Below are 288,358 nucleotides of genomic sequence, written 5' to 3'. Positions count from 1 at the left end.
GGAGATAGGAAGTGGGTGTGGGGGTTGGATGAGTTTTTAAGACATCTGGACACCTGTCACCAGGCAGCTTCCTGTGCACATGCCTGGGTCTCTAGTTTACCTCCTCACAGCGTAGAACAATGTTTCCCGTACACCTCTTAGCTTTGACATTGAAGAATTTTGAGATTATACCATAAGTAAAAACATAAATGAGGAAATTTTTTGTGACTCTCTAATATAAGGGAGAAAAGTAAGTAGTTTTAGGAAGTTTGAGAGAATGGCAAGGAAAATTATGCTACCCAGAAACAAAGATCCCTAATCTCTTATCTCAACTCCTTTGTACCAAATGCGTTTCAAAAATGAGAACTGCTAGGCATTTAGAATTGTAATTCAAAACACATGTCATATATTATGTAATGCCCCCATTGGAGTCTGGGCAGCACTCCATAATCAAACATTCACATTTCTGCAGCTAAATATATAAACATTTATACCAAATGGGATAAACAAGAGTGATCGGTGGCCTCATATCTGGTCATGCTATGTTTTGCTGCCAAGAGAATTATGCAATGATTTCCAGCTTTAGATTTTTTTTTTAAATTTCAGAACTGAGGCTGGGGGGTCATGTCCCTGTACTCCTCTTTCCAATGCAGCATCACATGCAAATTTCCTGAGCATCAGTCAATGACGCACTAAGATTAGTGGGGAAAATGTGATAATACTCCCTCTGAAAATGAAGGATCGAGGTTTTGAAAGGTGTAATGGTTTGGCCCATGTTTTGCAGTCAGCTCTTGGCACAGTGAAGGGCTGATGATCAAATAGTGGGAGAGTACTAGAAAACATCACCCCAGCACCATGGTCAAGGTCCAGCTCTCAGAGGGAAGGTGACGACCTCATCACCTGCCTCTGCCTTTCCCATGAACACCTTCCCCCATGGTACTCCCATTGCCAATCTAGGAGTAAAGTTCACGGATCCTCCTGCATGTGCAGATAAATTTTTAAACATTTTAAAATATACTAATTGTATGATCTTTCTTATGGTTTAGATATGAGGTATCCCCCAAAAGCTCTTATGTGAGACAATGCAATAAAGGTTAGAGCTGAAATGATTGGGTTATGAGAGCCTCGACCTAATGTGTGCCTTCATCCCCCGAAAGGAATTAACTGGGTGGTGACTGTAGGCAGGTAGGGTATGGCTGAAAGAGGTGGGTCTCTGGGGGAGCGCCTTTGACATATATATTTTGTGAACTGAGCTTAGTCTCTCTCTCTGCTTCCTGGTACCATGTCCAGAGCAGCTATCCTTTGCCACACCCTCCACCATGTTGTTCTGCCTCATCTCAGGCCCAGAGCAATGGAGTCAGTCATCTATGGACTGAGACCTCTGAAACCATGAGACCCAAAATAAACCTGTCTTCCTCTTATTGTTCTTGTCAAGTCTTTTGGTCACAGTAGTGAAAAAGTGGACTAAAATAATCTTCCAGAAAGTGATAAAGTTTTTCTCTTTATTTTTTATAATTTCTTTGTTGTTGTTGTTGTTGTTGTTTTGCAGTGCTAGGGATTGAACCCAGAACCTTGTGCTTGCAAGGCAAGCACTCTACCAACTGATCTATCTCCCCAGTTCTATTTTTTATAATTTCTAAGTAGAAGGATAAAAAAAAGGCAGGCATTTCTTTTATTCTTGCACTGAATACCAACTCCCTACTTCAACTACATGGCTAAAAACTGAGTTGAAGGAAGAAATATAACATTAAAAATGAGACAAAACCTAGGAGAAATATGCCAAGAAGTGGAAGAAGGGGTGGCTCTGCAGCAGAGAAATCTAATCAAGTACTTCCCCAGCCGTGTGACCAAGGCCAACCTTAACAGTGATGGGTCATGCTCAGAGTATGTGCCCTTAACATGATATAATGAGAACAGCACTTTACCTATGTAGTCTTCCCCTGCCCCCCAAAATCTGTCTAATCATGAGAAAGATTTTTTTTTAAATTGAGGGTTATTCCACTAAATACCTGACAAGTACTGCTCACAAGTGTCAAGGTCATCAGCAAAACAAGGAATGTCTGAGACGGAAGGCCAGAGGGGCCTTAAGGAGTCTCAGTATTTAAACATAACATGGTGTCCAGGATGGGTTTCTGGAAGAGAAAATGGACATTAATGAAAAACTAAGAAACTCCAAAGAAAGTATGAACATAGTTAATAATGCGTCAGTGTTGGTTCATTAGTTGTGACAAATATACCACACTAACTGGAAGGGGATATACAAGAACTCCTCGTACTATCTTTGCAATCATTTTGCAAATCTAAAACTATTCTAAAATTAAAATTTATTTTAAAAATTACTATTCATAATATGCCAAATGTATATAATTAGACAGTAAAATGGGAAAAAATTTAAATACATGAAATATATTTCTAGATTTTTTCTATAAAAATATGTAAGTACAAAATAGCTTAATTTATAGGAATATTATTAAAATAATGTTCTTCCTTGTGATTTGTAAAATGTGATTTCCATCTTTCCCATTAAATTTGGAAAAAGAAGACTGCAGATTTGAGAGCTGTATAGGATTTATTTATCTTTATGTTTCATATTCACAAATGTCATTTATGTAGTGGAGGGCAGAGTTAATGCCTCTGAATCCTCAGGTCTCCAAGGAACTCTCCTGCCCACCAGTTGCTAGGTATCTATAACCTCAGGTGCTGAGGACCATCGCTGGTGAGCTTGGCCTCCCTTCTCTTAGACAAGGTATATGGGAGCCTTGTCTCTTCAGGCTGTAGCTTTCAGTACTAATGCTCCCCAAATCACAATTAATGTACCTTTTAAAGGCATTAAGAATATGTTTAAGTTACAATATCTTTAGCACAAAATACAACTGTTTAGAAGTAATCTCCTCCCATCCTCTTAAACGCACCCTAGGATTATAGAAACTTCTCCTTCAAGAGAGGATTTTGATTAGTCAGAAACCAAATAGAGTTGTGTAGGGACAGATTATGTCACTTGGCTTCTCTAAAGTCTGATGTCATAACCTTCTAAAGGACTTGCCAAGTAAAGTCTCCTTGACTCATTATAAAAAGAGAACTCAACAAAGTAAGGGAGAAAAGGGGGGAGTCAGCTATCATAAGGATAAAGGGAAGATCAGTGGAGTGGAAGGAGATTGAGCAGGAGGAGGAGGGATGGAAAGGGAAGGAAATGCAGAGTGAATTTGACCAAGTAACACTATGTGCACGTATAAATATACCACAGTGAATTCCACCTTTATGTAAATCCATAGAGCACCAATTATAAATAAATAAATAAATAAATAGTGGAAGGAAGACCAGTAGGGAAAGGGGAGTAGGAAAAGGGAGGAGGAGAGGAAAAGAGGGGCACCAGGGACTAAAATGGAGTAAATCAAATTCCGTGCATGCATGATCATATCAAAATGAACCCAACTATTGTGTATAAATATCATGCACTATTGAAAGCATTAAAAAAGCAAGGAGACTCAGGTTGGGGTGTGGCTCAGTGGTAGAGCATTTGCTTAGTATGTGTGAGGCTCTGGGTTTGACTCCCAGCACAAAAAAGAAAAAAAATCAAAAACAGAAAAAGACACATAGAACCCCTTGCTTTGGAAGCCCTGTGACCCTAAAGACAATGAACAGAAGGGTTCTGCTTATAAAAAAGATCAAGTAGTTCTTCATGGGTTAGCAGTTGCAGAAGCACGTCTTCCTCCTCTGGCACTGTTGGGACTTCTCTAAAATGCAGACAGCCCTGGCCACCTCCTCTGAAGCCCTGCCATGCATGCTCTGGAGAACCAGAGCCCCTCCCCTTTCTTGCCAGCAGCAGCGCTTGCAGCTGGGATGTTCTTTGTGTGAACAGACTGTGCTCCCTGTATGCCTCGTCATGCCAATAAAGTTACTGGAGGCATTGTGACAGGTTAGGAATGCATCAGGAACAATGAGGGCAAGTGTGCCCCCTCTCCTCTGATTCTTTGAAAGGTTTGATCCTTCTGTGCCAAATGGAGAACGTCAACCCTCCTACGTCTTCATTTGGCAGGACAAAGGAAAGGGTAAAGAGATTACAACTTTAATACAAGACTTCGTCCAGAGTAAAATCAGCCTTCCCGCTTCACTCCCGAAACCAGTGGCATAATTAACACACCACCCAGACAAAAGGCTGAAATCCATGGGGTGGCAAAGACCCTGAGAAGCCCATCATCCCTGCAGCTAGCTCAGAGCCTCCTCAGTGCCCCACCATCTCCCTTCCAGGTTGAAACCTTCCATGCTCTGTGGAACCCTGCTTCTCCTCAAGAGTCTGCTGTACCATCCCCACTTCTATGAAGTCTCCGTTTATCTCAGTCCATCCCTTATTCTCTGCTTAGGAAATTCATAACTCCTCCTGGGCTTTTCTTCTCTCCCGGTATCACCTTACTCCATCTGATTACATTGCATTGTGATTATTTGTTTTCATGGTTTTTATCTTCTATCAGACCAGGAACTCCTTGTCTTATGCACTTTCTATTCCCTTGCCTAACTTATACCTGGCACAGAGCAGGTGCTCAATAAATACTGATTAAAGAGGTGAACAAATAAATGAGCATTAGAGGCTGCAATTGCAGGTAAAATCCAGGGATGATGCCTGTAATAAATTCTTAGAGAAGAGTAGCCCCTCCACTAGCCTCAAAAATGAGTTACAACTGGCCTGAGGCTAAAATCTTAACTCTGGTTTACTAGTGATTGAACTAGAAGGGAGCATGTATCCACAGCTTGTTCATGACTCATAAGGAATGACTCTGAAGACCCTAGGAAGGTTTTTGCTTTCCTAAGAAGCAGAAACACACAATGCCTTCTTTCTACTCTTTGTCTTAGGCAGTTTTCTATTTCCAGTGCCAAGTTTAGTATCTGGCACAAAGCAGGTGTTCGGGTGGTATTTGAAGAGTGAATGTGTGAACGAATAAGTACAAGGATTGCAGGCAAAACCCAAAGACTGCCATGAATGTGGATGTGATGGTTGGTGCTGTGGGAGACATTTTGCTACCAAAAAGAAAAGACTGAGCATCCTAGATATATCTTGTGTTGCTGAACAGACCCTCAGCTGTTCATCTCTAAACTTCTTGTTATGAGAAAAACAAACCCCTATTGATTTAAATACCATTAGTCTTTTTCCCCTATGGATGCATCTCATAGTATTGAGAGATCTCATAGTTCCATGGAGAGAACACTTGAGATTTTCTAGATCTATAAATGTCTGCAGTAAATCTTCTGGCATAATCTAGTTGTTCACAAATGTATCTGAGTCACACGAATAAAATGTTTTATTGCAATGTGATATGTGCTCTATATTGGAGGTTTGGATAAAGTATTCAGCCGTCGGGGCTAAACTCTCTCACTAGGTCTTTGTCACTCCAAGTTTTGGAAATAAAACCACTGAGGTAATACAAATAAGTAAAGTCTTCATTGTTCTATTTCCTTGTGAAATCGTTTTATACATTTCAGACAAAAATAATTATTATCCAAGTTGACTATCTCAGAGTGGATCAAAGTGTCATATGAGCAGCTCATTTCCTCCAGGGGAAACAGACTCGCTGCCTTTCCTATGACCTTCCTCCGTCTCCCCACAACTCTTCCTACTGAATCGCCCCCCAACCAGGGGTGTAGATGGGACTCTCTAACATTCGCCAGGGACTGTCTGTAATCTCATTGATGAGTTATCCATTTGACTTTCATTTTTGTCCACCATGGTCGCCTGAGACAAATAATACCTCACTCAGCTTTCCTGGCAGGTGTCCCATTTTCTCACATCTTTAAATAATTACCTGTGGGTGAATGTGCACACATTTTGGGAGCTGGTGCTTTACGGTAAACTAGAACACTGCACACCAGCTTTTCGATCTGCATGGGCTCTCCAGAATTGCTCCTGCATTCATATTTCTGGAAGACAGAACATTCCACAGGTCTCCCAGGGGTGAAAGTGAGCTTTCCATGATCAGAAATAGCACTTTGAGTAGGATGTTTTCTCAATATAGAATTCCTTGAGCTATATGACAAAATATCTGTTTTTCAACAAGAAAGATAGTTTATAGGCATGATGCAAGAGTCACCATCTAAAGATAAGGGATAACCCAGGAAATCTGAAGCAAGTATTATATATTAACATTTATAATATGTCAGTGTCATATTTCATTTTATGTCTTAAATTTTTTTCCATATTTTTACTGGTGCATTATAATTACACATAATTGTTTCATATTCATTCATGTGTACAATATAATCTGATCTATATCATTCTCAGTGATTTCCCTTTTCCTCCCTGACTCCCTCCCCTTGGTCCCTTCCCTCTATTATTTCTAACTGGGACCCAAAGACACTAAATGTCTCAACTGATTATCCACAATTAGTTAATGGAAAAGCAATGCAGATGCCCTGATTCATGGTCCAATATAGACTTTGAACTAGTTCCTGGTACTATTTGTAGGAAACTATAGATCTACTCACGTTTACCCTTCTCCTGGGTTTGATTCCTCTGCCTGAAATACTTTCCCCACCTGCTCTTCCCTGAACCAGTCCAGGGGCGGGCAGGCAGGTATGAGACCAATGCTTGCACATAGTAAGTGCTTAGTAAACACCACTTTCTTTCCCTCCCTCCCCCCTTTTTTACATTTTGTTTGCATGAATGATCTATTACCTACTAATAAATGACTGTGTGTGATTGTTGCCTCAAACTAGACATTACACAATTGTTGCCTGAAAAGAAAAATTTCAAATTTCCTCAAATCTGGTGAGTCATAACAGAATTGTCCTTCAAAAAGTTCCTGGAAAATGTAGATTTTTAAATGTGGTGAACCATCAGGAAGGGACTAAAGCAATAGGTAAAGGGGAACCTAAATGCACGTGCACAGGTATCTTCAAGGGATCATGCCTGAACCCTTCAGGATGAGAAAAGAAAGAACAAAAGCGCAAAGTCAGGCAGCAGGGAGCGTGATGCTTGGGTCGGCCGTGCCATATGGACTCACTGGACAAAAACCATCTGGAGCACGACAGATTGCTTCAGGCTGCAAGAGCTGCCAGGTCACAGGATTTCTGGGATTTTTCTCTATTCCCCTGAGCAGGCCACAGATCTGATTTTAAGCATAGTCCTAGTGGTTATTTTTATCTTGGGATGTAAACTGTGTCTCCTTGACCAAGGGAGGCAAGGGTCTCCACTTATCCATCCAACCTTGACTAAAATTCTAGAAAAATATCTCTTGGTGGGCAGGAGAGGGGTGAATGGTCAAAAATTCTGAGAAACACATTACACCATCCCTCTCCGGGAGATGTATAATGTGAAGGGTAATTGAAAGGCCATGAGACATATTTCATTTGAGAGGGACAAAATCTTATTTAATCTTGTGATTTATTTGAATCACAGACATTTTTAAAGCTTACATTGGGAAAATGTTGCTGTGCAGCGATGGGAGATTAGGCCTCTGTTCTAGTGGGGCCCCCACGTGCTTCCAGACCCCCGTCACTCAGAGATGTGCAAATGTAAAGCAAGGACCTGCCAGTGTTCCTGGGAAAGACCAGGAACTGGGAAGTAAACTGGGAAGTAAACTGTCTTTTCCAGTAACTGGGTACCCCCAGCCCTGGGTACAGTTTTTTTTTTTTTTTTTTTTTTTTTTTTTTTTTTTTTTTTGCGGTACTGGGGATCGTACTCAGGGCCTTGTGCTTGCGAGGCAAGTACTCTACCAGCTGAGCTATCTCCCCAGCCCTGGGTACAGTTTTTAATGGGAACTTTGCTTCCACAGATTAGGTTTCCTTACTAAATATGAACTTAGACAACAGAGATTCCAGATGAACTGTGAGAAGTGCCCTCACATTGGGGGAAAGGAATTGCAGAAGCCAACCTGGACCCTTTGCAAAAATACCCCAAACCAGAGTGACTAACCCAAACTTTGAGAAATACATCAGACCATTGAATTCTGAAGTCCATTATGTGGCAAAGGTCAAGGTCAGAGGGATGAGGCTGCTCCTAAGAGAAATGAATATTCTCCTGTAACATAATCTTGGAAAGAGAGCAAATCTTATGCAGAGAAAAGTGGAGGTAAATCTAACTGAAGGAGGAAGCTTTCCATTCCCCCTTTCTGTTTGATACTGGGCACTCCAGGGAGAAAAACACAACCATGCTACGTGTGAGAAGCAGGACCCACTTATCTTCCCACTGACAGAAGCTAAGGAGGTCCTGCAACACAGCTGCTGACAGAACCTGAAAAGGAGGGTCCCCAGGAGGGGACCCATGCCTGTGACCCATGGGGTGCCAGAAACAGAGCAGTCCTGCCTGCAGCCCTGGCCCCAGGGATTTAATTCACTTCCTGAACTCCCAAATTCTCCAATGTTGTAGCCTCGCGTCAGCTTCCACTGGGGGATGGTGGGAAGCATTTGTGTCCACATTGAAGACGTAGCAGGTCAGAGAGAACAACAGGGCAGGACACTGACCATGAAATCATTGCCTAAGTTTTCAGAATCACCTTAAAGTCAAGAGTGTGCTGGACCCTTGGTGACCTGTCTTCTCGATGTTATTTGAGAGTCCTCCTTGTCTTTTTGTTTGCAGGTACAGCATACATTTTTAAAACTCAAATGAGTGTTCCCCAACAATTACAAGATGAGCTTCCTCTTCTTTACTAAAGAAGGTTTTCTAGGACAAAAGGCCCTGAAGTTCCCCACCACCAGCAAGAAAGTGTTCCCCTGTCCAAACACAAACCTGCTATGGATTCTCTGTTTTGAAAATTGTCATTGTTATTTAACTGTCCTATTTGAAGAGTAGTAATGAATACAAGTTCAATATCAGACCAATATCCAACTGAACAAAATATTCTAACTCTTTAAAAAGAAGAGGAAGAAGAAGGAGGAGGAGAAGGAAAAGAAGAGGAGGAGGAAGAAGAAGAGGGGAGGAGGAGGAGGAGGAGGAGGAGGAGGAGGAGGAGGAGGAGGAGAAGTCACTCAGTAAGCTCAATTTAAAACTCCAGAACCAGCACAAAGGCAGCAGGGCAGAGCCAAGCAGCATTATCACCCATGACCTCAGGAAGATTAGCTCAGAGTATGTGCCTTGATGGGGAGTTCTGGGGACCAATTTGTTTATATTCGGAGGCTAAAACACCTTTTTAAAACACCAGAAGTGTAGACTATAAAGGGAAAAAGCAAGGTGAGTGCAATTAGCAAACATAGAAAATGGGGGAAAGTGGAATTTTGGCATTTGTGTTTTGACCTCATGTAGAGATGAGCACGCTGAGTCAGCCGAGCTTGGGGACTTCACGTCCAGGGCTCACCCTCCACAGCTGCACTGCAGAAGTGCCCGAGGGAGGCACACATGAGCTACAACACATGGCCTTGGCTGCTTCAGACTTGCCAGCCACGGAGCTGAGTGAACAGCAATGGTGTCACACACTTGAAGAGCAGTACGTGAGCATTGAGTCGGAAGCCCACTAACCTGCAGTATTTTGACCTAGAATGAGTATTTACATCTTAAGTAGTAATAAGTAGCATTTAAAAATAGCATTTAAAGAGACATTACACTCCACGATGGCATCCCCATAAGGCTCTCTAGGGGTTTTTCTAGTCTTCTAACGTGAAAAAATTTTTCCTGCATCTTTGAACAGGTCCCTGATTAGTGTTTCTTGATGGTCCTTCACGTGGAGTAGGGAACATGCATGACATGTAATACAGTAATGTTGTGTGTAGATTCCTTTTTCACACACTTTTCATTAATGCTATTACCTATGCAGTTTCTCTGAAAATGAAAGAATCAATTATTTGTCATATGAATCCCTAAAAGAAGCCTTTGTAAATAACCTGAATTAAAGAAATTGGAGCCAGGTGTGGTGGCTCACACCTCTAATCCCACCAACTCGGGAGGCTGAGGCAGGGGGATCCTGAGTTCAAAGCCAGACTCAGCAACTAAGGAGGCACTAAGCAACTCAGTGAGACCCTGTCTCTAAATAAAATACAAAAAAAGCTGGCAATATGGCTCAGTGGTTATGTGCCCCTGAGTTCAATCCCCAGTAACGAAAAAAAAAGAAAGAAATTAGAGAAATCAAAATGTGAAAACAGAGTTTATTCAAAAAACACCTTCTTCTAGGCAGTGCACTGGAAACCCTCAGGGGTGCAAAAATGAATAAAATATGACCCTTGCTCTTAAGATGTACATAGGCCCCATGCAAAACACTGACTAAGACACTTGGTAGAAAGAAGGGAACACAGCTGGGCACAGTGGCACACACCTGTAATCCCAGTGGCTCCAGAGACTGAGGTAGGAAGATCACAAGTTCAAAGCCAGCCTCAGCAGCTTAGCCAGGGCCTAACCAACGCAGCGAGACACTGTCTCCAAATAAAATATTAGAAAGGGCTGGGGATGTGGCTCAGTGGTTAAGCATCCCCTGGGTACCAAAAACTTTAAAAAATAAAAAAAGAATGAAGAAAACACCATAAATGAGGAGTGTGTGTGTATGTGGTGTGTGTGTGTGTGTGTGTGTGTGTGTGTGCGTGCACATGCTCATGAACATGTGTTTGAAAGAGAAATTAAGGAACCGTTCAGGGGGAAATGAACTTATATCAATAAAAATGACTCTACTGAGAGAAAACACCTGAGGAAAAGTAGGTCCCTGTAGGCCCCCAGCTAACGGGAGGCTCAGTCCCTACCTGGCATTGGAGGAAGGAAGTAAGAGGGCAGCAGTAAAGCAGGGAGGACCCAGGTCCCCAGCTGTGTCTACCTTGCTGTGCCGAGGTCGGGTATCTCTGTGGATCTGAATGTTTTGCCATAAAACATCTTGCCCAGGACAGGAGCTCTCTGTGCAAACTCACCAGTCTCAAACTCTGAGCAAAACCAAGAGTCCTGTGCAGGCTTCAACCTCAGCTGGTCGCCCTGTGGTGATTCTGGAGTAATTCCAGAAGAACCAATTTTCCCCAGACCTTCCCAAAACCTCAGAACTTCTGGCAAGTCCCCAGAGATTCTTTAGATTTTTGACATCTTGAGTAAAGGACTGACAGGCATCTGCTTAATGGTGATGGTATTTATTTGTCTACCCATTCGTCATTCATTCTATAGCCACGCACTAAACACCCACGTGTAGCTCTGGGAATGTAAAGAAAAGCTAAACTCTACTCTCTTTATGGAACAGATGATTAACTAGCAACAACAGCATTAAAGTTTGGATCTGAAATGTTCCCCCAAGGTTCATGTGTGGCAGACTTGGTCCCCAGATGGTGGCACTGGGAGGTGGTAGAAACTTTAGGAGTTAGGGCCTATTGTTGGAGGAAGTGAGTCACTAGGGCATTTCCTTGCAGGGTGTATCTTGTGCTCTCTTTCTCTCTCTGCTGCTCTGCAGTTATGGGGACAGTCATTTTGCTGGTTCATGTTCTTCCCACCATGATGCTCTGCCTCACCTCAAGCCCAGATTTTCCTCAAGAGAAAAAAACTTCCCTCCAGGTTTAGTTTCTGAAGTACCAGAGGAATTTCTAATTGGTGCAACTTTAGTTGCCCGTTAGGGACACGTCACTGTGGCAGGGCAGTGGCTTCCATGATGAGCACAGCTTGGCCAGAGCCCGCCTTATGATCAAATACTTCACACAGACCAAGTGGGGGTGTCCTGCAAAAGCATGAACTCCCCGCATGACCCACATGGAATAGAACAACTCCCCAGAGAAAAGGGGTGCTATTTCCAGAAGATGGGAGGAGTCCTAGGAACACAAAGCAATAAACACACACCAGGTCAGGTCTCCCCCAAACCATTTCAAGTTCCCAAGTGTCCATGGATTCTTCTGGTTCGGGGATCATTTCACAGGCCTGGCTGTGCCAGCAGCTTATAACTGGATACCAACAGTGCGGGTCCCTTCAGTCTATTCATGAGTCACAGCCTGCTACAGCAGCTCTGAAGTAGAGCAAAGAGGAAACCCGCAGGCAGAGAAGCAAAGCTGAGCTCCACCAGAAATGAGCCCTGGATCGCTTGTGTCTTCAAAGCTGCAGTCAAGGCCACCGACCTAGCTGAGCCTAAGGAGGATGGACTAGGGGACACAGTGAGTGCTCGAGTTTGCAGAAGCAGTGAGCATTTTATGGGGTAGGTGTTGGGGGCTGTGAGATAGGAGAGCATCAGAGGTGTTGGTGGTGATGGGCACTGAAATGGGCAAGCATGGTTGAAGTAGCAAATATGAATTCCCTCATCTCTCTTTTACCCGAAAAGAGCGGGAATTGCTATATGTCCCTTTGGACGCTGTATTAGACAGCTTTCCATCACTATCACGAGATATCTGAGACAACTTATAAAGAGAAAAGGTTTATCTGGGCTCACAGTTTCAAAAGTTCCAGTCCAAGATGGAGCAGTTCCATTACTCTAGCCTCTGGTGGGCAGTGGGTGAAGGCAGGGAGCACATGGCAGAGGTACACACCTTGTTAACAGAAATCAAAGAGAGAAAGAAGCAGGGCCAGACCCCCACTGTCCCCTTTAAGGCATGCCCAGAGTGACCTGAGGACATCCCACCAGGCCCCACCTCCAAAGGTTCCACCACCTCCCTGGGGATCAAACCTTAACGGGTTTCTGGGGGACACTCAAGATCTAACCTCCAGCAGATACCATTCCTCGAGATCCCTCTCTTGCCCTTCTTACCTGGGACTGCCTCTTGAGCCCTCGTAACTGTCTTACCACTGCACTTTTACTTATTTCCCTTGTTTACACTTTGTGTCACTCACTAGATTGTAAACCTCCATGAGGACAGGGATTTTTGCCCAAGTTTTTTACTCCTGAGTCCCCTAAAATAATACCTGTCATAAAATTGGTACCCCTAATTTTTGTGACATTAATTTATTGATGGACTAAATGTACAAGAAGGAGACACAATCTCAAAGGGATCGCCATCTGTGAGAGAGAGACTATTTCAAGCGCAGCACCCTGAGCTCTCCTCTCCCCTTCATTCCTGCCCTGGGGGGTTATAGTGATGTACAAACTGATGGGCTTAGGACAAAATTGGGGTCTTTGGTTATCCTCAAGAACAGCTGCCTGCAGGAAGTGCTCCAGCTCTGCTGCAAACTCCCTTGGGTGTCTAGTGGGGCAGACTTTGGGCAGCCTTGCTGGGGCTGCGGGCAGGAACACTTCCTTTTATCTCCTGCAGATAAATCCTATTCCCAGTGCCAGCTTGGCCACCAGCCAATGTGATATTTGGATCCCATACTTGGCTAACTCTTGTTTTATTTCTCTATTGGTTCAAAACTGTTTATCACTCCCCATTGAGTTCTCCCTCCACCTCGTGATACCATGAGTAGTAAGAATGGGCTGCTTCAAAACATCACAGGATGCCTGCCCTGCTGCAGGTCGGTCCCAGAGAAAACAGACCTTAAGATGCTGCAGTTTGTGGCAAGAGGTTTGGGGAGACGCTTTCAGAGGCAAACGCCTGTGAGGCAGAGAGAGGAGGAGTTGAACTTCGAGGCAGAGTACCCTGGGCCAGTCCCACATGGGCTCTGGAACTGGCTAGGATTGGCCCTGAGCCCTTCCTCCTCGATGATCAGTTACTGAATATGAAGGCCACCAGACAGAGAACAGTCACCTTGGCCAAGGGCAAATCCCTCCAGGTCGTGAAGGGGATTGTAGGGGAACCTCTGGGTCAATCCACACACCATCCCCCAATTGAGGACCCTGCTGGAGTTTAGAGGAAGCCATGACAGTGCTGTGAGCCAAGGAGATTGTTAGAAGTTTTCTGCAGAACTGGAATCCTATCTAAGCCTGAGGACCTGCAGACCCATTAGTGGCACAGAAGGGCATCAGCTTGGCTGGAGCAGAGGATTATTTCTGGAAAACAGCTAAAGGAAGTGAGGTAAGGCACCTGTTATGTGCAGAATTCACCTCATAGTCGAGTTACCAACAACTCCGGACGGTGTGTACAGCTCTGCTGTTCTAGAAGTGCGCTCAGCTGCCTGATCTCACACACATCATCACAACAGCGGACCCATGGGGAGGCAAGAAATGGAGCAGTGAGGCTCTGTACAGGGGCACCCTCTTTCCGGTCTCCCCGGAAGGAGTTTTGCAGGGAGTTTAATACAGTGATCATGAGAAGGATGAATCGAAACGTGGGAACAGGAAGCAGGAAATGTGACCAGCAAGCTCTAACATGTGCACAGGTGGCAAGTGGCAAGGGCCTGGAAGTGGAAGGAAAGGAGAGAGCGGTAGATGTGAAGCCATAACTAATGATCCAGGCACCTCAGCCAGTGCCCAGAAATGGTGAAAGGAAGAGACGAAGGAATCAATGATCATTCACATGTTTTGGCACTGGGAATTCGGATAATGATGTTCCCATGAATATGAACAAATGCTAATCATATTATTAAAGTTAGCTGTTGCTGAGTTCTTACCATTGTTGGTGCTATTCTAATTGCTTACATTAATCATTCACTCAAAACTCGAAAACCCATAACATGGGAGCTATTATTATTCCCATTTTAGAGATGCAGAAACCAAGCCATGCAGGAATGGTTGCTTTCCCAGGGTCACTCCTCTGATCTGTAGCAGAAGTGAGAAGGAATGGAAGCAGAAATGGAGAAGGAAAAAGGGGGGGATGAGCTTGGTCTTAGTCTTAATGCAATGACATTTGACCCAAATGGCCATGAGTGGTGGACAGTTAGAGATGTCACAAAATGGATCTAAGTGAAGATCTAGGCTGACCCCTCATCAGGTTTGCTGGGAACTGTTCTAGAGTCCTGATAGTCCTACCCAGTCTCCAGCAAATTGTGAGAGTTGGTGACACTTGGCAAGTGAGGACACACTGACCTGGTCTCCCTGGCTGACCTGATGATTTATCTGTGTCCACACAAATGATACACTCCTTAAGAAAGGGTCCCTGAGTTAGTTAATTTCATATTCACAATGCCTTGTGCTGTGTTTGAGGATGGAGAAAAGGCAGAAAAAGAGGGGGACAGGTCAACCATGGAGCCAAGATCATAGAGAGAATCTACAGATTCACTAGTGGAGTAAAAGCAGAGGGTCCTCCATGTTAGAATGATCTGGAGCCAGCAGACACCAACTCACAAGAGTTACGTTTGCACTTCTCTTCCCAACATTGGTAGCATGAAACCAGCAAATGGTGGAAATATTTAGACCTGGAAATGGACACATGCTATCTGTCGGGGATTCTTTTTTTGGAAGAGGTGGCTGTTAGTTACCATCACACTACTGGATAACACCCAGATCCCATACAGGTGGAACTGTGGACGTAGTGATTCAGAAGTTGTATACAAGGAAAAGGACCTTTGCACAGACGATAGCATGAGCTCCCCTCTGCAGAGTCCAGACTTTCCAAAGGAGTCCACCAGACCAATATTCAGACCTTCATTTTAAGGGCACCGAGTTCCTTCTTTTCTGTCTTTCCCTCTTCTGCTTGTTTCTGCTTATTGTTATCACACCTGGAAAGTGAAGATGCAGATGAGAGGCGGAGTTGACTAAAAGCAGGCAACAGAGAAGTATAGGTTTAGGATCTCATTTAATTGAGGAGGGGGAAAATGAGAGAATGGTGTTCTGCTTTAGGCAATGTGCTTGTGCAGAGACCAGAGGAAGAAGAGAGGCTGTTGTCCTGCTGTCCTGTGAGGAAAAGAATTTTGAAGGGAAATATCTGACTCCTCCCACCGTTAGGCACTACAACTCTAACCGTTGGCAGAAAGAGTTGAAAATATCTGCACGTCCTCACCTAAGGCAGACAACACTCTTAAGGTCATACATACATACAGCTCTGTATGTTTTGGCCATACATACTAACATGGACTCAGAATTGAAAGAAATTCAGATGCAAGAAGAGTTAAGTATGGAAAATACAAAGTTTATGAAACCACAATATGACCCAGTCATACCACTCCTCAGAATTTATCCTAATAATTGAAGTCAGCATACTGTAGTGATAGGTGCATACCCACGTTTATAGCAGCCCAATTCACAATAGCCTAACTATGGTATCAGCCTAGGTATCTATCAATGGATGGATAGATAAAGAAAATGTGGTATATATACAAAATAGAGTTTTATTCAGTTATAAAGAAGAATGAAATCATGTCATTTGCAGGAAGATGGATGGAACTTGAGAACATTATGTCAAGTAAAATAAGCCAAACTCATGAGGTCAAGGGTCATAGGGGGAAAAAAAAGTGGAGGTGATCTCATGAAAGTAGAAGGGAGACTAGTAAAGTATAGGGACCAGGGAAAAAGAGAAGAGGAGGGAAGGAGAGATACTGGGGAATGATGTTGACCAAATTATATTGTTCTATACATGTACAAATATGTAACAACAAATCCTACTATTATGTATCATTATAACGCACCAACAAAAATATGGGAAAAAGACAAATTTTAACGATAATTCACAATCCCTCCAGGGCCCATCATTAGTAAGTGTAAGTTTTACACTGGCAGGGCTGAAGCTATTTATGGGAAGTTAAAGGATTTTTGTGCATATCAGTAGATTGTCATAGCTGTACTTGTACCAACAGCACACATCGGAATTCAGATCCAACGATGCAACCATGTGTTTGTGGTCAGGCCTGGCTGTAGTGAAAAATAAAAGTTTCCTTTGAACCAAAGAATGTTCATGCACAAAAGGAGTAAAAGAAAAGCAATTAGCTTTTAATACCAGCAGTTCAGAAGGCTGAGGCAGGAGGATCACAAATTCAAAGTCAGCCTCAGCAAAAGCAAGGCACTAAGCAACTTACTAAGACCCTGTCTCTAAATAAAACACAAAATAGGGCTGGGGATGTGGCTCAGTGGTCTAGTGCCCCTGAGTTCAATCCCCGGTACCGAAAAAGAGAGAGAGAGAGAGAGAGAGAGCGAGAGAGAAGCAATTAACCAAGAAGAATACACTTTTTTAAATGATTGAAAACTAATGTTGAAATTTATTCCAACATCATGTTTACACTTTCCAGGGCAGGGTGGGTCAACAAGACAAATGAAGCAAGTGCCTTTCCCTCCATTCAACCAGATGCCACATTTTGGCTTTTTTATGATATGCAGGTTGACTTATTAACGGGGTGGAAAACTGGCAATAGCAAATCTTTGTAGTTTCTTTTTCCACAGCAACTCCAAATAACACAATTGCTGAACTATGCTGTGAGCTTGAAATGGTGTTCACGTCAACATTCTTGAAGTATTCATGTCTTAATCCAACACCTCTGTTAAAGCAGGGAGCTGGCCATTGAACCTGCCTTCCTCTTTGATAATCCAGGCCGCCAGCAATCTTAACTGTTAGTTACTATGTAAAAGTAAACTGGATGAAATTGTTGTGCCTGGATCCCTTTTTAGAGTATTAGCTCTTGAGAGAAAAAAGAAGTCCTAACAAATTGGTCTCATGAATAAGGACCCCAGTATAGTGTACCTAATGTCCTTTGCAAAAAACACCAAGAAGTCAGGCAACTCTGATCATCTTGAGTACTTTATTATTATTTACATACAAGATATATCTAAAGTTGATTCCAGACTACCTATTGCAACCATAATCCCAAGAAACTGTTCAATTTTAGCACACTGAGGTTCTGCAAGATACCAGAGCAAATAAGAAATTGTCTCAAAGAAGGGAGTGGTTCATCATCATTTAAAAGTGAGAAGACAACATCAAGAAGGAAGAAATAAAACAACTGCCTCCGAAATATATCAAATTCCACAGCTATCTTCACAGGCTTAGTGGACAAACCCAGAGCCCTCAATTTCCTAATATAAGAATTCATTTTATCTTCTTCCTTTCTTTCTTTCTTTCTTTAGATGGATATAATATGCTTATTTTATTTATTTATTTTTAATGTGGTGCTGAGGATCAAACCCAGTGCCTCACTCATGCTAAGCAAACACTCTACCACTAAGATACAACTGCAGCCCCAGAGTCCATTTTCAAGGTGACAGTCAAGATCAAGAAGAACTTTCAGGCTTTTTTTTTTTGGCCTGTTCTTCAGTGGGAATCTCTTTCTCCTCCATTGCTTATGAACACTCTGCTAGTAGCACTTTTAGAGTTCCGTGCACAGGTCCCTGGAGCTGTCTCCCTTGAGGAACTTCTCAGCAAAACAGCAACTGAAGCATTGTTTGAACTTGGACTTCATGTGGGTGCATCTCTCCCCAACACTGTTCACGGCTATGGTCAGAAGTATGCACTTTTAAAATAAGGCAATTAGGGAGCTTGAGTGTCACAAGTAGGTCAATTTATAACTCTTAAAGCATACATGATAATTTCAATTTAAAATAGGCATTCTGAGGTCTTTTCTACTAATTTAATTTAATTTTTAAAACAAAATTTTTCCAAGGAAATTATGAAGTGGGATAAAATATATCACAGTTAAACTCAGCTATTCAGAAAATCAGTGGATAATATTAATCTATGACTGTTAGAGCTTAAACTTTGATATGTATTACTCTTCTGTAGTTTGATGCTTAGGCCATTTATGGAATATACAGAGTGTATCATAATACCAGAATAGGATACTATAGTTTTAAGTTAAAGTATCTAATCCAGTCGTTCATCTTCTATACTGGGTGGTTTAAATGTTCATTGAGTCCCTAAGAAAAACAATGAAGTTGTTTAAAGGCTATCTATATTCCTAGATCATAAAGGTATTTCAGGTAAACATTCAGTTTTCTCTTTGGACTGGGGTGTGGCTCAGAGGTAGAGCACTTGTTTAGCATGCACCAGGCCCCAAGTTCAATTCCCCCAGTACTATGAAAAAAATAAGGTGTCTATTTGATGAAAACTCTAGTGAAGTGACAGTCAAGGCTACTGAATAAAGTCTGGGGGAAAATGTTTACATTCATGACTGCCTTTTATATCCTACTCAAAAGATTGGATTTTTCCAAATGGTAGGGTTTGCAGATCAAATTCAAGATATAGTTAACTTTATTCTATTATTCTACTTCTCACAATACAGACCAAGAAAATAATTCTAGAAATAGAAAAACCTCATGTTCAAAGATGGTGACCTCAGCATTATCTATCACTGAAAATTTTAAACTAACCAAAATGTCCAACAGAATAGCAATGTAATCTTGAGTTCACCACCTCCACGGAGTGATGTGTGAAATGTGAAGAGCTTGGTATCACAGCTTCAAGGATGCCTAAAAAAGTCAAAGGTCAGGTAATTTTTCTTTTTTCTTTTTCTTTATTTTTTTTAGAGACAGAGCAAAAGATGATATTTTGACATGTATAACCAATCTCCTGTGATTCATTCTCACTTGGAAGTTGTGAAAGTGTGGTCAAGTCAGTATAGATATTTAAGAGACTCAGGTCGACTTGAGAAAAGGGTATATGACAAGAAACACCCAGTTAATTCCTCTTTCTCAGTTCATTGGTGCTTTCGCTAGGCTCACATTCTAGAAAAGATTTTTGAAAACATAATTTAAGAGTTCATTAGAATATTCTATAAATGAAATGAAATGCACCAAAGCCAAGAGGAGGGAGTACAGGGATAACCGGAGCAATGGCGCTCACCAGGGCTGACAGCAGCGTGGGGGAAGTTGGGCAGGGCAGCACAGAGCAGGCCACAGTTATCCCTAAAGTTTTAAGTCCTGGACAGCATAGAGTTGCTGAGCCAGTCAGCGGCATCTTTGCTCACTTCATAATCTGCTTCCTCCATAAGCTGATCCTGAATGGAAAACAAATGCAAGCGAGTTAAGTCCGGGAACAGATGGTGCTTCTGTATGATGAAGAAAAAATGAGGGTGAGAGGGACAGCCAGTGAAAAAGATGGCTCTCTTCCCTGCCCCCCTGTCTGCCCGGCTTCCTCCTCAGCCTCCTCCTGTGAGCCCCATCTTTCTCCTCAGCTCCTCCCACCTTTGTGAGGATGAAAGATGCTGTAGGTTAGAGAGACAGAAGACAAGGCTTAATCCTAAATCCCCTTTGTGCGTGTTAGTAGAGCTCTTGTCTCCCAAAGTAAAATACAGAGGGCAGGGCAGCTGTAAAATGGCAGCGAGGCCAGACACAAAGAGCACAGGGCATATGGTGACCTTCCTCTCTCTGTGATGGGTTGAGCCTCGGTTGTCATGCTGGGGGGGTTGCTCTGAAATATCATTTGGATGCTATTGTTTGTCTAAGGCCTGGAAAAAAAGAAAACATGACTGTCTTGCTGAGCTGGAGGGAAGAAGAATCTAAAAAGGATTTATGGAAATGCCTGGAAATTTTGCCAAAATGTCAGTGTTCTAATTGTCTGCTGAATCACATCTGAGGTGGCTCCGTCTCTGTATGGGTTTGAATGTGGATGTTTACTTTCTTACTGTACTCTGGTCTTCTCAGCCTTGTTTTGGATCCAGATTTGGATCTAGGATCTTAAAGTAAAATGGTGTGGTACATGTTACAATGGACGAGGCAGGCTATGGTGACAACAAGCCCACAAATTAGATTTTCCAGAGTAGTTCCCATTTCAAATGTTCTGTTTCCGGGCCTGTTAGTACTTGTCAGACCATATGTCACCCAGGTTTTGGATGCCAAAAATAAAGTAAAGGTTGCTGTTTATTATAAAACAAGTACACAGTAAGTATGAATAAATATTGAGAAAAGGAAGGAAAGAAGTCAGAGGGGGAGGGAACACCAGGGTGCACAGGAGTCACAAGGCTTAAACTTCATTCTAACTTTACTGTGACCTGGTCGTGAAGGCACTCAGCCAAGAAAAGTCAGCTTCTGAGCCTTTGGTTTCTTCATCTAGAAAGTGTCTGGACAAACTAATTTATTTCTGAAATCATCCAACTCTTCTGTCCAATAAAAGAGGGCTTTGTCCAATGCTTGTAAGCTCCTTTCCTTGGCTCCTAGTCCAGTGACTTCTTTGTGACTAACCAGATTGACCAGTCCTCTCAGCAAACATGGGCAATGGCACCTAAGTTTCTCTACCCTATGTAGATGGCAAGCCCAGAGCCAGAAGTCACTAAAAACACAATCTTTCCCTGGGGTGGGTCAGGGGCATGTTACAGAAACAGAATTATTTAGACCTATTGTATTTCTTTAAGGAGAAAAGGAGTATTATTTTTAGGGCAGAGGAGATTCCAAGTTGCAGAGGCAAAAGTTAAAGAACACTTAGTTAAGAATTTGAATAAATGGTTTAAGAATAATATACTAAGTGAATCAAAAAATATCAAAGTGAAATATGAGAAATTTGGGACTTGCACAGGGTTGTTCTATAATGAAAAAAAGACATCTGAACTTATAGTCAAAGAAAGAATGCCTTGTAGTTAACTGCATGCACTCAAAATGTGGTCCAACTGAGAAGACAGAAGTACTTTAGAAAATATTTTTTGATTCTCATATTTAATTGTGCTGGAAAGAGTATTATAATCTCATTCAGGAGATAAGTAAGAGCTGACAGAGATAGAAGAAATGCATTCCTTCACACGGCATGAGCTCTGCTGAGGAAGAGGTGAGAAACCACAGGCAACAGCTGCCACAGCTGCCCTGGCCATGCCAGCGCCACAGCCTCTCCCTCAGCAGTCTTGGCCCCAGAGGCTGAGGTGGAGTTTCCTCAGGACTAAAGAGCAGGAGACAAGGAGACCAGGAAATGAGTTCTGTGGACAAGCATATGCAGAGACTGGGGAGGGAAGGAGGCTCACCTACCCAGGGAGTTTCCCTGTATTAGTATGCATGCAGCAGCAAGCAGTGTGTGCTATTGACTACATTAGCCACAGTTAACTTTTAAGTTGCTATTAGTTAACTTCTTCTGTTTTTATTCTGTGATTTTTCTTGATCAGAAGGCAAACAGTTAAGTAAGTGATTTTTTTCAAAAGAATTGATTTAAAAAGAAAGAAATAGGTGCCTACCAGTAATCCCAGCTACTTGGGAGGCCGAGGCAGAAGGATTGTAAATTCAAGGCCAGCCTCCTCAAAATAAATAATAAAAAGGATCCAGGATGTAGCTCAATGGTAAAGTGCCTCTGGGTTCAATTCTTAGTATTGCAAAAAAAAAAAAAAAAAAGAAAAAAAGAAAGAAATATATATATATTTAAAATATGAGAGGAAAAGAATAAGAAAGGAAAGAAGAAAGGGAGAGAGGGAAGGAAAGGGAGGCTATGCAACGCACCCCTTCTGGACCCTTGTGCAAGAAAACCTTTGTATTTTCTAAGTTCAGGCTCAGAGCATGGTCTGTTGCTAAAATTCAGGCCAAAAGAGCTCACTGCTGGTCATCAGGACATAATTCTGCACCTGTCTTCATTATCTGTTGAAGATCCTGAGGCAGTATCCAGGAATGGAAACCAAACAAAATGATTGAGTCTTCATACGGCACTAAAGAGTGACATGAAATAGTGATTCTCCTCCTACTCCTCTCCCTCTGCCCTGTGAATCCCCTTCTTCCTTATAAAAACTTAATAAAGGTCGGGCACTGTGGTGCACTCCTCTAATCCCAGATAATTGTGATGCTGAGGCAGGAGGATCACGTTTGGGGCCAGCTTCAGCTACTTAGTGAGACCTTGTCTCAAAATAAAAGATAGTAAAAGCCAGGGATGCAACTCAGTGGTACAGTACTTGCTTAGTATGTGTGAGGCACTGGGTTCAATCCCCAGTATTAAGAAAAAGAAAAAGAGGCTACCTACCTTAGAATTCATACAATTTTGTTTGCTCTGTTACTGCTCCAAGTATCTATTCTGTCTAGAATAATAATTACTGTCATGTCTTGAGCACTTTCTGGGTAGTAGTCTAAGCATTTTACACATATTAAAATTTTTAATCCTCATAGTAACTCTTTCAGGAAGTTGCTAACTATTAGCCCCATTTTACAGAAGAAAGAAATGAGGCAAATGAAGTTAAGTGATTCCCTGGCCACATGACCGGAATCAGTCTCAGGCATTCTGGCGCCAGCATCTGGCTCCTTAATCCTCACACTGTGTGATGTGGAAGACTTTTTGCTGGAACTAAGTCTCTTTATTTTAGTTTAAATTCTTCCTCATTAAACCATATGTAATGCTTCTACTTTTATTTCTTCACTGAAAACTGGAATCAGAATCAGGTAAAAAAAAAAAAAGTCAGAAGAGAGATATATATATATCCATACACACACATACACACAGACATACAGAGCAGTTCAAAGAACTTCAAGTCTGAGAAAGCTTTGGAAACATATTTGTTCATTTTAAAGGATTTTCAGCAAAAATGCTAGTGTTTTTAATCTCTACTCCCACATGTTTAAAATAAAACGCTTCTATTAGAGCAAGTCATTGAACTAAGATGCAAATCGTTTGAAAAAAAAAAGAAAAAGAAAAAAAAGGCTTCTAAAAATGACCCGGTGCCATCGTCTCAGAAGAGAATGATAAGTAGCACACAGATATAAGCAGTTTTTAAAAATCTTTTAAAAAAACAGGTTTTGGGTTTAGTTTGGATATTTTCCACATGTATCTCTAATCAACAGGGATAGCCACTGGGAGTGTTTGAAGCACTTCTTCCAGTAAACATTAATATTTCTAACCACAACCACATTGCTTACATAATTTAACTCTTGGACTATGGATGTTGTTTGGGGGGTTGGTTGTTTTGGTTGTCTGTTCTTTGTTTGTTTAAGGACTCTGTGCCTTATAAATAGCCCTCATAGCCTTGGGAGAAAGTGGTTGCATTAATATGTCAAAAGAGAATATCCACGGCACCAAAAGAGCAGAAGGTTCCTTGAAGAAATCAGCTCTGATTTCAGTGCAAGTCTGCATTTAGCATCTCACCATTTCTCTTCCACAGTAAGGGCCACTTGCAGCCCCAGAACAATTTGCCAGGGAAAAAGCTAGAGCCTAGTTATTGAAATAAACCAAATGAAAATCTAATCCAGCAAGAATTTCGAGGTCCGGAAAATGAACAAAGGAAATTAACCACTGCACATTTCTGAGTTTTAAACTTTTAACCCCAGGTTTGACCCTGTAGAGATATAGCCTCGTTTGATCATTTCCTTTCTTGAGTTATTTTCATGTGCTTGGTATGATGTAACCACTACCAGAATATAGTTCAATGAACTTGTTTAAAACATCTTAAGATGTTGAATTGGAATGAGAAAACAGAAAGAGGCCAATACAATCCGCCATGACATTCTAAAACATGAGAAGGTCATAGAAAGGATCACCTATGAATTCTGTCCAAGGACATCCACTTTCTGTGGTATGCCCTGCAGTGTAGATGGCAGAATATTCATTGATTAGGAATTACGTGGTTCAGGTAAAAGCACATGACTTATACAGATGTTCCTCAACATAAGATGGGGCTGGGTCCTGATAAACCCCTGGTAAGCTGAAAATATCAAGTCAAAAACACATTTAATGTGAGCTGGACACAGCGGCATGCGCCTGTAATCCCAGCAACTTGGGAGGCTGAGGTAGGAGGATCACAAATTCAAAGCCAGCCTCTGCAACTTAGCAAGACTCTGTCTCTAAATAAAAGATTTAAAAAGGGCTGGGGATGTGGCTCAGTGGTTAAGTGTCCCTGGGTTCAATCCCTAGTACCAAAAAAAAAAAAAAAAAAAGCACACTTTTAATTTGAAATGGACTGACCCAGGGTTTCTTAACCTGGCTGTTGGTTAGAATCATTAAGGGGTTTTCTTAAATACCTTGGTGGCCTGGCCCCAGCTCAGACCAATTGCTGCAGAATCTCTGGGTGTGGAGCAAGGGCAACAGTGTTTTTTGCTGTTGTTGTTGTTATTTTGTTTTTTGTATTTTGGGCACGGGTGATTGCACTCAGGGGCACTGGACCACTGAGCAACATCCTCAGCCCCATTTTGTATTTTATTTAGTGACAGGGTCTCACTGAGCTGCCTAGCACCTCACTTTTGCTGAGGCTGACTTTGAACTCGTGACCCTTCTATCTAGCCTCCTGAGCTGCTGGGATTACAGGCATGCACCCTGTGTCTGACTGGCAACAGTGTATACTTAACCCCAAAACAACAGCATTATACAGTTTGTGAAGCACAGTCTTTGGATCCAGATAGCGGCTCTACCCCTGATTAATTGTGCACATTGAGGATGGTAGAGCACTTGCCTAGTAGGCACAAGGCCCGGGTTCATTCAAAGGTAATGTAACTGTTAGATGAGAATATACGTGGAAAATGTTTGGTAATTGTAGATATGAACATTAGTTTCCTTCCCTTTACTGGTTAATGTTTTTGGTGCTCTGAAACAAATCTAATTTTGGTAAATTATTTCAAGAGAGTTGCTCAAATATCCAATGTCTTTTCATTCCATCCCAAGGAATTGACTTTCCAAAACCCTTGGAGTCCCTGGCTAATCAACCACCTGTGCAGGAACAGTGAAGTGTGAGCACCATGTTAGGGAGCAATGAGTCCCTACTTAACAACACGGTCGCAGGCCATGCCATGAAAGGAATAGAAAAGTCTCGCTGTTGTCTCTGACTTAACATGTAGATTCCACCCTTGAAGCAGCCCAGAGCATGCCTGCAAAAGTTCCTTATTCATGACTCACTAAATAATAAATTTCTGATTTTCATTTCCAATAGTATCCTACTGTTGGCATGTAACAGGAATCCGACAAGGGAATTTTCTTTAAGATGGGGTGCATAATGTGATCATAAGGCCACAATAAATCTCAGCTTAATGACCTTGAGAAAGGCCAGGATCTTCACCAGGAGGCACAAAGGAAGTGAAAGGAGTGGATGTTGCTGGATAAATCAGAGGTTGCTGGTGCACATAGTGAGTCTTGCATAGAAGCTGATGCAATTTCCTGGTAGCCTACCCAGTGGAGGGTGAGGAGTTACCACATGCTGGGCCCTTCTCTTTAGCAGTGTTCAAGTCTTAAACCACGAGACTGCCCTTCCCACTCCACATTCCAGAAAGGACTAAGAATTTTGTTGACTTCTATCATCACTTCAGAAAGAGAAGAAGAACAATTTTATTTTTATCATATTTCAATTGCCTAAGCTAAATACTATCCTCCCTTAGGGTTCATGATTTTGATATGAAACAATATATATGCTTTGGGGGTTCAAGTGTGGATTTTTACCAGTCAGAAAAAACTCATGATGTATCCTTGCATCAAAGGCAAGAAACTTTGGCACCAACAACCATGGCAACTGCATCAAAAGAAGGCCACCGAATTATACTTCAAATAAGGCCACATTTCTCATTGCATCTGTGGTACATTGCAGGACTGAAATCTAGCTTTTCAACATAATATGTGTCTAGATCAAACAGTATTAAATAATCATTAAAATCTGCTTTGTCCTTCTTGAATTGTTGCTCATAGCTTCACATTGTGCTTGTGTATTAATGGCACATTGGATATTATATAAAATGTGAATTACAACTGTCTTGTGTGGTAGACAGTTTACTAAAGTATTATCCAGAACACATGCTATCTGATTTACTAACTTATTATCCATTAAAAAAAAAATCCCTGGGTAAATAGATGTATAACTAAAAGAATTGTTACTCTGTATAATCAGATGAATAGATACAAACAGGGAAGATTGCTGTCATTATGTTGTATATTGTGCTAAACAGATGCACATGATTTTTTTCAAATATTGTGCTATGTCAAACTGCTTCCTTCTGTCTGGGCTTTGCTTTTATCAATAAGATGCTTCATATTTCAAATCAATTGTTGTTCTGAGAAGGCTATTCTTCTCCCCACCTCTCTGTCTTCTACCCTTCTGCCCTCTGCTTGCCCCAAATTCTTCAGCCAATAGGTTCAGCACAGAAAATAAATAAGAAACACCAGGTCTATATAGTGTTGCTGAGCACTGGGTGGGCCCTTCCCCTAAAGAGTACGTCATGCCACAGGCACATCAGAAACAAGTCATCACAGTGAGCAGAAACTGAGTCTCCAGGAGTGTGCCAGCTGTGCCCAACTACTCCAGCAGTCATGGCTAAACCACATGAGTCTCATTTGTGTTTTGGATTCTTGAATAGGAAACAGTGATGGGTGACTAAGTCACCCAGTCATTCATTCTGTCCTGGGCACACATCTTTTATGCAATAGGTAGGATTTCTAAGAGCAGATAGTAGTCATGGACAGAGAGAGTAAGGGGCCCTCTCCTTCCCTCCATCCCGTCAGTCTATCCCATCGATCCATCCCACTCATGCTAGAAGCTCTCAGGCCCCTCTGGAGCAAGCAGTAGGCAAGGAGGTGGAGGTGAAAGCTTCTACGTAGGTTAGAGTCCAGTAGCAGGGCTTGTTGGCAATGCACCAGCTATAATGCAGATAAGTGGTGTCAGACTCAGGTATCACATGTTTCTGGAGCACAGAGAGGCAGCTGATCCCAACAGAGGCCCAACCACTACACTAAAAGCTGAAATCAAGGAAGGAGGCAGCCACTGAACTGAAAAAGCAGAGGATGTCAGAGTGAATCTAAGGTTTTAGTTTGGCAAAATGGGCTAAGAAGCAAAGGCATTTATTAAGATAAACGACTAAGGACTATGTGGTATCTGCTGTGTCCTCAGTTACTTCTGAGAAAATTGCTTTCATTAAATCTTTTTTAAAAAAAACTTCGTTGAGAAATAATTCACTTATCATACAAGGGTAGAGGTCAATGACTTTTAATATATTCACAAAGTTGCACAACTCTCACCACAATCAATTTTAGAACACTTTTCATCACTGCAGAAGAAAACACCATACTCTTTAGCTGTCCCTCTCCAGTCCCCGACTCTCACCCCTAGCCCTAGGCAACCACTAATTATGTTCTCTATCTAGAGATTTGCCTATTCTGAGCATATCATGTAAATACAATCATATACTGTGACTGGTTTACTTCACCTAATGTAGATATTAGGGTAATTGAAACATTCTGGAAAAAGGCAGCCCATGGTCCTACCCTTAGCCACAGCTGACAGATTGGATCAGTGTGCTCTTAACTCAAGAGTAGCCAGCTTGACTCAAGAGTAGCCGATCCATACGCTATGCAACAACCAAGGAGGTGATCTGGCAGGAAAAATCTGTGCTAGGCAATCAGATTCTCTCTCATTTGAGTTTCAAAAATACTAACAGAATGAGGCAGCCTTCAGTAAAATCTAAAGCTGCTTCGAGATTCCCTGAGCTAGAGTTGCCCTGGCCAGGTAGGGAGGCTGAATTATTCAGAAGCAGACCCAGCCATGAGCAAGATGAGAAAGAAGAGACTACCCATTAGCAGAAGTTCTGAAGTAAAGACAAAAATGCATGCCCTACAGGTGACCAGGGGACCAGCCACTCTGCAGTGAGAGGAGGGCCAGACCCTGGAGGAAAGCTGGGAAAGTTAGCAAAGGCACCCAGATTCAGAGACCCACACTCCTCCTACTAACCTTCCAAGACACTCTGGGGTCCCGCTTTTCCTGACCTCCTATGGTTTTCCTTCCCTAAAGATCTGATTTGATTTTTGTGTTCTCAGTTCTATGTTCTACATATGTACCTTATAATAAAACCATCCTTCCTGGAAAATTATTCACATGAGCTTAAAAGGAAGAGCATCTAAGTGGATGAGGGAAAAATGAATTCAGTATGAGGTGTGCCAACTTTAATAAGGCTCCAAGCTAAGTGGGCTAAGTGGGTGTGAGGATATATATGCACCTGTAGGAGCAGAATCAGTGCTATGCATGACTTTTGTAAGGTTTCAGTATAGACAGTAACATGAAGGCAGAAAAAGACACAGCTTATAGAGGAGGATGAGAAGGGGCAGCCAGACACATGGGTGAAGAACCAGGACACAGCGGTTGGAGACTGAAGCCTTAGATCTGATGTCATTATACTCTAACCTAGATGCCAATGACCTTTGCCATGTGACTGCCTGGGTCTTTATTATTTCCCATACTTGCCTAGGAAAGCAACAGATTGTCTCCCTCTTAGCTTTGACTTCCAGTTAGCTCAATGAGCACTTGCTGAGGACCACCCTAAGCAATGAGAAAGATTAATCAGCACCAGGAGGGGTGTGGGTAGGTCCCTAGCCTCAAGGGGAAGGAGAGAAAAACCTAGTTCTTATTGTGAGCTTACCATGCATCTGTTTGGCACCCCTTGAGTCACTAGTTCAAGTTACCTGTGAACCTGCTCAAGGACCAACGCAGAAACTGTGGATGATCATGAGCTTAAAACAAACAAAACGTGACCACCAATCCAAGGAGCAGTAGTTATGATGGCGAAATTGATGGAGACTCCTTTGAGAGATTGCTGTGGTAAAACATGTTTCCAGGGTTGGTGTGAGTACTGAGGTGACACAAGAACACTCTTGGCACATAGTGAGGGCTGACTCCACCCAGGCTGTTGGCATCCTTATTATTAGTATCCACCTGCTTGCAGACCTGGCTTTAGGGTCAGGATGTCAGACTGACTACAGTGTCTGAGGACACCAATAACCACACTTCAAGGCAAAACACAGAGCAGAGTCAAGTTGGAAGGACTGGGTAGATCCAGGGCCTGCCACCACTTCCACACTCTTGGGTAAATCATCTACTCCTGCCTCTCCACAGCTACTCCCACTTGCTGGGCTTGTTTTATAGTTCACCTGTAAAATATGCATACAAAGATTACAATTTGCACCCTTTGGGAAAATCGGTCAAGTTCAGTTTTGTAAAACAGTTTGGGGTATGTATTCATAATCAATTTTTCAGGTAAGTCTGCACCTGGGTAAGGTCGCAGTCTAAATACTTCATCAGCCCTTTAAACAATGACTTTGCAGCAGGGAATCCCTAGATGAGACTCTGGAAGAGGTAGAGGCAGCACTTCTGAGGTGGGGGGATGCCAACAGGAAGAGAGAAAGAAGGACAGAGATCAGTCCACAACCAAATTGCGTATTTCCCTGTGAGCCTCTCTGAGGAGCCCAGACATGTTAGCCCCACAAATCTCTGGGCAATCTGAGGTGCTGGTTTCATCTGTGGCTGCATCATCTAATCCAAGTCCACATAATTAGCCACAAGTTGGTGAAACAGAAAGCCATGGGGAAAGACCACATCAGAGCAACTTGCCTTTGGAGATGAATTTAGACCACCCAGAAAGGCACTCAAATCTATATAGTTCAACAAATCCTAATGCACAACATCATCAATAACAAATTGATGTAAACCCCAAATCAGACCCTCCAACTCTGAAACAAACAAAAACTAAGTGAAAGAGAGATATTATGGATAGATGCCAAGCTGCTTGGGCACCACATACACTATTGGCTCAAAAACAGACCTGTTGTCTGAAGGACTCCCCAGACTCTGGTTATTTGCTCCCATTTGGTGTATACGTAGGTGCACCATGGGCAAAGGAAAGATTGTTAGGACATAACCCCTGAGGCTCACAGATTAGTTAGCTTTCATATGAAACCACAGCAACAGAGCAGTACATAATGAATGCTAAATTGTGTAACCCCAGCTATACCAATTTAGAATTTGCCAGGTAATCAATTAAGGCTGGAAATATCCTTGTAGGCTGCACAGAGTAGACAAAAGTTGAACTTCAGAGCTTGGAAAAAGGACTTTGCATTTGATGGGAATAAACATCTGGCACATAGTAGGTGTTCAAGCAAAATTTGTTAGCTAAACATTGTTGAACTCAACAAGGGGATATAGATAGGCATAAGCAAGGTGGATGGTCAGTAATGTCATACTGCAAGACCACATTTCCTTGCCTTGCTTCTGATGCATTTTCTTCGTAAATGCCCAAGAAAAGGTGTTTACAAAGCTGGACACAGTGGCACATGCCTATGTTCCCAACTACTTGGGATGCTAAGGCAGAAGGATCACAAGTTGGAGGCCAGCTGGGACAACTTAGTGAGACTCTGTCTCAAAATAAAATAAGAAGGGTTGGGGATGTAGCTCAGTGATAAAGTGCTTACCTAACATTGCAGGAGGTCCTGGGTTCAACTCCTGACATTGCAAAAAAAAAAAGGGAGGGGGCATCTGTAGTAAATCCATTTATTTCCACTCCAAGTGATAGGGATTTGGGAGAAAAGAAAAAGTGTCCCAATAATACAGAGAACCTGACCATCTCAGCCACTGCCCTTTATAACTATTTAGAAATAAACCTTCAGGTCTACACTTTACAACTTGCACCATTCATTAGCGTAGTTCCCTAATTCATGCACTCTGCTCTTCAGAGGAGACCATCTGCCCTTGCAATCTCTGCAATCTCTGGAATCTCCCTTTAAAGTTCTGAATAAATGTCCTCAGCAATTAAAATTTCTTTATTACCAAAGTTAAAACCAAACAAAAGCCTTTGTAGTCATCCACATGAAAAGCAAAGATAACCATCAGGCAACTATTCCATAGATTAAGCAAGGCAAAGACACAGTAGCCACAGGACTGGTGTGACTGGTGATTTATAAACCAAACACAAAGAGAGGGGAATATTGCTTCCTGTTGACAAAAGTCTACAATCTACTTTCAGCATAAATGTGTGGTCAGTTTCCATCTTCAGAAGCACAAGTTTTAGGAACTCTGAGCATAGTGGGGCCACTGCCATTTCCCTTCCAGTCGGGAGCCACACAGGCATGCAGAAATGAAGGAATCGTCATTTTACAGAAGAGAAAACTGAAGCCCTCAGAAGTTACCTGACTCGTCAAAGCTCACAGCAGCCATTAGGGTCAGGACCAAGCTACAGAAATGCACAATTTTCTTCACACCTTGAACTCTACTCTTTCATCCATATTCAGCATTTCTCAAAAGATGCTGCATGGGGGGGCTGGGGAGATAGCTCAGTCGGTAGAGTGCTTGCCTTGCAAGCACAAGGCCCTGGGTTCGATCCCCAATACCCAAAAAAAAAAAAAAAAAAAAAGATGCTGCATGGAACACAGGTGCCTGGAACATGGGATCTCTGTGGATGGAAGGGAAAAATCAAAGGTCAGAAAAGTGTGGGAAATGCTAAATTAGATAAAATTGAGTGTTTTGTGTTTAGTTTGCTGTTGTTGTCATTTCGTGTCCTTCTCTGAATTGTAGAACTTACAGGACTTGTACCAAGCTTTCTTTCCACAAAGTTGGGATCCCTGGATAATGTGTACAGCTTCTTTGACTATGACCACAGAAATAACTGGGAGCTCCCCAGGGACAGGAATGATCACGCAAAACAGCTTTGAAAGTGCTGGCCGAGCACACGCTTCTCAGGTATTTCACTGACTGAATGATTTTCATATTAAGTGTCCGCATTTTGTGATGCTTCCTACTTCTCCTTACAGACTCTTCTCAGCTGAGCATGGAACACACAGGGAGTGGTGTCTCTTGGCACTGATGTAGCTATGGCAGAAGGGTTTTCTGTTTTTCCTTCCTAGAACCCAGAGCGAGAGGAGCGGAGACCCAGCAGTGACCCAGAACTGATTGATGGCACCAGGAAATCTAGTCCATCCCAGCCACAGGCAGCTCTTATAACCCGGGGCGTGGTACCCTGCCGAAAGTACTTTAGCAGATGTCACATCAGAGTCCTGATAGAAAACCGAGTTGCACCTCGAGGTGGAGGAAGGGAAGTGGAGGAAGTAAGAGCCTTATTTCCACGTCTCTCTTTTTTTTTCCCCCTGCCTTTGTAAGACTTCGGTCACTTGCTCCTAAAATGCCTTTCCAACTGTTTCTATAAAGGTATTAACTGTTTTCCTTATCCAGAGACCGTGGGAAGGGAGACCTCTGTTTCTGGTTCAGCGACACCATCTATGGACCTTGCTTCCAACCTCCGTGACCGGAGAACGCTGAAAGGTCGGGCCGGGTTAACCAGCGTTCGGTGACCGCTGTCGGGTTTCCAGAGTCAGAGCTCCCCCTGCTGGAATCCGAGGCACTTCGTAGCCCGGCCAGGATGGATTTTTATCCCAGCCAGAGGAACCGGAGCCCTGATTGAGCGAGCTTTCAGCCAGCCACTTTACCCTCATACAGAGGCTTTTTCCAAGGACTTGAGCTGACATCGCTGTTCAGCCATTTGCTACTCTTCTCCTTGGCTCTGTCCCCTTTACTGAAGGATACTCCAGCTTGCCCCGCCCACGTCAAATCAGACTCCCCTAGGCTGGGAATTTAGGTTTAGAGGATTTCCCGAGTTAAAATAAGGAGATCCTTACAGGACAAGCTTCTCAATCACAAAATACAAAATACGTTTTAAAAATATCAGACTCTTGGTGTTGCTCATCCGAAGGAAGAGAGACCTGCTTTTGTATGGTGACTTTAAAAAATGCCTAAAAAAATGTTTTCCTTAACTGGGAACCAGGGCATGATGGAGGGTGAAAAAAAAAAAAAAAAAAAAAAAAAAAAGCTCAAGTAAGTCCCCGCTTTGGAGTGAGGACAAATGGCACACATGCCAGGGACCCTGTTCTGCCTTGCTCTGCAAGCCTGCCCTTGCTGTAGGGCCCTGTGGTGTCTGCCCAGCAGAAGAATAAATATATCCTTCTCTCACTTCTAACATCATATTAAGAGACCAGAGTCTCCAGAATCTCTGGTGACTGAGAAATTTCATGCTCCTCAATATGGAGAATTCCCCTAGATAAAACCTGAATAGACACCACTTATTTGAAATTAAGAATTCTGTGCATCTTTCATTTACCAACAGGGAAGATGAAGGTAAAGAAGGAAGGAATAGAGCTGAGACCATCTGAAATGGGTGTTTGGTTTTATCATGTGGAATAGGGGCAAGGAATTCTGCTGTTTTTCTCCACCAGATGAAGACTCCTTATGATCCATTGGCACTGCATTTGGAGGCTCTTTAGGATCTTAGAAGTAGAAGGGTATATCTGCTGTTTTCCTCCTCTGAGGATGAAATATGTGCCCATTGAAAATAAGAAACAGAAAGACACCAAATGAAAAACCTAAATAAAGGCATACCTCCTTCAAACCAGTGAATAATTATTCAGATTTACAAAAATGAATAATAAGGGAGCAGATCTTCATTTTCCAGAAGGATGCACCATGGGATTTCTTTACATTCCAAGTTCCTCTGATGCATAAAACATATGATTAGATTTACAAAAACTTGATTTACACCGTTTTTTGAGGAAAACATCTTTGAGGAAAGATTAGCTGTGATTAGATGCAAGAAGAGCTCATCCCAGAAGGGAAAACGAGCTGAGTTAACAGGCGATGGTAGAGTTAATAGTCAGGAACTCTTCTTGCCATCTGACAGAATTGGTTTCAGTTTTGGGAGCTCTTGAAGATTTCTCAGGCAAGTCCCAGTGAACGACTCACAGGGGTGGGACTGGAGCACCTCACTTCATGAAGTGGGTGTTGACCTTCCCTAACTTGTGAGCTCTAGAAAAATCCCAATGAGACCGAATGTGCCAGCTGGGAAATGGTGAGGACTGTCTCCTGTAGGGTAAAGGGACCCCGTAGAGTAAAGGTATTCCTGTCTCAGGACCACAAGGTCTTCTACTGCTATGAGGCAAAATGCCATTAGCAGAGAGGAAAAAACTCCAGGTGCCATCGAGAGCATTTGGCTGAGGTGAAAAGAAGAAATCTATCGTTCTAAATTAATAAATTTGTTCCAGAGAGGATGAAGAAGACTCTCTGAGCCTACAGAATAAAGCTGGGTTTCTAGTTGCAATTTCTACTATTTCCATAGGCCTGTCTTTCCTGCGAAGCTCTGCCAAATGGCCATGTAGACAATATGTATCATGATTTCTCATTTCACTCTCTCTGGTCAAAATCCAGCAAACCTGTGTGTGAGTGTGTGTGTGTGTGTGTGTGTGTGTGTGTATTCTGGGGAGGATACTGGGGACTGAACTCAGGGGTGATTTATCACTGAACTACATTCTACATTTCCTGCCCTATTTTAAGACAGAGTTTCACTAAGTTGCTGAGGCTGGCCTTGACCTTGTGGGTCCTCCTGCCTCAGCCTCCTGAGTCGCTGGAATCACACATGTACAACACCACACCCAGCTTGGAATTCAGTTTATATTGAAATACAGATTCAGGATAATTGTCTCTTCTAACCTTTTAGAAAAAGAATTCACATACTCTCCTTTCTAATGAGGAAATACTCCCCTACTCCACTTTGAAATGTCTAGGAATTTTTGTCATATTGTGGTCTAAGTCCTGATTTGCTTTGTGCTTTCCGATCTGCAGGAGAAAAGGAGCTATGAGAATCCACACTCAGGTTCCTGTCTCACCCTTTTATTCTCCCCACAGCAGCACTTGAAGTTGTAAGAGAAGGGGATATTCTATTTCTCTCTCTCCTGCTCTCTTCTTATAGACTCAAGGCGGCTACAATTCTAGAAACCTGTGCACACGTCCACTTCCGGCAGATTCCATTTCTGTTAGTGCTACAATATTTGTTTATGATCTTACATCAGTTCTGGTGATGCAGCACATTTGCAGCTCATGAATATTTGATACTGAATTAAACAATTTGTCATTCTATTACATAAAGAACACAATTTAGTTCAGAGCAAACCCTTTGAAAGAGAACTCATTATTATGATACCACGATTTTATTTTATTTCATTGTAGTGTTTTGATTGTTAAATAGACAATACATGTCTTTCTTCCTCTCTCCCTTTTAATTTTTTTTTTTGTCTAAAAGATGAAACCCTGCCTTTTACTTTGCAAACTACATTACTTATTTTCATTTAAATAAGAAAAAGTACTTTTCTAAAATATGAAATTGTTTAATTTGGGACAAATGGAATAATAATGTTTTGCCCTGAGACAGTGCTTCAGAAATTAGAGAGGGGACATGGGGAACATGTGCTCCTTTAATAAATAAATAAATAAAGACTATGTTTGTATTTAAAAACAATTGAGCTAAAAGACAATTCTGAGACTGTGCAGCAGCTTCCTTCAAATGTGTGTCAATGGAAAACCCGAGATTGCATTCTGCACAGGTTGCTTTATGATGTGGATCCATTTAAGGCAGGCATGGATGCCTTATAAATGTGGGGTCTTTTTTCAACATGACGGCTCCTGCAGAATCTTTCTTTGCACTTCTGATCAAGGCACCTCCTGTGAGCAATGATGAAAATAACTGGAGTTTTGTTAGGAGAGCTAGAGAAGCAAAGGGTTCTTATTTCCAGGAGTGACCTAGGTGGGGAATAAAAGATGGCCTCAGGAGGGCCTGCCCCTCTGCCCCACACTCTGCCGTCCAGACTGAAGTGCTGGCAGTGACTTTGAGCAGCCTGTTCTGCAGCCTGGGCACCCATCACTGAGGAGAGCAGCGTCACCGATGGTCAGTAAATACAGAGTTGCTCAGAGGGAAGGGCCGTAAACTTACAGAGGTAGAAAATTGTTCACAAAAGTGTATGTGTGTTCTTCTGTATGCTCATCGATTTCACTTAACATAGCTATTTTCTGGTTTGATTTTTCTTTTCCCTTTAATTTGAGAAAGCAAAGCAAGAAATGGCTCTGCAGTTTAAAAAAAAAAAAAAGCCAATAAAACGAATCAAATTACTTAAACCACTCTTTGAAATCATAAAGATTTTTCCCTTTACTTTCAATAATTTATAAGAATTGGCCATGTAAGATATTTTGTTAAGCTAGAGATCTAGTTCTCAATGTACATTATCGGCTGTAACTATCCCCAAGTATTTTCATTTCTTCATTTTTCTCCCTGTAAGAATTTCCCGTCAGAGCCAAATTGCTTTGGAAAGGTCCAGGATAATATTTCTCATGCCTAATATTTGCTGATTCACATACTAATATTGAATTGTAGTTTTTTAAAATTCAAATGCTTCTTTTGGTGTACAATTTAGATTGATTCATATTCAGACATAACCAGGAGAACTAGACCCTTGCATTCTACTTTCTTATAAAACATCAAAAATATTTGGAACTTCTCTGTTGTCTCTTACACATAATGATCCTATGGTATGATACTCATTAAAAACTGACAAAGATGGATGGCCTGTACCTGCCACTACTCCTGGAATAGCAGCTTGTTCTTTATCATTTTTGCTAAGTTTTCAAGAATATGGAGGAAAGATAATACTAATTAAGTCATGCTTTCTCAATAATCTGCTTTAAGTCAACAGATACTCTATATGTATTCCCGATTATTTTCCCCATGATTAAGTCTATATAGTAATCCTCTGGTTACATCTGAATTAATCAAATTAATCAATGCCCAGCCATTGCAATTTGAGTTTTAACATTGGTTGCCCATTATTGACAACTAATTCTCAAAGACAGCCAAAGCAAATTCTTCTTTATCCATTAATAACGCAGGAGCTGGAGTTGTGGAACTGGTTCAGAAGCTCTGTGTCTGCCCTCTTGGATTGGGTTTTTTGTTTGTTTGGTGGGTGGGTAGGTTGGTCAATATGGGTCACTGGAGGATCCAGTGTCCTCAACTAAAAAAATAAGGCAGTTGGAAAACGTGATCTCTAGATTGATTCAATTGCATGTCCATTTAAGGATCAGTTTATCAAACAAAACTTGACTTTGAGGGGTGAAGGGCTTTGAGATAACTCTTGTGTGGTGTCATCAGCCACCTGGTGTCACTGTCAGCTCACCTGCTGGATGTCTCTTACCTTAGAGAACTGGGACAGGACTCTGTGGGTCTAGCTGTTCTCTGTTTTTTTGTGCTCAAATAATCTGATTTCCTTGCTTTCTTTCCCACTGCTATGTAGGAAACTAGGCACGGCTTCCTATTTGTTCTCTCTCCCTACCTCCCGCCTCCCCCAACACACACCTGCAGCCTCTTTGGCTCCATGGCTTGTCTCCCTTCCTAGTCCTTGCAAATGCTTCCTTCTCTGACTTTTGTTCACTTTGCCATTTTCCCCAACGACTTGATTCTAAGTCACTTCGGATCCAGGCTTCAATGACGATCAGTATGTCCCAGTACTCCTAGGGCTCAGAGGATCCCGTAACCTGTTGGAATCAGGTTTATTTATTTTTATTTGGTTTTTGGATGCTGGGAATCCAACCCAGGGCCTCACACATGTCAGGCAAGCACTGTACCACTGAACTACATCTCTAGCCTTCAGGTTTATTCAATTTAAAGAACGGGATTTCTCAGAAACATGAAACAGAAGATCAAGAAGAGACAAAAAAAAAAAAAATATTACAGTGGATTCTTTAGGGTCTCAGTCAGATCCAAGGTCTTCAAAAGACAAAGGTTGCAGGGGTACGAAAGATGGTGAACTGAGACAAACATCATTGCCCTATGCACATGTGTGATTACACGAATGGTGTGAATCTATATCGCGTACAACCATAGAAATAAAAAGTCGTACCCCATTTGTGTACAGTGAATCAAAATACAGTCTGTAAAAATAAAAAATAAATTAAAAATAGACAAAGGTTGGCCTCAGAGAGCAGTTAATTTCTTGGTGGGCACCTGAATGTGGCAGGATCCATATCTGTATCTGGCTCTCTCCCTTGGGCCAGGTGAGGGCTTCACATGGTCTTTGTAGCACCAAATTAGTGACTTTCATAACTGGATCAGGTCATTCCCATTGACCAAGAAAAACACACTAATGGGCATGTCTTATTGTTCTCTATAGCCCTCCAAATGCCAGTGGGAACAAATGGAGGGGTCACAAATCTCTCACCCAGTCATCCTCAAGGAAACAGCTTTACAAAAAGCTTTACATGAAATGCAAACCACAAAGGAATCCAAGGTTAACCACTGAAGATTCAAACTGCTTAAATCTCAGTAGAAATTAATGCATTATGTAAACATAAGGAGGTAGGTCTTTTACAGGATGTAAGAGAAGAAGCTGACATCCCTCAGGATAGGAGGAAACAGTGATCAGAAGGATCAGAAGGGTTTCCCCTTGTACTACTGTTTGTTCTTTTTAAATTTGTTGACCAAGTTTTCTAAGAACACTAATTTGTTCACCGAGTGTGATATCCTTCACCTGTTCAATGCTTGCTTGCATCAACCTCAGGAGACTCTTCCCCACCCCTGCCAATACCTCGCTTTTCCCTGGCACATGTAAGAACCTATCTTGATTGTAGCAGATGGGAGGGATTTTATGGCCCAAGCCAAGGTGGTTTGGGATTTCTATAACTCTCAGAGAGCCCAGGCTTGGGTCAGACTGTCCCCCGCTGGGAATCCTCAGGGTCTGAACCAAGCACGTGTCCTCAATAAATGCTTGCTGACTTGTCTGCTCCAGAGGATCTTGCTTAGGCTCCTACATGTGCAATACAAAAGCCTGGGAAAATCCCATCCTGAGTTGTAAAGCCAAAGTTCACTTAGGCCAGTGGGTAGAGATCTGCGGACTGAGCAGAGGCATATCAAGGAGAGACTCGAGCTCAGTCCAAATCCATAGCTATTCACGAGCTCCCCTTGGAGCCCTCAGCACTGACCAACCAAGTTCAGGGCACATTTGTTGAGGTCAGACCCTGAGGGTATTCGGGAGAGACTGCCTGGCCCCAGGCCGGGTTCTGCAGAGAACCCTCTGGCTCCGGAGCCACATCAGCTCAGGCCAAAGGAGCCCTGCCACCTGTTAGATGTGGTCTGGTTTGCCATGTGCCAGAGACCCCGCCCCCACCCCCAATAGCACCAAAGCAGCTGGGAAAGCTGTGGAAACCCAGGGTCAGCAAGGAGAAAAGGGAATGCTCCCTGAAGATCTCGCAGACCTCGGCCATCTGTCAAAGCGCTTTGCAGCTCCAAGTGCGACTTGTTCACAGCACATTGACTTCCACATAGTCACTTAAGAATCAAGCCTGCCAAGATGACCTGAAATCACTTGAAATTGGTGCCATCCTTGCAATTAATGAGGGGTGACAGTGGCTGCAGTTATGGGTAAAGCCTCTCTGGGGGACAATTTCCTATTTGGATACACTCTAGTTCATTCTGTTTGTGTCTAAATCATAATAAACACCCTCTGGCTCTGGTACACAAACCCTTGTTCTTGGGGCTCTGCCAGACCTGGACCCCACTCTGGATCGCACGCAGGAGCAGAGGTTCATCACTTGCTGACTGCTTTCGAGCTGTGTGGGACTTGTCTGCCTGTGCAAGCTACCTGCAGTCTATTAGAACAGCCAGGGTAAACCACGAAGCGGGGGTGGGGAGCTTGCAGTATTTCAGATGTCTCTCGAAGCTCTCCATTAGAGGACTTATGCTGTCATCTAAGATTTTTGCAGGCACATTCGTTGTTCAGACCAACTCACCTTTTTAAAATAAACAAGCCTCATCAATTGTGCCAGCCGAGGTTTTCTTTGCATTTCACGATTCAGCTACCTTATGTGTTTTTATGGCAACCTCCCTCCCACCCCACCCCACCATTTATCACGTCATCTTATCACAGTCTCTTTGGGAGACGCAAATAGCACACTAATGTTTCCTTTTGTTAGGGTGAGTTGTCAATCTCCTCAGAGAGGGAACAACTAGAGACAGCTCTTTCTTTTGATAATCTTCCTGACACTTGCCTGAGACTGGCTTATCCATCACACAGAACCCAGCTCGGGGAGAGGTACATGCCGACAGTCAATCAGTGTGAATGTCACTTTGTGTCCATCAAGAAAATATGTAATGTGAACTATCATGTATTTTGTTCTAGTAAATAGCCTTCCTTTCTCCCTAAATCTTGTCTGGTTTTCGTGGGCTGACAGTACAAACACAACACACAGAACTCTGCCCTTTTAACATGCACGTCTGAAAGCTGTCGTCTTTGTGCGGTTTTCAGTGTACTGGTGTACTGTTATTTTCAGTGGTGAAGGAGGGGGAGCTATGAACATGGAGATTCCAAATGCTGTAAGTTTGGATCAGGAGTACCTTGTTGGAATTAAGAATGCTGAGCTTACTGTGAAATTGCTACCAAGTTACTTCGTCAGCCATAACCTTCCAGCCACTGGAAATCTTTCCATGTGCAGAACAATCCAGAGAACTTGTAGAAGAACATTAGAAATAAAGAGCCATAAAAATACAATGAAGTCATTCCTCTGGATAAGTTTGTGTAGATCAGCCAGATGAAGCCCCAAAATTTTTCTTGGAAACTTTTCTTTTCCCATGTGACAGGGGAAGCAAATGCTATATGAAGAAGGGTTCAGGGAGATGGGGATGGAAAAAGAGAAGAGGTTTCATATTTACATTTGTACCCTGGGCAGGTAAGCCAGTCACTAGCCGTGGATTGCCCCATTCCTTCTTTTCTGGAAATAGAAATAGACAAAAGCAGCCACCAATCGCCAATTGTGACTGTCCCCCAAACTGGCTAAGATCTGTGGCTAGCATTATAACGAGACCCATGACACAATTAGATTCAAAATCTAGGCTTTTAAATAGAAAAAAATGTAGAAAACCTAGTTGTCTAGGTTAATGTATCATAGGACTCTGTACTCTGGGGTCCTCTGCATTCAAGCACAAGGCAGGTTTTTGCGTTCTACCATGGAGGAGTGTCCAACGTAGCGCAGAGGGGAGCAGCTTTCTGCAGGACAGCAGCATCCCATCTTCTATTTATAAATCATGGCCCATGCCACTGAAGGTAATAGAACCATGAGAAACCTAATTACGTTTTTAAAAAATGTCTTCAAATGTTTTAAAAATAAGTATTGATTTGCTCGGTTATTTAAGACAATAAGAAAGATTTACTTACTTCTTACTTTAACTCACACTCAATATCCTGGCCAGGAAGTGTTTTAGGAGAGAAACTTTGTGTGCCTTCACTGCTTTAGAGAAGAGAGTGATTTGGTTTGGTTTGGTTTTGGTGTTGTTTTCTGGGCATGTTTTAGGATGGGGGAAAAGGAAAAAATTCATGTTCAAAAAGCTCCCAGGCCAACTTAGCTCTCCTTAGCTGAGAAAATTAAGATTTTGGTGTGCTCTGCCAATGCAAGTGAATTGAATTGAATTTGTTTAAATGGAAGAGAAACTGGTGCTTCTAGGCCTCCCACAAAGATCTAGGGATTCCATGACAAAGAAATAATAATCCCCGTGGCTTCTGGACTAAAAAGAATTCTGTAGCATTGATGTAAACAAACATCCTAATAAAAAACCCCTTCTTCTTTAAATACATATCTCTGAAAATTATTTTTACTTGTCTTTTTGACTGAAATTTAAAAAAAAGAAAAAGTCTTTCAAAATAAATTAAGTGACTGACCAGGAAAATGAACCCCTGAATGAAAATTCAGCAAACATGCCAACTCATAGCGCTGGGGTTTTGTAAGAGAATCTCGCTCCTAATGAAAAGCTTGGAGCATTACACGGAAAGCCTGGGCCAGGGCCGAGAAACAGGGCAGTGATATTCACGGCTGAGGGAGGAAAGCGGTGCGTGTGTGTGTGCTCAGAGGTACTTTGCAGTCAAGTGGAAGAGGTGACATTACAACAACTTCACTCAACCAGGGCGCTGGAGCCAGATACTTTTTTTTCGTTCTTTTTTTTTTTTCTCTTTTCATTTTTTGTTTTTTCTCCCCTGGGAATTGAAGGAATTGAATGATCTGTGAAGAAATTCTCCAACAGCTAGAAATGAAATCTGGTGAGAATTTTTAAGCGACACACACAGTGTGTGGCTCTAAGCGTACTTTATGTCTCCTGCTCCCAGATTGTGCTGGATTGGGAGGGCTAAAATAACAGGACTATAGACGGTAACACACACACACACACACACACACACACACACACACACATACTGTCCTCTAGCACTGGCTACAAGATGGGAGCAAGTTATTTTTAAAAACAACATGGAACAAAATAAATGGAGATTCTAAAATGTAGTATTTCTGAACATTCGTAATTGCCAGGCTCAGTGGCACATGCCTGTGGTCTCAGCTACGCAGAAGCCAAAGGCAAGAGAATTCCTTGAGCACAGGAGAGCGTAAGGCTAACAGCCTGGCTAACAGAGCAAGACATCATCTCCAAAAACATAAATAAATAAAGGAATACTGGAATACTCATAATTAATTACAGGATTACAAAGCCTTTGGAATAAGTTTGTTCTTAGATGTTACCCTAAGGGAACTGTTTAAATATAATCATGAGGTAACAACACTAAATGTCAAACAGAAGTAATTTACAAATCATGCTACACCTAACAATGAGATGCAGCCACTAAAAGCCATAGTTTGGGGATTGGGAATATAACTCAGTTGTAGAGCATTTACCTAGCACCTGTGAGGCCCTGGGTTCCATCCACAGCATCATCAAAAAAATTTTAAAAAAAGGTGATAGTTTAGTTTTATATTTATTCATAGAAAGGTATGATATAAAGTGATAATTACATAAATTATATACTTCTAATGACAAATATTTTGTTGATATTATACAAGAAAAATGCATGTCTAGTATGATACTATATAGAGTGATAGAAATCAGACTGCAGTACTGAATGAAGATCTAATCCATTTTGTACAAATGTGCAATATACATAAAACAAATCTTAAAAGGTAGAGAAAAAACAAAAATGTAATCTGTATTATTTGTCATATATTTTGCATAAATACACATACATATTACAAAGTATACAAAGTATAAAGGATAAGCATGAAATCAGAAAGTGGTTATGTCTTGGGGAGGGACCTCAGAGATTATTACTAAGAGACTAGATACAATTTGCTTGGGTACAAGAACCATTTTGACATGGATGGTGGTGACATGAGTATGTACAATTTTTTAAATGGTGAGATGTCCCCTTATGATTTGTGTACCTTTTTATGTGTACATTATACTCCTATTTTTTAAAAAAATCAGATATAGTTTGCACATACCTGTAATTCCATCAATCAGGAGTCTGAGGCAGGAGGATCACAAGTTAGAGGCCAGCCTGGGCAACTTAGGGATAACCTATCTCAAAGTGAAAAATAAAAAGGACTGGGGATGTAATTCAGTGATTAAAGTGCCCCTGGGTTCAATCCCCAATCCCCAAAACAAAACAAATCCATAGGACCTAGATGCTAAGAATGTCCTCTTTGGAAAATATAGTAGATTTTCATCTTTATCAGCCTGTCTACTTAAATGTCTTACAACAATCATTACATGCATTTCTTCTTCTTCTTCTTCATCTTCTTCTTTTTTTTTTTTTGGTACCAAGGATTGAAGCCAGGGGTGCTTTGCCACTGAGCCACATCCCCAGTCCTTTTTGTTTTGAGAGAGGGTTTTGCTAAGTTGCATGGGGCCTCGCTAAATTTCTGAAACTGACCTTGAACTTGCGATCCTCCTGCCTCAGCCTCCTGAGTCACTGGGATTACAGGCATACACAATAGTACCCAGCTATTTCTTTTAGGCTCTGAAAAAATAATAATAATACAGCAATTATTGTGGGACAAAGGTCAAGCCATAAAAAACAGGATCATCATGACTTCAGAATCAAGATATAATTTCTCTCTGCCAGACTCTTTTCTGAAATTAGTGGTAGGTATATAATATCAATATCTATCATGTTTTCCATACATTCTAAAAATGTTCCCAGCCCCAATGAAATCAAGTTTTCACTTGGTGGTTAAAAGGTGTAAGTAACATGGAGACCTAATCCTCCTGCCTCATTAGGAAAATATCCAGCCCAAAGAGGTCATAAACCAGAGCAGTGTCCAGCCCGGGAGGGAAGTGAATGAGAGAGAGGATGAAGGAAGCCCTGTCTCAGATTCCTGCCGCTCTGGCCTAGAAGTTGAAGGGCTCCGTTGAGGTGTGTTGCTGTGTACGTGCCAGGCTCTGTTTATTTCATGTTCTGAATGATTCCTTTTTAACCTACCAAGTATTTATAGCCCATAGAAACTCAGAGATGAAAGTTTTTCCAATGCGCAAAAGCCACAAATGACAAAATCTTGTTAGAGTGGCCAAAGCCAGGAGGCCTCTCAAGCCCGTGTGTGTGTCCGTCCGTCTGAAGCCCCGTTCATTACAACGGAGCTTTTCTGGGCTGGTCCTCAGAGGAGAATGGGTGACCCTAGGAAACCACTGCCACCACTGTGTTGTGAGCTGAAGGAGAGCCATTGAACACAAACAAAAAGAATGCTTCAAGGACGCATCGCAACACAATCAGAACCATGCCACCGGCTCTGATGGCTAGAGGGGACAGCAGGAGTGACACAATTAGGGACAGGAGTGGTTCAATTTAGGGGGAAAAAACCAACAGAAGTATGCGGTCTGCCGGACAAAGAGGCCGAGTTCTAAAGCACCCCCAGAAAGCAGCTTCCACAAAGCGCTGACCATGTGCACCGAGCAGGCTCTGCAGATGGCTCTTTAAGCCACACTCAGAGCTGGCACTCTCAAAAGAGTTCGGGGGCAGCAGGCTTGCAGGCAAGGGAGAGTGGAGCTGCGTGATAATGTGCGTGTGCCCTCACGTACCAGAGACAGTGCGGGCCAAACAAAGCGCCACCTGGCAGGACTGGTGAGTCTCCAGCCTGTTTCTGCTCTCTTCCTCCTCTTCCCTGTCCTGTCCCCCCAGCATTCCCCACTTTATGCATTTTGAAGTGATAAGCCAGTTTAGAATTCCCACATCTCATTTGTTCAGCCATTGTGGTCACCAAGCTCACTCAACCCATCGGTGAACGCTTTTCCTGTAGACGACCGTCCTCGGAAAATAAGAGCTTGTGGTGTTCTGGAAGTCCAAGCAGGAAAAAGCTGCACCACAGCTGCCAGAATGCTAATGGGGTGCATTTACCCACCCCGTGACAATGACTAATATCAAGAAGAACTAGGGAAGCTACAGATGAGGAGGAGAAGTGCAATGAAATGCATGCTTTAACCAAATCGTTCTCCTGGAATTCCAGGCCCACATTTGTCCTTTATCCAGATGCTCACAACCCACCCCACGAAATGCATTCCCACCAGCCTTCACTGTGCTCCTGAGGTGGGAGAGATGAGGGGACTCATCTTCATTGTACCACACTGCTCGTGAGCTGGGAGAAACAGAGCTGTGGGCGGCGGCGAGCTAACTACAGACTCTAAACATTGATGTTTACCTTTTCTTGCAGTTCGTGGGGGATGCTTTCCTTCTTCAAATTTGAGCACAGTTTGCAATAACATCAGTGAGAGGAATGTACTCACATCTTGTAGAAAAGATAAACACTGTAAATCCCGTCTGCTTTCTTCCAGAAAAAGGCTCTCTGGAATAACAGGCGTAAGAGCAAAAAATGCCTCAGAAAATAAAATGCAGACTTCAAATTTACCACTGCTTTTCAGGCATGCAAAAGAGTGGGATATTGGATCAGGTCCTCAGAGCATGGCTGCACAGTTTATGTCCTGAACCAACCTAGGGAGCAACTCTCAGAGAGATTGTGATGGGCAGTCTAATCTCTATGGCAATACGAAGATGTATTGCTTGAGGCTACCAAAGTAAATGAATGCGTACTGAGGGATGTTGTTATCTCGAATCCATGTCAGTATTTGCTCTTCTGTCCTCCTCTGCATGGTAACCCAGGTAAAATGACAGTGGCAGGCCTGCACATGGCTGTCCCTTTGTCTGTCCTATGCCCCCAAAGCCTATCTCCCACACAACAAGGATGAGTCTTTACACTGCCATGGAGCCACAGTTCACCAGCCTGCCTCTCGGTAACAATAATGAGTGTTTCTGTGCATTAAATTTCTACCAGAAGCCAGGGCCTGCTGTGCTGAGGGCCTGATAGATTATATTGTTAAGTTCTATACAATTTAAAGAGGTAAATGCAAACTCAGGTCTTCCTGAGCCTGGGAGCCATACTCCCTATCCAGTGACCATGGGGCCACTGCTTCCCTCTAGTTCCTCTGACCTTCTGTCAGTTCCCAAGGGCTCTGAACCTCTGCTACTTTGCCTCAAGCATTCTTTACCAGCCTAACCTCCTCCTCATCCTAATGAGTTCTTGGCTTCAGTATTGCTTCCTCAGAACAGGTCAGCGTCCCTCCTCTGTTTCCCTCCTTCCCCACAGCATGGTATGCTGCTTTGTGCATGCCCTCATCCGGAGTCTGCCCTGCTGCACTGAGAGCCTTATGCAGGCAGGGCTGTACCCATCGTATGGACCACTGGGTGCCTAGCGTCCCGTGCACGTAGTCGGGTGTATCAGCATCTGATGAATGAACGAGTGAGTGGATGAGTGGCCAAGAGGGTCTGAGCAAGGCAGATACTGAAGCGACACTGCAGCTTCAATTGAGTACTCTTCAGATTGCTTCTAGCCTAGTGGTTTGGGATCCTAACTGTGAAGAAAATCCATTCATTCCCTCCTTTAGGAACAGTTTTCTGGGTGCCTATGAGGGTGCAAACACTTCAGTCAGCCTCTCTTCGGCACTAGCCTCCCCAGGACAGCCCTCAGCTGGCTACCTCCTCACTTCCCTCTCCAAAGAGGTTTCCTTGACTTTCCCTGGATGAGCAAATCCTGGCCTTCCATCTCACAGGGTAGCCATCTTCCCTAGATTCTCCTGCATAAAACACAGGCTGCTCACTGCTTTTTAATGTTACTGTGACTCCGTCCCACCACTAAGTACAATATTACTCATTAGTTTCATGTACAATGATCATATTATAGTGATATAATACACTGTGACAATCTTGATACTCTCGTCTGACAAGCCAACAAACCTGACAATCTCATTTTAAGGCATCTGCAATTTAAAGGAAAAAAAAATGTACACTCTAATGTCATTGCGCCCTCCCCATTAGAGGAGGGGTTGGACCCACTTGGAGTATGACATTCTGAGATGCTGTCAGAATTTTTAAAGTTAAACAAAAACCCTCTTGGTGTTACAAGTGAGAAGACAATAGCAGCCACCACCTGAATAGATAGCTGTCACTCCAGAAGACAGCCTGCGGGCTATTCAGATTCCATGCTTTTGAGGGGAGCTAGGCTGGGCCTTCAGAGGGTGTTTCCACTGGGAACCAGACTCCAGCAGTCGATGGGGTGGAGGGTCTTCACCTGGCATGGTGGGTCCCTCATTGCAGGGATCCCTGTGTCTGGGGAACAAAGGCTTCCAGGGAAGAACTGAGGTAGCCTGGTTATGTGGTAAGGCTATATTAACCCAGAAAACCACAAAGCTGTGTCCAACCTTGCCTCCCGAAACTGAACGCTTCCATTTAACTCTGTGTATTTTTTAAAACTATGCCTGCCCTCAGATATTTTCTGCCTTTTTTATATATAAGCTCCCAATCAAAATTAATTGCTTGCATTCTTGGAAAAAGGAAAGAAAAACTTAACTCCGTGTTATAAATAGAATAGCAAAAATTCTAGCCAGTTCTGATCCCTGCGAGGAGGAAGAACCCCGGGGTGCTTGTAAAACCATCCACTGCGCTCGCCTCGGAGCAGGCGCCATGCTCCGCAGCTGGTTTCGAAAGAGCCAAGCGGAACCTGCACCTCGGCGGTCAGAGTCGAGGCCTCGCACTTGCAGGACCGCGCGGCGCGTGTCTGGAATCATTTCCCAGCCTTAATAAGAAGCTCTGTCCTTCCCAGGCAGCAGACGAGTGCCCCTCCGTGACCCCAGCACGCAGCAACACCGGCTCTGAGAGGATGCTCACCTTTGGGGAAAAGAATGCTCTAATCTTGATCCTGTTCCCACGGCTGCAAGAATGCCCCTGGTTGTGTGTCCTCGGTCTTTTTTCTTGTTTGCTTTTGTGGTCTGGGTACACTGATCCTTTCCTGCCTGGGTGAGAGAGCAGCGCGGCCCGCGGGGCTCCCTCCCTCGCCTCCTCATCTGGGTAGCAGGCTTTTTTCAACCCCCAGTCCTTCTTCACAGGTAGGAAGCACATCACAACTCATTAGTAATTTACTGCTACAGTAATTTTTATAATTACTGCCAGGAGGCCTCATTAAATTTGATCTAATGAATAAATATTGTATTTTTCAACGTGATTACCAGAACAGCTTAAGCTGAGTGCCATAAACAATTATTTTCCTCACTACTCAGGATGTCGGTGACTATTGATTTTTATTTCATAAAGAATTTACTGTAGTAATACCAATATAAATGACTTCAGGAATAGGCGGCATCCCCTGTGTCAATTTGCTAGCAACATCTATCCCAGAAACAGTAAAAGGGCACGGCTGGGAGGCAGAGGGAAAGAAAATCGGCCAGCAGAGAGGTGTGTGGGGTGCGTGTGGCCAAGGACAGGGCTCCCTGAGCACAGCCTGATGCTGGGGACTTCAGATCAGGGGATCGAGGTTTTTGACCAGTTGGGTAGCAAGCTCCTGGACTGAACAATAAAACCAGCAGTCGATTTTCCCATTTTACAAAAGAGTCAATAAATTCTGCTCGGTTAGAAATTTCCCAAGTAAAGTGGCCATAAGAGGAGGCTCGTACCAAACCTTAGGTATTCATCCATTTTTCTTCACCTTTCAGTCACTGTCTTGTGTTCTCCTACTTCCTCCCTTTTCTCCCCCAACCTACCCTTTTTCTGCGTAATGGAATTTCACATTTTCACTAGTGGGATGGATATTTCTTTATCTCTTTGAGTTTTTATTTCATCTAATACCCTGTCCTTTTCATATCATAAGCCACTGAGAAATGGGTTAGGATTCTCCTGGTTTTGATTTCTCTTTCTCTAATCCAAGAAGCAGTTATTTCCCTGGCTTACTGCTCATACTTCTCTACCCCTATAGAAGGGTGGACCTCAACACTGGTGCCACATTAGAATCACCAAGGAACTTCTAAAACATGCTGACACCCAGACCCTTCCCCAGAGATCCTGATTTAATTGGCCTGCAGGCCAGTTGTCAGAACTCACCAGATAATTCTAATGTGTAGCCAGGTCCTCTGCCCTAGAAGGGAAAGGATGAAGGTCTCAGGCTGGATAAGTAGGACGGGAAACACAGCTTTAGCCTACAGACATCCAGAGTGCCTGGGCGTCACTGCTGTGGGCTCAGCTGTTCCCTTTCAAAACTTGTATGTTGAAGTCCTAACCCCTTCTACTTAAGTGGCCCAGTTGGGAGATAGGGCCTCTTTCAAGAGGTGATTAAGGTAAAATGAGCTCATGTGGATGGACTCTACTCCAATAGGACTGATGTCTCTTTTAAGAGATGGAGATTAGGACAGAGAGGCATGGAGGGAAGACCATGTGAGGACACAGGGAGGAGAAGACAGCCATTTACAAGCCAAGAGGCCTCAGAAGAAACTCACCCTGGGACTTTATTTTTTTTCATTGGGGATGGAACTCAGGGCCTAGATGCATGCTAGGTAAGTACTCTGCCACTTGGCTACATCCTCAACCTCTTTTTTCTTTTGAAACAGCATCTTGATGACTTGCTAAGGATTGCCTCAAATTCTTGATCCTCCTGCCTCAGGCTCCCCAGAAGCTGAGATTACAGTTGTGCACCACCTCACCTAGCCACTAGCACCTTGATCTTAGACTTCTAGTCTCTAGAACTATGAGAAAATATATTTCTGTTGTTTAAGTCACCCAGTTTGTGGTACTTTGCTTTTTGGATTTTTAGAATTATTTTTAATTGACATATTTATGGGATACATTGTGCTGACTTCAATACATGTATCAATTACACCATGATCAAATCTTGGTAATTAGCATACCCATCATGTGATACTTTCTTCTAGGAAATTAGCACGGGAGTCTTCACAAACTGCCGGTGGAGCCTAATGGAGTCATCTAAGCTTCAACCTCTCAGGACTATCTGCTTGTATATATTAAAAAAAAAAAAAAAAAAAAAAAAAAAAATTCAGGGCAAAAAACCAATTTGAAAAAAAGCAAGCTGCAAAACAATATCTCCAATAAAATCTCATTTTTGTTAAGTAAAATTTATATGTAACCAGACACAGAATATTTTAAATGCTAAATGTTAAATATGTTTATCTCATCTCAGAGTGATGAGATTAAAATTATCTTTATTTTGTCCTTTGTGCTTTCAGCATTTCCCACATTTTCTACAGTAAACATGGTTTGACTTTGTAATGAGGAAAAAAAAATGTAGTTTTGGGGGATTTTCCTATCAGGAAATGAATAGTAGAATTTTCATTGTGGTAGGGGGGTGGTCTTTGGGATCATTGGTTCTCCTCATCAAGTGAATCCAGTAGGATCACATCTAATCATGTTTACTTCCCTGGTTTTTGAAAATCTTTAAAAGTCTCCCACATTTTCAAAATATTAGACCCTCAATTCTCAAGCTGGAGCACAAGATGTTATGTGCATTCATCTGCAGTCAGATCATTAATGGGATATTCCTAGAGAATCCAAGTTTAAGTAAAATTTGTTAAGAGAGGAATATAAATATGAATGTGTCCCCCTTCACTCCAAGATGAAGGAACACAGAGGGTAGGGAGTTACACTACCCAGCAGGACAGTGAAGAAACCAATGTCCCACTATTGATATGGGACAATGATAAGACTGTGAGATTAATGTGGGAAAATATTAGAACCATGTATATGAATCAGTCGACCAGTCCTTCTGCTTTTACCCTATAGATGGAATGATAAGCAGCTGGGAAATGGGGGCAAATGTGGGCTACAAATGATGGCTCTTACTTACCCTCCTAGGAAAACAACGGTGTAGCAGGTGGAAGAGTGATTTGATGCCTTCTGAGAAGGACAAAGAGGTACCAGGGAACAGGTAGAGTGAGGAAGCATGAATGAGAAGATGAAAGAGATTAAATGCGTGATAAAGAAGGCACATATTTCAATTTCCTTTCAAGAAATAAGAAAGGCAATTTGGAAATCAGAGAAAGGATAAAATTTCTCTAAGAAAGAGAAGAACAAAATTTGGGGTTTGGGAGTGCAGGTGAATGGTAAATGGTAGAGCACTTGCCTGGCATGTGTGAGATCCTGAGTTCAGGCCCTAGTACCGAAAAAAAATTTTTTTTGAATAATCACAATAGAGAATCCCAGTGATGGTGACACTGGGAACATTTTCCTTTGAGAGACCAAAGGCTGTGATCAGGACGGGAAGGAAGTGTAATTATGAACACCACTCGGAACTGGAATAAAGAGGCTACATCGTTTAATTAATGTAAATGCTATTTATTTTCTCTTGATCTTTAAAACTATCCCAGAGATAGGGCTCCAAAGACTATGTTTATAGGATAAAATATGAATACTATCACCCTTGATTACAGAAAAATAAAGAGAGTTGTCAGAATTTGGTTGCAGAAGTGGGCAAGAGAGGTCAGGAGATGAATGGATAGTTTCTCAAGTTGAGAACTCAAGAAATATTGGAAAGAAATATTTTTGAGATACAGAGATTACTCCTTGAAAGATAAAAACTGAAGCTAAGTGTGGTTGCCAGGGTAGGGATGTAGCTCAGGAGTAGAACACTTGTCTAATGTGCTTGAAGTCCTGGGTTGGATCTCTAGTACTGCAAAATAAATAAGTAAAAAGAGCTCACCCTCAGGATAGTAGGATTAGGATTCTAGAGAAATTAGTAAAGGAGTAGATTCTTTTCATGATAAATCCTTTAGAACTATTTGAATTTGTTATTTATTCATACATGCACACTTGATTGTTTTCACCAAATATGTGTATTTCTTTAATTTAAAAAAAAACCCTGAAAAAGGATCCATGAGAAAGACATGCTCAAAGTGACTATTCAAATAAAATTAATTACTATCGCCTCTTATTTTATAGTATATTTAAATTGATTTTCCTAATAGTGAGTCATTATTACATAATTTAGATGTAAATAAATGGGAGGCATGATAAAAATTATACTGAATATAATTTTAATAATAGTAACAATACTCATGTTTAGTATCCATGAGTAACTGGATTCTTAACTGTGTTGATGTGTGAGTGGCAGAATTGTGGGTGATTTTAATGGTTAAATTCCAATTTTCTATAACAAGTAATTAAAAGATATTTTATAACCTTCAAAATATATTGAACAAAAATAGAATAATAATAAATTTAATAAAATGCAATGAATATAGGCTTATTTCCCCTATTTCTCTTTTTCCTCTTCCTCAACATTTCAGTCAGCATGGTCAAATGAAATTCTATCTGGGGTTAGTTTCTTGGCAGTGTTGCAGTGCTTATATCACTATGGGTGAAACTAAGTAGGGTAGTAATAGTAATAAGCATTTAGAAAGACTGAGGGTCACTGAGTATCTGATAAACCCAAAGAATTAGCAAAAGTTCTCAAGAATGCACTGGTGGAAAAACAGTTCCTCAAAAATAATAGTAATATCAATATGCAAAATGAACTATATGTTTAGAAATAAGCAATGAACAATCTGAAAGTGAAATTAGGAAAATAATTCCAGCATCAAAAAGAATAAAATCTTTAGGAATAAATTTAACCACATACATTCAAGATATGCATAGTGGAAACTATAAAGCATTGCTGAAAGAAATTAAAGAAGACCTAAATAAATGTAAAGACATCCTGTGTTCAGGGACTGGAAAATTTAATGTTGTCAAGAAAGCAATATTTCCCCTATGGTACTACAGATTTGGTATACTCTCTATCAACACTCCAATTTCCATTTTTTGTAGAAAAGGACAGATTGATCTTAAAATTTATATGGTGTTTCAAAGGACTCCAAATAGCCAAAACAGTTTTGAAAAGAAGAAAATTGGGTGGCTCACACTTCCGAATTTTATAACTTACTACAAAACTATAGGCCAAACTATCCTATATACATATATGAATATACCATTGTGAATTTTACCTTCATGTGTATCTACAATGCACTAAAAAAAAAAATAATAGTACTGGTATAAGGATAGACGTAAAGATTAATGGAATAGAATTGGGAATCCAGTAAAAAATTCTTTTATAAATGTTCAATTAATTTTCACCACGAGTGCCAAGATCATTCAATAGGGGAAAGAATAAACATTTTAACAAATAGTGCTGGAACAATTGGCTATTCATATACACAAGAATGAAGTTCAATCCCTCCTCACACAATATACAAAAGTTAACTCAAAACAGGATGCAAAATCAGCATACAAATATCAGCAGCTTTCCTATACATCCATAATGAATTTGTTGAAAAAGAAATCAGGAAAACAATCCCATTCACAGTAACCTCAAAACAAAAACAAAAACAAAAACAAACAAACAAAAATAAACCTAGGAATAAATCCAACCAAGAAAGTGAAAGACCTCTACAATGAAAATGATATAACACTGAAGAAAGAAACTAAAGGAGACACTGGAAGATGAAAAGACCTCCACGTTCATACATAGGCAGAATGAATATTGTTAAAAGGGTCACCTACAGATTCAATGCAATCCCCATCAAAATATCAATGATATTCTTCACAGAACTAGAAAAGACAGTCCTAAAATTCACTTCAAAGAATAGAAGACCAGAGCAATTCTAAAAACAAAAAAAAAAAAGCAATGTTGCAGGCATCACAATACCAACTTCAAATTTTACTGTACAGCTATAGTGACAAAAACTTGGTACTGGCATATAAACAGACACATAGACCAATGGTACAGAATAGAAGACACAGAGCAAACCCACACAAATGCAGTCACTGATCCTTCACAGAGGTGTTAAAAACACACTGCTATGGTTTAGATGCGGTGTTCCTCAAATGTAAAACAATGCAAGAAGGTTCAGAGGAGAAATGACTGGGTTGTAAGAGTCTTAACCCTATCAATGAATTAATCCCCTAATGAGTGGTAACTGAAGTGCTAGGGTATGACTGGAGGAGGTAGGAATCGGGGTGTGGCTTGGGGGTATTTATTTTATCTGGCCAGTGGAGTCTCTCTCTCTGCTTCTTTATCATGATGTGAGCTGCTTCCCTCTGCCACACTCTTCCGCCATGATGTTCTGCTTCACCTGGAACACTGAGGAATGGAACCAGCCTTTTATGGAAACCGTGAGTCCTCAAATAAACTTTGCCTCCTTTACAGTTGTTCTGGTTGCATCTTTTTAGTCACAGCAGTGAAAAAGCTAACCAAAACAAATATATTGGAGAAGCCTTTTAAACAAATGGTGCTGGATCAACTGGTAATCCCTTTATAGAAGAATGAGACTACATCCTTATCTCTCACCCTGCCCAAAAGTCAATTCTAAATGGATCAAAGACCTAGGATTTAGACCAGAAACTGTAACTACTGGAAGAGAATGTAGGACCAACACTCCCAACATATAGGTGCAGGCAGCAAGTCCCTCAATAGGATCCCTAAAGTTTAGGAGGAAATAGTACCAAGAATTAATAATGGTGTGGTAACAAATTAAAAGGCTTCTGTACAACAAAGGAAGCAATTAAGAATATGAAGAAAGAACTTAAAGAATGCAAGAAAATCTTTGCTAGCTGCTCTTCTGACAGAGGATTAATATCCAGACTATGTAAAGAACTAAAAAAACTTACCACCAAAAAAACAAATAGTCCAGGCAATAAATGGGCAAAGCAACTAAACAAACACTTACCCAAAGAAGACATACAAATGGCCAACAAATATATGAAAAAATGTTCAACATCTTTATCAATCAGAAAAATGCAAATCAAAACTATACTGATATTTCATCTCAATCCTGTTAGTATGGCAGCCTCCAAGAATACAATAATAAATGCTGGAGAAGATATGGGGGGAAAGGAACACATTTACACTGTTGGTGGAACTGTAAATTAGTACAACTGCCATAGAAATAAGAATAAAGTTTCCTCAAGAGTAGGAATAGAAGCACATATGACCCAACTATACCACTCCTTGGTATTTTTCCAAAAGAATTAGTCATCATAATATACTTATATATGCATACCCATGTTTATAGCAGCACAATTTATAATAGCCAAATTATGGTATCAACCTGGGTTGATAGACAAATGGCTAAAGAAAATGTGATATTTATACAGAATGGAGTTTTATTCAGTCATAAAGTAAAAATTACATTATGTCTTTTGCAGGAAAACGGATGGAACCTATTAATTATGTTAAGCAAAATAAGCCAAACTCAGAAAGTCAAAAGTTGTATGTTTTCTCTCTATGTGGAAGCCAGAGAGGAAAAAGTTGCCAGGGGAATCTCATGAAAATAAAAGAGACAAGTAAAATAGAGGAAAGGGACCAAAGGGAGAGAGAAGGAAGACAAATTTCTAGGGAATGATATTGACGAAATTGCATTGTTTTATACATGTATGAATATGTTACAATGAATCCCACTATTATGTATAATTATAGTGCATCAATAAAAACAGGGAAAAAAGGATTATCAGGAAATTATAGTTCTGAACCTCTCAATTACCTGTAAAAAATGTACAATTTTGTACATTTCAAAATGGTTAAAAATGGCAAATTTTGTTATGAGATTTGCTTTATTTATTTATTTGTAATATTCTTTGTAGTTGTCAATGAACCTTTATCTTATTTATTTACATGTGGTGCTGAGAATTGAACCCAGGGCTTCACACATGCTAGGCAAGTACTCTACCGCTAAGCTACAACCCCAGTCCTTTGCTTTAGTTTTTTAAAAAGTTAAGGAAAAATAATAAGTAAAAAACAAAAGAAAAATAGGCAGAGACCTAGCAAGCTTGATACTGTTTCCAAAGCCCAGTTCTCTGATGAAACTAAGTTGCAATAGAATCTCTGCCTTACCATTTCCTAAGCTCTCCCTTTCCTAAGAGTCCCACATCTCGCCTGCTGAAATCAATTAATAGAGTTCTTCATGTCTGTCCTAATCATCAGGCAGACAGATAAAATTTAGTTAATAGCCTTTTCTCCCTCCCCAACATTGAAAAATAAGATAAATAGAATCTATCTCCATAATTTTACTTAGTCATTTAGTTCAGTAGCATCTGTTTATCATGATTTACAAGAATTTGGCTGGCAATGAGAGTTGCAGAATGCATTTGCATAAAGGAATTTTATTTACATATTTTCCTCCTTAAGCATTTGGATACTCAAAATGGCCATGTCTTGGAAACTCAGGCAAGCTCCAGTGGTGATTATTACTTTGCTAATATGCAGAAGGTCATTAAGAAGTGAAAAACATTTACAGCTATTCAATTTAAAAGACAAACTTGAGGGTCAGTCTATTAAAGTAATCAAATAAAAATAAGAGATAGCCAAAACATGGATTCATGTTGCTATGGCTTGCCTGCGAAGCACGAACTTACCTTCCTTAGGAGAAGCTCAGAAAGCAGACTGTCGTTGGGTGGCCAAGGGAGAGAGAAAAGCAGTCTCCACAGTGTATTTCCTTTGCAACTTTGAAGCTTAATTCCATGTTCATATAAGGAAGTGTATTCAGAATTCTTTCTGCAATATTCTTTGTACAATAAACTTTATTCTACTTATCTCTCTTATACATATGAAGTAAAAGAGGCGTGAGTGCTATGCCACCATGCATCTGAAAGGCAGGAGGAGGGTACAACCATACCTGTGTTTTTGCTTAGATTTTACAAAATCAAAATACAAATCATAAAAATTTTGAAAAGGGTTACCCTATACGATGAAAGAATGCTCAGGGTATGGGCCAGGGATATAATTTAGACTAGTCTAAAAACACTTTATTTCCAGCCGGGCACCGTGCCACATATCAGTAATCCCAACTTCTGGGGAGGCTGAGGCAGGAGGATCACAAATTGCAGGCCAGCCTGGGCAATGAAGTGAGTCCCAGTTACTAAATAAAAAATAAAAAGGGCTGGAGATGTAGCTCAGTGGTTGAGTACCCCTGGGTTCAATTCCCAGTACCACAAAAACAAAAACCAACTTATTTTCCAGACTTGACTTCAGAAATGTGTATCTGTTTAAGATGCTTTACATTAGAAGACAAAAAATTTAAAAAATTAAAAAAATAAACCTAACATTTAAAAAATTAAATCTTGAAAATCAAAAGCCAACAAGTTAGTCTAAACATAAATAAACTTGGCTTAACTATATAAAGAGGGACTATTTAAATGATTTTAACATATAATAAGTTGACTGTATCTAAAATTTACACCAAGGACTGAAAAAAAAATTTTTCAGTAAAAATATTAATCTCTTTAGTAATAACAATGAATGGTATTACCATTTGAAAATCATGTGTATGTATATATAGCCATATTACTGTTATTAATGTATTTATGTAAACATACTAATATACAACCAGATACACATGAATATACAAATAAATAAATAGAAAGGAATCGTTTTTTGCTTGTTTGTTTATTTTGCAGTACTGTGAATTGAACCCAGAGGCACTCTACCACTATGTCCCCAGCCCTTTAAAAATTTTTTAAAATACTGAGACAGGTTCTTGCTGAATCACTAAAGCTGATCTCCAGCTTGCAATCCTCCTTACCTCAGCTTCCCAAGTTCCTGGGATTACTGCACCCAGCGACACTGCACCCAGTGAGGAATAGGTATTGAAAACAAGGAACTTTGGAGAAATAGCTGACTTGAGGTTTGGGCAGATAGTACATAAGATTTTCTTGCCTGGAACCAGAAAACAGACAAAAAAGCTATCAAAGACCTCTGGGGCCAAATCTTAGTGCTGAAGTTGTATGCATAGCACAAATGCTACCATATAAAACAAAATGTAAGGAGGGCTATAGATGCTAATTTAGTGGTAGAGTGCTTTCCTAGCATGTATGAGGCTCTGAGTTCAATCCCCAAAACTGCAAAACAAGATTTTTTTTTAAAGCAAGATTTTATTTATTTATCTTTTAGATAAAGAAATTGATTTTTCACTTTGTCATCTCCTTTGTTCCTTCTCTTTCTCTCCAAGTGTGTGGTTACCTGGATATCTTACTGGGCAAAGGCCTCTCCTGGAACACATCCATTTCTCTACAATCGAGTCCACTCCTTGTGCATTCCCAAAGATTCCCTACTGCCTCTCCAAGCTGGTGCCATCTTCCTTGGTCTCATAGCAACAGCTCCTAGTCACTCTTACCCTCTGCTTTCCCTCTCTTTCTCCAATCTTGTAGGTCTCTAAAGAGTCCTCTCCGGGATGGCCATGCTGCAGTTAAAAACCTCAAGTGTTTCCAGCATCTTTCCTGGATGATCCTATAGCCTAGTTTCCGTCCATCCCACTCCCTCATTCCTGAGCCTGTTCTCCATCCACCTTTTCCTCCAGCCCAACCCTTTGGTCCTCATGAGCCCTCCTTGGCCACCTAATTCCTACGCGGTGGGGTTTCTCAGTCAGGCTTGACTTAGTACCCAGATGACCTTGCTCTCCAACACAACCCCATTCACTATCCTCCTCTGTGTTTTCCACTCCTAAGGCAAGTTCACTTTGCTTTAAAAACAAATAAATAAGAGAAAGTCCTCTCCCTGATGTCCAATTCCTCTCTGCCACTTCAGTTGTATGACATTGGGCATTTTTTTCAACTTTTCTAGATTTACTTCCTCATCCTGCAGATACCTGATAAATGTTTGGTTAACATTGACATAAAATAACCTGTGCTTACCTTTTATTACCTTTAGGACTTGCTCTCTTATAGTACCTAATAGTCTCTTCCTTCCCCCAAAGCACTGAACTTTAATTTCATTCTGTTTGCAAAGGACCCAATTTCCTACTTCCTAGGGGGAGGAGCTCCCTTTCTTCTAAAAGCAAAATAAACTAAGCCCCTCCAGCTCTCTAACCACTGCCTCAGCCTTTCTGCACCATGCAAGTTTCCTTAGTCTCTTCATGGTAAGTAGGGATAAAAATGGTAGCCACCACCTCTACCTCAGGGTCCTGGGTAAAGAGCTCCTGGAGCACAGCAGTCACATGCTTCTCTTCACATCCACTTGTTCAAACTCCACTTTTGCGATTCTGATGGTGTGGAGTTTTGCTGCGGGCTCCCACGCACTCAAGGCCGGGACTGAGCAATCGACCTGAGGGTTCTTTATTGTAAAGTGGGCATTACCACAAAATCCACTGGCTCAGAGCCAGCCCCAGCTACCTGAGGCTGAGGCTGGAGAATCACTTGAGCCCAGGATTTCAAGGTCAACCTGAGCAACATAGAGACCAAATCCTTAAAACAAAAGAAAAATCCCACAAAGAAACCATGTATTCATCCAAGATTTAAAATGTCTGATAAGTAACTGTTTTCCTTCATTTACCCTGCGGACATTACTTCTTGGTTTTTCACCTTAGTTCCTCCACTGGACAGACTAAATCTTTTAAAGATGAGGCATCACAATGAACTGACTATTCCTGTCAATATTTTCATGGAAAATATTAGTTCAACCAACACTGAAAATTTTCCAAATAACAGGCTGGAAGTGTAGTTCAGTGGAATATGGGCAACAAGGTTCTGGGTTCAAACCCCCAGCACCACCCAGACACAGACACACACTCCAAATAAGTGCCAATTTATATGACCTCTAAACATTTAAAGCTTCCCAATTACATACCTAATAAGGTTGAGTTACAATTTGATTCTAAGAATTTATTAAGAGAGACTGATTTTCTTTGGCTCTGCAAAGTATTCCAGTGGTACAACTTCTTTTAGCTTGGTCTTCTCTCGTGGTGTGTATAAGGTAAACATGGCTTCTCACACAAGTGTGGTGTAGGGCAAGATAAACTTTTTATGTAAAGATTCAGGTTGTAAATATTTTAGGTTTTGAGGACCCTGCTATCACGTGCTTTTTTAAAAGGCAGCAACCCTTTAAAAACGTGGGAAAAAAATTACATGCATCATAAGAATGTAGGCTGCAGCAAGATATAACCCAGGCTGTGGTTTGCCAATCTCTGATCTAAATTGGATTATTTCAAGTTTTTAGATCAGGCCTTTTGTGTCTTTTGGTTCTCAGTCTTGAAACAGGCCTTAGGGAACAGCAAGCATTTAATAGTCAAATAATTGATAAAAGCAGCCAAGTATTGCAAAATCACCATTAGTTCTTGGGGCAGCAAATAATAAAGGAAAATAATACTGTGTAACTTCCTGAGAGCATGTTGTGTTCTATCAGGCAACGTGGCTGCCTTAGTTCATTTTCTGATCACAGGTACTAGTTATATCATCAAGAAAGACACTGCTCAAAAGAGGGTGGCCCTGAACCTTCAGAAACAAGCCAAGAGGGAAACTTCCAGAGGGAAGTCTAAATGACCATTTGTTTAAATATGAGGAAAATAAAATTAGGATTAAGTACAGTAAGACTGGGAATTTATTAAAAAAAAAAAAAAAAAAAAAAAAGCAGACATTTACAACAAAATGTTTTATTATTAAAATAAAAACCTTTGTATAAAAGCATTACAGATCAAAAGCTGTATTTACACTTATTGATTCAAAGTCCAATTTAAGCATCAAACTCTGAATGGGTACAGCAATAAGCTATACATGCAAATAAACTGGACACACACTTTAAATTCCACTTCTACCAAATAATGATTTACGGAAAAAGAAAGGGAAGGGATGACACATGAAATCTGCCCAGAAACTAAAACAGCAGAGACACCAAGTTAAAAAACCACTGAAAGTTACTCATCGCTAAACAGGCACTTCTCATTGTTATAAAAGTGCTTAAAACCTCAACAAAATCTCTGTACATAGCAACACCCAGGGATAATATAAGAAATGGCAAAGAATGATAGACCAGGTATTATCAAGTTTCTAAAAACTTTTATAGAAAGAATTTAAATCAGACTACTTTGAGGTCTCTCCATCCTAACTTCCCAGAATGTCTCTTAGACAATAGTTTTAAGTAGTGCAGTATAATGTTGCCCACAAACCTTTGAATGACTGTAAACAGCATGCACCACTTAACTTTAGGGTAGAAGAAATCAGCAACAACAAAGTCTCGACTGTGACAAGTTATATAGTTACCACAATACATGGGGTATTCTCATGAGAGGCATCCAAAGTAATATACTCCATTTCACAACAATTACCTAATTTTTCCACATGGTTCTAAGATTTTCATGCCTTGATTCTGTTAAAAATGTTAACTAGTGTGAACATTAAAATCATAACCATTGTTTTTGTGTAAACAAGTTAGAGGGCTATTCTCTGGAATTCGATGGAACAGTTAACACTTTTGTACTGTGTTTCTAAGTGCTCAGGTTTTATGGGTGGATTTCAGGGCTCTTTCAATACCAATTAAATCAAATATGCTTTTATACAATTGTCATTTAAAAAGAATTCTGAATCTAAGTGACCAGAGCGGACCACTGGAAAAAGACAGGGAGGCTCTGAAATGGGGGACAGGGGAAGCAGAGGACAAACTACAGGAGGGTGAAGTGTAACCTGCCAAATGCCTCCTGTGATGTTCCAGAACAAGATGAACTTGATTCGAGTTTCCTATAAAACAGACTGATCATCAAGACTCTTAACTCAGGTTCCAATCAATGACAAAACTGAGAACTTCAAGGGTAGTGTGAGAAGCGGAAGGTTTGTGGGTATTATGCTTGCATTTCAAATTCCTGTTTCAGGCTGTGAAAGAGAAAAAGGGACACATCATGATACAGTTTTCAACCTAAGAATTTCCTTTTGAAAGTCAAATTCAATTTTTAAAGCATTTTTTGACCATAACACATATATGGTCAAATGCATACCTCAAGTGTTCAACCTGAACTTTAAACACCTGCCGACCCAATCACCACGACCTAGATTAAGACATTTCCAACACTCCCCATGTGCCCATTCTAGTTTTTGATTTTGATGCTGCTGGGGATCAAACCCAGGGTGTTGAACATGAGGTAAGCATTCTCCCCCTGAGCTCCATTCCCCAGCTCCACTTGGTTCTTCTTTGTATTAAGATCCATACATGAATCCAAGATTCAGGTATGGAAAAGACACAAATAACTGCCATTACCTTTTCAAGTAATCATGCACATTCCCAAAGCCATGATACTTGGCTAAATACACAAGGACCCCAGTTGCACACCGCCCATCTCGCTGGCGGCAGAAACTGCAGTTGCAGATTCCTCGACAAGGTGGACAATGCCAGTTCTGAAAGAGCATGATGAAAAAGTACCGTGAAACTAAGCCTTACTTCCCCCTATTCATCTACTCTTTTTTACTTAATCTTTTCATTTAATGTGGGAATCATCAATCTGTTTAAACCTTTTCTTTTCTTTCTTTTTTTTTTTTATTAAAAAAAAGTCATGGAATAGTTAATATGCATTAGTCATGCCCAATGTTTCCTTAGGAAATTCAGGAAAGACAGTCACACAACCACTGCCAGGGATAAATGGAGAGTCAACTTTCTCTGAACAGCTGGGTCTGAGCACTCTGGACGGGGCCCATACCTGTGCAGCACTAACACTGAACTAATCTGACTCCCCCAGAAGAGGATCTCAAAACTCCAGGGCCTCAATCCCTTCCCAGTAGCCTTCAGGCTTAATCAGCCTATGGCCGACCTTCAAGCCCACAACCAACCCCCTTCTCCAAGGCACCTACTGGATTTAGCAGAGCATCCTTGACCTCTTCACCATAACGGTTTCGAAGGCAGGGACCACAGAACTGGCCTCGAATGCCCCAGCAGTCTGGGTTTCTGCAGTTTGTTTTAGTATCTATTGTTTTCTGTCGGCACTGATGACAAGTAGATCCCTACCAATAAAGATCAAATAAGAAAAGACATGAAAACACAGCTTTGTGTAGAGAGAAATGGGGTATTTAAAAAATATCTGTCAGCAGATGAGCTAACATTTTGTCTTTGAATCTCATTTCATATCTCTATACACAGCTATATGCCAGGGGACAAAAAGTATCTCAAGCAAGATGATTTTACTTAATTGGTCAGTGCAAGAGTTCTTAAAATTAACTTCATTTTTTTTGGAGCCAGAGGTGTAGCTTAGCATTAGAACTCTTGCCTAATATGCACAAGGCCCTGGGTTCAATCCCTAACCCTGCTAAAAAAATATATATAAATCCAGCTCAAATATATTTTTATCTTTAGCACACCCACCACTGTATCTGTGTACACACATAATAGATACACAATAAATGCGCTGAATGAATCAATTTCTAAATTAAAAGGTTTACCACTACTTCAGATTTACTAAGAAGATAAGTGACAGAGAGCATCCCTTGTGCCTAGACCTTTATAACATGAGCACCACTCTAGGGACAGCTATCCCTCCTCTCTCATGGATATTTACATTTCCAAATGTAATTTAGAGAGGGCTCTCACCAGGGAACGGTTATATATCTTCTCTCGAGAGTTGCTGCAGATATTCTCCAAATCTTCCTCTGTGATTTCTTCCACTGGGCGAATGATATGTGGAAGGGTCATGGATCCCGGGCGCCGACTTCTGGGCATATCATCGTCCTGAGTAACAAGAAGCATGAAACAGAGTTCCTTACTGGCTCTCTCTACTTTTGAATCTTCAAACATTTGGATTTGTAATTTTTTGCAGAAAATTCAACCTGGGAAATCTTGCTTACGGAGAACAGGCAAGTCATAAGTTTACTATAAAGATAACTGGACAACATTATGGAAATGTTACTACAGTTGAGAAAAATGGAATTACCTCTCATCTGCTAACACAAGTTTATATGACATTAACAATTATGAATGGTTTACAAAAAACATTTAAGTTGGATCATTTGGTGTGAAGGTTGTGTGTATACCCAATGCAGAATGAAAAACAGAAGAGTAAGTATACCAATGTGGAGAACTCACATTCATGTAGCTATCCACAGTCTTCCTCTTCCTCACCAGCATGAACTTATCCTCTTCCTCTTCTTCCTCCTCCTCTTCTGTGGGAAGAGCACTAAGGGACCCTAGGATCCGGGACCTTGACCTAGTCAGAGGTCGAGCTCTCCGGTCAGGGTTCCTCCTGGAAGCCACACCTGGAAATGTACGCCTTCGGGGCGTCTTTGATTGCTGAAAAATAGATAACAGGAGGCATCCATTTGTTTCATAACAAAGAGAAGCAGCACTTTGGAAAAACAGTCACACCTTTTTCTTAGGGTGTTTTAAGTAAAAAGAGGGTTCCATTTTCATACTGCATAGATAAAGAGGTCAAAACCCATACTATGGTCTTTGAAATTTCAAGCACATTTTCTCTCAAATCAGTCTACTTATTGCCCTACTTAAGTAAAAACAAAAAAAATCTGATCTCCTGTTTCAACATAAATTTCTCTTACGCTGCCTGAGCTCTGAACACATGCTCTCTTTCTACAGTATGTACAAGAGTGCCTGATCTCCTTCTCCCCTTCCTGTTGGCTACCACTCCTCCTCCTCATGGGAGGCAGTGTAAAGCAGACTTTTCTTTTGCACCATGGCAGACACAACAAATTCCCCTCAGTTGTACCAGCTTCATTTTCAGAATACACCATACATGATATTAGGCCATGAGCTGATAGCCTTTTTTCTCATTCTCTGATTTTAAAAAGTTCTCAGATTTTAAATACAACGATCACACATCTACCATGAAAGAGAATGTGCTAAAACTCAAACAAGTCTTCAATCCTCCCCTCCCTGAAGGCTATGCCTGAGTGGAAAGGACAGAGATGGCTACTATAAAAGGTTGTGAGCTGTACAGGCAGTAGGGAGAGGCAAAGTAAGGAGGCCAGATCATCCAGAGCTACCAAGAAATGTCTTCTAGATCCCTTTGACCATCTAGAAGATGAGACAGGAAAAAATTTTAAAACCTCACACCAATCTGTCCTAGGCTTGCCCAAAACAATACTATACCAACGAGGACTTACATTTACTGATCTTGGGCCAGGGAAGGAACGTCTTCCAGGGAGAGAACCAGGGAAGCTTTCTAATTCTGACATGAGTTTTGCAAGCTAAAAAGGGAAGAAATTAAACAGAAATTCTTGGTTAAAATAACTGCTGAAAATGAGCAACTTGTGAAAATTACACTAGCACATCTCTCGACCTAAATTTTAATAGTAAGTCAACAAATTCTGATTTCTCCTCTATGCTTAATAGATATAGAACCCAGGGCCATGCACCTGCCAAGTATGTGACTGAGCTACATTTCCCATCATGAGGACTTCACAGCTACAAAGAAAATAAAGATACAAGTCTAAGTAACAAATTGCTTACAGAAAAGTTGGGAAGTTAGTTCTGACACATTTGAAGATGTTACATACCATTGCTTTGTTTTGCTTTATATTTAAAGCCCTTTTCTCAAGAAAGTTCATGCCGCTTTCATCTTCTGAATCAGAATTGGAATCCGTCACAAAATTCTCTGAGAGCTTGGGGGGTGCTGCTTTTTTGTTGGCTGCCCCCCTGGTATTTCGTGCTGGGAACTTCATCGCCACCCTGAGAGGTCCAGAATGTCTGTACTGGCTTCGGGTCCTACAGCCTTCGCGATTTGCCTGCAGTCTCTGGTGAATCAGAGCAACTGAGTCATTTAATGACTTGATGGGCAGACAAGATACAAGTTGTATTACTGTGACTACAAAATCCCTTTTGAACAAAAGACACTTAAGCAAATGAAATTTAAATGATCGGACTGACAGCACTGGGTAACAAAATCAAGAACTGCTCAAGTAAATAGAATAATCTGAGTATAGCTGGCTACATGTAGTTTACCTGGGACACACTGTTCTGAGTCTGTGGTTTATAGGTATGTGGTTCATTCAGTTTTTAAAATGTGAAAACTCCTGCTCTCTTTTTCATTTCTTTAAAAAACAGTTCTTTCTATATTTAAATAGAATTCTTTGGGAAACAATTCTGTTCTCTCATAAACATGGTTTCAATCCTTAAGGCAATATATTAAACTATTTTAAAATGTCTAAATTCTCTGTCCACTGTTTTTTTGTGACCGTACTGGGGATCGAACACAGGTGTGCTCTACCACTGAGATACATCCCCAGTCCATTTTTATTTATTTGTTTGATACTGGGGCTTGAACCAGGGACACTTCAACACTGAGCTACATTCCCAACTTGTTGTTGTTGTTCAGCTTTAAAACATGGTCTTGCTAAGCTAATGAGGCTGGCTTTGAACTTGCTATCCTCCTGCCTCAGTCTCCCAAATCACTGGGATTACAAGTATGCAGCTATCTTCTTTTATTTTGAGACAGGAGGTCTTGCATCACCCCACCTGGCTCAAAAATTTCTTAATTTCTTAATATCTCAGTGGTGCATGCTCAGCACGTAAGAGGCCCTGGGTTCAATCCCCAGCACCAACAAATAAATGTTCCTTAAATCTCAACAAGCAGTTCTTAGTACTGTTCATGTACTTTTAGTATCCACAGGTCTTTCATGAAGTCTTAGCACTTTTAATCAATGGACATTATATTAATCACAATAGGTAGTATTTATAAAAAACCAAAACACTGGGCAGAAATTATTCAGGGCATTGAGGATGGTTCATATCCAGATTTGCAGAATGGCCCCTGCAATAAAATGTTCCTAAGTGCCAAGGTGGCTCAACATCACTTATTAGAGCAAAAGCACACTAGGATGACTGGGCAGTGATAAAATACTCATGGGCAGGTGCTGTCACTCAGTGCTACTTAAGTGGTGATCCATAGGCAGTGGACCCATGTCAGACCACAGGGAGCTGAAGAGCATGCACCTGATAATAACAAACTGCTTCCTTTGGAGAAAGTCTCTGGGGCAAGAAAATGTTTGCAGAATGACACAGTCTACTCAGGGTATGAAGTTAAGAAGCAGCAGCAGCCTGAGCAAAGTGACAGAGCAAGCACAGGAAAAGCCTACTAGGGTGAAAATACGGAAGCAGGAAGGATCCTACTTGCACTTGTATGCACTTGAGCTCCTGTATAGGAGTTGTCACATATCCTTGGGATGCAGGTGATGCTCTAACTATGGAAAGTAGTTATTATCAAAGGCCTGATCTATGCCAGGCCCAGGGCTGGGCACCTGCATGTAAATGTGAACATATAATCTTTAGGATGTATGTATTTCCTCTGATTAGGCTGGATCTCTGTGAAAATGAGAATCTGGAGGTTGGCCAACTTTATAAGTTTCCGAGATTTTCCAGCCCTACAAAATGTTTTAAGACTTAATAGTAGGACTACATTAGTAAAAACTGCTTTAAGACACAAACTACTCAAAATTGTAAAAAGGTCAACAAAATCTTCTGGCATGACTAAATGAATGAAAAATCATTAAAAAAATTTTTTTCAAAAAAGCAAGTGTGTCATGCCTCCAAAACCTTACTTCTTCATATTGGTGAAACTCTCAAACTCACCATTCCATCTTGTATCTCACCCTCTGAGAAACCGCAAAATGATTCATCATCAGAGTCAGCATGAAAAATATTGGCCAGTTCGTTAGTGACATCTGGCCTTGGTTTCTGTAAAAATCCACAATGGTCTAACACATCTTGCACCTCACTTTCTGAAAAGCCGCAGAAAGATTCATTATCAGAGTCCTCATAAAAAACATTTGCCAGTTCTTCACTGATATCTGACCTGAATTTAGGTTTCTGTAAAATAAATAAATAAATAAATGTGGTTGTACATTTTTTTCTTTTTCAAGAACCAATTTTCCATAAACCGTGCAGAGAGCAAATCACATTTACAAGTGCACTACAAGAGAATAGCTTTTGTTACAAAGAAAAATGGTTCTGAGGTTTACAAATGATTTCTGAGTTGTTATGGCAAATCATCAGGCATGTTAGGTTAGGCGACATTTCAAAAGGATAGAATAAGTAGCTAATCTATCTCCAACAATTACTACCTAGAACCACAGCAAAAAGTGAAATGAAATTACAGTGCATACTGTATTTTCATAACGGCTGTATAGAAATGTAGGCAAAAAGCAAGCAGTTTTAATCACGCACAAAGCATTTGGGGCATTTTGAGCACTGCAGACTCAATTCTGTTTATTCTCAGGCAGCACTTACCGTGTTTGCAAAATTATCAGAAGCAAAGCTGTCACAACTGTCATCAGAGGATGACGAGGTTTCCATGGAAATCAACTTCATATATCTGAATTTCTTTAAGTTCTTTACTCTGAGATCCTTTTGCTACAAATGGAAACGGCAATACTATTAAGAGGATGCCTACTATAGTATCCAACTAAAGACATCATTTTTTAGTTTAGTAAGTTTAAAGCAAAGTAGGTATGTCCATTTCTCATAAAGTACAGAGAAAAAGGAAGATGTACAATTGCTATAAATATCTTCAAAACCAGGTCAAATTCTAAGTGATCCTTTGGAGAAAATTTTAGTGATATTTATCAGTTTATTCAAACATCTTCTGAGCTACCTCTCTTCCAACCTTAAAAGTGCCCAAGTTCTTAGCATAATGGGCCCCACAGGAGTTAAACACTAAACTTTTAAAATCCAACCTCACTTTTAAAAATTAAACTGTACTACTAAAAGAAAATTTCAAAAGTAAAAAATAGCTGAGCGATTTTTCTCCTTTAGCCAAAAATCAAGCTAATGAGGTCTTTTTATGTAAGCTTTAGGCTCTGTACTGTGATGCTAATTTTCCAAACTGCAGAAATTGGGCAGGACCTCTACTTGAAGATGGCAGGCTTCCCAACAAGCCACGTTCCCATCAGGAGGGGTATGGTTTCAGCACATGTCCTTACAAATCAAATGGTATAAGAAATAAGTTTAGGGGCTGGGGAGATAGCTCAGTCGGTAGAGTGTTTGCCTTGCAAGCACAAGGTCCTGGGTTCGATCCCCAGCACCCAAAAAAAAAAAAAAAAAAAAAAGAAAGAAATAAGTTTATAGATCAACTAACACTCCAAACCCAGGAAGAGTACCTGATTCCATTTTAGCATTCTTATCATTCAGTTTTTTCTGCAGGCCCCTTACTCTGTAAGACTTAAGTACTTTAGGGTGTATAGCGCAGTGGTAGAGCATTTAGCCTGGCAAGCAGGAGGTCCTGGGTTAGATAGCCTGGTGGGGAAGAGGACTTTAGTTTTTTTTAAAAAGTCCTTTCATAACATGCGAATTATTTCTAGATATGAAAATGCTTCATTCAGTGAACAGTCTTGCACTGCTCATCAGAAAACAAGTGGGATCTATCTTTTGTAAAAGAATAGCAGTTTCTACCATTTCTTAGTCTTTAGTCTGAGATTTCTTAATGCTTAAGTTTTTATGCTTTTATCTTCTTAAATAAGGTCATGGAATAGCAGTTGAGTCCTTACACCCAAATCTTTGAAAGTCAACTTCTGCTGTCTCACAAAAAAATGCTAAGATGTGAGGTGCCAGGTGAATGGAAAGCGCATTGTTGATCTCGTTCACCCAACATTCCACATTTCAGTCTCTTGAAAATTACTGGCAAGAAGATGGTACCCTAGTTTCCCTATGCCCCTAAGAGGATGTCATTCAATCATCTTAGGAATTTTGTCTTTTGACCTTTTAGAAAGGGAGAAAAACATGGTAAAAGGTAGAATTACAAAATGTAAAGGTTATATGTAAATGTGATACAACACATGTTAGGAGCTGAAAGGTACCTCAGAACCCTCCCCCAATTTCCAGTTGAGACAATTCAAGGCCCCAGGAAGATGGGAAAGACTGCACAAGATCACAGGGCTGGAAGAACTTGAAGTCTGCAATCTCCTAAAACTAGTGCTCTATGCATTACTTCAGGAATTCTCATCAATCTTCCTGCAAGCAACGAGAGACCCAAGACAGCCTCAAGGGAGGCATTCTATTGGAGCTGTCAGGGAAAGACTGGCGGAGATTTGGAGATTGAACAAGTCAGCACATGCCAAGTTATTTACTAGGCAAATACATCTTTGGAGGAAAAGACAGAAAAAGGCAGAGCAAATGGTCACAGCAGACATGAACTTTTCTGGCAGGCATAACAACTAAAACCATTTACATTGGGAGGTTTTGCTTTTTTTTTTTTCTTTTCATGCCAGACACTATGATAAGTCCGCCTTAAGTCTTTGCAGCAAAGGTGCTATCATTACTTTCACTTAACAAATGAAGAAGCTACGACTCAGAAGGTATTATTCAAATCACACGGTGGCCCAAACCTGAACCCGTTAAGTCGGATTCAAAGCCCAGCTAACATGTGGCTTTATTCATTCTGGAAGCCCATGCCTAGTGCCACCTGAGCGATGGCCAGGCTGAAACCACGCCCCCTCCAACCCAACCCGGTCTCCCCCACGTGGGTCTTTAGCCCCCGGCTATTTATTTTAAGCACGTCATTCTCTTCCTTTCCACCCAGCCCCCACTCTACTACCCGCTTCCTGGGCAGGCCTAAGTGCTGGCTTCCGTTACAGCAAACAGTAACGTTCCATTCAGTGCAACTCGCTACTGCGAAGTGAGGTTGGAAAGTGGGGAAGGGGTGGGGAATAAGTAAATGGTCGCAAATGGTTTGGATCACCAAGTCCTTCAACTGCAGTTAACCACTACATGGGGCAAAAAAAAAAAAAAAAACAAAACCCTCCTCTCATGTGTACAACCCAAGTTCTACAGAGATGCGTCTGCAAGACGCTCAACAGTTAGAAGCCGCCACAGGGGATGGATATCCCAGGGCCACCCACTGGCCCACGATCTGCACATGGGAAAGGGCTGGGCTGGCGGCTACCGAGCGTCTGCCCAGAGTCTGGCCAGTCCCCGGCCTCTGGCCAGCGCACGTGCATCTCCGGCACACGTGCCGATGCTCCCCGGCGTGGCCAATCATCCTGCAAACAGCTCACTTCTCCACAACCGCCCGCACGCCGGTGCGCTTGCCAGAGGGTTTGCCATTGGCCCTGAGATATTCCAGGAGCACAAAATCTGGGACTTGCCCAAGTGGGCGACGCCCAGGGCGACCACCAGTTGATAAGCGCGCTCCGCGACGGAGTCGGAGGGAGTTGCCTCTAGCCCGCCCGCGTCCAGCACCCACCGCGCCCACCCCTCGGGTTCGCCCACCCAGCCCTCACCGGCACGCGGCGAGCCTCCATGCTGGCGACGGGCGCCCGGGCTGTGCTCGGAGCGGGATGAGCGGAGCGGCCGCGCGCCGTGGTCCCACAGAGGAGCTGCAGCGCGAGCCGCACGGCGGGCAGGAGGGGCGCGCAAACCTGGGCTCCGAGGGGCGGGGCTCGGGTCCGCTTTCCCGCGTTGTGGTGCAGGTCCTGCAAGGTTAGCTAACAGCTCAACCTGGCGCGAGACTTGCTCAAGCCCCGGAAAAAACTTGGCACTCCACATATTCTGAGCTCAAAGAGTAGCCTTGGCAACTCCTAAAATTCTCTTTGAAAAAGTAACTCTTGGGAGCTGCAAGAACTCTGCTCTTTACAGAGCTACACGGTCCTGAGCTAGTGGCGCGAAAGTAGTTCGTATTGCCCCGGGGTTAGAAGGCTGATTTGCATGAACTCCGGGGCGGGAAGGAAAAGTGGAGACTGGGATTTGTGGAGATCCGCGCGGGAGGACCGGGTTACGCGTTCCGGCACTTGGCACTTCCATTGCGGCTTGCGGTTTACATAATTAAAATATATTTATATCAAAGAATCCAGCAGGAACCACCCTTTATAAGCCAAAGTACAATCCTTAGATGTAGCACCTCTTTATCTGGTAACCACACCATTATCTGAAGCAGTTCAGTGAGTTAAATCCCGATCTTCCCGCAAAGCACAGGAAGTTGACTTGTTTTACATAAGACTTGGTTTTCAAAGTTCAGAAGAGCCCCTGTAATTTAGTAAAGACCATCTATGGGATAAAAAATAATAATAAAAATAAATAAATAAGGTTTTAGAGATTATCTGTTGGAGATAGAAGCTGCGAACTCTATTAACATGGTGATATTTTCTTCCGTCCGAATTAGGATTACCTGGGTCAGATATTTTTCAAGGCCCTTGAATCAAACCTGGTATAAATAAAAACTAAACGAAATAAAATATAAAGATTTTTTTGTTTTTTTGTAAAGAGCAAAAAACTTGCTTTTAGAAGAAAAAGCAAGAAATTGCATTGCTTTAAAAGGCCCTAATTATAACCTTAAATTTTAAAAAGTGCTTGAAATAAAATCATTCGCATGTCCCCAGTGTTTCAAAGTTTTTCTTTAGGGACTAATTCCATGGTAGTTAAGAGAGCATAGGTAGATCCACTGCGAACCTCTCTGGATGTATGGAATATAAAAATCTATAAATAAAAAATGCACAAGAACAATGGATTGTAAGGAGTCTTGGAGCTTTTCTTAAACACTCCTGCCCAAAGATCACTTTGCCACTGTGCAAGGGCCAAAGATCTGGAAGGCCAAAGATCTGTTGGTCTGTCTGGTGAAATTACTGGTAATAATAAATATTTGTTGAATGAATGAATAACTGAATGAACTAAAATTGTCCTTAGTGCTGTGTCCTAGGAATATAGTTTTCTGCCATTAAAACTAAATACATGAGTCAATCACATAAACTAGGGAAGATTAAGTCACTTTGCCTGTGAAAAGTTCTGATTCTTAGCCCTCCTGGGGACAGGCACTAGAAAATAGTATGACTTACATGCTTTTTTTAAGGATAAGCTCTCTGATCTATTTTAAAAAGACTTACACTCTTTTTAGTAATCAGGAAAATTAAAAATTAAAACACAGAGATATAATTTTGCTTTGGCAAAATTATAAAAGCCTGGTAAGACCAAGTTTGGGTAAGGATTCAAGCAACTCCCACAATAATGTTAGTAGTGTAATTTTTTTTTACATTAGAGAGCAATTCAGAAATATTTAGTAAAACCCAGCAACACCATTTCAAGATATATAACTAGAACTGTTTTCTAGAGCAGGTCTGAACCAATTGGTGGATTGTGACATCAATTCAGTGGTTTGCAACTAGCATGTTTTCCTATATCATTCTGTCTCTGTGTGTGTACATTTACCTTAGTAGTTTTACTTTATTGTGGTTGGTAAGAAACACTTAACATGAAATCTACCCTCTTGAGAAATCTGTAAGCATACTGTTGTTGACTATAGGTAGTGTTGAAAAGCAGATCTCTAGAATTTATTCATCTTACTTAACTAAAAGTGTATGCCTGTTGATTAGTAGCAACTCCTCACTTCCCTCACACTCCAGCTCTAGGTAACTACTATTCCATCTCAATTCTGTGAAATTGACTATTTCAGATACTTCACATAAGTGGAATAGTGCAGCATTTATATTTCTGTGATTCTGTCTTTTCCAGTGAAATAGAATGTGAGAGTAATATGAGTGTTGTGTCCTGAAACTTTTGTTTCACTTTTGCGTACCGTGTTTGACTTATATAAAATGTATCTCCTATTGTGCTTTGAAGGATTTTCAAGTTACTGCCTTAAAGAATGTGCATGGTGAGTCTTGTACAGATGGGACATGCATTTTCAGTCAAGTGTTGTTGAAGGCTAGTAAACCAGACACTATTCTCAGTACTCAGATGGCAAAGTCCAGACCATTTGCAGTCTGTTGGAAAAGAAATAAACAAATATGAGTTTCAAGTGTGATAACTTCAGAGCAGAAAAGTAAAAGTAAGGTAAAAAGCAGAAGCAAGATAAAGAGGTAGTTAGAAAATATGCAAATAAGAGAAACAAGAAAGACTTCTCTGAGGAGGTGATATCTGATCAGGAATCTGAAGAAAGTCAGGGAGAAAGCCACAGGAAGGAGAAGAAAGTGCTGGTTTCCAGCAGAGTGACCTCTGGTTCAAAGACTCCAGGCAGTGTACCTTGAAGAGTCCCCACTCCTGACAATAGGGAGCTAGGAAGAAAGAAAAAGCAGATGGATCTCTTCGGGTCTTCTTGGCCATGGAAAGAGCTTTGGATTTATTCCAGGTATGATGGGAAAACACTGAAGGATTCTGATGAAAGACCCAATCTGACCTCATGGGCTATGAGCACCATAGCCTGAAGCGGGGACAGGAGTGAAAGCTGGAGGCAGTTTCAGTTCCTGGAGGAAAAACTGATAGCTTGGACTGAGGTCCTCAGTCCAGTAGGAAGAAGTTGCTAGATTTAAGATGTAATTATTTTGAAGTTGGAGCTAATTGGAGCTGAGGTTCAGTCCTACCGACACTGTGTATCATAGTAAAATATTGAAAGCAACCGAAATGTTCCTCAAAAGGGAAACAAACAGTGGTATATGCATGCAGTGGCATTTGAACAGTAATTCAAATGAATGACATAACAAAATTGAGTGAAAAAGCAAATTGCAAACACTTCTGTAAAGTGTATCCCATATGCAAATAAAAAAAAACAACATAAAAGGTAAGTTGTGAAAGTTTAAAAACATGGACAAAGAGAGGAGGAGAGAGGTTAACTAAGAAAACAAAGAGGAAGGAGGGGAGGGTGGGACCTTCGACTCTATCATGAATGTTTTCATTAAAATTAAAACCAGTATGAAGCAAATTATAAAAAGGTGGTAAATATGAGCACCTGGGTATCTTATATTTTTAGTTTCTGTGCTTTTTGTTTCTTTTGTACCTGAAGCATTATGCAGTTTAAAAAAAAAAAAAAAAAAACTTTAAGTCTTGAAACAAATGTGTCCTGCAAATATATAGGTTGTGTTAAATATGCACTTTTATATACAGGGTCCAATAAATGGGAATTCAAGGTTTTAAGTCACCATATTAATCATACACTGGTATATGTTTTCACTTTGAATGAAAGACACACAATGAGCAAGCATGGATGCAAAATCATTGTGTGGGTAAAGAGTGAGGGTCCATGCTTCAGCAGCAGATAACATAGAATACATTTCATAAGCACATGCCTGATCTATATAGACAGGATCTGATATAAGGGTTATAAATACAACAGGTACTTAGTAAATACTACCAATTAAAAACATTGTAAGTGATTTTTTTTTTCAGTACTGGAGATTAAATCTAGGGGTGCTATCCCAGCCCCCAGCCCTCTTCATGTTTTATTTTGAGATAGTTTCCTAACTTGCCCAAGCTGGCCTTGAACTTGCAATCCACCTGCCACAGTCTCCCCAATTGCTGGGATTCCAGGTGTGTGCCACCAAGTGCTACTTGTAAGAACTCTTAAATCTGTTAAGCATTCTAAAATATCAGTCTCTTGTTACAGAACTTTGAATTTCTTAAGCTGTTACAAATTTTAAGGATTGTCATGTATTATCCTGTAGTTTTTATTCACCTTGCACAAAGAATTCTATTTTCTGTTGTTTGAAACTCTACCCTGAGATTCTGAACACTCAATACTTGTGTAGTGAGGTGAGCTGAAGTCAAACTTTATCAGGATGATTGGTTTTAGGACAAAGAATGCAACAAGGAGTAAGAGGTATCATTTTTAAATGAGATTTCAACACAATGCTAATGTCCAGGTAGTTATGCACGCACCTCAGTCCACACACCCTTCTTAGGCAGAGTAACATTAACCCAGGCAGCCCTGGAAACCAGAGACTTAGAATAGACTAGACACACCTGGAGACAAAGGATCTGAAAAGAGTTTTCATTGTGTGCATGTACAGACAGGTGGCAGTTTGTCAGGTCACAAATCTCTATTTTAAATAACCCCCTAATTATAGATTTACCTCTGCTGTGCCTGCTTTCAGGATGCATAAAGGCAGGAAACCTAAAAGGCCGCAAGTTTTGCTTCCATTGCCAGAAGCCACTCTGGGAGGGCTCAGTCCATTACCACCCAGCAGTTTACAAGGACTAGCCCAAGAACCATATCTGCATGTTTGCTTCTGATTATATGTCAACAGTGTCTTAGGTAGGTCAGTTTGCTGGCATCCAATATCTGATTAGAGAGAGGACTATGGGAAAATGAATGCAAATCTGGCCCTCTTTAGCAAGAGAAAATATTTGCTTTTTTCTTGGATGAGATTGTGAGGTATCTAACTGCAGGTGTTAAAGACTTTTAAGACTTTTTTCTCTCCCTGTGGTGCCTGGGATGGAACCCAGGGCTTGTGCATGGCCTCGTGCATATTAGGCAAGAGCTCTACCATTGAGTTATAATCCAAGCCCGGTTCAATACCTTGGATAAAGTTAAGTCAAGCTTTAATTACTGAATCAGTCTGTTTTAACATTATAGAAGATGAATTACAACTAAAACCAAATTCTGCTATTTTTTTTTTAATCATCTATAATTCCCCTCTAACTTTTTTTTAAATTTGCACTTGGCAGAGTTTTTGTTTGTATTTACCTAAGAGTTATTTGTTTATTTTTAATCTGATCATTTCACCCTTTAGGAACAACTGGAGTAAATCCAAAACAAGTTGTGAAAAAAATCCCTGTCTTTTACATAAGTAACTTATTCTCATTTGTCTTAGTTGTAGCTTATCCAAGTCATTGATTTCTTCCTCAAATATTTGTCCTTTTAAGCAACTCTTTGGGAAAAGAATCTTTGCAGAGAAAGGAAATTTAACTATTAACCAAAAGGAGATTTAGAATCACTTGAAGATTGTTTAATTTCTGGAGTGAATGAAATGCAAAATATTGGTGAGGGGCCCCAGGGAAAAGCAATTCTTTCTTTAGGTATGTACTCAATATAATTGAAGGCAGGAACTCAAGCACATACTTGTACACCAGTGTTCGTAGCAGCATTTTTCATAATAGCTAAAAGAAACAATCCAAGTGTTCATCAGCAGATAAATTAATAAAAATAAATTTAGAATATGCATATGATGGACATGAAAATGCAAGAAGTTCTGATGCATGATATAATGTGGGTGAAACTTGAAAATATTTATGCTGAATAAAATAAGCCAGACAGAGAAGGACAACTATTGTATGAGTCCACTTATATTAAGTGCCTAGAATGGGTAAATTCATAGAGATGGAAAATAGAATAGAGGTTACCATGGGCTGGGTGTAGGGGAAGAGGAATTACAAGTTATTTTCTAATGCATACAGAGATCCTGTTTGGGATCATGAAAAAGTTCTAGAAATGGATAGTGATATGGTCTACAACCTTGTGAATACTTCCTGTTACTGAATTGTTTACCTAAAAAGGTAAAATGGTCATTTTTATGATATGTGAATTTTACCACAGTATTTTTTAAAACCTACCGGAAAACCTTTTCCTTAAAGATTTGTGGGGTCTCGTTAAAGATGGTGACAGTAAAGAGGAGAACCACATTTTAACCCCACCCTCTTCCAGCTTTCCAGAGAGGAGAAGAAATTACTCTTAGAAATGTGATATAATTATTAACATCTTTTAAAATCACCATAATTCATAGTTTCATATTACTGTAGCAGTATGAAGATCATAATTTTTTAAAATAAAAATAATTATGTTTCACCATCATAGCACAAAATCTCTACACCCACAAATATGTATTTACATATGGGCCATCAGGAAGAAATGTGAAGAAAACATCCAGAATTATCAATCTGGCCCAGGTGTATAGAAATCAAGCCTAGGGAAGACAGGCATCCTTCTCCCTTGGTGTCACTTAGGATGAAGGGAAATGACCTTGATAGGATGCTCAGTCTGAGTTAGATTTCTTGGAGCACTTAGGGATATTTGGTCCAAAGGAATGTTTTTGAGAGGTACATAGAATTTTTCTACTCAAATGTTCTCCAAATGTTGGAACTTATCCTTCCTGGAATTGTAATTGAGAATAGGCTACTTCCTTAGGCATTAAATAAAACAGTTATAAAAACGGGGGAAAGGCTTTTTCTCTCTTAGCAAGACCTGCAGTCATAAGCACGTGTTAACCTCCTTTCTGATACTGTAACAAATGCCTGTGTTAACCTCCTTTCTGATACTGTAACAAAAGCCTAAGATAAATCAACTTAAAAAGAGGAAAGGCTTGTTTTGGCTCACAGTTTTGGAGCTTTCAGTTCATGATCGGGTAAACCCTGAAGCAGCCATAGAAGATGGATCTTTACCCGTCACCAATGCTTAAGATTAAGGGATCAAAGTCTGGGGGTGGGGGTGAGATAGGGATTTATGATAGGGAGAGAGAAATGAAATACCCTCAAGCCTTCGAAATGCAGAATCAAGCCATTGAGATGCAGAAAACACAGTTGTAAACCTTGGCCCACACCCTTGGCTCATGACCTTGTAAAATGAGGGAAATATGCAAGCCCAGGAAAACTGGTGTGAAATTGTACAGCTTCACCCTGGATCCGCCTTCAGTCTGGCCCCCAACACAGCCCTTCTATAAATATGAGACCCCCAACCCAAGTCAGGGCTGCTTCTCACTCTGGAGAAAACCTGAATTCTCCCTTCCTAAAAAAGTCTCTGTCTCTGCCTTTGTGGGGGAGGGGGGGGCATGCCAGTGAACATGCATAGTACTATGTAAGTTTGGGGATATATTTTGAAAATTATGTGAAAAACAAAACTGTGATTAATGTTCTTAAAAAATCAAATAGGAGTTATAAGTAAAAGTATAACACCAGTCCCCGTTGGAATAATACGTTTGCTAGGGTGACAAAGCACAAAAAAGACTCTAAGCTAGAGTGAGAGTTCTGGATTCCCACTGCTAGATGAGGAAACTGGGGCCAAGAGTGGTGGAATGACAAGTCACCCAAGTCACACAGCTGATTAAGTATCAGAGCTGGGATGAGAACTCAGGTTTCGGGCATCCCAGGATTGTTAAAATGACTCTGCAGAAGCAAATCCCTGGAATGGATTATCGAGGGTCCTGGCTTACCTGGATGGCTGCATGAATATAGCCCTGGAGCAGACAGAATGTGTTCATGGACAACTGAAGAACAAGCATGGGGAGGCACGTATCCAAGGAAACGATGCATTGTATGTAAGTACACAGAAGAGAAGGATGTGGAGACGCCAAGGGACCAATTCTTTTCATAGTTGGATGTATTTTTTAATAATTTTTTTCTATTTTTGGATTCTTTTGTGCTACAAGTTGTTCTGATTTCATAGTAGTCGGTGATGTTTCAGTGACATGTAAGATAAATGTATAAAATTGTGGATCGACTTGTAAAGAGTTTTCACATTTAAGTTTCAGTCACTTCTGTATCAGTGTATAGAATGCTAAAAGTTAAAAAAAAAAAAAAAAAGATAAAAAGAAAAGAAAGAACAATTCCAGGATAGAGCTGTCTATAGCTATATACTGTATGCCCAATGCAGTACTATGCTAAAGTGCATGAAATTAAGCAGGAGAAAATGGTTCTGGTTTTCTTGGGACACAACTCACAGTGAGCAGAGTTCTTCCCTTTAATACTTCAATTCTTAGAAATTTATCAAACACTTAATATATGCCAGACATGTACTCATTTAATTCTAAAGACAATTTATGAGGCAGGCTTGGATTATTGGTGGTGGGAGGGCACTGTACTTATAGGTACTTAACCACTGATCTACATTTTAAAAATATTTTGTTTTGAGATAGAGTTTCACTAAGTTGCCGAGACTGGCTTTGAACTTGCAATCCTCTGGCCTTAGCTTCCCAAGTCCCTGAAATTACAGGTGTGTACCACCATGCTTGGCAAGTTTGAACTATTATCTCCATTCTATAGATAAATAAGCTGAGATACAGAAAGATTAACTTGCTCAAGGTCACAAAACATGAGGTTTTTTACACTACTTTTTGAATTGAGGCAGGACCCTCACTCTTGACCATTATTTGAACCAAATGACGGCCGAACAGCTGACAGCCCCAGCTTTTGCCCTATGTTTGGTACCATACCACTAAAGACTGGACACTTGATCCTGACATCTCAAGGGACTGCCAATGCCCAATACCTTAATGTCACCACATGCACATACACAGGATGAATGAAGCCATCATTTTTCTCCCTTATCTTAATCACTTGTTAGTACCAAGAGATAGTGCAGATAGACCTTAAGACTGAAGGTAAAAACCATACTCTGAGTCCAAGGCAGATGGAAGCTTGCTGTGAGCCAGTGTTAGGAAGCAAAGAACACAGAGTGGCCAGTAAGGGAAGCTGGGTTGCTTTGTATAACATAAAAGAACCAGCCAAAACTTGGAAAAATTAGAAACTCTAAAATGGGTTTCCAATTTGGAAATCAGGAAGGCCTGGTTATTCAGATATTGTCATTCAGAGTAAGGGTTTGAAAAGTCTAGTTTGTCACCAGTGATATGAAGGCAATTCCTAAGTCCAGGACTACATGCTGTCTGAGCCTGGTCTATTTTGACTCTTCTTTTTCAGGGAAGAGATAAGAAAGCTGGCCTAATGTTATATTAGTTTCCTAGGCCTGCTATAACAAATTACCATAATCTTAGTGTTTAAAGCAACACAAATTTATTCCCTTACAATTCTGGAAATGAGAAGTCTGAAGTCAAGGTATCATCAGGGCTGTTGTCTTTCCAGAGGCTCCAGGAGGGATTCTGCTCCTTGCCTCTTCCTGTTTCCAGTAGCTGTTCCCATTCCCTGCCAGGAGGCTGTTCACTCCAGTCTTCACATTGTCAGGGACCAAGAAGTTCTTATTCTGAGAACATTCTGATCTTTACAATAAGCAGCAGCGCCCCTCCCTTCCCGCCGGCGCAAACTTCACCTTCCCGGCGGCGCGAACCTCACCTCCCGGCCGGCGCGAATTTGCACCCTATCAGGAACCCAGCAGAAGAACACAGCCAACCAGCCTGCACCTTGTCACACCCCTCCTTCCCTCAGTATAAATACCCCTGTGTGAACAATAAAAATTTGCAGCTTGATCAGAATTCCTGTCTTGCTGCCTCTCCCTGCGTCTCTTGTCCCTTCATTCCTTCTCTCTCAGGTTTGCGGTCCCATGTTGATGTCCCGCGGGTCGGGACATCACATGACCTTCTCTGTGTCTATGTCTTCTCTTCTTGTCTCTTATGAGGACATTTGATATGGGATTTGGGGCTCATTGGATTTTGGAATGATCTCATCTCGAGACCCTTAATTTAATTATATCCCCAAAGACTCCTTTTCCAAACACAGTCACATCCATAGAAGTTAGGTATTAGGACATGAACATACATTTTGGAGGGCCACCATTCAGTCTACCATAGGTCCTGGGTATAGTGTGGTGCCACTGTTTTTCTGAACACCTAGGAAAGATAAAGTAGAGCAATAGGCTTTCAGGTTTCTATCAGTGTTTGTTTAATGAACTCTGTGAGTTGGGGTTCATGTAATTCCAGAGTGACTGATAGAGCAAATGTCATCCCACAGCAGTTTTATGTCTGAAGAATAGAGAAACTAGCTTTCCCCCCTCCCCAGTGATGAAGATTGATCCCAGGGCCTCAAGCATTCTAGGCAAGTGTTCTGCCACTAAGCCACAACCATCCCCAGCCCGGAAAGTGACTTTTAAATACAATTTGAGCTGGGTGTGGTGGCACATGTTGATAGTTCCAGCTACTCAGGAGGCTGAAGTGGGAGGATCACTTGAGTCCATGACCAGTTCAAGACCAACCTGGACAACATACCAAGACCTATCTCAAGAAAAAAAATTGAAACACAAAAAATAAAAAGTTTGGTTAGAATGAGCCATTGTCAATCACAGGGTTACCTCTGGAGATTCCCAGAAAGACACAGAGAAAAGGCTGAAATCTTGTGATTTGACCAGTAGCAGATACTTATCTAGTCACTTTAGAGATCACAAGCTGGTGGTGTCTAGGAGACAGTTCAGGTCACAGGAAAAAAAAACAAAAAAAACAAAAAAACCTGTCTGAGATGACTCAGGTAAGAGACAAATGAGGAATAAAAGGCACTTATCAGAATTCAGGATCAAATATAGGTTGTAACATGTTTGGTTCATGTGGGGAATGGGGTTTAGATTCGCAGAAGCCCAAGAGTTCGTGGATCTTCACCTGATTCTCTACCAATAACATGATTGGCCTATGCTCCACTGTTTTTCTTTCTCCTGATCTCAAACATTATTCTCAGAAACTATAATAATTTTTGTACATAACTGGTTAATGTTCCAGTGGACCACTAAACCAATCCTTTAGAATTATCTTTTCCACTAATAGAAAATTATCCTTGCTTACCTATTTTACACAATTATAGAATGTCTAGTACCTAATCCTGTGAACAAAGCCCATTTTCCTAGAGACTTAGGTGATCCTTCAAAACATTGTCACATAATCATCTTTTTGCCTTATTTCTAAGTTTTGAATAATTCTTCAAAACATACTCTCTTGTAATCAAAAATAAACTCTGAGCATTATTTTGAGATAGTCAGCAAATATAGAGCTATATGATGTTAATCAATTACTAAGACCATAAAATTAAATTGTCTAGAAATTACGTTTGAAATATAAGTTTGCATGTTCAAATAATCCACAGAAAAGCAGGGGAAAAAAAGAGAAAAAAATGAGGGGGGAAACAATAAGGTGGCAGACTTAAGCCTTAACATAAAAATAATATATTAAATATAAATGGTCTAAATATACTAACTAAAGAACAGAGATTTTCAGAGTTAATTTTCAAAATGAACCAAAAATATACTGTCTACAAGAAATTTACGACATTTAAAATACTGGATAGAACATATATGTGTATATATTACATAGATAATGCAAACATTAATAGAAAGAAAGTAAGAGTGATTATATCAATATCAAAACAGAATTTGGAGGAAAGAAAAATATGAAAGACAACAAGGAACATTATAGAGTGGAAAATCAGTCATTCTAAACAATCAAGACATGGTATTATTACTTGTACATTCCTAACAATGGAGCTTCAAAATGTGAGAAGAAAAAACTGATAAAACAAAGTAGAGATAAATAAATCCAATATTATAATTGGAGACTTTTAACGCTCTCGACCAATGATAGAACAACTAGGCAGAAAGTCAGTAAGGATATGGAGGAACTCAATACCATCAATCATTAGATCCTCATTAACTTTTACAGAATATTCCACCCCATACCAACATTAGGCTCATTCTTTTCAAGTGCCCAGAAAGCATGGTCAAATATGCCATATCATGGGTGAAAAAACCAACCTTAGGAAATTTAAAAGAATGTAAATAATACTGAATGTCCCCAACCAAGATAGAATAAAATTAAAATTAACAGCAGAAAACTAAGAGGAAAATTTTCAAACATTTGGAAACTTAATATTGCCCTTCTAACTAATCTCTGTTAAAAAGGAAGCCCCAAGGGAAACTTTAAAATATACAATACTTAATGACAATGAAAATACAACATAGAAAAATATGTGAGGCATTGGTCAGGCAATCTTGATAGGAAAATTCATAGCACAAATCAGTATATTAGAAAAGAGGGCAAGTGTCAAATCATTAATTAAAGCTCCTTCTTCCCCAACTACCCTGAGGGAGAAAACTAAACCCAAAACAACTAGAAGAATAAAGACATAAGCATAGGTCAATGAAATTTAAAACAGAAAAACAAAAGAGAAAACCAATGAAATAAAGAACTGATTCTTTGAAAAGATCACTAAAATTAACAAATCCCTAATAAGACTGGACAAAAAAATAGAGAATACGCAATTACCAATATCATAAATGAAGCAGGGATATTACTACAGACTCTATAGACAACAAAAGGATAATAAGGAAATACCTTTAACAACCCTACAAATATAAATTATGACAACTTAGATGAAATGAACCATATCCTCAAAAAAACACAAATTACCACAATTCAACAAATATGAAACATAATTTTAATAGCTCTCTAACTATTAAGGAAACTGAATATATAATTTCAAAATTCATCCCCAAAATCATATGTAGGCCTGTATAGTTGACTAGAGATTCTAACAAATGTCTAAAGAATTAATATCAATTCTATAATTTTTCAAGATAATAGAAGAGATACTTCCCCACTCAACTTATAAGGATACTATTATCCTGATGCAAAAACTACATAAAGACTGTACCCCTGCCCAAAAAAACTCTACAAGCTGAAATTCTTCATGAATAAAGATGCAAAAATCCTTAACAAAATGTTAATAAGTAGAATTCAGCCACATATAACAAGAATTACATACTATGACCAAGTGGGGTTTATTTCAGTGATATAAGACTGGTTTCATATGCAAAGACCAATCAGCAAAATCTACCATATTAACAGACTAAAGAAGAAATATTTCATGATCATATTAATTATGCAGAAAATTCATTTGACAAAATTCAGTACTGTAATACAAAGCTGCTCTCCCCACCCTTTCAGGTGCAGCCATTTCCCCGCCTCCCAACCACTTGTCAATCTGTGAACATCCTAGCTAGCTATTGGTTTATCAGTCAGCTTGCAAGTATCCTTCCCCATTTATTGGTCCCCTGTTAGCCCGGCAGAATTCAACTGCCTCAGGGTAGCTACCCCACCATCTTTTCTCTCTTGCTTTTCTCTCCCCAACTCACTTTTTTTCTCCTCCTCACTTTTCCACTCTCTCTAGCTCGCCCTTTCTCTTTCCCTTTCTTTTCCGCTCATTTTCTCTCTTACCCTGCAGGGAGACACACCGTTTGCTTAATAAACTCTCTTATGTGATTTCCCGTGTCTGGCGTGGTTTTCCTGGGATTCCTTACAAGTACCCCACGTTATAATTATAAAGAAAATAATGATAAAGAAAAAAAAAAAAAGGGCTGGGGAGATAGCTCAGTCGGTAGAGTGCTTGCCTTGCAAGCACAAGGCCCTGGGTTCGATCCCCAGCACCACACACACACACACACACACACAAAAAAAAAACCTCTCAGAAAATTAGGATTAGAGGGATACTTCCTAACTTGATAAATGCTGTCTATAGAAAACCTACAGCTAACATTTTACCTAATGCTAAAAGACTAACTCTTACCGGGTATGGACTGGGAACAAGTCAAGGGTGTCTGCTGTCATCAGTCTTATTCAACATAGCGATAGAAGTTCCAGTCAATGCAATAAGGGAAAGAAAAGAAAAGCCATATAAGGAAAAGCAAAACTGTTCTTGAATGTAAATGGAAAAATCCCAAGGAATCTTAAAAAAAAAAAAAAAAAAAACCCTTCTAGAAGGAATAAGTTGCTCAGCAAGATTTCAGGAAACAAGGTCAACATAAGAAATCATAGAGCACTTGCCTAGTATGTATGAAGCCCTAATTTTGATCCCCAGCACTTGAAAAAAAGAGAAAAGAATGAAAAGGAAAGAAAAACAGGGAAAATTTGTATTTCTATTTCTATATGTTATGAACAATGAACACATAGACACTGAAATTGAATATGCAAAGTCATTTACAATACTACCAAGAAAAAAAAAGGTAAAATCTAACTAAACATGCACAGGAGTTATACATTGAAAACTATACAATGCTGCTGAAAAAAATCAAAGAAAATATAAATAAATGGAGAGAAATACTATGTTAATAGGTTGGAAAACAACATGCTAAAGATATTAATTTCCCCCAAATCAATAAACATTTTAAAATAATTTTTATCAAAATCCCAGCAAGGTTTTTGTAAGTATAGAGAAGAAAAGGAAGGGGCTGGGGATATAGCGTAGTGCGGGAGCATTTACCTACAATTGGCAAAGTACTGGTTTTGACCCCCAAGCAAGACAGAGAAAGGAAGGGAGGGAGGGAGGAGAGATGAGGGAATAAATGGAATAAAGCAATTTTAATAAAGAACAAAGTGAGAGGGATTGGTCTACCCAAAACTTATCATAGAGTTATAGTAATCACATGGTGGTATGGTAGAGGGATAGACATATATATCAACTTCTGTCGAGAACTCAGAAATAGGCCACCAAAAAATATGCCCAATTGATTGTTGACAAAAGTGTAAAAGCAATTCAGTAAAGGAAATATTGCCTTTTAAACACAAAGTTTTGGAATCATAGTGTTGTCGAAAGCTTGGTCCTTGTCCCTGATGCCAATCCAATAATAAGTACACGTTTTTGAGAAAAGGGAAAAAGATTTATTGTTTTGCTCCCAAAGAAGAAACACAGGTGAATCCTGTCTTAGATTCTGCCCATCAACAGGAACAGGAACAGGAGGCTTTTACAGAGGTGATTTAAAGGCTACATTCCATGTGTTCTCTGTTGGAGTTGTAATTCATTTGTTAATTTGGGAGCTAGTCATTTCTGAGATCTTCTGGTACCATCCCCAAAGTATGGATTACTTCATTCCTATGGTGGGTGTGTACTCAAGGACAGATAAGTCTACCTAGGATGGGGAAGAAAGGTAATCCTGTTTCCCCTGACATTATGGAGGAGCAGGGAGAGAGGAAGAGAAAGAAACATGTCCATTTAAAAAATAAGCTTTAATGGCCAGCAGCCAGGGTTATATTCAGAGCATAAAGTGGACCACTATTACAAAATCACAGTGAACCATTGTGGCACACCTATCAGAATGACTAAAATAAAATATAGCAATATCAATACTAATGAGGATGTTGACCACTGGATTACTTGCACATTGCTGGCAGGAATATAAAATGATATAGCCACTCTGGAAAACATGATAGTAGAGTGAAACAGACATTATTACCTCATGTACATATATGACTGCATGACTGATGTGATTCTACAATATGTATAAGCAGAAAAATGAGAGATTACCCTCCATTTATGTATGATCTATCAAAATGTATGAATGCATTCTACTGTCATGTACAACTAGTTAGAATAAAGTTTAAAAATTTAAAAATAAATAAATAAAACCAGAACCGAAAAGTTTCATAAGATAGAAAGCATGCAATTACCATACAACCCAGCTTTTGCACTCAGTGTATTTATTGCAGACAAATGAAGACATGTTCACACAAAATTCTGTATGTGAGTTTTCGTAGTAATTTATAATGGTTAAAAACTGGGGAGGGGAGTAGATAACTCTCAATGGATGAATGGTTAAATAATCATGATAGATCCATACCTTAGAATACTGCTCATAAATAAAAAGGAACAAGTTGAAACATACAGCAACCTGGATGAGTTCTGAGAATTATGCTGCATGAAACAAGCCAAACCCCAAAAGTTACATGCTCTATAATTCCATATGTAATGTTTTTGAAGTAATAAAATCATAGAAATGGAGAAGCGACTAGTGGTTGCTAGGGGTTAAGGAGGGGGTTAAAGCAGGAGACTACAAAAAGATAATTTGACGGATCCTTGTGATGCAAATGTTCTGTATCTTGACTATGTTAATGTCAATGTCCTGTCTGGATATTGTACCGTAGTTTTGCAAAGTCTTGTCACTGTGGGAAGCTGGGTAAAGGGTATGTGGGATCTCTATCATTTCTTATAACTGCATATGAACCTATTATCTTAAAACTTTTAGTCTAAAAAAATGAAGATGGGATGTGGATGGGCAAGAGTGCTTGCCTAGCATGTTAGAGTCTCCAGCACTGAAAAAAATAAATAAAATTGAAAAATGAAGCTAATAAAAATTTTCTTTTAAGGCTTAAAGGATCTTCTCCATAAAACAGCCCTGTCTTTTTTTGCAAAGACAGACACATTAAATCAAATATAATTTTTTAAAAAGAACTTAGGAAATTCTACTTCAGTAATGATGTGGAAGCTTCCATGTGACCAACACTCCTCAACAAGATATAAAAAACAATTACCTAGAGGTACTTGAAAGTGACTGAAAGCAGGCAGGAACTGCAGAGGAACCTGTAGTTGGATGGAGGGAACAGTATGTGTTTCCTGTATTTTAGCTTTTCACATGAAAGTAGTCCTAGGTTGGCACAGACAGGTTGGCTACAACTCCAACAGAAGCCTGTAGTCTTACTGACTTGAAGAAACCAGATGGAAGAATTTAATGTGACCATAGCAGCTGCAAGCTGAGGGAGAAATTTCAGAAAGGAGTGGTCACCAAAAGGCAGCCTCTAATTCTCCAAAAGAACCTGCATATAAGAATTCTGCCCACAAACTCTGCTGAAATCTCTGGTTGATCTCTAAACTACACATGTGGAACAGATCCAAGTAGTTCAGCCAAACATGAAATAAATAAACAGAGTTTTCAGTTGCTGCCAACTGCAGGGATATTTGATTTTGGAGTTTGAGGGTAGGTCTTGTTGACTCCCCATTGAAACAAACACTTGAGACTCTTTGGGAGAATAGAACAGAATCCAGAGTCTCTACAATGTATCAATTACCATATCTTGAATAAAATCTAAAATTACTAAACATAGAAGAAAAGAGAAAACATAACTGATTGACAATCAGTGAAGAGTGACTTAAAGATGTTGAAGTTAGCAAAGAAAGATTGTCAAACTATTAAAACCATGTTCAAGAGAAGATAGGAAAATATAATTAATAGACAAATAGGAGATATCAGCAGAGAGAACTAAAGTATATAAAAGAACCAAATGGAAACTTTAGAACTGAAAAATAAAATATTTAAGAAGGAATTAACAGAGAAGATTGGAATTGAAGCAAAAATAAATGAATGTAAAGACAAATCATTAGGAATTATTCTATCTGAAAAAAAAATGGGGGGTTGGGGAGAGGAAAGTGAATAGAATAGGGGCTAAGTGATCTGTGGGACCATCTAAACATTTCTTGCATGAATAGTTAAGAGTTCTAGAAGGAAAGGAGAGAGAATGGAACAAAGAAAATATTTGAAGGAATAGTAACTGAAAATTTCCCAAACTTAAAGATTGAAGAAGCTCAGCGAACCCCAAGCAGGATAAATACAAAGGAAACCACATCTATGGCATTTTAGTAAATTTTATGAAAAAACAAAGTTGAAAGGTCATAAAAGCAATTTTTTAAAAAAATCAATATATCACATATAGAGAATTGTAACATAAATGACTACTAACTTATCAAAAATACTTGTTGTTTACTCCACAGTCCATGTTTTCAGCATAAATAAACTTTAGGAGACCATCAGTCAGTAAAGGCAGTGAAACACATGTCAGTGATATTGGACCCTTAACAAAATTATTGGCATTTTTTCTTTAGTCCCATCTTCCAAAATAGATCAAAAGAACCAGTTACTCCACAGTAGACTAACAAAAACCTAGTTGTTTAAGAAACTAAAATCATGCTTTTGTTAAATAAATGTTAGCGCCAGGTTGTCATATAAACTCTTAAAAAGCCAGGGTAGGAAGGACTAGGAGCAGAGATCAGAAAAACGTGTAGCTGATTTAATTGGATTATCATCCTTACAGCCCCTTCTTCTAATCTCTAGTCAATGCTGTCTCTCTGGGGGTTTATTTTCTTTATATTCTTTGGATAACAGAAGTGTTCCGTTTTCAGGTGATATTGACCTGATCCAGGACTAGAGTCGAATGACTTAAAAGGAAATTTTATAGCTCTCTTCAGGATCAAGATCAATGTAGAGAAAAAGAAAGATAACAATAGATACTTCTAAAATTGAAGTTTTCATCAGAGACATTCAAACAAATGAACTTATAGAGGTATTTTAAAGCTATCTTCACAATGGTTGGAAATATAAAGCAAAAATCAAATAAAAAACATAAATCAGAAGTGGAATTGAGCATTTTATACTGATTCTTATAAAATGTAACAACTTATAAGGATAAAAACATCTCAGGGGACCAAAGATAGAACCTCTTAGAATGGCTATATTCTCAACAACCTTTACATTAAAGTGAGAAACCTGATTCTAACAATGGCACTGGACTGAAGGTCTTAAGCTTTTGAATTCTCAAATCTATATTTCTTACCCTGACTTCTTTTCCTAACTCTAGATTGCCATGCACCCCTATTTCATGGGTAGAGGAAGTATGTTACTGAACACTGTTTTCCTAACTTCAGTCATTCCTGCACCATTGACATATGTTTTGCCTTAACTGTTCAAACCTGTACTATTATGTCTTATTTGTTTTCTTTACGTTGACTTACATTTTTTACTTTTGTGGAATTTAAAATCATAGCTACAATTAGGAAAAAAAGCAGTATTAATAGTCACCAATAAAATGATAGATAAATGCAATATAAAACCTTATTATTAAGCTCTAATTACATGTTATAGTCTTCCAGAATCTTGCACCTCTCTCTCTTTGATGAAATTTAAAGTATTTAATGTTAAGTAAAATCATCAAGCTAAGGCTTTCTTCTCGATGTAATTAGAAGGACTTCTACAGGACTAGAAGAGAAATGACACTTTTTTTTTTAAGATGGAAGAGGACAATAAGAACAGCTCAAAATGTTATATGAAAATATCAACCAAAAATATAACATTAAAGAAAATGAAGCCATGCCTAAAATTGGATAGTAAAAGAAAGAAATCTATTTCTTGAATCATGCTGTCTTGCCCTCAAGTTGCCTCTGATTATTCTTTGAATAAAAATATTGTATTTGCAATGATATGAAGTAAATTAAAATCATCAAAACAATGACACTATACAATTGTGTAGAGGGTAATAAAAGGTGCTTATATTTAGAAGGTTATCTTCTGGATAAGTTTGATTTTTTATTTGACTGACAATTTACCAAATCTAATTTTCTCAAAGTAGAATTAGTTTTGTTTGATTTACTTTGAGGGAAGACAAGCTTCATACTTTTAAGTTTTTAATGGAGTATGTAACATTTGTAGACTTAGTAAGGTTAAACTAACAAATGCTAGATATTTCTTCAAATAATCAATTAACTTTAGGTTGATCTTTGTTCTACTTTACAAAATCTAAAAGTGATTTTATGCAAGTCATTCAATAAGAGAACTAAATAAAATCTATTAAAGCCCAAGAAAGAAAAGAAGAAAGAGAAAAGAAGGCAGGGGTGGGGGTGGGGGGCAGAGAAAAGCAAACAAAATAGAATCCAAAAGTTTACTGGCACATAGAGGTTGAAATGAAGAAATTCAATTGCTTAAAGATCTCAAATTATTACTGAACAAATGTTCTAACATAATGCTACATACTTAGATACAGTTACAGGGCTGGAGGCATAGCTCAGCAGTAGTGTTTGCCTAGTGTGCATATGGCCTTGGGTTAAATCCTTAGCACTGCAAAAAATAAAATACCACTACTGCTTCATTAAAAATGGGCAGGGGGATGAGAACCAAGGATCCTCGTGTTGACAGTGTCAATGTAGTCGGCACACAAATTCTAGACAAAACGTAACCAAGTGTTTGAAGACAATGGAGAGACAATGAAAATGGGTACAGGTTAGAGAGAATTTTAAGACTTAAAAGAAGGGAACCAGGGCTGGGATTGTGGCTCAGTGGTAGAGTGCTCATCTAGCATGTGTGAGGCCCTGGGTTCAATCCCCAGCACTATATAAAAATAAAATGAAGGTATTATGTCCACCTACAACTAAAAAACAAAAACATTCAAAAAAAGAAAAGAAAAGAAAGGAATCACACTCACTGGATGAGGTCCACATTTATACAGAGAATCCTCCTGTCTTTGAAACTTGGAATAGTTAGAACACAAGGAGAAATCTGCAGTTTAATTGGATTGAGATGTTAGAAACTGGGATTTCAGAACTGCAAGAGTGGCTGGAAATCTAGGATGAAATTCCAAAAAAGAAAGAGCCATAGGGTGAGGAATCCTCAAGTCTGCATATAAACTCCTGTCAAATACTTGGTTGACTTCAGATCTGGGATTGTGCAGAAATGACTCTAAGGAGTTCAGTGGAAAGTGACTCCTTGGACCACTTTCCAGAATGGACCGTTTTGGAATGTTATAATATCACACATACTAAAATATATATATATTGACATCCCGGTGGGGGTGGGAGGGGAGGAGTGCAAATGAGACAGATAATAATTTAAAAAATTTTAACTGAAATTTTTCCCAATTTGTCAAGAAATATCACTTTACAAATATGTGAAGTTCAGCAAGCCTTAGAGGATACATACAAAGAAAAACACACTTAATCACACTGTAGTCAAACTACTAAAGTTCAAGAGAAAAAGAAATTCTTGAAAGTTGCCAAAGAAGAGAAAAACGACACATCATGTGCAGGGGAGCAATGTTAAGAATGATGGCTGGCTTTTCATCTGACGCAATGGAGGCCACAGGACGATGGAACGGTCTTTCATGTGCCAGGCAAAGAACTCTGCCAAATAGCCAATATCCAGTGAGAGTACCTTCCAAAAGGAGGTGGAAAGTAAGACATTTTCAGATACTAGTGAGATGATAGAATTCATCAACAATAGACCTCTGGTACAAAAAAATAAAATAAAAAAAAGTTAAAAAAGTTATTCTGACTGAAAGGACATGACACAAAATTTAGATCTACTGAAGGAAGGAAGAACACAAGAAATGGCAAAGATATGTAGAAAAGTATGTAGGCTATCTTTTTCCTTCCTCCTTAATTTCTTTAATAGCTGACTGCCTAAAGCAAATCATATTGCATCATGTAACATACATACAATAATATATAGGATAATGCTAGTACAAATGATAAGGGAAATAAATGGAATTATACTATTATCAGGATCCTAATTTTATGTTAAGTGGTACAATGTTAACTTGGAAAAGACTGTGATAAATTAAGAATCCATACTATAATCCCTAAAGCAACTCTGAAAATAACAAGAGATATAGCCCAAAGTCAGTAGAGAAACAAAATTAAAAACTAAAAGATATTGGCCTTCCCAAAAATAAGGATGGAAAAGAGGAAGAGAAGGAAAAAAAAAAAAAAAAAAAAAACAGTTGAGATAGATTTAAAACAAACAAACAAATAATAGAATTGAATTTGACACACCAATAATTACATCAAATGTAAGTGAACTGAACACACTAATTAAGATGGGTTTGCTGGTGTGAACCTGTATCCCAGCTACCCTGGAGGTTGAGGTAGAATGATCCCTTTAGCCCAAGAGTTTAAGACCAGCCTGGGCAATGTAATAAGATCACATCTCAAAAAAGAAAACAACTCAAAATAAACAAACAAAAGAAGCAAAGATAAAGGAACATGGTAGGGTCAATTTGGGGTATTGGGGAATGTAGCTCAGTGGTAGAGTACTTGTCTAGCATGTTCAAGGCCCTAGGTTTGGTACCCAGCAACTGTCTCTCTAACTTTCTCTCTCCCAGCTTTCCGGTACTCCAGGTCCTACATGATCCTACACCTACCTCTCTTCTATCTGATACAATACCCATGGCCCCTTGCTCAGTGGGATCCAGCCATAGGATCCTCAGACTCGTAAATACCTGGAGGTCTTGTTTATGCTATTCTATCTTCATTAAAATGATCTTTGTCCTTAAATGATCTGATATCTTCTCAGGATTTAAGTCTAAGTTTAAATGTCACCTTCCCCTTTGCCCTATAATAAATTCAGAGAGGCTACCCCCAAACTCTTATTTTATTCTATCTCAGCATCCTATTTATTTTGACAAGTTGTCTTAGAGTCTGAAATTTTCATGGCTACGTGTTTACAATCTGTCTCATTGATTATACCCCCCCTCACACACTCACACCTGTCTAGAATGTAAACTCCAAGACAGCAAAGATCCTGCCTAATTCCATGGCTATTACCCTCGTATAGTAGCTGGAATGTATCAATGCTAAATGTATTAAGATGCCAGAGAAGCCAACTGAGAGTTTCATAGTTACAGTACTTGTAATAGTCTCCTTTTTTGTTAAAACCTCCTTGCCCCTCCTCCTCCCTCTCATCCTTTTCCCTTAGGGAGAAAAACACTTGGCTTGTTACTTTCATTTCTGACAACTGTAAAAAGGAAGAGTCAACCCACACAGACTGGGAATAAAAATAAATCTCTGAACAAGGCCTTTCAAGGGTCTTATAGAGAGGAGCAAAATGATGGACAGAGAAGGAAGGAGAAGCTGAGGAAGCTCAATCTCCTCCCTGCCCTTTGTCTCTCACCACTGCCACCACCACCCCACCCAATCCAGCCAATTCCTGGCCAGCAAGTGTTTGTAGCACAGGCATGCGACTGCTTAGTTCCCTGGTAGAGGACTGAGAGGTCCCCCCTACCTGCTTAGTTCTTAGGTGAGCTCTTTGGCTGGATCTCTGGACCCAATTAATACAAGTGCTGATTAACAAGAGAAGAATGTAAAAGTTTTACTAATTTGACACCTACATGGGGATCTTTGCAAGAGAGTGAAGTCCTCAGAAATGACCAAAGTGTGATGCTTTTATACTTTTCAGACAAAGAGCAATAAACTTGTGAAGGAATAAGAGGACAGATGATAACTGGTCTAGGTAGTAAATTCCAGGGATGTTGCTGGGGGGTGTGGAAACCAGGGGAAGTAAGTGTGACTTCAGAGTTTGTGGATTCAGGTTCGCTGCAGGCCCCAATTACCAGTTTCTGGTGATCAAGGATATTTTCCAGCCTTGGAATGTTAAGGACATCCTTCAGAAGACAATTTTTATGGCTTACTGCTTGCAGGAAAAGTGGGCTAAATGACCCTTTGAAGTCACAATTCCCTTGCAATAATCAACATACTCAGGAGGCGTGTTATGCCTTCTCTCCTTCACCCTGTTTGCAAATTCTCAACTAATCGCTATCTACTACTGAATAAAAAGTCAAGAATTTCATCCCAGTTATTTGTTAATCTTTAGTTATCTGTTCCCTCCAATGATGCCTGCTTTTTACTTCTTAAAGCTCTCCCACCTGCCATCCCCTATCTCTTGGAGTTCTCCTCTCCTTTTTCCAAGATTAGGGAATGGGTCACACTTCCCCAGCAACTCATGTAGGGTACTTCAAGATCAAATTACGCCACCCCCCTCTGGACATGGTGGCTCAGGCCTATAATTCCAGTGGCTCAGGAGGCTGAGACAGGAGGATTGCAATTATAAAGCCAGCCTCAGCAAAAGTGAGGCACTAAGCAACTCAGTGAGACCCTGTCTCTAAATAAAATATAAAATAGGGGGCTGGGGATGTGGCTCAGTGGTCGAGTGCCCCTAAATTCATTACCTGGTACCACCCCCTCCCTCAAAATACCACCACTAAGTATGCCAACATATAAAATTATTTTGAACTGGAGGCAAATAAGAACCAATAGACACAGAAAATCACCTTCCAGGAGCTTCTCTCATCTGAATAAAGCAAAAGCTTGTGAGAAATGAAGCCTGCCATAAATCCCCTCTTCCAGGGAGGGTTTACAGCTGTGAGGAAGACAGAATTGGCACCAAGATGAACCCGCACAAACAACCTGAACCCAGGGCCTTCACATAATTTGCCACCCCCCCCAAACTCACTGTCTGCTCCTCGGTTTTCTCTAAAAATCTATTGTCCCTTTGCTAAGATGCTATACAAGACCAACTTCTAACCAATTCTGTGACTTACTCAAGGTTTCTGCAGGGTAAGGAAGGCTGCATGCATCAATAATGTTTGTTTCTTGTTCATTATTTCTTGACAGGACAATCAACAGGGCTCATGCCAGAAAATCTAAAAAGGTAGTACCAAAAATTTTTTATCCTTCCCTACATGTCATTTTCATTGCCCACCCTAAAACATGATTTTGAAGGGAGAAAAATATGATTTCTTTTTTTCTCTGTCCTCACAGATTCTTAGCAGGGACAGATTCCTATTAACCAAAAGGCAATTTTTTTTTTTTTTTTTTTTTTTTTTTACAGTGCTGGAGATTGAACCCAGGGCCTTGTGCTTGACAGGCAAGCACTCTAGCAACTGAGCTATCTCCCCAGCCTTCAAAAGGCAAATTAACATGAAAGAAACAAGTTGTTTTAATGGCACTTGCCATGTCTGCCAAGGGAAAGGAGCAACTTTCTCAAAACAGTGGCTTGGGACTATCTTAACTAGTATTTTAACAAAGAGCAATATATCTCAGAGTGACAAGATGAAGGAGCATGAAGTTTTAGGCTTCAGACGTTGGGAACTTATGGGAAGATGCTAATATCTGTTCCCAGATTCCTCAGGTGAAGGGGAATAGCCGTCCTTGGCTTTGGGCAGGAAGCAGGGAGGAGTACACTTTTAGTTTCTGTAAATCTCAGTTCTCTCATGAGGAAAATAAAAGGGAAGGGAAGATGCCCCAACATTCTAGGGAAATTATTTTGGTTTTCTTTTGTGTAGCTGGGGTTTGGTCTGGGTGCCCTCTTCCCTTCACACACACAGGGATCACAGCCAATCCTGCTGGTTCCTTTGGTCCTTTATGGCTCCCCTGCTGCTTACGCCTTCTGGGACCAAGTCTTATGAGTTAGGGTGTGTCTGCTTTTTCTTTAAGAGAAAGACTGGTGGGCTGGGAGTGTGGCTTAGTGGTGGAGCGCTTGCCTAGTATGCACGAGACACTGGGTTCAATCTCAGCACCACATACAAAAAATAAAAACTAAATAAAATAAAGTTATTATATAAAAAAAGAATGTGAAACAAAGTGCTCTCATATAAATGTTTTTTTTTTTTTTTAAAGAAAAAGACTGGTAATCCCAGAGGTGAAGTGAGGGTAGTCGATTACCAGGAACAGAACAGCCCTTTGTTTCCCTATGAGCTTCATCACCCAGGCTTGTCTTTCTGGGGTACCTCCGTGGGCTCGAGCCTGGGAACATGTATACCTACCTGTCCCCCCTGGCTCCCTTCATTTAGTCTTCAACTCACTAATCACAAAGTAGGCCAGAAATTAGTAGCCAAAGATAATAGGGACTTTTGTCTCAAATAGGTTATGAGGACTTCTTCCCAGGACATACTGATGTTCAAGTAGTTTTGGACATAGGAAAGTTCTCTGGGAGGGCATTATCTTTAAAAAAAAATTTTTTTCTTTTTTTAGTTGTAGGTGGACACAGTATCTTTATTTTGTTTATTTATTTTTATGTAGTGCTGAGGATTGAACCCAGTGCCTCACACATGCTAGGCAAGTGCTCTATCACTGAGCCACAACCCCAGCCCCTGGGAGGGCATTTTCTGTCATGCTTTCTACACTTAGGTAATTCTCTTTTGAGCCCCCATCAAGAGTACTTTGACTCCTAGACCATCCTCACCTGCCATTAAGATCCTTGAGAATAAGGACTTAGTATTCCTGATGCCAAGCTTTGAAATGGCAACAGTTTTTAGAACAAGCACTTGTAACAGTGTCCACTTTATGCTTTGAATGTAATCCTTGCTGCTCTGCCACTGCAACTTATTTTGTAAATGGACATGTTTCTTTCTCTTCCTCTCTCCCTGCTCCTCCCTAATCTCTCCCCCTCCCTAACCTCAGGGGAAACAGGATTACCTTTCTTCCCCATCCTAGGCAGATTTATCTGTCCTTGAGTACATACCCACCACTGGAATGAAGTAACCCAGACTTTGGGGATGGTACCTGAAGATCTCAGAAATGACTATCTCCCAAATTAACAAGAGGATTATAACTCCAACAGAAAATATGTGGAATGTAGCGTTTGAATCACCTCTGTAAAAGTTCCCTGTTCCTGCTGATGGGCAGAATCACAGCCTTTGGGACAGGAGTCCCCAGTGTTTCTTCTTTGCTAGCAAAGCAATAAACCTTCTTTTCCTCTTTTTCTCAAAACTGTGTCCTTGTTATTGGAGTGGCATGGGGACAAGAACCGAGCTTTAGGCAACACACTGAGATTGGAACTGGTTGCCTCCAACCTGAGAATGACCATGATCTTGGGGAGATGAAGCATAGGGTGGGATCCAGCAGCTCTAATGCCATGGGACTTAATTAATTAATTAATGGCACGATAATGCACCTGCTGATTCCTTGTTACCCTTCATCCTGGCTGACAACTGCTAAGTTCCTTGTGTACCAAAAACAACCTTTGGATTTCAGGCTTTTCTTGTGGGAACTTCGATTATTCTCTAAGTCCCTTTAGGAATGACCTTCCTTGAAGTTCTCAGCGCTTATAACTCCACGTCTGTCTGGACCCTTCGCCACTACTGGATGCCTCTAGGGTTGCCGTCAGCTCTCTGTACCTCACTCACCACGAATGGAAGCTGGTGTGTGGATTCTCCTAGCTCTCTTAGGTTCCCTTCAGTTCATTCATCTCCCACTTCAATGACAAAGCCTTTAAAAGCAGCCTCTACCTTCAATTCCACTATCCCCACACTGTCTTCATTTACCAAACTTCCAGTCACCCAGGCTTTGTGTCATTATTAGGAATTTTAGAGGAAACAACCCATTTAAAACCCTACCTTCAGACTTCCTTGTTCTGACTGTAATGATCTCCAAATTCCTCCTGCAGCTCAGAGCAACTCCTCCATTTGGAGAATCTCAAGAACAATCTCCTGTCCCTCCAGATCTCTCTCACTGACCTCTGCAAGGTCTGCTTTATATTTAATCAAACCATGCTACCTTTACTTTGCCCCTTGCAAGTGCACCAGCACGCAAGAGCATCCGCCTCTGCTCCAGGTGTCAGGGAACTTCACTTCAATCTCTCCCTCACCACTAGCTCAGCTCCTTCTGCCACTTATGCTGTGGTCCCTTTTCTGCAGCTGAGCCTGTTGGAAAAAATAACCTGACAGTGAAGACAGACACCACTTTTGTGATGCTTAACTGGCTTCTCAATGGTTCCATTCAATGCTTACTAGAGTTCCCCAAAGGCAAAATTACAATTTGAAGATTTAATTAGTTGTGGGGCTTTTTGTCTTTGTTTAGCAGTACTAGGGATGGAAACTGGGGTCTCAAGCATGCTAAGCAAAAGCGCTGCCATTGAGCTGCACTGAGCTCCATCCCCAGCTCTTTTAATTTTTTCTCTTTTTTGAAATTTTATTTTGAGACAGGTTTTTGCTAAGGTGCTAAGGCTGGCCTCAAACTTGCAATCCTCCTGCCTCAGCCTCCTGAACAGCTGTGATTACAGGCATGCACCACCACACCTGGATCTAGTTGATTTTATTTGGGATCCATGAACGGGGCAGCATCCATTCTACAGCATAGAATGAGGGCTCTCATTGAGCAATGGCAGAATGGTAGGGGTCTTAGTCAGCTATTTCGCTACTTTGACCAAAGGATCTGACCAGAACAATTTTAATTTTAATTTCCATAGAAAGCTGTCTTCATTCCTTGGGGCTCTGCGTGAGGCAGGACATCATGGTGGAAGAGTGTGGCAGAGGGGAATGGCTCACATGTTGATTCTTCAGCAGACAGACTCAATTCTCCAGATACAAAATATATACTCCAAAGCCATGACTGATTCCCACCTCCTCCAGCCACATCCTACCACTTCAATCACCACTCAGTTAATCCCATCAGGGATTGATCCACTGATTAGGTTAAGACTATAGCCCAATTATTTCTCCTCCAAACCTTCTCAAATTGTCTCACAGTGAGCTTTTGGGGGACACCACATCTAAACCGTAACAGTGGGTTTTGGAAGGTAGGAATAAGGAAACAGAACAATAAAAAAAAAAAAAAAAAAAGTTTGGCATCTGGGCATGGTAGAGCTTGCCTATAATCCCAGCAGAACAGGAGGCTAAAGCAGGAGAATCATGAATTCAAAGCCAGCATCAGCAACTTAGCAAGGCCCTAAGCAATTTAGCAAATCTCTGTCTCTTAAAAAAAAGAAAGAAAGAAAGGAAGGAAGGAAGGAAGGAAGGAAAGAAGGAAGGAAGGAAAAGAAAGAAAAGAAAGCAAACAAACAAGTTTGGCTAATACCAGGTAACATCATATTACTCTTTTGTTAGTGTTAATGAAGAGGGAACTTCCTTAGTACACTAACTCAAGTAAGCTGGAATCTCCCTTTTTCATGAGTAAGTAATCTATTTCATGGATCTACCTGCTTGCTTAAAGCTTCAGTTGATTATGTGACATTTAGCATGAATGATTCCTTCTGGTCACTTGGGACCTTGTATAGGAGCTTGGTCCAAAACAGTAACCTCCCACAATCCTTGTGGAACTAATCCCTTGTTACATCCCATTGAGGCTTACCCAAACTTTCTGAAGCAGCCAGTTCAGTTTGAGAAAGAATTACAGGTGTAGATCTGCTCCTTCAAGGACTTGCTTATTCTTTCATTTTTCATTCTCTCTCTTTTTTCGCATAATATTTATCCCTCTGGGAATTTATCCTTTAAAAAAATCCCAAAAGAGGACAAGATTTCATATGCAAAGATGTTCATTGCAGTATTATTTATACTTGGAAAAATTCAAAATAATCCCAACGTATGTGATAGGAAAATCATTCAGAAAGGACAATGAAATATAAGCAGCAATTAAAATACTTATCAAGTTATTAATCACACAGGGACTTGATAATAACTCCATTGCTCTGAGCCAGAAGTGAGGCAGAACACTATGGCAGAAGGGCTTAGCTTATGGTGGCCAGGAAGCAGAGCAACAAAGAAGGGAAGGGATAGCAGGAAAGATGAGTCTTCCTGGGCACACCCCCAGCGACCCACCTCTTCCAGCCATGTCCCATCTGCCTACAATTACCACCCAGTTAGTTCATTCAAACTAGGAAGGTCTGATTGGGTCACAGGTGTCAATCTAATCAGTTCACCTCCTGCATTGAACACAGAAGCTTTTGGGAAGACATCTCATATCTAAACCAAAACAGTTTTTTTGTTTTTTTTTGTTTTTTTCACATAAGGCAGTTTATTAAGCAAACAGAGTGTTTCCCTGCAGGGTAAGAGAGAAAATGAGAGGAAAAGAGAAAGGGCGTGCACTAGAGAGAATGGAAAGTGAGGAGGAGAAAGAAAGTGAGTAGGGGGAGAGAAAAGCAAGAGAGAGAAAAGATGGCGGTGAAGCTATCTTAAGAATCCTGCCGGGCTAACAGGGGACCAATAACGGAGAAGGATACTTGCAAGCTGACTGATGAACCAATAGCTAGATAGGATGTTCACAGACTGACAGTAGTTGGGAGGCGGGGAAAATGACTGCACCAGAAAGGGCGGGGAGAGCAGCTTTCAGACTGACAAGCTAGGTTGTGATGCAACGGAAAGGGCTGGGGAGCAGCTTTGTATTACATTCCCCCATTTCTGTTTTTATAAGAAAATCTTTTGTTCTCCAGTTCTTTCCCGCCTTATCTCTCCTTCCTGCCTAAGTGACTAGGGCTGGTTTTGCAGGTGAGATGTAAAAAGTCCATTCTCCCAGGGGCAGTGTTCATCTTCCAGACTTCCAGAGGCAGATGGCTTTCATGGACTTCATTTCCTCGATTTAACTGATCCCCAATTTCTACACTAACTGCCTGTACCCAATTCTGGCTTAACTCCTTTACTGCTTTAGGGAAACGGGGGGGGGGGGGATGACCGATCTGGCTTCTTCAAGCTGGAAGAGGGCAGCATGGGGCAAGCAGTTTGGAGTTCCCTTTTTAGAAATCAGGTTAATCGAGGGGTCCATGGTAGAAGTCTGGCTGGGAAAAGCAGGTTGTAAAGGCATCTGGGGATGGGTGCTTCTATGAGAGAAGAACAAGAAGACATGAGTACTGAAATGAGATTAATATAATATAAATGTTGCAGAATCTGGAACATGCCAATGAATATCGTAAAGATGACAGAAGTCATTAATTCCTCACCAGGGGGTGGAAGAACTGAGTTGTTCCCATAACAAGGCCTAGCAAAGCCTGGCTGTAGGCCTTAAACTGACTAGAGGACAAGGCCTTTATTTGGGAACTTTAACATTGTCCAGGTTATCAGGAATGTAAACAAAACATTTAGTAGAGATACTAGCAAACATAGATTAAGCCTACCTGTGTCTGTAGGCCTTAAACTGACTAAAAACTTCTGACTCTGGCAGTTTCTCTTGATAGTTATCAGGCACATTTGCCTAAGAATCTCTCTTTTGTAATTTTTAGTCTTTATTCTAGTGGGCTAACACAAGTGTACGTAACTATTATTTCTTTTAAATGCCCGAGAATGGCTATATTTTGGTTTTAACTGTTTTGCTAGGTGTTTAAGATCAAGCTGGTCAAAGTGCCCTGCTCCTGTCTGTTCAGTGTCAGCTGAGTTCCCACAGGGGTCACTCATAGAGAACTTGAGAGCCTTAGCTTTAGTGCTGTCTGTTAGGCAGGGTCTCCTCGATGAGGTGGCTTCCCTTGGAAGTATTAGGGGTGTCTCCCTTTTTCCATGACCCTCCTCTGCAGCAGGTGCACTGATTGACTTTTCATCCTCTAGTGGCCTCATCAATCTCCTTGATCAGGAGGTTGCATGACCCACCCAGAGTTGCAAAATTCCTTAGAGAAGTCCTCTTGTTCTCAGGGTTCAGGCTGACTTTGAGGGCAAGACCCAAATATGGACTTTTCTTGACCTCTGTATGTAATCTCAATCTCTAAGTTTGATCTTAACCATCAAGCAAGTCAGTCTCACTAGTCATAAAGCAAGAGTACTGGGCTTTAACTTCAATGTCTATAACTTTACAGTTATTTACCCCCTTTTATCTAATTGGGATCTACATTATAGTCTTATAGGTGATGGCTTACTATTTATTTCAAAGTTAATCTACAAAATGGAATCAACAACAGTAAAACATTCAGTTTGTGCAATAGCTATCTTGAATTTTGGCTGAGTTATTCATTATATCCCCTGTTTTGAGATCACGGTAATATTTACAACAAATATCAAACTTTTGAACACAACTTTAAATGAGTTAAAGTCTGGCTTACTTTGGAGCCATTCTAACGTGCAGCAGGGTTGTGAGGCAGACCCTTATCTCAGGTAAGGCGGGGCTTTTTCCTGAAGCCTCTTTTGCCATGACCAGCATGTCCAAATTCTCAAGTTCAGTGAGTATTAGAGTATTAGGGTAAAGGAGTAATAGAAAATAAATGTTTATAAACACAGATTTTGAAGATTAAGCTGAGATCAGATGGAGCTCTGTTCTCTGATGGAAATGCAGATCTAAAGAGTTATGTCAGCAATCTTTACAGAGACTAGGACATTAAGGTAACTTTTTTTTTTTTTTTCAGAGCTGCAAAGTGCAATGTTAGGAGCTCTGTGTAGCTCTCAAGGAAGTCCACTATCCAAAGTTACTGTAAGGTGGGCAGGAACCAGAGAAGGGAGCTGATGAAACACTGGTTATCTAGTAAAAGAATTCCTTCCTGCTCAAGAGCTGTGTGCCTGAGATCAATGTCAGAGCTGATAGGACTCCAGTATAGAGCCTTCCCAGGGAGGGTACTGCCACAGCAGTTGGGCATCTTGTGCCCCTGCACAGGAACACTCCCAGGTACCAGGCATGCCAGAGTCATGAGGTCAGAGACCCCAATCTCAATCACTGTTGTCCAATTTTTGCTACTGCGCATTACATTCTTTCTTAAATGTCATTTTAAGAAGTTTACATATATTGACTCCTGAGTCTATATGAACATTAGTTAACACAATTTAACATTATATCTAAAACATGAATCAAAGAAAGGCTGAGAGAGCTTTTAACTTTCCTTTTGTGTGGCAAAGTGGCAAAATGCTTTCATGTTTCACAATAGACAAGTTTAATTTGGAGAATAGCAGCTTGATAAATTTTCTGCTTTAAAGGCTTGTATACCTGAAATATATGAACACATTTAATATACAAAAAATAATGTTTTTAAGTATGTTATTCCATGGAATAACTTTATAAATTAATCAAATGTCTCTAACAAACACATTTGAGTAATCCCATACATGTTGACTCTAATTCACTCATCTTATTGTAAAAAAAAACAAGATATCAGACAAGTGTACCAACAGTATTTGCTGTCTCTTTCCTGTGGAAGAAAAGCAGTCCTAGAAAAATTGATGTTAGACAAATGAATTTTGATGGCTTTAAGCCGGGGGTCAGGCGAAGGGTTCCCAGGGGTGAATCTGCTGGAATGGAGGACCCAGATCCCATGGTGGGGACTGATACAGCCGAGTCTGTGACCAGGGCATCCCAAAGCCAAAGTAGTCGACTGGAGACGAGAAGGCGGCACATAGGTGGTGTCGTCACACAAACGTCAATGTGGGGCCAGGCAAAAGCCGAGAAGAGTTGGGGACCTGATATCAGGGTTTTTGAGTGTGAGTGCGAGCGCGAGATGAGCCTCAACCCTGAGAGAGAATCTCACCATAAAATCAGGAATCCACCTGGCAGATAAGACCGACTATAGGGGATAGCCATAACTATAAAAGTTGTGGCTGGGGGTACCCCCACCCCTCAGCCGCCTCGAGAGCCCTGGACACTTGACGGTCACTTCTCAGGTCAGCAGAGGTGTGTTTAAGTGGTCTAGAGTGGAGACCTGTCTAAGGGAACTCACCAATCTGAAGTCTGGTGTTGCATGCAAAAAGCTGAGCGTCCGGGCGAATGGAAGGTGGGGCTGTGTCCGGGGGTCACTGGGGCATCAGATGGGTTTCCACTTGCTTAAGAGACAGTTTTAAGAGACAGTGGAAGGACCCATCCCAAGTCACAGCACCAATGTAAGGAATCCCACGAAAACCACGCCGGACACGGGAAATCACATAAGGGAGTTTATTAAGCAAACAGAGTATCTCCCTGCAGGGTAAGAGAGAAAATGAGAGGAAAAGAAAGAGAAAGAGAAAGGGCTCGCACTAGAGAGAGTGGAAAGTGAGGAGGAGAAAGAAAGTGAGTCACGGGGAGAGAAAAGCAAGAGAGATCCAAAACAGTTTTAATACCAGTAATAAGCTACGCTCCGCAATAACAGGGGTTTCTTTAGTTATTTGTTCATTTAGTTTCCATTTCCTTCCCTTTTTGTAGTGCTGGGGATCAAACCCAGAGTCTCATGCACTAGCTAGGCAAGCGTTTTACTACGGGGCCACAGCCCTGCCCTATTTGTTCATTTTTATGCAGAAAATCACAGAGACCAAAGAGGATAGGTTAGGAGACACCAATAACATTATTTTAGAAAATGAAAAAAATGGTGGAATGCTGAGTAACATGAGAAAATGGATTCTGAAGCTAGCAGTGAGTTAACAGCATAAAACAGACTTTTTATAGGGCAAAATTGCCCAAACTTGCAGGAAGTGGCAACATGGCTTATCTTTCTGAACAAGTGGTACACTCGAGTGACAAGCAGCTGAAATTTGGTTTGAGGAGCAGCTGTAGTGCCAGACTCCTCTTCCCCCAGGGGAGCCACTGAGTGGTTGCCTGTCACCCACAGGACTAAAGGGCTATCTTCCATAGGGGGTAGGACAAAGGATTCCTGAAATGAGGAACTCCACACCTAGGAGCAGGTGTTGCATGTCAGTTTATGGGTAAAATGTGGAGGCACTGGCTTCTGCCCTTTTGGCTTCCAGACTCTGACCATTTTGAAAGTCACTATGGAAGCCACGGCCCTGTGTTCAGAGCTTTCTATCAACTGGGAATACACACCAGGTTACCTGGTTAAAAAAAACTATTACACCTGAATAATGCAATAAATGTACAAGAAAAAAATTACATGCTTTTTTTTTTTTTTTTTGGTGGGTACCAGGGATTGAACCCAGGGGTGCTTAACCACTGAGCCACATCCCCGGCCCTTTTTATATTTTGTTTTGAGACAGAGTCTCACTGACTTGCATAAGACCTCAGTAAGTTGCAGAGGCTGGCCTTAGACTTGCAATCCTTCTGCCTCAGCCTGCCAAGCACCTGGGATTATGGATGTGCGCCATGTTTTACTGAGCACATGTTTGGTTACCTTTCGACATGTGGTAGTGAGGAGAGTAGGCTGAGTTGGAAGTGACATTTGACCACTGGTGTTTTCATCCTGAACCACCACCTCTTCTGTCACATGGATAGCATCAGTTACTCTGTGCCTATCTTCCAGCTGCTGGAACTAAGTGCCATGGACTAGGCGGCTTATATACATCAGAGATTTATTTCTCACAGCTCTGGAGGCTGGAAAGTCCAAAATGGTGCCAGCATGGTCAAGTACTGGTGAGGGCACTCTTCTGGGTTGCAGACTGCTAGCTTCTCACTCGGTCCTCACAGGGCGTGAAGAAGGTGAGCGAGTTTCTGGGGCCTCTTTCATAAAGGCACTAACTCTATTCTTGAGGGCTCCACCCTCATGACCTAATTGCCTCTCAAAGGCTTCACCTCCTAATACTATCCCAGAGGAGGTTAGGATGTCAACATATGAATTTTGGGGTGATACCAACATTCAGTCCCTAATGGCGACTCTTACTTTTATTATTGAAGTTAATGGATTTTCAATGACTCTGCTGAGGAGAGAGATACTTTGTAGTGAGAAAAGACCAATCTGTGGAGAAAGTTTGATCATTTTAACACTTGCTTGCATATTCTGTGCTAACTCAACTGTGAAAATATAAAGGTCAGACTATTAAGAGTTCTAGGAATTTTGAGAGAGGAAACTCAAACTTTCTGTGAGCTGAGATCGTCAGGGAAAACCAGGTCACTGATATGCTGCCGCTGATAATCTCAGAAGAGAAGCAGGTGCACATTTGGTCTTCAGCTAAAATATTCTGGTACTTTCCAGCGGGGTCTAACATTGGGCCTATTCTGTTTTTCCATAGAGGACGTTTACACACAGTTAAATATAATCGTCACAGACTGTTACTAATTTTAGATGTGTAAAACTCCTACGTAACCTCCAACCTGTCACATGCAAGGATGTGACTCTTGGAGCTCTGAAAATTTATTGGAATAAAAAATCAGAGAAAAATACTTCCATGCCATGTGCAGCCCCTTACAAAATATTTCTGCTGCTCTCCATTTTCTCTGTGGGAGCATGGTGATTTTCTTCCAATTTATTGATATGAAGTGTCAGGAGGTCTTTCTGGCTCAGGTTTTTTTCCTCCCAATTACCAAATAAAGCAACTTGTCTTTTTCTGGCTCAGAATGATAATAGTAATTAGGTCATAGGGCATTTCACTGTGGAAGTAAAAATTCAAATGAGTATCTGAAACATGTCACCAGTATTCTTAGGAGTTTGTGGAAAACTTGAGCTTAAAAGGCAAAGGTTTGGTCTTCAGCAGTATCACTTGAACCTGGACAGAGCTGTCACTAAAGGCAGGCACACAGGAACATCCTTGTTTTGAGTGGTTGCACACAGGAAGAAGGGGAAGAATAAAAGAAATTTCAAGAAAGTTTGTGTGGTGCTGTTAACTCAGTAGTCTACAGATAATGGTCAGGGAACAGTATTTTTTTTTTTTTTAATTAAAAAACTTTTTTTTTTTTTTTTTTTTTTCTGATGCCAGGGTTTGAACCCAGGGCACTTAACCACTGAGTCACATCCCCAACCTTTTTTTCTTTTTAAAATAATGTATTTAGAGACAGGGTCTCTCAGCCTCGCTAAGTTGCTAAGGCTGGTTTTGACCTTGAGATCCTTCTGCCTCAGACTCCCTGGGATTACAGGCATGTGCCACTGTGCCCAGTCAGGGGAATAGTTTTGGGTTTTTTTTGGGGGGGAGGCGGGTACCGGGATAGTGTTGATGTGTCTTACGAAGTCTGATTCTGTTGGTCTTCCACTAGTACTGCCATATATGTGGGGACATCTACTGGGAGATGCTGGAATGAAGGACATGAAATCAAGTGTTAAAAAAATGAGAAGGGACTCTGCATTCAAATCCTTGCCTACACATGACTGATGGTGGGACCAAAAAGTTTTTTTCTCCAGTTCACCAGAAACCCCCAAACCAAGTTCCTCCATAGGAGAAAATAATGTTCCGCCACTCCACTTTCGGTGATGCCTGTCATGCTAAAATTACTTTGGAGAGACTGCCCATATATGTCCTGTTCTCTTGCCTGTGACAACCGTATGCACATTTAGTGGTTTTATGACAGTGGTCATCATGAAGCAGAAAGACACCCATAGGCAGTGCCATTCTGATGGACTGATGGAGTTGCAGATGCTAGTGAACTACATTTCACCTTTATAACATTGATCGCACATAATAGTAGCGACATGCTGTATGCTGGGCTCTCCCGGTTCTAAGCAATTTACCTTGTAAGACAGTCGAGGTACTGCTATTATCTTATTATGCTGTTGAGGAAAGGGAAACACAGTTAAGTAAATTGTTACATAGTTAGAAAGTGGAGAGAGCTGGAATTTGAGCTCAGGCAGTCTAGGTTGTGAAACCTCTGGCTTTAGTCTTGAGAGTTTTTTAAATTTATTTATTTATTATTTATTTATTTATTTATTTTTTGTGGTGCTGAAGATTGAACCCAGGGCCTTGTGCATGCAAAGCACATGGTCTACCACTGAACTACTTCCCCAGCCCAAGAATTTTAGATACAGACTTAGAAGATAATTGGCAGCAGAGGTGGGAGGTTGGAGAAAGACATGATTCAGAGGTTTTGCAGACTCTTGAAAAGAACACTATCCAGGAAGCCTTTTTTTCCCCCTCCTTTTTTGGTACTTGGGGGGAATCCAGGGCTTCACACATGCTAGGAAAGGACTCTACCACTGAGCTACATCCCCAGACTAAGTTTGTTGCTGTTTTTCTCCTTAAGGTGACGTTTTCATTTACTAATATCAGATTGGAGCAAATCTTAGTGAAATAAGGCCTAAGAAGTCTTCTTTTGAAGACGAGAACAAGAAAAATATCCCTAAAATGATTTTTTGTTTGTTTGTTTCAGGAATTGAACCCGGTGTTCTTAACCACTGAGTCACATCCCCAGTACTTTTTAATATTTTATTTAGAGACAGGGCCTCTCTAAGTTGCTTAGGGTCTCACTAAATTGCGGAGGCAGGCTTTGAACTTGTGATCCTCCTGCCTCAGCCTCTGGAGCTGTTGGGATCACAGGCATGTGCCACTGTATCTAGCATTGTTTGTTGTTGTTGTTGTTTTTATATGAAAACAAATCCTCATTTTGTTTGGTTTCAGTCCTCTCAGTTCAACCCCAAAACCTTAAAAAAAACAAAAAACAATAAACAAACAAATAAAAATACTATTAGCTTTGGTAAATGAGCCAGAACCTCTAATGGGGTTTCTCCTTACCTTAAAGATCAATCTCCTAAGTTCAGGAAGTGTTTTCTTCCCTTACCTGTAAATGGTAACCTTCAGGCTTTCAAATTTTACAATCAGCAAACTGCTAAAATTTGAGCCACCAAGACATCTCTGAAACAAAAGGGTTTTATTGAGCTGTGACAGAGGCTAGCTAAAAAGAAAAGGACTGGTTCTGGACTAATTCCCTGAGCCTCCAGCAGCATGGCTGGAGATCAATCTGGAAAACAACCACCTGATCTAAGAAGCCAGGGGACTTTATAATGAAAATTAGGGGAGAAGAAGGCGTAAATCCCAGTCCCTGAAAGGAACAGGGCCCCTAACAAGGCTTGGTGCGTCTTGTCTGGCTGATTCTCCAAAGCAGAAAGCCATGTGGTCTCGATGCAAATCTTGAACATACAGGAAAGGAATGTGTTTGTTTTTTCTTCTTTTCTTTGTTGGTTTAGCCCAGAGCTATCAGTGAAATAAACTCCTATTATCTTTTCTTCTCTTTCATCCTCAGGCTTGTAACTAAATTTAGGACATCTCAGAATTCTTATTAAAATTCAGGAATGGTAATTTTAAAGAGAAAAAGTGTGTGCCGATAATGACTGCTTTTTTATGTGTTCTTAATCATTTGTTTTTAAACGAGAATCATGTTGTCATTCATTTCAACCTTTATATAACATCAACTCTAGGGATCTGCAGAACAAATATATCTTAGATAAGCTTAAACTTCATTTAGTAAAGTAACTTATTAATAAAATTCTAGCTATCCATCCCAGATAACAGAATAATTGGTATTGGGAGTCCAGGGCATAATTCTTCTCTAAGAAATTCTCACTTAAGATATATATACAATAAAAGAAGAAAATTTTCCCATTATTATAAAATACAAGTGAATGGAGTTCACACCTTTTCCCCATTGGGGGAAGCCATCTGCCTTGTCTGGGGAGCACCAAGATAAGACACCCAGCTGATGAAGGTCCCATCAGATGACTAGACGTTCACTCTGATTTTTCCATAGCTATGATTGGAGTCAGTCTTGCAATGACAATATTGTAAATAGGACCACAATAATCTAAAAGACTAAAGTTCTGCTGCATTCTAACTTGGACAGCGCTCTCAGTTTTTCTAATATAGCCAGGGAAATGCTTGCACCTCTGTAAAATAGAGATAAGTGTGTTGAATGTCTGTCCTGCAGTGGGGCCCAGCAATTGCGGCTTGCTTGTCAAGCACTCGTGAAGGAAAAGCATTGTTAGGTTTGATAGTTTCCCTGTTTGTTTGAGAAAACTGTCTCTGTGAAAATGATGGATGGAGGGAAGAAGAGGAAGGAAATTTTCCTTTAGGCAACCTGGCTGAGGGAAACCTAGCTCTTTGAGAACCAAATCACCATGGTCCTATACCAAGCAAAATGAACTGTGTCTTTTTAGGGATAACAAAAAGCTCTGAAGATAATGATTCAACAAGTATATTAATTCCTGATTCCAGTAATAGACACAATGGCCTAATTCAGGTGGAAAGGGCACACTGATCAGGAGCCTTCAGCAGCCCTTCAGCTGCTCAGCAGAGAAACAGGCAAAAGCAGAACAGTAAAGAGGACCCAACAGAAGATAATGCAGGATTTGTGGGCTCTACTGAAACATTACACAAGATCATGTTTATAAAGCACTTGGCACAGAGTGAGCCATAGTTAATTATTACTAGTCCTAAAAGCGGAGGAGAGAAGAAAGGCAGAAAAGAGAAGGGAGAAAGTGACTAGTTAGTTGATCCAGGTAAGCATACACAAAAAGGCTTCTAGGGAGAAGTCTAGGGAAGAATGTGGGTCCAGGAATGTAGTCCCAGGTCTATGGTTATCTTACTGTGGCCTTGACCTCCACCACAGTTAGCCAGGGGCCAAGTTCTGGGCACTTAGGGTGGACACCACAGTTTCTGACCACCTTGGAGTTTCTTCACATTCCAGAGCCTATCTACCATGTAAAAATCAACAAGCCTGACCTGAATTAGTGTTCCTCAAACTCTAGCAAGGTGTGACATCCTTTTATTTTATTTTATTTATTTATTTATTTTTTTCATGTGAACATTCGAATTTTATTTGTGTTTAAAATTTTAAACAGTTAAACAGATTGTGAATTGTGAGGCATAGTATATTTGCTTATAGGGGAACATTTTATTTTATTTTATTTTATTTTTCAAATCATTTTATTAAATGAGGGATGTTTACATGTGCTACAGTGTTTTTGCCTTACCTTTGTTCCAGTAGACTGGAAAATTTCCCCAAAGTTAGATCTCAAGGGTCTAATACCAAAGAATTAACCAAGTTTTTATTTTTTTCCAAAGCAATGGAAGTTTCCTCACGCTGCATTAGCATTCACAAAAAAAAAAAAAAAAAAAAAAAAAAAAAAAAAGTAAAGGAAAAAGAAAAAAAGACAGAAAAGAAACTATCTGGTATTTGTTTAATTATTGTGGTTATTGCCTGAGACTGTGCTAGAGAATATATTCCAGGCTTTTAGCAAATTGCATACAAAAATATATTAAAAAGATAGTGCACCACAATCAAGTGGGTTTTATCCCAGGGATGCAAGGTTGGTTCAACATCTGGAAATCAATAAATGTCATTCACCATATCAACAGACTTAAAGTTAAGAATTGCATGATTATTTCGATAGATGCAGAAAAAGCATTTGATAAAATACAGCATCCCTTCATGCTCAAAACACTAGAAAAAACAGGGATAGTGGGAACATTCCTTAACATTGTAAAGGCCATCTACGCTAAGCTCATGGCCAATATCATCCTAAATGGTGAAAAACTGAAAGTATTCCCCCTAAAAACTGGAACAAGGCAGGGATGCCCTCTTTCACCACTTCTATTCAACATCGTCCTTGAAACTCTAGCCAGAGCAATTAGACAAACCAAAGAAATTAAAGGGATACAAATAGGAAAGGAAGAACTCAAACTATCCCTGTTCGCTGATGACATGATTATATATTTAGAGGAACCAGGAAATTCCACCAGAAAACTTTTAGAACTCATAAGTGAATGCAGTAAAGTAGCAGGTTACAAGATCAATGCTCATAAATCCAATGCATTTTTATACATAAGTGATGAATCTTCAGAAAGAGAAGTTAGGAAAACTATCCCATTCACAATAGCCTCGAAAAAAATAAAATACTTGGGAATCAATCTCACAAAAGAGGTGAAAGATCTCTACAATGAGAACACTAAAGAACACTAAACTAAACTAAACTCTAGTTTAGTTTAGACCTCTACAATGAGAACACTAAAGAACACTAAACTAAACAGAACACTAAAGAAAGAAATTAAAGCGACATTCTTTTAAATGGAAAGAATCGGGGCTGGGGTTGTGGCTCAGTGGTAGAGTGCCTGCGTAGCATGTGTGAGGCACTGGGTTTGATCCTTAGCACCACATAAAATAAATAAATAAAATAAAGGTATTGTGTCCATCTACAACTAAAAATTTTTTTTAAAAAAAGAATCATTTTGTTCTCTGAGTATTGTTAAATTGCAATGTTTATGATGTGACTTCATTAAATACTCACTGAAGAGACCCCTTACCTTAAGAGTCCCTTCACCTATACCACCCTGGCAAATTTACAAACTAAATGTAAGCCAAATCCATCCTGATATTAATTGGACACGAAGAGGACACTTTTTAAAACAGAGCTGCCCTTTTCATTAGGGATGCAGCCCCCTCACCTCTTCAATTCTATTTTTTTCTCTGTTTGAACCACAGGGAAAACAAACTGCTGCCTATAGGTAATTTGGGTATAAATATATTTCTTGGCATTAAGGTTTCTTCTCTTATTTTTGGACCACAAAACTAATGTTGGTACAAACAACAAAAACACAAACTTGAAGGCTGAAATTGCAGGGCAGTGCCCAGGTTTGAGGTGGTCCTACAGTTGACCCAGAATAGGTTCATTTTCTTTTCTTATTTATTTATTTTTTTGTACTGGGGATTGAAGCCAGGGGCACTCACTACTGAGCCACATCCCCAGCTCTATTTTGTATTTTATTTAGACAGGGTCTCACTGAGTTGCTTGGTGCCTTGCCTTTGCTGAGGCTGGCTTTGAACTCGCAGTCCTCCTGTCTCAGCCTCCCGAGCTGCTGGGATTATAGGCGTGTGCCACCGTGCTCTGATCATGTTCATTTTTTCACATTGCTCTTGGAATACAAACACAAAACTTTTTAAAAAATCTCTTAAAGAATATGTGACCATCAGAATTTCTCCCTCACTAGTCTGAGCAACACTGAACCAAGCGATCCCAAAATTCTTCCCAACTCTCTTACTTTTAAGAAGTTTGTCCTTGATGGTACTGCAGGCATAGTAGGTGTTCAGTTTAATACTGGCTTAAGTTGATTACATCTTGGTCTATAAAGTTATCCAATCCAATCATTTAAAAAAGATTTTATTTGCATAATTTTCTTGGTATTGTTTTTATGAATGCCACATAAAAATATACATTAAAATTTAGTAAAATTTGCTTAAAAATGCAAATCAGATTAAATACTAGAGAATAACAATGTGCTGAGGAGGTTCTGCCTAAACCCTGTTCTAAGAGAACTCGTTGCACCTGCAGCCTATGTGGCCCTGCTTTATCACTTGCCACCCTGTCTCATCTTCATAGGTCACAACCATAAGGCCAGGGAGAGGACTTACCAACTGATGTCCACTGAACCATCTGTGACTTCTGAGGTCTGTCTAAACAACATGAGTTGCATCAAATATCTTCTCTGTCTTTGGGGACTTTGAGACACGGGTCTGGAAGGAATTTACCAGTTAAAGGTGACAGCAGCAGTTATACCTTCTGTTCAGGGGCAGCAGCATGAGGGAGGAGGCCCTGCTGGTGCAACTGGGGCATGGGAGAGCTCAGGGGACCTGTGCCAGGGAAGCAGAGGCTTGGGAAGCAGTGCATGTTGGGGTGACTGAGTCACATTAATGGTGCAACACGAGGGCAGGGAGCCAGCTAACCACCCAGCCTGTAAACACACCTCAAAGCTCATCCATGCTCCAGCTTGTCTTTATGGGTCCTACCCTAGTATGGTTCCATTTCTTGGAGTACCTTGAACAAATAGCTAAACTCTCTAAGCCTCAGTTTCCTCAGTGGTAAAATGGAGATAATAATAATGCTATTTTGTTGGGCTAGTGTGATGATTAATTGAGGAATTTAGAACCCAGTTTGGCACATACATAGTGAGCATTCAATAAATGTTAACTGTATTCATAATTATTACTTTATTACTTTATTTATTTAGTTATTGCTGTGCTGAGAATTGAACCCAGGGCCTTGTGCTTGACAGGCAAGCACTCTACCAACCAAGCTATTTCCCCAGCCCTTCCACAATATATTTTATACCACAATGCAATAAGTTCAAATGTGCTTGAACTTTTCTTTTGTTGGCAGCGCTGGGGATTGAACCCAGGGCCTTGTGCATGCTAGGCAAATGCATGCTCAGCCTAGGACTGTTTCTTGTAGTAAAACTTCAGAATAACAAATAGCCACTATTGTTTTACTTTCTAACTTCACTTCCTTAGAACTTCCTCTGTGTTGCGGAAGAAGGATGTTATTTCTGAAAATTGACATTGTCTTAGTCTGTTTGGGCTGCTATAACAAATTATCATAGACGGGGTGGTCTGAACAAAAGAAAGTCATTTCTCACAATTCTGGAGGTTGGGAAGTCCAATACCAGGGTACCAGCATGTTGGTTTCTGGCGAGGGCCTCTTCTGTGTTGCAAACTATCAACTTCCTGCTGTACCTCATGTGGAAGAGAGGAGGGAGGGGGAGGGAATGAGGGGAAACCTCATTGCTACGAAAGGTCTCATCTTCAAATATCACACTAGGGACAAGGTCTCAATATATGACTTTGGGGGGTATAAACATAAAATCCATAAAAACCATCTAGCATAATAAACTGAATTTGAAACTTTGATAAAATAAGACAGTGATTTGCTGTAATGACCCAAATTGAGAGAAGAGTCATTGTTGAGTATACTGTATTGAATTCAGGAATCCATGACTTTTAGTTTCAGACAAAGACACAGGATAATAAAACTAGGTCCTGAGAACTTCAAGTTCAAAGAAATTGGGGAACTTGAAGTTCAAGAACCTCAGGAAAGGGTGACATGCAGACAGGGGAAGAGGGGAGTGAGACGGGATGCAGAAGGAAGTCAAGGAATTTCTGCTATTTTGACTACCCAGAAAAAATTATTCCTACCCCACAAATAAGTGATTTTTCTTTTCCCATTTTATGTTTCAATCTCTCTCTCTCTCTCTTTTTTCTTTTTTTTTTTCCAAATTTCCAATTTAGTTTATAGGGAAACACTCCGCTTACCTCTGATACTTGTATCTGAACAATCAATGGAAATCAGAGAAAAAACAGAACCAACCCTTTACTCACACAAATGTTCAGCTCATTTGTTTGAACTGAGCATGAAAATTTACTGTACAGACATCTTTATTTGAAATATTTATTGCATAAAACTCAAAGGAAACCAACACAGGCCTGATGAAAGAAAGAGGAAATCTACTGCCCTTGCGCTCTGCTGTCTAGAATCATTTACTCATCTATGAAATCCACACAGACTCTCCCAACCCAAGAAGGTTCAACTGCATCATTAACATCAGTATTAACTCAGCCCACTGATCTCATGATCACCAGTCTCACAAGCAGTTAAGCAGTTCGCAAATCCTGGGCTTCCAAGAGAAACATACATTCTCCCACCCTAAAGTGGACTGACCTGCATAAGCCAGAGGATATCCCAGAAGTGACTGGATGTGACTTCTGAGGCTAGGTCATTAGAGATATTGTGGCTCTCCTATTACCCTCTCAGATCACTCTCTCTTGATGAGTCCAGCCACCACGCATGTGGATCCTAGGGCAGGTGGAAATATCCATATGGGGAGGAACTGAACATCCTGCCAACAGCCAGCACATCTCAGGATCCATTTTGGAGGCAGATCCTCCAGCTCCAGTCAAGCGTTCAGATGACTATGGCTAGTCAATACCTCAACTGACACTTCACTGGAACCCAAGTCAGAGCCCACCAGCTAAGCCACTCTTGAAGTCCTGACCCACACAAGATGGCATGAGAAAAGAAGTGTTTATTCTAGGTCACTAAGTCTTGGGGAGGTTTGTTACAGCAAGTCATAGCTATTAACAATGTCAGTAATAAAAACATAGTTGTTCTTGAAGAATATTTGTATGACATACATTGGATATTTCACTTTCATTCTTTAATTCACTCATCAGAAAATTTATGGAGAACTCATTCGGCCAGGTGGCTGACATTCAGGAATAAATAGAGTTTGCTGCTTTCTAGAGGCTCACAGTCTGGGAAGCTGGGGGTGGAGTTGGAGATGGCATAAATGCCATAAACTCCATCAGTGCCTGTAACAGATGTCACTCATGCCCTTGCTTCAGTATCACATTTTCAGTTTTCATCTGTGATCTGGGGACATCAAGTTTGGCGGTGACTCCAGTGGTTGAAGAGAATGCTCATCAGTTCCTGCCGCATGATTGTTTTGGGTTTTAATAAGAGTGATCAATACCATCAGCTCCCCCTTTAAATGCTAATGAATGCTTTAACGCAGCAGATGCAGACATACAGTACACTGCAGATTAAAATTAGGCTCGAAATTAAATTGCTTACACATAGCAAAGGAGCCAGTTTGGACATCTTGATAATCAGCCACAACCAGCTGACAAATCTTGAATTGTCCCTACACCAACACACAAAGCCTCTCCCAGTCTCAGCCAGATCAGCCATCATCAAGCAGTTAATGAGGGGACCTGGGGCCTCTGGGCAGGAGGAAGGAAAACTGCCAGGTCAGACTTTCAGAAGGGCTTCGCCTGTATTTGGAAGCAGACACAGAAGAACTGTAGAGGGCACAAGGATTAGGAACAACCTAGACTCATTAAAAAGACAGATCTTGGGCCTCTGGCAAGGAAAGCCATACAGTGAGATTCTGTAAATGTCTAAAAGAGTTATCTCTCTGGGTAAATATTTCTTGAACTTATTTAACATTTAAAAATTTTCTGTTCCTGTGATGTGTTTATCAAGAGCCTACATTTATATTGCTATGTGAAATACAGAAAGTAAAAATGGAAATTGAACAGGGTTCACTATGATGCAAAGAGTAGCTTCTTGTGAAAAAACAGACTGGCCTTTTTCCTTGGGAGCCTTTGGACACCCAGAACCTGCTCTTAGTAACATACCCCCCAAAGGAATCATTGTATGAGAGTTGTACTCAGTGGCCAACTCACATTGGTAAAGCTCACAAGAAACTGATGTATAAAATCAGAATGGCAATTATTATTTTTTATGTCTTAAATTGCTAATTTGTTTGACCAATTGTGGATTGATAGGCATTTCTTTTTCTTTAATAGATAATGCTACATTGAAAACCCATAAGCATGGCAATTATTTTAATATTAGACCTGCCTCTTGATGAATTGGACACTTCTATTGAAGTTCATTTAATGAGTATCCAATTAGAACAAGAATTTAGAGAACTTGATGGTTTGTAAGCCTGATTAACCCATCAATCAATTAATCCATTTACTTAACAAATAGATGAGTACTGACTATGTTTTAGAGAAATCCTGGTGACCAAGGCAGGCACAATCCCTGCCTTCATGAAGCTAATGGTCTAGTGAAGACAGAAAAGCAAGTCTGGGGACAAGTATAATAGAGAGGGATAAATCCCATCCATGTGAACACAAGGGGCAGGGCTGACTCAGGCCTGGGGATCAGGAAGGTTTTCCTGGAGGTAGGATAACTTAGACCAACAGGGGAAGTCAGTTGTGGGGGAGAACCAAGCTCTGAAGGCAAGAGAGAGTGAGGCGTGGAATTCGGTGTGCTGCACTGTGATGTTTGACTGATTCACCTTGGGGACAAGGCAAATGGTGGCCTAGAATTGGTTTGGAGGAGCTGGGTCATGTGACATCTTCACACGTGTTCACATTTTTGAGACTGAGTGCATTCTCATGTCACTTTGGAAGTTCTTGCCGGTCCTGCTTACGGAGCCACCGTGTGTGACTGGCGGGTTGTGCCCCGCGTGAAAGGCTTACACGGCTCGGCTGGATGCTGAAGCTGAGTGAGAGGCAGCGAGGTCATGGGGAAGACAGTTCTCTGGTAGAGTGGAGTAACCGGAACATGGTTATTGATATTAAATCTTGAGTTTTGAACCAACTGTGAGGTTACAAGTCCTTTTCATTATTTGACTCTGGGGATTTGGTCATGCATTTATTTATCTGCTGATTAAGCAAAGAGAAAAGGCAGGAGAGTGAGAAGCCGCTGGCATCTGATACATCTAAGCCTTGTTAGTTTTGACCATGGATTTGGCACTTTTTCTATCTCAACAACCTCCAAAACCAGTCCCAGTAATATCACACAAGAAAGCAAAGAGCTGGGGCCAGGGGTGATGTCCTTCATTGCCTAAGGACAACCTGACCCCACAGCTTCTCAAATCTAACAATGGCAAGAGACTTTTAGAAGCCTCCTAAGTACAGTTTCTAGAATTTCAAATTTCAGTGATGCTGCATCCAGAATAAGCTGGCACGTTCACCTCAAGGTCTTTACAACCAAGCAATTCCTGAGAGTCAGAATTTCAGAAGCATAGCATACCTGTGCCAACTTGTTGTGGTGAAAGGATACATTATAAAGAAGGGCCTTGGGAAGCTTATAAAATATTCTGGCAAGTCTGAATTGGAGAAGGTACAGTGAAGTCAGAATACTTCCATGAGTAATATATTTTTTAGTTATAGGTGGACACAGTATTTATTTTATTTTTATTTGGTGCTGAGGATTAAACCCAGGGCCTCAAGTGTGCTAGGCAAGCACTCTACCACTGAGCCACAATCCCAGCCCTATCAGGGTTTTTGATCATGCCATTTTGAACTATTTGACATTGTGACCTCACTGTTTTGACCCCAGGACATTTGACTCTGCATTTGTGGATAAAAAATTAAAAAAAAATTTTTTTAGTGTCAATGGACTTTTATTTTATTTATTTTTTTAAAATTTATATGTGGTGCTGAGGCTTGAACCCAGTGCCTCACACGTGCTAGGCAAGTACTCTTTCATTGAGCCACAGCCTCAGCCCAGATAAGACACTTTGATCAAAAGTATAAAAGTATTGAGGAATATTTTTGTCAAGAACTTCATGGAGTGAATATCATTATGTGAACTGAATTTCCTGCTTAACTATCTATCTAACAAAATGTCATTTCCCATATCTGTATTAAGTTTTTTATTATACTTATTTTTCCTCATAGGATCAGTCCCTTTCAAGTTTTATTTTTGTTTTTGTTTTTGGTGGTGGTTGTTGTTTCTAGCAGTACTTGGGATTGAACCCAGGGTCTTGAGAGTGCTAGGAAAGTGCTACATCCCTAGTCCTTTATTTTATTTTGTGACAAGTTGCCCAGGCTGGCCTTGAACTTGTGATCCTCCTGTTTCCGTTTCCTAAGTAGCAAGGATTATAGGCATATGCTGCCCTGCTCAGCTTCAACTTAAATTTTAGAATGAAGATTTAATATATCAATTTTTTTGTTTCATATTGAATTGGACCAATTACTTTGAGTTTTCTTTTATAGCTAGTTTCTTAAGTAATTTTCCCAGGATATATTTTACTGTTCTAAATTTTATTGTCAATTGTTTTAAACACTGCAGTTTAAATTTCTGAGCTATATTCATTATAAATTGGTTGAAAATAATTAATGGTTTGTATTTCTTTTTTTCTCCCTGTGCTGGGGATAGAATGCAGGGCCTTGTACATGTTAGGCAAGTACTCTACCAGTGAGGTATATCCCCAGCCCCTATAGTTATTTCTAAAGAAGTTTTTTTTTTTTTTTTTTTTTTTTTTTTTTTTTTAAGGAGCCAAGCACCGTGGTGCACACCTGTAACACCAGCAGCTCAGGAGGCTGAGACAGGAGGATTGCAAGTTCAAAGCCAGCCTCAGCAAAAGCAAGGTACTAAAAAACTCAGTGAGACCCTGTCTCTTAAATAAAACACAAAATAGGACTGGGGATGTGACTCAGTGGTCAAGTGCCCCTGAATTCAATCCCTGGTTGTAGATGGACACAATATCTTTATTTTTATGTGGTGCTGAGGATCGAACCCAGTGCCTCACACATGCAAAGCAAGTGCTCTACCACTGAGCTAAAATCCCAGCCCATCTGAAGAAGTTCTCGATTAAAAAACAAAGAACAAAAATCAAAACCAACAAACAAACAACAACAACAACAAAAACCCCAGTTCTACAGTTTTGGGGATTATTCAATTATTCTGGATAAGTTATTGTACTGCTAATCCAGTGATTTTATTTTTTTTTAAATTTTAAGTTGTAGATGGACAAAATACCTTTATTTATATTTTTTATGTGGTGCTGGGGATCAAGCCCAGTGCCTCACATGCACTAGGCAAGCACTCTACCACTGAGCCACACGCCCAGACCCAATCCAGTGATTTTCTGCAAAGAGGAAAACACTTTGCTTTCTCTGGGCTTTGACTAAAAGAAGAACTAACTCTATGGTAGCAACTGACATTAAATTTAGCAGTTCTAGATTAACTCTGAAGCCTATTGAGGGACCACCAAATATCTACATTTGGAGGTGCTTTGTTGAAGATGCCAAGATATAATCTCTGGATTTTTTCCAACTATAAGTTTTTCTCCTAAAATTTGTCTTTCTGTTCTCTCTCTCTTTGGTGGGGGGTGTCTTAACCTCAATCTGTTGCAACTAATATAGTTCCTGATTGCTGGTGACTACTTTATTTTATTTTATAATATTAGGGATTGCACATGCTAAGCACATGCTCACCTACTGAGCTATGTCCCCAGCCCCTATTTATTTATTATTATTATTATTATTATTTTTTTTTTTTGGCAATTGATTCTTTGTGGTGGTGTCAGGGAGATCTGCTTGCAAATTCCTGCTCTGTGCTTGACGTACGTTCATCTTTCAACCTGGCAAGCCACTTTTGGTGAATAAGCATCATTAGAATCAAAAGCAAAGACAGAACATCTCACTCTTATTATTTCTTCACAATCAAGGAGCAGACTGCAGATGTTCATGTTTTGATTTTGACTGGGAGAACTGATGCTGACAAGAATTTTTCCATGAGATATTACAAAGTGGTCAGTTCTATGGGCTGCTTGACTAACTTCTTTGTGGTCACCTTCTGCACTAAAATGGCTGAGACCATGGAGTCATTTGAAGATCAGCTTGGATTCTCTAAGCCCTGGCTCCAGAAAGCAAGATGAGGCAAGGGGCACCAAGCACACCATCATCTGAATGAACAGCACCTTTTAAACCAGTCATCAGCAGTTCCCCAGGATGCACATTTTGTTTAGTAATTAAAGTCATACTCTGCTTCTTTCAGAGTGACTGAGCCAAGACTGTGCTCGACTACTTATCCAACAATTCTAATTGAAGAAAATATTTTATTGCTTATTTGGAAACAGTGTGATATTAAGATGCCATACTTTGTATTAATCTGCTTTTCTTTAAATTTAACATGAACAAAGGACAAAGGGGGAAAATAATTGAAAAAAGATTGTGGTTGATAGAAATAAGCTTTGTGAGAAAGGATCCCAGTGGAGAAGGCTTAGAAATTTTGGAAGAAGTTGGTTGCCCGTGACAAAAATGAGTGCTGGGCCAGGGAATCTCACCACTCCCCTTGCTCTGCCCGTAACTGAGAAGGCAGAAAGGAGGCTTAGATAAAGGCAAGTTGTTGAATCAATGTTTAGGTTGGGGCAACTTCCCTTGTAAATGAAGGTCATTTCCTATAACCTTGACTTTGATGCCACCAAATCTAGTTTTCCCCAGCAAGTCCCAAGTACTGTGTTAGAGCAGGGTGGCTCCTCTGAGGACCTGCCCATGTACTTTGATGACAAGGTTTCTATTAAACGAGAACTCACCCCCATGGAATTACGCATGTGTCATCTAGATTTCAACAGAGCATTGAGAATCCTAGGAAGGGCAGAGGACACTTGATGTTCAGGGCTAGTGAATGCTGAACAGAATCCCAGATACTGAAAGCAATGTTTATTTGATGTGTTTGTTGCCACCTGACTTTTTGATTTGTAAAATAAGAAGAATTTCATATTTAAGTTGAATTCCTGTCTTGAACTGCAAATAGTTTCTTCTCTATCCCCCACTACTTAGAGCAGGGCTGGTATTTACCATCTTGTTCTAACAATGATGCTAGTAATTTTAAATTTCTCTGATTTTTAACTTGTGATGTTATTTTTCTGTGCTCTGTTTTCTTTTAGATTTTAGATTTCTGACATCACAAGAGACTGTATGGACTGCTGTTTTTACGTCTTTGGCAAAATGTAGAAAACAATACTCGAAAGAACCCCTGAGAGCTTCAGAAAAGAATTACAAACCTCCTAAGCAATTTAGGTCTTTGGTGTCTGAGGAATCGGAGTGAATGACATGCATCGAAATCAACCTTAAATTCAATAACCCTTTTTATTACCTAAAATGGACAAATCAGACCAGTTCATTTGTGACCATGATAGAAATGCAAATACTTTACTCAAATAAATACTAACTAGCAGGGTTGAGATGCGGGTGAGATGAGTGAGACACACACTTTGGGCAACTCATATAAAAAACTCAAGATGAACAAAAAATCTAAAGTTTAAATAAATACAGGATCAGTAATGGTGTCTTGCTGAGCCATCCTGGAGCCTTAGACAGAAAGAAAAATTCAATATTACTGTTCCTGTCTTTATCTAGAACTCTGATTTTTTTGTTGATCTCACCTCCTCGCCCTGGTCCCAGTCCTAGTAACAAGAATGTCAGTGCTTAGGGTAAAGAGATGGCAGAGCCCCTCCTCCAACAAGATTCATTCAGGGGAGAAAAGATGTATAGTTATTTTCAAGTCTAGTTACCACTACTAGGTCACCGACATCCATAATTTTGGCCCTGGTTTGGCTGTAGTTTCAATTAGAAGGTATTTCCCAATCTAAAATGTGGAAGGGTTGTGGGTTTGGTAATTGAATCTGAAGCCATCCTGTTATGAAAATCCACTGCATGAAAAAAAGAAACACTTGTTCAGAAAAACTCGCCTAGGTCAGTTCATCAAAAGTTTCTCCGCCCACGGTAGTTTCCTCTGGCCCTTTCTTTGTTAGTCTTGGCAGGAGAGGGCCTGTGGGGCTTCTTCCGGTATTCCACTTTAGTCCATCCTCCTTCACTCACTTTGCTTTCCTCTTCACTGGCTTTGGAGTCAGTCTCAGGGTGCAAAGGCATCCCTGGGATGGTCCTGGGTACATGGCGGTCATTTGGGCTTCTCTTGAAGTCAGGTGACTGGTGAGTACTAAGTGCTGACTGGGACAACCCATAGAATTTTCCAGAATATCTTTCTCTTGAAGGAGTGGAATGTTGACTTTTCCCACCGTATCTTCCTCTAGGGGAAGAATTGAGTGATAAACTACCACGGTCATATTTGTTCCTGTTTCTGTCTGAGTAGCGGCCCCTCTCTAAAGAGCTGTCAGTGTTGAGACTGGAGAAGCCACTGTCCCTGGAGTTGAGATGCAGAGAGGAGAAGTTTTTGGTCAGTCCATACTGAGTTGGGGAGGAGCTTCTGGACTGGTTGATAGGAGTGATCTGTTGATACTTAATGGGCCCCTGGGTCCGTCTTACAGCAGCAGCATAGGAATCTTGGTTGTCAAAGTATGGGAAGAACGATGACCCCAGAATAGGATTGCTCTGGGAACGCTGCAGAGAAGTGTTGGATGCAATCTGCCGCATCCTCAGCGTGTCTAACCACTGGCAGTCAGCACCTGCAGGAGAAATGGAAATGAGCATCCTCCAAGTCACCCTAAAGCGGCATGCTTAATTCACAAGCCTGTCTCAGAGAAACACAAGGCTGTTTGGGACACTCTAAGTTTTACCATTCATAGAAATTCTAGTTGAGGCACAAGGACATTTCCTTTATTAGTACTTTTTTTTTTTTTTTCCTGAATAAGGACATTGGCACTGAGTATAGGTCACATGTCACACACTTGGCATAGTTCAATCCTTTCAAAAGTTTCTCAGGTAAATACTAGTAATCTAAAAAAAAAAATTACTAATAATCTTGTTCCATAAATGAGGAAGTTTGAAGTGTCAGGTAACGTGCCCAAGTTCACTCATTGAATAACCCCAGCTCCTTCTGCATGTCAGACCCATCTTCTTCCTACGGAGTTGTGTTTTCACTTCTAGAAATTGCTGTTTGTATTTGGGTGTCAGGGGCATGTTCTATAAACTAAAGGCTTTTTGCCAACCCAGTGCTTTTAAACCCTCAAGGACCCAAAAGCAGATAAAAGCAGTAAAGTTCAAAGGTGCAGACGACTGAAGTGTTGGGAAGGAAGACAGTGCATCTCCAGAAGAGAGCGGCCTGCAGGTCAGCAAGGAGGAGAGCTTTCAGTATAAGAAATGAAGCTTCATGGCAGGTGGAAAGAAGTTAGGGTAGGAAAAAGCTTAATTAGCAAGGACACTTAGTAAGCTGTACTTCAGTGACCAAGCAAGTTCCTTACACTGGGGTCTCTCCTGCCTTCCCCGGGCCTGAACTGTGCTGCCCACAGGTCAGAGCTCCAGGTGGTGCTCCCTGCTATACTTCTCCCCCTTCTCTTGTTCTGCTCATGCTGATGGAACTCTCTAGAGGGGAGCAGCACATGCTCACTTCTCTCTGCCAGCAAGTGGCCTCCCTCTCTGCCTGGGCACAGACAATCAGCACCCTGGGGGTGAGGGACTTCTGCTGACACTGGTGGCCTGTGCACAGGAAATCCTCACAGGCTTCAATCAACCTCAGTGCCTTCTTTTGTTGTGTACCTGTGTTTCACCACAACAAAACGCATACATTTTTAAGTGTACAGTTCAGAAATGATGAGTGTATTCACATTGTTGCACAACAGATCTCTAAATGGTTTCTTCTTGCAACATGGAAACTCTGTACCCACCAAACACTATTTCCTCCTTCCCCTCCTACCTCCTCCCACCCCTTGGCATCTACCTCTAAACTTTGTTTCTATGGCTTTGACTTCTCTAGAAACTTCACACAAACACAATCACACAGTGTCACAATGCCATCTTTCCCTCACCTTGACTTCTTTGAAAGTTTAGCTTCCCACAGAGCCCTGATTTTGTTTGGTCTCCAGATCCAGAAGCCACCTCTGGCTCAAGGTTCAGACTTTTGTTAGTCTAGGCCAGTCACACTGATGGTAGGAATGGACAAGCTTGACTCTGGCCAAAGCAGAATTGGGGAGGGGTAGTTTGTCAGGGGCTTCTAGGAAAGCTCTCACGGTTCCTTAATGTGAGAACAGGAGCAGGGACCTCACCCTTCATTTCCTCTGGGCTCTGTCATATCTTTACATGGTGACTATAAACACAAGAGGGTCTAGACGGAGGGTAAAGCCAGCAGGGTGAGTATGGTAGAGTGGAATGAAGGAAAAAGGGTTCCCCAACCTCAAGGACCTCAACATCACTGAGCTGGTTCACTTCACTGCAGCTGGAGCCTGCACCACCTCTAGACGTCTTAAGGAAGACAACACATTTTACTATAATTTAAATCAGTGGCTGGGGGACTTCAGAATACCTCTGAATCACCTGGAGGGCTTCTTAAAAATGTAGATTGCTGGTTCTATCCCCAGAATTTCTGAATTAGTAGATTTGAGGCCGGGCCCTAGAATTTGCACTTCTAACAAGTTCACAGGGGTGATCTGGATGCTGTTGGTCTTGGGACCACACTTTCACCACCCTCGGAGGAGACCAGTGAAAACTAGGTTTCATGCTACTTGCAGTTGAAAGAGTTCTTAGATGATTGGGTGGTATCCTCTGGAGCTTCACATTTGTGTTGGATAAAGGGACAAAAAGGAATACCAAGAGGATGGAAGGGAAGTGAACTGGCCCAAACTAGAGCAAGTCAAAGGGAAACCAGAGGTGCAAACTCTCCAGCTGATATTCAGAGGGAAGAAATTTACTTGGAGCAACTCCAGTGAAGCTAGAATGGAACTCACTGACTATTCCTGCATACATCCCAAGAGAAAGAACAATTTGCTGTCTCTTAAAAGATTTATGTTTAAGAGAAATAAAGGACACATTGGGTGTCTGACCACTGACTGTTCTGAGAAGGGTACCTGCCAGCCTCCATCCCCAGTCACAGCATGTTGCTGTGACTCTGCCACCCACCACCACCTCATTCTGATCATACAGTTCACTGGTCCATGGAGGATGCTTGGAGAAAAAAAAATAGCTCCCATAATCTAGAGCTGCCATAAGATTCCCCAGGGATATGGAATCAGGGCTGATAAAGTATCTATTTGGTGACTTTGAACTATGTAAAACTTCAAAGCTGTTGGCAGACATTTTGTGTCCTCTGTGTAGGGAAACAGAAAACCAGCTTTTAGTGGACGAGAAAAATACAGCATAAATGCAGAAAGAAGGCCCCCTGCCCTGGTTTCACAGGGGTGGGTAGGGATCAAAGCTCTGAAGCCCTGTAGAAGTAACACATGCCCTATAAACATTAGTGATTATAGAAAGAAGTCCTTGAAGGTATGATAGTGGGCGTGCCAGGCAGGACTCGTTGAATTAACAAATAGAATAACTTAGAAACAGAGTGCCTCTGAAGAGGGAAGCTGGTGGGAATCAGCATCTGTTGTGTAGAATGGTCATTTGTAGAAATAGCATGTCCTAAAAGATGTTTCCCAGTGTGCTTGTAGACGAGAAGGCTGGATAAAAACTCAAGCCCAATCATGGTGGTCAGAATGGACTCATGATTATGAGAATACAAAAGAATATAACCAAATCAACTGTGTTGACAAAGGTGGACAGGCTCGGCATGCTGTCAGAGAATTGCTTGGTGGGTCTGAGCATTGACCAGGATTCTGGGCATACTGGCTACTGGACATCTAAGTATCTGGGCTGGGCGTGGTGGTGCACACTCATAATCCCAGCAGTTTGGGAGGCTGAGGTAGGAGGATCACATGTTCAAAACCAGCCTGAGCAACTTAGTGAGACCCTGCCTCTTGAGCTGCGGGATTACAGATGTGCACCACTGTGCCCGGCTTAGACATACTTTTGGAAACTAACTTTGCAAACACATTTTTATTTACCAATGTAATGTAAGCATAAATTTTTATCTTTTATCATAGTTATCCAAATTTTTTGAAATGTATTACAATATGCTCATTTATGTCTATAAATGTAACTCTCCATACAATCTGTTTATAAAACCAATTTTATAAAAGCCTAAGAAGGAATTATTATATCGGAAATCTGAGTCTCTCCACAGACTGGACCTAACCTCTGTCACAAGAATTTTGTAGCTTTCTGGAATCCAGCATATTAACTTACTTGAGTCGGACCTGCTGCCAGGATTGCCGTCTGTGTTGGGGAGCACCGTGTGGATAGAGAGCTGGACAGCTTTCACCTCATCCTGAGGCTTGGTTCTACCCCACTGAATCGAATGGACATGTTTAGTGCTTTTTGGAGTTCTCACATCACTCTGATTAAAAAAAAAAAAAATAGAAAAGGAAAAATAAAGAAACTCATGACCAAACATACACACATTTAAAAATGGGAAGAAAAGAAACCTGGACTATTATTGTCACTTGAATTTTACTCCTTAAAACACTATCATGCCTTAAGTAAAATATTCTGAATAGTTTGCCTAAATATGCTAACTTTATTAAAAGAAAAATTTAATTACTTTATTCCTTAGTGGATGGATAGCAAATCATTTATTTCTTTCTTCTCCTTCCCTCCCTCCTGTCTGTCTGTCTGTCTCTCTCTCCCTCTCTCTTCCTTTCTGTGTGGGAATTGAACCCAAGGCTTTGGAAATGCTAAGCCCATGTTCTTCCAGTGGGCTTCATCTGTATTTCTTAATGAATTATAAAATTCCTTAGTAGATTCTAGTAGTAGTTACATTTGTAATTATCTTCTCTCATAGCGTGTAACATTTGGCCAATCTCAGCTTACCTGTTTGATAAGAAATGAAAAATAATTCCTTTTTGAAAACATATTTTGTTGAAGAAATGAACATTTGACATCCTTTTTGCAAGACTGTCTTTGGTCACAGAGAATTTGGGTGCATGTGGGGAGTTCGATGGAACTAGTTCCCATAGGGAGGGCAAAAGGTAACAGTTGCAAAGTGAGAGGGGTCAAGAATAAGAAATTAGGATCATAAAAAGGAGAGGATACCAGACTAAGACATGACCCATTCCTGTTCTGAAATCTCCCTCATCACCAGGAATCACAAATCCATGCATATTAAAGGGTCTCAAGGTCTGGGGATTTAGCTCAATGGTAGAGCTCTTGTCTAGCACTCATGAGGCCCTAAGCTAGATCCTCAGCACCCCAAAATAAAACACAGAAACAAAGTCTCCAAGATTCAATACAGTTACTAAACTCAGAGGTGAAAAGCACAGACACAAGTGACTTATTCTAATAGAGTCGGCGCCGCATATAAATAAATAAAAATAAAGTCTATCAACAACTAAAAAAATATTTTAAAAAAGGGTGGTGCAGGAGGAAGAGGAAGGGGAGAGAGAGGGAGAAGCAGCAAAGAATGGGTGGGATGTGTCTGCAGAAACACCTACAGCACGCAGAGTGAAATCTGGCTGCTCTAATCATCCAATTACTAAGAAGAGAGTTTTTTCCTGGGTAGTGAGAACCTGTTAACAGGCTTCAGAATGGTCTAGAGGACAAGATCATCAAAATCAACCAACCTTCTTTGATTGGTTTTTGTGCCCTGTAAGCCACATTTTGACAGCTAATGTTACTTCTCAGGGGCAGCATACCTGGAAACCTGTGCAGGTGAGGGTCATTACTGCCGTCAGTCCAGACTCAGAGTGAGCTGGCCAGAGTTGGATTTCTACTATGGAAGAATCAAACCCTGATAGCTCAGGAAACCTTCTCAAAGCAGCAGTTTATAAAGCCCAATTTAAAGCAGACTTTGGGAAGTTAACAAGAGGGGAAAATGATTTTTTGGTGAGTAGATGCTGATGTGACCCCACCAGCTCTGTCACTGAGCACCCCGAAACTCAGGACTTCCCTTCATTTCTCTGAGCCACTTTCCCTATCTGAAAAATGCAGACAAGGATACCTATGTTTCAGTACTTATATGAAGCTAGTGAGACAGAGCAGGAGCCAGCACCTCTTATGGTGCCTGGTTCCTGATAAATCCTCAAGGAAGTGCATGTCCTATGGATGGCAACTGTATACTAATATCTTTATGTGTCTCAGATTCTGATTATAACTGCACAATCCACCTGGCTCGATGTAGGTTTCCTCTAATTTGTAAGGACAATATCCCACTAGCCATGAAGATGTTGTACATTTCAATACATTTACTGAACATAGATTATTGAAACAAGTTTATAGAGAGATCGTTCTCTAACAGTGTGATCTTAAAAAAAATTACAGTAAAACACATGAAATTGTTAACTATATACACAGTATTTTAGAGAAGATCTTGTTGATTTTTAAAAACAAAATAGGGTTCTTTTTCTCTATGGCTTAAAATGCCCCACTGACTTTCCACTGTACTTAAAGTAAATCCAGACTCCTTCCTGGGACCTCCTTGCTGAGCTAGTCTGGCCCAACTGGCTAGCTTTGTCATGGACTCTGTGCCTCAGAGACTTCAACTTGCTGTTCCAGTGCCACTCCCTGCTGTCACCTCCTCAGAGGAGAGCTCTCTGACCCTCCAATCCAACACCCCAAGTTATTTCCAATTTGCTACCTCTGTTGCTTACAATATAAATCTAAAGAGGTCTATAGATAGACCTCATCTATCCTAATCACAGAACAGTATGAGGCCAGCAGGTATAAATGTTATGAGTTTTAATTTCAATAGCATTTTTTCTAAAAGGATCGAGTCTATTCTTTTTTTTTTTTTTGGTTCTGGGGATTGAACCCAGGGGTGCTTAACCATTGAGCAACATTCCCCTGTCTCTAAGTAAAAAATACAAAATATTTATTTAGAGACAGGGTCTTACAAAGTTGCTGAGGCTGGCTTTGAACTCACAATCCTCCTGCCTCAGCCTCCTGAGCTGCTGGGATTACAAATGTGCACCACCATGCCCAACTGTTCATCTGTTTTTAATAATATACTCTCTCCCCAAGTGGTAGCAGAAGTTGTGCTCTGGTCTTTTGAAGAATTATTGATCTCCTCTCATCCCCAAATTCTTAGTTCCAAGAAGGCCAAGATCTGTCTCATCACTTTTTGGTATTTCATGTACCTAACTTACTATGTGAGTATAGAAGGTATTCAGTCAAGGAATAAATGAGTGAAAGGTTCTCCAATCTCTATCTAGGTAACTTTATCCTGTTCTCTTTCCTTCCCAACACTTTGTTAGAGAAGTAAATATTGATCTCCATATTTGTGCTGGTTAAATCATGTCTCTTCCAGTAAGTGATGTACACTCTGAGGGACCAGATGAATCCTGACTACCAGCCTTCCTCCCCAGGAGCTTACCTCATACGTGACAGTGCACTCCACAGTCTGGTTTTTCACAATTCCCACAATCCACTTCTCCATTACAAACGGCGGCTGGAAAATAAGTTAGGACGTATGGTACTACAATACAACTGCTCTGCCATACTGTGTTTCTTGGAGGCCAGTTGTGCCGAACACAGTTGGAAAATAGGGATATGGTATTAGATTAACATGAAAGTCATTTTGGTTCAAAACACACTAATGTCCTGGGTTTTGTTTTTCATAAAACATCCTTGTGTACATTAGTAAACAGCTGGTCCTGGTCTCCCACAGTCTCCTCTTTTGTGATATAACGTTCGCTATCACTCAGTCCTATCATTAGCTGTTCATTCACGCTCATGTTTGAAGCATCAGCGGAAAGCTTTCTCAAAATTAAGAGAAAGTCATAATGATATGAGAAGACCTGGAAATGTCTTCCTGGGCAGTAGCTGGTATAGAGGCATCAACAGTTGTGAGCATCCCTTCTGTCAGCAAAAACTGTGCATACAAATAAAGACACTCTGGCTACATTTACTTACTACATTAAAACAAAAGATTAGTGAAGAAACCTGTACCTTGGATCCTGTGTTAATTTTGATGAAAATAATTCCTATTAGAAGTGAATTGCCTTCTGTTCCCATTTTCCTGCCCCTCCAGGTTTAAAGCTGCCAAACAATGCCTGCCTATGAATTGGGTACAGAAAGGTGCTTGATAACTGCCCAGGTTGGTCTCAACCTTGAAATCTTTCTGAGTCTCTTGAGTAGATGGTATTACAGGTATGTGCTATGGTGTCTTTGTCTGTTTTTTTTTTTTTTTTTTTTTTTTTTTTTTTAATTAGAATTGTTATTGCTTCTGTTGGTGTTAAATGTTCTACACATTTTGAATGGTCTGCCCAATTTTACTTTTCCTATAAGCCTTGTCAATGTTGGTATGTGATTTTGCATATATGGTGCTTATATGGTAGTCTAACTGAAACATCTTTACTCAGTCTTATGATTCTATCCTGTTATTTTTGCTGTGAACAGCTTCCTTCTGCCAGTAGACAATGCCTTTGTACTTCTAAAGTACACTGAAGCAAGGAACAACTGTCACAACCAGAGAGGTGACAGGTGGGGAAGAAGGAGAAAGTATCTATACTTCCTGTCTTTAAGGCATCAAAACAATATGACCTGACAGCATGAGGAAAAGTTAAAATCAAATTGTAACCTTTACAGATAAATAATGTCACCGAAATAACTCCCAGTTATGCAAAGGAATCCAACAACAAATATCAAATCACTGTACTTGATGAGTCTGCTCCTCAATTAAAAGGACTTGGGTATTTAGCAATCTCATGCCTGTGTAGAACAGAACACATTTACAAGTCTAATGCTGTGGCTTTGAAGACTTATTTTTCTGTTCTACTTGTGTTTTTGTACCCTGGTTTTCTGTGACAAGCCCCATTTGCTTCACTGAAAACAAATATAATCACTGGTATACCGGACTTAACGGTTACTTGTAGTTCGGGCAATTGTCCCACTGTTCTTTGCCGGAACTTGATGCCCTTCTACAACTGAAGTGTGACGTGTGTGTTTTTCCATATGATTGGAACAGAACAGAATTGTTTTCCTTACTGAGGAGCAAGTGAAGTATTTCTGCAAGTCTTTCTTCTGTGTTTCCACGACTTGCTTCTACCAGTGACCCCGGAGTGGTAACATGTTCTCAGATCACTCCAGGACTTCCTAGGTGTGAACACAAGGAAGCCATTAAGACTTCAACATGTGCCCCAGAAATCGCCTCATCTCAGTCCTTCAAGAAAAGTCTTCCTCCTTACAAGTTTTCTGAAGTCTAAAATGATTCCAATTTGAAGTAAATATTTTCATCAGTAACATTTCCTTTCTTTTAATAATGATAGAGTAAGCATAAAGAAATGTAGAAGGAAATTTTTAAAAAATTAAATGATTCTTTTTTTTACAGTGCTTTTTAGTTTGCACGGCATAAGTGGAATTTTAACAAAAAACTATTATAGTCTCAATCTGCTAAATAAAATGTGCCTTTCAAGAGCCAGCTTGAGGCTGAGCTGATGTGAGCATCGACATGCACAAAAGCACACTGCTGGGTATTTTAATGTCTTTGTTTGATATCTGTGAATTCAAAAAAGCTTTTAAGCTGTAAATAGAACCTTACCTTTGTCATCTTCAAAATCTCTGTCTCAGGTAGGTTAGTGTTGAATGTCACATCTTTTATGTAGGTTATTGCAATTTCATCCCCATCCATCTCCATATACATTTTCCACTTACAATCCTGGAATTAAAAAGCAAAATTATAGAATTGAGAAAGTGAAACAAAATTTTTTAGTCTCAATGTTTTATAACACCTCAACAATTCTAAATAAATTATTATGGGAGTTTTTTTTTTTTCCTCCTTTTACAACACAAGGACATGAAATTAAATCCCCTTGTATATCTAAATAATCCCCAGTTAGTGCAGCCTTGAGACATGATTTATCAGTTCAAATGTTCTATTTAGGGGTTGCAAACCCCAAATGCTAAAGGGGTGAAGCAGCTAATAAAAATGAGTGAAGCTAGACAGTTTCATTATAGAGTGTCCCTTTCAAAAGAGATCCACTTATTTTTTTTTTCATATTTTCATTGATGCATTATAGTTATATATAATGGTGGGATTTGTTGTTACATATTTGTACGTGTACATAATATAACAGTATAGTTTGGCCAATATCATTCCCCAGTATTTCCCCCTCCTTCCTCTCCACCTCCTCCTAGCTCCTTACCTCTACTCTATAGCTCTGGTGAGACCCCACCCCCACCCCAATCACCTGTCTTTTCCTTTCCCCTCTCTAACTTAGCTCCATCTGATCTACACATTAAACATAGGACTATTTTCTCATTGCTACAAAGAAATGTGTTTTTCTTCCATATGGCCCTCTGGATCTACTTTTAACTTTCCCAGTATTGATAATGACATGGGTTCAAGAAACAGCTCACTTTCCTCTTAACAGGGAGGAAAATAGTACTGCTAGTAATGCCATTTGGGAACTGACAACTGGGGAGCAGGGTGGAGGGTTAGGGACTCTGGGAGCTGAAGAGAAGTTGCTCGAGAGGCACAGCCAATACAGCTTCTGTTGATTGGTCCCAAGTGGGAACCAGTTTTGCTAGGCCCTTAAATGTTTCACAACAATCTTGGAAATCTGTATTCTTACATAAAACTTAATTTTTAAATGATGATATGTCAATTAAATTTTCAATAATGTAATGAAAAAGCATTTTACATCATTGGTCACCAGGGGAATACAAATTAAAACCACAATGAGGTACCACTGAACATCACCAGAATGGCCAAGGTCAATAACATCAAACACTGGCGAGAATTTGGAGCTACTGGAATGCTCATACATCACTGGTGGGAGTATAAAATGATGTATAATGGTGCAATAAACTGCAGTTTATGATAAAACACATACCTATTCTATAACCCAGGAATTCTACTTCTAGGAGGTATTTACCCAAGCAAAATGAAAAAGACTTGCCTAGATATGTTCTTAGCAGCTTTATCCCATCGCCAAAGAACTGGAAATAGGCTAACTGTCCATCAAAAGGAGAATGGACAAACTGTGGTGTATTCATAGAATGGATTACTTCTTAGCAATACAAAGAAACAAATTACTGAGGTAGGCAACATGGATACATCTCAGAAATATTATAGTGAACTCAAGTATTGCACAAAAGAAAACATGTTAATGACTCCATTTATATCACATTCGGAACAAAATTAATCTATGATGGAAAGAAATCAGAAGAGTTTGTTACCTCTGCAGATGAAGAGTGACTGGGATGGGTCACTGTTAATGCACGTGAGGGTTATGCTGGAGGACTCACTGCTCAAAACTCAGTGAGTGCGCACTTCTTACTGAATTATAGCATTCTGAAGCATTTAGGAGGAAATGTACTGATGTCTGCAAATTACTTTGAAATGAATTTTAAAAATAAGGACTGTTAGCTAGGTAAGAATAGCAACATGCTAAGTACTGAATGGGGGGCGTGTGTATGAGGATTCACTATAAAATTTGTTCAGCTTTGTTGTATGAAGAATTTAGTAATAAAAATGTTGGAAGGTAAACATTGTATGCAATTCAAAGGAAATATAAGCCGGTGTCTTTGTACCCAATTTGACTCCTGGATCATAAATTCACATTCTCTTTTACATTTTTGTTTTTGAGAAATGAAAAATTCTGAGAGATTAAGGATACTGGACCAAGCACTGCACATGTTGACACTAGAAAACACTCTCCTAAGAATGGAATGTTTCCTAGAGCAAGCTCAGACACCATTCTCATGGAAGAGGATCAACAAAGAGGCTGTTGAAAACCCATTGACTCCAACAGAGGCTGGGGAAGCCTGATTTTGGGGAAGGCTATGGACAAATTGCACAAGTGGGTCTCACGTCGGAGGGAACGGACCCTTTATGCCCAGCCACGTTCACAAGATGGAGAGCCAATTAGTGAAGGAAAAGGTTAGTTCAGTAAAATAAAAACCCAGCTCTCGTCTTACAGAAGTCAAATTAGTGGCTGAGAATTGACAAATCTCTCAGTGCTTCTTTGTTGTGGAGCCACTGCTACCCGGGCAACGTGGACCCTGAGATAACTGGGAAGGATAATGACTGTTTGGTGTCAGGACTGCTCTTCTCTGAAATGGAGAGGGCCTCCTCAAAGCAGGGGCTGGAATAAAAGGCCTTAAGTTTACTTAGTTCTGTTTCTTTACCGTGTCAAGTTTGGGGATTACGTTAGTCAAAAGCACATTCTAAAGACTTTGAACTGTGTGTAAATGCCCGGGATCCCTCTGCCTTGTTCTCATCTCGTAACCCTGGGGCTCTTTCTTGACCTCATGCTCCAAATCAGAGCCCCCTCATGTGCTGTCAGAGGAGCACCCCATTAAGAGGGGGCTGGTGGAAGGACACTCACATTTGGAGTGCTCACTATGCTCTGTGTATGTTGCTGGGTACTTCCACCATGCTATTTTATTTGATATTTATAAGAACTCTCAAAGTAGGCCTATTTCCCCTTTAGATGATGAGAAAAATGAAACTCAAACTCAGGAACTTTCCTGGGTTTCTTGGCCAATAAGTGGTAGAGGTGGGATTAGGGCAGCCAAGGCCACCTGATTCCAAAATTGGAGGAGACACAAATGGAGAAGGGCAATTGGGAGGGTTGGCAGGAGGGACTTAATAAGTGGTTTGCCACATTTCATGGGATGAGCCATTCCCAACAGATAGGAGGGAGAAGGGGCAGAGAAAATTTTGCTGATAAAACAAACAGGCAAAAAACCAAAAATGAAAAAACAACAAAAAAACAGGAGGCCAGCAGCTGCTTCCCTGTTCCCTAAGCCAACTCAGAGAGACATTGATACAAATAAGAGGGTCATAGGTCTTTTATTTTTCTAAACTCTCTTTTTCTCTTATCTGAAAGAAAATCTTTTAATTGAGCCATAGGATAGCTATAGAAGCAATAAAACTATAATCAAGGAAGTTATAAGACAAGGGGGCATTATCCATTTCATTAAAAAGTAGGTAATGCTTGTTAGAAAGCTGAGTGAAGAAGAAAGAGAATACACAGCATTCTCCTAAAGCACTAACTTAATTTGCCGAAGCCTTGACGTAAGTCCTAGGAATTTTCAGGTGTCTTTGTCACCTAGCTTAGAAAAGTAATCTACAAATAAAGTAATAGAATTCCATAAATGCTGCTCAGTTTCTAATTAATCTCAGGTATCCTTGGCACTTTTGTCACCCAGTGAGTCACAAATTGCCAGTGAGGATTGTGCGCAGGTTACTGAATCCCACAGAGCACACTGCAGGCATCCAGATGCCATCTATCAAGTTCTTGACCAACCCATCACTGAGAAACTCTCAAAACAAGTAAGATGGATTAAATCACCAACAATGTCACTAAAAGTCATAACTCCACATGTTTATGAGCCTAATGCAGGTTTTTACTTGCACAGTTGCTTGTTGGTAGTGATAAAGGCCAGGTAGCAAGATGGTGGACTCTGATAGAAAAAACATGCACTTCCACCAAGGTGAGCTGGTTTTGATGTTGGCTTGATCTGAGTGAAAAACATGGTTTTTTGAATGAGAGGTTTTCAAGGGTAACTTTGGACATCTGTGAACAACTCTCTATCCTGACAGGCACAAATCAAAAGTGGACAGCTCTGGATTCTGAGAGAGCCCATGGGGTCCCAGAAGGATTGGTTGTCCAAAACCGCCTCATCCTGGGAAGTCTGAAATGTCTGTCTTATTCACCCAATTGATTTAAGACATTAATTAGTCCTATTAAAATGGGAACAATCTGGGAAAAGATTATATATTAGCCATTACTGTGGGAACATGAGGGCAAGGTGGAAGGTCACAAGTCTGAAGCCCTTTTATATGGGTTTGACTCCTAGATTTTGTCATTTTCCCCTGAAGCCATAGTGAACTTATATAGCTGTTCTGAATCTCACTATTTTTTATTCACAAGTGGGTTGTTATATTGGGTGATGATTAAATGGAATAATGCAATAGTAGTACGGGGTATTGTGTCAGAGCCAAACCAGGAACTCGAAAACCAGAAATTATTATTGTTTCCAGTCAGCTTACTAGACTAGCCAGCCTGTCATCTAGCAATGATGTCAGAGCTTTGATGGGCAGAATGGTGTAGACTGTCTAAACCAGGGATGTGCCAGAGAAGGCAGGTGGGTCAGGGCATCTTACTTGGGCAGGAATCTGGTGTACTGAATAAGAGGCCATTGGCTATCTGTGTGATCTTAGCCAGATTACCTCCTCTCTCTGTGCTTCAACTTCCTTGACCAAGATAAGAAAAGACGTTCTGGCTGTTAATCACATTTAATAGCCACGATGCCTCCAGACACCTGATGGTCTGATTAGGACTGCAATGGGATCTACCTAAGCAGAGAAGGGCAGAATTGGTGTTATATGACCCATCTATGTAAGATGATATAAATGTATTCTTTCTATTTATTTCCTAAAACAAGTCATTGTTATGTTGCTTCTTAGCTGCACCTTCTTTCCTTCAACACTGGTCATTCCCTGGCCTCTTATTTAGTACACAAGCAAAAGAGGGAGATGGGGATCCTACAATCCCTTGTGAAGACACATCTCTAATGAGCTGAAGACCTCCCACCACTCAAAGATTACACCGTCTCCATTAGCTCCAAGCTGGGGACCAAACCTCTAACACACAGACCACCGGGCATTCCAGATCCAGAACTAGGGCACTTGCCCTCAGACTTTTTTGAATCCTGAACTTTCCCTGGTTATAGGTTAACAAGAGGAAGAACAACAGTGCCAGGAATTCAAAGTGCCAGGAATCCAAAGTTAACATGAAAGGCAAAAGTCACAAATAGTCCAAATTCTCTTGGTGAATTCCTTTCTGGGGCTCCATGGCAGGGATGAAATACTGTCCCTGTGAAGTCTAGCATAGCCAATTTCCCCTCCATTGTTGAAAAAGATCATTGTAAAAAGTGCATACAGCACTATTGTGATCATAAACACTTTCTTCTAGTTCTACGTGAGGCCACCTACTGGCTTTGTGACCAGGTGTGACTTCACTGTTCAAACCAGGAATAACCAGGTCCTGTCTTTTTGCAGATGCAAAATCATAAGACAAGTTCTGACTACTTTAGCTTTTCATTTTATAACAAGATTCTCATCCAAGAAGGGTGAACATTTATTTGCACTGTTCAAATGTGTATCTTGATGTACCTTTCTAGGGAGTGCCATTACTAACCCATAGGGAAAAGGCCTGGGACCAGGAGCAGAGTTGGGCACTGGGAAGGGTTTTCATTAAGGCTTTGAGTAGCAAATACTAGTTACCTGAAACTTTCCACTAGCTAGAAAATCTGCCCCTCCATGCAAATCTTCAAGAAACAAATGGAATTTTGCTGGGGAGGAGGACATTATGCATTTGCAACTGGAAGAAAAACAGGACAATTCTGGTGGGTGGCCAGGTTGTGTATATTTCTCTGGGAAGTTGTTGAAATACCTGGATAGTTTTAGGAGCAAATGTGTGATTCATGCAGCATGAGAATCAACCCTATTGATCTGCTTCAGGAATGCCAATTTCATCAAAAAATATTCTGAATTAAGATTCCTGGCCAAGTAAAACAGAAACTCTTACTCTGTGAAGATAAAATCCTAACCAACACTCAGTTCATGCTAAATTATCTCTTTGTGAGAAATCACTATGACATGGTTTGTGAGCAGTTTAAAATTCTTTGCCATTCCAAGTAATGTCACATGTAGACATGCAGCTCTTCAAGTGCACAGTTCACTGAGTTTTTTTTTTTTTTTTTTTTTTTTTTTTGTTGTTGTTGTTGTTTTGATTTGTTTTTGTACCAGGGATTGAACCCAGCGGGGCTTAACCACTGAACCACATCCTCAGACCTTTTAAAAAATATTTTATTTAGAGATAGAATCTCACTTGCTAAGGGCCTTGCTACACGGCTGAGGCTGACTTTGAACTTGCAATCCTCCTGCCTCAGCCTCCCAAGCTGCTGGGATTACAGGTGTGCACCACCACACCCTGCATGAATTTTGACAAAAGTGTATACCTGTATAACCAACAAACAAGCAAGTCATTTCCAGTGCCCTAGAAAGTTCCCTCAACCTTTTCAGGCAAGTCTCTTCCACAACCAGAGTGGCCCACTATTCCAATGTCTATCACCTCAGATTAAAAATTTACAATATGTACTTGTATCTGTCTGGCATCAAGTGTTTGAGACTTATATACATTATTTAACCTTCAGTCTTACACTGCTCTAGAGAACACTTAGGCTCAGGAACCAGAGATCTACAGCAAGACCATTCAGCTTGATGGAACTGGAATTCAAGTCCTGGGGACGTCTAATCTTAGAGACACTGGTTTTCAAAATCCCCACCCCCTCTCTCCTCCCATGAATGGAGAAAACATAAATTCACTTGAGAATACCAGGGTTCCAGCAAAAAGGCCTGTACTGTGGAGATATTTTTAAAGACAAAATAGAGCAATCGGAATAAACTTTTCAAGATTCAAGAGGGGGAAACAAAGTTAACAGTCATAGCGGACAACTGACTGTTGTGAAACGTTAAAAAGTAATAGCAGATGAAATAAAAGGACAATAAAAATATTGGTCAGGCTGGTGTTAGCAGTAGGGAGATGTTGAGATTAGGTCCCGGAAGGCTCCTTTGCATGCGTTGCTATTATCTAGCTCAGCTGCCGAAACCCGCTGTGTTAAAGGCGGGAGAGTGGAGCATCCCGTGATAGCACCTGGGTTATTTATCATTAAGTATCACCCCGCTACACTATATTTTATTATGCTGCCTTTAAAAGGAAGATAATACAAGTATGGTTAATTTGCTTCTCTTCTTTATCTATACAGTGTCATGACCCACCACGGCTTTGTCCCATGAGATCTGTTTTTCAACCCCAAAGAAATCCACAAGAAACTCTCCCTAAAAATTCCATTAATAACCTCTTTCAGCGTGTGTAGGTTGCAGGGTCTGGAACTAAGAATGTTTTAATCTCTTCAGCAAAACAATGTCTCATAATGATGTACAGGACTATTGCTGCACCGATGCAGGATCATACATAATTCAGCACCTTTCACTTTGGCACCACTGTGATATCCTCATTAGCCGTGGCTCACAGTGTCTGTCAGATGGTGTCCATGCGAACGCAGGCATTATATTGTCTTTGAGATGTGCAGCTGCTTCCATGACACTGCCAGTATATAAAAACATGACGCCAGTTTGTTTTATTTAGTGCTAAAACCTTCCAGTTTGTAAAAACAAGGCTGACACAGAGCCTGACATGAGGCAGTGAAAATAATTAGCTCTCATTTTCTCAGCCTCCTATTTCCTTCTCCCTGCTGTGTTCTCTTTCCACTAAACCACCACATGTCAGTCGAAATGGGAGGCAATTAGTGGGCTCATTTCAGTCCCCACAACTGTGCTGAAAAGAAAGTATTTATGATGGCACAATGAACAGCTGAAAGATTAAATAACATTTGCCTTTTGAAAAGAAAATGACTTCTAGCTAAATGGGCAATTTTTGATTATTCTCAAACAAGCTTAGAGTAGTTGGTTTTTAAAATACAAGAAAGGAAAATGAGTCATTTTTAGGTGAAAGAATCAAATAAAACTTGACACAGTAATGCAAATAACTGATGTTTTATTGCAAAATATGTAAATGCGTTATACCCTTAACAATGGCTCGTGTCTAAGGTCAGGGCAGATCGGTGCCAAGTAGACACCAGTGGAGATAAGGTTGTTATGTTGCCTTTTTGGGGGTTGTTATTGGAGTTATGTATGCAGAGGGGGCTTAGGGATGATATTAAAATAAAGTGAAATAAATCAAGTGAGATACTTTCATATGATGCACTATGCACTTGACTATCGAAAATGATTCAGACGCTGGTTGACATCTTTGGGAAGGGCTGTTTTGTAAACTGTATTTGAAATTGGAAGGTACTAGGTATTCATCTCACAAAAACAAGAATACTAAGTCTCACTGTTCATTTGTGAATAACAAAGAATCTACTTGTCTCAGTCTGGGTTTCTTAACCAATATAGAAGGTGATCTGACTTACCTAAGGGATGCTTAAATTCTTTTTTTAATACTGGGAAATTTGCTGCAAATAAACTTTTGCCCAGGACCCTCAGAAGGTAAAGACAGCTGTTTTATCTGCTGAGTTCTTCTCCCACCTCCATTACTCTAGGGGTGACGACAACAAACATCAGTGCCTCCTACCTGGTCTAGGTAGCAGGCACTGCTTATCAGCAGGGCTACTCTCAGTTCCAATTCAGATGTCCAGGACTGAAATAGTTGTCACACCTCCTTGATTTCCCAACATAGTGCTTGTAATTTTACTTCAAATAACCTGTCCCTTTTATAGTCATTATTCTCAAGATCTAATTTTTGGTTTAGAAAACACAAGTCACTGGGAGTATGGAGGTTTTCTCTGCAGAACTTACAATGATCCTTGGAGGCTTCTGAAAACCTTCTAAAAGTAAAGAGCTTGTCTATCAATGTCAGAACCCGTGCCTGTCATCATGGAGTTATCAATGAGAACAGTTTCCCCATTTTGAAAAGTCAGCTACAAATTTAAATTGTTTTTGTCTCCATAAGTTCTAGTTTTACATTCCACAAACTCAAATCCCACTTTCTGATTTACACAATATGGTCAGTGTCAGACAAGGTGATAAGATGAGACAACGGAGACCCAATGAGACCTAAGGCAGCAGTGGACTCAATAGGAAACCAGAGCTCTTTTTGTGTTAACTATACTTCGTATAGCTGGAAACCAGCGGTAATGGGTTTGTATTTTACTTAAGCCTATGTTTTCTCATCTATGCTACATCACTATTCACTATTTTAAAAGGAATTCATAATCTTGATTAAGAAGACTAAAAGCAATCCAGTAGGGTGCTGGAGTCAGTTCTCACAAGCAGTTTGCACACAGCTCTTCCCAACCTCAAGTTCAATGACATTAGCCATGGTGGGAATATTTACACCATGGAAATCTGCAAATGCTACAGATCAGGGCTGTTTTCTCCGGTCATTAGACATCCCCTGGCATGCTAACACATACACACGGCTGTCAATCCATCCACAAGCATGTGCTGAGCACCTTGCCCAGCTCTGCTCTAGAGCTATAGGCGGCTGTCCAACCCATCTGACAGAGCGCATCACCACACTGTAATTAGAAATCAGTGGTGAGTTATGCAATTGTAAAATTCTGAGCTGCACTTACTTCTTTGCTGTCAATTAAAACTTGTTTCTCTTTTCAAAAGACCATTTCACAGAGGTGTGATTGACATACAAAAAACTGGACATATTTTAAGGTGAGCAACAGGATCAATTTGGAGATAATATTTGTGAAACCATCACCACAGTCTGTGCCATTAACCTCCAAAAGTTTCCTCCTGTTCTTTTATTATTGTTGTTGTTCTTGTTATTTTTGTGATAAGAACACTTACGATCTGCCTTCTCAGCAAAATCTTAAGCATACAATACGTATTCTTAACTATAGGTGCTAACTGCATAGTAGGCCCTGGGGACTTACCATCTTGTATAACCCAAGCTTTGTACTCTTTGACTACTTACTACCTCCCTGTTTCTTCTTCCCTGAAACTTGTGTTTTCTTTCTTTTTATTTTTTTCTTCTTTTTCCCCACTGGAAATTGAACCCAGAGGCACTCTACAACTGAGCCACAGTCCAGTCCTTTTTAAAATTCTGAGACAAGGTCTCACTAGTTGCTGAGGCTGGCCCCAAACCCTACCACTGCAAGCTTATATGCTTTGCCACATATATATGTGTCTGTGTTCATTTGTCCGCTGCCTCTCTGCATAGGTGATCATGGGAAATGAACTTCCTTACACTGATTTTTTTTAATAAACCCAACATATATCGAAGTGAAGAAAAGCTCTGCTTTTAGCTGTTCTGAAATTTACAAAAAGGTGTTGGCTTTATACTTCCTTACAAAATCCTTTTCTTTGTGCCCTGTTATTTTATTCATGTTTATCTATCCATTTACAAAAATTACACAATAGGATAAAAAGCTCTATTTGACAGTTTTTGATATTTATAGTACTCTGAGAAAGGGCCTGGAGATTCAATTAAGTTTATTAAATGCAACATTTTACAAGCAATCTAATAAAGACCTGAAAGCACAATACAAGTGGGAAGCATTTGTAAAACGCAGCATTTTTAACCTATAGATGAAACGAATGGAGAAGCAGAACTATTGATTGAATTTCTTCTGGCGGCTGGTGGGTGGGGAAGTGGCCAGGTGCTAACAATGAGGAGTCTGGACAGAGAAAGAGGGAGAAAGGTAGTAGGGGAAAGTCCTCCCCTAACAACTGTCCACTTTGAAGGGCTTGATCAGTCTGTTTCGACCTCTTCAAAAAGTTCCTCTCATTTTCTCTTCTTGGGTCTCTTGACCCCCCAAAACACCTCTCAAAAGGAAATCAGAGTGATGGCCATTTGGAAGGGGTGGCTTGATGCTGGAAGCAGATCCCTATTTAAGGGTCCACTGCTGGGTAGTGTTGGGAGAGGTGGATGCCATCTTCCCCCACTCTCCTCTTCTCTGGGGAACTCAGCTGTGTCAGGTTTCCTTTGTCTCACTGGGGACAGTGGGAAATACAGACTCACCCAGGTCTGACTGTTCAGCACTTACCAGCAATGGAGGAATCCCGAATAGTTCCTTCCTCTGCTTTTGAATTTTTATGACACAAAGTCTCAAAAAGATCTTGGTGAGAAAACTGCTGGGTGATTTGATAGTTTATCCCTTGGCAATTTGAGAATCAATATTCCTGACTGGCGAGCTGATAAGAGATATAATAATAAACTCTATGCAGCTGAATATTTCAATAAAAAAGGGTGGTTGCTACCCTGGGGAGTACACGAAGCTGCCTGAAATTCAGAAAGCTGCTTTCCTTTTGTGCCAAGTCAAAGGCTTTAGATTACAATACACAAGGCACTTTCTACACAAAACAAAAATTGTGGTAATGTAGTATTATTAACTGACAAAAAAAATTGATTATCAATGTACCTACTTTGGGGGAGGATGGTACTTTCCAGAAGGAGGTGATAATTACACAGTGGTTAAGCCTGAGAAGTGGATCTTCCCCTGACCAGGTAGGGACACTGGGTGAGGAATTTTACATCTCTGTTCTTTGGTTTCTTCAAGAGGATGCTAATATAGGAATGATGCTCCCCATTATGTTGAGCTCTAATGATGAAAAAATGTTTGCTAAATGCTCTCCACAGTGTCCACCAGAAGTACAGATAATAATAATTATCATAGGCATTTCTTGCCTCTTGCATGGGAGACATTGAGGCTGAAAATGACCCTATTTCTGCCAATTTGATTGTCATAACTTCCAGGCTGCCTCAACATAAAATATTATTTAAATGAATTATTAACTTTACTCTTTAGAAACAGATCAAGTAAGTAAAACTCATTCTTGCTTATTAATTAATTAAAATTTCTTGGCAGCGCTGGCTTCGGAACCCAGAATCTCAACCATACTAGACAAGTGTGCTACCACTGAGCTACGCGCCAAGCCCTTCACTTATTAATTTAAGTTGCCTGTGAAGTTTTTGGTTCAATCTTTCTTTTTTTCCCTTGCCAGATTGTTTCAGAAAAAAAAAAAAAAAAAAAAGGAAATGAAAAAGGACATCTTATTGTGAGAGAATGCTTGTAGCATGCATGCTGCTGGAGCGTGGTCAGGTCCTAGCTCCCCAGGGGGTACAGCAATAAAGACTAAGGTCATGGGCTAGGTGTCACTGCAGTGACCCTTGATGCCTGCAGAGGGCACAGGGCACTCAAACACCGAAGGACTTTCCAAGATTATGCAAGTCAGCCTCATTTTGTGCTATGATCCATCTGGTTATTAAGTGAAGTTAAGAATAATCTAGTCTGAATTCTTAGAAGAAAAGGTTGTCAGATCTCACAATGAAAGTATTTTTCCCCCTGCATATATTTGTCTGTGTATATAGTCATATTTTCAGTGTGCACTTAATAGGCTAAAAGTTACTGAAACGGCATAGCAATATTAAGGGGTATCAGCTGCCAGTCCTTCTCATAGGCAAAGGGGAAATGTAGCTCCTATTTGCATGATAAGGTCATTTGTCATACATTATTCCCAATGGTTCCTATTAGAACACATCTCTCATTTTACTTGTGAAAAAAAAGGTGAAATCAGGCAAATGTCTCTGATCTGCAAACTCAGGTTTGGGAAGAACTTACAAAGTTCCAGGCTACCCTCAGTGCTCATTTAGCAGTAATGGAGTGGGGTGGATGTGAGGCTCCACCCCTTCCAAGGAGATGGGTACATTACACAGTTCACTAAGGTTTTGAAGAAGTCTTTTACTTTTTCTTCTTTTTTTCTTTCTTCTTTCTCCTCTCCCTGCCCCTCCTCCTCCTCCTTCGCCTCCTCTTCTTTTCTTTCTTTCTTCTTTTTTGTTTTTTTTTTTGTTTTTTTGGATGGTGGATTCTAACTTTACGGGTCAAGGAAATAGGATTTCCACACATGGAGTTAGAATTTCAATTCAAAGCACATTTATAAGATAGTATTTTATAATGCTAAGGTATAGGTTGGCTTAATTGGATGGTTCAGTCATGGGTTCTAGGATTGTTTCATTGGAGTTTGCAGATAGTTAAATATCAGGTATGGAGCCAGCATGAATTTAATACAGAGACAAAAAGAAAGTCAGATTTTCTGGTCCCAGCTCTGTCCTTGCCTTACTGGAGGCTGGTCACACACTTCCTCTTGTTTTCTCTTTCCTAACAAGTGATTACAATACTGTGCCTTGGGCACCTCACACATGTCAAGGGGACAAAAGAGACAACATTTATAAAATACTTCAGATCTTTAGAAAGAAGTGTTCTCTAAACATAAGCTTTAAACATTATATTCAGGCAATTATTTTGCAATTGCCCATCATCCTCTTCAAGCTTCAATTCAATACTTATCCCTTCCAAAAAGTTTTTCTGGATTAACCTCACCTATGCCAGTCACTTCTTTATACATTTAACACCTTGGCATTGTAATTTTCTTTTCTTTTTTGTGGTGAGACAGATTGAACCCCAGATTTTGTGCACACTGGGCAAGGGATCTATCACTGACCCACACCCCCAGTTCAGCTAGTTTACTTTTGGTCTGTTGCTTTATAACAACACCCTATCCAGTTGCCCACACTAGACACCTTTGGCACATCCTGGCTCCTCCCTCTCACGCCATCTCCAGCTACTGACAAGTCTCATCAGTTCCACCACAGTGCATCCTGGGACACATGGCACTTCCATGACACTGCCATAGCCTTGGTTGCTTATCACTTTCCAGTTGCTTTTCTGCACTGCCTACTCAAGGATCTTTCTCACTCTAGCCTGGCCCTTCCCAGTTCATCCTCCTCTATGCTCTGAGAGATCCTTAACAGATAAAAATTGGATCCTGTCTACTCTCTACTCAAAACACTTCAAACTCCTTTGGCTTAGTACATAAGAGTTCTTTTCCACCAGACCCCTTTCCAGCCTTAACTCTTATCAAGCTCTTCCCCTGCTCCCTGCCAAGTCTCCCCAGAGGGGGGTGAGTAGTGAGGTCCCATGGAAAGAAGCCCAAGAAGAGATCACCATATTTCCCTGGCTTCGTTGCCTGAATGCCTGCACACACTGTTCCTTTGCCTTCAACATCCACTCCATACTCAGCAAATCCTAATGGTTTTCAAATTTTAGTTTAAGCATCTTCTTCTTCTTTTTTTTTTTTTTTTTGGTGGCGGGTACTGGGGATTGAACTCAGGGGTACTCAACCACAGAGCCACATCCCTAGCCTTTTTTGTGTTTTATTTAGAGACAGGATCTTGCCAAGTTGCTTAGGTCCTTGCTAAGTGGCTGAGGCTGGCTTTGGACTCTCGATTCTCTTGCCTCAGTCTCTGGAGCCTCTGGGTTTACAGGCATGCCTGGCTAGTAAAATCATCATTTAACACTTCTACTTGGAGGACTCTAAGACCTTCCCTCACCCCTTTCCCATCTGCACTAGATGTTCATTCTCTTCATGCTCATAGAGTGAATTGTGTGGCACTGGAAAACCTCAGCCTTTTGCACTATAACCATTCATTGGACTTCCTGCTTCTCCCAGCAAACTGTGGGCTCCTTGCAAAGTGGGACTATACTTTTTGACTTTATATTCTGAGCATGAAGCACAGAGCCAGACACACAGTCCTTAGTAAATGTCTCTGCATGAATGAATGAAATTACTCTGGATGGGTGCCCCAGAAACTGCAGAACATGGAAAGTTGTGTAACTTTGTTTGTGGATCAACTGTGACTCAAGAAGCCTGCATGATAATGGTCCAACATAGACCACTGTATTGGTCTCAAATATCGCCTCTAGCTTCTAATTTTTACTAAAAATGTATTTTTTTAGTTTTCCATTTTAGTAAGTCATTTTTTCATTAGCTGAAAATACTTTCTTATTTGAGCTCTCTCTTTACACATCTCTTTCAAGGAAATTTTTCTCCTTTTTGACCACCTACAAGCCATAAAAAGGCCGAAACAAAGAGAATTCACAAATCTTAAGTGTTGTGGACTTGAATATACCAACAGATGCAAATTGAAATCTGCAATCTGACTACCATCAGATGGACTTGGGGCTGCAGCTAAGAATTTCAGAGTAGCAGGGCCATTCACTGTTGTTGGAAAGAGAGGGACTTTTGCTCTCTGGTTTTCCCTTTCTGTGTCTGCTTCTAACTATAAGAATGAATAGAGGGAAGAGAAAAGAATTCATATTCAAGAAATCTGAATTCAGATGGCTTTCCTTCCACCAAGAGTGTGGCCAAAATATGGGAGGTAAAATTTCCACTAGACGCATTGGTATACCTCCAGCAGTGGGCAGGACACCTTCTGTCAGGTGTCTAGAAAGGACAGCTTTTGAGGGCCCAGATGAAACTCAACCCTTACAACAACTTCCAGTCTCTCCCAAGCACTAGTTTCTGAATTGGCCTGGGGTAAGTGCGGTTTGATTGACGAATATCCCCTGGGTGAGCCCTCCCATGGCAACCAAATGCAGGTGTGAGGACTTGCATTTATAAGGTCCCTTGGCTCTTCAAGGAAAAAGGACAAGCCGTGCAGTAGCTAAGAGTTTGGGTTCTGGGGACAGAGGCCTGAGTTTGAGTCTTTATTCCACAACATGCTGTCCGTGTACCCCCTGGGCAAGTTATTTAAACTCTCAGAGCCTCAGTTTCTACATTTGCCAAGTGGGGAAAAGTAGCATTTACACTTCAGTTCTGCATGCCTGGTACATGATAGAAGTTACCTTTATTATTAGCTATTTCTGGTAATCTGAAGTAACACAAAACGATTGAACTTCTAACTCACATGCTACCTAGACAAATCAGTTTTCTCCAGATTCTAAAAATGACATAAAGTGAAAATACCACGGCTAACCTAATGCCCCAGCACCCTTTTTGGAGCTGATAGTTTGGGTCTCCTTATTGTCTAGAATTACATTCTCAGTGTTGTTTTACTCTCAGTGTTATAGAGCTGATTTCCCTCAAGACTCAGAGATCAGGAAGCTGTGATACTGAGCAATGAATAATTACTCTGGTATCCATCACCTTCCCTCCCCATCCATACTTTGCTGGGAGTCACCTTGAGAGTCTGGTGGCCTCTTGCAGGATTCTTCACTGACTAGAAAATAAGACTCCTGGATTGGATTACAGAGGCAGCCAGCAGTCTATCAGCTCAATTCTATTTTATAAAGTCTGTAAGTTACTCAGAATCAAGTTACCAGGTGGCTGGTAGGTGGTGTATAAAACCATGGAGTTACAGGAAAGCAAAAGAATAAATTAGATTGAAATTCACCCAAAAGATTTGAAATATGATTTACCTGTGGACCAGTTCCTGGTTTCAAGTGAAAACCAAAAACAAGTTCAAGGTTCACTATTTTTTCCTCATTTTCTTCAGGTTCACCTCCTGAGTCCTAAAACAGAAAACCAAGTACCATTTATTTTTGATGACCTTTTTCCTTTGACTTCTTATGTAAAGAGATGATTTCTTAGTACTTTATTTTTTTCCATTCTTATCTACTGGAAAAAAATCTACTTTGGTCATTTTGGATTAAGCTACAAGTTACAATATAACATATAGTTACAATTGCTCAAAGCAAGAGGAATGACAGGCCTTGGAGAACTTTGTCAAGTGACTTATGCACTTCGGATTGAATGTCACCATTTTGTGCTTTCACAATGTATCTTGCAATTTTATTCTAAAATGCACTTTGCACCTGGAGATGCATTGTGACATTTCAACTTGAGAGTTTCAAGAGACCCAAGGTATGCACAAGCTATTCCCAAAGAGGAATTCTGCAGTTCCTAGAGCATATATGGATGGAGGACCCAAGGATTTGCAGATGGAGAACCATGGTGCTGCTGAATGAGTAGAGGTCTGTGTATTGATTCAAAGTTTTTGCTGATTTTATGACAAAGTATGCTATAGGTTTAAACTATATTCAGAATAATATGTTAGGCACAGTAGTCCCTCCCTATCCTTGGTTTTATTTTCCAGGGTTTCAGTTACCTGCAGTCAACTGTGGTCCAAAAGTATTAGATGGAAAATTCCAGAAATAATTCATAAGCTTTAAATATCTTTCATTATAGGATATTGTTATAATTGTTCTATTTTATTCTTGGGTATTGCTGTTAATTTCCTACTATGCATAATTTATTTTATCATAGGTGAGTCTGTATAGGGGAAAACAGTCGATATAAAGTTTGATACTAACTTCAGGTTCAGGCATCCACAGGGGATATTGGAATGCATTCCCCATGGATAAGGGGGACTGCTATATGAACATGATACTCAAACAATAACCCTTCCCCCAATGCAGTGACAACCCAGAGCTCTAGGTGTGAATTCCTTCAGTGACTGACATGTCTCAGGAAGGTCTCCAGAGCAGGTGGGAGGCCAATGTCCTCACCTATAATACTGGCACTTCCATCTCCTAGCCACTAAGGTGAGAGGTGTTGTTCTTATCATGAATGTTTTGTTAATATTTTAACTTGTGGAGAATAAGCCATTTATACACATCCTAGCCTTCAAAGGACCTTTTGTTGGACAGATATGATTAAATTTCACTTCAAACATCATTTTCCGACATTGGCAAATTTAGGTGTGGATGTGGCAGGTGCATATGTCAATAAAAGTTGCACACTTTCAGCAAGAAAAAAAAACTTACCTTAATTAGTGGTGGGAAGTGAAAAAAGTTCAGATAATCATGTGTTAATTTCTCAATGGCCGACTGTAAAAAAAAAATACATGGTTTTATTAATGGTTCAATAACACCAAGAGAGGATTAAATTATTGGTCCTATAAAAGAGCATTCTTTATTATAGTTCATAAAATATCTTGGGAATGTATATATCCATTATCTATGGAGCACATACCTGATTGTCCAAAATAGTATAGGTAGTTGTAATTATTTAAAGGAACAGGAAGTTACTTTAAAGATGTCAAACCTTAGACTAAGTAATAAATAAATAGTGTGACAAATTAATGTCCTAGCATAGAGAGTACAGTTGTCATTCTGTGTAACTGTGGGGAGAATTAAAAAGTGCAGGCACAGAACACCAGAGGCATTCAGGAAGGCTGCAGTCTCGCTCCAGGTTCTGGTTGCAAGGACTTTCCTATGGCAGGTGTCCAACACACACCTGGTGAAACACAAGGAAATCTTAAGGGACAGTAGGCCAGTTTAGAGTATGATTTTTTAAAATACTCATCAGAAAATACACACTTTTTTTGTAAACTGATCACAGAGGAAAAAGAAGTGCCAACCTGAGAAAAACTAGATATATATTTTTTTTCTAAACCAAAATGAAACTGTTGACGCTTGACAATGTAATGAACATTTATTGGATGTTCAGTCGTCTTCCTTACACCTGGCTCCTCCACATGAAGTCTTGCATATTCTGGGGGGAGGGGAGCCCCAGACAGGCTGAGAGGGAGGGCCAAGTGTAGAAAAGGAGACAGGATATGTTGCTCCAATTTCCAGTTTCATCACCTACTCTTGGGCAGAGAGACTCTTGGAGAAGGTATGCAATGATTGTTCCTTCCTTGGTGAAAGAGCAGAGAAAGAAGGTCACAATCTCCCCCCTGGGCTGTGTATATATGTGTGCGTGCAAGTGCACCTTTGTGCATACAGGAGATGCTCCTGACAAGTACCAGGAGGGCTCATCTAGGCTGGAGATGCTCATCAGGGCCCCATGCCCAAAGGCCCACTTGAAGCATTATTCATCCTAACTGCCCCAAGAGTATGTCTGGCAGCTCCCCTTGGAGCAAGTTTCCATGACTTTTTCCCTTCATCTTTCCTTCTCACAGAAGAGTGTCAGAAGTACCCACATTCCAGATGAGTTTAATGGAGCGCCATCTGTTGGCCAAGCCCCCACCGGGAGCCATGCTAATGCAGCCCAGCTGTGGGGGTGAGGTGGCCTTGCGTGTTCCTGACTGTGGAGACTTACCCCTGCGTACAGTTTATATATGCATGAGTAGGCTCACCTAGGCCCTGAGACAGAGCTGGCCACCCTTTCCTTTGGCAATAAGGTCAGACCCTCAGGGTCCTGGGGGAGGCCACTGCCCTGACCCACCTCACGTGCTGTTTCTCCTGAGGACCTTTTTTCCTTGCATGTTTGTTGGCTTCTCTGCAGCATGATTAGGCCCCTTTGGTCACTGTTTCTCTCTCACAGCTGTTTCAACAGTGGCCTCTGTAACACCATTCTCCCCCACTCCCCACTTCCCGGACAGGCACTCCTTCTCTCTCCTGTACAGGCTCCTTTGACCCTCCTTGCCACATGCAGGTACCTGGTCCATCAAAGACAGTCAGCTGCCCAGATGGAAGGGGACTGGTCTGGGTTAGGGGTGTTAAGCATAGCTGTGCTTTCCTTTTTATCATTATTTTTTTAATGAGGTAAAATTCACGTACCATAAATTTAGCTGTGTTAAAATGTGCCCCCGAGTGGCATTTACACCTTTGCAGTGTCGTGCAACCACTCTCTCTAAAACATGTTCCAACATATTTCCATCTCCGCAAGGGGATTCTGCACCCAGTAAGCAGCCACTGCCCATTCCCCGTTCACCTCCAGCCCCTGGCGACCCTTCATCTGTTTTCTGTCTGTATGGAAGAAGGTACCCATCCCAGACACTTCCCATAAGTGGAATACAAATGTGATGTTTTGTGCCTGACTTCCTTCAATGAGCATCAGGTCTCAAGGCTCACCCACCTGCAGCAGGGCCCAGATTTCACTGGGCTCCTTCAAGAGCCTGTGAACAGCTCTCCTACTGTGTCCCCCTCCCCTGCCCCCATTCACAGCCTGCTACCAGGCCTATTCCTCTCCAGAGTATAACCTCCCAATGTTTTTCAAAATCCAGCCTCTCTTTTCTAATCCACTTTAAGACCTCCAGAAGTGAAGTTTAAACATGTCCATTCTCTCCAGTTCTGGTCAAATTCCAGACCTCTGGCCTGAAGTCAGGAGCAGTCCAGGACCTGGCCTGACCTGCCTTACTTCAGCCATGATGAGTTCTAGCCCCCACCCAGGTTTCTACAGAAAGAGCTACCAGCTGCCCCTCATATCACAACCAAACTGTTCTGCTCCTCTTCATCTCTCTTCCCTGCCTCTCTTTAACTGCTTACTCTTTTCCTTTTCCCACTTCTGTCTACATTCCAAATTCTGTTCTTCCTCTACGATCCAGCTCAGAGCCCCCATTCTGTGAAGTTTCCCCACTCCCCTCCCTTTTCTGCTCCTCCAAGTGGAGTAATGAATTGCCTCTTTTTTTCCAACTGCTTGTAAGAAGTTGCTTGTGCATGTTTTAAATTCCTTAAGGGCAGGATGATGCTCTGACTCTTCACAGGCCCAGTCTTGCAATTAGTAGGCATTCACTGAATTTGTTGAGCAATAAACAGTAAATTTGAACATCATTTGTCTCCATGATAACAACCAGCATGGATGGGCCACTTTGGTTGTTCTCAGTCAAGTCTGGGAACATTTAAATCATTTGTTTGTTGAGGTTTGTTGAGGTATCATGGCTTAACACGCCTTTCCTCTCTGATACGTAAGGAATGCTGGTCCTTTTTAAAAGGAGAAGGGAAAGGGGAGGTAGGAACATCTTATTTGGCATTTGCCATATAGACAAGATATATAAAATTTCTCTTTTGGAACTCTGGAACTTCTCTGTACTGCAGAAACTAATTTTTCCTACTGTGACCACCTAAGCCAGCATAGCTTTTCAGGACAGACTTGCCATACCCAGAGGTCAAGATTAAATTCTTTGCTAGCTTTCAAGATGCATGTTGATGCATGAGTCTTCTTGCCCATCTTGTAGGAGGGAAATGACAGTAAGTTCCTGCTTTCTGTCTTAGATGGCCTGGTCTTTTAGTGCCAAGCCATTGTCTGAAGGGTACCAAGGGACTTAACATATTTCTTACATGGATCTGGGTCTGAAGGAATGAAATGAATGGATTTTCTTTGGGTAACTTCTCTAGAAAAGCCAATGGGAGTAGCTGTGGGTTAAAGGGAAGTTAGTTAGCATGTTGGCAGAGCCTTTGTGAAGGTGAAGATTTGGATGGGAAGTTGCTTTTTCTACTTTTCCTCCTGTATTTGATTTCTGTCTTTTCTAACTTGTGCATACCCTCCATGTACCCACACTGCTGTTGGGTTAAGATCTCTCTGGAAATGGTCCTCTGGTCAATAACATTGCCCACACGGGTGTCTGCAATTCTTATTAGGTTTGAGGAACTAAAACACACAAAACCAACCGAACAAAACCCGATCTGCTTTAATAAATAGCAAAAAAGCAACAAAAACATCATTGGAAGCAGAGGTTTAGTGTTTTGAAAACTGAAGTTTTGGGGGAAACATGAGAATTTCCTGAGTTAAGTGGGGCATTAGAATTCACATCTGGTGGTGTCTGTTCCAGGTGAAAATCATAAAGATTACAAAAGCAACACACATTCCCAGGACTTCAGGTTACCGCGCTGGCTTAGGTTCACTCAGGCAAAGCACAAGTCCCAGGCCTGGAGGGACTCTTAACACAAACCTGGCCTCTCCAGCATTAAATGGAGTGAGTGGCTGCCTGCCAGTGCTGGGTGTGGTGGCCGTTTTCCAGGTGCCATACTGCTTGGCTCCCAGGTTCTCAAGCCCGCTGAGCTGTCTCCCACACCCAGGCCTTGCCACAGGCAGTGCCGCCCCAGACGTCCTGCCCTACCTTTCACCTGCTGAACACCTACTTGTCTTCAGCTGCCAATGCCTTCATCACTTCTTCCCAGAAGCCACCTTCATCCCAACCCACCTCCCGCGTGGCATTGCTCACAGATGTCATTTCACTTAATATTGCATGAAAACTGTTGGTCTTTCCCACTAGACTAGGAACTTCCTGAGGGCACAGGAGTGATATGAGGGTACACCCAGGTCACCCCTGATTTGCCAGGGGTTGACCTGTGTGTCGTGGGAATAGGGGAGAAGGGCAGCAACTGATTATGGACAGATATGGAAGCATTTCGTCTGTAACACCAGTGCTGGCTGTTTCTACCCTCAGCAGCTAATGCCACCTGCTACGTGCCTAGCAGGTGCTCAGTAAAGACTTGGGGATGGGATGGTTTCCTTGCAAGGTACCTTAAAATGAATGATGTGTCCTTTGGAGACGATGCCCATGTCTTTGAAGTCTTCCTCCTCCAGCAGCAGCAGCCGCTTGCCTGTGATGTTGTTTTCCTTAAACAAACTTGCGTAGCCGCTCATCTCCACCGAAGAGTCACCTGGGGGACGTGAGGAGGCAGAAGAAGAGATTAGAATACCTCATGTCCCCGACAAAGTTAACTCCATGAATAAAAAGGTCACTTAATTCCACTTGCCTTTTCTGACGAGCTGCTGAACCCAAAAGTACTGTGAAGAGAGGACATACAAGGTTTGGATGATTCACACGCGGTCAGTGGCCATTCATAACAGTGAAACACAGAATTTTCAATAGGTGAAAATCTCCCTAATTCCTGGCTCAGGCACAAAGGTAAGATGGAAGACTCTCTGACTCTAAAATCTTAAGCTTTCAAATTGGAGATATCCCTCCCTTTGGGGGCTGCTGAAGGACTTCTTGGGAAAGATGTTAAAATATTTTCAAGAAGGTGGTTAAAGTGATTTTTCCACAGATGTGCCTGTGGTCTCTGGACTTCCCAGGGGCACTCACTATATTCAGGAGTTGTATGAATAACTGGGATCGCACAGCAGTGCACAGAGAGATGGACAGAATGAGTCCTCTGTCCTAGGCCTGTCTGGTCATGACATAGCCACGAGGCACTGGATGAGTCAAAGCATGGAGCTTCCTGTGTGGAGTGAGGCAGTTGGACCCAGTGAACCCTCATCCTTTTATCTCACTTGGTACCTGATCACAGTGGCCTCTGACATTACCTGGGTGAAGGCATGTAGACAGGAGGCCAGATTCAGTCCCTCTGACTCTCTGGGGAGAGTCGGAAATTTTATTTAAATGGCCTAGAAACTACTCAACCTCAAAGCAAAGACTAAAACTAACTGTTAGAACTCAGTGCTTTAAAAACAATTTCTTTTCAAAGCAGGGGACCAACTTTGCAGCTGGGGATAAAGGGATTATGTACAGGCTCAGGAATAAAGGGGACCCTAAGTCCTCTTTCCGTGGTAAGCAGGCTTGGCAGGAGAGTTCGTGTTACTGGTGCTCAGAACCAGAGGAACTGGTGCCAAGTTTCCTCCCCTGCAAGAGCCAGAGGCGACCTAATGTTGAAAGAAGTTTTACTTCAGAGGAACACAAAGGGCAGAGGGAAATGCCCTGGCCTACAAATCGGATTGGGCTAGGTAAGCAGAGCTTCTGAAGAGGTTCTAACAGTGAGAGTGTTCCTGGAGGCACTGGGTCTGTTCCCTGATGTGGGGCCCATCCTGTGAAGGCTGCACTCCATTTTTATATTTTTCTACATTTAATGATGCCCTCCAGCTTGTAAAACAGACCTGGACAGGCCTAAGTCCCTGAGGCTCTGAGGAGGAATTCTCATACCTGTTTTGTTACTAAAGAAACAGATATGGAGATGTAACAGGCTAAGTAGGATTGTTCCTCAGGGCTTCTACCTGGAGCGGAGCACGCAGGACCTCCTTTGGACTTAAATATTCTGCTCGCATCCTCTCAGCAACACAGAGCTCCTCTGGCTACGGCTGCAGAGGATGTCTGAGAGCACTGTGTCCATTCCTCCTGGGGAAGGCCAGAGCAAGGATGGCAAATATGAAGCTGTCACTTTCCAGCAGGCCTAAGGTGGGAAGGAGACCCAGTGCAGGGAAATCCCAGCCCAGCACTGCCTTTACTAGATCTTTCTTCACCATGGCTCAAGTCCATACCTGGCACCTTAGGAAAGTTTACGGTCAAAGTTTTTCCATGCATGTTCATTTGGCTTCCTAGATCACTGCTTTAATTTTGTTATTGGTATTTATTATTGTATTCTAGAGTATTTTCAGAACCAATAGGAAGGTGAAGCTTAGAAGATTTGAGGAGATAATTGCTTTTCTAGGGAGGCCTCATTTTCAATTATTATTGTATTAAAAACAGAAAAATGTCAGCTTCTGCTAGTTAGACCTTCCTATGACCCAATTCCTCTAGCTGCATTTTTAACTTATGGACAAACGTATGAGATACCTGCCCAGGTCCAATGAATTATTAACAGAAGTAGCTTACCACGTCGTCTTCAGTCCATGCACCAATCTCAAAGGAAGGCAGCAGCTGCGTGGGAAATATGAATGAAATGAAAAAAAAAAAAAAAAGTAATATTATCCTCGTCTTTTTGGTTTAGGCTCTCGTCTCACTCAGTTTTCAGTGGCTGCTCTGGCGTGGTTCCTCCTGCAGATCAGGGTGAATGGAAAGCAATTTCCTCAACTTTACAAGAGAGTTCTCTGTTCCAGGGATTTAGACCCCAGAAGCCAATAATGAATATCAATCTCTAGTAACAATCCACTGCACTTTGTGAGCTGTTTTGGAGGGATTTTCTACAACTTGGTATGTTCTTCTCTTGGTCCTTGGCACACCAGGAATGGTTTTATATCCTGTAACAAAGCCTCAGCAGCCAAAGAATTTCTGACATTTACCAGATACCAAGACTTCCTCAGAATTCTCAGTCAACATGAGGACTGATTTATCAATGAAAATTCCAAAGCAAGCACTTGGTAACCAGATGACTTATTATGCCTGCTCTCACAGGGAAGGAGGGGTTTAAGTGTTTAACTTGCATTATATTCTTATATATTATTTTATATTATATATGATATCACTTGCATTATATTCTTAATACCAAATATCAGAATCCAGGGAGGAAGAAGGACATGCGAAACCAGAACTGTCCTAAGAAACCCAGGAGCAGAGTTGCACTAGCACAGACTAAAACACCTTGCTGCCAGGTGCACAAGCATGAATGGAGACTCTCCTGGGCACATTGGCCCACGCCATTTTCAACCCAAAGAGCTTCCTGCTTCACTGTAGGCCTGATGATCATCATCTATGTAATAAATGTTTACGTAATTTAAAAAAATCTGTGTGTCCTATGGGTTGAATTAGAACTCAAGGCAGAATGCTTGGCTTGTTTATGAGACAACATGTCAAAGTGTCACCTAACCTATTACAAATAATATTTTTTTGTGGGTGAATTGAAAAGAAGCTGAATTGGGTCACTTTTACTATTACTGTAACAATCCAGGGATGGGTCAGTTAATCTTTCTAACCTGCAGGTATTTATTTTGTATTCATGTACTCAAAACTCTGCTAGGAAAGGCACAGCCTCTTCAAGGAGCTTCTAGTACAACTGAAGGTAAAACAAGTGTGGAAGATATGTGGGAGAGTCCAAGGCTACCTTCATCATGGTTTATTCAGTTCCTAGAAGACAATACCATACCTGGTACATTTTGGTTGAACCGTTTTGTAGAATGAATAAAACTGAAGGCTACATGTACTGAAATGCTAAATTCTCTGATAGGGAGCTCAGTGTCTGTGGGCATACAAAGGCCAAAGTATTTGCAGAGGGTTCTCTGTATTATGGGGAAATGGAAGGCACAGGGGCTTGAGTTGGGTGCTGCCGGGTGAAAAGAAGTGATTCCAGATGAGAAATAACAAGGCAAAACACTGGCTGGAGGAGGAGGGAAGGGGGAAGGATGGGCGTGGCGTGTGCCCCTAACTGGAGCATGGGATTCTGGGAGCTCATATTTGAAGGGAAAAGGGGAAATGCATCATATGGCAGGGGGTGGAAGTGGTGTGCAGAACAAGAAAAAAAAATTTTTTTTTTCATTCTGCAAGTTAAAATAAATATGAATGTGTAGGGTTTAAGTAGTATAGGCAAATTGTAAAGACATAACACTTACACTTAAATCCAAACTATTCTGCACGTACTCTGCTACTCCTCGATGCTTTGATTACCTGTGTCCCTGCCCTTCTCTGAAACATTGGAGTTATGTAGGAATCATCCAACACACTCACCTGCTGTAATAATGTAGAAAAGAAAAAGACTCAGGGAATTTAATCTAAAGCTGAACTTGATCAAAGAAAATACATAGCAAGTTTTATTTCTTCACAGGGCAGCTGGATACAGCTGCAGGAACATCATTCCTTCTCTCATCACGGACACAAATGTGAAATAAGGAACTTTTTTTGATTAGTTCAAGAAACACCAGGCTGCATTGCAGAAATATTTCCCTGCATCAAGGCCAGCTTTTACAGGAAACAGGGGTGGGGGGGCATGTGTGATGTTTTGATTTTTGTACAATTTCCAAATGTGCTAAATGAAATTGAGAAATAAGTATTTCTTGAAGAGAATAAAGGTTGCAAGTGAAATAACCAACATCTTTGGTTTGAATGTCAAAGGACAGTGGAGTTCTCTGGTGCTCTGAGGAGGGCTCAGCCCACACAGTGCCAGGGAAAGACGCTGGACTGGGTCTGACTCACTCCAGCAGGAGTCCTTGCAGGATGCTCACAAAGATCAGTGAGAGGAAGCTGGAGCCAGGCTCTGCTTCAAGACGGTTTGAATTTGGCAAGACAGGGGATAAGAGTTAATGATCTCCAGCCACATAGTGGCTTACCATTTCCTTTATGTTTTCTGTACCTTGTTAACATATCAGTGTATCTGCTGAAGGATGAGTTCTAAGCCTTTCTTTCTTTGGGGATAAAAAAAAATCCCTCATGACTGCCCCATCACTTTAGAAATTCATTATTTACACTCCAACTGACTTCAGGAGAGAAAAGCTAACACTTATGTGCATGTGTGTGACAATGATTCCTTCAAAGGATGTTGGGAATCCAATCTAACAAAGATCTTATATACACAGCAACACATAACAAAGGGATTTACTGTCAAAATGTTTATTGCAAAATGGAGTCTTAGAACAAAGGAAAGCAAAGAAAAGTTCACATCAAAATGAAATGTATGACACCAACTTGGATTTCTGAATACATTGTGGACTTTGTGCCGGAATATCAAATTCCAACTACGAAGGCAGTAACCAAATAGTCTTACCACACGAGAGTAAAATTTAATCTTCCATACAAACATTATACATGATATTTGGCATAGGACTTGCTCAGAATAACAATGCATTAGAGTAGCTAAGAGAAGGTTTTCGTTAAAAAAAAAAAACAATAAAGTGAGAATGCCATCTATTCAAAGCTCACACTCAAAGAATATAAATATTTTCTATTATTCAGTACAAAAATTTTAAGAGTGCAAAAGCAATATGTGCAGTGTATCATATCTAATATTAAAAGATATATTATTCTGCACACGATATAAAATAATTAATGCAAGTGCCTGACACTCTAGCTTTGAAGTAAGTAAGCACATGCCAGAAAGTTCCTCACAGGCAACAGAGTGCACATGAAGCTGGGGTCTGAGAAAATGACCAGCCCCATATTTTCTGATAGATCACTCATTTTCATCATAGAAAGGCTGCACCTAGAGCTATCAGTTATGCTACCATCAGATGAATAAAGCAGATTCACCTCTCTGGCAATGCTTAAACTTTAAACAGGAAAACAGTCTTACTCAAAAGCAGCAAAAGGTGCCTGATCATAGAAAAATTATGCTGTCTTATATAAGTGGTATGGTGAGACTCTTACTTGTTTTACAAGACTTCAATAAATGTAGTGGAACAAAGATCCAAAGAAAAACAGTATCAATATTTAACTCAGACTAAGTTTTAAAACTGTCCTTTATAAAACCCTTATTGCTCTAATGAAAACTCTGAAAAAAAAAGTTATGTACATAGTAGGCTAAGAGAAGTCATTCTGGGTCTCTCCTAAACCCCCCTCTTACCTCCAATTCCTTTGACTTTAATGAGGATCAAGTCTGAGTATGTCAGTTGGTGTTGAAGTCCAAAAAACCCACTGCATGTTAAAAAAATCACTAGCTGAAAATCAGCCCTCAATATTTCCAGAACATCAAAAAACTGTTGTGCTATGTGCCTTCAGTCTCTTTCCATTGGTTATTTACATAAAACATTAAAATGTGATTTTGCTTTAAAAAATATGACAGTTAGGAAAAGGACCTTTTAAATTAACCTGGCAACTTTTTAAAGAACTGTAGTTAACACAATGAAGAGTTTTCTCTTTTTACGTATTGTGGCATCATTGATCACTGTAATGGAGAGTGCCCCTACCTCCACCTGCCCCACCATGAAACCATTTTCACAAATGGTGATTTGAGATGAAGTCACAAAACTCAGATTGTGTAGCTGTTGTAATTTTTTTCAAATATATATATATATATATATATATATATTTGGTTGTGGATGAACCTTTATTTTATTTATTTTTATGTGATGCTGAGAATCGAACCCAGTGCCTCACACGTGCTAGGCAAACACTCTACCACTGAACCACGACCCCAGTCCCTTGATGTTATAACTTTGAAAATGCTTTATTTCCTTTTTTTTTTTGATTTAGGTAATTTTATTTTGGGAAAAAAATTAAGAGGTGGAACTCTAAGATTTAATGAGTTTCTCAGTGGGAAAGGGATAATGCTATTGGGATTATAGACAGAATTCTGTACAGGGAGGGACTGTCCCTGGCCTGCAGGATGTTACCAGTCTTGGCAGTAGGCACTATATACTGCCCTAGTCATTGTGACAACTGAAAATGTGTCCCAGTCCCAGTACCCCCAAACACCATTAGGTGACACACTGCTCTAGTTGAGAGCCACTAGTAGGGTCTCATCAAATCCTGCAGGCTCGACTTTATGACTAAAGAAAAAAAGATAAAAGGTGAAACATTTTCAATTGTATGACTGTGACTATTATTACCACATTTAGAGTTTCAATTCTCATTTCGAATCTTTACTTTTCTCGGTTTCTTTAACTTGTCTCTTTAGAAATGTACATTTTTGTTAAGTCAAGAAACTGGAACTAAATCTAACACTGATAATTTGCCATTTCAAAAACTGATCTGAAAAGTGAAGTTTGAAGCTGTACAATTAACATGTTTAGAAATTCTGCATATGATTCATAGGAATTTCTTTTGAAAATTAATAAAATTAGTAGAATCTAAAGTCTTTTAAGTAATCTTTCCAGACAGAATGAGAACAGTGCAAATTCTGTTTATGTGATTCAGATTTCAGGGATGTTTTATCATTTTAAAACCACTAGGACACTGATTTAGAACAGAAAGTAAAAGGGCCAATGCCACAAAGTCATAGTCCAATTCCAGATGAAGAACAGTTTTGAGCCAGATCTGCCGTATCCTAAATCCTTGCAGTTTCTTGATGGCACATGTTTAGAATCCAGGATTATTATGCCCCTCTGGAAAGCACATCACATGTTCACTTCGTACTACTCTGAATATTTTATAGTTTGCATTTAACTTTTATTCGACAAGAAAACTTTCGTTTTGAATAAGCATCCTTTTCTCCTAATTCTTTTTGACACTTGATTCTTTTGTAACATACTACATGTTTTTCCTTAATGATAATTCATTATATTACTAAGCAGAGTATTGAGCTATGACATCTCTGGAACATTGGGGAAGAAAATGGCAGAAGTTAAGAGATGGGACAAATGTTATCTAATTAATGGTAAACCTAGGTCTAGGTACAGATTCCTATTATTCTCCTTTTTTGGTCCTGTTTGGTTGCTTTTAATGCACCAGAACTTTATATATAACCATATGGATTTATATACATATTAAGAAAAATGTCAGTTTCATTCTGTTTATATGTTCTAGGTTTACCCTGGGTTGTTCCTGAGTAGGAGGCAAGGTTTGCATTCTTACCTACAATCAAGATCCTGGAATGCACAGAGATGTCCTGGCTTCCTCAGCTTTGCTCAAAGTCACCTATAGGTTGGGCATTTCCTGACTACACTTTAAAAACCTCAGCCTCCTCCACTGGCCTTCTCCTCCTTCCTGCTTCATTGTTCAGCAGGCACCTAGTAAATGTTCATGTATCACATGATGCATTTTGTTGATCACTGATCTGCACTCACTAGCATGTATGCTCCATGAGTACAAAGAGCTTCATCTAGCTCTTCCCCAGAACATGACCTGGAACAGAGAAGGGGCTCAGTGAATATCTACGGAATGAATGGCTTTCTTTTTGCCCGGGAAAGGTATAAGAACCTTTACAATCTCATGCCTCTGCTCTCTCCTTCAGGTCCCCAAGGGACCCTACAAAGGAAGGAGCTGTAAGGTGTCCCTTCTGATCCACTCAAAGATGTTCTGCTTGGGGGGCCTGGCTAGCATCAGTGAGTCCTTCTCTCTGTCTGAGCAGACAGGTTGCCCATGTATGTGCACAGACAGAGGAGGTGCAGTGCGAAGGTTTACCTGCTTATTCTTGTGTGTTCAATGTGATGGCACAATCTGCAAATGCCACAGACTCGGGCACCTGGCAGGGCTCAGAGTTCCCAAGAGCAACCAAATTAAGTCACTTTGTATAGTTTATATTCTAAGAATATTCTTTCTTTCCTGAAAGAAAAGCTATTCACTTTTATTTTCACTTCAAATACTAAGCAGTATTACACTTGAAACTGACAGTTCAGTTTTCCAGAAGGTTATTAAAACCGCTTATTTTTCAGTGTCTTTTCACTGGCACAATTAATAGGAGCTGACGTTAACTGGCCACTTACCATGGGCTTAGTACTGAGCTAAGAGCCTTACACATGTTATTTCTTTTAATCCTCATGACATTTCTTTGAAGTAGGTTATTATCATTCTCATGTTAATGACGAGCAAACAGACTCACAGAGTTTAAATAATGTGCCCATGGTTGCACAGCAAGTAGACACCTAGAACATTTTCTAGTGATTTCTCCCCATATAGAGTTGGCACAGCACACTGACCATTTGGTAGTGTTTTTAGTTCTCAATGGGAATTAGAAGAACATCATGGTTCAAATTCTAAAAGACCATTTTATGATCAAATATACTTAAGAAATAATATTAGATAATATCCATGACGATATCCTCCCTTTAAACTTCAATATAATAAACTGCTAAAAGTATTTTTGTTCAATAGTCAAGTGAATGACCTCACACCTCTGCTGAAACTCCTCTGATTTTCAATTTAGACTGAAAAAACTTTGTTCTTTTGCTTTTCTTTATCTAGTTACAATTTAAAAAATGGCCTTTTATAGTTTAAACAAGCTTTGACAAACATATGACATCATCCTGAGAATATCTATGGGTAGCCTGGTCTTCAGAGCAGCACCTGTGTCTATTTCTCTGAAACACTAGCAAACTGAACAGGGTTAAAAAAAAAAAAATACTCTGGGAAACTAGATTGGATATAGAAAGCACCCTTCAGAATGTGCTTTTACCTAAATAAGGGTAACTTTTCTTTGCTTTCATTTTAAAATATTTACTTTCTTCTTTAAGATATCTCTACATCTATTTTGAATTCAGGATTATTACACCCCTCTGGAAAACAAAGAAAAGGCCATGCAGAGAGCCCTTACTGGAAGTGTAGAGCAGGCTGGTGCTTGATACGCGTTCACGTGGGAGTATCCCTTTGGGACAGGTGTCTCTCTCTCTCTCTCTCTGTCTCCCCCACCCCTGCTCCTTAGAGTACCAGCTAAACCTTAGAGGACAGTGTGTTGTTGCTAAGATGCTTCCTGGGTTAACTGTGGTATGCAAGCCTGCAGCACCTACTGTTGACTTCAGATGAGAGTATCCTCCTTCAAGCGGACTACTGAGAACACCTCCCAGGTTGTACTTTGAGTAGCTGTGCTGTTTAGTATTGAAGATTCTTGGCATTTAGGTGTTTCTGAAGAAGCATTTTGTTATAATCTTCTTTCATGTCGAGCTTTTTGTGGTTCAATTTTATAGTCACTATCAATCATTTTTGATGTTATAATATATTGTCATAAGAAAAAAATGTAATATGTTACAGAAGAATCAAGTGTCAAAAAAGAATTAGGAGTGAAAGGTGCTTGTTCAAAATGCAAGTTTTCTTATTCAAATGAATAAAGGGAATAAAATAAAGTCAAATACAAACTATAAAATATTCATTAAAAAAGAAAAAGCCAGAATGTCATTAGTTTAAAAATACTATATTGCATATAAATCACAAATTTCTATAATCAGGCACCATATTTGCTGATTCATAAATATATCTTTTGGTTTAATCATCCCCCCTTTCTAGAAGCAAAAATCAATCAAAAGTAAAACAGATAAGGAAATGACTGTCCTGTAAATGTGATTGGCCTAACAATGCAGTGCTTGGTTTTCTGCCTCCTTACTGTTTTTTGTGCAGACTGAGAGAACGCTTTTCTTTTGGTTTTTTTCTTTCTGAACATTTCCAACTTTATTACTTTGCTTTCTGCTTTCATTCACTATTATTATCCATGTCATTCTCCTCCTCCTCACCGTCATCATCATCATCGTCACCTTCTGACAAGTCAAAATCACTGAACCCCAGGGCCATGTTGACTTTCTTCCCCCTTCGCTTAGATGTGGTTTTGGAAGAATTCTGCTTGGCTTGCATGTTTATCTGCATCCCAGAATGCAGCACAGCTCCTGCTTTGTTCATTGAGAAGATATCCCCAAAGCCCATCAGCATCATGGCCTGCAGACTTGGGTTCATGCCATGGCCCTCCCCGTTACTTGCTGCTGTGATCTGACATGACATCTCTGCACTGTTTGACTCCTCTGTTTTAGATTCAAAGTAAGACTCCTCAGACATTCTTGCAGCAAGAGGCAAGAGAAGCTATCAAAGGGGAAGAAAGGACAGAAGTAAAAAGAGAAATTAGGACCAATTTAAATAAGGGAATAGATACCACAAAATTAGTTGGTACTACACAGGAAGTAAATGATTAGTGAAATCCATGAATGTAGGGAATTAGGTGAGAATTTAATTAATGGCTGATTTAGCTCCAGCATATCTGCCATAATTCATGAATGACAAAGTAAATCATAAACAAAAGTTTGCAAAGCACCACAGCAAACCAAATTTCAAATGGACAGGAAGAGGCAAGTCTTCAGCCTTCATTTTGCTTAAAACAAAATAGTTTTTAAGATTTCTCTTATTTTTCCCAATTTCCCTTTCATACAGAAACATTTACTAAACCATTATATCAAAAGGTGGTGGGTGGGGTGGGGGGAGAAGAAATTAAGCAGAGACCAAATCCCAAGTAAAAAATTAAGAAACTCTGTACCAAGGAAGAAAAGCTCAGAGGAAGTGTGAAAATAGTTCTGCTTCTCCAAGTAGTTCTAGGGGAAGTTGGGTAGTTAATTACCTTTTAAACTGTGCACTAAAAACGAGCTTGGAATTCATTGGCTTCCACTTGTTATTTACTTCAGCCTGACGTTATGTGTAATACTATTTGTCCAAATTATTAAATAATTCATTTGTGAATGAATTCTAGATTGTGTCTAAATTTTCTGTTCTACACAAGTATGTAAACATGTGAAAACTGAAAGTATTCATTTAGATTACTATTTTTCTTTAACCTCAAATATTCAAGTGTCATCCTTTTAATAGAAATTTTTTTCTAAGAATTTTCTTTTCCACAGGTTAAAAAACATCTTTAAAAGTCTTACATAATTATTTTGGACAGCCAACCTATTCCCATAAATGTTTGGTCATATTTGTATCAGGGGTAAAACTGTTAGGATATGAAAAATGTTATAGCCTCCTCTTTCAAGAAATAAGCAAATGAAGGCCTATATTTTTGATGTGGTTTAAAATGAATAAGTTTATGATGATGTACCAATCATGTAACTCCAGGAGGACCTTGACTTTCTGGATATAAAGTTACCCAACACTTAGTACCAGTTTCTTAGTTTTTAAATTGAAGTTGGATCTGAGATTTGTTTTGTTTTGAACAGCCCATTCTATCAGGAAGAGGTATCAGTTCAGAAACAATTTCATATAATTCGGCTAAAAAGTACCAGGTATATGGAAGAAAAAAAATTGCTTTTGATCTTTAAATATTGGAAACGGGATGTGATTTCCCTTGTAGGCACCCTTCTTGGCGTCTCAAATTTGTTTTCAATTATTAGGTCCTCTCAGGAACTCTAGGTCGCTTATTTAGTTTATATTTCAGAGGTCTTTCCTCACATTATGTCAGACACCAGAGATTTCTGCAAATGTCCCTCCAATAAGATTTTATTCCTAAAATCTTGTAGTAGTTAAAAAATAAGTTACAGTAGTTAAAAATAAACATCATCCCTACTTATGCATAGAACTCATCTTCCCAAATATTTTTAATTTTTTGATTTTAGAAAACAGTGTCCCTGAAATCAATTTAATAAAACAGTTTTTATGAAGTTATATAAATGTTAAAGTTTTATAATTAAGACAAGACTGCATACAGAAAACCTAAGCCTCCAGCCACTTCCTTTTTCAAAGATTTATTTTATCTCTCTCTCAGTAATCTCATTTAAAGCCAACTAGAAACTGAAGTGAGGATAAAAGAAAACAGCTACTTATAAAATATCTGAGCATAAACTTTCTTTCCTTCAGAAATACCAGCTCTAAGCAGAGGAGACATTAAAAGCAGGTACTATAAAGAAAGAAAACTTAGACCTCATAAGTAAGAAAAGGGAAGGAAATCTCACTGAGATGGTGCTTCATGCTGTCCATTGTTAGATGGTGGCCCTCAGAGCAGTTCTTTTACAGAAAGTTTTCTGGAGTTAAAATGCAAGCATACATCCTACTGAGCACTCACAGCGTTTTATTATTTATTACACAACTGTTACTAATAGCAATAATGTGTGCAAGGCAGCCCATAATTTCTTAGCAAAACTGATGCCAATAATCCAAAGAGAGATTCTAAGGCATACTCTAATAGGTGGTTTAAAGTTTTTTCTTAAAATACTACATTTAGAAAGAGTCAAGCCATGCAGTGCTTTAAGATTTCAATGCATTTAAGAAACAAAACAAAAAAAATCCTCTCAGACTTCAGAGGAAGTGCTGTAGGGACAAGGGCCCATTCCTGTTCCTGCCCCTCATTGGCCTGGAAAGGCGGGGCGCCTGTTCAGATCCCTGGGGTAATGCTTTCTAGTTTGCCTGCTGTACCAATTCAACCTCATCAGGAAACTTCCCTCCACTTCTTTCTTGAGAGCCAAGTGAAATCCAGAAATTTAGAAAATGTACCTTTGTAATGTCCCAAGATAGTCTTATGTGTAGTCATTCAATTCTTACTTTGGGATCACCTGGATTACCAAAGCCTTTTTTAATAAAAAGATTAAATCTGATAATGAACATTTAATTTCATTGTGTTTTCATTTTTGGATATCAGTTTGCTTTTCCACACAAGTTGGAAAAGGAGACAAACTATCTTCTCTTTAGACATTGGAAAATATTTGCAACTGGGCACTGACTGCTTAATGAAGATTAAGACTTAGAGGAAAGTTTTTTGAAGATCTCAAAAAGAAGGGCATTTAAGTTATTTGGTACAACTGTCATAGCAACTATCAAAAATAAAAATATACGTTTACTTTTACACTATCACTGTGATTTTTAGTGGAAAAATATTGCCCATTAAAAACCCTGGAAAAATAGATAAATTTATACTTAGATGCTGGAAACAAGTCATTTAAAATAGAGAAGCATGCTGAAATCTGTTTAAGACTTTAATGTATCATGTTAGTATGTAAGCTCAAGGTTAGTGTATACATGGTAAAATCCTTAACAAGAATTTTGTTTCTCTAAATACAATACTTGAGAAAAACCAAGACTCTTCCTAGATAAAGAACATACTGGAAGTATGTTCTAAGCTTTCCCAATATCTTGCTGCCATGGTCATAACACTAGATTGAGCAAGGAATATTAACACCATCAGGCTAGTTCTATTTTAGAAGAAAAATATGGGTAAGTTTTGACACAAGACTTTCTTAGCTACCTTGGAGTTAGTTATTAATTACTGATGAACTATAAAGAGTTAATCAGCATTTAGGCACATGTTCTGGGGACCTAACAGATGGTGTGAAAATACATCAGATTTTATTTTTGTTAGTCTAATATACAAGCACATGGAGCGAATAACATTTCTTAAGGGAAAAGCCAGAAATAGGACAGGCCTTTTCTTCTATATTTCTGGCATTTTGATCATTTATACCAGTTGCTACAAATTCAGGCCCTTCACACACAGGCATGAGGCAGGAAGTGAGGAGGAGCAGGACAGGGAGAAGAGCGCCATGCTGCCATGCTCGGCTGCGGTCTAATGCTGCATCTGGGAAGCCCACCGGGTTGGGGGTACTCACCGGGGTGTTAGACTGCTCGGTCAGTTTTTGCTCCCACATCTTTAACCGTCTTTCCCGCTCCTTGAGCTCCTGCTCTTTAAAGCTGAGATCACGCTCTAGCTTCTTTAGTCTCTCAAGGGTTGCCTCAATTTCGCACCTGCACAAGGACAACTGGTAAGTCTCCTCTCTACTACAGGGTCCATCGGAATGCTCATCAGAGTCAAAGACTAATGCGTGTGTTTTGAAGTCCACCAGGAAATAACTAGGGAAGCAGGAATTTTTTATGTCCTTAAAAATTAACAGGTAACTTCTGGTTTGGAAAAACATGCTCAAAGTATCGCAACAGAACATCAAAGAGCCAGGGGATGCAGCCTAACTGTGGAGCTGTTGTCCTAGGTTGGTCATTAGTGAACGCCTGTAGTCATCTTGCTGTTTAGAGTTTATAGTTTGAAGACTTTTTTTTTTTTTTTTAAGCCTCCACGTTATTTTCTGAGGTACTGTGGTTTCAAACCCAGGTCCGTGTACACGCAAGGCAAGCACTATGCAAGCTGAGCTATTTGCCCAATCCCTGTTTAGGGTTTATAAAGCACCATTATATATCTTATCTTATTCCTAGAACAGCCCAATGAACAGGTACTAATTTGTATTATGGATGGGAAAATGACACTCAGGTTAGGCTATCAGTATCATACCGTAGACTGAGATGGCACTTTAGCCTACTTGTGGCTCAGCAATCCAAGTAATCAATAGATTAGCCTGACTCAGCTTCCTTGGTTGGAAGCCATGATGGTTATAGCATATCAAGGTTGTATAACTTGCCTGATATTAAGAATAACCTAGGCAGCTTGTTGAAAACAACAAAGCAACAAAAGCACAGATTCCTAAGACTTTATCTTGGTGCTATGAGTAGTCTGGGGGTTGGGAGGGGCTTCATTATTTAATAAAAATCCAGGAAAATCTTTACAATTAGGCAAGTGTAGGACACTGTGGGCCAGAGGGGCTCTGAATATCTCTTTAATAATGTTTAAAGGAAGTTCTCTGCTTCTTCTCTCAGGGCCCACCAACCTCACACTTGGAACAATGTCTCCAGTAATAGAAACCTGTTCTTCACAGCAACGGAAACTGCTAAGATGGCTTGGCACAAACTTTTTTCTCCTGCAGGGCTGTCATGATTTTAATGTCTAAATTTATGCTTGGAGAACTGGAAGTTCTTTCCTTGAGTTTATGAAGAGTTGGTAAGAAAGCCACAGTAATGAGTGGATGAGACGGGTTTGGGGAAAGCAGAGAGGGGAGAGGGAAGGGGAGGCCAGGAAGGCCCACAGAGAGGAAGACCAAAAGGAGGAAGAGGAGGCAAGTGGGAAATCAGGGATTCGTCTGTTGGTTCCTGAGTGCAGCCAACAGCTGTGCTGGACAGAGTGCCACCGAGACAAACCTGCCTTAGACCACACCCTCAGGAGCAAGGGGAAGTGTGGCAGGCACAGCCCCCTGGTCAAAGTTCATGAAGATGTGCAACCAAAATCTGCTTTTTATTTCCAGGGAAAATCAGAATGTGCGGGAGGCTTATTCCAATGCTCTTACAGACGAGGGCCTGATGAAGGAAAACAACAAGTTTCTAGGTATTAACTGGTAAAGTCCAACTCAGGGAACAGTTATGAAGATGGGTCTGAATTTGGGCCCACGGCTTTGCTTCCCTGCTTATATGAAAAGTTCCTCAGCTAGGGCGGCAGCAAGTACGTGCCACCCGCAAATATCAACACTTCGTCCCTTTCACTCAAGCCAAGTGAAGATGCATAAAGAGAATGCAGTCACAGTCCTTAAAAAAAACAGAAGCTGCAATCTTTCAGAATTGAGACTGTACTATAAAATTCAAATTGAACCCTTGATATTTCTGACAAAAATATTATGCCCATTCATAAACAGTGTGCCTTTATTTTTCAAATGAGGGATTGAGGGGAAAAATCAATATGGAAAATCTTAGGATAAACTTTTGTAACAACAACAACAACAAAAAAGCAAGCTATCTTTACAGGGTGGCAAAGAGGCTGCACAGCTGGCCATGCTCAGAGGTGAGATGGCAGTGGCATGGGTCGTAGGTCTGAACAGCTCTTTTGCCAAGCCCAGTCCCAACTCTCCTGCCAGCGAGACTGATCTCACTGATGTTCTTTTCGATCAGGGTAAATGGTCAACACATTCTGTTTCACTTGTAATTGAACCCAAGGGCTCATCTCAAGTTCCAGCTCTGGGAACCCACTGCGATTTTTTGAGCCCTTCTGGAAGAGAGATCAACAGTTAAGTAAGCCTAAAGTTGTGACACAGAAACAAACACTGACTGAAAAGATCTTCTTCCTGCATCTGCTCCTCAGGCCCAACTTCCCAGCTCTGTTCTGCCTGCTGTTCCGGAGGATCTGAGGTTAGGTACCATGAGAGACCCAAGCCCAAGGACACAGACACTGCTCCCCTAGCTGTTACCTTTTTGTCAGTGTGTTGTTCTGCATCAGATGCATTTGTTGGTGTATTTATATAACCTTCCTGTTCTAAAATTAAATTTAAGTGTCTTGGTTGATGAAAATTTTGGTTTTTCTCTTAAACTAAACCCAACCAAGATAGATTTCAAGTAGTATTACTGTCCCCTACCCTAAGAACAGGCAATGAACTGTAATTAACTTCTTTCATTAAATAAGAAACTTAATTTGAAATAAAAGGTCTATCTGCCAAACAACAATATAGTGTATATATATATATACACACACACATATGTATATATTACATGATAAATGTATATTAAAGTGAGTTTTATATATTATATGATTTGTGCTAATATCCAAGTAGGAAAGATTACATTTTCTGATCTCTGCTTTTTGTTGTCAAGAGGGCATGTCATGGTAAGAGGACTTTGGTCACCAAGGAAAAACACAACAGTGTTTTGCCAGAGACGGGTCTGAATGCTCACAACCCCACATAACTCACTCAGCGCAGAATGCCACTGGTTTGTAGACAACCACAGGGGTTAATAAAAACTGAAAATAGGACAAACAGGGAACATTCTCTGTTCTTAATGCTCATTGCCATTATTGCTAGTATGTCAACAGGAGGAGAATCAAGATGAGGATTTGATGAACAGGGAAATGCTGATATTAGATTTCTTTCCTATTATTTATCAGACCAACAAGAAAAACACAGTTTATGTGGATTTTAATAATCTAGCTTTAAAAAGAATTTTAAAATCATTAGTTTTCCAAAAATAGATGTTCCATCTGGTCTATGTGTAGAGGAAGCTCTACCAGAAAACAATCATCTGCCAGAAACACCACAGCAGGATTGGAAGCAGACTTCACTGTGATTCTCATTTGCTAAAATAGTCTTTGGACCCTGGTCATGTGGTTTTAGGCATCAGACAAAAGTTGAGGGAAAGCAAGAAGTAGTGTGAATATATTGTCCTTTGAAATATTGACATGATCTGACACAAACATTGTTCTTTTCAGCATTTGGCAGATTAAATAAGACAGTCTTTTTTGCTGTAATGATAACCTAAAACAATCATGCCCTGTAATATGACTCGTCGCTAAACAGGAATCCAGTTAAATGAATCCTGCGTGTTAATGGGGAGCTGGCATAACCAGTGGTCACAGCCCAGCAATAGCACTGGGCAGCATGCATGCCCAAGCAGCCTGTGTACCAGACCCCCTGGGTCCCATTACAGGCTTCATCTCAGTACAGTATGATCTCAGGCAAGTTACCCAACCAGCCTGGGCCACAGTTTTTGTATCTGTGATATAATTAGGGTTGCCATAGGGATAAAAAGATAATCCAAATGAAGCACAGGCATCTGATAGGAACCTCATGAACAGTAACTGTGTTTATTATTATAATTGATATTATTCCCTAGGTTTTTAACCAATTGCCAAGTTCAGTTACAACAGTTCTAAGTTTCTCAATCTGTAGTTTGCTGGTTCAGGTAAAAATACACATTCTCTCTCTAGTTTTAAGAGCAAGGGCAACAGTTCCTAAAAGAGTCACTGAGGATGTCCCCTGGCCAATTGTATTTTACAAAATATATGATGTATATTCCTGTTCTTTTCCCCATTCTCTATTACCAGCTTTATTTCCCTCATTTTTCACCTTGAAGTATTTTTTGTTTTGTTTTGTTTGTTTGAGACAGCGTCTCCCTATGTTGCCTAGGTTGGGTCCAACTTATGATCCTCCTGCCTCAGCCTCCTGAATAGCTAGGATTTTAGGCATGTACCACCACACCTGGCCTGAAGTATTAAAAAAATTAAATTTATCATTCAACTAATCCAGGCTTAGTGTAAAAAAAGTAAAAAAATAAAGATATAGAAAAAGAAAGCACTCTTCAATAATCTCACTACCCAGTGATAACACTGTGTTGTTGTTTTTTTTTTTTGGTAGTAGGAATTGAACTCAGGGGCACTCTGCCACTGAGTTACAACCCCAGTGCTTTGTATTTTTTCATTTTGAGACTAGGTCTCACTAAGTCGCTGAGGCTGGCCTGGAACTTGTGATCCTCTGCCTCAGCCTCTCAAGTAACTGGGATTACAGGTGTGCACCACCATGCTTACAACAATCACTTTTTGATACTTTTCTCTTTGTGCTTACATACAATACATATTAATATGCCTTTCTTTTGCAAAAAATGGAGTCATTCTAAACAAATGATTGTAGCCTCTATTATAAAATCATTTATCAGATATATATATAGTGAATGGTTGTTTTATTTAATATACTATAATATTATCATTTAAAAAAACCATTTCCATTTTATTGTACTTACCACCATTTCTAGTTGTGCAGTTCTAAATGACACCTGCCTGAACAAGTGCCTATACATTTCTTGCATACTCTTCCTGTTCATTTTGTTAGGAATAAAATGGTAGTGGTAGGACTTCTGGGACAAAGAATAAAAACATTTTATAGGAATCTAACTGTCTTCCTGACAACTAGTGTTCCCCCCCTAGCAAATGAGAAGGCCTATAGCACTAGGCATTTTCATAATGTGAATTTTTGCCGATCTGATAAATTGAGTCACTTGATTTATTTGATGGCTAAGTGCGGTTGGATATTTTTCATGTTTATTAGCCATTTGGTTTCTCCTTTTGTGAAATGCCTTTTCATGTTCTTTAGTATATTTTAATTAAATTGTTATTATAGTCATTCTCTATCAAGGTGGTTTTCAGTGTGTGGTCTGGGGACCTAAGAAACTTGTCAGAGGATTCTTGAGGTCAAACTGGTTATCAGAATAGCTCTAAGACAGATTTGCCTTTTCTACTCTAATTCTTTCACAAATGTATGGAGCATTCTAGTGGCATTATGTACAAGGGCCATAGGCTGAATCAAGAAGCAGGATTTATTATTGTTTTTGAAACAAATCATCAATAAACACATTTAAAAATTTTCAGTTCTTTTTTTGATTATGGTAAATATTGTCAGATATGACTTAGACCAAAGTTTTTTGAAGTCCTCAATAATTTTTAAGACTGTAACAGAATCCTGAGACCAAAATGTTTGAGAAGTACTTGGAAATTTATTTATGATGGGCACTACTTTTGGCCATATGAATGTTTTAAATTTTTATATTTAAAGGTTTTAAATTTACAAACATCAATTTGTTTTCTGATTTTGTTGGCATACATCAAAAGACTCCCTATCTCAAAGGTATTAATACTAGTATTAAAATCCTATTAATCCTTTGGATAACAGATCAAATAGCATTTCCTTGGGGAACTCTTTTATTATATCCTCAGAGTAGATTGGATTTCATGGTTAATGCTCTCAGACATCCAGTACTTCTGTCATAATGCTTGTCAAAACAGTAATTAAATAGTTATTTGTATACTTATATTTAGCAGTTTAACATTGGTCTCTCCTGCTGGAATGAACCGTGAGCTTTGGGATGCCATGCTCACCACGATAGCCCAATACCGAGGATGGCACTAGCCGTGTCTCCAACAGCAGAAATTCAAGGAACACACGGACGATTGAATGTAAGCACTTCTATGGGGAAAATTAACTTACATATTTATATTCTCTTGTGTAAGAGCAAAATGTCTTTTATGTTATTCAGTGGTATTTTCTTCCTTCCCAGTGTACTTATTGAGCAACTGCTATGTTCAGGGCACATTCTAGATGCTGTAGGGACAGTGATAAGCAAAGATAATGACTACCCCTCCAACATTTTAGCCAGTGAGACTTTAAACAATAAACTGTAGAGCACACAGGTGGGAATGATCTGACCTGGAGTCAGGGGACACTCCCTGAAAGACACTAGAGTTCAGCGGCCACTGAAGCCAGTGGAGCTGGGGTGGGGTGTGGGGTCAGGTGTGGTGTAGCTGAGATGGGATGGCTTTAAACAGAGGAAACTAAGCTTGCAGAGACACTGAGTAAGGCAGGAATATTCCTCTGTTGTGGAACTGCAGGGTCAGAAATTAAGGGGTAGGCTGGTGCTCTTAAGATGAGACCAGTGAGGTCAGAGTTGGGGGTTTTCTGACTTGGAACTATTTTCGTCTTGGCCTTAAGAGCTGTGGGAACCCATGTATGGATTTTAAAGGGGAGTGAACTGATTAGGTGTGCACTCATTTCAATGTGGGAAACTACATTACTTTCTTGTTTTGTTAATTATTTCAACCCAGAAAAAAGTCCCTCATACCTAGACTTTTTTTTTTAATTAAAAAATTATTTTTAGTCATAGATGGACATACTGCCTTTATTTAATTAAATAATTTTTTTGTGTGTGGTGCTGAGGATGGAACTCAGTGCCTCACAAGCACTATACCATTGAGCCACAACCCCAGGCTCCATGCCTAGACTTTTTACTGTATTACTTTTGTATTCCTAAATAAAAATTCATTAAATTCACTGGTCCTACACAGCTATTTCAAAGGAATAAAAATAAATAAGAGTACTGTAAAACACCAACAGAAAGCCCCAAGAAATGTCTAAGGACAGGAGTAAACAACTCAGATTTTCACAGTACGTGCAGTGTTCAATTGGCATCAGCAGATGGCGTAAGGTGTCATTTACTGCCAGGGCTGTCAGGAGCTGAGATGAAGTTACTTAAAATCTCTGCAGCGTTTGGGGAGGAGTAGTGTCAGCTCCCAAACACGCTATTTATATTCCTGCATCATGTGACCTGTCGCAAATGTTTCACCCTGGCTTACTTTTTCCACTCATACAATATGATTTTCTCATTACTAAATTTGTTTTATACTTAAGAAATTTTAATAGGATTTATAACATCAGAGTTTTCTTTTAAAAGTGTTTTTATAGTCTTTCTACCCTCTGCACTAGCAGATAAAGAGTTCTGCAAACTTCAAGGCTAACAGTATTTTTATTTCTTACTGGTCAGAGGCCAAAGCTTCCTAACAGAGTGTATACAGAGAAATGTCTGGTAACCATCTTTTGTCTCAGAGGATATGATTTTAATATTCTTTCCAAATACTGGGTAACATGCTAAGGCAACAAGCTTCGAGAAACACACTTTCTTGCTTACTTAAGAAATGGAAGACTAATCAGATCTCCAAACTCTTATGACTCCCCCCCTCCCCACACCGGGTTATTCTGTGCTATGCTTAGAACTCAGACTGTTGTCAGTTTTCTGGTCCTTTTCTCCACTGAAGCCAGTGGTGGACCTTTGAAGCTAGGCCTGGGACTCGGTACCAGGGCCACCCACCTCCACTCTGCCTTGTGGTGCAGGAACGAGTTGCACTGGTCAGGAAGGTTGATGTCATTGGACATGGACTCCAGAATAGAAATGATTTGCTTGAAGGATGGCCGTTTCTGAAGAAGAGAAGAAAAGCAATCAATTTTGGACACTTAAGAAGGGAGATCTTTAAGAGAAGATATGGATGTTCACGGTACAGTAATAAGCTCAACCCAATGTAACAAAAAAACATGATGCAGTTTTCTGGTTTAGTTATTTTACAACCATCAGATTGCTCTGGTTTAGGGAACTGTATTCTCTATTTTCAATTAACTATTTATTTTTATTTTTGTTTTTGGTACCAGGGATTGAACCCAGGGATGCTCACCCACTGAGCGACATCCCCAGCCCTTTTTGTTTTGAGATAGGGTCTTGCTAAATTGCTGAGGGCCTCACTAAGTTGCTGAGGCTGGCTTTGAACTCACAATCTTCCTGCTTCAGCCTCCCAAATCACAGGCATGGTGGATTACAGACGTGCACCACAATGCCCGGCCCAATTAACTATTTATAAGCAAACTCAGATATTGTTTTTCTATCATGGGGCCTAATGCTGGGGTAATAAGTAGTTTTCTTTAGGTAAGAAGTGTACTAATTCTCTCTGAGATATGATTAAGGTCCCTAAAAGGAAAAAGTTAAGTCATTTATATTTCTAAGTGATAAAGCTAGTAAAAAGTTAATGGTGGAGTCTACATGGTGGGCATGCTAGTCACTGTGAAGTCCATTTCACTTTTTTGTATGTTTGAAAGATTTTATTTAAAATGTTGGGGGAAAATCTACTAATCAACCCATTTGGACTAATAAAATTTCCCAACTCAGTTGGTTGGGAAGGAACCCCAATTTTAAAGCTATCTTGATGTCATTGCTCTCAATATATATTTCACATTAGAACCAGCTTCAGTGCTGGGACAATGTAAGATCCTGTTCAGCAGAAACTGAAAAAGCAGTGGTTAAGTGTACTTCTTCAGTGAGCAGTAACTACACTAGTCTTTCTCTTTAGATTCTAGCCAAGGTTGAAACAAAAGGTTAAAACAAAAATGGAGAAAGATAATAAAAGGATGATGCATATTCTCTCTTCATCAGGCTTCATAATTATACCATTTCTGAACAAATTACAGTTGCAGCAATTAAAACATGCATTTTAATTTAGGAGCATAAAAACAAGAAGGAACAATGTTGAGGTGGCTTGCTCTTGGGACTTGAATACTTCCTACATTATTAAGCAAAGCAATTTTTTCATTTCTTAGAAACATAATACTGGAATATTTATTGAGTTCCACTGCTATTGTTCTCTTCTAAGGGCACATGTCTGTGCACATGCATGTGTAAGTTATGTTTTGAGAGCGTAGTAGCTAAATGTTACTGATGTACATTAAGTCTTCTAATAAAGACAAAACTGCCTTAAGGAGGAAATTTTAGAAATATTGTTTGTCTTCTTTACCTTTGTTTCCACTCTAATTTCTCCCACCATGTGTCATGTTTTAAAAGAAAAAAAAAAGTTTTGTTTATACAGGAATTAATTACATAATAAATAAGGATTTTCATTTAGGAAGGAAAAGCAGCAGGAAGAGCTAATGAATTTTTAAAGAAAAACATGTCTCCCCATATTTAATGATTCTAAGGTGAAGCTCTTTTGTAGCTGGATGACGAGCATTCCTAGAAAAATCTATAGTTAGCATCTACTCTCAGACAGAAATGATCAGAGTGAACATTCAAAATGCAGCACCAGCCCGGTGTGGTGGCACAAGCCTACAGCCCCAGCTACCCGTGAGGCGAGGTAGGAGGATCACTTAAGCCCACCCTGGGCAACACAGGGAGACCCTGCCTCAAAAAAGAAAAAAGAAGGAGAAAGAAGAAAGGAAGAGGAGGAGGATGAGGAGGAGAAAGAAAAACACAACAGTGTAGAATTTTATGGTAATATCTTTGAGTGTTCTGGTTACATAATAATACATTTGATCTAAGGACCTCATGGACAGTCTCTCAGGGGGCTTAGGAACCTTTAAGGTATCATGTAGACTTGGTTTTATTTTGAAATATTACATCTAGGAACATTTATTAAGCGTCTACACTTATTTTTTTTCTACTTGTTATCTCCATTTTATAGATAAGGAGAACTAGTCTCAGAAAAGTCTGAACTGCCCAGCATCACACAACCAGGAAGCAATCTACACAACCAGGGGTTATGCTTTTAACCCCTTGACATCTTCTATTATAAAAGGGCAAGGTATTCTTATCAAACTTACAGCTTCAGCTATTCTTTTTCCTTATTTAGAAATGTCCTTTTAAGACTTAAATTAATATTCATCTTTCCCTTCTTTCTTTTCTTCAGTAAAATATTTTGAGTACCTGGCATAAGCTACTAGAGTGACCAGACATAAGCCACTAGAGTGACCTGACATTTACTTAATACCAGCTTTCTTTTATATACATTTCCCTCTCCTCATTACAAAAGAATACCAGCCCTAGAGGTGGGGTGAACATTTTAATCTAGGTGTTGATATACTCTAAAAATTTAGGACTGGAAATGACCAATTATAGCTCTCCATATGTGCACAGGACTGGCACCAACTCCTGGTTAACTGCTACATATTTCTAGCCAGAGAATATAAATTTGCCTCTCAGAAAATGTGCTGTGGTCCAGCTTCTTCAGGCAACAGCAAATTTACTAAACTGAATTAAAGTGTTTTCAGGAAATACATAAGAATTAGTTCTATCCCCTCATAGAGTCTGCAATGCATTTAGGAAGAAAAAGATACTTTAAAAAATACCACCAAACAAGGCAGAGCAGTAGTCCAGACTGTGCTTTGGAATAGGAGTTGAGTCTAAGCCTGGGCTGGGACAACAGAGCAGCCAGGGAAGGCTCCCTAGTAAAGCATCAGGGAAAGAAGGAAGGAAGAGAGCACACTCAGGAAAAGAAGGTGTGCGAGGAGATCTGGAGGAGATGAGCAATGAGAGGGTGGGAATGTGGGCTGCAGCCTCTGTGCAATCAAATACATCACAGCAGGCTTGGAGAAGCTGGATCAGAATAAGACGTCAGGACACAAAGTAATCCAGACTTTGGGAATAGTACCAGAAGATCTCAGAATTGACTATCTCCCAAATTAACAAGTGAAATACAACAGAAAACACATGGAATGTAGCTTTTGGATCACCCCCTTTAAAAGTCCCCTGTTCCTGTTGATGGACAGAATCACAGCCTTTGGGACAGGAGTCCCCCTGTGTTTCTCCTTTGCTAGCAAAGCAATAAACCTTCTTTTTCCTTTTTCTAAAAAAAGAATTTAGGAAATAAAGATCAATCTTAAATTTCCTTTGTACTTCACACAGCTGAACACTAGATTCTTAAGGTCCTGAAGAAGGGTCAACTTACTTCGTGTTAAAGACATGCCAACTTCATGGCTTCAACACTGGGCCTAATGTCCTTGTGTGAGATTTTTATACTATCATTTAATTAATGTGCAATAAACATATGTTCTTAGAATTTTGATTAATGTAGTGCCAAATTTCCGATTAAGAAATTACAAACTTGTTTTGCATACTAAAACATAATTACAACTATACAGATCTAAATGCAGTAATCTAAGTTAATGCAAATAATTTCAGGCAAAATTTCTATTTATATTAGAGAGAAAACCATACCAAAATCACTATATACATTATAATGGACATATAACTAGTAGGAGGAGTAGGGGAAGGGTAGTATACCACTAAAATAGTTCAAATACATGTTTTAAAGCAAGTTTGCAAATATCTTCTGGATTAGTTGCAAAGTTCAGGTATTTCTCTCTTTTTTTTTCTTTTTTGGTACCAGGGATTGAACCCAGGGGTGCTTAACCACTGAACAACATTCCCATCCCTTTTTCATATTTTATTAGAGTCTCACTGAGTTGCTTAGGGCCTGGTTAAGTGCTGAAGCTGGGTTTAAACTTGTGATCCTCCTGCCTCAGCCTCCCGAGTCACTGGGATTATAGGAGTGCACCACCATGCCCAGCTTAAGCATTTCTCTTAATGTTTAAAAAAAATCCTCACATTCTGCAAAATCATGCACAAAAAATAATAGGACCTAAACAAGGAGAGGGCAGACCATTGAAAACCCATGCAGCTTTGTCATAGAGTACTAATAAAATAATTATCCTAAATGAAATACTAGTACAGTTTAAAAACATAATAAAATATTTAATAAAATAATACTAAGTAAATATAGGACTCCATTCGGACAAAATAAAGGTGAAGGAATTTTGAATAGGACTGAAAGCAAAGATTAAACTGCTGGATACCAGGGTAAAGGTCAAATGCTTGTGGCTGGGGAGAACCAGCAACAAGTCTTCCAGGCCACGCCACGCTGGGGGGGGTCGGAGGGTGAGGGGTGATATGGAGTGAAAGCGCTTCACGCACCAGGCTGCCTTGCAGACTGCATTGTTACATTTTGCTGTCAGTGTGGAATAATGTGCTGGAAAACATTCTGCATGAATCAACATGAATTCTGTGTCACACTAACAGTCGGATACACACCAATGTTTCTGAGCTACTCAAACTAAAGAAGCATGTGGTAAAAGAACAGATTTTGTGTTGTGATCACTCATGCTTCCTGGATATCAGAATGAAACTGGGTTTAAATTACGAAACTTTAACTTTTTAGTCTTTTTTTTTAGGCCTCTATTTCAAAGGCCAGTTGTAATATCTCTATTTCCATGAAAAATGGCACCAATGCGAACTTGAAGATTTTTGTTCCTTTCTTGAGTGTAATTGCTCTCTTATTCCAATGCCTAATCTGTGAGAGTTTTATTTTTTAACTTTTTACTATGGAAAATTCTAAACTGAACCTCCATGTCCTATCACTGAACTTCAACAACTACCAGGGCCAATCTGGTTTAACCTATACCGGCATCCATTAGCCTTCACCTCATTTTGAAGCAAATCCAAGACTGGCCAATCATTTTATCTGTAAATATTTCTGTATGTATGTGAGAATCTTTTAAAATGATCTTTGCAGGGAAAGGAAACAGGCTATTCATGTTCAAATGTGATAACCACCCGAAAGGCCGAGTTTTGGAATTTTTCCAACTCTATTGTGATAACTCAAAAACATCCCTGAAAACTGGACAGGGAGGATGTACCAACATTCTCTAGAATTGCTATTTGTGCCTGCTCTCTGGTTAGGCAGGCAACACAGCAGGGCTTCATGCCAAACTGCCGGGTTCATGACCAGTCCCATCTTATACTAGCAGTGTGGCCTTGACTCATTATTTAACCTCTGTTCTGTTTGCCTCCGTTCTTCACGTGTAAGATGAGGGTAATCACAATACCCATTTCAAAGACACATTCTGAGAAATAAGCAAGTTAATATACATAAAGTGCTTGGAACAGTGCCTTGGCATACTGTGGTATATTAGCCATTTTTATAACATAAAGGTGCAGTGGTTATTGAAGGTTAAAAATGAAAGAACAAAATTATTTTTATGGAGTCAAGAATGCCAAAAATACAATAATAATAAAAAAAAAGAGTCAATAATGAGTCTCTAGAGATCGAGATAAGCAGATGCCAACACAAGGCCTTAGCAGTCAGCCTGGGGCTTACAGAAACACCAGTCCAACTTTGCTTTGTAATGGCTTTTATTACCCAAGTTTAAAAAACTCAAAACCAAACAAACAAGTGAAAATTCAGAATACTGAACAACCAAAAAATATACCTTGGCGTCGGCTTCCCAACACTGGTGTAACAGATCAGCAAAACTTCTGGGGCAACTGCTTGGAATGGTTAGTCTCTACAATAGAGAGAAGTAAAACAAACAAACAAACAAACAAAAAACAAAACATAGGATTTACTCATTAAGGTAAGAAAAGACTATATGAAGAGGGCTCCTAAAAGAGCTAATTTGAGAGCATAAACAAGATATAAAATTTGAAGGCTCCATGGATTAATACACTATAGGGGAGAATTTACATTCAGATTTGTATCATCCGATCTCTAAAGACTCCCACTTTTCCTTCAAAGAGGAATCGTATTGGATGGAGAAGTCATGTTCAGCAGCACAAATGCAATAAAACAGGATCAAGTCTAAAAGAAACTACAGTTGGAGATGGGCAGGTTGGAACTTCGACACTAAATCTAAAACCACAGATTTAGTCCATATTTTTATTAGCAACTTATGACATATGCAAACGGGCCAGGTAACTAGGAAACCAGTTTAGTTTTGGCAAGAGGTGCACAACTCTGAAAACATTGTTGGCACAGAAAATCACAGAGATAATTTTTAAGAACTCTGCATTTTCTCATTGGAAAGTAAAACATGCTGAATGTATGACTCATAGTTTTGCTTTGGTCCTACTCATCCACTGTAAGGTCCTGATACAACACAAATTATCATGTGAACATCAATTCTATTCTCTCATTCTTCAGTAGTGTTCTCATAGAACATGCCATATACAAATAAACAAGATATTTTTGGAGCAGTTTCAAAACACCCCAAACTTTCCAAGAACATATCTACCCAATAAAATAAATCAAAGGCAGATTGATTTTTGCATAATTCATAACTTTATCAAGATTTTTGAAGACTCTCACCAAGAGCAGTGCTGCTCTTGGTACTTGGAGTCATTAATACAATCTGACTCTTTGGGACTGCATTTGTAGCTGTTGAATTCTAGTTACCCACAGGTGCAAGCACCTAAAATTGTCCCATTAGTTAGTTCCTCTAGTATGGTCATGCCTGTGCATTTGTACACTGCAATATGTATTTCAGTTATTTCTCCTTTGTATTACAACTCTATATTGACTTAAAATATTATGTGTGTAGATGTTGTGTTCCTCTGAATTTCCTTTCAGAGGTGTGTGGGATGTTAGTAGAGTTGTTATAAAGAGAGCACTGGGTGTGATGGAGTTGAGAACTGCTGTCCTAGAAAGTCCTAAGATTTATTCCCCAGCCCTGCCAAAGAAATTTATGAAGAGAAAACTTAAAATTGAAATCTGTTGGATTTGGGGGAAGTTATGTGTAAAACTAGAAAAATAGCTGTCTTGGCAAGAAAGCTGACAAATCTACATTTAGAATTATGGATAATCTCAAAACAAAATACAATGAAAAAACAAACCTCCAAATTAAAGGTTAAGCTAAGTACTTTTAAACGTCTTAATGCTCTCACAGATTAGAGCAAGTAGTATTAAACTGTATTATTATTTTACTATAATGTTGACTTGCATCAAAAGGAAAATCAAGTGTTTTTTTAATATAAGATGGTTGAGAGAGGTAAACTACTAAAAACAGACTATAATTGCACTTATGCAACTGAATGTACTCCATATGTAACTAAAAATAATGAGTTTTTGGAAAAGGTCAATTAACACTTTTCAATATAACCTTGCTTCAATATTTTTCCATGAACTGAAATGTGAACTGGTTGAATACGGATGATCATTTCTGTCATATATCTATATTGAAAAACTTTTTTGACACATCATCTAACACAGCACACAAAAACCCACAATCATTTAAAATAATCTGACATGGTCAAATATCAGTTAAATCTAGACTCAGACACTTTATGTAAGGGATTATTTTAGTGCATTAAAAAGTACTTTAAAATAGAATCCAAAGCATTCAGGTCCTGATTACATAACTATGGGCATTCCTAACGCATTAAAACATTCTGGATTAACTAGATATTAGCACTAGGTTTGTAGTGCTGCTTAAAATTTAAATATTTTAAAATAAAGATTCAAATTTAAAATTAAAATACTTCCCAATTGCTCAATTAGTCATTGCATTTTTAAAAGATCATATCCTTTTTGGCACCATATTCTGCTTAAGATGTAAAAATTATTTTTTAGGTCAAGTTTTTATCTTTCCAAAGTATGGTCAAGAGTAGTGAATTATTTCATGAAGTTTTCTACATTAATCAAATTGCTTTTCTACTTAGAACAAAACACATTTTACATAAGAATCTAAATATTTATAAGTGTAGTAATTATGCTGCCCAGAACATTCTGAATGTCCACTGATGCAGTTTCATGGAAAAGGCTATAGCAAATATACTCATCTGTAAATTTAAAAGCTCCTTTGTAATGCTGTCTTAAAGTCAGGCTTTTTGGCAGGAGATATAGCTCAGTTGGTAGAGTGCTTGCCTGGCAAGCACAAGGCCCTGGGTTCAATCCCCAGCACCACCACCAAAAAAAAAAAAAAAAAAAAAGTCAGGCCTTCTATAAGAGTTCATTGTTCCCTTTGTAAGTTCAGCAGGGCTTTATGCATCTAGCCTTAGTAAGATTTAATATCAGGAAAAAAAGATGGTTTAAAGTCCTTCATTTAGAAGTTTAGAAGCAGAGATCATCAGATATATTTTTAGAAAGTACCGATTTCCTATAGGTACAAAAAGCAGTCCTAAATGGTGAGACTGAATCAGGTCTTGCCTCTAGGTAAGAGAAATGTGCCAGTCTCAGTTCCCTGATTCTGATTCTGTCCTATAGCTGTGTAACATACCAGCAGTGGGAGGAGCCAGGTGATGGGGATGATTCTTTGCAATATTTTTACAATCCCTGTAAGTCTATAATTATTTCAAAATAAAAGTTAAGAAGAAAAGCAACTCTAATAATTGAATATAGACATTATAGGTGACTAGATCACACTTAAAATTTCTCCTTGATGGTTTAAACACATTGTTCTTTATTTAAATGAGGTCTGTTAAAAATAGTTACTTTTTTCAACCCAATAACCAAAGGTACTCAGCAGTAAAATAAAATAATTAGAAACAGAAAAGACTTTGTAAGTTATATTTCTTTAAGTCTTGATTTTGTTACCAAATGAAATCAATCCTTGGGAATTACCTTGATGCTATGTCAAGAGAATCTGTTTTGCACACAGGTGCCTCCATTTATGAGGTGGGAAGCACATACCTTCTTGAATGACAATGGAAATTGTATTTAAACTTAATTTCCATATTTTTGACAAATAAGTACTATGCAGAATGAGAACAGCAGATAAGTATTTCTATAATACCAAATTTTACTTGAATTCATTAGAAAGTTGAGAGAACTCACATCATATGTGGTTTCTTTCCACTTGCTGCTATTTTTAATACATGCAGTATGGAGGTCTCCACACATCATGAGCTGATCGTCAGGACAGACCTCGGCTAAATGGTGTGCTCTTTGGATGGAGGGGAGGCTGCGTCCTGGAGTACAATGCTAAAGATGCTTTGAAGGTCTTGCATGAGTGATTGCCAACCCTTCTCTTCAGCTTTTGATATTCAATGTTTTAAAAATACTTTAGATTAGATTTACCCCTATTCTGCCATTCTTTTTTTTTTTTTTATTGTAAACAAATGGGATACATGTTGTTTCTCTGTATATGGCGTAAAGGCATACCATTTGTGTAATCATAAATTTACATAGGGTAGTGTTGTTTGATTCATTCTGTCCTATTCTGCCATTCTTGAGATAAATTTTATATTTTAAAATATTAATTATTCTGTCTTAAGCGTATCTGGATTGTCCAGTTAGCTTCAAATACCCTTTCTCCTGACTTATCTCAGTGCAGGGCAGTGGGAGAGATCACACGGGTGCTCTGCTCTAGAGTCAACAGAAGGTCAATAATGCTCTTCACTTTTCATTTGTAAGCCCTGAACCAAACATCTAATCATCTCATTGGCAAAAGAAACAGAACAGAAATAAGTGGACTCTCATATCCTAAAAACATCAGTTCTCCTGTGTGTGAGGTCTGTCTTAACTGCACACTGGGAATTGCTATCACATTTAATTAAAACTGAGCAGCTCCTGTGAAACCATAAGCAAGGCACACTCTTGCACACAACTCCTTTCATTTCTTAAACAGGCAGCTCTCTCCCCTCAAGTTCAGCTATCATCATCATTTCATCCATCCCCAATGAATCAGGAGGACAAATTAATAAGGTAACTCTGGATTATGTGACCTAAAAGAAGGAAACTTGGTTTCTCCTAGTCAATAGCAGCTTTTTGATTAATCCAGCTTTTTCCTGCACTCACATGGGAAGCAGATCACTCTAATTCTTTTAAAGCATTAAAAAGGGGATCTTTTTATATATTTACTGTTTGGAAAATTATTTTATCTTAAGGCTGCACTCTTACCATTGTGGAGGGCACAGATAAGATTGGGAAATGAAGAAGTCTTGTGAAATAAAGTTGTTTCAACCTTGCAAAGACAACTGCATGCTTCCATTACGTGATCTAAGTTCTTATAATACCTTGATATTGGATGCTTCATCCTTATGCTGAGAATTTCCATGGCTCTGCGTTTCAGGCACAATTTTAAACCTTTCAAAATGTAGTTGCTCTCTTTGATATGAATGTGCCATGTTCTCTGATGTAGGCTCATAGGTCCAACTAACTGAAAGCCTCAATTTGTGGGAAGAAGAAAAGCGAGGCTGGGGACACAGCACAAACGGTGTTTACGCCACTGAAGTTCTTTTGAAATGGAAAGGCTCTGCATGAAGAAGCGAACAGTTATGCCACTGCCTCGCCAATTCCAGTGAGGAGCTCATCTTCAATGTAGTGTTCAACGTAGGTGGCAAAACTGTAATTTTTCCCTTTTTTGAAACTATTTTTTCTTCTTTTATTTTTGAAATTCTCATCTAAGCGACAGTTTCTTGTACTATAGTGACTCCTGCTGGGAGAGGTAAGTTGAAGTAGCTGAAGGTCTCTTACAGATATATCAACTCCCGGCCAGTAAAAAAGATGTCCTAAACGCAGGAGATGGAGTTAAACTGTTCCCCTACCTTGGACGCAATGGCTTCTTTCATCACTAAGAACAAACCCCTAGGTTTTACAATTGAGACTGAGAAACTAGTACAGTACTTGTACAATTTTTGATCTACAGCATCACGACGTGAAGCTGCAACAATTAGATGTAAAGGGTCCATTCATGAGGAATAACATCACTTTGACCCTTTGTGTTAGCTCCTACTGCTAATCTTTCCATAAGCGTGAACTTACTTTCAATTTGAAGAAGATGAAAAAGTCTTTTGCAAAACCCCAATACTGTTTTCTGATCTATGTACCTGAATGGAGAAACGTAGTCTTACCTCGTTTTTTTCCACTACAAGCCAAGCTACTTGTAATCCTTCCAAACCTTTAAAGGGGACCTCCCTTGTTAGCATCTCCCAGAGAACCTGGAACAAAAAGAAAATGGAATTTTATTCTTGTACTTTATATTTTTGGTATATTACTGAAACTTTATCTAATATTTAATTGTATCCAATTACCAGACACAACCAACCCCATCTGTAGAAACTTGGACAAAATATATATTGATGCATAGGACTTCTTTCATGTATTATATACTTTCAATGTTCTTTTTTTTTTTTTTATAAAGAAACTTAGTTGAGAAGTTAGACTATATAGAGCCACACTTAATTTCATAAAATTTTATGAAATTAATGGGCCTGAGTGATTTGAGTTAATCTCACGAGTTACTAGAATTTTCACATATTCCCACAGATTAGATTTTATGTTTGTTACAAAAAGTTAAAACTTTTCCTACCTTCAATTTCTGATGCATTTCTGTATAAGATAATAAATAGAAATTCAACTATGTTTTTCAAAAGTTCAATAATGGTCTCATTAAAAAACAAAACAAAACCTGAGCCCACAATCTAAATCATGGGCAAACCTATCTACACCACAATGGGAAATATATGCAAAATTATAACATTTAGATTTTGTGTTTTGGACAGTTTTCTCTCAAAATGAGGCAGTCTAAAGGATCCAGTCTCAGCTACCTATAATTTATAATACCATATTCTAAAATGTAATAACATTGTAGACACATATAAGCTGAGTGTGTATATGTGCATTTATATGTGTATTCATCTTACACAATCCTTGAGATCAGTACAGTGAATAAATCTGACCTGCAATGCCCAAAGTAAGAAAACTGGTGCTAGAAAAGTTGTTGAATTTGGTTTCTCTAAACAGTGAATAATGAAGATTTGGAAACACAGTTATTTTCTCTGTTTAAACAAATGTACATCCAAAATTTGAGTCTACCAATACTTTATAAAGTACAAAATCAACTCAAATTTTATCAATAATAAGCATAATAATAACAACCACTGTCGTTTATTGAGTGCTTACTACGTTCAAGGTTCATTGTCAATCTTGTAAGTTGGATATTATCCTCATTTTCTAGGTGAGGAAACTAGGATTTAGAAAGTTAAGCAAACTTGCCCAAAGATACTCAGCTATTAAGTGGCTGAGCCAGAATATGAACTTGCTGTCCTATTCCAAAGGTCAAACTCTAATCCCAGGTAATTCTAGGGAAGCAGAATCTGCAGTGCTCAACAGGGTGCAACGTGCCACACTGTAGGTATGCAGCCACGGCAGCAGTGAGTGAGGAGAGTATTCAGTAGTTTAGGTTTAGATTTCCCTCATTCAAAACACAAAAGCCCATTTAAAATCAGAATATAAAGGACGAGTGCTCTATTAGGACAAACCTACAAACCTTTAGCTGTACATTCACTATTTCCTCAGCCGGTGCTTAGTCTCATTCGAGCCACAACATGTTAAACGAATGCTGGCTAATATGAAGATAATTAGCAGGAAAATCAGGGAAATTGGCAGATGCTGCTCAAGCAGGAGAAAAAAATCCAGTGAAGCCTCTTTGGGCTTTTAATCAAGTGTGTAAGGTACTTCTTTAGAAGAGCTACTGAATAATTCTATTTGAGTCACACAAGTGATTAGGAAAAGGTAAGGGGCATCCCAGAAGGGGACAATTCTAGTGGTGGCTGTAAGGAAGGAAGGGTGGGAGCCAGCACAGGTATGCAATCACCCTGACAGTCCGCCTGCACCGGGGATGGGGGGTGGCAGCGAGAGAGCTGGCAGGAAATGAAGCCCCTCAATTCACCACAATTACCACTCCACTGGTGTTGGGGATGAGAGGGGGAAGGATATGAGGAGCAAGTAAGTTAATGAATTTGGTATTCCTAAGGAGAATGGGAACAGGGAGTCAGCCTCAAATAAATCCATTGCTCCAGATCCCAAAATGTTCAGATGAGCAGTCTTGCACCCCCTCCTTTCTTAGTTCGGCCTGCACACACCTTACATACCCACACATGCGTGCATACATATGAGTACACACACACACACACACACATATACATACACACACAAACTGGATTTTGCAAGGTAAAATGCAACACCAAGAGTGAGAAAACTATCACAGTGCTATATATTCTTCATTCCTTATTTCAAAATACTCTGCTGGAAATGTCCTAAATCTAGTAAGATCCAAGTTATACTTCTATAAGAGCTCTAACTCCGAAAAAATAGGACAGTCATTTCACTCTCTCTTGGTGTCATGGACAAGCAACCATAGCTGATGTTGGCACTTTATGGGTGTAAAACTGGAGACGGCAGAGTGAACTGCTGTGAACCACCACGTTCTGAAGCCCAAACAGGGTCTTCAGTTTGATTCCAGTATCAGCACATCTCATGATTTCCTTTTATTAATTCTTCATATTTGGGAATGTACCAAAAAAGTAGGTGGTATGAGACAGGACGGCTTTTCCTACACTCAACAAAATGGCATTTGGCACAAAAAACTAACTATGCTGAGGAAGTCACTTGGAGGTTTAAAAATATATTAAATGATGCCTTAAAATACCAGTCGGGAGGATGCAGGCCAAATATTATCGTGATCTTTCACCTTAAAAATATTTTCCAACTCATTGTATATTGGGACATCCTTACACTTCAACTATGCTCACAGGAAAATTTCTATTTTCAGTTTAGGAACAGAAACTTGGATGAGGCTGTGGACTTCTCCTGCCTTTTCTCTTACAAACAATAAAAAGCCATTACCTGAGCCTAGCTGGTTCTGGAACAGGGCTCACAGACAAGCATGGCAGAGAGGCTGTCTCTTGAGCTACTGTTTTCAAAGCTGGTTTTGGCTGAGAAGCCCCATGGAAGCTAATCCTTTCTGCATTGTCATTAGGATGGCTTTGTTTTTACAGGGTGGTGAGACCTTGTGTTCTCAGAAGGCTTATATTTTTCAATGCTTTTCTGAAGCTTTTTCTTTTCTTGTGGATTACATATCAAACGTACTTTCCGGTTTAGTCCTTCAAGAGAAGTTATCATAAGAGGGTAGAAACATCTCCTTTCATCAATGGAGAGAGAAACAACTGCCTGCCTCGCTATGTTTATCAGCTTAGAAACAAAGATCACAAGATCCATTTCTGGCATTGGGGGCACATTTGTTTTAAGGCCATACAAAGCTAGTTAGTTTTGCCATGCGTTAAGAAACAACACAAGTTTATGAATCTGGGGAGGGCTAGTATTTTTGAGAGTTATTAGAGGCTAAATTCTGATAGAAAAAAATTAAAAACCAAAAGTAAAACTACATTGCATTTTTAAGGTTTCAATAAAGGACAACTCTTCTCTGTGCATCTGCATGTGACTGCTGTGCAGAAGGGGGAGGTTTCAATCAACAGAAGAAGCTGTTAATGAACTATGGGATGTGTTATGCAAACAGATGCTCCTGCTGACAAATGAGTCCTAGCTATGTACCTCTTTTTAAAAGGACATCAAAAATTTCTAAATCACATTGTTTTCCTAGATAGGTACTATTTTCAAAGTTTGTGAACCACGCAAGTCCAAAACTAACATGGCCCCAACCTTAACAACTGTCCTCTCCTGCTCTTTGATGTAATTTCTACTTTGAACCCATAATGCTTCCTTCATGAAAAAAAAAAAAAAATTGTGCAATTGTTTAAGCCAAAGGGTTCTGGGAAAGCATGTCTATATTTCTTCTTTCACTAATGATGTTTATTTAGAACGAACAGAATGAGAAGGGGTCAGAATTAAATACAATCCTGAATTCTTATTTATAGTTAAATTAGTATTTGTACATTTTCCTGAATGGAATTCTGTTGATGGGAGTTCTCTGCATGAGGCAAACCAGTATCCTGCACAAACCTCTCTAACTTCAAGAGAGACAAATAACAAAAGCTGTTTTAAAACAGTCCCTAAGGAGGCATTTCTGTTCCCCCTAGTTAAGGGAAGGTTCCAATATGAATGTGGATTGATACTGATACTGTCACATGGTAGGGACCAAGAGGTTCTGTGGAGTGACATCTGGCATGCAAAAGTCGAGCAACCCAGGGAGGGTACCACTGGTTGGAGTAAGTTAAACTACTTGACAGAATGGCTTGATAAGCATTTGTTAAATTCCTCCCTCAAAACCAAATCAAACCAAGCAAAGGTAGGGCCAGTAAACAAGTACATAGAAGGGTTAATCCACAAAGAGATCCACACAAGCCCTTCTGGAAAGTGGAGCCCAGTCACCTGAGTGAAAGATTTTAATGAAACAAACTGAACACCTGCAGCTGCAGAAAGGTAGACTAAGACTGTGCTTGAGAGAAGTGGTCAAGGTATGACAGGGACTGTAATGATCCCAAGCTCTGTAAACCAAAGTCACCTCTTGACAATTTTTATGGTTTATGTGCAAAAAGGCATTTAAACTTTGTTCCTGGAAAAAAGGCTATACTTCAACTAATGAAAAGCTGGTGGGTGATAGGTGCATTCACATCAGAGGCCTGGCAACTGAAAGGCTTTGAGAGAAGGTAGCATGGGCTTTGTTTTCATAAGTCAAATAATATTATGAATAACTAATAATATGAGAATAACTTATATCTTTATGTCAAAAATTTCTAACAGGGAAATTCTAAGACTTGAAGAGAATTTTCAAAGTAAAAGCACTGCACATGGGCTTGTAGAGTGAGAAAATGAACCTCTAATCTTCTAATTCATGTAACTATGCAAAATAATTTAAAAACCATGATCATCTAAATATGTTTATATATTTTTATAGGCACATGCACATGAAAGGAGTGAGAACCGGCCTCCTGTTGAATCGCTATTGAACAGTCAGCTGGAATAGGCTGCAGATGAACCATGTTGCTTATCTTTCCAAGTCTACTTGTTCCACAGAGGAGCCTGCAAAATATGGCCTGCTAAAGAACATGAATGAGCAGGATTGTCATGTTTAAAGGGTTTGTAAAAAAATAAAGAGGACTATGCAACGGAGACCATGAATGGCCCTCAAAGCCAAAAATATGTACTACATAGTCCTTTGTAAAAAAGTTTTGTTACTTTCTGTTTTGGTACCAGTGAGTAGGCTACATACAATTTAAATTACCCTAAGTTGGTGTCCAGCATAGTGCCTAACTCAAAAAATAAATTTTGCTTAAAAATGAAGGAACATAACCTTATAAGAGAATAGATTCCCATTTTCAGAATCCTTAGAAGAGGAAAGTATGATGATTAGGGTATAGTAACCTTTGACACAGATCTATTTTAGAATCCAGTCTCCTCTGGAACTTTCCTTTTATTTTATTTTTTTCCCTTTTTTCAGTGAGGATTATTTCATCACTATCTATAATAGTGTATAGTTTTCATTCTTAGAAACACTAAGAGGAATTGGAGATTTAGTTTGATGTTACTGTTGTCTTTTAACCTTTAAAATTCTAGCCTTCAGCCAAAAACACACATTTCATTCTAGAAATGATTTTTTTCAATAGCCAACAAAATTCATCTCTATTAAAGTAATTTGGTACATAGGCTGTATTATGACTTAGAAAGATCTAGCCAACTGAAAAAGACCAAAGTGTAATGAAGCCAGCAGTAAATACCCAGAGACTGATTAAAGAAAAGGAACACGTTTGCCCATGTTGACCTCCTCTTATGCTGTTAGTAGTACCTTCAGTGAGAGTACACACAAGTTCAGGAAGAAAAGCATGCTGATTTGGGCCCAAACTGGTCTTCTTTTCCTATTATAATGAAAATGTCCTTTTAAGAAGTAATGGTACAGAGAGGTAGCATACATGAATACAGGGAGAAGAGATGCAAAGACAGGGAGTTCCAAATACTGTTTGGGATTTCTTAAAAGGAATATAGCACTTATTCTCAAAGAAAGGCAATTAATGAATTCCCATCTCCCGCAAGAAGTACTCCCACCTTGGGCTTCTTCCTCCAGAAGATCCCTCTCCACACTCCTACAGAAGCTCCTGTTACCTGACCAGCTGCCTCCTGTGGTCTCTAATCCCTGAGCACCTTACCCTCACTTCCATTCTTTGTTGCTCTATTGTCATTCTCCTGTAATGCCTTAGATTCTTGTTCCAAATGTCACTACTACTCTGTAGCACTTGCAGCACACATCTGCTAAGTGCCAAGTACATTTTCTTCTGTACTTTTAGAAACTCACTAATCAGTTTAATAGTTGACACTCAAAAGTTTTCTATTAATTAATTCACTTGGCAGATCTATTGGTGATTTTATACTGTTTGAGAAATCCATCATATGGAAGTCCTGTTCCAAATGATCCATATTTCCCCTGGATACCAAAGATAGTCTTTGGATGTACTTTCACCTAGCAAATAAGCACTCTGCAGGAGAGCCTAACGACTGACATAACTCAGGTTCCATCTGTCTCGTGGAAGTGCTGCTGATTTCTTCTCAACACAGGATAAATAATTCAGATGCATAAAAGTGATAAAAGCACACATTGCAACAACTGGGAAGTGTTCTCCTCATGCCTCAGCTTCAGACATTCCTCCAAAAAAAGCAATACTGCTCAAACAACACCAGGTTCAATTATGGGGTCTCTCTTCTCTAGGCTGTTTGCTCTCTGCATTTCCTTTAGCAAACCAGAAACAAGAAATTAACTCACCACACCATAGGAATAAGTGTCACACGTTTCAGACACAGGTAGACTTTGTATAACTTCTGGAGCCATCCACGGGAAAGTTCCCACCAAGGACATGTGAGTTGTATGGTTATGGAACCGAGAGGCACCAAAATCACAGATCTGAGGACAGAGGAACCAGGATCAACTTTCTACTTAGTGACTAGTAAGAGAATTATCTGAAGTTAAAGAAAATGTGATTAAAAGAAAGAGTCCTACCTTCAATACTCCATCAGCAGCTATAACAACTAAAAAAAAAAAAAAAAAAAGATAAAGTATGACAGTCATCTACCTATTAAGTTGTCTTCTACTGAAAAAAGCATAACCTTCTATTTCTAGCTTCAGTATGGTCAAACTTCTCATCTGATGTTACAAAAGGTAAAATAAAAATATTTATTGCATTAATGATTTTGCAAAAGGGAGCTGACATTAAAAGTTTAATTCCATGAGGTACTGATTTAAAAGGCTTTTAAGACACTTGATTTATATAAATGTAGTACTGTCCAGTAAAAAAGGCACCAAATTAGAGTAGTTAGGAGAACCAAATTTTAACCTGGGTTCTGCTGGTTGAAAGCCAATATGATACTGAGGAAATTCATTAGCATCATTACTTTATGGTATATATAGTTCTTTCTCCCAAGTGAAGAATAATTTTCTCTTTCTTTTTAATTTCCTCTTATATGGCATTATAGTTTGATAGTGAGGTTTACTTTGACATACTCATAAATGCATAGAACATAATTTTCTCCATTTCAATCCCCATACTGGCCTTGTCCCCTATCCCTCTCTATTCTATTGATCTTCCTTCTATTTATTTTTAATTGGTGCATTATAGTTATATATAAAATTGGGATGCACTGTGATATATTCATACATGCACATGGCATAACTTAGTCAACTTTATTCCCCAGCTCTTCCCCCTTGCCTTTCCTTCTCCCTCACCCTTGGTCCTCATTCTACTCTATCATTCTCCCTTCTATTTTTGCAAGATCCCTTTTGTTTATTAATTTTTTCTTTCTAGCTTTTGCATATACGAGAGAACATGACCTTTGACTTTCTGAGTCTGGCATATTCACTTAGCATGATGTTTTACTGTTCCATCCATTTACCAGTAAATGACATAATTTCATTCTTCTTTATGGCTGAGTAGAACTCCATTGTATATGTACCACATTTTTTTAATTCATTCATCTACTGAGGGGCACCTAGGCTGGTTCCACAACTTTGCTATTATGGATTATGCTGCCATAAACACTGGTATGCATGTATCACTACAGTACGTTGATTTTTTTTTTTTTTTTTTTTTTTTTTATCTTTTGGATAAATACTAAGGAGTGGGATAGTTGGGTCACATGATGGTTCCATTTCTATTCTTCGGAGGAATCTCCATGCTGCTTTCCAAAGTGGTTGTACTAATTTGCAGTCCCACCAACAAGTTTATAAGTATAACTTTTCCCCCATATCCTCACCAGTAATTATTGTTATTTGTATTCTTGATGATTGCCATTCTGAGTGGGGTGAGATGAAATTTCAGTGTAGTTTTGATTTACAACTCCCTGTTTGCTAAGGGTGTTGAACATTTTTTCATATATTTGTTGACCATTTGTAATTTGAAAAATAATTTTCTTAAATGCAGAGACAATGTTCATTTATTTACGTATTCATACATCCATTCATTTAACAATTTGCTGAATATCTACTCTGGCAACAGTCATGTATAAGTTCTATAACAGGAAGGTGAATGAGACTGGCACTGTCTCAGCTCTGCTGGAGTTTATGGTCTAATCAGAGAGACAAGTAACTAGCTACAATAAAGTGGGAAAAAATCCATGAGACAGAGAGAGTATTGTAGACCCAACTCACAGGGATAGCTAAGTCTTCAGAGGTCAGATGAAATTTCCAGGAAGAAATGATGCTTACACAAAGACCTATAAATATAGGCACTAACCAGAAATGAGGAGTGCTGGAGGAGGAAAGCAGTTTTCTGGACAGAAAGAACCTGTGCAAAACTTCAGGAGCAAAAGAAAAGGCATGGCAAATCTGGGAGGTAGAGTCAAGTTAAGAAGAGCCCTTGTGAGAAACGGAAAGCCAACAGAGAATTTTAAGTGAAGGAAGGAAACGAGCAAATGTGCAGGGGGCAGACAGTGTTAAAGAAGAGAATCAGAGGTAAAGTGGGTGCTGTGGCATGCAAGAGGTTGTGGCCCAAGAGACAGATGAGGATGCCAGTGCTAATGCTGTAAAAAAGGACTGGAAAGAAACAGAGTGAGTCAAGAAACACTAAGGACATAAAGGTGAAATTCCCTGTGGTATATTTATACATGCACGTAGCATGATTTTAAAAATTCATTCTGCATTTCTCCTCTTTTCCTGTCCCTCCTCCCTCCCTCATGATCTTCTTCTACTCAACTGATCTTCCTTCTGTCTTTATGGTAGCCGATCCTCCCCTCCTCCTCCTTTCCCTTATTTTGCTCTAGCTTCCACATATGAGAGATTTAACCCTAATTGAATCCCTGATTTTCTGAGACTGACATATTTCTGTTAGCACAATGTTCTCCATTTCCAACCATTTACCAGCAAATACAACAGTTTCATCTTTATATATAAGTAGAGAGAATCAATCAGAAATAAATTAATAGATGAGTCAAAGGAAGATCAAGATAGAGTCAAGGAAAGAGAAAGGAGAGCAGAAGGAGAGGAAGGAAAGGGGTAAGAATGTGAACTGAAATTGAATTCCATGCATGTATGACTTGTTGGGATGAAACCAGCTGTTATGATTAACTATAATGCTCTGATTTTTAAAGTAAAAAAAAGAAGGAAGAAAAAATACTCAGGACACAGGAGCAGTGAGGCTGGATGAATAGCTGAATATAGAGGAGGATGATTCAAGATGAAATCAGATAAAGGAGTAAAACAGCTGAATGGTTAGAACAGGAGCTCTGGATTCAAACGACTAATTCCGTTTTATTTAACCTCCGGCTTGGGCAACTGTACTGCCACTCACTGCAGAGGGATGCAGGAATGGTCTTTCAGGGTTGAAGGAGAAGATGAAAAGATTAATTTGGACAAAATACATTTAGGGTCATGTACAATGTCCACACAGATGTCTAATAAGCAGACAGTTCTGAAGTTGAGATCTGTAAGGGGGTGTTAATGTGTAAGTGGGAGTGGGAGACCATAAGAGGAGAGAAGCCCAAGGACAGAGGCCTGAAGAACTACTTCTGGTATTTCTTTGTAAGTCACTAGTCACTCAATGCCTTGAGCATAGTAGATGATCAGTATGGAGTTTTATTAGCTGCTACTAATGATTTTAATAAGTGGAGAAAATAATCTTTGAATGACCTCATATGTAGAAACAGCCTTGGGGTAAACATGGTATTACATGTGTGCTACAAACTTTTGCAAATAAAAATGTAAATATTGCTAATATTATATTCAGTTGTTTTTGAAAATATCTCTACTACTTTATCTCATTGTAAGATTAACAAATGCTTTTAAAAATACCATTATAAAAATATGTAACATAGAAACTGAAATTCTTGTTCCTTTTCCCAGGGGAAAAAAGGCAAAAAATTGAGTCTCTATTCTTTCAATGTGAGTTTTGTGCTCCTATCGAGTAACTATTACAGATTATAATTTTAAGAAATGTTAACATTCTCCATTGTTATATGGTCTTCATAATGATAGCATAGACAAACCCACAAATTAGTTAATCTATTCTCTTGTGGAAGATTTAGAATATATTGAAATCAAATAACTTGTTTAAATTGAAATTCTGAGCATGAACTGAAAACTTGCAGTCATAAAACTCTGATACTTCCTAATAGATTCTAGTTTATTCCCTAATGATTTTCCTATCAGTCATCTATGTATCAAGAATGTTTAGTTCCAGTAAGCTTCTAAGATGAGTCAAAGGATAAGTGATGACTTAGAAGAGGGGCAAGGTAGTCAGGCAGAGTCAGCTGGCAGGGCAAGGTTGGGAGTTCCACCTGGACTCCTGATGAGTGGCAGCTGCCAACAATTTCCCTTCCTCCCCATCTCTCCCACCCCTGCCAGACACACCTCACAGTCCTAAGTATGGGCAAACAGACCTGCCTCATTCCCTGGACCTCCTCCTCTACTTGCTATCACTACCCATTCTGAGGATCACACTACTATCAAACACTCATTTCTGCTGCACTGACCTAAAGATTTTCTAAAATAAATAATTCTCTTCCTTACTGCAAGTTGCTTGGAAGTCATCAAAATATGTAATTGATAGCAAGATTTTTTTTTTAAAGAAGCAAACTCTGATGTTCTCTGCTACTTTTTTAAGGTAGCAAACTCTGATGCTAGTTCTGCTAAAGCTAAATAACCCTACTGCCCTTCTCCCATAACTTTGAAGTGATGTAATGGAAGAAGCACTGTTACCATTCCTACTTGAAGGTAATGTCTAATCCTGCAAGTTATTTTGAAATGTTCACTCTCCAAAATATAAAACATACAATCATAAATAGACTATAGAAAGTACAGAAGAAAAGAAGGGAAATAAAGGCCTTTATTTCCAAACTCCTAAGCATACTGATCATTTTTGGGCACTACTCCAGGTAATATTGGCATGGGTGACATAAAAATATAACATACAATGAAGAAGTAACAGAAACAGAACTCAAAAATGCTAGTGCAGAGAACCATGTAAAAATAGAAAACTAAAAATACATGACTACACACTTTGACCCAGCAATACCTCTTTTAGGAAATGACACCAGGGAAATAATTAAGGATGTGTTGAAAAATTTGGCTGGAAGGTATTAAACCAAACTTTCTTATCATAGAAAAAATGTAAACAATCCAAATTGTTCTCATTCCGACTGTGCTATATTCATACAGTGGAACACTGTGCAGCCTCCTCAAACAATATAGAGAATTTTAGTATTTATTAATAGTGGAAAAATTTTCACAGTATCAGTGGTAAGTCAAACAACAGATCACAAAAGATATATGAAGCATGATCCTTATTTCTACATACAAGTGCATGTAATCTATAATAAAATGTGTAAAAAAAGCATTTGACTACATTACCATTTCTTGACTTGAGATCTCTGTGAATCACCTTGACAGGAGCCTCCATATGTAAATAGTGCATTCCTTTTCATACAAGAAGAAAAAAAGACCTATTAATATTTTCAACATTACATCAGTATAACCTTGTGTAATTTTACAAAGAATTCAATAGCAGAAAGTAAATCCATGTGTTCTATTCTTCCAGGATTGCTAAAATGGAAATAGGATATGACTACATTACTAACATTTATTTAAGAAAATTTATATGTCTTAATCTCTTAGAGGATGGAATTTGATTGGTACGGCTAGTTTCTTACAATACCTAATAAGGTCACCTTAGCTTTCTGGAGTTTACACGAATACAGCACAGTAACCACTGCAAGAAGTGCTCTGTGACTAAGGTATCCCACTACCGATTGCCTTCTGTATCTGCCAAAGTTGTGACAGGCTTTCTCATTTGCATTTGGATGTCTCAGGTCTGCAGTTACCCAGGTGCAGCTTGGTTTATTTTCTCAGTACTCATTCCAATAAGACCTAGGAATGAAGATAGGGTAGGACTGGGAGCCAGAAGGACTGATTAGTTATCCTGGAAAAGGATTTAATGATCTTAAGATAGAAAAATATATAGTAGTTACAAAATACTTATTTTGTAAACTATTTTCACTGGGATAAATCTTTGAAATAATCTATATTTAAACAGACTACAAAATTCTCTCCAACACATTTATAATATGAATCAAGATACTTCAGTATAAGCTAAATGGATTCATTATTCTGAATTAAAAAGATAAATTTTGTGATTATCTCCTTAGTAGTGTTTGACTCTTCATATTTATGTATTATCTATACCTTTAGGATAAAGAAAAAGAATATTTGCTACTGAGTATTTATTTCTCCAGTTCTCTATTCTAAATAATGAAGAAAGAGCCCTTCCCACTGCCAAATCAAACAGGTTGCTTTTATCAAACAATTTAATAACTAGGCTTTCACTTTTTAAAGTATATAGAATATTTCAATTTTACAAAGGTTAATTTATTAATAATCTACTATTCTGCTACCATTCTGATTATTATATATTGAAGAATCATGAAAGAACAAAGAAAATAAGAAAAAAATAAAAATGTCATACAATGATATCACTGAAAAGAAGGAAGTTAACAAAAGTATTAGTAATTAAATGCTCTTAAGAAAGAAGCAACTGGGACAAAGGGAATCTCTTTTAATATGAAGTTCTACAGACTTCAAATCATAAAAATTCAATAGTTACAACATGGGTGACATTTAATAATCTTATGATCCAATTTCATAGTTACCTCTCTCTTGCTTTAGAATCAAATCCCTGAATAATTTTTCAGGTAGAATCTGTTTAATTACTATTAGAAATAATGACAGTTTCTACACTTGCTGACAAAGATTTCAAAAAGCACAACTCAAGTATAGAAGTTTAAAATACAGGCAATTTCTTCCTCATAGCAAATTATTATAAGGAAAAGTACCATAAATTATTTGTGTGCAATGTATGGTACATACTTAAATAATATTTAGTGTACATATTACTACTATAGTAATCACAATCATAAAATTCTATTTAATTTGTTTTTATAAAACCAACTATAATTCAGCTTCATTTTTATTGCAAACCATTTAGAAGGTTGAAAAATATGTCAATCAGGCTTAACATTCAAAGTTTCCTAAAAAAAGACCTGACGGTGTCACTGAAGAGACTTTTGGGGAGATTTGGAATCAAAGGTGACATTTCAAGACTGGATCCAAGCTGATCTGCTTAATTGTTCCTTTATGCATTGTTGACTGACTTGACACAATTTCAGATGTACTTGCTTCCACCCCAATTCCTCCTCCCATCCAGAAACAAGTGAATCTTTTTTAGCTTTGAGGACATAACTCTTCCAACAGTATGATGGTGAACAATGACTACTACAAAATGCATGGGTCCACTCTCGTTCATGGAATGAATTATTCAGTCTCTGATTTCTCAACACATTGTTGTTTCAGTAATTTCAATCACAGTCAAACTGAGAGGTGCCTAACTGAACGTGAAACAGAATCAACGAAGTCAAATCTTCCTATTTAATCTCCAAGTTCTACTCCTAGCTTTACTAGAGAAGTTTGAATTCCTAAAGCATTGTTTCTATTTCATTTTATAGGCCATCTAAAATAATTTTTTAAAAGTTACAAATTACTTATGATTATAAATAGGTAAGACATTCTCAGCTGAGGCCAAATACATTAGCACTTGCCTTTCAGATCAATTCACCCCAATCTGGCAAAAGGGATTTTAATACTTCATAGATTTGGACTCCATTCAGGGTGTCTACTCCCATTCTCTCCTTTCCTACCCTTTACCTCATGTTCCACTTTGCTACTTTATTCTGTTCTGTTCTTCCTTGCCCTTCTGAAGCAGACTGCTAGTCTGGCACTCTTGAAAAACTCCAGAAAGTCACAGCTGTTCTAGAACCAAGAGTCTTGCCACAGATATGGATGAGGTGGCAGGGGTGGGGTGGGGCAGGGTGTGTGTGTGTTACAGGTTAGGAACCAGGGACAGCTTGAAGCAGAGTGCTGACGTCAGTTAATTTGTTGCTGTCTATCCATGTTAAGTGCCATGAAGTAATAACATGGATGTAATTGGTCAAGTACCTTAAATGTAAATGTCTATAAAGTTAAGTGTCAAGAACAGCCTATATGTGCAGTTCCATCTGTGTAAGTATATTTTCACAATACTGCAGGCAGCACATCATCTTGCTTACACTCCTGCATACTACTGACATGTAGAGAGGTGATTGTGATGTTACTTGAAAATATCTTAAAGAATGTGAAATTTAACGATTGATCTGAGATGCTTGATGCATGAATACACAATTAAGTTCATTAACATAACCCAAGCTTTACATACTCCATCCTAAACATAGAGCTTGTTATTCTGAAAAGGTAATGAAGCATCATTCAGTAGCAGCATCTAGCATAAAACTTTAAGAAAAATTTTAACTCTATATTTGAAAAATCTGGCAGGTATGCATAAAACTTCAAACAGTTAAGATAATTCCTCAAAGGAAAGACTACTGCTTTTGGACATCACAGGGTGACCTTGGAGAGAAAGCAAAGTATGTTCCGTTCTCTTTACATTTGCTATGTAAATGTAAAGAGTTAAATGCCTCCAGTAAAATGTGGACACACTTGCTTCCTAGAGGTTAGTAGAATACAAATGTAACTGCCAGCATTCATTACTTAGATTAAGTTGTTTCCAAAGTAACTCTGACAGTTATAAATAAAACTAAAAAATGTTCAGTTAGGAAAATGGAAAAAAAAGATAAAAATAAATGGAATTTGAATTGCTTTAGAAAACATTAGCCCCTGCAGGAATTTATAGTAGGGGCAGCAGGAGGTGGGGAAGTAGGCACCTTATTTAGGAATTTTGCGTATTAAAACTATTTTATTTCCAAAGATGATGTCCAAGTTTACATTGAATATAAAATAAAATCTGAGTTGCTCTTACAAGGCAGGACAAATAAAACTTTTTTGGCAAGTTGTTACTATTTTTAATATATTACTATGTATACAAAATGACTGGAGCTAATCCTATAATAAATCATGTTTTTAGATACTAGGGAGAGATTCTCCATGACAATAGAATTATAATATTTAAAGTGTGGATCAAGGTGGTCAATTACAATGTCACAAAACATGGCTAAAATATCCACCCTGGAGTTTACTGATTTTGCAGAACTTTATTTTAGGGAAAGAAATGAAGAAAGAAAAAAGAGAAAAGGAATTCAGGAGTTGAAAGGTAGTGACCTAAAATACTATTTGTACAGTGAATTGCAGAATTTTTTAATATTCATTTTGTTCTGAAAAAAGAATATCTAATAAACAGAATCAAAAATCTTCTAACAAAAGTCCCCATGTCAGTGTAGGGAAATGCTCCCACCAATTATATAAGAATTCACCAAGCAATGTTACCTTTAGCTACGTCGGTGGCCCAGGTCATAATGTGATCCATGTCCATCTCTTCACTTCTGTTGCTGTTAATGTAATCATAGAGTGATCCCAGAGAAGCATATTCTATTTTAAAAGGAAAGATAAGCACATAATTAAAACCAAGGTGCATTTCAGAAATTAACTATATTTTTATCAGTAAACTATACTAACAAAAGACATCAAAAGTATATAAAATTTGTTTTATATTGTGTTTTCTAAAAATTAATATCATTCCTATGGGGGGGGTGTCTGTGAAAGACAAGACCACTAATACAAAATGAATAGTAAACTTCAGTTGAGAATCAAAAGCTATTTAGAAGGAACTGAGAAACACAAAGAGGTGTTGGGAAAATGTAGCTGAAACAGAGACATATAGGCAAATAGGTATTTCTTTAAAAGTTCTTATTCTTATGAGATAAATACTATTAAATACATAAATCAGAGTTTGTTAAAAATTGTCAATAAATCAATCCTTGTTGCATCAGGATTTAGATAAGCTCTCAAGATCTAAGCACAGGTCAATAAAGTGAGAAAATTCCTTTAAAAACGGCTTTCCTGGAGGAAAAATTACATACCATAAAATTCACCACCTGTAAGTATACACTTTGATGACTTTTAGTAAAGTCATAGAGCTGGGCAACAATCATGTCAATCCAGTCTCAGAGCCTTTCTGTAATCCCAAATAGTTCCCTGTGCTACTCTCCCTACTCTCATCCCCAGCCTAACAATCTGCTTTTTCTCACTATTTGTGTGCCTTTTCTGGAAATTTCAGGTAAACAGAATCAGACCAGTTGTGAATATTTGTTTCTGACTTTGTTCCCTCAGCAATGTTTCTAAGGTTCATTCATGTTGTGGCATGTAGCAATACTTCATTCCTTTTTATTGCTGAACACTCTTCCATGGTATGATATACTACGTTCATTTACTAGTTGAGAGATACTTGGATTGTTCCCAGTTTTTGGTTATTATGAATAATGCTTCTCTGAACATTCATGTCTGTGTGTGGAAATATGTACATTTCTCTTTGGTCATATGGGTCATATGGTAAATTTATCTTAAGAAACTATCAAACTGCTATCCAAAGAGGTCATGTCATTTTCTATTTTCAAAAGCAATGAGTGAGGGTTTGGTTTCTCCACATTCTGTCAATACTTGATATTATCTTTATGATTATGCTACACTAGTGGTATCTTGTAATGGTTTTAATTTGCATGTTCCTAGTAACTAATGAAGTTGAACACCTTTTCCTATTGCTTCTTTATTATACATAGATTTTTTTTTTTTTTTTTTTTCTTCCCTGTGCTGGGAATCAAACCCTGGTCACACACACTAGGTAAGTGCTGTACCACTGAGCTACACCCCAGCCCCCTTATATATATGAATCTATATATATATTTTTTTTTTTTTGAAGCAAAGTAACTATTCAAATCTCTTGTTCATTTCTAAATTGGGTTGTTTTATTGAATTCTAAGAGTTCTTTATTCTAGGTACAAGTCCTTCATCACACATATGATTTGCAAATCTTAATCTGTCATTTGTCTTTTCATTCTCTTAAGAACATGATTTCTCAAAGAGCAAAATTCTTAGTTTTTATGAATTCCAATTTATAGATTTTTCTTTCATGGCCTTGTACTTTTGGTGTCATATCTAAGAACTCTTTGCATAATCCAAAGGCACAAAGAGTTTCTCCTATTCTTCTAAACTTTTCATAGGTTTAGCCCTTATACTTAGGTCAAGGATGCATTTTGAATTCATTTTTGTCTAGGGTATGAGGTAAGGGTTCAAGTTTGTTTGGTTTATGTATGGATTTCTAAACATCTCAGCATAATTTGCTGGAAAGACCATCCTTTGCTTATTGAATTGTGTTGGCCCCTTTGTTGGAAATCAACGCACAAATATATTTTCCCCCAGACTTGCTTTTGTTCCACTGATCTATGTAGATTAAGCCAACATCATACTGTACAGATTACTGCAGACTTAAAGTGAGTTTTGAAATAAAGCACTCTTAGACCTCAAACTTAGTTCTTTTTAAAGACGGGTTTGGCTATTTCTAGGTTTTTTGCATTTCCATGTAAGTTTTAAGACTGTCTTGTCAATTTCTACAAATGCAGAAATTTAGATGGAATTGTATTGAATGTGTGGATCACTTGGGGAGAACTGCCATCTTGTCAACACTGAATCGTCTCAACCATGAACATGAAATATCTTTCTGTTTAGATCTTTAATTTCTCTCAGTTGTATTCCCTACTTTTCATTGTACAGGTCTTACACTTATTTTGTTAAATTTATAATCAACTATTTTATTCATTTTGAAACTGCTATGATAGAATTAGTTTCTTTGTGACCTTGCTAAACGTGCTTATTAGACTTAGAAATTTTTATTTTTTGTAGATGCCTTGGGATTTTCTACATATAGGATGTTATGAAAGATGGTTTTATTTCTTCCTTTCCGATTTGGAAGTATTTATTTCTTTTTCCTACCTGATCAAACCAGCTAGAACCGTCAGTACAAGCTGAATAGATGTGGTGAGAGTGAAACTTGTTGTTTTGTTCTCAGTCTCAGGGAAAACATCAAGTGTTTCACCATGAAGTATATGAGCTGTGGGTTTCTGTAAATGCTATTTATCAGGTCAAGGAAACTGCTTTCTACCTTAGTCTGTTGAGAATCTCCTTATCAATGGGTATTATAATCTGTCAAATGCTTTTTCTGCGTCTTGAAATATTCATATAAAATTCTTGTCTTTTATTATATTATCAACTATAGTGCCTTACATTAAATGATTTCAGGTGTTAAACCAACTTTGCATTTCTGGGAAAAATTTCACTTAGTTCTGATGTTCAGTCCTTTTTTTTTAATTTAAAAATTTTTTTTTAAATTTTTTACAGACTGCATATTGAATTATTGCACACAAAAGGGGTACATCATTTCATTTCTATGGTTGTACACAATGTAGATTCATACCATTCGTGTAATCATACATGTACATAGGGTAATGATGTCTGTCTCATTCCACCATTTTTCATACCCCCCCATTTCCTTCTACATAATCTAAAGTTCCTCCATTCTTCTCTCACTCCCCACATCCCCACCCCCATTATATATCATTCTCCACTTATTAGGGAAAACATTTGGCCTTTGGTTTTTTGGGATTGGCTTATTTCACTTAGCATGATATTCTCCAATTCCATCCATTTATTTGCAAATGCCATACTATTATTCTTCTTTATGGGTGAATAATATTCCATTGTGTAATATACCGCAGTTTCTTTATCCATTCATCTGTTGAAGGGCATCTAGGTTGGGTTCACAATCTAGCTATTGTGAACTGATCTGCTATAAACATTGATGTGGCTGTGTTACTGTAGTATGCTGATTTTAAGTCCTTTGGGTATAAACCGAGTGGGACAACTGGGTCAAATGGTGGGTCCATTCCAAGTTTTCTGAGAATTCTCCACACTGCTTTCCAGAGTGGCTGTACCAATTTGCAACTCCACCAGCAATGTAAAAGTATGCCTTTTTCCCCACATCCATGCCAACATCTATTATTGTTTGTGTTCTTGATAATAGCCATTCTAATTGGGTGAGATGAAATCTTAGAGTTGTTTTAATTTGCATTTCTCTAATTACTAGAGATGTTGAACACTTTTTCATATATTTATTAATTAAGGATTTTTGCATCTATTTGTATGAGGAATATCGGTCTGTAGTTGTCATATGTCTTTATGTGGCTTTGGTACAGGGGTAATGCTGGCCTTAGAGAACACTGGCCTCTGTCTTCTGAAAGTGTGGGAAGAATTGATATTGTTTCTTCTCTAAATGGCAGCTAAAATTGATTAGTGAAATCATCTGGGCCTGGGCTTTTCTTTAGGGAAATATTTTAAATTATTAATTCAAAATTTTTCTTATAGGCTTATTCAGATTGTTTTATTCTTGGGTCAGTTTTGACAATTTGTATTTTTTTAGGAAATTCATTCGTTGAATCTAAATCATCTAATTTGTTAATATGAAGTTGGTCATAACATTCCCTTATAATCTTTTTAAACTTCTGTAGGAGTTTTCATTGATTTTCTCCATTATTTTTCTGCTTTCTATTTTATTGAGTTCTGTTCTAGTCTTTATTTCCCTTCATTGGCTTATTTTAGTTCTACTTTGTTCTTCTTCTAGTTTCTTCGGGTTGAAGAACCTTAGATTATCAATATCAAATCTGAATAAATTATGAATTTCCCTGTAAATACTGCTTCATCTACATTCTATAATCTTTCAATTTTAAACATTTTAAAATTCATTCTGATTGATTTTGTCCCAGTGGGTATTTAGAAACATGTTGTGTAATTTCCAAATATTAGGAGTTTTTCCATATTTCTTTCTGTTGTTGATTTCTATTATAATTTTTTTGTGGCTGGAAAACATACATTGTACAACATCAATTCTTTAAGATACACTGTAACTTATTTTAATGCCTCACTTATGATATGTTTTAGAGAATGTTCTATATGTACTTGAAAAAATATGTACTCTGTTGGGTGCTGTGCTTTCTATATGTGTTAGAGTTAGTTGAGAATGCTCTTCAAGTCTATATTCTTGCTGAGTCTGTCTAGTTTTTCTACCTATTATTGAAAGGAGAATTCAGTTTGGTTATTTAATGGCCTTTTTCTCCCTTTGTTCCACATACTTTTTATAATCAGTATAAATTATTATTGCTCCACATACTTTTAATAATCAGTATAAATCAATATGTATTGATTGCTTTATCATTATTATTTAAAATGGACCTATTTGTCTCTAGTAATATTTCTTAAGTCTATTTTGTCTGAAATTGATAGAGTTCCTCCAGTTCTCTCATGATTATTGTCTACATGGTGTCTTTCTCTGTTCCCTTGCTTTTAACTTATTTGTGTCTCTGAATCTAAAGTATGTCTCTTGTAGACAGTATAATTTGGATCTTGCTTTTGTCTTTTTTCTTTTAATTCAGTCTGATAATTTCTGCCTTTTAACTCAATGTTAAGAATATTCACACTTACCATAATTATCAATACAGATGGGTTTACATTTGCCATTCTGTTTTCTAGGTCTCCTGTCCTTCTCAGTAGTCTCTTTCTCCTCTCTTGTCCTCTTGTGTCATAGTATTTTTAAATGTATCATTTTAATTCCTTGGCCAATTTTTTTTTTTTTTTTTTTGTATTGGGGACTGAACCCTGCAGTGCTTAACCATTGAGCCACATCTCAGCTTATTTTTTATTTTGAAACAGGGTCTTGCTAGGTTGCTTAGGGCCTTGCTAAATTGCCAAGGTTGGCTTCCAACTTGTGATTTTTCTTTCTCAGCTTTCAGAGTCACTGGGATTACAGGTGTGTGCTACCATACCCTACTCCAATTCATATATAAATATATATTTATATAATATATATACTAGTATGTAAGTATGTATATCTATATATATGTATACTAGGGATATATTATATTTTTTATATTGGGGATTGAATCCAGGACCTCACGCATGTTAGGTGAGTACTCTACCACTGAGCTACATCCGTGTTCCTTTTTATTTTTTATTTGGAGACAAGGTATTGCTAAGTTGCTGAGGCTGGCCTCAAACTTATTATCCTCCTGCCTCAGCCTCCCAAGTCTCCTTGGAATTACAGGTGTGCAACACACACCTGGTGTATTTCTCGAGTGACTTTTTTAGTGATGATACAAAGGACTGAAAAATGAACTATACAATACAATCACTTCAAATTAATACTAACCTAAAATATAAAACTTTTTATATACCCTTTTCTCCAACATAACTCCATTCCCTCCATCATCACAATACTATTATTGTGAACATGATATCTGCATCTGTTTTAAAGTCAACAAAAATGTACTGCTTTATAAAATGTTGTGTATGGAAAGATGTTATGAGGAGAAATGGGTGTATATTTAAGGAGTCTTATATTAACGCATAAATTTACCATTTCCTATACCCATTACTTCTTACTATGGATTTTAATTATTATTTGGTATCATTTCCTTTCATCCTGAAAGATAGCCTGTCATCTTTCTTTCTTTTCTGTAGCTGGGATTGAATGCAGACCCTTGCATAGGCCAAGCATGAGCCCTGCCACTGAGCTAACCCCCAGCCCAGGATTTGTGATAAAGCAGGTCTGATAGCAATAAGCTCCCTCATCCTCTATCCACACATATGTTTAATCCATTTATAAGAGATCATTTTGCTGGATACAGTTTTTACTTTTAACACTTTAAATGTTATTCTGTTGCCTCTGATCTCCAAGATCGTTGGTGAGAAGTCAGTTACTGATCATACTGGTGTTTCTTTGCGTGTGAGGAGTTGTTTCTCTCTGGCTACTTTCAAGATTTGTTTTACTTTGTCTTTATTAACAATTTGACTATGCTTTAGGTGTGAGTTCTTTTGCATTTATCTTACGTGAGATTTGTTGAACTTCTCAAATATGTAGATTTAACACATTTTATCCAATTTATGAAGCTTTTGGACATCACTTCCTTAAATATTTTTCTGTCTCCCTTCCTCTTTCCTATTATACATTCATTGGTACACTTGATGTCGTCCTATCAGACTCTGACATTATTTATTTTTCTTCAAATTTTTTTTTTCTTTTCTATATTAGATGATTTATGTATCTGGCTTGAAGTTCACTGTTTTTTTCCTTCCACTATATCAAATCTGCTGTTATGTCACCCTAGAAATTTTTTCATTTAAATTCTCTTTTCTACCTCCAGTATTTCCACTGCATCCCTTTAAAAAAGTAATAATAATTTCTATTTACTTAAGAATCTCTATTGGTTGAGTATTGCTTTCATACTTTCCTTTAATTCTTTCAATATAATTTCCTTTACCCCTTTGAACATAATATTTTTTTGTTTGTTTGGTTTTTGTTTTGTTTTGAACCCAGGGGCACTTATTTATTTATTTATTTAGAGACAGTGTCTTGCCAAGTTGCTTAGGGCCTCACTAAGTTGCTGAGGCTGGCTTTGAACTCAAATTCCTCCTGCCTCAGCCTCCTGAGCTGCTGGGATTACAGTCATGGGCCACTACACCTGGCTGAACATACTGTTTTAAAAGCTTTGTCTGTTTTGATTTGCATTTCTCTAATTGTTAGAGATGTTGAACATTTTTCATATATTTGTTGATTGATTGTATTTCTTCTTCTCTGAAGTGTCTGTTCAGTTCCTTAGCCCATTTATTGATTGGGTTATTTGTTGTTTTGGTGTTAAGTTTTCTAAAGTTCTTTATATATCCTGCAGATTAGTGCTCTATCTGAGGTGTGTGTGGGAAAGATTTTCTCCCACTCTGTAGGCTCTCTCTTCATGTTATTGTTCCCTTTGCTGAGAAGTTTTTTAGTTTGAATCCATTCGATGTATTGATTCTTGATTTTACTTCTTGCACTTTAGGAATTCTTGTTAAGGAAGTCAGGTCCCAAGCCAACATGATGAAGATTTGGGTCTACTTTTCTTCTGTTGTGTAGTAGGGTGTAGGGTATCTGTTCTAGTGCCTAAGTCTTTGATCCACTTTGAACTGAGTTTTGTGCAAGGTAAGAGATAGGGGTTTAATTTTGTTTTGCTATGTGTGGATTTCCAGTTCTCCTAGCACAATTTGTTGAAGAGATTATCTTTTCTCAAATGTATGTTTTGGCATCTTTGTCTAGTATGAGATAACCATATTTATGTGGGTTTGTCTCTGTGTCTTCTATTCTGTACCATTGGTCTATATGTCTATTTTAGTGCCAATACCATGCCATTTTTGTTACTATTGCTCTGTAGTACAGTTTAAGGTCTGGTATTTACAATTAGAAATATGCAAATCAAAAGTACTCTAAGATTTCATCTTACTCTAGTCAGAATGGCAATTCTCAAGAATACAAGCAATAACAACTGTGAGGAGGATGTAGGGAAAAAAGTACACTCATACATTGCTGGTGGAATTGCAAATTGGTGCAGCCACTCTGGAAAGCAGTATGGAGATTTCTCAGAAAACTTGGAATGGAACCACCATTTGATCCAGCTATCCCATGCCTCAGTTTATACCCAAAGGATTTAAAATCAGCATACTACAGTGACACAATCAAATCAATGTTTACAGCAGCTCAATTCACAATAGCTAAATTATGGAACCAACATATATGCCTTTCAACAGGTGAACAGAATATTACTCAGCCTTAAAGAAGAATGAAATTATGGCATCTGCAGGTAAATGGATGAAGCTGGAGAATGTCATGCTAAGTGAAATAAGCCAAATCTAAAAAACCCAAAGGCTGAATGTTTTCTCTGATAAGCAGATGTTGCTCCATAATGGGGGAGGGTATTAGGGAAGGAAGAATGGAGGAACTTTGGATTGGGCACAAAGGAGTGAGTGAGGTGGGAAGGATGGTGGAATGAGATGGACATCATTACCCTATATACATGTTTGATTGCATGACCAGCATGACTGCACCATCTACAGCCAGAGGAATGAGGAGTTGTGCTCCATTTGTGTATGATGTGTCAAAATGCATTCTGCTGTCATGTGTAACTAATTAGAATAACAACAACAACAAAAAGCTTTGTCTGTTAATATCTGGGGACATTAAGGGACTATATCCATAAGTGACTGTTCTTTCTGAACATGAGTTATACATTTCTGTTTCTTTACATCTTATTTTTTAAAAGTATTTTTTAGTTGTCAATGGATCTATTAATTAATTAATTACTTAATTACTTAATTAATTAATTAATTAATTACTTAATTAATTAATTAATTAATTAATTACAGTACTGAGGATCAAACCCAGGGCCTCACACATGGCAGGTAAGTGCTCTACCACTGTGCCACAACTCCAGTCCCACGTCTTATTTTCTTTAATTGGATAGGTTATATAATGTATTACAGAAAATGTGAATTCTGATTTTACCCAATTTTGCTTGCTTGTTTACTAACTTGCTTGGGCTAAATGTATTACATCTGTCTCTCCCACAGTGTGCCCAGTTATGTATTCCACTCAGTTTTTTCCTAAAAATACAATCTTGCTTTTATTTATAAGACTAGCCTTTTAGAGACTGTTCCACATCTGCTAGGTTAATAATCAGCCAATAGTAAGCCAGAAGTTGTGCTCAAATACCCACAGCTGATGGGTCTGTGTGCAAGCAGTGAGAGCACATTCAAAGTTTAGGCTGTTTCCAAGTCTGTCCTGGGTTTTACTTTTCATGGGCCTTCTTTTGGTCTCCTTCACAAATGAGCACAGTCCCAAGACCTACGAGCAGTGTGTAGATAGGTACCTCTCCACTCTCTTTTACATAGGCATGGCCTCAGCCAGGAATATATTCACCCTAATCACAACCATTAGTTCAAGCCAGTGGAGCCGCCGGCCATCCCTGCTCTGTCATCACCAAGAACATCATTTTCACGGACAGCGCTGCTGACTGTAGGCATTCTTCATCATTTCTGATCTAAAGAACACCCATGGACTGTGGCAATACAGCTGTCAATTGTCATACCCTGCTCTCTGTGCTGCCTCAGCTGGGTGGCAGTAGGGGAAAAAGGACGTGAACCTCAGGCAAGAACACTGCTGATTCCCACTGTTACTCAAAATTTAGAAGATTTTTCAAGTATAAACACTTGTGAGATTTCTCCATATCTTTCATCAATTTCTAGAGTGCTGAAAATTTTGTCTCAATTTATAGGTGTCCTCTGGAGACAGGAGCTATTGAACTCCTAATTCATCCATTTCTGGAAGTCCCTCCAAGATATTTCCTTTTTATATTAAAGGTCAATTTGGAAAAGAGTTGAGTCTCATTATTCCCTCCAGGCTTTAACGATTTATCATAATTATCATCGTCATCATGATAACGTTCAAGACTTCAACAAGTATTGCTTTTTAAAGACATAGGTAGAAACAACTCTCTGAAATTAAAGTTTTTTCATGTAATTAAATGTATATTATCATGGCAAATAATTCCTTGAGAAAAACACTAATACTCATAGCAAACATTAATTCTCTTAGTGGATAAGATTCACAATTTTAGCTTTTTTTTGTGCAATTTTTTATTTTGACACCAAAGTTATATAATAGCTATTAGTCAAATAGGATAAGATTATAATAAAGGAATAGACAAGAAGAGCTTTATATTTTATAATTAAAGGGCTTGGCCTTTAATAATAAGGGCATTAATAGCCTATATATTCTAAACAAATATATTGCCTCCTATAAATAAAAACACCTCTGGTGATATGCCATTCGTATATGCAATTCTAAAATAGTATTTGATAGAATAGAAGATTGTTTTATAACCTTTAAGAACTGTACATGCCAAATATAAAGATTCGTCTCTGACACCACAAAAAAAAAATTTCTCAGAAGAGAGTTGAATCATCTTATATTCAGACACTTCCAAAATCTTTCATATTGTACAGTACTCTCAATTCATTTTGAACAAGAAAATATTGTTTTGGGGGAAATACATAAGCCTGAGATAACCTTAAAGGAAGCTAATTTTTGAAGGTTTATAGATGTTACCTATATGAATACACAAAAAAGGAAGGTAAGAAGGAGGGAGCAAGAGGGTAGGAAGAAAGAACTAGAGCAACAAAGCTTAACACATATTAAGCAATTATGCCTGGAACTATGAGATCTCAATTACAACTTCAGGATGTGATTAAAAGCAAGTTTTCTAAAGATAACTTTAAACAGCAATGAGTCAGCCAGTCGAAGTGGCTACAAGCGGCTCGGGAGGCTGAGGCAGGAGAATTGTGAGTTCAAAGTCAGCCTTAGCAACTTAACAAGGCCCTCGGCAACTTAACAAGATTCTGTTTCTAAGTAAAATACAAAAAAGGCCTGAGATGTAGCTCAAGGTTAAGTGCCCCTGGGTTCAAACCCTGGTACCCATCCCTAAAAAAAAAAAAAAATGAGTGAGGGACCAAAAGATCCAACAACCCTAATACTGTGCCATTGAGTACTTGCAGCAACTTGGGATAAATTTACACATAGTATCATATAGAGATCCAAAAACTACTATATTTCAAACATATTAGACTATAGTGAGGGCCATATACTCTGAAAACCATGTAAAAATAAATTTAAAAGTTATTCTAATGATGAGATAAAACAATTTATTATTTCACCATGAGTCACCAATTAACCCATTTTGTCTCATAGATAATAGTTGAGAAAACAACTTGAAATTACCAGATCCACTAAACTATCACCACCAGTCCTATTTCAGTAGTTGTGAAGCCGAGACCCTCCCCACCAGGATACTAATATCCCTGGTGCATGTTTTATATAAAATGACATAGTATTTGCATATAACCTACATAATCTTCCCATATATAATGGTCCCTAACTTAGCTTACAATTTTTCAACTTTATAATGGTGTGAAAGTGATACATATTCAGTAGAAAACACACTGTGAATTTTGACCTTTCCCAGGCCGGTGATATGCAGTAGGGTACTTTTTCTACTTTTTGGCCATGCTGAGCAGCAGCAGCAAGCCATGGCTCCCAGTGGGTCACAAGAGCACAAGATCAAAGGGGGAGCAACTGATACTCCATGGGGCACTGCCTTGCTAAACTAGGATGTTCAGTAGGTTAGGTGCATTACGTGCATTTTTAGCTTAGGGTATTTTCAATTTGAGGTATTTTCAGCTTTTGGTGGGTTTATCAGGACACAACCCATCAAAAGAAGAGGAACATCCATACTTTAATTCAGCTCTAGATTATTTATAATGCCTAATACGATGCAGAAACTATGTGAATAGTTGTATTGTTTATTTGTATTGTTTATTATTATTTTAAAAATATTTTTTACCCTCAGTTGGTTCCATGGGTGGGGAATCTTCAGATATAGAGGGTCAAACATACTGAATACTGTTGGAACAAATACCATTATCATGAAATCTCTTTATTATAAAATATCACCAAGACCAAACTTAGTTTGGATTACAACCAGCAGAACAAATGAATTTAGGCAAATGTCTGCAAATTGTTATAATAAAATTTGACACTTCTCCTTAGTTGGCTAAGAAGAAAAGATCACCACAATATCAAAATGCAAATTAGATGTGTCTGTGCTTAAAATAAATCAAGATCAAGTTAAAGGAAATGAAATTGGGCACTGAAAAATTAGTATGCTTTCCATGGTCAAATTTAATGAGAACTTAGGCCTGCTGACAAATCATGCAGAACTAGTATCCTCTCTTAATGTAGTGGTTAAAGGTAACACGGAGGGGCTGGAGATGCGACTCAGAGGTAGAGTGTTAGTCTGGCATTCGTAAGGCCCTGAGTTTGATCCCCAGCACTGACAGGAAGAAAATAAAACAGCTCTTTATAGATTCTGGAGATTAGTGCTGTATCTGAAGTGAAGTGGCAAAGATTTTTCTCCCACTCTGTAGGCTCTCTCTTCACATCGTTGATTGTTTTCTTTGTTGAGAAAAAGCTTTTTAGTTTGACTCGATCCCAATCATTGATTCTTGCTTTTATTTCTTGTGCTTTGCGAGTCATGTTAAGGAAGTCCGGTCCTAAGCCGACATGGTGAAGATTTGGACCTACTTTTTCTTCTATTAGGTGTAGGGTCTCTGGTCTAATTCCTAGGTCCTTGATCCATTTTGAGTTGACTTTTGTGCAGGGTGACAGATAGGGGTTTAGTTTCATTTTGCTGCATATGGATTTTCAGTTTTCCCAGCACCATTTGTTGTTGTAGTATAGTTGAAGTTCTGGCATTGTGATACCACCTGCTTCGCTCTTCCTGCTAAGGATTGCTTTATCTATTCTGGGTCTCTTATTTTTCCAAATGAATTTCATGATTGCTTTCTCTATTTCTATGAGGTATGTCATTGGGATTTTAATTGGAATTGCATTGAATTTATATGGCACTTTTGGTAGTATGGATATGGAACATGTGACAAACAAGAGGTGCTATCATCCCCTGAGCACAAAGATTCAGCCTACAAAGCCTCTGATATCCCAAATCTCTTTCCCAGGAAACCTGGAACCCAGTCTGGCAGCCCTTCTTCACACTCAGAATATCAGGTACTTTGAGTGGGGGTTCCTCCCCCATCAGCTTGCTACAAAAGAACTACATGATCTAGTATCTAACAATCCCTTCTTTCCTCTCCCAGGGAAGTATTTATGTTAGTATATGTATATGTATGTATATATGCATGTATGTATGTATATAGTAGAATAGGATTAGTATAGAACTGAGGTTTCCAAAGACGAAAGAAAAGATGACCTATTATCGTATCTTATCTCTGGACTTTGGAGTCTAAGGTTCTAGTTATTCCATTTTTTTGTAAATGTAGGGGAACAACATTCATTTCCCTTCCAAGGGAAATAAATTAATAGCTGCTTCTTAGACATTTCCTCAGGTCTCCTTAAATTTAGGTTTTATAAGTCTGTGATGAAAAGTTTCCTCAAACACACATGCATAAGAGTGCACTAACACTCTTTCTCAGAGATCATCTCTTCTTGTACGTTCATTTACATGAAAAAAACAAGATAAACAGAGATCCTCAGGGACCCATCTACGAAGCTTTGGCAGAGTCAAGACAAGACCTCAGATCTTCTAATTCCCATTTCAGCACTCATTCCATTCCATTACTCCGATAAGTCATTCTATCAAGCCCTCAGTATGAGGGACAATAGCTGCTGGCTGCAACAACATTTTCTATTAACAAACTCAAGTTAAATTACTCAAGCCATTCAAACATCCTCCTTCAGAGTCTCCAAAATCTGATACAGATGACAAGATTCACAGAGGGGTATCTAGCTGAGCTGAGTGAGCAAGGTCTGTTGGCTGCCTATCTTTATTTTTCCCTTCACCTCCTTACACTAAGACTTGTGTCCATTTCAAGAGGCAGGGTAAGTGCTGTCATCCCTAGTCCACTGGATCATTTCATGCCAGCACTTGACTCTGCTGGCATATGTCCTGCTATCCACGCACAGAGCGTTGCTGGATCCTAATGCTGTACAAGGTTGACTGAGAAGGTTTGAATAAATAAACATTTAGTTAAAACTAATCTCTAGCAATAATGACAATCATTAAATTGATACGTTTAAAAGCACCAAAAGTTCTTTAATAGGTTTCCTTAATAATCAACTTCACAGGTAATAAAAGCAAAAAATATATGATTTGTTATTTTGCCACAATTCTGAAATGTTATTTTAAAGAAATGTTTAATGTTAACAGTTGCTTACTTACTGGCTCTGCAGGGAAACAGATCCATCAAGAACTAATCAATTTAACCAAAGAATTTGAGGAGGTGCAGGTATAAGCAGGAAATGCTAAAAGGATGCATGAAATAAATGACTGGCTAATTTGATACAAATACTAAATAAAATAAAACTTATTACTCCTTTTCCAGCCTTTGAATGACGTAACTCAGATTGAATATACTGACTAAGAATGAATTTGTTCATATCTTCCTTGGAACTGACAGTAAAATCTTGGGAAAAGGACTTGCACCTCGACTCAAGTCCCCATTTCCACAATTCATCCTCACCTCAAAATACTAGAAAATTCCATGAATAGCCCATTGACCTAGTTAAGCTAAAATCTTCTCCAAAGCATTATATATCAAGGGTATAATAGAAAGAGCAGAGTTTCTAATCCATTTGGTAGACAGGAATAGCCTCTGCTAGGCAAGAATAGCATCAGCCACCAATGAGGATCACAAAACTGGATTCAGATCTATAAGTAAAAAAATGGACTTGGGGAAAAGGAGTCATATGATAACTGAGTCAGGGGAAGGTCTAATTCTATGTCAGAACAGTGAAATAAAAGGTTAGGTATGGTTTATCCCTAACACTAAACCTCCTCACACTAAGACTTGTGTCCATTTCAAGAGGCAGGGTAAGTGCTGTCATCCCTAGTCCATGTTAATAGGAAGCACAGGCTCAAGAGGAAAACTGCAGCATGCCCCATTTCTGGTACAGATCTAAAGATAATAGTTTGGGCTAAAAGTCCCTCCAGCTAAGAACCTACGTAAAATGCTACTAAAGAGCAAAAGTATGTTAAACTACCCATCCCCAGAAGATGGAAGTAATAGCAACAATGTCCTTGTGAACTGAAGAACAAGTAAGCTCATAGCCTTCCAGAACCTGGCTTGTGTGCAAGAGGAACTTCTGGAAAACTCAGTCAGGGAAATGCGAACCCATCTGTTTCTACCACTGGGTGACCTTGGGAAAGTCATCTCAGCGAGAGCTTTAGTTTCTTACTTGTGAAACAGAAATTATTTCACCTTGCTCAAAGAGTGATTGTAAGTATTAGGTAAGATGATTTATAAGAAAGTACTAACAATTCTTTTTTCAGTGAGGGTGTTTTATTGCTATTTTCTATAAAGACAATCCAAATTCTTACTACTGTGGTAGAAGAAAGTAGAGCTATTCTTTTAGGGGTTTCTTGGTTTTCTTTTAATCAAAGAAGCGCCATGATAAAGAACCTGACCAAAGTTATTTACTTTAAAATTGAACATATAGTTATTGTAGACTTAAAGCTGTCCATTGGATTGTACAAATATGAGCACAGAGTATTAAAAATGGGTCTTTCTGTGTTTTCAAGTGGCAAAATATTCTATGTGCTCGTTTTTGGAAAGGGTATTTCCATCAGTTAAAAAACCATTGCTCCAAATTAAGTGATAATTTAGTTCAAGGTCATTATCAGATCAGATGACCAAACCTGAAAAATACTGTTCTCACGTCAGAGACCTTGAAGAAAAAATGCTCTAATGGGATTAAAATGCCTTGCAAAGAATTATAACATGAATAGCTCAAGAAATCTTAATTTATAAAAGGTCACAGAGTTACAAAAAAACATCTCTCATTTCAACTAATTAAATGAAATTTTAGTTAAACGGCACCTTTAAGTATTGGCATTGCAGCTGCGAGTGCATTTAAATAGCATTTACGCAGATATAATTAGCACAATTAAACATGGGTAGAAGTGGAAACACTATTCTTAATTATATTGATATAATCAGATTTATTAATGCTTTATAGCAACAAAAGTGACATCTGACAGTAGCACACAATTCATGACTGAGCCTAATATTAAGCATTTTAGCATATTAAGGAATCTAAAGCTAGGTAATTAGGGAAAGAAAGAAGTCAAATAATGAGTTCCTACCTGTGACGATACCATAGTTGGGAGGTTCAAGAATTACTCCATAAAACTGGATGATGTTTCTGTGACTGAGGACACTCAGTATTTCTGCCTGTACAAAAATCAAATGCAAAATTACATAAAATTCCACATTTATAACAGTCTAATAAAATAGGATTCCTATTCAATTTTCTTCTCTTACATTTACAAAGATACACAACAACATGTGATGTTGAGAGGTTTCACTGTCTTCAGTGAAATGCTTCAAAGTTTAAAAATTTCTTTTGAAGTTTTATGAACATTGAAAAAGGAAATGAGACTGAAGAGGCAACCCAAGAAGTAGTTATTAGAAAGTCTGCCTGACTGATAGTGGAGGAGGGTGACTCAAGAGGTGAGAGGCCATATGTATTTACAGTTAAAGTCTTTCTCCTAATAACCAAAAAAAATTTTTCTGCCTAATATCTCTTTTGGGAAGCCATAGCAAGTTTGAACTCCTGTTGGTTGGATGAGTCAAAATTAAGGTAGAGATATTCAACTATTAATGGAAGAGATTCAGATAATACCCATTTATATTATTATCTAATAATTCACTCCAGATACAGTATTGATCTTTATTTGTATGCAAGTTACTGTAAACATAAAAAGTGGGCTCTTGACCTTCACTGTGATCTGATAGGAAGCTGTATTTGTATACTTTGAAATATATTAGTAGAAAAAACTGCACTGAAGAGTGACATGGCAAAAAATAGCTATTACACTTAATTGTTAAAATGAAAAAACGGAGATACCATAGTGCGTATTTGATAATGTCTATAGAACATTAGATATTCTCTAGATAAATCATATATTTTCATTAAAATTTTATTAGTTTTATGGAGTTAAAATATAGCTAATCAAGAATTATAAATATGAAGAAGCATAAAAATCATGGAAGTTAAATATGGAAAAGATTTTATATTCTAAGTGAAAGTTTTATTACTGGCAGTAAGAAAATAGGAGATTTTTAAGATTCCATCCCAGAAAGGGGATCATCAAGAAAAATGTCTTCATTAACAAAAAAGGAGAAGTTCTGGTCAGAAGGGGCACCCTAGATGCTTGCCGAGCACGTGTGAGGCCCTGCGTTCAATTTTCAGTATCACCAATAAGAAAAATGAAATAAATTAAAAAAAAAAAAAAAAAAAGAGGGAGGAAGACAAGGAGGAAGAGGAAGAATGGGTGGTACCCTTTGGGAACCTGCACATATGATTTAGTGTTATTTGCTATATTTTTTTTTATAGGGCAAGAGTTGAGATTTCATTAAAAACAATCTGTGAAACTGTTTTTGAGGGTGATGCAAATAGGTAGAAAACAGGTTTGAGGGTTGGCAGGGGGTTAATATGGAATAGAGAAAGGAAAATTATCATTGATTAGAGGAGACACTTACAAAGGCTGAGCAGACGGTTTCTTTTGTGTTGAAGGGTGCTATCATTGCTTAGCCAAACAACTCCTTAGCACCCAATGAGTGACTATTAGGTACAGAGCCTCCGTGTTCACCAAGCAACTGCCTTCACATCAGTTTCCCAAGCAGGAAGAAAATGCTTTACTTGGGCAACACAACGATTCATCTACAAGGCAATTCTAATTCTCATTGTGAAAAGATAAAGGAGATTTACTGTGAAAAGAGTTCACTCAAAGTTTGGAAATCACAAGCTGCCCTATTTAAGTGGCAGATCAACACTTTGGGAATAAAGCATTAGAATACAGTGTGAGAAAAGCAGCAGAGTTAATGTTTGGTCTGGAATTTGTCAAACCGGGGGACTACCACCACCCTTTGGTATATTCTTTGGGGTATCTGAATTCTATGACCATTAAAAATTTCTGTATCAAAAATGAATAAATATGGGAATATTCTTAATCCTTGTATGACCGCTTTATAAATCAGGGGATTTTCAGTGTTCCAGCTCATTTTCATGTTTACATTTAAGGTTTTGCCAAGTGATACCTTGAAGAAGGTAGTATTTATTCCTTTCAGGAGTTGGTAAGCATAAACACAAAACTACCCTTTTGCAATGCCTCTTGCAAGTAAAGAACATATTCCTGGAATAAGGATTTAGGTTCTTATTTAATAAACCAAGAATCTGATTTAACAACATGAAAACAACATAATACTTTAGAGTGCTGTACTAGTTTCATGGAAATAGACTAATAATAATCAACGGCAGACAAATAAGTGATGTGTTTGTAAAAAATAAAAAAGTCAAATGACATCAGGATGCTAGCAATTCAAACAAGCTCTGACAGAAACGAGCACGGAGTTAAGGAAAGATGAAAACCTGTGCTGTGGCAGTCAGCACCTGAGAGTAAGTGGGCGAACTTCGTGAGTTGGCCCCGCAGGCACCTGCTTGCAACAGGGTATTTCCCCATCATTTCCTAGATTTACTTTCTGGAATATGCTAGCAAATGGACTGTCCATCAAAATAATGTATTAGTGGTTTAAAAATAAGTTTGCTGTTAAAAAGGAAACATAATAATGATGAAAGCTAAATTAATAATGACAAAAAACCTTACACTATTAAAACCAACATAAACCATTTGCTTTCAGTAAATACAATTTTATGCAAATTAATAATTTCAATGGCATTGATTTTATTTTTATTTTTATTTAATTGAAATTTTAATTTTGATTTTTATAGGTATATAAGCTATTCTCAACTTCATGTTTGTGTCTACTTAAGTTACAATGAGTAATACTTTTTGTCAACACTTGAGATCCAGAAGACTTAATTTTTCCTATATAGGATCTACATATTTTATACCTTGCAAAACACTATTCTAGGGACTCAAACAGACACTTGTACCTGATTACAGCCTTATTCACAATAGTCAAAGTGGTAACAAATGTTCATACACTGATAAACAAAATGTAATGTATAAATATTATTTCAGCCATAAAAGGAATTAATTCTGATATATGTTACTAAACGGATGTACCTTGAAAACATTATACTAAGTAAAATGAGCCAGATGCAAAAGACAAATATTGTATGTTTCTACTTATCTGAAATGTTCTTAATAGGTAAATTCAGAGAGAAAGCAGATTAGACAGATTACAGGTTACCAGAGGCTGGGCAGGGAGGAGGTGGGGAGTTACTTCTTAATGGTTACAGAGTTTCTGTTAGGGGTGATGAAAAAATTTGAAAACAGATGTTGGCTATGACATCACAACACTGTAAGTAAAGTTAAAGCCTCTGAATTACACACTTAAATAAGGTTAAAAGGGCAAATTTTATGCTATATATATCTTACCACAATAAAAAATTTGAAAGATAACTTTTGCAGAGATGAACAATCAGAATCTATGTATTCAATAATTATCTTTAAGGCTAAATAAACTTGGAATAAATATGTAACTGTTCAGATTAGGACCTGAGGATCTAAGGAGGAGCTAAGACTACAACTTTAACTCAAGCTCTAACATACTCCAGAAAGGAAGGGTCCCACTCAGATGAATGAATGGAGCAGCCAAAAATCTACCTATACAAATGTTTAATAGGAAAGCACTTATCGGTGGACAAAAATGCTTATGCTGCGTTTGCATTGAAATGTGTGCCTGCTCTCACTGTTTACAGCTGAGGCCAGTTCCTTCTTCCCTTCCTCCTTCCTATTATCTTTCTTTATGGGAAAAATTACAAGAGTTTCCGTTTGTTAACAGAGCTAGAGAGGAGGTAGGTGTTTTGTTGTTAGTTTTCATCTGGCATTTCTATGTGTTTATATGCAGAGATGAGCTATTAGCTCAGTTTGCCATGTTTCCAGAAGTCAACCAGCATACACGTTCCAAAAGACCAATTCCATTGGAGATAGTAAGAAAAGTTAAATATCAGTTTTAATTCTCTTCCTTCAAGGACTTTCAACAGTTTAAGATAAGTTTAGTATTTCCAACTTCAGAGTGATTCCTCTTCCTTAATTCAAAATTGTTTTTCAGGAATGGAGGTGTAGCTCAGTGGAAGAGCTCTTACTTAGCATGCTTGAGGTCCTGGGATTTAATCCCTAGCATCACAAAAAACTGAAAACTTTTTATCACCCAAACCCCAGATTTAAACTTATTTAATTTTGGAAAACTGCCACAGACTTCTTAACGATCCAATGTCTTTAAAACTTGTTTTATATCTTCTACAATCCATTGAGAAGTCTGTATGTGTTTATGTGACAAAACTATTAAAAATAAAACTGAATTCACTAGATACAGTGATGCATGTCTATAATCCCAGCAACTTAGGGGACTGAGGCAGGAGTGCAAGTTCCAGGCCAACCTCAGCAACTTAGCAAGATCCTGTCTCAAAATTTAAAAGGTTGGAGGCAGAAGATGTGGCTCAGTGGTTATGCATCCCTGGTACCCAAACAAACAAACTGAATTCACTTCTTTTTGTGAAATACAAATAAAGCAAAGATATGACAACAACCTATTGATTGTTATAATGAAAACTATAGTGCATGAAGTCCCACATCACTAAGCTGGAAAGCTCCATTTACATCCTGTATTTAGAAAAGGCTTTGCTCCCTACTATCAATAGCTATGGCCCTATGCTTAGCTAGACCACGTGTCAGCAGAGTCCATGCTTCCACCTGTGATGTGGCATAAACACAAGGTACACTCTTATGGCCCATGAATGGCAACCACTCCATTTTGTTCTCTGTTGTATGTGGCATTTAAACATACTACTCCGTAGACCCTGATCTCTAAGATCCTCATCAATTTCAAGATTCTGCATTCCATCAGAGTATGACAGTAAGAGAAAGAAAAGAGGCTCATCCAATCATTCAGCTGACACAGTCACAGTCAACTAGTCAAGGACCCTCTCCAAAGACAGTCATCTCCAAATACCAATATGGGTCCCAGGTCACTACATTCTGCCCAAATTCAAGAAGATATGAGATGATTCCCATATTTATGCAATATATAACAAGAGGCGGGGAGGAAAGAGGAAAGTACTGGGGATGAGATTGATCAAATTATATTATGCTCATGTAAGAATATGGTATAATGAATCCTACTATTATGTATAATTATAATGTACCAATAAAATAAACTAAATAATATGTACAGAAGAAAGAATACGAAGAAATAAAACAAAACATATAGTTATCTACCTTTAGATAGCAGAAATAATCACAGGTGATTTTATTTTATTTTTTTATACTTCCTAAACTATAATAAGCCTGTGTAATTTTTAAAATCAGAAAAAGCAATACAGATGTGTTATAGGTAATATATATGATAAGAATATATAAATATGGGGTTGAAAATACTGATTTACAAGGAAATTCACATTCTCCCTAGCACTGAGGCATGAAAAAAGTAAAACTGTATCTTCCCAGGACTACTGTAGACATATAAAAACTAGGTTAGTTAACCTCTGATCTGTCAGTTTCTCCTTGACATGACTCTGGAACAAACTAATTTCAGTCAGGTTCCTCCTATAGAAGGCCATGGGTCCTGAGAGCCACAATGCTGAGGACATGAGCACACTTTAGATGAATTTCTACCTGCTCAGCACCAGCCTCCCCATGTTTATTGGTGATACTCCTCTTTCTTCTTCTGTCTGCTCCTACGGCCTCTGCCTTTTGGGAAAACCTTCCCTACTTTATTCCTTTTGTAAAATGACTAGTTCAATAGCACATGTGGGGGAAAGGTCAGATTCCTTATATACAGAAAGTACTCAATAACATTTGAAGGATGAAAGAACAATAGTAATTGATGAAAGTATTTAGTGTATTAAATATTTTTTATAGAAAGTCTATGTTAGGACATGTTTACTCTGAACACTATAATGAGAAGAGCAAAATGCTAGAGGATATGAAGTTGCTTTAGTATTCATTCTGTTCTTTTATACCTGGAAGGATAATTTAATCTAGATTTCATAAGCATGACAGTCAATCAATTATACAACAGCAGTAGAAGCCATATCTGAAATATATATTCATCAGCTCATTGTTGATTTAAATTTTATGAGGATTTGGACGGGTACACTTTGCCTTTCAAAGGTTCTGTGTCCAAGACAAACACAATGAACATGATTTCTTGAGAGTCCCTTCCTGCTTTGGATTCTTCAAGCATGTCCATGCTTCAGCATTGTACTTTTTCAGGTTAAGAATGCAGAGGTTTGTTTAGTCTTAAACATTCCATTTTCAATTATCAACCCAAGATATTTCCACAATCGTCTCTGCAGGTGAAGAGGCTTGGGTCAAGTCTGCACTTTCCATAACCGCTACACTCATTAAGAATGTTATGACGGGCTGGGGAGATAGCTCAGTTGGTAGAGTGCTTGCCTCACAAGCACAAGGCCCTTGGTTCAATCCCCAGCACCACAAAAATAAATAAATAAATAAAAGATTGTTATGGCAGATGCTCCTCCAAGGTGCACTGAGAGATGGAGCCCTGATTCTCAGCTGGGCTACATTTCTCACAGGCTACCTTTCTAGACTCAGCCAATACCATAAATGCCCACAACAGATGAATCAAGCAAATGTAAGAGGACAGGTTATAAAATATGAAAGCACTGGTCTTCTCAGTACAGAGCACCTCTTATCTTTATCACCACAGAGCCCAGAATCATTGCACTTAGCAGAATAAAAGGACAATGGGAAATTATTGAGGTAAAAGCTCCTAAAATGGTATTTATAAATCTATGAGGTCAGAACATTGAGCTCTTTCAGGAAAGAGGAAGGTAGAACTTTCTTTCCCTGCTAATTGTTTCAGGATCTGATTATTAAGATAAATGAGACAGAGTTCTCAATCTCAGTTTTACATGAATCAAGTTCCCAGGGTTTTACTGCATCAAAACAAAGCAAAAATACTGTTTAATTCACTGCATTTTACTCCCACGAGTGTTTGTTGGCAAGGACTATTTTCTTAATTTTTTTTTTCCAGAAGTGAGGATCAAACCCAGGATCTTGCACATGCTATACCAGCACTCAGTCACTGAGCTATATCGCCAACCCACTAAAATAAAAATATTTTTGAAAAACTCATTCTTACATGTATGGTAAAATGAATACATCTCATTAAACTCAAAGTGAGATGTATTCAATAACCAACACATGACAAGCAGCAAACTTCACAATTCTACAGGTTCTCTTTCAAGGGGTGCTCCTTAGGTATTCAGGGAAATAAAGAAGGATAAAACAACTGAATTTGGGTTCCATAACGTGAAACATCCAATATTCCTAAGGATGTTTGATGTCAGGAAGACTTTTCTTTGGAAAGAAATTGGCTATGAATGCTAAGAAGAAAAAATAAACCAGTCACTGAGCAGATGACAAGCATCTGCTCATGCTTCTTGAACCACCAAGATAGAGTCCTGTGGGATTTTTATCACAAACATCACCAGTGCTGGGAAGTCTCTGGTTGCTCAATGGTTTTCCTGCATGGAGTGTTATGGAGATTCACCACTTGGAGAGGGGCCTGGGTTCCCTTCAGGGCTCATGTTGCTCTTCAGTTAAGAAGATACCTGACTAAGATGAAGTGCTGATTAATCTGGCAGGAAAGGAGGATAGCTAGAACTGAATGAAATAGTGAAGAGTTAAGACCAAGGACTGGAGAGATTTCACCAAATCACAAATAGGCTAAGAGTTTATATTCTTTGTGCTCACCCTGGCTGTCACTGTGATGATATGAAAAAGCAAAATATATTGAAACAACCTGCATTCAAATTTGACTGACTGAAGTATTATGAGAATCTGGTTTTCCACTAAACAAGTTATGTAACTTGGTCAATGAGATGACCACTTTATCCTAAACTATTCAAAAAAATCTCTCCAAAGAAAGTCCTTGAAGAAGGTTTCAAGGACTGAAAGATTATTAGACTTCTAAAAAATTGAATAGAAATATCATTAGGGCTGGGGATATAGTTCAGTTGGTAGAGTGCTTGCCTTGCAAGCACAAAGCCCTGGGTTCAATCTCCAGCACCGCAAAAAAAAAAAAAAAAAAAAAAAGAGAAAGAAATATCATTAAACATTGAAGTACTTAAGTGAAAATTCAATTCTTGTTCCAAAATGGATGACCCTAAAGCACTTGGTCACTCTAGACCTTGCTTTCTTCCTAGAAAATGACTCGGATGAACAAAATTACCTCCTAGATTCCTTTGTGCTTTAAATTGCTATTCATTTATATTTTAAAAATTAATGCACTACTAATATTACTTTGCACACATGAGGAGCTTAACAACTATCTGATGAATTAACTGGTGTATTAGGATATCCTTTGCAAAAAGGCTTCAGTGAGTCTTGCTATTCTACTTATAAGCAAGGGGAACTTCTGTACCTTGGATCTGAAATCTCCCACAAAGGCCCGTGTGGTAGAGGCTAGTGCCCATTTGGATGATATTGGGAAGTGGTGGAAATCTCTAAGAGGCCAAGAGGTCTTAGACCACTGGGAGCATAGACTTGAAAGGGAAAATGGAATCCCAGTCCCTTTCTCTTCCTCTCTTTGATAGCTAGCCAGGCAGTGAACAGGCTTCCTCTGCCAAGTGCTCCTGCCATGATGTACTATGGTGCCACAGGCCCAGAGTAATGGAGCCAACTGGTCCTGGACTGAAATCTCTAGTTTAGTTTTTAGCAAAACTAAAAATTTCCTCTTTTTAAGTTGATTTATCTCAGTTTTTGTTTCAGTAACAGAAAGTTAACTAACACAGTGACTTTGAAGGAATTAACCTCTTAGATAACTCAATTTCTTCCCTAGCCAAATGGGCCCAGTAATCCTACCCCAGTGCCCAGAAAATACCAGGTGCTTCGCCAAGGCCAATCCCTTTCTCTGACATCCATCCCCTTCCTTTGTAATCCATTTACTGTTCTGTCAAGACAAATTTATGAGGAAATTCATCTCTCTTAAAATAATGGAGATTATATTTACATATTTATTTGATTTAATTAGCCTTGAGTATTATCAACTTTTCGTGTTTACTTATGTTCTTACCTAAATATAGCACTTAAACATTTCCAAAGCATTTATCCTACTTGAATCTCACCAATAAAATATTTTATCATATTTAAGTGTTGAGAAAAGTGGATCTGTGGTGGTTGTAAGCTCACTTACTAGCAACCTGTCAAATGTCAGTAATAAAATCTGAATTCAGATTTCTTACCTCTTGCAACATATATGCATATTTCTCTCACCCCGGTCTTTTCTCTCTTAAGAAAAAGAGAAAAAGTCCAATGTGATCCTGAGTGTCTTCAGACATTCTTTTTATTTAAAAAACTGCCTTGCTCAGAATTCCAATTATATAACTCCTCTGTATTAGTAGCTAACATTTATTGAATGCCTATTATGAGTTAGGATAAGTGCTTGATGAAGATTGAACTTTTAAATTCTCACAAAAAAGCATAGGTGAGTGCCTACTATTATCAACATTCACAAAGAAAGAAACCTAGGCAAGAAGAATTTTTTAAATGTGCCCTAGGGCACAGTAAATGGGATGCCAGGTTTTTAACACAGTTCTTGAAGTCCTGCTTACAATCACTAAATCATACTGCTTTACTTTACAAACCTAATTTGAGAACAGAATGGAACATTAGTTTATGCAACATCCAAACATTACAAGAGGCCTAGAAAATTCCAAAGCCCTCTTGAGTTAGTTGCAGAAGCATGAGAAACAACTCCTCATTGAGTCTCCTGGTCACTGTCCCCACTATGAATTTCCATGCCTTCCTGACACTTGACTGCACAGGATCTTGGTCAAAAACCAGGATCTAATTCTTCACAGGACCTGGGCCATTAGGCCAGCTAGCAACAACCAAATTTATAGCTAATAAAACCAGTTAATTGCACAGCATGAAGCACCCTCTCTCTATGCAAAAATTACATGGTTAGGAATTTTGAGCAACTCTCACAATCTGATTAGCTAAGTGCTTTATAATATTACTCTACAGTGCAACAGAGTTTGATTATTTACATCCCATAAGAGAAATGTTTGCCACATTTATTATGGAAATCTACAACATCATTTAGAAGAGTTTAGGCAAATTTAATGTTAAAACAGTCTGAAAAGTCCCTTAACATCTTTTAAAATCCAATTAGACAGTATCTTGAATACCTGTATTCTTTAGCTAAATAAATAATGATTTTATTATTTTGGGTTTCTGTCAGCATACTCAAAACAATAACTAAAGGCAAAGGCATTAGCTAGACATTTTTGGTTTGTTGAATGCAAAAAAAAAAAAAAAGTAACAAACTCTAACAAATACATAACCCTGATTATTTGGAATCACAGAATGTTAAGAATGAAGGGAGTTGGGCACAATGATGCATACCTATAATCACAGCAGCTCTGGAGGCTGAGGCAGGAGGATCTCGAGTTCAAAGCCAGCCTCAGCAAAAGTGAGGTGCTAAGCAACTCAGTGACCCTGTCTCTAAATAAAATACAAAACAGGGTTGGGGAGGTGGCTCAGTGGTCGAGTACCCCTGAGTTCAATCACTGGTACCTGCTCCCCAAAATGGAAGGGATTTGAAGTCTTCCAGTCTTTTCCTTCCTAGTCCCCAACTGCAACCACAACTCCACTCTTAACAGTAAAAGGTCATTTCTCCCGACTAATGGCTTGATAAAAGGGCTAGCCTCCACTTGAACATACTTCCAATCACCAGCACACACCATCATTTTTCTTTCACTTACTTCATGTGGTTACCTAAGTCTTTGTCTTTGATGAAGATAATGAAAAATAACATCTGAAGGCTAAGTTTTACATTCATTTTAGTTTTTCTTAAACTTAAAAATTATAATTCTTATTTTTCTTTACATAGTTTTTAGTCTTTTGGTTATTTTAACTGTGTCTATAAAAACACACTGGTCATTCTGAAGATACATTCAAGTAATTGGTTTTAGGTAAAATCATCAGGCTAAATGTATTCACTTTTTACCCCGATATTAGTAAAAACTTTCTGTATGACAGAGACTTGGTTACTGGAATTATCTTCAAAATCAACTTTAAATTCCTCTCATCTAAAAGAAAAAATGTTGGTGTTCTTTAATTCAATCATGCCAAATTATAACTGATGTATAATGGTCTTATTTAAAAAGAATATCTGTGCTTTTCCTAAGCAACCAGTTTGTTTTTACCCTACTGCCTCGGTGATTATTTTAACAACCTATTATCTTACACTTCTCAAGTTGGTTGCTAAGAAGGCAGACCTACATCTAGAAAATACACTGAGCCTCATGGGTGTTCTTCCTTACGTATTCATGATTCAAGATTCTCTGTAATACTGCTTATTGACTGTGTATGACTCTCACAAGACAGGGGCTATTCCGCATGTAGGCAAATGAGTGATGCAGTATGCCAACAACCTGCACCAGAGCAACTTTCTGGCAGAACAAGACATTTACTAACAAAATGCACAGAAGGTCATTGCTGAGCTAAGATGTCATGGTCCCACAGTGAACCCAGAGACAAAGAAGAAAATAAATTAGAAACAGCAGCCTGTTTTCCAGGAGACAGAAGATGGTGGGCTATGAAGCCTTAGAAAATGCTCTGTTGAGAGCCTATAGAAAGGCATATAAAATTTTACACATATGAATACAACCACATAAACAGTTTCGTTATTATAATTCTTTTGCAACAGATGAATGTAGCATGTCTTAAGTTTCAGAAGTTGTAAACTGAGTACACTCTTACTCATACACTACTACAATAATGGAGTGCTTCCTGTGTTATCAACACCGGCTCATCACTTTACATACATTAACTCATGCAGAAAGTACCCATTCTCATCCACAGTTTACCTCTAAGAAACCAAGAAGCAGAGAGGTTAAGTAACTTGCCCCACAGTCAGACAGCTAAGAAACAGTGAAGCCAAGATTCAAACGAGGCAGTCTGGCTGCAAAACCTATGATTTTAACTATGAAATATGAATGTAAATTCTTAAAATCACAAAGATATACATGCCCACACATTTCTATAACATTACACATGAATAAACAAACTCACCTGTTTAAGAATTTGTACATAGTAAATGATCTAACACATTTATTTGATTTGAGTGTAGAAAGAACTTGTAGACTTGCTTCTGACACTGGAGGGTTGTGTGATGTGGGGCTTCAGCTTAACTACAAATTAAATGTCCAAAGGAGGAGGTAGAAAGGACAGCAGAATGATCTAAAGTCTCTTCAAAGCTAATATTCTGAGTTCAATCTGATTTAACTGGTACGGGGTGGAGCACAGGAATGGGTGCTTCTTAAAAGCTCCCTGGGAGAGTTGAATCTGCAGCCAGGACTGACAGACAAGCTGCTCATTACTTCTGAGTCGGAAAACCCTGAAGCTGAATTTCAGTTCTACCATGTATGAGCTGGGTAGCCTTGCAGCGTGTTAAAGTTTGCTTTTGTTAAAGTTGCAGCGTGTTGAGTTTGCTCAACAATATCAACTTAAAACAGATTCATGGACCAAACTCACACGTAAAACTCATAATAGGCACATCTTTTCCTCAAGTATTAGCTGCTAGAAACTGCACCTAGAGTGAACAAAGAACATTTCAATAAAGATAGATACACAGCACTGAACTCAGATATACAGAACACCAGTCAGAACTAGAAATTGCTAGAAAGCAGATCCACTGACTGACAGCAAAAGCACAGAGAAAAATCATGAAGAAAAGAAAAAGGTCAAAATACAGGTCTGTCCAGGGCACTGACCACAAACCAAAGAGTGTCTAGAAAACACAACATCAGAAGAGTTAGGACACATGTCAGCCTATACAGGTAGTACTGTAACAAGCACTCAGACTCTTTGCTTGAACCCGCAAATATCCAATAGGCAATTAAAAACAGGATTAAAAAAAAAAACAAAAAAACTTGGCATTTCTACCTGCATTCTACATCTGTCTCCTCTGCTCTGAGTCACCTCGGATTCCAGGAACAACAGGGCTCATCTTGTTTTGAGTTGAAACTACCCCTCAGGCAAAAGCCTGACCAATCTTGAGGTAATGATTAACCAGGCAACAGTGTGACCAAGACTTCCTGACTATGCATATTTCTGGTCCCCCTGTCTATATAATCTGAAAGTTCACATTGCTACCCACAAAGACAGTTGGAAATGCTGGTCCCCTTTTGCTTCCCCATATAGCTATACTGATTAAAGTTCCTTTCCTACTTTTTACCATTACTTTTCTGTTCGGTTTTTGTGGCACGTAGTCAGATCTGATTTGTTGGGACCCCTTGCCAGTCAGGTCTCTGGACTAAGGCTCTGGTAACAATCCTACAACCAGCAAAAGAATCTCTAAATTCAAAGACCAAGTTAAGATGACCACAATTTAAGGCTGGTTCTGAAAATTTCTACGTCAATCTATTAAAGTCACCTACTATATAAAAAATAAGCTGCTAAGCTTAAAGAAACTGAGCAGTACTTCTCTTTTCTACTTCCAGGCCAGGGAATCTGGCTTGCCATCATTAGCCTCACAATTGCTACACTTGCAGAACAAATCTGAATTTGATGGAGCAGTTCCTATGTTTCTATTTTCTGCTCCTTCTCAGATTCCTGGGTCAGAGGTCACAGAAAACCACCCTACACTGACATTCTTTTTCCAAAAAAAAAAAAGTCTTTGGATCTTATCCATCTTTCATCATGTCTTCTCTAGATGTTTCCTAAATGAGATTTCTGTTGTACTGGTTTAATCAAATAGGTCCCCAAATATGTACTACATTATCTATTCAAATATGGAAAGACTACTGACTTGAATTCAATAGGAAACATATTTTTGAATTATTTTTCCACTAATGAACATGAATCACAATGATCTCTTATCTATAATGTGAAATGATAAATGTTTAAGGAGAAGGAAATGCTAATTACCCTGATTTGGACATTAAACAAATATACATTTATCACATTGTACCCTATAAAAATTCAATTAAAAATAATATTAAATTTTAAACATTTAAAAAATTAAAGTAAAGGTAAAATATTCTCTCTGGAAACACTCAAAGGCTGTAGGGAGGATTCGAGGAGATCACAGGCACACAGCACAATGCATTCTCCCTAAGGCAGCCCTGAATGACAGGTATTGAAGGGTTTTGGTCCTGGTTTTTCACCACCCATCATGTATGATATTGAGCAAGTTACTTAGCCTTTCTAAACATTAGAAATCTGTAAAATGAGGGTAATAAAAACTTGCTTGACCACATCATAAGCTTTTTAAATAGATATATCCCTTTTATTCTGGAATAATTTTATTTAAGAGGAAAAGACAGTAGAATTTCCATATTCCCTTACCTAGTTTCCCACATGGCTAAGATTTTATATCACTATTGAACATTACCATGAACTAAAATCCAGACTTTGTTGAGATCTACCAGTTTCTCCATGAATGTCCTTTTTGTGTTCTAGGATCCAGCCCTGGGTACCACACTGCCTTTGATTGTCATGTCTTCCTAGTCCCTCTGGTCCCATAGTCACAGGGTTTTAGTAAGAATCAAATAAATGTGAAAACGCTTTGTAAAATTAAAAATACTGTTAAGAATACATTCGATAAAGTTCATGCATATAAGGCACCAGAAAACTGGCAAGTAATGATTATTAGCATTAGCATTATAAATGTTATACCTATTGTACATTGTGATCATTTTTATGTGTCTTCAATTTTTGTTTGGAGTTCAGAGTTTCTTACGACTACAGATTTTACTTTGTCTACAAGCATTCAACCTTAGAGAATCAGTCCTTCACCTGACTTTCCTAAGAATCTTGCTTAATTTAGGTGAGTGGGAGAAAGAAGATAGACTGCACCATTAATGGCACTTCAGAAGTTACCTAGGTTTCATTTCATCAACACCAATCTATTTTTTTTTTTTTTTTTTTTTTTTTTTTTTTGCAATGCTAGGGATTGAACCCAGGGCCTTGGGGTTGACAGGCAAGCTCTCTACCAACTGAGCTGTATCCCCAGCCCCCAACACCAATCTTACACCCCAGAGTTACCCAGCCAATGAAGCCAAGAACTCTGTCAAATTTGGCAATCCATGAAATCTAAGAAGGGACATTTGGAGGAGATCAGCAAAATAACCAATACCCACATTTTTCCTGGTAATCTATCTGCACAGAACCTTTGAGCACCATGAGGAGGAGGTTAGGAAAAGATGACCAGGGAAGAGAGCAGGCAGGGAAGTGCTGCTTTTCTCCCTACCTCAGTGTACCCAGCTTGTGAATTCACCTGGGAAAAACCTCCCCCAGGATCAGTGCTACTCCCACTCACCCTAAGAATATGAAATAATGGGATTAACTCCAACTGGCTTCAAAACAGTAAAAATAAAGGAAAAGCTCTCAGTGGAACCTGTACTGAAATCCATTAAACATCCTGCTTCTTATAGCATAAAATTTTACCAGAAAGTAGTCAGAAGTTTTTTATGACGCAAGAGTCAGGGAAGATACTAAGTCATTTTTCAGTAGAGAGCCAACATGCCCACTTAAGGGTATGTTTGTCGAACCCATTAAGTATTGTGTAATATTAGTGGATAAAAGCAGACAGACAAGAACACTGTGTGTGTGTGTGTGTGTGTAGAGACAGACAGACAGACAGACGATAGGGGATAGGTAGTTGAGTGGAAGCATAAGAATAAATAAATAAATTCTCTAATTGTAATAAATAGCAATTCCTTTCAGCTTACAGCATTATCTTCAGGAAAATCATAGTAACAACTACCACCAAAAAAAATTAAGAAGTGTTCCTTAAAGTCTCCATGTGAGGTCACTTATGGATAATGCTCCTTCATGTGTTTAGAGAGGTTAGGATAGGATCATATTAACAAAGTTAGAGAACTTCTTCCTTTAGTCCTTTCTGAGGTTTAATATAGATAATGCTTCCTGATCAAATTCTTATTTCAGAAACGTTAGGACAATTCATGAAGCCTGGTGGTATACTATTTTGAGTTAAAAACATTAATGGTATGGCAGGTGCTGATGGCTACATTCTATTTTGTTCAAGGTAGCAATACCTCCAAACAAAAATTTCACCTCCCAATACCCCCCAAAATCTATTATCCACATACAAAAGAATGGAGTTGGACCCCTTCCTCAAACATAAAAATTAACTGAAATGGATCATAGACATCAAGGTATGAGCTAAAACTATAAAATTCTTTGAAGAAAATATAGGAATAAATCTTTATGACCTTGAGTTAGCCAAAAATCTTCTTACATAAGACACCCAAAGTATAAGCAATCAAAAATTAAATTGAACTTAAACAAACTTAAAAATGTTTGTGCTTCAGTAGACATTATCAATAAAATGAAAAGGAAACCCCAGAATGGACTTGTAAAAATCTGATTGTATCTAAAATACTTAAAAACTCCTACAACTTGGTATAAAAAGATAAATAACCCAATTAAAAAGACACAGAATCAATATGGTTCTCCAAACAAGGTATATGAATGGCCAGTAAGACATGAAAAGACATTCAATGTCATTACTCATTAGGTAAATACAAAGTAAAACCACAGTGAAATACCATTTCATACCCACAGGATGGTAATCATAAAAAAGAGAATTTAACAAGTGTTGGTAAGGGTGTGGAAAATAGAATCCTCATACGCTTCTGATAGAAATGTGAAGTTGTACACCTGCTTTGGAAAATAGTTGGACAGTTACTCAAACAATTAAATGGAGTTACTATGTGACTCAGCAATTCCACTCCTAGGAATCTACCCAAGAGAACTGAAAATACATGTTCACACAAGAACTTGTACACAAATGTTCATGTCAGCATTATTCATAATAATAAAAAAAATTGGAAACAATCCAATGTCTACCAACTGATGAATTGATAAATGTGGTATATCCATACAATGGAATATTAGTTGGCAATTAAAAAGAATAAAACAGAATATTGTGTTTTCTTTAAATCAGAGTATATCTAGTCTATGATACATGAATAATAAATAACATTAATATTTTTCTTACTAACTATAAAATGTGACCTACATGCTAACAACAACACAAAAAGAATGAAACAGATAAATACTGAACATGAATGAACCTTGAAACTATGTGAGTAAAAGAAGGCAGTCAGAAAAGGCCAAATATTATATACTTCTATTTATATGAAATATCCAGACTAGGTAAATCTGTAGAGAATAAAAGCAGATTATTTGTTGCCTGGGAGAAGTAAGAGGGGGAACTGAGGGGAAATGGCCTGGATTGTGGTGTGAACACAAATGTTCTTGTGTGTGTGTGTGTGTGTGTGTGTGTGTGTGTATGTGTGTGTGTGTGTGTGTGTGTGTATGTGTGTGTGTGTGTGTGTGTGTGTGTGTGTGTGTGCATTACACAAAGTTATGCATTGATGCTTCCAGAGAATCCCTCTAAAAGGCAACAGACTTCACTGGCTTGTTTGTGTGTGTGTGTGTTTAAAAATATGAACCTTTGGGGATTTTTAAGTGAGGTAAAATTTATGTATAATAAAATACACAGAACTTAGTGAATGATGTAAAGTCCTGATGAATGCACAGACCTAACCACAAATTGTCCCCGGCGAGATAAAGAACCTTTCCACCTTCCCATGCACTTCCCGGTGATGCCAGTCCTCATGAGATCTGTTCTGCTTTCTATCATCACAGTTTTGCTTTTTCTTGAATTTCACATAAATGGAACCATACTCTATTTGGTCTTTTGAGTCTTTCTTTTGCTCAAAATTTTGAGATTCATCTATATGATTGAATATATCAGTAATTTGTTTTTATTGCTAATTAGTATTCCATTTGATTAATATTGTTTATCCATCTTGCTATTAATATTTGATATTTTTGGTTATTATAAATAAAGTTGCCATAAATATACTAGTCTTTTTTGGACAGATATTTTATTGTGCTTGGGTGAACAAGTAGGAATTGAATTGCTGAAGCATAGGGTGTTTTATTTCTGAAGAAGCATTACAAAAGTATCTCAAAGTAGTCACATTTCACACTCCCCAAAACAATGAATGAGACTGCCAATTCACATTCCTGCCAACACTTGAAAGGACCTCACTGTGGTTTACATTTTTTTTTTTTTTTTTTTTTTTGCGGTGCTGGGGATTGAACCCAGGGTCTTATGCGTGTAAGGCAAGCACTCTACCAAACGAGCTATATCCCGAGCCCCCAAAAAGGAATAACTTTAAAAAATATATGAATAAGGTATATTTTCATTTATTTTGACATTTGAGAAAAATTTCTCAGCAATGTTCTGCAGTTTTCAGAAAAGAGGTTTGGGTAAATTGGTTAAATTTATTTCTGTGTATTTTTTTGGTATTTGGTGTCTTGTAAATACAATTGTTTTCTAAATTGCTTTTTAAATTATTTTTTTGCTAATGTATAGAAATATAATCAAGCATTTTTCCTGTAACTTTGCTAAATTAATTGACCAATTCTAGCACTTATTCTGTAGACTTAAGATTTTTCCACATCATCACAATAATTTAATCTGCAAATAAAGACGGTTTAAGTTCTTTTCTAAACTGTTCACCTTCTGTTTCCTTCTCTGGCCTTACTGCATTGCCCGGTTCCTCCACCACTCTCTGAACAGAAATGGTGAGAGTGAACATCCTTGCCTTACTCTTTATCTCAGGGAGAAACAATTCAATATTTCACTGTTTAGTTAAAATGTTAGCTAGGGTTTCTCGGTAGATGCCCTTTATATAATTGGAAATGGTAGAAACTCATTTTGTGGACAATCATATGGTCTGTCTTGGAGAATGCTCCGTGTGCCCCTGAAGAGGATGTATATTTTACAGATGTTAAGGATAATGTCCTCTGTTGTTCAGAGCAAGTGTTCAAATATAATTACAAATATAATTGTGAGTTTGTCATTTCTTTAGTTCTAGGAGTTGTGCTTCACATACTTTGAAGCTCTGTTATTAGACACATACTTATTGTTTTCTTTTAAGATAACAACTCTTCTCTTTATTAAATCTCTCTCTCTCTGATAAAACCCTTGGTTCTTAAAGTTCATACTTTGTTTTGACATATAGTTGGGTCTTGTTTTTTTATCCAACCTAGCAATATTTGCTACTTAATTAGTAATGCTTAAATTCATTAATATTTACTATAATTATGTATACTGTTGGGTTTAAGTTTACTATCTTGTTTTTATTTCCCCATTTGTTCCATCTGTTTTTGTTGTTCTTATTCTCCTTTTCTTTTTTTTTTTTTTTTTTTTTGGTGCTGGGGATCGAACCCAGAAGGCAAGCACTCTACCAACTGAGCTATCTCCCCAGCCCCCTTATTCTCCTTTTCTATCTTTCTTTTGATTAATGAATTATCTTGGGAGAGAGGTATTTTCTTTTAGTATTTCATTACTATTCCTCTATTGGCTTTTTAGTTTTACCTGTTTGGGTTTTGTTTGTTTCATTTTTGTTTTGTTTTGTTTTGTTTTTTAGAGGCAGGACAGCTGGTGGTGATTCTGAGACTTCAATGTGTATCTTTATCACGATCTACCTGGATTTAATTTTGTGCTATACATAAAATGTAAGATTGCTCACTCCTCATTCTTTGTATTACTGTTATATATTTTGATGCCTATGCTTTAAAAAAAAAAATCCATACTATAACATTCAAACTTTCCTTTAGGCAATCAGATATCTTTTAAAGAAATTAACAGAATGAATAAAGAAAGATCATTAATATTTACTCTCTTATTAACCATAATTTTTATCATTTCTTATAGTGAAGATCTTCTGGCAAAATGAATTATCTCAGATTATTTTAGATTTCATTCATCCGAAAATCTCTATTTCACCTTGTTTTGTTTTGTTTTATTGATTGAACTCAGAGGCACTTTACCACTGAGCCACATCTCCAGTCCTTTTTTTAATTTCTTTTGAGACAGAGTCTCACTAAGTTGCTAAGGACTTCACTAAGTTGCTGAGTCTGGCCTCAAACTTGCAATCCTCCTGACTCAGCCTCTGGGTTGCTGGCATTACAGCTGTGTGCCACCACACCCAGCCTCACCTTCAGTTTTTTTTTTTTTTTTTTTAGCACTCTTTTTTTTGAACCTTTATTTTATTTATTTATTTATTTTTATATGGTGCTGAGAATCAAACCCAGTGCCTCACACGTGCTAGGCAAGCACTCTACCACTGAGCCACAACCCCAGACCCCTCACCTTCAGTTTTAAAGAACATTTTAATTGGATATAGAATTTTAAGTTGGTAGGGGTTTTTTCCTTTCAGCAATTGAAGAGTTTCTTTCCACTGCCTTCTGGTCCCCACTGTTGCTGATGAAACGTTACCAATGGTTTGTACTGTTCTCTTTTATATAATGTGTCGTTTTTCTTTCACTGTTTTTAATATTTTTCTCTTTAGCTTTGACTTTTAGTAGCTGAACTACGATGTGACTGGGTATGGTGGTTTTGTTTCTGTTCTCTGTTTTTAATTTATCCTGCTTTGGATTTGCTGAACTTGTTGGCATGCACCACTGTACCCAGCTTTGAAAGTTTAATCTTCTCTCCTTACACTCTTCAGATTTGGTAAATTCTGTTAATCTGTCTTCACACAGGCTGATCTTTTCCTTTGCCTTCCCCAATTCACTGTTAAGGCCCATCCAGTAAAATTTAGATGTCAGAGACTATAGTTTTGAGTTCTAGAATTTTTAGTTTTCTATTCTATTCTCTCATTCTAGCCATGGTTTCTTTAATACTTGAACATGTTTATAAAAGTCACTGTAAAGTCTTTGCTAATTACAACTTCACGTGTCTAATAATTTTTATTACATTTTGAATAAAAGTATAATTTAGTATAATAAAGTAAAAGGTGCTATAAACAAATAAATACTATTTAAAAACAAAAATACAAAAGGTATTAAAAAAGGGGACTGAGGACATCGCTCAGTTGGTAGAGTACTTGCCTCGAATGCACAAGGCCCTGGGTTCAATCCCCAGCACCGCAAAAAAAAAAAAAAAAGTTATTAAAAAAGGATTGAAGTGGCTCTGCCTGTAGCCACATGAAAAGAGGTCTCAACATATTAAGTTAAAAACCAAAGGTGCACATATGTGTATATGAAATACCATGATACATTTTTTTCATTTTATTTTGAGATTATTTTAGGTTAACATGCTAATATGAGAAATAATACAAAAAGATCCCATATAGTTTTTTACTCAGTTTCCCCCAAAGGAAACTGACATGGCTACAATCCAGCCATTTTATCAGATTTCAACAATTTTACACGGGCTTGTGTAGCGTGTTTAGTTCTACACAATTTCATCGGCAGTGCACCTTCAGCTGATCACAAGTATGGTCAGGACACAGAACAGGTCCGTCATGAGCTCCCCTGGGGCTGCCCTTTTCATACTATTCACTTCCACGGGGAAAAATAATAGTACAATTATAAATAAAGAGGGGAAATAAATTCAGAAAATTACTTACAAACTCGTTAAGTTTTAGAGTACAGGTTTGCAGGGAGAAGAAACTTTGCTTTTTTATGTTCTTCACTGATACAATGTTTAGTTTTTTAACATAAAAAATCTGGAAAATAAATACAACATGGACATATCTGGTTGTAAGGACATCAGGGTCAAGGTGAGCAAAAGGATAAAGTAGAAACTGTAAAAAGAAGACATGTTGCTGAGCTTAGGAATCTACTTTTATATCATTAATACATTACATCCCATTTGCTTCCCTTAATTGAGCAAGCAGTGGTCACTTTTAATTCTTAGAGGAAATTCCAAAAAACAATAATTTTTTAAAAAAATTCACAGAAAACCAAAAAGCTTAAGGAAGTATAGTTATTTTACTTATACATAATTAACTAGGGGACGAATAGGCACTTAACAGATATCATTTTGTAAGAGTTTTCTGGGATAATTTTAAGTTTGCTTTTTAAAAATCGCATTATAGTATTACATTGATCACGTTAATCTTAGCCCAAACAAGGGTTGTTAGACAGCACGTGGTGTAGACACAAATAACACAGAGAACTTTCTAACAGTCATGGTTTTCCAAAGATAAAATGGACTGTCTCAGGAGGTTAGCGAGTTCCCATTATTGGTAATCAGAATTCAAACAGTAGCTAAATGCCCATTTGTGGCAGTAATGTTTCAGAGGACATTTAAAGCATTGAAAATATGGTCAATTAAGGTCTTTCCAAAGCTGAGATTCTATCAAGGGTAAAGAGCACTGGGTCCAGGGCCAGAAAACCTAAGATTAAGCTCTGGTTTCTCTACTGTGATTTTGGGGATCATACTAAGACTGTTTCCTCACTTATAAAGGAAAAAAATATAAGTAACAGAACTACATAAATGGTAAGGCACTATCCTAGGGATATCACTGTTTATCATTTGAAGATAATGCAAGGGATCGTGGGTTAAAATCTTAGCAAAAGTGACTTAAGTCGACCTTAACAGAACTCCTCAAGGGTAAGGATTAGGGAACCACTTTCCAGACAGCCTGTGGAATTTTTAACAACAGATATATAATTCTTAGTATCTGGGATGAATTAGACATGATCTTGATCTAGAACAAAAAGATAAATTGTGACTTACGTGGTACTATATCTGCAGCTCTTAGAAGTACTAGATAAAGAAGGAAAACAAACGACCTTTTGAGACTAAAAAAAGTACTATCGAATGCCTCTCATTCAGGAATATTCCACCTTTTCTCCTATAAAAAGGACAGAGCAGGTAGCTGAGTGTCATTTTAACAGACACAGTGGGTGGGAACTTGACTATGTAAGAACTCCAAAGGGGCAGACCAAAGACCTGGGCCCTTGAACTAAATCTACTGCCATCCAACCTATATGAAAGTTCAAATTACTATTTTTTTAAATGATGATTTGCAGTTGTTAGATTAAAATTGCTATTATAATTTCAGTTTGAGTATTGTGTTAGACTTCTAAGCTAACAATTATGTGCAAACCTACCCATTAAGCAAAATATTTGCTACAGTATCAATCCTTTATCATCTTTCATATCTTTTCGATATTATATTGTTGTGACAATATACAAAAGAGCCATATCTTGACCCATCCATCATTAGGAATTCCAAATACACAAAAAAGAAAAAAAATACATAGTTCAAAATCATGGACGCTTTCATATATTTAAATCTTCCCTTTAAATTACAAATGTTTATTAATGTAGGGCTGGGGGTGTAACTCAGTGGTAAGAGTGCTTGCCTACCATGTACAAGGTCTTGGGTTTTAAACCCAGTACTATAAAAACCAAAAACAAACAAACATAAGAATTTATTAATCTATGTATCTCTAAATGTAAACTACATACCTGAAATAAATATGATTCATTAAAGTAGAAAGAAATGGCTAATTATTTAAATAGCTTTATGTAGGTTGGATGGTTGCACAGCATTTTTATTTTCTTTTACTTAAATCTTGTGACTCAAGAACCAATAGCCCTAGCATTAGAATTTTAAAGTACGTTATGATTTTAGTCAGTAATTTAAATAGAATATTAATAAAATAAAACTTTCTTCTGTTTTTGCTCATGGATTACTATTTCCTTCTTAGGACACACAGATTTTCAACAGAATATTTTACAAACTACAGCAATAGCAACATATATATTCACAGCAAGGAAGGGAGGAAGGAAAGGAAGAGAGACAAAAGAAAACCCACATATACTTCCTTTTGATTCTTAAATGTGATTACTAGACAATTTCCCTTACACATAAAATTACTCATCCAGGGAAAAAAACTTCTCAAACCGATATTTTAATTAAAACGGATGCTTCTGTCTTCTTCTGCCTTTATACTGATGCCTGCCTCACCAAACAGAGAACTTAGGGTATTCATAATTTTCTTCTTTACAAATCTGCATGACATTTTGTCCATCCATAACAAGGTGACTGCCAATGTACAAAAGATTTATTACAGCCATAATTGCTATTATTGCTTGTTTACTATCAGAATCTAGACTAGGAATGACTTATGTGGTACTAATTTGCAGAATGAAGAATTTAACATATAAATTTTATGGTAAGTCATTATTATATACAAAATGTAAAAAAAAAGAAAGAAAAAGAAAAGAAAAAAGAAAGAACTTGATAAAATCTAACACTTGAGTACTCCCCAACAATAAACACAGGAAACTGTTTTTCCATGCAAAGTCCACATACAGAGTCATTGATCCTTTTCAGGTTGGGGAGAGAAATTGGGAAGAACAATCTTCTGGACATTTTCATAGCCACTGTCCCTGAAAACTGGTGCTTCTTGCACGAAAAGGATAGAACAAAGATCTTAATGTTGCAGGCCTGAAAGCTATCCACATCAAAACCAGGTAGAGGGCCCCAACCCAAGCAGCTGGCAAACCGCAGGATGGATGTGGGCACTCTTCTGCCTAATAAAATCTGAATCAAACACTTTGCATCTGATTCTCCATGTGAGCTTTTATGCAAACTTCTAAAGTGCAAGGAATCCTGGGGTGGAAGAGCTATTCTGAGAGATTTCACATAGTTCATGTAATTAGGGAAACCACTTCCTTTGATTGTAAGTGTTCAAAACAGCCGAATTTCTCCTATCAAAGGCACTCTGTGATTTGGGTCACCTCTTTTACTTTCTCTTTCATGTTTCTCAGGATGAGAGGTGAAGCTGGAGAGCACATTATTTAGGGGAAAAAAGATCTAGCTTTTTGTTTTAGGGATTGAACTTGCACTATTCAAAAGACTGTCATTTAGAATCTTCCTTTCTTTCTCACCCTCTGCCTCTTCCCTTCTCTATGGAGGCTCTTCAGGTGCTACCGAGCATGCAAGCCAAAATGCCAATTTAAGGCTGAAAGAAAACGGTCACATTGTGTGTAAAAGGATTCTAATTTTCATGTTTGGGTTTAAAACATAATTAGAAAGAACTGTAATCTAGAGGATTTTGATCTCCATATAATACGTTTCTGTTGTTATAACAAGTGAATGAGAGAGAGAGAGCTCGGAAAGAGGGCAAAGGAGGAGGGCAGAGAGAGAGAGAGAGAGAGAGAGAGAGAGAGAGAGAGGAGAGAGAGAGAGGAAAGAGGAGTCCCACCCCACCTCCACCCCACCACAGGCTGCCATCAGCAAATGGTGTAAAAGAAACTACCACTATGTCCTTTTCTTATTCCTGGGGTATCCCTTTTTCCCTAAAAGTGGAACATAGGTTTATTCAGTGAGGTGGCTTGTACTGCTTTTGTTATAGCTAATTTTAGCACTGGTACTGTTAAGATACTCAGTACATCATATTTAAAATACCTTGGTCAGTTTAACACATGGTTAGGTTTGTCAGTGAATGTATAAACCAAAAGAGATAAAAAAAAAAAATAATTCACCATTTACCAACCACTTTGGTGCTCATATTTCCATGAAACATAAAGTCTAACAGTAACCTATATGCTACAATCTCTTAAGATTTTATTTAATTTAAATTTCAGTTATTTAAAATTCCATATGGCTAAAAATTAGTGCTGTTGTCACTTTCATCAAGGAAAAGGAGTTTGAACGATATGAATAAATGTAACAAAATTATCTAGAGTGACAATAGTGTAGCACTTGCATTCACTATATTTGGTCTTTACAATGCAAGAGAATACAATTGGGCAGGAATTATTCCCATGATACAGATGGAAAAACAAAGTCCCAGAGAGGTAGGCTGATTTGCCAAGCATCCAGTTAAAAAGAGCAAAGTAGGAGCAGATCCAGAATTCTGGAAGAGGAGACCAGGGAGGATTCCCCTTGTTCAGGATTCTAAATTTTTAATCACAGTTTAAAAACCACATTAACTTTTCTGGCTAATACATCACATGCTAATGAATCATAAACCAAATATAAAATGTCCTTTTAAGCCACATCTTCCTCACACTCTAGTTATACTTAGCTTTCCAGAATCTACATATAGGATTTTTATTTCCACCTATTAGGCTCTTGCTCTTATCTGTTGGCAAATTTTCAGGGTTTTGTTCTTATTGTGCCTTTTAACATGTCAACTACTTTTCCTATTATCATAGTAATTGCAGAGTGAATCTGATGCTACCTATTATCAATGGAAGTGTCAAACAGGACACTGAGTAAAACTATTTACTTCCACAAGGACTAAGTGATTTTTATGTACTAGGGAAAATGTCTACAAATTCAACTAATACATTCATGTACACTTTATTTCAATATTCTCATTTCAGGTTCTCAAACGCCAGTCTACTACTGACTTACTACATTAGGCATGAACGTTTAAAAGAAAAAAAAAAAAAAATCAACACACACACACCCGAGTCTGGGCTCTACTTTGGGACTTCTGAATAAGAATCCTGGTAGTGCTTGTTGTATTTTAACTAGTCCACCTGGTCATTTTTATGTGTAGCCAAAATTAGGAAAACTGGTCACACTGTGCCTACTCCAAAGGTGTGTGTCATGTGTATAATAGGGCAGAGAAGCACAAAAAGAGAAAACTGATTCAGAAATTCAGTGGATAAACAAATTATGTACTTCAAAAGAAAGTATGATTCTTACTGAAGTTTTAAAAGTTTTATATTCAGATATAAAACCACAATAAAACAAAATATTACTATAATAGAAGTATGGCTATCTTTATAAGTGCAATTTAATTTGTAAATAGAGTTTAAATCAAAGTATAAAAAATATTGATTCAAGATTAAATTTAAAATCTGCTAATTTAAGGGGTCCAGGGCATGATGTTTTGGTGTGTTTCTGCTGATTTCTTTTTTGTATGCTATGATAAAAGAGAAATGAAGAGTGCCAACCATGATGTTGTGTCTGAGAAAATCATGTGGGGTTTGTTTTGTTTTGTTTTGTTTTTTGTTTTGGTTGTGGGAGGAGGAGTTTCTCTGTGAAATAAACTCACCCTGGACATTGGCTATTTAAAAAAAAAAAGATTCTATAATTACATAATTGAAAGGTGTGCTCTCAACTGTCACTTAATCTTATGATCGCATTTAAAATTCTCAGGTACTGGGCTGGGGTTGTAGCTGAGTGGTAGAGTGCTTGCCTCACGTGTGAGGAACTGGGTTCGATTCTCAGCACCGCGTATAAATAAATAATAAAAATAAAAGTCCATTGGCAACTAAAAAAATATTTAAAATTCTCAGGTACTGTAGATGCTATAATACTTGAATGACTCACCCTCTACATCAAACTTTGGTCTCTTCTCTCATTTCACTATATTTTTTCAATCCAGTTATTATGAAAGAGCTTCTTCCAAGAAGCATCAATTTGGAAACAATTGGTAGTTTCAAATTGTTATTACATCTTTACACATGACCCAATCTGTTTCCAGATCTTATATACTTTTTATTACCACAAATAAAACATTGTGTAAAGAAGTCTTAAAACTTTGCATTGCTGGGTTGGGGTTATGGCTCAGCAATGGAGTGCTCACCTGGCACATGTGAGGTGTTGGGTTCAATCCTCAGCATCACATAAAAATAAACAAATAAAAATAAAGGTGTCCACCTACAACTAAAAAAATTTATTTTTAAAATTTGTATTGCTTTGCTGATAAAATTTTAGAATTAATTTTTTTTAAAAAAAACTATCCTTTACTTCACATTTTAAAGTACAGAAAAATCTTTGGGGGCTGCGACTGTGGCTCAGTGGTAAAGCGTGAGGCACTGGGTTTGATCTTTAGTACCACATAAAAATAAATAAAATAAAGGTATTGTGTCCATCTATAACTACAAAAATTTAAAAACAGAAAAATCTAGAGAACACATTTTAAAAGTTTACTTCCTAAATTTATATCTCCACAACCAACTTAGTAAAGAAATACTTATTGAGGATTACATAGAAATAAGTCATGCTTTAAAATCAATGAATACTTTGGAGTACCTACTATATGCAAAATATGATACCTTTGGAAGCTTAGAAGTGAAAGAGAAAGAAAAACAAACATGGTATATATTTCTAATACTTATTTAATGCTTATTACATGCTAGGCTTTGGGCTAAATGCTTCTTGTGTGCTCTTAACTACTTCAACAAGCCTATAAGTGACTACAAATATTATGTCCATTTTGCAGATGAAAAAAGTGAGGTCTAGTGGTAAAGTAACTGGCCTTGAGTCACAAAGCTGAAAAGCAGTACAGCTGAGATTCAAACCAGGGACACCACCTTTGGAGCCTGTACTTCTTGCACTATCTACACATTTGACCAGGGAAGGGAAGGGGAAAGGTTTACAGAAAGCAACCTAAGATAAGGGCTTGGTAGAGAAGTAAACAGATCTATGAAAACACAGAGGGAAAATTTAACTCTGCTGGAAGGAGTGGAGGGTAAAGGAGAGCTTTGAAGGAGAGGTATTTTAAGGACAACAGGCTTCTGACAGGCAAGGAGAGGGCAGAAATGCATTTCAGCTGGAGGCCAGAAAGGGCACTGTCTACTTAGAGAATGTTCTGTTCTTTCTTGAAGCTGATTCTCAGGTAGCAGAAGTTGAAAAGGTTTGTTGGGGAAAACTTTTTTGACAAAGGCCTAAATGCCTAAGGAGTGAAATTTTATCCTGTAGGTAACGGAGAACAATCAAAGTTTCTAGTGTAGAGATGACATGATCTGATCTGTTTTCTTTTTTCTTAAATTTGGGGTCCATAAAATAGATCAGAAAGGAACAATGACCACATGCTGGCAGATAATGATGACTTGAACGAAGGGAGGCAGAGATGGAGATAAGGGAGTGCTAATTTTTTTTTTAAAACTTCCCTATTGTCAACAAAGCTTATATGGTTGAGAAAATAGCTAGATAAGTACTCACTTCTTCAGAAATCTTGTCCTTCCCAGGACTCTGTTTTGGAATCCACTGTATTGGATATGTGAATTCCACCAGAGAAGGTGGGGGGGCATGCAAGATCAGGGATATTTCCGGGAAATCCAAAAATTAGACATCTAGTCCCGATTACAAACTACCATTAGAAATGGGAAAACATGAAATCCCATCAAGCCAGTTAGCTGCCATTTTTTGCCTCTGCTTTGGTCACATCACATCTGTTCTTAAAACTTGCTTCTTTTCTAAATTTTTGCTTTGTCATCAATCCAAAACCTACCTGAGGTTCACAATACCGGGTGCACCTGAGTGACCCTTGGAGAACTTGCAGGCTACAGTCCTCCTGCATTCTTTCCATATTTCTACACTGTTTTGCCGGATTTTATTCAATCTTGATGAAAATATTTCTCCTAAGAATACCTAACATGTCACATAATTTACTAGCAGAGCAAAGACATCTACCCAGCCTTTTAGCTTACAAAATAAGAGTCAATGTAAAGTAACTGCCATTAATCGACACTCATTTTGAAACATGTTTTCCTTTTAACTGACAATTTTGAAAACAACTCTTTACACACAACAGATTTAATGGTTCCTGTCTGGACAGTTTATTTTCACTCCTTCTCAAAGTGAAATTGTCAAATTCCTAAGCAACTCCCCATCTCCAGCACACTGGGTATCCATGGCAACAGGTCCTAAAGAACTGGTACACTGTGGCACTTGGTTGTTTAATGGAGCACCTAATACTGATTATTATACATGTGACTTTATAGGTGTATATGTTACTTAATCTCCTTTATATTCTTTAAAGCACATGGACAGTTTTGATCCCCTGGAGACAAGGAATTATCCCCTCTAGTGGGTAAAAGCCAGCACAGAGAAACAAAATGAGAGCACACGCAGAGGAGCCATTTTTTCTGCTGTTGTCAGCAAGTTAGAAGACAGAGTTGTTTTGTTTTGTTTGTTTTTATCAAGATACACAAAAACAGCACAAAGGCCACTTTGAGAAATAATTACATTCTCTAATAAATTTTATGCATGTTGTTTCCAAAGTTGGTGAAAGACAAGCCAACACAACAAGCTTCTTACTTGTGTTGGTCATCTCTACGTGTTTTGGTACAATTTTGGTAGATTCTGAAACCCTGTCACACTAAATCCTGGTGCAGCTGAAGTTCTTGTTTTGCTCTGCTATGGTGGTACTCTGGTAGCAGCAACAGACGGCAGTCAGACTTTCCCTCTTCCTCAAGGCTGGTCTCATTTCATACACCAGAGTGTTCTTGCCCAGAACAGAAACACAGACTCCACACTGCAGGGGCACTTTCCCAGCTACTGTTTAGCACTTGTCTAGCCTGATCATGCCCTAACACTTTAGAATCCTCAGTTAACCAGTATACTTTGGATGGGATCCAGTGCATTCTCATATCATATTTAATTCTGCACATTAGTGAATTTGCATTTAAACTTTAGAACCGAAAGATTTTAATCATTCTGTTTTTTAACTCTCATTTCACAGAACAAGGAACCAGAGAGGCAAAACAATTCTTTCCAGAGTCCTGAACAAAAATTTGAGTACCTCTGTCTACTTGACAGTTTAGAAGTACTGACATTCTCATTGCTCTGTTTGTCTGGTTTTTGTTCGTTTGTTTTTGAGAGTAACAGAAATCAAATAGGTATCATTTCAAAGCAGGTCTTCATTAAGCAAATGTCTATAAGCTGTTATAAATATATATGCACATACATATATATAAAGTGGACATTTTTCTAAGTCAGTAAATATAGATCTAGATTATTGTTTTCCATAACAGTTCAATTTTTATTGAATAGGAATAAAAGATTTTATTTACTTAGTCCTCTATTGTTGAACATTTAGGCTGTTTCACTTTTTTCACATAAAAATACGTGAACATTACACATTTTTCATATGTACTTGTTTTACAACCTTAGGATATACTTTTAATTGTGAAATGCCTAGGTCAAAAAGTATGCATGTTTTGATACAAAATGCAATGCTGCCCTTCAAAAAGATATGAATTTATGCTACTACCAACAATTTGAGTATCTGTTTCCCCAGGCTTTACCAGTAGTGAGTATCTGCATCCATTTTTATCTTTATTAACAGTAAATAGTCTATTCTTTTGTGAAATGTCTCTTCATATCCTTTTTCCATTTTTATAATACTTATGTTTGGCCTAAGTTCTTGACTCCACTTTAGTTAAGTGGGTTTCAATTACAATTTCTGATTTTAAAAATGGTAATTTCAATGTGATTTGAATAGGTCAAATATAAATAAAACATCTAGTAAAGTTTCACTTCTAAATACCCCCCACTACCCCAATGAAAGTATTTTTGAAAACACAAATGTGACTGCAATGAACACAAGGTCCACAGTCAGAGGCCCTGGCTTGGATCCTAGCTCTGCTACCCATGAGCTGGATAAACTTAGGTAAGCTTCTGAATTCTGTTTCAGTTTCTTCCAATGTAAAACAGTAACAATGACATATTTTGGATTCTAAGATGCACATTTCTTCCGGTATCACTGAAATTAGGTTTGTATGACAACTGGTGGCATTGTATGGTTTTCACTGGCACATTTTTTTCTTTCTTAGTGGCACATACAATAATCATTCATTCGAACCCAAAGCCACCTTAGCTTTGATAAGATATGGAAGTGACCACCTTGAAGGACTGCATGGAGATTAAAATGAAACGAGTTCCAAAAATATTATTAGTTATTTATAGTCTTACATATCTCTATAATTTTGTTCTCAATGTTAAAGATTTATAAAACTGATTTGAAGAATATTTTTAGTACCTATATTTTATGAAATGCAGTTGTAGAATTTTTTATTTTAAAATTACCAGCAATAAACCAGGTTCTTATTTAATGTAATTTAAAGGGAATTCTATTTGAGCAGGAAGTGATCACGATTTTGCATTTTCAGGAAAGAATCAACTCAACAACATCCTAAAGACATGATCTTAAATAAAGTCTCCCAATAGCTATGGGAGAAATAATACAAAGAACAGCATGGGAACTTTTGGGAACTTTTGATTAAGGTCAAGTTAACCATAATGTTTTCCATGTGCTGCTGTTACAGGATCTTGTGCAGATGTATAAACTCAAATCAATGTCATCTCTTGGAAACTGCAATTAGAAAACCACCACCAGAGGCTGGGGTTGTGGGTCAGTGGTAAAGCACTTGCCTCACATGTATGAGGCACTGGGTTTGATCCTCAGTATCACATAAAAATAAATAAATAAAATAAAGGTATTGTGTCCATCTACAACTAAAAATATTAAAAAAAAAAAAAAAAAAGAAAAAGAAAACCACCATCAGAAATACTGGAGGAAGCCTCAAGCAGGAGTGTGAGTTGAACTTAGCATTAGAGGGAAAAAAACCTTTCTCTTATTATTTTGATAATGTTCATGATGCTTTTGCTTCGATATGAAATTGTTATATTCATCTTGTTAAAGTTAAAAAGAGATGTGTGAGTAGGTGTGGGAAGCCTTGAACTTGTATGATATGGGAGAAAAGGCTATACATGCTTCAGTTAACAGAGGTACTAGTTGAAAGAACATGTATGCAAGGGAGGTAAGGAGGTCTGGATTCAAATTTGAGATCTACCACTTACTGACCAGAGGACTCTGGGCCCACAAGTTCACTTCTCTCCATTTCTTCATCTGTGTCCCAGAAATAATACCTAACTCACTGGCATGTCACTATGCACACAAAACACTCAGTTCCAATGCCCCACATATGGGAAGAGTTCAATAAAGATCACATGTATCATTAACATTAATTGGTATGTATAAATCATAGGGCCTCTCACTCTTTTTTCCTGGTTTTTTTTTCCCCCTTATTTAGGATAAACTTTACTAACATATTCCCAACCAATAGATACACCCTGGATTTAGCACTCCCATCTCATTTAGGAATTAGACAGTTTCTTAAAAAAGCTTCCTCAAGAAAAAAGCAAGATCTGGTCTGTTTACTGGAAAAGTAATACATTTCAGTTTTTTCTTATATCTTATACCAGCTACTTCCCATTGTGTTTTCTCCTTGCCAAAAACTCTTTGAAATGAAAACATGCTTACTTTTAGCTGGGATCTTAAACTCGAGAGATGCTGCTAATTCTAAAGATCATCTTTTTAACAGAATCCTCAGAAGAGCAAAAATTTTGTTTCTGAATAGATTATTTATAAAGGTATTTTTCTCCTATCTTTCCCTCATTCGGAATAGCAGAGCAAGTCTTAGAAGGGGTGAGAAAACAGTAAATCTTTAATTCAATAGGAACAGATTTCTTAAATTAAGTAGGAAATGGACTGGTGGGAACTGGGACCCCATCCTTCAGAGAATTTGTGATGATTATTCACTCAGTCTTATTGTCAATTAGGAGGAGGTGGCCACTGGGTGGTCCTCTGCAATGGAAACTTGCTTTCTTATTCCTTGTTTTATTCATTTTGCAATTGAAATCCTATGTTTACTGAGTGGTCATAATGCTAGTCTCTACTTCCTGCTGTATGTTTGAAAAAACCCACAAAACCAAACCAAATAGGATTGCGGTTTGGCAAGGCAATAAATGTCCATTCTAAAACCACATGGCTGTCACAACTAGAACAGCATTGCAACTCTGCTCCCTCTTCTGAAATCCAGAGCCTGTTATGGGCCTGTCGTGTAGTCAATGGAGCTGGCAGTGTAGACGTTGCCTTTCTGAATGCTTACTCTGCTTTACTAAATAGAACTCACTGCCCAAAGAGCCTGTCAGAGTATTCCGTAGTTGAAGCAATTCCCCTTCCCTCTAGAACAACAATAAAGACAGGGAACAAATATTCTCTTTATAAAGCAGAGTTCTTTGTGACTTTGGACACCACCCTTACCCCACGCCACGCTGGAATATGACAGCATTACTCTTGCACTATGCCTGTCATTCTTCTCTCTGCTCCAAATATATGGCACAAAACTCTTAAAATTCTATACCCTCTCCAATTTATATGAATCCTATTAAGTGCTACTGGCAAAAACATCACACAAAAAATGTTTAGAATATATACACGGTACATTCTTCAATTTTAAAAATTAAAAAGAAATAAAGAAAGCCTCCTGAGAAGTCTCTTCTTGGGAATGAAATGCATCTTCCTGCCACTGCTCAGTGGACTGACATTTTTAGCATCTGACAAGACATACTAGTATATTCAATAACGTAAGGTTCTATTTTCAAGGAACATGTCTGAAATTTAACTTCATTTTCTATTTTCAAACTGTGAGGTAGAGATGTCTAAGCAAAAAAAAAAAAAAAAAAAAAAAAAAAAAAAAACACACAAGTGAGTGAGGTTGCTGAAAGGGTGACCTGCGATCCTTGTTCTGCTGTGATGTGAGTGCTCACCAAACTAAAAGACTCTGAGACAATACATGTTCTTCACTCCCAGTCCCAGAACTCACAGATGCATTAATGATCTGAGGACTGAAATACATAGATGAAAAATTATTACACCGAGAAAGTGCTTTCCTTTAGGAGGTAATAAATGTGACATTCTACAACAGAAAATTTTTAAGGGTGGATTAAACATAGATATTGCCCACAAAATATGTAAATCAATGATTAGGCAGTGAACTTTCAATGTAGGAGTAAAAAACACATCCATTTTTTCTCAGAACAACCCCCTACATTGTGAAATGTGCCAGATGTGAATCCCCTGCCCTTGTTCCAAATCCACACCTTGCCTTCCTATGGGGCACCTGTGGACCCTGTAAACATTACTCCTTTTGTCATCTGGTACAGTTTCAGGCTTTGTTAGTAGTGATTCGAGGGGTCATCACAGAGAAAGGGGCTTTTCTTCCTTATTTTCTGGTGCTTTTTCTTCCTCTTGTGACGTGGCTGTCAGCAGTGTGCAGATCAGCTGAGCTCATCTACCAGCAAGTTTCTCTAACACCCCAGCAGCTGGACTCCTGTGCATAAGCGGTAGCATGTCACACTCTCATGGGTAGCTTCCTGCTGGCCAGCTCTCTCCCACTGCTCCCAAGAGGGGGACTTTATGATCACAAGCTCTGGCCCACAGGCCACCCAGCAAGTGACTTCTTGAGGAACAACTCCAACCTATGGCATTATATTGAATGTCACCAGCAGCCTAGCAGGCAGTTTTTAAACCAGCTCCAATCCACAGAACTCCAAAAAACTCCTCTATGATACATTTCAGCTATCCTTTTTCCAACTGTCTCAATCACGGCCTGGGAAAGGACCCTCTTTAAAGTCAGCTCCTTCCTTGGATACACTTCCTCAATGCTAGAGTTAACAGCTGCTCTCCGTATGTTATTTCCACATTCTCTTATTTATTTATTTGGGGGTACTGGGGATTAAACTCAGGGCCCTGTGCATGCTAGGCAAGTGCTCTCCAGATAAGTTTTTATTCCTGGTTCTTTAGAGTCTCTTTTACCCCCTTTAGTAGTTAACTATCTTTTTTAATTATTCTTTTTATTGATTTTCCTGACTGACACAGGTTCAGTCCCAGATGTGGTCCCAGGTTACAGACTCTCAGAAACAGGATGTGGGGATTATTTGCTCCCAAACTTGGACTGAAGGGCAGTGCAAGTTCCCTGCCAGTAGGAAGTAGGATGTTAGTAACCTATAGCTTAAAGTGGCATCAAAATTTATCAAGTTGTCACCTGTGATGAACTGCAAAGAAGTACCAATTGAAAGAAGAATAGGGAGTCAGAATGGCTGCTGCCCTTGACCATTATGACAGCAATGTGAATCTAAGGGATACAGGATGGGATGGATTCTTTGCAGTATAATGAAGCATTTACCAAAATAAAAAAACAAAAAAACAACAAAAAAAAAAACACAAGTTCAAGTACTTTAACCTCCAGCCAAGTCATGGTCTAAAAACCAGAAAGCTCCTATAAAAGCTTTAGAAGAACCTTTCATTTCCTATAGTCATGGGACTAATATCTCCAGAAATCAAAAATTAAGTTTATTCTCTGTTTGCTAAATCATAAAATTTATTGAATTATAATCTCACCAAATCTCTCATGTGAGAGTTGTATACTGATTGGGAAAGAACAGGACTTGAAACTGGAAAGGGGGAGCACCTAGTTGGATTCAAGATGAAACTGACAATTTCAAACTCCAAAGAAATTCTGAGGCTCCCTTGACCATGGAAGTAGCTGCTGTCTCAAAAGAATCGCCTTCTTTTGCTGCACAGTCTCACCTGGAGTAGACATCTACTGCTCATGTGACCAAATTCCATATGCTTCAGGGTACCCATTATTACCCAGGGAGAAATAGCTAACAGACAAAAAACAAGACAAAACAAAAAACCGTGCAAGGCTTTTGTTACTATAGACCCAGAAATAAGTGTAGGAAATATCAAATAAAACAGATGGGAAATATATAGCAGATCAAGTTGTTTCATGAATACAGAGGCATTTACCTGAAATTCGAGAGTTTATATGTCAGCTCATGAGGCTGGAAGTGCCTCTAACCGTTACCTGGTTGGCTGACTGAAACTTGAATTCAGTGGTGGCTACATGCAATGAGGCGGAGGTGCCAGAACTCCCCTCGTATAATAAGAAGGAATTAAAAAGGTTCAGGAGATAGGAATGTTGGAGTCATTTAGTATGTGTAAACTACACATCCACCCACCTACCTGCCACCTCAACTACACCTCCTGAAAAGGACCAGAGACTCCCTGAACGATAATATTGAAAACACGTGTGAGGGGGCGCGGCATCTCTGAAGGACTCTGTAATTATTCTCTTTTGTAGGGCAGGCATGACCATAGGAGATGTAACCAATGAGATGGGCTTCCTGATTTCCTTAGGAATGATGGGATATAGAAGGAGCAGAGGCCAGGGAGCAGCACCTAATGCCAGAGACAAAATTGGTGCACTTACCATCGATGGCAAAAGAACTGTATTAATCAAAATGCTCTCTCTGGCTCACAGGAATCTTTGGTGGGAGTTAATTTATCCTGGTGACCTATGAATGAAATCAATGTGATCTAGAATTCTGTGTGATCTATTACATAAAAGAAACTCTAGGGCTGGTGGTCATTAAAATGGAGAGTCACGATATCATACCCAGTTTCTAGGCTTAGACTAACTACAGATCTAGAACCCTTTAATGGAAGGGAAGGTCAGTTTGCCTTGAGGAAGAATCCTCAGGTTTGCCCCTGGAATACACAATAACTTCTCCTCAGGCTTTTGCCAAAGGGACCTGCTACCATTTACTAGAGGGACAATGCTCTGGGGAAAGGAAATACTTGGACATTTGGGGATTCTTAATCTCTGGCCTTGAAGCAATACTAAGTTTCCCACAACAAGTAGAATGAGAAGCGAAAAAACACAAGCTCAAATCATAAGCATTTCTGTGTGATACATTAGTACCAACTAAATGAATGTGGAAGTCTGCACATGCCTAGGCAGGGACACCCTTAAGGGCAGCATTTAAGGGAAATCCTCTCAGAGGGCAGAACATTAACAGGATATTTGCTGATTCACTTTGTCTGGAATGAGAAATGACCAAAAGTATGAATTTGCATTCATTCATGGTGACTGCTTACAGTTTGGCTGGATTATCAGGGACTTGAAGGGGACAGGATTAGAAGATCAGTACCAAGAATCTGGGGGATGAAGTATGTAGGCCCAGGCTGTGTCCCACGTGAACTCTCACCCCAGGGCATCTGTAGAGGAGGTGCTGGATAATCAGGTGAGGGCTGGGGCTGGTACAGCGCTTGCCTAGCACGCGTAAGGCACTGGGTTCGATCCTCAGCACCACATAAAAATAAATAAAATAAAGGCAGTGTGTCCATCTTCAACTAAAAAATATTTTAAAAAATAATCAGGTGAACAAAATTACCCACAGTGTGGATGTTATTCAGCCTCTTTCTCAGACTTTCCAAAGCTTGCTCAATGTGCCCAGGAACAAGTAGCCATGTGGTTGTGCTGGAGACCACACATGGGCTCAGTAATCTGGACTTCCTCTCAGCAAAGCTAATGGCCTGCTGCTACTGACAAAAGCAGCGCTGAGCCTGAGAGTCACTACTCCTAGGAGGGCAAGCTGAGTGCACTGGATGCGGAAGCAGGAACTTATCCTCACTGGCGTGGATGAGTGTCCTGGATTTGCATCTGTTCTCCTGGCCTAAGATGTTTCTGACCATCCCTTTGCTAGCCACCTCATGGGATGCCTTACTCACCATTTAGTATTCCACACCCCAAAGCTTCCAATGAAGGAAACCACTTCACAGAAAAGGAAGTGAGGCAATGGGCTCATGCATATGAAATTAACTAGGTACACCATGTATCCCTTCCCTCAAGAAGCAGACAGCCTAAGAGAAAGGTGAATGGTATACTGAAGACTCAGTTGGCAAGAAGTGAGGGGCACCACCTGAAAGCATTTCTGATTTACAACATGAACTAGAACTCTGAATCAGAAGCACTGTATTTCCTATAAAAGAATACATGTATTTGGGGATCATGGAACCAAGTGGGAGTGGCTCCTATCATCTTTATACCTAGTAACCAGCTCACAGAATTTTTGATCCCCATCCCAGCAACAATGAGCTCTGTTAAGTTAGAGGTCTTAGTCCCCAAGATTGGAATATTTCCATCAGGGGACAAAATAATGATCTTATTGAATTGGAATATGAGAATGCCACTTGACTATTTTAGGTTTTTTACTGTCACTGATTTGACAGAAAATAAAGCTCCTCTACTGACTGGAGAGACTGATCCCAATTACCAGTGGAAAACTGGGCTACTGCAATTAAGTTATGTTAGTCAGCTTTCCATAACTGGGACATAATACCTGAGAAAACCAACTTAAAGAGAGAAAAAGTTTATTTTTGGCTCACAGTTTCAGAGGTTTCAGACTTTGGTTGGTTGGCTCTGTTGCTTTTGGGCCTGTGGCAAGGCACAGCATCATGGCAGAAGCACATGTCAAAGCAAAGCTGTTCATCTCATGGTGGTCAGGAAGCAAAAAGAGAGTGGGGGAAGGGGCCAGGGTTCTAATATCCCCTTCAAGGGTGTGCCCCTAATGACCTAATGTTTTAGTCAGCTTTTTGGTGGCTGTGACCAAAAGGTCTGACCAGCACAATTATAGAGAAGGAAAAGTTTATTTGAGGGCTCATGGTTTCAAAGGTCTTAGTCCACAGAAGGCTGGTTCCATTCCTCGGGCTCAAGGTGAGGCAGAACATCATGGAAGAAGAGCATGGCAGAGGCAAGTGGCTCACAAGATGATCAGAAAGCAGAGAGAGACGCCACTCACCAGATACAAATCTATACCACAAAGCCATGCCTCTGATGCGCCATCTCCTCCAGACATACCCCACCTGACTTCATTTACCAGTCAGTTAATCCCAACAGGAGATTAATTCTCTAATTGGGTTAAGATTCTAACAACCCAATCACTTCTCTGAACCTTCTTGCGTTGCCTCACACATGAGCTTTTGGGGGGCACCTCACATCCAAACCATAACACCTAACTTCCTCCCACTGGGATCCACATCCTACAGGTTCCACCACCTCCCAGCAGCACGAAAGGTTGTGATTGATCTTTCAGCACATGGGCCTTTGGGGGACATTTAAGATCCAAACTAAAAAAGAAGTCTATGTCTAAAACCCAGGGAATTCTGTGGGTTCCTCCTAGTACTTCTATAATTAATAATGAATGTTAATTAAACACTCTGACAATGATCAAAGGCAGGACTACTGAGGATTTAGAACCTTCAGGAATGAAAGTTCAGGAAACCCCACTAGGTAGAGATTCCCAACCCAACTGAAGTTTTTGACTGAGGGAAAAAGGAGATATGGAATAAGTAGAAGAAGGAATCTAGAGATCAAAAATAGAAATGAGGACTGGAGTAGTTTTGCATATTTTCCCTTTGCTTGTTCTTTTTATATGTATATATCCCTTGTGTATATTGACCATTTCCTTCTCACCCCTCCTTCTTTCCCTTAATATCTTATGTACAAGTTGTTGGAAGTTTACTTTATGATACAGCCTTTAGGCAACAATATTCAGTGTACTATAAAAAAATGAATTTCAGTGTATTCAGTGTGGATACACTGACTGTTGAGACTATGCATCTCATTGGGGGAGGGAGAGAAATTCATTTACACAAAGGATAGCTGATCTTCCTAGGTGAGAAAAATAGAGTCATTTCATTATTAAGTTCAAATGTGTATGGAGGTTATGTATAGAAGCTGAACAGGTAAAGAGATGAACTGTGTCAGTTAATTCCTGGCATCTCAACACCAAATCCATCGTTTTTTGTCCTTGTGATTCCTGGAGCTAGAATGTACACACAGTTTTTCTTTGCCAGGTGGCACAATGTTAACCTGTGATAATAAAAGGTGCTGGAGCAACACTGCGAGGCATGGCTGAGGAAGACACTTATGTCCTGTTGTGATTTTTTTCCCCACAGTGGCTGTGTCAGCCAGCAGCTTGCATGAGATTTAGTATTACACACCCTCAGTGATTGGCATCCAGTGGGAAGATTCTTAAACACCTAGCTTCAGCCTCTCAGTACCCGGGAGGTGGCTTCCCACAGGCCAGCAGCAATCCAAAACATATTTGAGAACTTCTCTGGAACCCCAGCAGATGGTTCTTAACAAGCAGCTCCAGGCTGATACCACAGCAAAGCCTCCACCATCCAGTGGGCTGCAGCCTCACCCTCTCCAATAAGGCCTAAATTTCAGCCTGGTAGAAGTTTCTAGTCTCCTCCCTCCTCTGGTATCCTCTCTCAACTAGACATAGCAATTGTCTTCAAACACTACAGATGTTTTACACTACAATTACCTTTACTAGTTAATGTTTTTATGGTGTTTTGTTTTGCTTGCAGTACTAGGGATTGAACCCAGGGTCTTTCACATGCAAGAAAAGCACTCTGCCACTGAGCTACATCCCCAGCCCTAGTTAATAAATTTATTTTATTTATTTATTTATTTTTTGCGGTACTGGGGATCGAATTCAGGGCCTTGTGCTTGCGAGGCAAGCACTCTACCAGCTGAGCTATCTCTCCAGCCCCAGTTAATAATTTTAATATCAAAATTTCCCTGTACAACCAGTTGTGTGCCATAAGCCTATAACCGCATTACCTGAGAGGCTGAAGCAAGAGGATCACAAGTTACAGGCCAGCCTCAGCAACTTAAGGAAACTCAAAAATTTTAAAAATAAAAAGGGATGGAAATATAGTTCAGTGGGAGAGCTCCCCTGGGTTCAACCCTCAGTAACACACACACACATCCCTATTCAAATTACTGGTGTGGCTCTGTCTCCTGATTAATATAATCTACTGTTTCCGTACTGAAGCAATTCTGTATCATGATATTATTCATTTGACAGAATATACAATTGACATAGTACACTTCTCAAAATTTAATTACAGCTATTTCTAGAACCATTAACTTGATAGTATTTTAAGGAAATGACAGGAAGAGGTTGTAATTCCTTGAATGAAAGAAGACAGAAATCAAGTCCAATGTACCATGATGATGTCAATGCAAAAATGATGGTGAACTATCATAATTACTACTAGCATCTAAGTCAAGTCTTGCCATTAAGGACTCTCTCACCTTGAAGGAATTCAGGAAGTCTCTCTGTCAGATGTATTCTCCAGATCATGCGTTACCTTAACTGTACAATCATTGTATTCAGAACAAAGTCTTGTGAAAATTCAAGGAAGAAAATGTGTGGGCGCGCCTATCTGTGCACTTGATATGGCTCCCGAGTGTTCATATCCTTAGTAACTGATACCTATAATATTAATGTTTTTTATCTGCTTCTTTTCTAAATTGATCCTCTACCTCAAGCTTAGAATACAGAGATAAGGATCTACAAATAATTTCAAAAAATTAATGGGTTTATAAAATTCTGTGGATAGTTCTTGTTCCCCCACTAGATTCATTAATATTACTAATTTCAGATCTCATTCTTTCTGGCATGTGCCATAAGCCAGACAATGCAAATAAGCCAGGCACTGTGGCACATGCCTGTAATGCCAGCAGCTCAGGGGGCTGAGGCAGGAGGATTGCCTGTTCAAAACCAGCCCCAACATAAGTGAGGCACTAAACAATTCAGTGAGACCTTGTCTCTAAATAAAATACAAATTATGGCTAGGAATGTGGCTCAGTGGTCAAGTGCCCCTGAGTTCAATCCCCAGTAATCCCCCCCTGTCAAAAAGAAAATACAATAAACTAAGAAATATTCCAAATTGATTGAAAGAAAATGAAATTATAAGGATAAAAGAGAGAAGACAATTTTAAGGCCTACCAAATGCTAGATTTCTCCATTCATTAAATGATAGAAATAATAATAGCTGGGTCCAGACTTTTCCAATTATAATTGTATAAAGACTAAAAGAACCCTTCTGGGGAAGTCTTCGACCATCACAGAGATTCAGATCCTGTACTCTGATCACGCCTTTCCATTAACCTCTCCCTTCCCTCCTTCCTATCTGTGATAAATGACAGGCACATCATTCTGAGGCAGAGGAGTCCTTTACAGAACTTAGATATTTCAACACATCTTAGGAGGCAAGAGGATGGCTCTTAGGTGCCAGCAGTGATTAACACAAGTTTCTGTAGCCAAAGTTGATTTATATGTTTGCCTCACTAGGATGTTTTTTTCTGGATGAGCACTCCTCTCAAGTACCCTAACATTTGTTCTATTCTGTATTGTGTAATCTTGGAAAGTATTAGCCAATCCTTTTTTGTGCAATTAAGAATAAACTTCATTATGTTTTATTGGGAAAGAGAGAACTGAGGAAGTTTAAAAGTTTACTAGGATATATCTCTACTTCAAAAAAGGAACTCTTCTGGTGTTCTTAAGAGATTCAGTATAAACATTCCCTAACCTTTCAGATATACCTCATAGACAAATGTTAAAAGGACCAATTCTCTTATTTATTTCACTCTCTGCATTGTTAAATACTAATGGAAATTATACCTTATTACATGAACCACAATTATAAAATAAGAGACCTGCTCTTTCCTAAATCTTTCAGAACTGATTCATTCAAATGAGCCTTACCCCATCAATGAGACAACCAGTGTCACCACTAAGAACAGGGATCCAGTTTGCTGCTTTTTCAATGAGGTCATGAATCTGGATTTTTCTGTAAAACCATCTAATTGTAAAATATTCATTGCGGACCAAATAAAACATAGCAGGAGGATAGGTAGCCCTGTGTCCAACCGTTTGTCAAAAACAACACAAACTTCAAGGAGCAGCAGCAGCAATCCTGATGGACAGGCACAGAGCTACCCACAGCAGAGGCACCCATTCCACTTTCCCACAGTGCTCACCTCCTGCCATCAGGCAATGTTTGGCGGGCCTTGCTTTTTTAGATTACCAGTGTAGACTCTGGAGTATGTAGCCCTGATTTAAATTTTAGACTCTACAATTTCATTCATTGTGTTCTTCAATGTCATCATTTTTTCCTGATGTTGGGTTTATTTTTTTAAATTTTTTAGTTGTAGATGGACAGAATATCTTTATTTTTATTTATTTATCTTTTTATGGGTGCTAAGGATCAAAACCAGGGCCTCTGCCACTGAGCCACAACCCCAACCCCTGGGTTTAATTTTTGATGTAGCCAAAAGTTATTGAAACTAAACTTGTGAATAGATAGGTTGTTTTAATTCTGTAGAGTTGTTTTCATTCACCTAGCCCAGTTAGCTATAATCATAAGATCAATTTGTAATACATCTTCAGAAACACATTTAGGATTTCAATTTTTTTTTTTTAAATGAAAACTGTCTTTCCTTTTAGTCCCTATTTGGTGGAGTAAATACTCCTATAATCCTAGTAGATTAGGAGATTCAATTGGGGGATCGGATATGAGATATCAATCTCCTGAAGGGAATGTGTGCTGATCCTCTTCCTGAGACATTAACTCAGGTTAGTAATAAGTAGGGCATAAGCAAAATTATTATCTTTTCAGCATTAAAGACAGATATTTTTGGGGCTGGGGAGATAGCTCAGTTGGTAGAATGCTTGCCTTGCAAGCACAAGGCCCTGGCTTCGATCCCGAGCACCGCAAAAAAAAAAAAAAAAAAAAAAAAGACAGATATTTTCATGCAATTTTTATTGTGTATTTTAATATTTTAATTGACAAGTATAAGCTATATATATTTGTGAACAACTTGATGTTTTAAAGTGTGTATACACTGTGGAATAGCTAAATTAAAACTAACCATGAATTATCTTGCATATTTATCATTCATTTGTGATCAGAACACTTAAAATCTAATTTGTAAGCAATTTTTAAGTATATAATATATTGTTACTGACTAGTCACATGATGTACAAAAGATCTCTGAACTTTTTCTTTCTGTCTTAAGTAGAATTATGTATCCTTTGACAAGTATCCTCCCCAGACCTGTCTCCCCAAAGTTGGTTTTATACAACTTCTAAATCGAAATGAGTGGGCTGAGTCTGTTCATTAATCATGGAAATACTAGTCTCGTTTTTCTGTTTGCTACTAGCCTTCATCCCTGCTTTCTTTCCACACGACTACTTAAATTACTTTGCCAACTGACTTATTTCTTTCTCATCATCCCATCCTGCCCCGACATCATCCTGAGTGAACTTCTTGTCATTGGAATGACTGCTGGACCCATTGCAGACTTCTACCACCCCCCACTGTGGTGACTTTTAGTCCCTTCAGCTACTTTCTGGTAACAGTTAGAACTGCTCTACCTTCAAAATGGCCAAAGTTGGGCCTCCCCTTGCAGCCTGTGATTGCTCTTACCCATTGAGAAAGCTCAATGGCTGAGCTTTCTTCATCCTTGTCAAGGCATCCTTGACATTACCAAGTTCAGCCCTCCCTGGGTTCACCTGTCTCCATGCCTGGATATTTCCCACCATGCACTTATTCTGGTGCTTAGTTCTTCATCCTGTTAAATCCCTTTCTTCTTGCCTCCTTGGTCTTCTGCTCCTTGAAGGTAAAGATAGTGGCTTTGTTTATTACCTTGCTCAGTGTTCTTTTTTATTTAAACAACAAATAAATGCCAAATATATCACACCCCATCCCCTAACTAAATCTCTTAACCTACCAGGATAATAAAGACATTTACTCCACCAAATAAGAACCAAAATGAAAGACAGTTTTGATTTTTAAAAAATCTAAATCCTAAAGTGTGTTTCTGAAGATGTATTACAGACCGATCTTATGATTATAGCTAACTGAGTTAGGTGAATTAAGACAACTATAAAGATGGGCTCCACCAGAGAAAGAGCAAATCTAGGAAGGGTTTTGTTCACAGACCCCTCCATCTGGCTCTTTCCCAGAGAAGACAAGGTCACAGGATTCTGTTTCTTTTCTAAACTCCTCTCTGAATGGAAGAGTTTATGGAGATTCACTCTCCCTCTCTGCAGACCCTGCTAAGATAAACAGGTGCCAAATGCTTTTCTCTCTTTATATAGAGTTCTTCAAAAGGAAAATTTCTTCCTACTCATCCTGACAAATGGTTGTGGATAAACATTCCAGGACCTTTATGGGTTTGCTAAAATAAATGGGGTGGGAGAGAGTCCCCCAGAATAAGGGAAAGGGGGCATTTCAAATACCACCGAAGTACTAGTTATGTGTTCTTTATAGTTTTCACCTACAGAGCAAACAGGGGATTTTTCCCTTGTTTAATGACCAGCTCTGGAACAAGCTATAAACAAAGGCAAAATTCTTATGCATCACTGACAAGTAAGCCAAGGTTTTATTTGTATTTCCAAAGAATTCTAAAAGAAGGTGTCCAGTGCTCAGATAAATGCAAATCACATTTAACTTTAAATGTCTGCAGTGTTTTCTTCAGTCATTAACTAAGCCCTACAAAAACTCTTAAGCAGAATTCATGTTTATACTACAAACACGTAAAGCTTCAGGATGGCAAAGGACTTGGAGGGAAAAGAAAAAAAAGACAAATAAGGAGATTAAAATTCTGGACCATCAATAGCATTCCAGGAGAGATGAAGCAGAAAATATCAAAAGCATATAAATGTACTTTCAAAGTATTTTGCATGATTTAAAACTGAACAGAGGGGTGAATAGCCAATCTGTATAAAACTGACGTTATAAAAAACAATTATAAAAATGTTTCTTAATATCTCTGTCCTGTCACAATACATGAATTTGGTTAGCTTTATTTTTCTGATTATAAAGAAAAATGATCACTGATTCCAGTTGGCATTCAATTCAATGACCCTTACTACATATGCATATGTACTTTCCCCATTATGTCCTTAAAACAAATTCCCAAGAGTGAGGGTGAGGGGTCAAATGGCATTTCATGTTGACTTTATCAGTCTCTCAAGTTGTGTTCCAAGAGGCTGAGCCATTTCAGACTGCCAGAGTGGGTGTGCGGCCCGCTGTCCCACCCCTCAGCAGCTCTAAGTATTCTCATTCCTTTCCATTTCCACCAAATTTACACATGAAAAAAAAAAAAAACAAAAAACACCTCCTCACTGCTCCACCAGACAACCATAACAACCCCACAGGATGGAGATTCAAGTAGGGGGAGATCTCCATTTCCAGAGGGTGAAGAACATGTGTAGTTACAAAGAGATAAACTATCCCAGTTTATGACACAACATATAGTAAATAAATAACAGAACACTGTTTGCTCATAAAAAAAAAGAAAAAAATAGGATGAGAAAATGCCACCAAGAATGTGAAATTTAAGTTGGAACCATTATACTATAGGATGATGTAAAAAGCTAGATATTTACAAGTCTTAAAGAAAGATACGCTGAAATATGTGCTAACAAGTCACAGAGCAGGATAGAAACACTGGGTGTGTTCTGCCTGTAAGTTGTTGAAATAACAGTAATAACAGCAATACAGGGAACCGAGAAGGTGCCAGGAACGATGAGCATGTACTTATGCGGATTACCTCATTTGGTCCTCACAACATCCTTATGAAGCGAAGCCTATCATTACCTGCATTTTATAGAAGACAAACGAAGGCTTGGTGAAGTGACTTGCCTGTACACCTAATAAGAGATGGAGCCAGGATCTGAATCTGTTCTGTCCGACTTTAGAGCCCAGGCTCTTAAACTCTAAGCTCTACAGCTTCCTAGAATTTAAATGCCTCCATTTTCAATGAAAAAAGGAAGATAATATTTAAAACATGCATTCCATTTTAAAGCATGTAAATGAAAATCTTTTCCAGAGTTTTCAGAAATATATGACTGTTATTTTGGAAAGCAGATTAAGAACATGCTAGCAAGAAGTTTTTTGCTGGGTTTAGGGTTCCTAGTTCTTTAAGAATTATCTTGTTCTCAGAGAGTACATTTTCTCAGAGAGTTAGTGATAAATTCAGATTACACAAATCCCAGCCCCTCAAGTTAAGGTGAATCTGGAAAATCCTTCCATCTTTGGACAGATTTTCACAATCAAGGTACTCTTCCCCAGATCTCATATGTCCAGTTCCTGAGGCCAGGGGAGGCCTAACCCTGCCCTTCTGAACCCCCAGCCAGCCACGACTCTGCGTTGAGTGCCGCAGGAATGATCTCCCTGTGCACAAGTCCCCTGTGTATGTCATCACCATAATGGCCCAGCTCCCAGGCCCTAACTTTCCATGCGCTGATGCTACATGGTGGACCCCGCTCCCACCTTTCCCAACTCCTGGAACCCTTCTGCTGTGACCTCAAGCTCCATCATCAGATACACCCCTCCATCCTGAACCCCTTCTTCAATTTTCCCTCCCCTTCTCTGACAGAAGCCAGGCCCTCCTGGGCAGCCCTCTTGATGGCTGCTGTTCTGTCCCTCTCAGCACTTACTCCGCTGGGCCTGGAAATGAGCTCCTCGCTGCCACTTCCAGACAGTGCTCCCTCCCTCCTCCTTAAAAGCTGGATCTTTTGTCATGGGTGGGGCTGAGTCAATCATTACCTTTCACTGTGGCCACCATACACCCATCCTCAGACAGCTCCCCATCATGTCCCCATGATTTTATTAGTCCCTTGCTCATTGTCATTTTCTCCAATTATCATTCCTGTGTTATAGGATGGGAATTTTTACACACATGTAAATGAACCTTTAACACTTATTCTTTCAATCTTAGAACTCTTCACCTATCATCTAACCCTTCATCCTACATCAGTCACAAATTCCTTTGGCACACCCTAGACCTTGCACCCCTCTACAATCGAAATCCACGCAGCCCACCTACTGACCACCATATCCTATATTTCTACCTACCTGAACTCATAAACCCTCAACCTGCAACCACTGGTTCCTCTACCTCGTCTTTACTGTTTCCTTCCCTCCTCAGCTAGCTTAAGTTCCAAGGCAAATCATACACACGGCTCCATTATTTGCTTTCATTTCACTGTATTCAGAAAAACACAACGCTGAAGAAATCTACTTCTCTGTCTACTCCACCTGCTGAGCTGAATATGGCTACAGATGACACAACTTTATGGTTCCTCAGCTCCCAGACTACATTTTCCTAGTCTGGTGGTTCCTGATTTTTTGAACATAGACACTAATTGTTCCAACCCAATTTGTTGAATATGTTATCCTTTCCTCCATGAGTTGTTAGTCATCTTTGTCAAAAATCTATTGACCAAATATGTGTGGGTTACTCCTGGATTCTGTTGTACTCCACTGGTATCTGCACATGAATACCACGCTGTCTTGATTACTGTAGCTTTACAGGAAGTGCGTTACTCAGCTTTTTTGCTGCTGTGACTAAGGCTGAATGCTCTTCCGCTGTATACATACACCACGTTTTGTTTATCTAGTAATCTATTGATGGACATTTGGATTGTTTCCAAGAGTGGTTTGGGCTTTTTGCATTGTAAATGGTATTATTAAATGGCACATTCTAATCCTTCATCACTTGTATAAAAAAATAAACTCTGTCTGCTCACAGATCTGTTCCACTCATGATCTTCCTCGCCCTTGATATGTACAACTCTGTCTCTTCAGCGCAAAACCTCTGAGATCTCCTTGACTCTACTTTCACAGTCCATGTCACATCAGTGAGTAAATCTGGTTAGCTATTCTCAGAACTCATCCCAAGTTCAACCACTTTTCACCGCTTTCATTGCAACATTCCTAGCCCCCCACCACAACTATCTTCCACCAGACTACTGCAAGTTTTTCACTGATCTTCCTGACCCAGCCTCTCTCTAGGAATCTTTTCTCAACAGAGTTTCCAAAGTGGCCTTGTTAAAATCTAAGTCAAATCATTCCACCACCCTACTTGAAAATCACTGGACTGTTCACCATTTCCTTCTAATTTCTCTGATCATTTGGTTTTCTGTCTCTCTGGCCTCATTTCCTGTTTCTCCTTCCCTCACTTAACTTGCTATTCCTCTAACATACCATGCAAGCTCTCGCTTCCCATGTACGCGTATTGCTCCTTCAAGTTTTTCTCAAATGTTACCTTCTGGCACTGCTAAACTCCCTTACTTGACTCTACTTTTCCCCTCATTTTCACTAAAATAAATCTTTTATTCTGAAATAATTTTAGATTTACAGAAAAGTTATAGGATAAAAAAGATAGCACCTCTCACCCTATTTCCCCTAACACATCACATCAACTGGGCAGATTTGTCAAAACTAAGAAACCAACATTGATACATTACTATGAATCAGATTCTAGATTTCATGTGGATTTCACCATTTGTTCTACCAATGTCCTTTTCTGTTCTAGAATCCAATGCAGGATACCACATCATACTCATTATCATGTCTCCTTAATCTCTTCTGGTCTATGACAGTTTTGGTCTTTTCCTTAAGATGTGGTTTGGACGTGGAATGTCTCCAGTCTGTAGTGCTACAGGGAGGTAGTAGAAACTTTAAGAAGTGGGACCTAGTGGGAGGTTTTAGGTCATTGGGTCAAAGAGGACTTGGGCCCCAGTCTCATCTTTTTTCTGTTCTTTTGCACCGTGGCATGAGGCAAAGGGTTTTGCTTCACCACACAGTACTAACCATGATATGTCACCTCCCCACAGGCCCAAATACAATGGGGCTGACCATGGACTGAAACCTCGAAAACCATAAGCCAAAATAAACCTGTTCTCTTTATAAACTGATCATCTCAGATACTCGTTACACCAACAGATAACACACTCATTCCCCAATAATAGCAATCTTGAGGAATACTCATCAGATATTTTGTAGAATGTCCACCAAATTTGGATTTTTCTGATGTTTTCCTAAACACTAAACTGGGGTTATGGGTGTTAGAGAAGAAAACCACAGAGGTGAAGTGCTTTTCTCACCACATCATATCACAGATACACGCTATCAACATGACTTTCACTACTGAGGTTAACCTTGATCACGTGATTGAAGCAGGAGAGATGCCCTGACTTTGGCTGCAATCCCCAAGTTTCTTTGTGCAAAGTTATCCCAAGAAAAAATGTAGGCTACACTGAGGGGCATGACACTTACTTTGTGGTTAAGAAAATATTCTAAGATTTTTAGGGAAGAAAAGTTCTTCGCTTTCACAGCTTTAAAGATTTGGCCAGCAGCTGATGCTAGTGAAACTTTGTATTATATTTTAAAATGCACATCCAAATGATTAAAGTCAAAATGAGTACATATTTCTTAAAGTAGACTACACTCCAATAACAGAAGCAATTTGGTTCCCACTAAAGGAAGCACTGGTCTGCATGTTTTAAAAATGTTCTGAGTTAAACTGATTTTGTACATTAATTGCTGAATATAATCTCTCTGGGAAAGCTGAGCAGCCGCATGGGCTCCTCCCTCTTTAGCAGAGACTGCATGAACGCTCAGCAGACATTTTCATCTTTATCAGTGTGGCTTCTCCAACGCAGCTAATTTTACCAAGCACTCTTTTCCTGAAGAACAGCAACGGGAATAGGAGTATTTTCAAGTCATTAAAATTGTGACAGTCTCATTTCACTTAGGACACCTTAATTTTTTTCAGGTCATGAACCAGCGTACATCTGATATTAGCAGGGCTGAGAAAAAGCATCTTGAATTCTTTTTGTCCAAAAAACAAACCAAATAAGAAGCATGGCCAGGAAAATCCCTCCTGCTGCTGTCAAACAGAATCTCTCATTCAAAGACAAAGTAAGTTATTAAGAGCTTGGAAATTCAGCTAAACACAGAGAAAGCTATGAAGTAGACTATGAGTGGCAAGCTGCATTCTTCTCTAGAAATTCAGAAATAGTGCAACCTTTCTGTAAATCCTGCAAAAGAAGAGAAGGTCGAGATGTGATCCTACAGTTATCACTTTATTCTTTACTGACTGTTTGCCATGGGCCAGATGCAGTCCCATGAGACACTGATCCTGTCCTCAGGAAGCTGACCGCTGAGAGCAAGATTTGATCTCTGTGGCCCCAGAGGCAGGATCAGTAACAATGACTGGAAGGCACCTGTGAGAAATTAATCATTGCACAAGTAAGCAGCCTGCACCTCACATGCCATCAATGGAGGTGTTCAAACTGAAACTGGATGGCCCACTCAGCAGCAGGAGTCAGGCATCAGTGGGGGAAGAAAAACTTAGTAACATGGCCTTGAATTACCCAAGAATCAAGAAACTTGAAACTCAAGTTCTTGGGTAATTTCATGACAGTGACTTCCTGTCTTCAGCAGGGAGCAGAGAAGAAAAATCTAGGCAGCTTTTAATACCCAAGTGAGAGAATTCTATTTCTGAAGACTAAGATCCAATCATATCTATTTTGAAACTATCTGAAATACCCATGGGCAGTTCTTCTCCTCTCGTTTTTCAATTGTTCACTATTAGGCTTTGAGTTTGTCATGCTGCATATTGTTTGTTGTTCTTCTAGCAGCAAAAGCCCAACTTTGTATCATATTGGTTAGTCAAGACAGAACATTTTTAACTGGAATAAATTAATTGGTTTGATTTCAGCCCAATATTTATAGCATGGTTGGAGAACAAACATTAACTGAGATGTTTATTGCTCAATATACCAAGATTAATAATACTTTAATGAAAAACTGAAAAAACAGTTGCAATTATGCTCCTCTTATGGCAAATGAAAATAACCACCACACAGAGTAAATATGTAGTCTAACAAAGATTTTGAAAGGATTTGTAAGACTTTAAAAGATTTGAGTAACAAAAACAAAACTATAGAGTCATTCACCAGTAAATAAAACATTTTTATGGTCACCTCAATGATCAGCCTTAATTTCTGATCTGTCAAAGTACCATATAGTAACATCTGTGTTAATGTACCTGCATTTCATACAACAAAACAAGGACATTATTTATAATTCAGGTAATTTTCCAAACTCTTCTTGGTTCTAGGAGAAGCCTTTCTAGTGGCTTTTCCTCACCAACCTCTCCCATGAGGTTCATGTTATCAATAGATATATTGGTAATACATGTGTATTCATATAAGCTACATATTTATTCAACATGTGTCCAATTTTCTCTCTTTTATAGTTCACCTTGGAATGTCTTAGATGACAAGCTCCCAGGAACAGAAACATCACAGAGAAAAGAGCTGAGTGATGGATGGCTATTCAATATATATTTCTGGATGATGAGTACACTTATTATCAAATAAAGTGATTCATTATTTTAAATTGCTTATTCCCTAATTCAAAATGATGATTTAGAATAAAGTTAAGGCACTGTGAAATGCTTAAAATTCCTTAAGCAGTAATGGCATGCCTTTCTAAAAGGCACCAAAGGAAATTTATAAATTCAAACATGAGGTACCCCAAAGAAAAGGTGAAAACTGAGAGCCCTGCTACTAAGTAGCTGAATGCCACCCTATAGCTGTACGTAAATGAAGAAAATGTAGGGAACTCAATACAAGACACCTTTTCCAGATAAACAAGAATGAGAGGGAACCCCACTGCAACAAGATACCAAGTATCAAGGAGCAAATATTTCAGTGTTTACGGTGAAGATTGGCAAGGAAGATTCACACAAAGGATGCTGTTTATGTTAGCCAGGTTGCTTAAACCTCTCTGAACCTTAATTTCTGATCTGTCAAAGGAGATTGTAATTTTGTAGAAGAAGTAGAGGGCAGTAATGTAAAGCCTTTAAAAACTTGGGCTACGGTGATAGCCATACTTGGTGTAGTGCTGACGACCAGGATAGTGACAGCATCGGCTACAAAGACTCCCCTGCTCTCAGATGTGCAATGTGAGATGTACTGCACACATACTTGCCCAGCCACATTCACACTGCACCTTACCATGGCTCCCTTTCCTGGTAACTGTAAATGCAGAGCCTTTCCCCTTGATATTCTACCTCACCTTGGGTTCAGAGCAATGGAGTCTGCAACCTATGAACTCAACCTCTGAAATTCTGAGCCCCACATAAACTTCTCCTCCTCTAAGCTGTTCTTGTCAGGTACTTTAACACAATGATGAAAAGTGGACAAAAAACATCCCTGATCCCTTCTCAAATGAGGTCCTAGGCATGCACTAATCAAAATTTCACAAGACACCTACCTGCTATTCTGACTTCAGAGGGCAGGTGTGAAGGTACACTTGATAGTTAACAGTTACCCAAGTCTTCCCATGTGTCCATCACTCTTCTATATATTTTATGTATACTATCTCATTTAATCCTCTTAACAATTCTATTTGATGTGAACACTATAATTGGTTAGAAAATTTTAAAAATAATGCTGGAAGTGAGGGTAACAGTAAAGTAGGGAGGGACTCAAATCTGAAGGTGTCTTTCTGAGATCTCGCATATCTTTGCATTCCTAAGTCAGCCTTACTTCCTTATGGTCAGTGAGATTGCTAAGCAGAGCCTGTACATAGGTGGTCATCTACACAGGGGGCATTTAAGGGCCTAAGAACAAAAAGTTCTCCACTACAAGTTTGACAAGGGAACTCAAATTCCAAACTGAAGCTAACACACTGAAGTTCTGAATGTGACAGGATTGGCTAGGTACAGCCTAAGCAGTGGTTCTCAAACTCTAGTGGACTCAGAAGCAACTGCAAAGCTTTCAAGTTGATTGCCAGGTCCCACCCAACAGAGTTTCTAATTCAACAGGTCTGGGGTAGGATTCATTTCTAACAAGTTTCCAGATGATGTGTGACACTGATATACTCCCCTTTATATGACAAATTGATAATTTCTGTTGTTATAACCAGTTGACATTTTGATCCTCTCCATTTATAAATATTTACAGTGTAAAAAAGGTTTTGAAACTTAAATTTATCTGGCTTTTAACATTTCTACAATAGTTTAATTTGGTGGGATTTTTTTCCCCCTTAAAATAAAGGGAGCGGTGGGGCTGGGGATATAGCTCAGTTGGTAGAGTGCTTGCCTTGTAAGCACAAGGTCCTGGGTTCAATCCCCAGCACCCCAAAAAATAAAGGGAGTGGTATCTTGCATAAGCCAAGGCAAGTGGAAGAAAAGGTCTTTTATATTTCACCTCTAGAGGATTCTATTTCCTTTCTATTCTTTTGAGGAAAGAAAAAAAAATATTTCTTTCATATTTCATATTTAATTGTGGTTTCCTAGTATAAGTTGAATATCAATAAATTTCAAGTTAACAAAAAGGCTTTCAGAGAAAGCCTTCCCAGAGAAAACAAACAAACAAAAAAAAAACAAGAAAAACATGCAGACATGTCTGTTTCAACATATCATCAAATCTACTGCCAGAGTAAAATTAAGCTGTGTGATTAATTCTTCTGAAAGTTCTTTCTGGAGAGCTGGTGATCTCTTTGCTGTGTGGGGCTGTTCTACTCCAGGTTAGTACTAAATAAGACATTGCGATCACAGTCTTTCTTTGGTACCTCCCCTCCTTACTTCAGTTTCTGAGGAAGATATTTACATAGCCTCAAAGTTTCTACCCACAGCTTGCTTATTAATTGCAAAGGGAAAACAGGTATTTTTACTGTGGTTCTGCAGAGTGAACTTGTCTTAACCAAAGGTTCAAAATTAATATCACCCATAATGGGATGAACTGACATCATGCAATTCCCATGAAGCAGCACAAGAGGACTGCCAAGGACACATGACCACTTCCTAGCCAAACTTTACAAGCTTGAACTAGGTGAGGGGAAAATCAGATACACTCAAAATGAGGGACATTCTACAAAACAGTTGTGGTGAACTTTTCAAAAATGTCAAAGTCTTAAAAGACAAAGGCAGAGAAACTATTCCAGTCTAAAGCAGGTTAAATAGATAATGCTAATTAAATGCAATCTGTCATCCTGAATTGGAGCCTGGGTTGGAACAAACCGCCATAAAAAGCTAATGGGACAAGTGGAAAAACCTGGATAATAAAGTAAGAATTTGTTAATTGTACTGTGGTTATGTTATTGAGAGATGTTGAAGTATTTATGGATAAAGTTATATAACATCTGAAATTTATTCTTATGATTTAGCAAAAATAAATATTATTATATATAATCACTAATGTATATACTGAGAAAAAGCAAATGCTGTAAAATATTACTAGGAGGTAAGTTTAGGGAAAGGATGTACTGAAGTTCATGGTATTACTGTCATTTTTCTCTACGTTTAAAAGCCTTTTGAAAATGAAGTTTTAAAGAGAATTTTAAGTAAATGCTGGTTTTCTGTCTTTTTTTTTTCACTAGAAAAGTAATATATATTCACTATAACAATGGAAAGCAACATTGACTCACTAGAGGTCTTCAAACAAAGTGAAAGTAAACCATCTTTCTTTACCCTCCCACATAAGCAAAGTCAAGCATTTAGTATATGTTTTCTCCACATTCCACTAAGTTCACAAAAATGTATTTAGTCAGATGTCAAGTCATTCTTAAAGAGTCATATGAAGTGAGTTACAAATATTTTACTAAATGTTTTGTCCCTTCCAAAACTCATTGGCAAGAAATGACTAAGTAACAAGGGATTGAATATATAAATCAGAAAAAATTCAGAGCTTATTACCTTTATTTTATCATTTAGAAACATCTGGCAGCAGCCAATATATATTTTAAAAAGTATAATGACAATTTACAGAAGAAATACATACACTTCTTTTCCAATAACTTCCAGCACCTAGCCAAAACTATTGGCATGTTAAACTCATGCTGATTCAACATGTGTGGTGGTGCTTTACCACAACGATAATGATCTCTCCATCACTAGCTTGAGCCCCTACCTACAAGTCTACGAATTATGCCCTTGCAGTTTATAGTAATCAACTCCATTTCTGAAATGTACACACTCAGGTTAAATACCTGCACATAGGCAAGATTTGGCAGTTTCCAATTCCTTCTTTTACTATGAATTTTTTTTCTCTAAACATAGTAGAAAAAGTATTACATATGTATTTTTGTAGAGTAGAAAATAAATGGACTGCAACTGATGTTTCCTACCAAAATCTGTTTTCTGTTATAAAATTCTTTCTCAAATCCAATAATCATATAAAAGCAGGCTCATTGTATTAAAGTTCCATGACTTAGTGCTTAAAAATATGATACTTATAACTTCTTTGAATACAAGTGGATAGAATGGTTTATTTTCTATTCTTGCCTGATCAACCAGAAATTTCAGAGTTAAATACTAAAGAATAGAGGGTCTGGCTTCCTGAATTTCAATGGTCCTTCTGGGACAGCTTAACTATATATCCCAGTCTATAAAATGGGGACAATAAAGCAAAGTTTACTAGATAGAAGAGTTTAGTTCACAGTAATAAATAGTTTTATTACTTGGTTACTATGAAAAATTTTTCTTAATCAAGTAGGGAGAGGAAAGGAAGAACAATTTTTTTTCTACCCAGGACCCTCTGTTTTGCATACACGAACTTTGAAAGCCCTCACTTGTTAATGCTTTCCAAAACCTACACACACCCTAACACAGGTATCTTAGTCCTTCTGACCTGGCTTCAACAATGGGAAACATGGCTGGTAATCAGCAATGACAGGGGCATTGGGAGAAAACCCAGAAAGTGCTCTGATTTGAGATTCCTTCTCTAATCAATTGCTATGGTTCACTGGCAGCAACTAATGAAAAGAAATAATAATAAAATCACTCAGGAGATTAAAGGATATTTATGGAAAATTCACTTTAAAAGGATAATGGAAAAACAATAATTAGCTAAAACCAGACATAAATAGAAATGACTAAAACAAGTTCCAGAGCTAGGTATTAAAAGTTATTAGTAGGATGACAGTAATGATAATGTCATGTATATTTCAAAAAGCTGGAAGAAAGGATTTTGAATGTTTTCACAATAAAGAAATAACAATGTGTAAGGAGATGGATATGTTTGAGCTGATTTAAACATGACATATTGTATACATGTATCAAAGCATTACAGAGTGCCCCCAAATATGTATAATTTTTATGTTTTTATGCATCAGTTTAAATACATTCAAATTTTTAAAAAGCACTAAAAACAAACAAAAATCAGTGCAGTTGAGCCCCAGAGGTCAACTCTGCAAAGTTTATTCTTGAAGTACCAAGCTGAATGTGGGGACCATGTTGGGCCACATTCCTAAGAAAGATGAAAGGTCTCAGGATTCAGAGCTCATCTGCAATCAGCAGGAATCCCATATTCTGAAAACCAAGACCCTTTTCTAATTTTACAAAGCAGGGCAGATCTCTGTCAAGCCTTTAATACAGGTGAAATACAAGAAGCTGATACTGCTTATTTCAGTAGAAAAATATTGATTTTTTATTTTTTAAAAGACAACTCCCAAGGACCACAAAATCAAGAAAATATAAAAGGGGGATGAAAACATTACACGTTACTCTTTACTGACCCCTGTTGACTGCCTTTGGAAGTGAAAAGCCCTGAACTCCCACCCAGCCTCCAGGAGAGTCAACTCAGAGAACACAGGTTCTTCCATGCCATGAAAAAAAATCCTTTCACTTCAGATGACCCCTAGTAGAACTCAACCCTAAAGCACACGCTGCAATAATTTCTATTTATGGGGCTCCCAGAATGGAAATTGGGAAACAGCCTCATGGATCAGCCCCAAAGGCCTTGCAGCCCTGTGACCCTCTACCTCTAGATAGAAGAGCTTATATAAGTACTGTCATCATCATTTCTGATAGCAGAAAAAGACTTCTTACCTCTTTCTCTATTTTGAGCAGCTTCTTTACAGCCACCTCCTTGTCCTGTGATATCCATTTGGCTCGATAAACACTCCCAAAACTTCCTCCACCGCAGTTTTCAAAAAACTGCAAGTCATCAAATTTAATTTGCACAAAGGAGGTACCGAGAGACGACATCTCATAATGACAAAGTAGTATACTTCCACAAAATCTGCAGAAAGAAAGAAAAAGAAAAGTTGAATTACAAATCAGTTTGAAAGAATCCTTTGAATCCTACTTCAGATGGTGAGTAACAAGTCCTATGAAACTTCCAGAAAGGCCATGATCACTTAGGAAGAAGAAAAGCAAGACAAACCAAAATGAAAACACTCACTCTGGCAGCCCCGTGCAAAATGCAACAGCAACTTGTCCAGACTTTGAAATGCAGCTGTTCACAGAGAAATGGCTCGGATTTCCCCCCAACAAAACCTGTAGCAGCACTTCCTACACCTCCCGGAGAGCTCTGCCTAAAGGCTACTGTGTCACCAGGTCTCCTATCAGGAAGCCTGACAGACGGGAAGCGTCTTTCAACAGCAAGCTTGCACAGCTCTCCTGGCAGCTGCGGCTGGCCACCTCTCCACACAGCACTCACTCCACACGAAATATACATAACCTAAGCCACTGAGCGTCCTGCAACAGCCCGGCCAATGCTGCCAACGAAATGCGCGGTCAATGTTTCAACTTCGCAAACACATTTCCAGTTTAGGGATGATAGAAAAGCTGGCCAAGTGTTTTTCTAATGTGGCTCCCTGAACTGTATACTGTAGCAGAACTTAATTAAAGAGTAAAAAATTTGCCCCTGATTACAATATATTAAGTCATCCAAAGAACATTGCCAAGGATGTTTTAAAAAATATTATGTTTGTCTCCAGAGTAACACACTACCCCTCCTAGAGATTATTACAATGATATTTTCTGTGGTTTAAAGAGACTTACTATTCTCCATTAAGAATGACCAGGTAAATGGTTCAGGCACCATACCTGGCCCCACCTCCCCAAAAAATGTGTGTGTGTGAGAGAAAAAGCAATGTGGCAAAATGTTAAGAACTGAAAAATCTAGATAAAAGGTTTTTCTGTGAGATGTGATTTCTTTTTCAAAATGAAAAGGTAGAGGGGGCAGTTTATATCAATATAAATTCATGAGATTTCTCCATAAACATCTTCAGGCTCAGAATGATGTGCATTGTCAGCTCAGCTGACTAGGAACATCAGGTCACTAAGGAAAACTGATTTCTTGCACAAAGCCAAATTGTGCTCTACTTTGGTGAGAAGACAAGAAAGGGGAAGAGTTGTTTGTCTAGCCTCTGAAGTTTTGCAGAGTTTACAGTTCACAAAAATATTGGGAGTTTGGGGGTACCATCTATCCAGTTACAGCCTATAAATAATATTCACTTACCAGCTTCTACTGCAATTCATACTCAGTTAATTATACAGAAGAAAGTTTGGATACAATTTAGGATTGTGCCAAAGGTAAGTACATAGAACACATAAGATAAAAAGTCTAACAAAATGCAAAATACCATGTGTGAGATTTTCTCATGTTACAGATGCTAAGTCTATATTTTTTCTTAATTAACTTTAAATATAAAAAATGACTATAGAACTATAAAACTACAAAATATAAGTCCTTGGCCCTACTGTTCCCCACACCTAATTCTCACTCTCCAGAGACAACTAATTTCAAATTCTTTAGTATTTCCTCCTGGTATTTTGCTCCACATTTCCAAACAATAAGTTTATATTGCCATTTCTTGATTTTTCCATTTTAGATATTATCTATTAATTTAATCCTATGAAAAATAAGGATTTAGTTTTCATATATCATTCTTCATTCACCTCTGTGCATACAAATGTCACACTTGCCCAATCCTGTTTCCAATCATACTGTAACATTTTTGTTAAGTAAATATTCAGATTGTACAGTAGTCTGACAAAGTAAATATTATTTCCAACAGTGCTATAGAGGTTTAATGCTTACATTTCCCTTCTTGGGTAACTTTTTGTCTCTTCTAAAATTAGTAGTTGCTCTGTTTTTGTTTTTGTTATTTATTTGGCTTTTTATATTCCTAATACCTACTCACCTTATCAACTCTTCTAAGAACTGAAAAATGTCTCTCAATAAAGTGAAAACAGCAGCTTTTTTTTTTTTTTTTTTTTTTGTGTTGCGGGTGAGGTTCTGTTTTTTTCTTGGAGACATTTTCTCTATACACCTCCAGTCTAGCTGGAATGGTTGCTCTCTAGGCCTGACCGGACTAGGACTTCCCTTCGCTACCATTTAAGAATTTTCCTTCGCCTTCTTTTGAGGAAATCCCTGTCCTTGGATCTTCTATTTTCTCTTTCTTGGCTTATTTCTGTGTTTTGACAACCTAATTCCCATTAGGCACCTGGAAAGAATACTCAGAATACAACTTTTTGAGAATCTGTGTGTACTGAAATGTCTTCATGGGTAGCCTGGCTGAATATGCAATTCTAGGTAGAAAATCACTTCCATACAATTTTCAAGGTATTACTTCATTTTCTTTTAGTTTCTAATGTGGTTATTGACTGATCTGATACTATTCTGATAACTAATCCCTTTTACATGATTTTATCTCTCTGAAAGCTTTTAGGATCTTCTATTCATTCCTGGAACCCCAAGTTTATTGGGACATGCTTAGGCAGGTCTTCATTTGTTGGTAAGGGCACTTGAACTCTTTCAATCTGTAACTTGTGTCTTTGATTCCAGGAAATTTTCTTGTGTTGTTCCTTCACCATTTAGAGCCACTTTTACTTCATGTCTCCTCGTTGCACATATGCACCTGAAGAACTGCAGCTCCCCACCTGTGCTGAACTCTCTCACACCTCAATATTTTGCACAGGCCATGTCTCTACTTCAAATGCCTATCTTCACCCAACAAACTTGTGTGTGAGTCACCTCTTTGAGCCCTACTGAGAAAACATTATACTCTCCCTCTTCTCTACCATAGCATCTTTCTATACCCATTTATCCTTCCCACTAAATTCCTGACAGACATACATTTCCAAATTCACTCCCATTTACATCTGATATTCAGCACCCTGTACATAGCCAGGCACATAGTATGCACCTTTTCCATTCAAAACATTTGTTGAACAAATAAATAGTTTCTGGTTAGTCTTTCATTATACCTTTTGCAGCTGGAAAGATTTCAATCAAATTAAGTAAAATCTGAGACCTATAGATTTTACTAGTGCCCCCAAAGGATTCAGAAGCAAATCCTGATTAAAGAAACTGCTGCCTAGGCTTCTTGGGAGACTGAGGAGAGTGTGTGGGTCCTCGGGAACTGGGTCCCCTTGAGTCTTGAGGAGTAGAGAAATTCTTTTCAAAACAAAGGTGGAGATCTGAACCAGGATGAGATCAATAGGAATTAATCTAAACCCCTGTAGAAGCACCCTCTCCAGGATCTGCACAACTTTACATGAGGCAACTAGTCATGTTCTTTCCAGAATCAGTTACTCACATTGTGATACACTCTGCCATTTAGGAATTGGCTATATATGAGTGGAACCATGCAATTACTTGAATGTTTTATTGAGACTGTAAAAAATTAAGTCCCATCTTATTACTGAAGAAACTAACAATTCTAGGGTGTCTCAGTACAAATTTTAACTCCAGTGAGCTGGGTAAAGCACCATGCACTTAGCTGAAAAACTTGGTTGAGGTTCCTATTCCCATATACATATGAATATCATAAAAAACTCTATAGTTTTTATATATATAGTTAATATATATACACACACATATACACATACACATATACTTACATATGTTTGTATGTATACACATATTCTTCTGTGTTTATGACCAGAAGAATGAAAAATCTGAGTTGCACGTTAATCATACCTAGAGCATCCTGAGGAAGACTGCTACCTGATCAAATTACATTCTAGTTCTTCGAATCTATTCTCCACTGAGTACACCAGTGGAGAGTCATCTGTGTAGGTTTATTTACATAAGATACCAAATCACATACAATGTTTTAAATTTGCATGATAAACAATTGCTTTATACAAAAAAGGTAATTTTTCTCTAAGTAACAATTCTCAATACTAACTTTGTAGCATTGGCAAAGTGGTTTTAAGTGTTAAATACCACACAACAATGAAGGCTAAACTAGAGCAGTAATATCAGAAAAATAGAAGAAGAATAAGATGTCACAACTCTAAAATCCTAACAAGGTGGTTGGGTCCAATCATCTGAATACTTGAATATAGTATGCCAAATTTTTTTAATTTATAATTTTTCTTAAATTAATATCAAAATGAAATTTTAACTACTAACTGAATGAATGAAAACATATATAGCAACATTAATTATCAAAGAGTCATGAAAATTTAAAAACTTAAAAGGAGTATTATTCCACTTTTTTAAAAGTTTCAATCTTCTAAATCCCTTCCATATGTCTTCCACATATGATTGACAGTCCAAAAGTTATTAAGTATGCACTGTATTACTTGACTTCCCTGATAAGTTTCAGTTTCAAATAACATATTTCGGTCCAGAAGTAGCACAATCCGGGAAGGAGCCCGACTAGATCTAGTAGCAAATCCAAATTTACAAGCAATTAGACATTGGGCAAGATAATGGTGCCTCTTTGACCTCAGTTTTCTCACTGGCAATGATAATTTTTCTGCATAGAGTTTAGAAAGTGGGAGATGATGTGAAATTGCTTTCCTTAGTGTCCAGCACATAGTACACATACAATAAATGGAAATCATCATTTTCTAATTGTTTTTAATAACATACTTAGCAATCTAATCTTTCAGTCATTGTGGTCAGGGGTGCTTTCCTCAATAGTTCTCCTCTCCCTATTTTCAGAATTGTTTTCTATTATCTCTCCATTACTTGCAAAGAAAGTATTAATAAATAAATGTACTATTGACCCGTAAATCTTTTGCATGTGCTTTTTTGGCTTTCATTTTTTCTCAGTCCTCTCTTTATTGTCCTTTATTTTCTTGTCATTTTTCATTTTTCAAGATCTATTTCATTAGCAATTAATAATTTTAAATTATTTTTCCCAGGGAGAATATGTAGTTATTAAAATACATTTTTTTTGCACTTTTTAGATATTAGCTTTTCTAGAACCTGTTTATTCAGTCGTAGCACTCACTGTAGTAGAGTACACACCTTCCACGGTGGCACTGTTCTTTCAAATCTTATCTACTGCCTATTCCTGGCCACCTAATTCTGGAAAATTGTAACCAGCTTCATCAAATGCCTGAAAATCATACTTTTTAAAAATAATTAAATCTACTTTAAAAGAAGATTAATTTTATCAGAAAAAAAGGGGACTTTGGACTTTCTCTGGATGTTTCTACCTTTTATGTGTATATGGGCCTATTATTTCTGCATTTAGATTTTTTTAGGGTAGAGGAGGTCATACTGGGGTAGAACTCAGGCATGCTCTACCACTGAGTTACATTCCCAGTTCTTTTTTATTTTGAGATAAGGTCTTGCTATACTAAGGCTGCCCTTGAACTTGGGATCCTTCTGCCTCAACCTCCCTTAGTCACTGGGATTATAAGTGTGCGCCACCACACCTGGCTCCTTCCTCTTCTACCATCCCTAACTTATACCTTCCTTTCCCTCTTCTTCAAAAAAAATAAAATTATAAGTTTATTTCTTATTCAATTGGGAAGAAAAACTAATTTGTTTTATCATGACCTGGATAAGGTTTTTTAAAAGACTTTTCAAAAACAGTCCTCAACCTTTGACAAATTATTTTGCCAACATTGCTGCCCTAATATTCATGTTATTTCAGCCTCCTTCATAGAGGTTGGTAAATAAATTAAAATGTGCTTATCTTCCTGTATAATAAAATGATACTACTTGGAATCATTGTGGTTTTTCTTGTTACATTAAAAAAATAGAGAAGCCAGGCATCGTGGCACATACCTGTAATCGCAGCAGCTCAGGAAGCTGAGGCAGGAAGATCACAAGTTCAAACACAGGTTTAGCAACTTAGCAAGGTTCTAAGCAACTGAGTAAGACCCTGTCTCAAAAAAAAAAAAAAAAAAAGGGTTGGGGATGTGGCTTAGTGGTAAAGTGCCCTTGGGTTCAACCCAATATAACCAAAAAAAGAGGGGGGAAAGTTCTGGTTTGATGTAGTTCTTCATAATGTGTCAGAGTCGAGGATTCAAAGATTCTATTTTTGAACAAGAATGCTGTTCTACTAGGTTATTTTTTTAAAAAATCAATAAAAAGATAACAACTGCAAGACTAGCTAAAAGAGACCAGGCATTCAAAAAAATAACTACAATGTGTCTACCATCAATATTTACTTCAAGGTTGCTCTCAAAAACAGCATATCTTGCATTGAATATGTTGGGCTGAGTGAATAAACTTCTTCAGACATGGATAACTGGATAACATGGAAAAGAGTCTAAAAGACATAACAGCTGTTGTTTCATCTCTCCCCCCCACCAATCTGTGCTTTACCATATAAGTAATAAAACTCCAGTTAAAGCAATTAATGAAAATCAACTTCCATTGCATGCTTCCTTGCCGGAAATGTCATGGGAAGTAAAATAAAGGAAAACCAGGTAAGTGGTCGTGGGGGTGCTTATGACACAGAAATGCTGTGTGGAATGTGTGGGTGCTACAACCAAGCCCAACTAGCAAAGGGGAGCAGGTACATCCACGTCATGGGTCACCACACGGACTGATCATGGCATGAGGAAGAGGAGGGGGCAAGGGTTAAGTAAAGTTGGGGAGCAGGGAGAGGGCAGATTTCTAGGAGTTGGCTGGAAGAGGAATGCACAGTTGCACAGGGTGAGGCCTACTTCCTGGACCAGCCTCCCCCTGTATTTAATCAGCTCTTGTTTCTACCCTGGAACCACTTTTCTGTCAAGTAGAAAGTATCCAACCTGTCTGGCTACTGACAAACAAGGTACAATTTTAGACTAATAACCTAGATAATAACCTAAATGTGTAGGTTAAAGCCTGATCATCTCTGCATTAAAATGAAACACTAAAAAATGGAAATGCTAGAACTAGAGAATACCAAGACCCTGAATTATGCTTTGCTGATCCAGAAGCAACACTACCTAAGGATACAAGTTAAGAAAGAATTCCTGGTTCTTAGGATTGCCCAACCAGAAAATATGCCACCCTCAGAAAATATGCCACATGAGTGACCTATCCCCGAGTGTTCAGTGGGAGTCGGGGGCATGGAGTGGAGATTCCTGCATCAACTGGGTGAGCAGAATGGATGCTTCTTCAAGATCCACTCCAGCCCCGTATCTACGTATGATGACTAATCAGCCTACTATGAAGTACCGAGAGTCTCCCTCCTCTTCTGAGGATGTAGTCATGAACCTGACAGCAAACCTGAAGAGCAACAATCAACATCAGGATGGAAATAATGGAAACTCTCCTCCCAAGGCTGGGAGGGTGAGAGACACATTCCAGATTTCCATCCTATGACTCTCCTCTCCCTTCTCCCACATTCTCAAAGTAAAGAATTCTCTTCATCTTGAAAGCCAGAGAATAACCACAAACTATAAAAAGTCTTCAGATGATGATATGCCCCTATTCTTCTCTCAGCAAAATGGAATCACATTACCCCAAGCAGCAGCCTGGGCTGCAAAGCTTAATGAGACAGTACCCTTTATTAACACCAATCCACGTTCCTCATATGCACATTCCCATGTGTGGAGTACACAGCACTGTGCAGAAGATAAAAGAACAAACACATGTCCTATAATATCAATTTTACTTTATAATTTGGAGAAATAAACTTATCTGATATATGGGTGCTTTTGTGTAAGGTGCTTTTTTCTTTTTTGTATTGGTTTGCTCAATTAAATATAACAAAAGAGGAAAGGATTTTTAAGATCAATTACAGGATTTTAAAGAAAATGCTTATGTTGAAGGTACTAATGGCTGTATATACAGATTCCTGAAGGCATACATTTCTTCTTCACCACAATAGGGCACTTTGGTAGAAAAGTTTAATAGGCAAAGATTTGGGGCTGTGGGGATATAGCTCAGCTGGTAGAGTGCTTGCCTCACATGCACAAGGCTGTGGGTTCAATCCCCAGCACACCCAAAAAAAAATAGGCAAAGATTTACTCTATGATCTCCATACAATGCTTGCCTTCTCTTTTTGGTTTTTCTATATGGAAATCCAGAGATGAGTCCAAAAAGAATGAATAATATTGGGCCCAGAAGACAAACCTTGTTCAAAAACAGCTGTAAGAATGACTTTAAATGATTTCACTTCTGGCCTCTAAGTCATAAACTTCCCTTGTTCATATAACTACCAGATGGACATTTAAGTTCATTAATTTTCAAATCCTCCCCCCAAACATTAAAAAGCTTACAAGCACAGAGGTACACAGAGCCACTTTAGAAACCCTTATACTCAAAGCAGAAGAATAGCTATGAAAGCCTATCGCCCCCAACATTACGCTGAAGCGTGACTTGAGAACAGGGCCAGCTATTGAGGGCAAGTCTTAGCTGGGAGAGGTGGTACAAGCAGCTTTCTTTGGGTACAGCTTGAGAAATGTAGAAAAAGCCCCCTCTACCGCTCGGTTGTGGTGACTAAAGTTTCAGAAATGGGCTTAAGCATTTCCATGTACTGTCCCATATACTTATCCCTAGGAAGCAGGTACTACTGTCCCCAGTTTACATGTGAAGAAATTGAGGATTCATGATAGGATATTTGCCCAAGCTGACTACCTAATTTACAAGTGACACAACTGGGATTCAACTCAGGTCTGCCTCCAAATTCATATCATTTTTTTCCATCTTGTGTCTTTTTTCTGCTACATCATTCTGCCACCTCTTCCTAATTTTCCTTTTTCCTTTAAACACTCCTAAATAATTACCAGATTGTTTACTATCTACTTAAACTTCAATTTGGGGCTTTAATTCCCTTTTAGCAACTATGGCTGCTTTGTTGTCACAGTTGTCTACCATGTTGGGACTATTTAACTGCTATTAGGGCATCATCGATGCTTCAGCTGTCTGTAGGAGGGTCTGACACAAAAGCACCCATGTATCAGTCAAACCAATCTAAGAGCTACCATTTATGGCTCTCTTCTCTTAACAGGTACAGTTTTCTGAACACAGTTGGAACTCTGCTTATTGTGTGTAGTGGGGCAAGGTTAATAGCCACAAAAGAAGTAGCCTAAATCTTCCCTGCAGTAAGACCTAAAGGTGTCTTGACTGTTCCTATTACATTTAGATAGATAAGACACCCATCCTGTCAATCTGTCCTGGGCAGAATAAAATGGAAAACAAATGATCCAAATTGATTTTTATTTCCCACATCTCAGGATACAGATATAAGGCTGTCTTATTCCAAGAACTACTCTATCACCACAAACACCTTTTTCTGGTTCAAAACACACTCACACACACACACTCAGTCTCTCTTCTCTTAGTTCTAAATCTGTCCATTTCTAAAATCCACTGTCCCTTTTGCTCTCCACCACACGAATAGCTTCACTTTATGTCTGACCTCTTTTCATGAAACATCATAATTTCTCGAGAGTTTTCTCTGATGATTTGATTATTCGCTCCACGCCCTTTGTAACTCCTGTTTATTATACTGAAGTCCTATCAAAGTCAGTTTCACTGTTCATTCCAGATAGGCACTGAGCCAATGTATTGCCAATAACACTCACTCTGTGCTAACTTAAAATACACAGTGCAACTTGCCAAGTTCCCTTATTTGGCAAGAAGGTCCCTCAGTTCCCAAGATCTTTGACCATCCATTTTTAGATCCAAATCCTCGGACTTAATATTTGGATATTACTCTCTCTTTAATGTGTTCTTATTTATCCCCTAAAGGAATAAGGAAAAGAAACCAGTCATTTATTTGTTTTCCTAGGCAAGAAAAAAAAATTTTTTTATTCTTACCTTTGTGTTATAGTCATTTACTCTGAAATTATTACCACTAAAACATTTTGTATAAACATTTTCCAGTTTAAAAAGAAAACTTCCAAAATAATCCCCAAAAGTTAGAGTAGAAATTAAATTGTGAAGATTAAAATAAAGTGCACACTGTTCCAAAAGACCATGTTTCTTTATCTTAATTCTCTTTTTCCAAACAAACTAAATTCATATTCATTTACAATCTCCCAAATCTCTCACTATTGTAGCAGGAATCTAAAACAAAGGCTCTACAAATGACCAAAACCATAATTAAAATGCAGTCATCCCATTTTTTGAAAATTAGAAACGACATGAAATTTCACTGTGGAGATGGTAGATGGGCCTACAGTAAAGAAGACACTAACTGGTCTCCAATCACTTGTTTATTTTTGTCTTTAAACAGGGTGGACCCATGAATCCTGCGGGTTCGTTTCACCTAAGGTCAGGAAAGCGAGAAGGCTGTCCTACCAAAGCTTCAAAGGTAAAATAGGATTATACTTTGACGACTATCTTGAATACCACCGAATTCATTCTGTAAGAAAATTCTCATGCACATTATTAGTCAGCTTTTGTAAAATCGTTGGAATGGGCCACCAAATGGTGTGCTTTCATTATTAACTAACAAAAATAGTAATTAAGTTCCCCATAAACAGTGCTTATGCGGGATCTCAAGGCGCATCTGAAACATACATTTTCGGCAGTCTAACAATGATTCCCCCATTGTTTTTTCGGCAATTCGATGTCATCTACCCAGTTTTTAATTAAAGTTTTTCTGAAAGCTGTCATGTGCAAACGAGGCGTAGCGGGGGGCCTCGGCACACACGCCCGGCCTGGTGCAGGTCTCAGAGCCCACGACATCCCGGGCGCCGGAGGATCTGCACAGCAGACACCCTGGGCGGCCGCGGAAGGAAAGGTGGAGGCGGCCGAGGCGGGGAGGACGTCCCTGCTGCCTAAGGACTCGGCCGGAAGGGCAGGGAGCGACCGCGCTGGGTGGGGGACACCGTTCTCGGCAGAGTACCCCAGAAAAGCAGAAGTTGGTCCTCTCTCCTCGCATGCAGACCTCCGCGGGGGAGAGCCTGGCACCCTGCCCTGGCTGGGGAGGCTCGCGTTTCGCCCCGGGGGGTACCCCGTCCCGCCCGCGAGGCCACCTCTTGGCGCTGCCCCGGGGGTCGCGGGCTCTGCAGGCCTGCCCGGGGGCGCCCCCGCCGCGGCGGCGAAGCCCGACACGCTCCGGTCTGCGCCCCGCTCTTCCGGGCGCCAACTTCTCGCTGGGACCTGCCCGAACTTCCCCGACCCGCACTTGGCCGCGCCGCCGCTGGTCAGGCGCCGACTCCGCGCGCGCCGGACACACTCGCTCCCGCCGCCGCCCCGGCGGGCCTCGGCGCGGGAGGGGCGCCCGCCAGGCCCCGGGCCGGGGTCTCCCCGGCAGGGCCTCTGCCCCGAGGCGCCGGGACAACTCGCGAGCGCGGCGGGCCTGGAGCCTCCCCCGCGGCCTCCCTCCGCGGCCCCCAGCCTGGCCCCTACCTGGCTCCCCAGCCGGGCGCGAGCAGCTGCCGGGGGCGCAGAGGCCCGGCGCGATGAGGGCGGCGGCAGGGGTCGGGGACAGCGGCCCGCGCGGCTCCCACGCTTCCGCCGGAGTCAGGAGTTGAACATTCCGCCTCTCCGCGCGGCGCCAATGAGGAAGACAGTCGCCGCAACAGCACCACCTACCTCCGAGCGCGGAACCGCCGGGCCTCCCTGCCCTCCCCCGCACGCCCGCGGCCGGCCGCAGCTCAGATGCCGGGCTAGCGGGGCGTGGGGAAGGAGCTCGGGCCTCCCAGGCCTGCGTCCTCCGGGGACCGTCCGCCCAGAGTCCCGGAGCCCGCGGAGCGGGGCTGAGCGGGGCGCCCCTGCCCTGTCGTGAGGCAGGAGGCGCGTGGCTCCTCGTACTCTGCTACCTTAACATCTTTTGACAAGTTAGCACCACCTATTCTGTCAACTCAGCCCTCAGAACCAG

General features: G+C 39.1%; 2 protein-coding genes and 1 non-coding gene across 7 annotated transcripts; 1 reads left to right on the top strand and 2 right to left on the bottom strand.

The window, feature by feature from the left end:
* Positions 1–60,574: 60,574 nt before the first annotated feature.
* Cdca7 (cell division cycle associated 7) lies at positions 60,575–71,262 on the bottom strand. 2 transcript variants are annotated; one of them, XM_047545888.1, is made up of 10 exons: positions 71,137–71,262; positions 68,150–68,272; positions 67,493–67,729; positions 65,422–65,658; positions 65,029–65,112; positions 63,998–64,201; positions 63,506–63,643; positions 62,773–62,922; positions 62,186–62,322; positions 60,575–61,803 (listed from the first exon to the last, which is right to left on the bottom strand). In XM_047545888.1, the coding sequence occupies exons 1-10, from the start codon at positions 71,155–71,157 to the stop codon at positions 61,773–61,775; spliced, it is 1,362 nt and encodes a 453-aa protein (XP_047401844.1). In that variant the 5' UTR covers positions 71,158–71,262; the 3' UTR covers positions 60,575–61,772. The 2 variants fall into 2 exon arrangements, with proteins under 2 accessions (XP_047401844.1, XP_047401845.1); XM_047545889.1 differs by lacking the exon at positions 67,493–67,729.
* A 49,853-nt stretch (positions 71,263–121,115) lies between these two features.
* On the bottom strand, positions 121,116–288,077 carry Map3k20 (mitogen-activated protein kinase kinase kinase 20). 4 transcript variants are annotated; one of them, XM_047543294.1, is made up of 20 exons: positions 287,887–288,077; positions 276,441–276,633; positions 218,852–218,939; positions 202,719–202,820; positions 198,762–198,827; positions 193,923–193,951; positions 193,689–193,826; positions 187,048–187,134; positions 181,692–181,766; positions 175,978–176,084; positions 168,315–168,450; positions 156,325–156,369; positions 154,493–154,523; positions 154,257–154,396; positions 149,831–149,893; positions 148,484–148,576; positions 132,234–132,350; positions 130,068–130,142; positions 126,947–127,097; positions 121,116–123,396 (listed from the first exon to the last, which is right to left on the bottom strand). In XM_047543294.1, the coding sequence occupies exons 2-20, from the start codon at positions 276,597–276,599 to the stop codon at positions 122,696–122,698; spliced, it is 2,403 nt and encodes an 800-aa protein (XP_047399250.1). In that variant the 5' UTR covers positions 276,600–276,633; positions 287,887–288,077; the 3' UTR covers positions 121,116–122,695. The 4 variants fall into 4 exon arrangements, 3 of the variants coding, with proteins under 3 accessions (XP_047399250.1, XP_047399251.1, XP_047399252.1); XM_047543295.1 differs by lacking the exon at positions 287,887–288,077 and adding an exon at positions 276,796–277,021; XR_007107633.1 differs by lacking the exon at positions 121,116–123,396 and having other exon boundaries at positions 126,963–127,097; positions 130,068–130,201; positions 287,887–288,045.
* Trnaa-ggc (transfer RNA alanine (anticodon GGC)) lies at positions 184,090–184,162 on the top strand. The gene has a single exon. It is a non-coding gene; the product is annotated as a tRNA-Ala (tRNA).
* Positions 288,078–288,358: the final 281 nt, after the last annotated feature.

The sequence above is a fragment of the Sciurus carolinensis genome, chromosome 3 (genome assembly GCF_902686445.1).
Source record: "Sciurus carolinensis chromosome 3, mSciCar1.2, whole genome shotgun sequence".
Lineage (NCBI taxonomy): Eukaryota > Metazoa > Chordata > Mammalia > Rodentia > Sciuridae > Sciurus > Sciurus carolinensis.
Note: the sequence above shows the minus strand (reverse complement) of the source record. Positions and strands in the feature narration are given on the sequence as shown.

Excerpts from the sequence above, each read along its gene's own strand:
- Cdca7 (XM_047545888.1), bottom strand. The coding sequence starts at position 71,157 with ATGGAGGCTCGCCGCGTGCCG. Across the intron at positions 67,730-68,149 it reads CTGATAATTTTGCAAACACG|AAACCTAAATTCAGGTCAGA; the intron begins GTAAGTGCTGCC and ends TTTATTTTACAG. Across the intron at positions 65,659-67,492 it reads GTGAGATACAAGATGGAATG|AGACTGCAGGCAAATCGCGA; the intron begins GTGAGTTTGAGA and ends CTGATTCACCAG.
- Map3k20 (XM_047543294.1), bottom strand. The coding sequence starts at position 276,599 with ATGTCGTCTCTCGGTACCTCCTTTGTGCAAATTAAATTTGATGACTTG. Across the intron at positions 218,940-276,440 it reads TGCTCAAAATAGAGAAAGAG|GCAGAAATACTGAGTGTCCT; the intron begins GTAAGAAGTCTT and ends ATTTTTGTACAG. Across the intron at positions 193,827-193,922 it reads CTGCTGATGGAGTATTGAAG|ATCTGTGATTTTGGTGCCTC; the intron begins GTAGGACTCTTT and ends CTCTGTCCTCAG.